This window comes from Scyliorhinus torazame, chromosome 16 (assembly GCF_047496885.1).
Source record: "Scyliorhinus torazame isolate Kashiwa2021f chromosome 16, sScyTor2.1, whole genome shotgun sequence".
NCBI classification, from domain to species: domain Eukaryota; kingdom Metazoa; phylum Chordata; class Chondrichthyes; order Carcharhiniformes; family Scyliorhinidae; genus Scyliorhinus; species Scyliorhinus torazame.
The window spans coordinates 123,084,135-123,372,492 of record NC_092722.1 but is presented as its reverse complement, the minus strand read 5'-3'; the positions used below and the strand labels follow the sequence as shown (position 1 = coordinate 123,372,492).

At 50.9% G+C, this 288,358-nt stretch overlaps 3 protein-coding genes across 5 annotated transcripts; 1 reads left to right on the top strand and 2 right to left on the bottom strand.

Annotated features, from left to right (window-relative positions):
• Nucleotides 1-25,525: 25,525 nt before the first annotated feature.
• LOC140392288 (interferon-induced protein with tetratricopeptide repeats 5-like) lies at nt 25,526-26,686 on the top strand. The gene has a single exon (XM_072477606.1). The coding sequence runs from the start codon at nt 25,526-25,528 to the stop codon at nt 26,684-26,686; it is 1,161 nt and encodes a 386-aa protein (XP_072333707.1).
• A 71,695-nt stretch (nt 26,687-98,381) lies between these two features.
• LOC140393031 (interferon-induced protein with tetratricopeptide repeats 5-like) lies at nt 98,382-202,719 on the bottom strand. 3 transcript variants are annotated; one of them, XM_072478974.1, is made up of 3 exons: nt 202,564-202,719; nt 123,396-124,904; nt 100,111-100,253 (listed from the first exon to the last, which is right to left on the bottom strand). In XM_072478974.1, the coding sequence occupies exons 1-2, from the start codon at nt 202,566-202,568 to the stop codon at nt 123,428-123,430; spliced, it is 1,482 nt and encodes a 493-aa protein (XP_072335075.1). In that variant the 5' UTR covers nt 202,569-202,719; the 3' UTR covers nt 100,111-100,253; nt 123,396-123,427. The 3 variants fall into 3 exon arrangements, with proteins under 3 accessions (XP_072335076.1, XP_072335075.1, XP_072335077.1); XM_072478975.1 differs by lacking the exons at nt 123,396-124,904; nt 202,564-202,719 and adding an exon at nt 105,361-105,492 and having other exon boundaries at nt 98,382-100,253; XM_072478976.1 differs by lacking the exons at nt 100,111-100,253; nt 123,396-124,904 and adding an exon at nt 181,090-187,595.
• Nucleotides 202,720-223,989: 21,270 nt separating this feature from the next.
• LOC140392287 (interferon-induced protein with tetratricopeptide repeats 5-like) lies at nt 223,990-227,997 on the bottom strand. The gene is made up of 2 exons (XM_072477605.1): nt 227,735-227,997; nt 223,990-225,556 (listed from the first exon to the last, which is right to left on the bottom strand). Exons 1-2 carry the CDS (start codon nt 227,995-227,997, stop codon nt 224,080-224,082), a joined length of 1,740 nt encoding a protein of 579 aa, XP_072333706.1. The 3' UTR covers nt 223,990-224,079.
• Nucleotides 227,998-288,358: the final 60,361 nt, after the last annotated feature.

Genomic DNA, 288,358 nt, shown 5'->3' with positions numbered 1-288,358 from the left:
TTCGCCATGCTGATCTACCGGATGGGCCGTTACCTAAATCCACAGCACCCCATTATGGTCCAACTGTACCATTTCCATACCGCTTTGTAGACGGCGGCAAAGTCCACCGGGAAATACTTGGTGCGCTTATGGGGACTAGCCACCCACTGCGGTTTCAGAGCTCTCTGGTTGAATCGCTGCGGGACTGTTTCGTTTGCGGACTTAGGGACTGGGAGACGCAGTGGAAGCTGTTAATGGAGAACCTCCTGATGCTTGACAGGGCTGTCAACATGGCGCTCACCCAGGAAACCCCCGACTATGGCCTCCAAGAACCCCAGGGCATGGCGGTCCTGAACATTGGGCATCGCCAAGACCATCGGCCGACATCTACCGGAAGCGAGGTGCCAGGTACTTCCAAGGTCGAAGTCATCACAGGTCCCGCAACCGTCACCACGACTCAACCCGGAGCGACCACGGGGCTTCACCAGACTCAGCGTTCCCGGACGGCAGCCGGCAGTATTGAGCGGGAAACCAAGGCCAGGAATAAGGCTCCGGGCAATCACATGAGGGCACCATTCCCCAATAACGGACAAGTCGCTATTTCCCCCTAAGAGGCCGCATGCATTTCCTGGAGACCTTGGAAGCTGAGGAACCAACCCTACCACTGCTCTGTGTGACTGGCCCTAAAACGACACCTATCCGGGTGACACTGCTTCCAAAACGGACACCCCACCGAGATGGAACAGGACAAGGAAGCGGCAGTTTTGGTCATCAGTCTACTCATGTTTACCACCATCCGGACAGGCCTTCAGCCACTCGGGCTTCGCGACATGGGAACCCGACTGGTCACTTATACCGTGGAACCCTTACTATACAGCCCATGTGCCCTTGGCATATGGAGACCAGTCTGCGTGCTTAATATTGGTGGTAGTCCACGATAATGGGCCCAGCCTATTGGGGAACAATTGACTGCGTCACCTACATTTGGATTGGCAACACCTGTGCCAGATGTACCCCTGTGGACCGGATGGAGTGCTGTCCGAGTTCCCTTCGATTTTCACCAAAGGCCTCGGAACCATTAAAGGAGCTATGACCACGATCAATGTGGAAGAGAATGCCCACCACCGATACTTCTGCGCCCGCCCTGTGCCGTAAGCATTTTGGGCAAAGGTAGACCGGGAATGGGCCATTTGGAGCAGCTGGGGATTATTCACCCTGCCCACTGTGTCGATTGGGCTGTGCCTGCAGTCCCCGTGTTGAAGCCGGGCGGGTCGGTGAGGCTTTGTGGGGACAATAAATGACCTTGAACCAGGTACCCCACCTTGACTGTTACCCGGTCCCTCGGACCGAGGATCTCTACGTCCTGCTCAGCAGAGGAAAAACATCCACTAAGCTGGACGTGAACCACGCGTGCGTGCAGCTGATGCTCGGGCCTAGTTCCTCGAAATATGCGACAATCAATACCCATCGGGGATTGTGCGATATTTCAGAGGATTATGGAGAACATCTTGGGAGGGTTACCAAAGGTGATCGTCCACCTGGATGATGTTCTCATCACCCGGATTTTGCATCAGGAACACCTAGAAAAGGTCCCGCAACCTTATGAGGAAAGGCTGATGAACTTGAGGTTGTTTTCGTTAGAGAGAAGAGATTAAGAGGAGACTTAATAGAGGCATACAAAATGATCAGGGGGTTAGATAGGTTGGACAGTGAGAGCCTTCTCCCGCGGATGGAAATGGCTAGCATGAGGGGACATAGCCTTAAACTGAGGGGTAATAGATATAGGACAGAGGTCAGAGGTAGGTTCTTTACGCAAAGAGTGGTGAGGGCGTGGAATGCCCTATCTGCAACAGTAGTGAACTCGCCAACATTGAGGGCATTTAAAAGTTTATTGGATAAGCATATGGATGATAATGGCATAGTGTAGGTTAGATGGCTTTTGTTTTTTGACTTCCCATGTCGGTGCAACATCGTGGGCCGAAGGGCCTGTACTGCGCTGTATCGTTCTATGTCCTATGTTCTAAAACCTAACCAAGGTCCTCGAGCAATTGGACGAGGCAGTCCAATTGCTTGAGGACAGAGGCAGAAGTGTGATTTCCATGCGCCAGAGGTCACATATCTCGGCTCCCGGGTGCAGAGCAGAGGAGAAAAAGGCGGGCGATTCGCCAGGCTCCCATCCCTCATGACCAAATGGTGCTCAGCTGTTTCCTCGGCCTGGTGAACTATTATGGGAAGTTCATACCCAGGGTGGCCACACTGCTAAGTCTGTTCCACCAATTACTGAAGGGACAGAGTAGGAACTGGAGCCCCTGCACCAGAAGGCGTTTCACGAGGTGAAGCAGCGTCTCTGTCAGAGGAATTGCTGACCCACTTCAACCCGGGCAAGCTACCTCCTGCTGCCTTGGGGAAGCAGGCAGCGTAATCAAAGACCCCTCCCACCTGGGTTATTCTCTCTTCCAACTTCCTCCTTTGGGTAGGAGATGCAAAAGTCTGAGAACACGCACAGACAGATTCAAAAACAGCTTTATCCCTACTGTTACCAGGCTCCTGAATAATCCTCTTATGGACTGAACTGATCTCTTCACACATCTTCTCTACTGAGCAGTACTACACTCCGTATGCTTCATTCACTGTCCTATGTTTGTACATGTATGGAACGATCTGTCTGAACAATACTTTTCACTGTACCTCGATACACGTGACAATAAATCAAATCCAAATCAAATCCAAATGTGAGTTAACCAACCGTTCCCTTGGTGTCACTTCACAGTCCTTACTGCTCTCATCCTGATTAACTGATGCCATGCTATTCTGTATACTGCCCTCCAAAACAGGAATGCTCTGGGAAATGTTTGCATCTCAAGTGGATAGCAATGGGTTTAGTGCAAGGGGCTGTAACACATTAGTTTTAGAAAAGTCCAATTCACTTTCTTCCAAATTCCTGTCTTCTTTACTAGCTTTGGAAGAATTATTTTCAATTTGTTCAAAATCAGTTAGCGACAGGTTGATTCAGTACCAGCTGTTTATCATTATTACATAATCAGAACCAATATTGAATTTCAAACTCCTGTCTCACTCTTCATCACTGTCATTATTATTAAATTCAGACTCCTGTTTCTTATGGTCACCTTCGGTCTTAGAGTTCTCAGAATCTGATTTGCCACTTGATATGTGATCAACGTCTGTCAACATTTCATCCATTGAGTCATTTCCTGCCAAATGGGTTTTCCTAACTCCCACATGCCCAGCCATTGGCATCTCAGGTGTTATCTGCTGTACTGCCCTCGGACTCTCTGTAATCATTGATGAAGCTACCACCTTCACTCCCGCTAAATCGTTAACCAAATGCAAATCTACTTCTTCCACTGGGAATTGCTTAAACACTCCAACAACGGGCAGCACGGTGGCCTAGTGGTCAGCACCGCTGCCTCACGGCACTGAGGTCCCAGGCGCGATCCCGGCTCTGGGTCACTGTCCGTGTGGAGTTTGCACATTTTCCCAGTGTTTGCGTGGGTTTCGCCCCCACAACCCAAAGATGTGCAGGGTAGGTGGATTGGCCACGCTAAGTTGCCCCTTAATTGGAAAAAATGAAGTTTTTTTAAAAAGCACTCCAACAACTATTGGACTTGACCCCAAATCACACTCTAATTGTACTTTCTACAATGGAATTGGACTAAATCTCTGCCTCTCCATTTCACCAATACCCTAGTTCTCCAGAAGGAAAACCAAGTCCTTCTCGAGTAAGAGAGTTTGTGTCGCAACATTCATATTTCCTCTGCATATGTTCCCAAGCTTTATCTCTTCAAAGTTGTTTATTTCACACGATAAATATAATGGTTTTTGACTGCATAACTCAGAGTGCAGTGCACTAGCTTTTGCAGCTGGGACACACTCTCCACAAATATATTTGTGTCAATAAATTTCCTTAAATTGAACTTCGAGGAATTTTTCTTTGTTATGATTTCCACAACAAATTGGCGTAGTCGTTGCAGTTTCCCTAATTTAATGGGAAGTGAACCCTGAAACAAATCTCTAAACAGGACACTCTCAGCTGAAAGGGAGAGAGCCATAGCCCGACCCCAGCTGAAAGGGGGGTCTGCGGCTCGGCAGCCTTAATTACTGGCCAGTGACTCATGCTAGGAGAGTTATCTTAATTAATAAATTAATGATAGCTGCATGGGAAGAAAAAGGTGCCTTAGAGACGAAAATTTTCAAAAAACTGAGTTTCGTGAAAGGATAAACACCGGTGTGCACTCCCTGTAGTATTTGTAAATGATTTCCGTGGTCTTTGTTATTGTTATATATATGTTCTAAAGTATTTTTCAGAAGGAACAATGAGCAATAAACTCGACGCCCCCTCACAGGTCGTCCCCTCACAGGTCATCCCGAAGCCTTGGTAAAGATATCTGGAGCAAGAAAGAAGGTGAACTCCTTAAAAAGGACAGATAAGGGAGTCAAAATGAGTCAGAAAATGAAAAGAAACAATCGTAAAGCAACGGAATGAGGTAGGAAAACCTCTATGTCCCGCATAGGAATCTAATGAAGCTGACCCCCCTCTCGAAAAAAAAACAGGGGAGTAAAAGTAAATAGAAGATTAAGATAAAAGCGTAACAGGTGAGTTCCTCTAGAGAAAGGGAATTCAGATTTTCTGCAGCCGTGAGATAAGGCTAACGGTTAACTGTGACATTTGTAAGCTGTGACAATCTGTGTGTTTTGTTTCACCAATTAATTTTAGTCAAAGCATGAAGTGGGTTGTATTTTTTATCGTCTGTCTTTGTGAGTCAGAGATTATAAGTTAAGTGATTTGTGTTGAGATTTCTCTGATGAACGGAAACATTGGAAACTACGATCAGTTTCAAAGAAAGAAAGTGCCTGTACGATTAAAAGTAATTGAATATCAATACGTTTTTAGATTACGTGAAAAGACGTAAACGGCATCATGCCAAGTCCTCCGCCCCTTAGATTCTGCAGCAAACATTAACCATTTCAGCAGACAGTTGATCTTTTCTGAATTGACAAAGAAAAAATATACGTCTCTAAGAATAGCTAATGCCTATAAAATCAATCATTGGTATTTGACTTAAATGTGTGCTATTTATAGCCCCCTCCCAGGGGATGTTTTGCTACTTCCAAAATACTCATATGGTGCATCTTTGTCAGCTTTGAAGCTTTGGGATTGCAGTCCCACCCGGCAAAAATGGGGGATGGGTTCCCAATAATGATAATCATTTGAATGAAGGAAATTAGTCCCTCGAACACTGGTTAGCAAATAGAGGGAAAGAGGCTATCATGCAAGGGGCCAAGAAGCATTTAACCCCCAGGAAGGATGTACCGCAACTCGCGACACCTGACCCTATTAGACAGGCAGACATTCTGCAAAATAGGAGCGGTAGTACATCGCGTTGATAATGGAATGTTTATAGAACTACCTCAAATATGAGCTCGTCAGCTGCAAAATTTAATAACTTCTGAGCCTACACCCGATCGCTCTGTGTCTGTGTTCTATGCTGGCAGCTGAACGTTAACCCTTACAGTACCACTGTTAAAAAAAAAAATGTTTAAACAGCAGGAAGTCTTACAAAAGATTAATGATCCTTGGGCACAGCTATTAAAACACCTGATCGAGTCCAGATGAGAGAATATAGTGACACATTGCACGGCTTGGTATGCTCGTGAGTGTGAGCATGCATACAATTTATAAACGCAAAGTCACTTCGGACAGCAGACATCATTGCATGTCACTCCTTTTTATTTTTTGGTGTTGTGGGATTAGGAATGTTAGTACAGTTGACCTATAGTCAGCGGGAACTTTTTAGGATGGGTTTAACTTCAGAACCCTATTTAACATGGCCGTAAGACATCCCGCTAAGGCAAAGCAAATAGGAGAAGTGATCAAAGAGCCAAAGAAGAAATGCAATACATGGGATTTATATTGAAATGGACGGACGGAATTGCCTGATAGAATTTTATGGCAAACAGTAGGGCAAAGTGACCTGGAAAGAGGAGCAATGGCCCGCTACATTTGAAAGACAACAACCTCCCCGAGAGAGTCATCATTTACTCCCTTCAATCCTGGCCCAGGTACTGCCACATCTATGGGCTCAACATAAAAATCATGTTGGAAAAGTACATTCTGTCCCAGCGCAGAGGGTGCAGTTACAGAAGAACGTTGCCCTGCCCTACTTAAAACTATACAGGTTGGCATCGGAAACAGAAAAAGGGATAGAGGGAGTGATCAATGCACTATTACAGCAAGGGGTGCTGAAGAGAACACAAAGCCCCTGTAACACCCCTATACTCCCCATTCCAAAGGTAGGAAGACCCAACGAGTGGTTTTTGCACAAGATCTCAGAGCCATCAATAACATTGTTATCATTATTGCTCCATTGGTGCTGGACACAAATGTCATTTTGTCTTCTATACCACCAATAACGGATTCTTTCTCAGCCTTTTTCTCCATTCCATTGCACCCAGAAAGTCAATATCTATTTGCCTTTTCATATCGGAATTAACAGTATTAAAAGAGACTTGGACAAGTGCCAGTTGACTGCAGGCTCAACATTCCCTCAATATGATGACGATTTATTGATAGCCTCAGAGAAAGGGCTAGTTTGTCAACAGAATACCCTTTTGTTATTATCACACATGGCAGAAAGAGGGCATAGGGTCTCAATTGACAAGCTGCAATTCTGTCAGGAGACAGTTCAGTGGGCTATTGCAGGCAGTGGATCCCGGACTATAGAGAGATGGACACAGTACTGCACAAGGCTACCCGACAGGGTGCCCCTTCAGTTGTTACCTGGATCCCAGAGAGGGAGCAAGCATTTCATAATTTGAAACAAGCCATGATTAGCGCCCCTGCTTTGGGACCTCCGAATTTCAGCAAGCCCTTTACTCTTTATGTGAATGAAGCAGGGAGATTTGCAACAGGGGTCCTGGTGCAAGAGCATTGAGGAGGGAAAAGACCCCTTGCCGATTACCCGGTGTGGTAAACGGTATGCCAAATTGCTTAAGAGCAGTAGCAGCCATAGCGGCCATAGTAGAAAAAGGAGGCTATCAGTTTTGCTGCTGCTTAATTCATCCGCAACGTAGCATTTTACTGCGGCTCAACACACTGGGTACGGAGTAATCCTCTCTGAAACTAACTTTACCTACAAGTGAGCGCCAGCTGTCAACCCTGCAACACTCTTGCCCGCGCCCTCGGAAGCAGAACATATGTATGATCATGACTGTTTACAATTGGTTGAAGCCATCACAACCCCTCGACCTGATTCACCCACGAGAAAATCCAGACATCATCTTTCTCACCAATGGGTCAGCAAACCGACCAAATGATATAACCCTCCTGGCCGGCTATGCAATAGTAACTCCATTCAAGATAGTGGAAGCTTTTGCTCTGACTTCGGGAACGTCTGCTCAAGCGGCCGAATAGTTTGCCCTTACTAAAGCATGTATTCTAGCTAAAAATAAAACAGTCAATATTTCTACTGATTCCCGATCCGCTTTGGGGTAGTACACGATTTTGGCCAATTATGGAAAAACAAGGGGCGAAATTCTCCGTTATCGGCGGAAACTCCGCCGATCGGCGCAAAAAACGGCGCAAATCCCACTTGCGTCACGTCATAAAAATGGGCCGATAGTCTGCGGCCCGAAATGGGCTAGCAGCGACGTAACGGGATCCGCGCTTGCGCAGTGGTTCACGCCATGCAGCGTCATACGCGCTGCACGGCGTGACGGCTCATAAGGCCGCGCAGCTCCCCCCCACCCGACCGGAACAGCCGACCGCAACACCCGACTTGATGGCTGGCCGTCGCTCAGCCCCGAGGTTCGAGTCACGCGATGTGGAGGCGCTCCTGGATGCGGTGGAGCAGAGGAGGGACGCCCTGTATCCCGGGCACGGCCGCAGAGTTGCCCCACGCCACAGCCGGCGTCTGTGGAGGGAGGTGGCTGAGGCCATCACCGCTGTGGCCCTAACACCACGGACAGGCACCCAGTGCCACAAGAAGGTGAACGACCTTGTCAGAGCAGGCAGGGTGAGCCTCCCCCATATCCCCCATATCCCCTCTCCCCCAAATCCCCCCCTCCCCCATATCCCCCCCTCCCCCATATCCCCCCTCCCCCATATCCCCCATATCCCCCCTCCCCCATATCCCCCTCCCCCATATCTCCCATATCCCCCCTCCCCCATATCCCCCATATTCCCCCCTCCCCCATATCCCCCTCCCCCATATCTCCCATATCCCCCCTCCCCCATATTCCCCCCTCCCCCATATCCCCCTCCCCCATATCCCCCATATCCCCATATCCCCCCTCCCCCATATCCCCCATATTCCCCATCCCCCATATCCCCCTCCCCATATCCCCCATATCCCCCCTCCCCCATAGCCCCCATATTCCCCCCTCCCCCATATCCCCCCTCCCCCATATCCCCCCTCCCCATATCCCCCATATCCCCCCTCCCCATATCCCCCATATTCCTCCCTCCCCCATATCCCCCCTCCCCCATATCCCCCATATCCCCCCTCCCCCATATCCCCCCTCCCCCATATCCCCCCTCCCCCATATCCCCCATATCCCCCCTCCCCATATCCCCCCTCCCCCATATCTCCCATATCCCCCCTCCCCCATATCCCCCATATTCCCCCCTCCCCCATATCCCCCTCCCCATATCTCCCATATCCCCCCTCCCCCATATCCCCCATATTCCCCCCTCCCCCATATCCCCCCTCCCCCACATCCCCCCTCCCCCATATCCCCCATATTCCCCCTCCCCATATCCCCCCTCCCCCATATCCCCCATATCCCCCCTCCCCCATAGCCCCCATATTCCCCCCTCCCCCATATCCCCCCTCCCCCATATCCCCCCTCCCCCATATCCCCCATATCCCCCCTCCCCATATACCCCATATTCCTCCCTCCCCCATATCCCCCCTCCCCCATATCCCCCCTCCCCATATCCCCCCTCCCCCATATCCCCCATATCCCCCCTCCCCCATATCCCCCATATTCCCCCTCCCCCATATCCCCCCTCCCCCATATCCCCCATATCCCCCCTCCCCCATATCCCCCATATTCCCCCCTCCCCCATATCCCCCCTCCCCCATATCCCCCCTCCCCCATATCCCCAATATCCCCCCTCCCCCATATCCCCCATATCCCCCCTCCCCCATATCCCCCATATTCCCCCCTCCCCCATATCCCCCCTCCCCCATATCCCCCATATTCCCCCCTCCACCATATCCCCCCTCCCCCATAACCCCCATATCCCCCCTCCCCCATATCCCCCATATCCCCCCCATATCCCCCCTCCCCCATATCCCCCTCCCCCATATTCCCCATAACCCCCCTCCCCCATATTCCCCATATCCCCAAGTGAATCCAGCCCTAACCTTAACCTCTGCAATGCACGCGCAACCGATGGCGTGCATTCATATACCTGCCTAACACTGTTGCCTTTTACCCCTGCCACCACCCCCGCCCCCCAGGAGAAGCGCGCACACAACAATAGGGAGCATGTGAGGACTGGAGGAGGGCCCGCTGATGAGAGGCCACTGACCGTACACGAGGAAAGGGCCCTGGAACTGGCTGGCGGACCTGAGGACCGGGAGGTTGCTGATGCAGAGGTCGGGGCCCCACGAGCAAGTGAGCCACCAACAGCACGTCCCCATATCCCCCCTCCCCTATATCCCCCTCTCCCATATCACCTGATCACTGCCTGATGTCTAACCATGCATGCTTCATTGTGTATCGCAGGACCAAACGTCCAGGCACCCATCCCCGCAGATGCAGACCGCCGCAGGATGCCCCTCGGAGACCACAGGAGACGGAGAGACCCGCACCCTCCAGCATGCGACGCCCGCAGGATGCCCCTCGGAGACCACGGGAGACGGAGAGACCCGCACCCTCCAGCATGCGACGCCCGCAGGATGCCCCTCGGAGACCACGGGAGACGGAGAGACCCGCACCCTCCAGCATGCGACGCCTGCAGGATGCCCCTCGCACACCACGGGAGACGGAGAGACCTGGAGCAACAGGGAGACGACACCCCCGTCACGTGCGGGAGCGACCACCCAGCGATGAGGGGGGCAGCCACAGGCCCCCGTCACACCCGAGCCAGGACACCACTACCCAGGACACCACTATCCAGGACACCCCTACCCGGGACACCACTACCCAGGACACCCCTACCCGGGACAGCACTACCCGGGACAGCACTACCCGGGACAGCACTACCCAGGACACCCCTACCCGGGAAGACGAAATACCGGACAGTGACTGAGAGTGGATGGGTGGAGACGAACCCCCACCCCAAAGTGCCATGGACTCAGAGTGGGACGAAGAGCACGACACAACGCCACTGCTGTCACCAACACCCTCCACCATCGCAGAAACACTCACCACGGTTGGGCACTTTAGTGATGAGGCGTCTGGTACACTCACTGGTGCGCACAACACAGCCGTCCCGGTACAGCAGGTGGAGGTAGGAGCAGCAGAGGGACCGGGCGGTCGGAGGGCAGCCCAGGCCAAGCGAACATCTGCCGCCCAGATGGATCCCGGGTTCCTGCAGTTACCACACCCACACATAGATCCGATGCAACCACTGACACGGAGACGAGCGAATAGGGTGACGGGTGGCTTGCGGCGGCTGCGGTCACAGGTGGAGGAGTCCACCCGCGTCCAGGAGCTGGGAGTGGTCCCGGTCATGCGTGCCACCCAGGCTGACACCGAACGGGTGGCGTCCGCGGTGGAGGCAATGGGTGCGACGGTGTCAGACATGGGGAACGGTTTGCGAGGCCTGGGGCCTTCCGTGCAGGCGGCGTCTGTGGCCCAGGAAATGGCTGCCCTCTCACAGGAGGCCATGAGCCAGTGCCAGCGCCAGATGGCAGAGGCGCTCAACGCCATAGCCCAGTCTCAGCACGCCATAGCCCAGTCTCAGCAAGCCATGGCCCAGTCTCAGCAGGCCATGGCCCAGTCTCAGCAGGCCATAGCCCAGTCTCTGCAGGCCATGGCCCAGTCTCTGCAGACCATCGCTGAGGGCATCGGCGCCAGTGGCCATGTGCGAGCTGGCGTCGCACTGTCGCAGACAGGGTTCGACAACCCCCTGGGCTCCATGGCTGCAAACCTGCAGACCCCTGTCGATACCAGCACGGGCCTCCAGGACTGGCAGCGCCAGATGTCGGGGGCGCGTCGGATGGCCAGTCCGTTCGCATCCCCCACCCATGTAGAGGCCTGGGGGCCATCGGGCACCCCGAGGGAGGAGGAGGTGGTGTGGTCCGTCCCGGCTCCCTCTGTAGGGGAGGTCCCGGTACACCGCGACACCTCGGACTCCCCCCCTTCCGTCCCAGGTGCATCGGGTGGGCAACGGGCAGGACAGGCTGGCAGCTCGCCATCCCAGTCGCCCGGGCCGCAGCCTGGCCCATCTAGGCCAGGACGCCCCAGGAAACGGCCGCCAAAGGGATCCAGTGTCAGAGGGCAGGAATCACAGGAGTCCACCTCCAGTTCTGCTGTACCGTCTGGGGAACCACGTAGACGTAGTCAAAGGGCCCGTAAGGCCAAACAATTAGACACTGAGTAAGTTGGCACGGGTGCAGGGCACAGATGAGTTTTAGGCGCTAGGGCACGTGCATGAACTCCTTTGGTTATTAAAGTCAATGTTACACCTACCGAAGCTGCCTTTGTGCTCTGTCCAAAGTGTGCGGGGGGTGTCATGTACGTTGAGCGCAAGTGTGTGTGTGAGGGGTGGTCTTACCTCAGCCCCAGGTGAGTCTGCCCCCTTCCACCTGGGCCGCCATCAACATCCCCCCGGGCAGAGGACGGGACCGTGCGCTGCAGTGTCACAGCCGCATGCAGGGATGGTCCGGGTGGATGGTGGTACTGTGGCCATGGGTCAGACATAGTCCAACGATGTAGAGCCAGGAGCTCATCGGAGGCGGGTTGTCATCATTCTCCATGGCCTGCGATAGACACGCGTCCACCCGCAACTGGGTGAGCCCGGCCCGTTGTGCCGCCGGTGGATCGGCAATTGGGGGTGGGGGGGTGGTGTGCATGCGGGTGGGGTGTGTGGGGTTGGGGAGGGGGGTGAGGGTGCTGGGTGGGTGGATGGGTGGGGGGTGTGGGTGGTCGGCTGTTGTCATGGTGTGCGGTCTGTGGCCATACTACCCGATTCCCACGCCCATCTAGTCAGTGAAGCGGGCGGCTATCAGTCTGTCCCGTGCCCGCTGGGCCAGCCGGTAACGGTGGACAGCCACCCGTCTGTGTCTACCCCGTCTGCCCTGACCATTGCCCCCATCCCCCTCATCTGGGGAGGACTGGGCCTCTTCCTGCTGCTCCTCCACTCCGCCCTCCTCTGCCTGCGGCACATCGCCCCTCTGCTGGGCTATGTTGTGCAGGACGCAGCACACCACAATGATGCGGCCGACCCTATCTGACCGATATTGGAGGGCGCCCCCAGAGAGGTCCAGGCACCTGAAACGCATCTTCAGCACGCCAAAGCACCTCTCGATCACTCCCCTTGTCGCTACATGGGCATCATTGTAGCGGTTCTCCGCCTCATTGCGTGGCCTCCGTATAGGCGCCATCAGCCACGATCGCAATGGGTAGCCCCTGTCGCCCAGCAACCAGCCCCTCAGCCGGGGATGGCGTCCCTCGTACATGCCGGGGATGGATGACCGCGACAACACGAATGAGTCGTGTACACTGCCTGGGTGACGGGCGCAGACGTGCAGGACCATCATGCGGTGGTCGCAGACCACCTGTACGTTCATCGAATAGGTCCCCTTCCTATTAGTGAACACGGCCCTGTTATCTGCAGGTGGCCGCACGGCGACGTGCATCCCATCGATCGCGCCCTGGACCATGGGGAACCCGGCAATGGCAGAGAAGCCCACGGCCCGGGCATCTTGGCTGGCCCGGTCCACGGGGAAGCGGATGTAGCGGTGCGCCATGGCATAAAGGGCATCTGTCACTGCCCGGATGCACCGATGCACCGATGTCTGCGATATGCCGGACAGGTCCCCACTCGGTGCCTGGAATGACCCCGTTGCATAAAAGTTCAGGGCCACCGTAACCTTGACGGACAAGGGGAGAGGGTGTCCCCCGCCAGTGCCACGCGGTGACAGGTGTGCCAGCAGGTGGCAGATGTGTGCCACGGTTTCCCGGCTCATCCGGAGTCTCCTCCTGCATTCCCGGTCCGTGAGGTCCTGGTATGACTGCCGGGGCCGGTACACACGGGGCGCCCTCGGGTGCCTCCGTTGCCGTGGGGCCGCAACGTCCTCCTCCCCCTCCTCGTCCTGTCGGTCAGGTGTCCCTCCAGCCTGGGCGGCTGCCGCCTGCCCCTCTGCGGCAGCCTGCGCCGCCTCTCTGGCACGCTCCTCCTCCTCCTCCTCCTCATCCAGGGCAACATAGACATGAGCGGCTGCCACCACGGCGGCCAACATCGCTGGATGGTCTGAAAACATGACGGCCTGGTGGGGGGGAGGGGAACGACGACATGTCATCATTGCCCATATCCCCTCCTCCCCCCAGCCAGGTGGCATGGACCGCATGGGTCCAACTGTTGGAGGCTGGCACCTGGCCAGGTGGACCAACTCATTTGCCCTCCCATCACCCACCCCAGCACGGACCAACCCCCAACCTCCACCCCGGCACGGACCCCCTCCCCAACCTCCTCCCCCAGCACGGACCCCCCCCCAACCCCCAACCTCCATCCCGGCACGGACCCCCTCCCCAACCTCCACCCCAGTACGGACCCCCCCCCCCAACCCCCAACCTCCACCCCGGCACGGACCCCCTCCCCAACCTCCACCCCAGCACGGACACCCCCCCAACCCCCAACCTCCACCCCAGCACGGACCCCCTCCCCAACCTCCACCCCGGCACGGACCCCCTCCCCAACCCCCAACCTCCACCCCGGCACGGACCCCCCCCCCAACCTCCACCCCGGCACGGACCCCCCCCCCCAACCTCCACCCCGGCACGGACCCCCTCCCCAACCTCCACCCCGGCACGGACCCCCTCCCCAACCCCCAACCTCCACCCCGGCACGGACCCCCCCCCCAACCTCCACCCCGGCACGGACCCCCCCCCCCAACCTCCACCCCGGCACGGACCCCCTCCCCAACCTCCACCCCGGCACGCCCCCCCCCCAACCTCCACCCCGGCACGGACCCTCTCCCCAACCTCCACCCCGGCACGGACCCCCTCCCCAACCTCCACCCCAGCACGGACCTCCCCCCCCCAACCCCCAACCTCCATCCCGGCACGGACCCCCTCCCCAACCTCCACCCCAGCACGGACCCCCCCCCAACCCCCAACCTCCACCCCGGCACGGACCCCCTCCCCAACCTCCACCCCAGCACGGACCCCCCCCCCAACCCCCAACCTCCATCCCGGCACGGACCCCCTCCCCAACCTCCACCCCAGCACGGACCCCCCCCCCCAACCCCCAACCTCCATCCCGGCACGGACCCCCTCCCCAACCTCCACCCCAGCACGGACCCCCCCCCCAACCCCCAACCTCCATCCCGGCACGGACCCCCTCCCCAACCTCCACCCCAGCACGGACCCCCCCCCCAACCCCCAACCTCCACCCCGGCACGGACTCCCCCCCCAACCTCCACCCCGGCACGGACCCCCTCCCGGCACTCCCCCGGAGCCCAACCTACTCTAACCACCCCCCCCTCCCCCCCCCCCCCCCCCCACGGCCGCACACACACACACACAAGCCGAGACACACCTCTCCTCAGGCAATCAGTCTGCGGCCACGCCATTTCCTGCCCAGAGCCAACCCCCCAGGCCGTCACTCACCTCCTCGCTGGTCGGCGTGAGCCTGGAGCAGCGGGTCACGCCGATGAAAAGGAGGTTTGATTCACGTCGACGTGAACGGTCATCACGTCGACGGGACTTCGGCCCATCCGGAAGGGAGAATATCGGCAGGCCGAAAATCGGCTGCCTTGCGCAGACCCGTGACATTCTCCGCGGCAGCGGCGCCATTAACGCCCCGCCGACTTTTCTCCCTTCGGAGACTTCGGCGGGGGCGGGGGCGGGATTCACGGCGGCCAACGGCCATTCTCCGACCCGGCGGGGGGTCGGAGAATGACGCCCAAGGGATTCATATCTTCCTCCGGCCAACCTATTAAACATGCTAAATTGGTTTAAAATTTACGAGATGCTGCTCAGCTGCCCAGCAAGATAGCCGTTTTAAAGTGTGAAGCGCATACTACCACAGACAATGAAGTCTCATGCGGCAATAGATTTGCTTACAAAATAGCAAAGGAATTGGCTCTCTAACAGCAGCCACAACTGCAAGCGGCTGCAGTTGAACATACATCCACCATAACAGAACCAAAGTTAAAACAGGCACGGGAGCAAGCCTCCCTACAGGAGCATCGCTCTTGGCTAAAAGCGGGTTGCTATCAAGACAATTTTGATAGGTGGATAAGGGCTTTGAAAATAAACCAAACGTATGAAGCTCTCAGAGAAATTATACTTTTGGAGGAGTTTAAAAATTCAATTCCTGATGTAGTGAGAACTCATATGGAAAAACAGAGAGTTAAAACTGCGAGATTAGCAGCAGAAATGGCAGATGATTATGAATTAGTTCATAAATCAAAGTTTGGTTTCCAACATCAGTTTCAGCCTGTGAGGAATAGAAACTGGGGACATGAGAAATACTCAAGTGGTAAAGGTAAAGTTGAACTGATGGGAGATAATAAGGAGAGTATCAAAAGTTTCAAATGTTTTCACTGTAATAAACTAGGCCATGTAAAGTCACAGTGTTGGTGGTTGAAGAAAAGCACTGGGAAGGCTGATGTGGGGTTTGTTAAAGTGGTAAAGGAAAGCCCAAGTGAAGCGAAGGAGGTGCAAAAGATTGTACAGCCTGATCAAGAGGTGATTGATAAGAAGGTGCCAAATCTTTTTCAAGAATTTAATTGTGTGGTAAAGTTTACTCATGTGTACCAGGAGGAGCAGGTAAAGAAGTCACAATTTTAAGAGATACGGGAGCCAGTCACTCTTTGATGGTAGGAGATGAGGAGTTACGTCGTCTTGGAAGAATGTTGCCAGAAAAGGTGGTAATATGTGGAATTCAGGGTGAGAGGAGTTGTGTTCCATTATTTAAGGTAAGGTTGGAAAGCCCAATGAAGAGTGGTGAAGTGGTAGTGGGAGTAATAGAGAAACTATCTTGTCCAGGAATACAGTTTATCTTGGGTAACGATAAAGCTGGATCGCAGGTGGGAGTGATGCCTACGGTGGTTGATAAGCCAGTGTAAAATCAGACAACTGAAGTGTTGAAGGACGAATATCCTGGGATTTTTCCGGATTGTGTAGTAACAAGGTCGCAAAGTCACAGGTTAAGACAAGAGGAGAAATCAAAGAGTGAAGATGAAGTTGAAGTGCATGTATGATTTGTCAAAGGAATAATCGGTGATAGTGGACATATTTTCACGGTGGGTAGAGGCTTTTCCAACCAAAAGAGATGATGCTAGAACAATGGTAAATATTCTGGTAGCAGAGAATACCTAGGTTTGGGATACCAATGGGTATTAACAGTGACAGGGGGAACTCATTTCACTAGTAAATTGACCAAAGCCCTAACAGAAGCCATGGGATTTGATTGGAAATTGCACATACCATATCAGCCACAATCCTCAGGAATGGTGGAAAGGGCGAATGGAATAATTAAAACTACAGTTACAAAAGTGTGTCAACAAAATGGGCTGCTATGGCCAGATGCCAGACCCATAGTAATGTATGCACTGCAAAATCAGAGAAATCGTAATACGGGTTTAACCCCGTATGAGATATTAATGGAACGTCCCATGACAACTGGAACTAAACCCCCAATGACTCCAGCGGCAGTAGCCTCAATATGGGCAGATGAGGCATCACTAAAATATGCCCAGGACATGTGTGAAACCGCTGAAAAAAAATAAATAAAAATAAAACATGAAAAGGTGCGACAGGCTCAGATGCATCCAAAAAAGGGAAATACACACCCTTTAAACCTGGAGTCCAAGTATATGTGAAAGCACTAAACAAAGACTCTTTTTCTCCGAGGTGAAATGGACCCTACCAAGTGCTGCTAACAACCCGAACAGCCGTTAAAGTAAAGGAAAAGCCAGATGGGATCCACGCAACTCGTGTAAACTACATCAGACGGAACTTTGAGAGTACCAGCGAAAAGCTAACCTGAAGAGAATTATGGCGTTGATGTTTTTATATTATCATATTAATCCAACATCATGTAGAGGGTAAACTGCATACTAACACCTTAATATACATGTCTCACTCATATGCAGAGAGGGTAAATAAATTCAGTTGTTGGGTTTGTACACAAATTCCCAGATGCTTGGGACCCTGTGCGACCGATCCCATTCACCAGTAAAGAGATAGCAGAATGGGCTCTAAGACAAAATAGCACAGGACGTGGTCAAGATACACAGAATATGTTCGATTGGAGATTAGCTGGATACGATATGAATAGGTTTGAAGAATGGTGTGGACCTAGGTTTAATGTAACACGTCAAACGCCCTGTTTAATCCTTCTCAATTACACTGGAGTCCCAAAGGGTAGCATATGCTTTAGGAAACATAAAACATATGGGACCTACCCAGTCGGCACGAGTCAGTGCGACCAGACCTCGAATTGGCAAACCCCTATGTTCCACCTTACAGCTAAAGGACTATTCATCTTTTATTGGTCAGGAGTTGAAAATCAAACGAGTGGAGGCTCCTGGGAAGTGGATCGATTAGACTAATGATGACTGATAGTAAAGGAAACCTGACTGCATATTAGGGTTAGGGTTAGGGTTAGGGTTAGGGTTAGGGTTATGAGGGATGGGACTTTGGCTTTGGATGGTAGGATCGTCAGAACAGAGGATTGTGTTCTGGATTATAATCTTGATTGTCGCATTTTATCTGTGGCCACAAAAATTGGGAAAGCTCCTGTTATTTTGGATACATAGTCCCTTATATGCAGCACATTCAGCAACTGCAGGACCATCCCCATCACAGGCCGACACAAAGTGTTAGGACATGGACACAAATGCTGGGAATATTGCTACCACCATTAGGAATAGCCACTATTGCGTACGAACTACGCGACATCCTTGAGCAGGTAGCTAATGACACTGCAGAAGCTGTTAACCAGATAGAAACTAAGATGGTTGCTGGAAGAGCGGTTGCCCTGCTGAATAGAATGGCTCTTGGTTTGTTGTTAGCTGAAAAGGGAGGCACTTGTGCCCTGATTAGAAGTGACTGCTGCACGTACATCCCTGATAACTCAGAAAAATTGATAATCTGGTGGATCACATTCGTAGAGAGGTAACAAGATTACACAAAAATGAGGGATGGGACTTTGGCTTTGGATGCTAGGATCGTCAGAACAGAGGATTGTGTTCTGGATTATAATCACCATTGTAATCTTGATTGTCGTATGGTTACTGTTTTAATATTGTGCAAGGTATTTTTATTGTACTAACATGGGTGAACAGCCCAAGCCGCCTTGTCTCCTTGCTACCAGCTCAAAACACACAGGGAACTGTCATACGTCCGTTCCCCTTACATTATAAACCACCCTTCTCTACGGAGGACACGATAATTTACTAAAAGGTGTTGATCAAAAGATCAACAAGGAGGGAATTGTGGAAGGGAAGTTAATGAGTTACCAATTTAGAAGCATATTGGGAATATTGACTATATTTTAACACTGCTTTCGAATGATAATAAGTAGGTCAAGTAATGTAAACTAAATACTGCTTAGTATTTTGTACTCGGCCTTATTATGATAATAAGTTGTTCTTCCGAAGGACAACAAAATGCGTACTCAAATTGTTTTTAAACCAAGGGCAAAACATTCATATTTACTTTTGCATATGTTCCCAAGCTTTATCTCTTCAAAGTTGTTTATTTCACACTATAAATATGATGATTTTCGACTGCATAATTCAGAGTGCAGTGCACTAGCTTTTGCAGCTGGGACACTCTCGCTCCATAAATATATTTGTGTCAATAAATTTCCTTAAATCGAACCTCGAGGAATTTGTCTTTATAATGATTTCCACAACAAATGGTAACACCTAGGCTTTCGAGTCTCACCTTCATCCCCAGTAGCTTCCTTCCTGGTCCAAGGTGGTGATATCGGAGCATTCTCAGCTATCAATTCATTTGTTTTTATTTTTATAAATTTAGAGTACCCAATTCATTTTTTCCAATTAAGGAGCAATTTAGTGTGGCCAATCAACCTATCCTGCACAACTTTTTTGGGTTGAAGGGGCAAAACCCACGCAGACGCGGGGAGAATGTGCAAACTGCACACGGTCAGTGACCCAGAGCCGGGATCGAACCTGGGACCTCAGCGCCGTGAGGCAGCTGTGCTAACCACTTGCACCACCGTGCTGCCCTGCTATCAATTCTTTACCTTGGCTACCTGCCTTCTTTCACACTCCCACTTCTTATCCTTTCCAAAATGATGGGGGTGATAGAACAAAGGTTGAAATTTATAGATGAGCTCATAATCGTCAGCCATAATTGCTGCCTGTCAAGCAGTCTTCACTCTCTGCTCTTCAACATGGTTTCTTTACTGTAGGTGGTCGCAAATTCTTGAATTCCTCTAAGAGAATGACCTCCCTTAGAGCCTCAAATGAAGTTTCAACTCCCAATGCTTGTAACCACCTATCAAATTTGTTCTATTTAACCCTTTCGATCGCTGCATAATTCTGTCCCAGTTATCTCCTTAAATTCTGAAAATTTTGCTTCTCGGCTTCAGGAGTCAATTCGTATGCATCAAGAATAGCCTCTTTTACCTCACCATAATTCTGACAGTGAAGCACAAATGTCCTGTTTCCACCCAGTCAATTTACTGGGGAATGTCCACTTTGCTCTTTTCCACTCCATTTGGGTTGCTACCCTTCCGGTCTTTTTCTCTCACTGCAGTTGTGGGTCGATTTTCACTGGCGAGGAGTAGACTGAAGACGCCCACAGTGTTAGACAGTCATACACAGGCAGCACAGGGGTGGCTAGCTGGTGGCCTTCGTGGCCAGTGCACCCGGCCATGACAGCCGGTATGGGTGCTGGCAGATGGTCCAGGATGAGTTACCCATCGGAGGGAGGGGTGGGGTTACGGGTTTTGTGGTCGGGGTTTAGTGCCAGGGGCACAGTGCTTCGTACTCACCCTGGCCGCCCTGAGGAGGTTGTGCAGCTTTTTCCTGCACTGCTGGCCGGTCTGGACGATGTTGCCCATGCCATTCATGGCCTCTTCCACCTATCCCCAGGCACGGTGCAGGCAGCAGGTGGCAACCTCTTCTCCAACCCTGGGTACAGGGTGGTTCGCCTTTCCTCCACGGCGTCCAAAAGTGGCCCAGTTCTGCGCCTGTGAAGAGTGGTGCCGCTCTCCTTGCTGTTATCTTGTTGCCTAGGATGCCTGTGTGTGGGGAGTGGAGTGCTTATATGAGGCTGCAGCTTGTCAGCCTCTCGAGTGTCAATCCCGACTCCAGAGAATCAGTCACTGTTTTTCATTGGAATCGATAATGTTCCATGTGGCGCCGATGCTAGCCCATTAACGGTTGATGAATTGCTCTGGGAACGGTGCCAATTTTTCTGTTGTAAAACACCACCGATTTAGTCCTGGCATCACCACTTAGTTTCTGGAACGGAGAATCCCGCCGGTCTTCGCATCAAGACTGACGAATGTGAATTTTTCCAATTATCAATAAGCTATCTTGGCTATGTAATTGATAAGGACGGATTCCACAAGGAACCTAAGAAGATGACTGTGATTATAGATGCGATAAGACTGCAGAATATATTGCAACTCAGACCTTTTTGGGAGTCATCAATTTCTGTCAAATTTATTCCAAATCTCTCTACCGTATTAAAAGCACTCCATACATTATTGTGTGCAAATTAACTATGGACTTGGACAAAAGACTGCAAAGAGGCATATACTGAAGTCAGAATGTGATAAAGAAATCAGAAGACTTCATTCACTTTCACAGTAACTTCAGTGCAACATTAATGTAAATCTACTTGTGACACTAACAAAGATTATTACTATCATTATTATTTTGACCCTAAGTTAAAATTACAACTCACAAGTGAGCCTCACCCTATGGGATGGTGCCGTTATCTCTCATGTAATGCCAATTGGAGATGAAAGGCAAATAGATTTCACTTTGAGAACATTGACAAGAGCTGAACAGAATTATGCTCAATTGAAAAAAAAGCCTAAAGTATAATATTTGGAGTCAACTGATTTCTCACTACTTGTATAGAAAACATTTTACCTTGGTAACAGACCACAGTCCTTTGACAACAAAATTTGGCCCATACAAAGGAATACCGTCTCTGGCTGCGAGTCGTTACCAGAGATGGTCTCTCATCTTCACAGAGCATAATTACAAAATTAAATACAGAAGTTAGGAGGAACTTCAAATGCGGATGCTCTATCACATTTATCAAGATGGGACAAAACGGAATCACAGAAGACGTATATGAACTGTGTACATTTCCCAGATGGATAGAGTATCTATTACTGCAATTCAAATGCAAAGGTGCACAAGGTCAGACCCGGTGATGGGAAAGGTCATGGGCATGATCTTGAAAGATATACCCACTGTATAAACAGAGGAGAGTCTGAAATCCAACCGTACCAAACAAGGGAGCTTGAATTAATGGAACATGGGGGATCTGAATCATCATTCCCCCATACTTGTGGAATTGTAAAGTAGATCAACTTCACTAAGGACATCCAGGAATTGTATGTATGAAAGGAGTCACAGGAAGCTATTTCTGGTGACTGGGACTAGACTCACAGATTGAAGAAAGAGTATGTCAATGTCAGTTTTGTGTAGGATATGAAATACGGCACCTCTTCAACCACTTCACCCTTGGGATTGGCCAAAGCAACTACGGCAAAGAGTACATATCGATGTTGCAGGACCAATTGATCGGGTCGGGGGTCTCCCATGCTTCTCCCAACACACTGCCTCTGAGTGTCCATACTTATTACAGTGGCTGCAATGCTTCCCAGTGTCTCCTGGTCTGTCTCCTTTCTGTGGGGCCCCGCAATCCCTCGCATTGTGCCCTTGCCGGCCACAATTGTGACGCTGCTCCTTCCTCACCTGAGGAAGGAGCAGCGCGCCGAAAGCTAGTGACATCGAAACAAACCTGTTGGACTTTAACCTGGTGTTGTAAGACTTCGTACTGTGCTCACCCCAGTCCAACGCCGGCATCTCCACATCACAATTGTGGCAGGTCAGTTTCGGCTTGGCCCAGTTCCCGTTACTGGGGGTTGCTACTCTTTCTGGTCTTGCTCTGACCTGGGATGTCTCCTCTACCTGTACCCCGCTAGCCCACTCTACCAACTCGTCGTAATCCTGGGACATAATCACTCCCATTTTTAGGATAGTCTGGTGGGCACTAGAGAGTCCATCTTTAAAAGCTTGGATGAACGCCCGTTCCCCACGGCATGGGTTCCCTTGCCCTGAGCTCTCTTGGTACACGTGGAACAATCGTTCCCCGTATTCAGAAGCTCCTTCCCTTTTCTGCTGTCTTGTGGTAGTGATCTTGCTCCAGTTAGTGGGAGTATTCCCTAACACTCTCTGGATTTCCATTTTAAATTGGACAAAGGGGTCCTGCTGTGCATCTATCTCTGCTGTTAAAGCGACGGCATGTGTCCACCGTCCCCCGTTATAATCCTGGGCTGCAGGAGTGCCGGGTCCGCCAGCTACCTGCCTCCACTTATCTGCTGGACAGGCTGCCCTGACCAGCTGGTGTACGTCTCTTAGGTGTAACTGGTGTCCTACCCAGATTGTGTTTAATTCTTCACAGAATTTGGTGTTTGCGCTTCTAGGTTGCAATTTGCCCAGGGAAGCCATTATCTGCTGTCTCTCACCTGGGGTAAAGGGTTTATAATTAGCTTCTGATCCCCCTCGGGTTACTGGCGCTAAATTGTATTCTAACGCACCCCACCCTGCCGGACGGGCGGTTGGCCCCTGCTGTGTGGGCTCGTAAGGGGGTAGGGGATCGGTTTCCCGCCTCCCTTATTGTTCTCTCAACACGTGGTTGTGTTTCTCCAGTTCCCTTACTCTAGATTCTAATTCCCTGATCTTCTCTTTGTCTTCCTTCCACTTTTCAGTAGAGGTGCCTACTTGTTCAATTCGTCCTGCTAACTCACGTACTAACATTATCCCTATCTTTTTAGTCTTGTTTCTCTTCTCTTTGTCTATCCAACCCCTCTGTTGTTCTAAGGTCTGGGAAGTGTCCCAGCCGTCCTTCTTCATCTTTTTTATCACCGCTTGTCTGTCTGTCATATATGTCTCGAAAAGAGAAACTGCAGATCCCCTTTTTATATCATTGCCTGCCATCTCGCAGACTTCAAGAACCCCGGTTCCTATGAGTAAAGTGTGCTCTCTACTGGAGGGACTTCACTACCCCCCCAGCCACTATTACTACCCTAGCACCGTCTGTACGGCCGCAGCTGCCTCCTAGCAAAATGTGCTCTCTACTGAAGGGACTTCACTACCCCCCCCCCCCCCCCCCCCCCCAGCCACTATTACTATTCCAGCGCCGCGCTATCGCTACCGTCTCTCAGGGTTTGACTTATACTCACGGTGTCCACTATTACCACCTCGGCAACGTGCTTCTCCACCGGAGTTCGGCTCTAGGTCAGAGTTGATCAGCTCCTTTTCCGCACTGCTACTAAGACATTTGACAGCCCAGTACCCAACTTATGCTCTACTTTCATACAAGAACTCTGCGTTTGTTCGCCACTACTGAGTTCGGGGTTAGCCGATTTCTGCCACTTGTGCTTCACAATCCTTCGTGCCTTTGGTGCCTCAATGACCACTTCAAATCCTGACCTTCGTGTGGGAGATTCCTCCTCTTGACAGCCAGTCTAAGGCTGGGCGTTTGGGGCAGCACTACCTTTTCCATTTGTTGATCTGCACAAGCCACAAATCCTTAATACTATCAGCAGTTAGTACCAAACTTTATCTATTATCATGTCACTATACAGTCAAGACTTATATCACTATGCTTATCACTATAGGTACCTTATTTTAAACTGCACCTTTTGACCTGTCTGACTCCTGCAGATTCGAAACAATCTTTACCCCAGCTTTCCGATCGAGGCCTTCGATCGGAACTCACCAGAAGTAAGATCCTGCCGACTATGCCAATATGTTGTGGGAAATTCAACCACTTCGGGAGTCAGACTTACTGTGTTCAATCAGTGCAGTTTATTGTTACACAAATCTTCAGGAGAAAGCGTACGTACCCCGCGGTACGGTAGCTAACCTTTCTCGTGGTTAGAATGGCAGTCATTCATTTTATACTTTGGGTTCACAATGAGCCCAGATACAAAACAATTATCATCTTGTTATCTTTAAACAGCCACTTCGGGTTCACAATGAGCCCAGATACAAAACAATTATCACCTTGTTATCTTTAAACATTTTATAGATTGTACATCGCTATTTGTAAGCGTTTTGCCATTTACACATGGTTATAGTTAAAGAGGTTTTACAGGTTACAGGTAGCAGCAGGAAACCAGTATCAATTGTCCCTTTGTTTTAGGAAATGGCCCAAGATATTCGTATTAGCATATCATTGTGTACACCTTGGCTGAAGTCAGCTTTATTCAAGTGGTGTCCCGCATTTATGTATTTCTTAATCTTCCTGTCTGGCTCCCTTTGTCCTGGATCTGTTCCTATCTGTCCCACTGGCACCCCACTGGGCTCCAGGCATCAGTTATGCCTGCTTTATTCTCTGTGTCTCCATCTTGTGTGTCAGGCAGCCATCTTCTGTGCCAAGTGCCCTTCTGAACCATTTCCCACTTCACAGCTCAAGGTGGTAGATAGAGCACACCTCACAAGGGCGAGTATGAGCTGGCTCTTTGAGGAGGTAGAAGATGTGTGTGAACGTTGCGGGGGAAGGGGGGCCCGCAAACCACGTTCATATGTTTTGGTCCTGTCCAAAACTGGAGGATTACTGGAAGGAGGGTATTCTCTAAAGTGATGAACGTGAAACTGGGCCCGGGCCCTCTGGAGGCCATATTTGGGGTGTCGGACCAGCCGGGGTTGAAAACGGGAACGGAGGCAGATGTTGTAGGCTTCGCCTTGTTTATCGCCCGAAGGCGGATCCTGGTAGGGTGAAGATCAACCTCTGTACATTTGGGAGAAAATGTGAAAAAGGAGGAGAATAATTTTTTTTTTAAACAAAACAATAATTCTCTTGTAATGTCAGTGTTCAGAGTCACCAATAGGATCCAGTACTGGAATATGAATTACATGCCATAGTACCATATGGTACCGTAACATTGCTAATTATCCTTACTCTGTCATCTCGTGGTAACCAAAGGCCCGGGTTAAAATTATTTCCAAAGAAAAAAAGTTCATTATCAGCAAGTTACAATTGTAGGTAACATGGATCATGAAAGATTTTTTTCTCTTGCAGTAACACACAGAAAGATTTGTTGAAAGTGGAGCTCGATCAGCTTCAATGTCACTTCACGTGGGCTCCACAGAGAAACAACATTGACCTGGACAATATGAAGCGAAGATTAGAAGATTCAATACATCTTTATATGCAATATAAAGCCACGTCTTATAACCAACTCGCTTTTGTAAACTGTCTGCAAGGAAAGTATGTGGAAGCGATTCAAAACTTAGAGGAAGCTGAAAAATTACTGAGGGAGAATCATGAAGATGAATTTGATGAAAGAATCATCATCACCTATGGAAACTATGCCTGGGTATATTATCACATGGGACTACTGACAGAGGCTCAGTCCTACCTCGACAAACTGGAGAGGATCTGTAAACAATTTCCTGATGCCTCTCGGTGCACAGCAATGATACCTGCAGTATCTGGGGAGAAGGGTTGGTTACTGTTGAAGTCTGGCGTTCAATCCTATAACGAGGCAATGTATTGTTTTGAAATGGCTCAGAAGAAATATCCAAATAACATTGACTGGAACGTTGGATATGCGATTGTCCTGTCTCATCTGGAAGGGCTTTCTGGTGCCACTGAAAGTGCTGACTCAAGTCAATCAGTGAAGCAATGGAGACGTGTGCTTGAGCTCGATCCCAATGACGCTGAAGCAATGGTGCAGTTGGCTCTGAAGCTCCGAGTCTTCGAGCAATATGAGGACGCAAACACTTTAGTTCAACAAGCACTGGCGAAGTCCCCTGGTCTTCCATATGTGCTCCGTTATGCAGCAAAATTTTACAGAAAGGTTAGAAATATCGAAAAAGCCCTGAAGCTGCTGGACAAAGCATTAAAAATGACTCCCAAATCTGCCTTCTTATACCACCAGAAAGGCATGTGTTACAAAAACAAAATACAGACACTGAAAAAATCTCAAGGCAGCAAAGGTTCTGGCAAAATTGATACGTTAATCAACGATCGTAAAGAGTGTTTTAAAAAAGCACTTGAGCTCAGGCCATCATTTATTCTTGCAGAACTAGGTTATGCACACATCTGTTCCATAAATGAAGAATATCGTGAAGCAGAGGACATCTACAGTAAACTCCTGGAATTGGAAAATACATGTCCAGAAAATAAGCAAGAAATACGTTTTCAGTTTGGGTTATTTGAACAGAATTACAGACACTCAAATCAAATGCCATCAAATATTTTCTGGAAGGATTTAAAATCAAACATGACTCAAACTCACGGAACAATTGTCGCACCCATTTGGAGAAAATAGCCAAGAACCCACAGACATCGTGACTTTCTGCATTTGTGGGATCATACATATGTTGGATGGGGAGGAATGCTTTGAAAAGATCTTGGAGATTGAACTTGGTGATGCTGAATAGTTACGTGCTCTCCCTGAATTAAACATTTCTATCCAGGCGAACAATTAATTTCCAACCTAACATATCTGAAAGATTCATTCATATTCTCGGACATATAAAATGGTTTGGCCGGAAACTTTGTCATTTACTTTCCTACAACACCAGATTAAAGTCCAACAGGTTTGTTTCAAACTCTAGCTTTCGGAGCACTGCTCCTTCCTCAGGTGAATGAAGAGGTATGTTCCAGAAACATATATATAGACAAATTCAAAGATGCAAGACAATGCTTAGAATGCGAGCATTTGCAGGTAATTAAGTCTATACCGATCCAGAGATAGGAGTAACCCCAGGTTAAAGAGGTGTGAATGGTCTCAAGCCAGGACAGTTTGTAGGATTTTGCAAGCCCAGGCCAGATGGGGGGGGGGGATGAATGTAATGCGACATGAATCCCAGGTCTCGGTTGAGGCCGCACTCGGATTACATTCATCCCCCACCATCTGGCCTTCATCAAACCACCTGAGTCCCTCATTGGCCATCACAGAGCAGCCTGGACAATACCCAGGAAAAAACATTTTCTACAGACTGTACCATCTCACTGAGGGGGAAAGCAGTAAATGGGGGAAGGCTAAAGAATATAAACATGGGTTTAAAAGAATAAAATTAATGGCAGCAGATACTGAGACATAAATTGTAATTGTATAATCAGAGATTGAATGTTAAAATAACCAATAAAATGAAACTGTGGCTAAGATTTGATTGAGTTGTTGATCTAAGTGAAGGACAGTTACTGTGGTACATTCATGTTGACTGTGTTATATTATATTACTACTCCTGGTAGCATGTTATATTACTGGGTTGAAGTAATATATGTCGTTACTGGTTGCTGATGATCCTGATGAATACACGAGTCTTCGATGTAAAGCAAACAAATTTATTAAGTAACGATAAAACTAATAAATGAGTTTGACACTCTACTGAACTATCTCTAGAAATAAAGTAATGAAATAAACTGTATCTGAACTACACGTGTTGTCTAAGCTGTGCTCTATCTATACTCTACAACTGCTGTCTAGCTACTCCTGTAGATTCAGTGGTTACATCTGGTACCATGTTATATTACATTACTACTCCTGGTAGCATGTTATATTACTATGTTGAAGTAATATATGTCGTACTAGTTGCTGATGATCCTGAAGAATACACGAGTCTTCGATGTAAAGCAAACTAATTTATTAAGTTGCAATAAAACTAATAAATGAGTTTGACACTCTACTGAACTATCTCTAGAAATAAAGTAATGAAATATAACTACATAAACTGTATCTGAACTACATGTGTTGTCTGAGCTGTGATCTATCCATACTATACTAGTACTGTCTGGTACTCCTGTGTGGAAAGAGAAAAGATCCTTAGGGAGCTAGTATATAATGTGGTTCTTGCAATGCCCTCGAGTGGTCGTGTTACAGCTAAGTGTTGTGATTAACCCTTTAGTTACATGTCTGTCAACATATCATTACAGACTGAGACCCTGCTCTTTGGTCTGAGACAGATACAATAAAGACACCTGAACTTAGTACAACTCTACTTCATTCAGAAGAGCTACGTTGATTGTGATTTCTGAGAATATAGTATAGAGATGACTCGGACTCACTGCTGAGATCTCGGTGTTACCCACGCTCGTGAAGGAGCTGGCAAGGCTGCAATCACTCAGTGTGGATGTCTCCTTCTCTGAGCCGATAGCTCAGGGTCCCTCTTCTATGAAGGTTGCTCCTGTGTTCCTGGGTTTGTCACTGACAACAGTGTCCCTTCTTTTATTTAGGTTCTGCTAGCGCTGAGCCATGATACACACAGACACACCTGGTTCTATTGTCGCAACTCCACTTTCCCACCTGATCCCCATAACCCTTGATTCCCTGACTGATTAAAAATCTGTTTAATCTCAGCCTTGAACATACACAATGACCCAAATTAGCTGTCTGCAATTTGAAATAAACTTGCACAAGGACAAAGTGAGAGATCCAGCAAGAGCCATTACTTTGAAAAGGAAATGGTGGCGGGGCAGAGTGAGAGTTCCTTAGCGAGTTGGGGATTTAAAAAAGTAACAGGGCGACTGTTCCAGCGAGAGTCAGGGTTTTGAAAAATAAAATGACGTTGTGGTGAATGTATAGTACTAGTAATTCACGAGGGTATCAGTATTATGTTCTGCCATTGTGTTACAGCTATGTTATGTTTTTGACCTTGTGGGCTCCACCTGTGGGCCATTGTGTGGCTTCACCCACAGGGGGATATGTTGGGGCATGTACGGGCTCTGCCCATGGCTCCTCCCCTTGAAAGGAAGTATAAAGAGCAGTTGACCTGTAGGCGGTTCACAGTATTGTACCAGTCACAGGCAGGCACTGTTCTAAGCTAATTAAAACCACGGTTTACTTCTACTCGTGTCTTTGAGGGAATTGATGGTCACATCAGACGTGAGGTCAGAACGAGAGTTATTTAACATTTTATTGTGTTTATTTAAATTCCTGTGGTTGCAGATGTGATTTCAGGATGGTATGTTAGCTCCATGGTGGAAGTGTCAAGGATATCATTGAGCAGCTACAGAGTATTCTCAGGGTGAGGACGCAGAGCCAAAGGTCATAGATCACATTGGTAAGACCACAAGATATAGGAGCAGAATTAGGCGCCCGCAGTCGGCGCGGCATGATGCGATTCGCACCAGTCGTGGTGATTCTCCGGAGAATCGGCGCCCGCCGTTGGCGTGGCGTGGTGCTGAGTAAGTGCTGCTTGATAGCTCGTGATGACTCTTTCCCTCACTTTACTTATGATGGAATGTAGGACGGCAATTAGCTTTTGGATTTGTCCTGTTTCTTGTGTACAAGACATACCTGGGAAAGTTTCTACATTGTCTGGTAGATGCCAGTGTTGTAGTTGTACTGGAACAGCTTGGCTAGGGGTGGGGCAAGTTCTGGAGCACAAGTCTTCAGTACTATTACCGGGATATTCTCACGGCCCATAGCCTTTGCAGTATCCAGTGTCTTCAGTCGTTTCTTGATATTATGTGGAGTGAATCGTATTGGCTGAAAACTGACATCTGTGAAGCCGGGACCTCCGGAGGAGACCGAGATGGATCATCCACTCTACTTTCTGGTTGTAGATTGTTGCAAAAGCCTCAGCCTTGGCATTTTGCACAAAAATGCTGGCCGCCTCCATAAGTGAGGATGGGATATTTGTGGAGCCTCCTCCTCCAGTGAATTATTTAATTGTCCACCATCATTCATGGCTGGATGTAGCAGGACTGCAGAGCGTACATCTGATGCGTTTGTTGTGGAATCGCTTAGCTCTGTCTATTAGTTGCTGCTTACGTTGTTTAACACACAAGGAGTTCTGTGTTGTAGCATCACCGGTTGACACCTCATTTTTCGGTAAGCCGCAACTCACCCAGAAGGGGAACTCCCCCTGCAACCCACCTCACACAAGCAGGGCACACCCAGATCCGATTCCCAGCATAGGCAAAATGCCTGGCACTACCATCCTGGCATCACCCCTGCCAGGATGCCAGGCAGGCAGTGCCAAGGTGACACCAACTGTGCCAGGGTGTACCAACACCAGACCCATTCGAGTATTGCCTCTCTTATCGTTTCTCCGGCACCCAAATGTCTACCAACCTCGCCAGTCTCCAATACTCTACCAGTTATTTTATTTCAGTTTTTATTTTATTTTTTATTATTACTTTCTTTTGGTATGTTTGTGTGTGCCCTTCTCATCTGTATATATATATCTTATTCTGTGTACATAACGGTAAATATACTTTGTTCAAAAACCCAATAAAAAACCATTTACAAAAAAAAACTGTGCCAAGGTGCCACCCTCCTCAGAGGCCAACTACGCAGTTACCTCTGATCCCTCAGGGGACCCACTTCAAGTGCCATTCCACCTGGTCCCCCTTTATCTCATCAAAGGGCTCCAAGGCGAAGGGGTTAGATCTCAAAGCCTCAGGTGTATCAGGAAAGTGCATATTAGAGTGAGACTAGCTACACACTCTAATATGCAGATTTGTCAAATACTGATGCAACTCATAATTTAAGTCTGTATTTCCTCATCCTTGTAGCGAATGAGAACATTTTATCTTACCTTAACAGGATGGTGGTGGCCTAGGTTTAATGTAACACGCCAGCCGCCCTGTTTGATCCTTCCCAATTACACTCGAGTCCCAAAGGGTAACATATGCTTTAGGAAACATGGGCGTCATTCTCCGACCCCCCAGAGGGTCGGAGAATGGCCGTTGGCCGCCGTGAATCCCGCCCCCGCCGGTTGCCGAAGTCTCCGAAGGGAGAAAAGTCGGCGGGGCGTTAATGGCGCCGCAGACGTCGGAGAATGGCACGGGTGTGCGCAAGGCAGCCGATTTTGGGCCTGCCAATATTCTCCCTTGCGGGGATGGGCCGAAGTCCCGTCGAAGTGATGACCGGTCACGTCGACGTAAATCAAACCTCCTTTCAATCGGCGTCAACCTGTGCTCCAGGTTCACGTCGACCAGCGTGGAGGTGACTGACGGCCTGGGGGGTTGGCTGCAGGGCAGGCGATGGCGTGGCCGCAGTCTGAATGTGTGGGGAGAGGTGAGTCTAGGGTTGTGTGTGTGTGTGTGCGGTGGGGGGGGGGGGTTAGAGTGGGCTGGGCTCCGGGGGAGTGCCGGGAGGGGGGTCCGTGCCCGGGAGGAGGATGGGAAGTCCGTGCCGGGGAGGGGGATCCGTGCCGGGGAGGGGGATGGGGGGTCCGTGCCGGGGAGGGGGATGGGGGGGGGGGGTCCGTGCCGGGGAGGGGGATGGGGGGTCAAGTGAGTTGGTCCACCTGGCCAGGTGCCAGCCTCCAACAGTTGGACCCATGCGGTCCATGCCACCTGGCTGTGGGGAAGGAGGGGATATGGGCAATGATGACATGTCGTCGTTCCCACCCATCGGTGCATCCGGGCAGTGACAGATGCTCTATATGCCATGGCGCACCGCTACATCCGCTTCCCTGTGGACCGGGCCAGCCAAGATGCCCGAGCCGTGGGCTTCTCTGCCGTGGCCGGGTTCCCCATCGTCCAGGGCGCGATTGATGGGATGCATGTCGCCGTGCGGCCACCTGCAGATAACAGGGCCGTGTTCACCAACAGGAAGGGGACCTATTCGATGAACATACAGGTTGTCTGCGACCACCGCATGATGATCCTGCACATCTGTGCCCGTTCCCCAGGCAGTGTACACGACTCATACGTGTTGTCGCGGTCATCCATCCCCGGCATGTACGAGGGACGCCATCCCCGGCTGAGGGGCTGGTTGCTGGGCGACAGGGGCTACCCATTGCGATCGTGGCTGATAACGCCTATACGGAGGCCACGCAATGAGGCGGAGAACCGCTACAATGATGCCCATGTAGCGACAAGGGGAGTGATAGAGAGGTGCTTTGGCGTGCTGAAGATGCGTTTCAGGTGCCTGGACCTCTCTGGGGGCGCCCTCCAGTATCGGTCAGATAGGGTCGGCTGCATCATTGTGGTATGCTGCGTCCTGCACAACATAGCCCAGCAGAGGGGCGATGTGCCGCAGGCAGAGGAGGGCGGAGTGGAGGAGCAGCAGGAAGAGGCGCAGTCCTCCCCAGATGAGGGGGATGGGGGCAATGGTCAGGGCAGACGGGCTAGACACAGGCGGGTGGCTGTCCACCGTTACCGGCTGGCCCAGCGGGCACGGGACAGGCTGATAGCCGCCCGCTTCACTGACTAGATGGGCGTGGGAATCGGGTAGTATGGCCACAGACCGCACACCATGGCAACAGCCGACCACCCACACCCCCCACCCATCTACCCACCCAGCACCCTCACCCCCCTCCCCAAACTCACCCACCCCACCCGCATGCACCACCCCCCCCCACATTGCCGATCCACCTGCAGCACAACGGCCGGGCTCACACAGTTGCGGGTGGACGCGTGTCTATTGCAGGCCATGGAGGATAATGACAACCCGCCCTGCGGTGAGCTCCTGGCTCCACATCGTTGGACTATGTCTGACCCATGGCCACAGTACCACCATCCACACGGACCATCACTGCATGCGGCTGTGACACTGCAGCGCACAGTCCCGTCCTCTGCCCGGGGGGATGTTGATGGTGGCCCAGGGGGAAGGGGGCAGACTCACCTGGGGCTGAGGTAAGACCACCCCTCACACACACACTTGCGCTCAAAGTACATGACACCCCCCGCACGCTTTGGACAGAGCACAAAGGCAGCTTCTGCAGGTGTAACATTGACTTTAATAACCAAAGGAGTTCATGCACGTGCCCTAGCCCCTAAAACTCATCTGTGCCCTGCACCCGTGCCAACTTACTCAGTGTCTAATTGTTTGGCCTTACGGGCCCTTTGACTACGTCTACGTGGTTCCCCAGACGGTACAGCAGACCTGGAGGTGGACTCCTGTGATTCCTGCCCTCTGACACGGGATCCCTTTGGCAGCCGTTTCCTGGGGCGTCCTGGCGTAGATGGGCCAGGCTGCGGCCTGGGCGACTGGGATGGCGAGCTGCCAGCCTGTCCTGCCCGTTGCCCACCCGATGCACCTGGGACGGAAGGGGGGGAGTCCGAGGTGTCGCGGTGTTCCGGGACCTCCCCTACAGGGGGACCCGGGACGGACCACACCACCTCCTCCTCCCTCGGGGTGCCCGATGGCCCCCAGGCCTCTACATGGGTGGGGGATGCGAACGGACTGGCCATCCGACGCCCCCCCGACATCTGACGCTGCCAGTCCTGGAGGCCCGTACTGGTATCGACAGGGGTCTGCAGGTTTGCAGCCATGGAGCCCAGGGGATTGGCAAACCCTGTCTATGACAGTGCGACGCCGGCTCGCACATGGCCACTGGCGCCGATGCCCTCAGCGATGGCCTGCTGAGACTGGGCCATGGCCTGCAGAGACTGGGCTTTGGCGTTGAGCGCCTCTGCCATCTGGCGCTGGCACTGGCTCATGGCCTCCTGTGAGAGGGCAGCCATGTCCTGGGCCACAGACGCCGCCTGCACGGAAAGCCCCAGGCCTCGCAAACCGTTCCCCATGTCTGACACCGTCGCACCCATTGCCTCCACCGCGGACGCCACCCGTGCGGTGTCGGCCTGGGTGGCACGCATGACCGGCACCACTCCCAGCTCCTGGACGCGGGTGGACTCCTTCACCTGCGACTGCAGCCGCCGCAAGCCGGCCGTCACCCTCTTCGCTCGTCTCCGGGTCGGTAGTTGCATCGGATCTATGGGTGGCTGTGGTAACTCCAGGAACCCGGGATCCATCTGGGCAGCAGATGTTCGCTTGGGCTGGGCTGCCCTCCGACCGCCCGGCCCCTCTGCTGCTCCTACCTCCACCTGCTGTACCGGGACGGCTGTGTTGTGCGCACCAGTGAGTGTACCAGACGCCTCATCACTAAAGTGCCCAACCGAGCTGAGTGTTTCTGCGATGGTGGAGGGTGTTGGTGACAGCAGTGGCGTTGTGTCGTGCTCTTCGTCCCACTCTGAGTCCATGGCACTTTGGGGTGGGGGTTCGTCTCCACCCATCCACTCTGAGTCACTGTCCGGTATTTTGTCTTCCTGGGTAGTGCTGTCCCGGGTAGGGGTGTCCTGGATAGTGCTGTCCCGGGTAGGGGTGTCCTGGGTAGTGGTGTCCTGGGTAGTGGTGTCCTGGGTAGTGGAGACCTGAGTAGTGGTGTCTTGTGTAGTGGTGTCCTGGTTCGGCTGTGACGGGGGCCTGTGGCTGCCCCCCTCGTCGCTGGGTGGCACACGCCTGCGTCGTCGCACCCGCACGTGACGGGGGCGTCGTCTCCCTGTTGCTCCAGTTCTCTCCGTCTCCCGTGGTCTCCAAGGGACATCCTGCGGGCGTCGCATGCCGGAGTGTCCGGGTCTCTCCGTCTCCCATGGTGTGCGAGGGGCATCCTGCGGGCGTCGCATGTCGGAGTGTCCGGGTCTCTCCGTCTCCCGTGGTGTGCGAGGGGCATCCTGCAGGCGTCGCATGCCGGAGGGTCCGGTTCCATCCGTCTCCCGTGGTGTGCGAGGGGCATCCTGCAGGCGTCGCATGCCGGAGGGTCCGGTTATATCCGTCTCCCGTGGTGTGCGAGGGGCATCCTGCAGGCGTCGCATGCCGGAGGGTCCGGTTCTATCCGTCTCCCGTGGTGTGCGAGGGGCATCCTGCAGGCGTCGCATGCCGGAGGGTCCGGGTCGCTCCGTCTCCCGTGGTGTGCGAGGGGCATCCTGCGGGCGTCGCATGCCGGAGGGTCCGGGTCTCTCCGTCTCCCGTGGCCTCCGAGGGGCATCCTGCGGGCGGTCTGCATCTGCGGGGATGGGTGCCTCAACGTTTGCTCCTGCGATACACATTTCGGGCCGGAGACTTTTCAACCATTTTTGCGGCGTGACGCAAGTCGGATTTGCGCCGTTTTTTGCGCCGATCGGCGGACTTTGCGCCGATAACGGAGAATTTCGCCCAAGATATGGGAACTACCCAGTAGGCACGAGTCAGTGAGATCAGGCCTTGAATTGGCAACCCTCTATGCTCCGCCTATTCACCTTTGACTTGTCAGCGGTTGAAAATAGTACTAGTGGAGGCCCCTGGGGAGGGGATCCGATCAGACTAATAATAACTGATAGTAAAGGAAACCTGACCGCATATAGTGGCACATATTTTATCTGCGGACGCAAGGCATACCCGTGGTTACCAGAGAATTGAGAGGGCTCCTGCTATTTGGGATATGTACTCCCTTATGTACATCACATCCAGCAACTGCAGGACCATTTCCATCACAGGATGACACAAACTGTTATGACTTGGGCACAAATGCTGGGAATCGTGATACCACCATGAGGAATAGCCACTGATGCATACGACCTACGCGAATTACGTGATATCCTTGAGCAGGTAGCTAATGACACTGCGGAGGCTGTTAACCAGATAGAAACTGAGATGGTTGCTACAAGAGCAGTTGCCCTGCAGAATAGGATGGTCCTTGATTTCTTATTAGCTGAAACTTGTGCCATGATTAGCAGTGGCTGCTGCACATACATCCCTGATAACTCAGAGAAAATAGATAACCTGGTGGATCACATTTGTAGAGAGGTAACACGATTGCATGAGGATGGGGGATGGGATTTTGGCTTTGGGTGCTTGGGAACATTAGGACAGAAGATTGTGATCTGGATTATAATCATTGTTGTAATCTTGATTGTCGTATGGTTACTGTTTAAATATTGCCCGGGATGTTGGCAGGGCTTGGGGGCGAGTGTGTCAGCATTGCCTCCATGGTCCCAGCAACTTAACAATCAGGTACCTATCATACGTCCATTCCCCTTACATTATAACCCACCATTTGCTGCTGAGGACACTGTAATGTACTAACAATGAAGATCAACAAGGAGGGAATTGTAGAAGGGACTTCAGTTGGCGGTTTAGTTGCCTTAATACTCTGTATTCATTTTAACCGGCTGCTTGACTATATTTTATGGAAATAGGCACTTGGCAAAGCATGATGGATATTTAGCCTTATTTTTTAGTCAAGAGGGTCTGTATGAAACAGTCAGAAGGTCATACAACGTAAACAATCATACAGCTGCACACTGTTTTGCTGACAGCAGACATTTATTATTTTTCTTAGGCGAGGAACTCAAGGCCTGCTCGTTTTTTCTGTCTTTTTGCCAATTAAAGAATGCATATTTTCCGAGATATTGCTTACTGTAACATATAAATTGCTTGCCTTACCTCTGTAGAGGGGGGACATTTGGAATGACTTTGGTCTATCTAATCCCCCCACGAACATCGTGTTAAATAAAGGACCTTTTGCGAAAACTCGAAGTGCTGACTATTATTTTCTTCAACAATTTGTCTACCTTATTGAAACCTGTGATATCATTTTAAACCTCTGTTAAAAGGCCCTCAAATCCTCTGCTTCAAGGTGAACAACAGCTTCTGCAAACTAATATGGTTGTGAAGTTTCCTCATACTTTGAACTATTCTGGTAAATCTTTCTTCTGTGTCATCTGAACCTTTATGAGGACACACAATCTTCTGAAACTGTGCTGACCAGAACTGGACGCAGTAATGTCATGGGGGTCGGTTAGCTCAGTTGGCTGGATGGCTGGTATGTGATGTGGATTGCCACCAACAGCGCAGGCAAAATGGGAGAGCAACCTATTGTCCTCAGGAGCCAAGGCAGGCAGTTTTTATTTTGTTTTTACTTCAATAGAGTTCTGACCTCATAGAGCTTGTTAAATAAGACCACTATGAAACTTTGAACGTCAGAACTGATTTTCCCATCAGAGCAATTTTATAAATCAGGGAATGGTTCCTGATATCATATTTTCACCAATATAGCCCAGAATTCTGTCCTTAATCAACTATGAAATGTAACTTAGCTATAAATTAATATCATGAAATATAAATTGTAAGAAAATGTTTGGAAGCACAAAGACTCATCAAGTTAAAATGGAGCAGCAACTGAGCATCTTGAGTCAGGTGAATGGGCATCACAGAACATCGAAGTGAATGTCTGAATGTTTGAGCTTGTTCACTGGCAGGGCATTGGAAGGTCAACACCAATGTTGTATGGTCGAAAAAGCAGTTCATTGTATTTTGAACATCGTAAAGTCAAGGACTGCCTGCCCACCATCCCTATTTCCTTATCATTGTTGGAAATACAATCAAAGAAATAGGGCCGATGGAAGCAGCGAAAGATCCTGAAAACCCAGGAAGAGAAGATCCCTGACACCATGTGCAGCAGACAGGAGAGCCAGAGGTTGAAACTGGAATTAAAATAAGAAACATCTGGTAAGTCAGGGTGGCACGGTGGTGCAGTGGTTAGCACTGCTGCCTCATGGCATCAAGGACACGGGTTCCAATCCCGGCCCTGAGTTACAGTCCGTGTGGAGTTTGCACATTCTCCCTGTGTCTGTGTGGGTCTCACCCCCACCACCCAAAGATGTGCAGGGTAGGTGGATTGGCCATGCTAAATTGCCCCTTAATTGGAAAAAAAGAATTGGGTTCTCAAACTTTATAAAAGAAGAGTCTGGTAAGAGATGGCGAATGCTCAATCATTTTATTGCTTTCTCAAAGAATCACCGCACACTGTGCAGTTATTACTTCAAGGGGAATGTCCCTGCGAAAAATGAAAAATTCAAAATGAAAATGAAAATTGCTTATTGTCACAAGTAGGCTTCAAATTACTGTGAAAAGCTCCTAGTCGCCACATTCCGGCGCCTGTTCGGGGAGGCTGGTACGGGAATTGAACCGCGCTGCTGGCCTGCCTTGGGTGCTTTAAAAGGCAGCTATTTAGCCCTGTGCTAAACCAGCCTCTTATGAGGTTAAGTACATTTTTTTTTCATAATGTCCCAGAAAGTATCATCAGACAAGAAGTCAGCGGTGGTGATGAGCAGCCAGGCACTTCCAAGTGGGTTTATAGATACTGGAACCACAGCCTCAGCTGCTGTCAATCCTTCAGCAACTGCTTAGTGCAACCCAATGACAGCAGCATCGGTGCAGCCACACTGACTGAGGTGTAGTAGCTGATTGGTCAGGAGGGATGGTCAGGAGGGATAGTATTGGATGAAGCAGTTGCATTGGGGTTGAACAGAGGTGTTGCAATGGTGACAGCAGGGGAGCAAGACGGGGACACAGAGAACAGGGGGCCTGAGTTCCTAATCCATTGTGACTTTCTTAATACAGCTGTGTTCAAAAAATGTAAACGGGACATAATATTCCAACATCATGATGGTACAGTGGTTATCACTGCTGCCGCACAACACCAGGGACCCAGATTCAATTCCAGCCTTGGGTGACTGTGTGCAGTTTGCATGTTCTCCCTATATGTGCATGGGTTTCCTCCAGGTGCTCCGGTTTCTTCCCACAGTCCAAAGATGTGTAGGTTAGGTGGATTGGCCATGATAAATTGCCCCTTAGTGTCAAAACGATGAACAGGTTAGGTGGGTGAGGTACCCTCAATAATGATGTTTAGAGATTAAACTGTAAAGAAGGCTTTATTAGGCTAATAACTATGCTACAGATTTGGACGAGAGCTGACTGCTATACAGACCATGAGGCAGGCCTTTATGTATGGCTCCCAGATGGGCGGAGCCAGAGGCGGAGTCCCCAGGGTTCCAAGCCTGGTCTTAAAGCGGACATCACCTTACATGATGATAAGGCAGTAACCGTTCATCACATTCACCCCCTGTTTAAAAAGGAGTCCGGCGGGGGTGAAGTGCCATCATAGGTCCATCCGTCTCGGCGGCCGGATCGTCCTCCTCGATCTCCTCAGTTCGGGCGGTGGTGCGGCGGGCACGGACGTCCCGGTTGAGGGCACATCCGGGAGCACAGCGGTCGGAGCTTCGGTCCGGGTCGGGGCAGAGGAACTAGGCAGGGCCGGGGGTAGCGGAGCCGGGGCAGAGGAACTAGGCAGGGCCGGGGGTAGCGGAGCCGGCGCCGGCGGGGTGTGTAAAGGGGGGGCGCAAGGGGGGGCGCACGGTAGGAGCGCACCAATGGGTGGTAGGGCCGGAAGGGGGTGTGTTGTAGGGGGCGACGGGTCCTGCAGGGGAGCGGCGCGGGAAGGGGCGTCTGTGGTGGAGGATCCAGCGGGCGCCAGATCCCGGAGGGAAACCGTATCTTGCCTGCCGTCGGAGTACTCCACGTAGGCGTAACTGGGGTTGGCGTGGAGCAGTCGGACCTTTTCAACTAGGGGGTCCGTTTTATGGCTCCTCGCGTGCCTCCGGAGAAAAACAGGTCCCGGAGCCGTCAGCCAAGGTGGAAGCGAGACCCCGGAGGTAGACTTCCTGGGGAAGCGAAACAATCGCTCATGAGGGGTCTCATTTGTGGCCGTGCAGAGGAGTGACCTAATGGAGTGTAGGGCATCGGGTAGGACCTCCTGCCAGCGGGTGGTTGGGAGATTTCTCGACCGCAGGGCCAGAAGGACAGCCTTCCACACGGTCGCATTCTCCCTCTCCACCTGCCCGTTTCCCCGTGGGTTATAGCTGGTTGTTCTGCTCGAGGCGATGCCTTTGCTGAGCAGATACTGACGCAGTTCATCGCTCATGAACGATGTACCCCGGTCGCTGTGGATACAAGCAGGGAAACCGAACAGGGTGAAGATGCTGTGCAGTGCCTTAATCACCGTGGCTGAGGTCATGTCGGTGCAGGGAATGGTGAATGGGAAACGGGAGAACTCATCGATCACGGTGAGGAAATAGGCATAACGGTTGGTGGACGGGAGGGGCCCCTTGAAGTCCACGCTCAGTCGCTCAAAGGGGCCCGAGGCCTTCACGAGCCGAACCTTGACTGGCCGATAGAAGTGCGGTTTGCACTCCGCACAGACCTGGCAGGCCCTGACCATGGCCTTGACCTCCTTGGTTGAGTAAGTTAGGTTGCGGGACTTGATGAAATGGACGAGCCAGGTAACCCCCGGGTGGCAGAGGTCATTGTGGATGGCTTGCAGGCGGTCCTCCTGCGCGTTGGCGCATGTGTCGCGGGACAGGGCATCTGGGGGCTCGTTGAGCTCCCCTGGACGATACTTGATATCGTACGAGTAGGTGGAGAGTTCAATCCTCCACCTCAAAATTTTATCGTTCTTTATTTTGCCCCGTTGCGTGTTATCGAACATATAGGCGACCGACCGTTGGTCGGTGACGAGGGTAAACCTCCTACCGGCGAGGTAGTGTCTCCAGCGCCGCACAGCCTCCACAATGGCTTGTGCCTCCTTTTCGACTGCAGAGTGTCGAATCTCGGAGGCGGTGAGGGTTCGGGAGAAGAACGCTACTGGTCTGCCTCCTTGATTGAGGGTAGCAGCCAGGGCGATGTCTGATGCATCGCTCTCTACCTGGAAAGGGATGGTTTCGTCCACCGCGTGCATGGCGGCCTTGATGATGTCGGCCTTGATGCGGTTGAAGGCCAATCGGGCCTCAGCCGAGAGGGGAAAAGTGGTGGTCTTTAGGAGTGGGCGGGCTTTGTCCGCATACTTGGGGACCCACTGGGCGTAATAGGAGAAAAGCCCCAAGCACCGTTTGAGGGCCTTGAGGCTGCGGGGGAGAGGGAGTTCCTTAAGGGGGCGCATGCGGTCGGGGTCGGGACCTAGGACCCCGTCTTCCACAACATAGCCGAGGATGGCCAGCCGGGTGGTGTGGAAAACGCATTTGCCCTCATTATAGGTCAGGTTAAGGGCTCGGGCGGTCTGGAGGAACTTTTTGAGGTTAGCGTCATGGTCCTGCTGATCATGGCTGCAGATGGTGACATTGTCCAAGTACGGGTATGTAGCCCGCAAACCGTACTGGTCCACCATTTGGTCCATCGCCCTTTGAAAGACGGAGACCCCATTTGTGACACCAAAGGGGACCCTGAGGAAGTGGAAGAGCCGGCCGGCTGCTTCGAAGGCAGTATAGGGGCGGTCTTTTGGTCGGATGGGGAGCTGGTGGTAGGCAGATTTGAGGTCGACCGTGGAAAAGACTCGGTATTGGGCGATCCGATTTACCATTTCCGCGATGCGAGGAAGGGGGTACGCATCAAGCTGCGTGAATCGGTTTATGGTCTGGCTATAATCCACGACCATCCGTTTCTTCTCCCCGGACCGGACTACCACCACTTGCGCTCTCCAAGGGCTGTTGCTAGCCTCGATGACCCCCTCTCCCAGTAAACGCTGGACCTCTGACTTGATAAAAGCCATATCTTGGGCACTGTAGCGCCGGCTCCTGGTGGCGACGGGCTTACAGTCAGGAGTGAGGTTAGCGAATAGCGAGGGGGGTGCGACTTTCAGTGTCGCAAGGCAGCACACCGTAAGGGGGGGCAAGGGTCCGCCGAACTTCAGTGTCAGGCTTCGGTGGCTGCACTGGAAATCCAGTCCGAGCAGCAGGGGGGCACAGAGGTGAGGGAGGATATAAAACTTGAAACGGGTGTATTTGGCACCCTGGATCGAGAGATCCGCAATACAGTACCCCGTGATTTGTACCGAGTGGGACCCAGATGCGAGGGCTATGGTTTGGGATGCGGGATGGGTGCGTAGGGAGCAGCGCCTTACCGTTTCAGGGTGGATAAAGCTCTCCGTGCTCCCGGAGTCGAAGAGGCATGCAGTGTCGTGCCCGTTGACCTGGACCTGCATCATGGAGTCCTGCAGGTGTTTTGGCCGAGTTTGATCGAGGGTGATCACACCCAGTCGCGGGTAGTCGGAGTCGTAAAATGGCCGCTGCCGTTGGTCGCACGTGTCGGGTCGAGAAGATGGCCGCTCCCATGATTCGCACGAGGCTGATGACGCGTCAGAAGAGGACGTGTCGGGTCGGTGCGCAGCAGCATTGCGAGGCCTGCGGGCCTGGGAGCCCAATTTTCGGGCCGGCTGTTCTTTGTTTTCCTGGCCCCTGGGTCTGGCCAGGCAGACCCTCGCAAAGTGCCCTTTCTTCCCGCAGTCGCTGCAGTTCGCGGAGCGGGCTGGGCAGCGTGGGCATGGGTGCTGGCCCTGCCCGCAGAAGTAGCAAGGTGTGCCCCCATGGTGAGCGGGTCGCCGCATGGCGCAGGCCTGTAATACGGGCGAGTCTGAGGAAGTCCGGGGGGGGCTGGCAGAGTCCGCGGGGTACGTACCCAAGTTGTGTCGGGCCACCTCCAGCGAGGAGGCGAGCGTTAGCGTCTCCTGGAGGTCTTTTGCACCGTTTTCGAGCAGTCGCTGCCGGATGTAGGTCGAGCGGATGCCGGACACGAAAGAATCTCTGATGTGCAGGTTCATATGGACTTCCCCTGTCACATCCTGATGGTCACAGTCCCTGGCCAGCGCGGTGAGTTTCTCAACAAACTCGTCGAGCGATTCCCCCGAGCGCTGCCGGCAGGCAGAGAGCAGATGCCGGGCGTGCACCTCATTGACGGGTTTGACAAACCGCTTGCGGAGCAACTCAATCGCTTCCTCATAACTCGTCGCCTTTTCGAGCGTGGCGGAGATTCTGTGACTCACCCGGGCGTGGAGTAGACGCAGCTTGCATGGCCCCAGGATGGGAGTCACTGCGGAGTCCAGGTAGGCCTCGAAGCAACGCAGCCAGTATTTAAAAATTTCCTTTGCCTCCGGCGTTCGTGCTTCCAGATTGAGCTTCTCTGGTTTTAGGCCTGCGTCCATCCTGAATCTAGTTTAGCCTAATAAATTGAGGTACCCTCAATAATGATGCTTAGAGATTAAACTGTAAAGAAGGCTTTATTAGGCTAATAACTATGCTACAGATTTGGACGAGAGCTGACTGCTATACAGACCATGAGGCAGGCCTTTATGTATGGCTCCCAGATGGGCGGAGCCAGAGGCGGAGTCCCCAGGGTTCCAAGCCTGGTCTTAAAGCGGACATCACCTTACATGATGATAAGGCAGTAACCGTTCATCACAGTGGGATTACGGGGATAGGGCTGCGCTGTGGGCCAGGGAGTGTGGACTCCCTGCTGGGAGATAAAGAATCTAGCCACTGATCCACTCATGGCTCCATTCCCACAGACCAATCACACCACTCATGCAGTAACAAGGGTATGTGTCAAATAATTCTAGGGCCCAAATAAACTAACAGTCATAAAATCATTGATGTTACACCACAAAAGGAGGTTATTTGACCCACCAAGATTGCACCAGAGCAATCCAGTTAGTCCCAATCTCTTGTTCTTCCCCAATATTTAGTTTCTTGTTAAAGAGTAACAGTTTTGTGGGTCACATGATTCCAATGAGCTAATCAGGCCACCAAACAGGAGATGAATATTGAATGCAGATTAAAGTTCCTCTGTGTATGGCTTGTTTGGCTGCCAGAATTAATTGTCATGATTACATACAAGCCACTCAACTTGTGAAATTGTTTTTGGAGGGATTTCGGTGCAAACACACATACACACTGATGGTCAGATCAACGGACCAATCAATACACACACAACATCACAGCCAATCACAAGCAAGAGCAGACACACTATAAAATGGGGAACACGACACTTCCCGCTCATTCAAGCAGGAGACAGCTCAGGGCACAGAGCTCACAGCAAGCCACTCAGACATTCACCATGTGCTGAGTGCCTCTCCAAGATAGTGTTAGGGCTGGGTCCACAGGTTAGAGGGTAATGAACGAACCACAGTAACCAGTTTACAGATGTTAATATTGTTCGTAATAAAACTGAGTTGTACCTTCCGCAACCGTGTTGGTTCGTCTGTGTAGCAGAGCACCCAACACGACATGGTACCAGGCGTGTCGTAGTTGAGCACCATGTTGGCAATGTCATCGCTGATGCCCGGCCAGTATACAGCTTCTCGGGCCCTTCGCCTGCACTTCTCAACCCCGAGATGGCCTTCGTGTAGTTGGTCGAGGACCAGCATGCTGTGTGGAATCACAATCCGGACCAGCTTTAGGAGGACACCGTCAATGACGGCCAAGTCGTCTCAGACATTGTAGAATTGTGGGCACTGTCCTTTGAGTCACCCTCCTGTCATGTAGCGCATCACACGTTGTAGATGGGGGTCAGCCGCAGTCTCCCGGCGAATACGGGCCAGACTTGAATCATCAGCTGGCAGGTTGGCTGATGTGAAGGCCATGACCTGACAGACGAACCCCTCCGAATCGGGCGGTGTGCTCACTGCTCTGGATAGGGCATCCGCAATGATGAGGTCCTTTCCCGGGGTGTAGACCAGTTGGAAGTCGTACATCCGGAGCTTGAGCAGGATCCGCTGGAGGTGAGGGGTCATCTCGTTCAGGTCCTTATGTATGATGCTGACCAGGGGACGATGGTCGGTTTCCACGGTGAACTGGGAGAGACCATACACGTAGTCGTGGAACTTATCTATTCCGGTTAACAAACCCAGGCACTCCTTCTCGATCTGCACATAGCGCTGCTCTGTGGGGGTCATGGCCCGCGAGGCATAGGCGGCCGGGGCCCATGATGCAGTTTCATCCTGTTGCAGGAGTACCGCCCCAATGCCGGACTGGCAGGCATCAGTCGAGATCTTTGTATCCCGAGAGGTGTCGAAGAACGCCAATACCGGGGCTGTGGTGAGCTTAATTTTGAGCTCCTCCCATTCCTTCTGGTGTGTGGGCAGCCACTGGAACTCCGTAGTCTTCTTCACTAGGTGGCGAAGAGCCGTTGTGTGGGAGGCAAGGTTGGGAATGAACTTCCCCAGGAAGTTGACCATGCCTAGAAAGCGTAGCACTGCTTTCCTGTCTGCCGGCTGCGGCATGGCTGTAATGGCGCTCACTTTGTCTGCATCCAGACGCACTCCTGACCGGGATATATGGTCCCCCAGAAACTTTAGCTCAGTTTGGCAAAAGGAACACTTGGCTCGGTTGAGGCGCAAGCCGTGTTCCCGTATCCGCGCAAAGACACGCTGGAGACGACTGATGTTCTCCTGTGATGTGGTGGACCAGATGGTGACGTCATCAACATAGACTTGCACCCCTTCGATGCCCTCCATCATCTGTTCCATGATTCTGTGAAACACCTCGGATGCCGAGATGATGCCAAACGGCATTCTGTTATAGCAGAACCTGCCGAAAGGAGTGTTGAAGGTGCACAGCTTCCTGCTGGACTGATCCAGTTGGATCTGCCAAAAACCCTTCGAGGCATCAAGCTTTGTGAAAATTTTAGCCCAGGCCATTTCACTCGTGATCTCCTTCCGTTTGGGTATGGGGTAGTGTTCCCTCATGATGGTCTTTCGGGTCGATGCAGATCCGGAGTTCGCGTGAGGGCTTTTTAATGCACACCATGGAGCTGACCCATGGCGTGTGCTCCGTGACCCAGGATAGCACTCCTTGGTCCTGGAGAATCTGCAGCTGCTGCTTGAGGCGGTCTTTGAGTGGTGCTGGGACTCTATGAGGTGCGTGAATGACCGGGGTGGCATCCGGTTTGAGCTGTATTCTGTAGGTATAGGGCAGTGTGCCCATGCCTTCGAATGCCTCCTGGTTGTGGGCGAGGAGCGAGTGGAGCTGTGCCATAAATTCAGCATCCGTGAAGTCTGACGTGCCTTCTGGAGACAGAGCGTGTACCCGCTGAACGAGGTGGAGAACCTTGCATGCCTGTGCGCCTAGCAGGGAGTCCTTCGATGATCCAACAATCTCGAAGGACAGTGTGGCCGTGTACGCATTGTGCGTCACCTGGAGCTGGCAGGATCCCATGGCCGGGATAACGTTTCCGTTGTAGTCGACCATCTTACAACGGGATGGCTGAATTGGTGGTCTGACCTTCAAGGCGTAGAAGGCTGACCATGCTATCAGGTTGGCGGAGGCACCAGTGTCCAGACGGAATGTGATTGGTGATCGGTTGACCGTTAGGGTGGCACACCATTCATCACCCGGATTGACACTGTTCACTGGCATCGGCTGGTGGGTCCTGCTTGGAGACATCCGGTTCCTGTCGATGACCGCAACGCGGAAGGCTTCCCGGTCGTCTGTATCGCCGGTCTGTATATCGTCCGGGTATGACTCGGAGTATGGAGGCTGAATGGTCCGCATGTCCCTGCAAGGCTGTCGGAATTGGGGAGCGTTGGCAGGTTGAGCTGCTCGACAGCAGGCAACGTAGTGGCCCATCTTGCCACAGCGGAGGCATTGTCGGTTCTTTGCTGGACATTGCCGCTTTAAATGTGCGGAACCACAGTTGCTGCACGTCGTGACGTCATGGCGTTCGTTGCGCCATCGCGCATGCGCAGTTCGGTCTTGCGTAGAGCGCGCCTGCGCGTCACATCCCTCTGCGTCAACGTCTCTTTTGGCGTGTACAAGCGCGGGAGGCCGCGAAAAGCGCGCAAAATGCCCGCCCTCGTCCAGGCTGCGGGCCGGGAGGAACTTGATGGACTGGACCCGCTCAGCCTCGTAGGACCCCTGCCTTGCCGATTTGGCCGCGTAGGACCCCTGCCGCGCCGATTCGGCCGCCTGGAATTGGGAGTAGCGGCTGGTCGCGTTTTCATTGAGGATGCAGGCTTCAATGGCGGTGGCTAGGGTGAGGCTTTTAATCTTGAGGAGCTGCTGGCGTAGGATGCCCGAGGTGACCCCAAAACTATCTGGTCCCGAATCATGGAATCGGAGGTGGCCTCGTAACCGCAGGACTGCACGAGGATACAAAGGTGTGTTAGGAAAGATTGAAAGGGCTCATCCTTACTCTGCAGGCGCTACTGGAAGAGGTACCTCTCGAAACTCTCATTTACCTCGACGCTGTAGTGTTGCTCAAGTTTGAGAAGGACCGTCTTGTACTTTGTCTTGACCTCACCTTCCGCGAACACCAGGGAGTTGTAGATGTGGATGGCATGTTGCCCTGCCGTGGAGAAGAGGAGGGCGATTTTCCTGGTGTCCGAAGCATTCTCCCTTTCTGTGGCTTCTAGGAAGAACTGGAAGCGCTGTTTAAACAACTTCCAGTTAACGCCGAGGTTTCCAGCGATTTGGAGCGGCTGCGGCGGGCTGATGGTGTCCATGGCGCAGGATGGTGGATTCCTGAAGATGTGTAGGTAGGTCTCACAGTTGCTGGGTTCCAATCCTGGTACTATGTCGTGTTGGGTGCTCTGCTACACAGACGAACCAACATGGTTACGGAAGGTACAACTCAGTTTTATTACGAACAATATTAACATCTGTAAACTGGTTACTGTGGTTCGTTCATTACCCTCTAACCCGTGGACTCAGCCCTAGCACTATCTTGGAGAGGCACTCAGCACATGGTGAATGTCTGAGTGGCTTGCTGTGAGCTCTGTGCCCTGAGCTGTCTCCTGTTGGAATGAGCGGGACGTGTCGTGTTCCCCATTTTATAGTGTGTCTGCTCTTGCTTGTGATTGGCTGTGATGTTGCGTGTATATTGATTGGTCCGTTGATCTGTCCATCAGTGTGTATGTGTGTTTGCACCATGATGTTTATCTGAATATCATGACAGAGATCAGTTACTCTGAGACACTGTGACTGCTGGAAGATGTGCACCAGATTGGGTGAAAGCTTCTTTCTGGAATTGTAGCCAGCGGCACGCGGTACAATGCTTATTCTGTACTCTAAGCTTTGCCAAAGGCACATGTGTTGATCCTTGATCAAAACTAAATTTTTAAAAAAATCATTGTACCATATGGGAGATATAGTGCTTATTGAGATGGGGTGAAAATACACTGCACACTGCAAGATGTGACTTAGAACATAGAACATACAGTGCAGAAGGAGGCCATTCGCGCCATCAAGTCTGCACCGACCCACTTAAGCCCTTACTTCCACCTTATCCCCATAACCCAATAACCCTACCTAACCACTATTTTGGACACAAAGGGCAATTTACCATGGCCAATCCACCTAACCTGCACGTCTTTGGACTGTGGGAGGAAACCGGAGCACTCGGAGCAAACCCACGCACACACGGCGAGAACGTGCAGACTCCTCACAGACTGTGTCCCAGCGGGGAATCGAACCTGGGACCCTGGCGCTGTGAAGCTACTGTGCTGCCCTACACTTGCAGCAGTGTTCACATCAGGTCATACAGGACTGGCATATTTTGCTGCTATGGTGGTTTAGAAGGGACAACTGTGAGACGGTGCAGTAAACTTTGTACAGGGCACTTGTTCATTTTTCTTGTTTTAATGAAAGTCACTCTGATTCCTTGTTAGTGGCCCTGACAATACCTCAAGCTCACCAGTCTGGGGCTGCAAGTGTCCTTGCTGACAATTTAATGTTTCTGGTTTTGTGTTCCCTGCCCTTCTCACCATGTAAACATTATTTCGCATGTTTAATTTTTGAATACAGCCAGGTGGAATGGATAACAAAGGATCAGGATCCCAGATCATTGGTCTTAGCAGGGGGCGTGGTGGGGCGGGTATTCTGAAACTGTTCACTCCCTTCACACTGATGTCCCTGACCCTGGCATTGGCGATGGTGCCAGGGCTCAGGCAGGGTGGGTAGGGTGTGCTACCCCAACCCCATTCCAGCGACTGAGCAGCCTGACTCGAATTTCCAGAAGTTGGTGTTACCGACACTGGGATCAATTTATCCTGGAAAAGTAATTGAAGCATCTCCTGCCAGTGGATTCCTGGTGAGAATATGGGGAATGTGGTAAAGAGGCAAAGGTGAGATTAATCAAACAGGTTGGGCTTGTTGATTGCTTCTGTGTTTGTGAGCAGGTCCATGTTGTCAATAAGATCATATATATAGTATCATATAATCTCCATGGAGATCTGGGACGTTATAAACAACTCTTGTTTTGGCACCATTTTCCCTGGAGTAAAACAATGATGGTTAGGTTCAGTTTCTATTCTCACACTCAGGATATAAATTATCTGGAAATGAGAACACATCGAGCACTGTTCATCGACAACTCGCCGGTGGAGCTAAAGTTGAAGAAGGAATTTGGCTTTCGATCAGCGTTATGAGGTAAATTTCATTGGCATTCTGTGTGTTAGACGATTAGGCATGTAGACTAGCGGACAAGGAGCTTGTTTTCTGAAATACAATAGTATAAATTACACGGGAGTTAAAACACGAGAGTGGGATTATTTGTCACAGTGAGTGGAGACTTTGTCACAAGAGAGGAGGGGGAGTGGCGTTTTTGATTAGGGAGAACATCACGGCAGTACTTAGAGGGGATATATCCGAGGGTTCGCCCACTGAGTCGATATGGGCGGAACTGAAAAATAAGAAGGGAGAGATCACCTTGATAGGACTGTACTACAGGCCCCCAAATAGTCAGCGGGAAATTGAGGAGCAAATATGTCAGGAGATTACAGATAGCTGCAAGAAAAATAGGTTGGTAATAGTAGGGGACTTCAACTTTCCCAACATTGACTGGGACAGCCATAGCATTAGGGGCTTGGATGGAGGGAAATTTGTTGAGTGTATTCAGGAGGAATTTCTCATTCAGTATGTGGATGGACTGACTAGAGAGGGGGCAAAACTTGACCTCGTCTTGGGAAATAAGGAAGGGCAAGTGACAGAAGTGTTAGTGAGGGATCACTTTGGGACAAGTGACCATAACTCCATTAGTTTTAAGATAGCTATGGAGAATGATAGGTCTGGCCCAAGAGTTAAAATTCTTAATTGGGGCAAGGCCAATTTTGATGGTACCAGACAGGAACTTTCAGAGGTAGATTGGGGGAGACTGTTGGCAGGCAAAGGGTCGGCTGGTAAATGGGAGGCTTTTAAAAATGTGTTAACCAGGGTTCAGGGTAAGCACATTCCCTTTAGAGTGAAGGGCAAGGCTGGTAGAAGTAGGGAACCCTGGATGACTCGAGATATTGAGACTCTGGTCAAAAAGAAGAAGGAGGCATATGACGTACATAAACAACTGGGATCAAGTGGATCCCTTAAAGAGTATAGAGATTGTCAAAATAGAGTTAAGAGGGAAATCAGGAGGGCAAAAAGGGGACATGAAATTGCTTTGGCAAATAATGCAAAGGAGAATCCAAAGAGCTTCTACAGATACATAAAGGGAAAAAGAGTAACTAGGGACAGAGTAGGGCCTATTAAGGATCAACAAGGACATCTATGTGCAGAGCCACAAGAGTTGGGTGAGATCCTGAATGAATATTTCTCATCGTTATTCACGGTGGAGAAAGGCATGGATGTTAGGAAACTAAGGGAAATAAATAGTGATGTCTTGAGAAGTGTGCATATTACATCGGAGGAGTTGCTGGAAGTCTTAAAGCGCATCAAGGTAGATAAATCCCCGGGACCTGATGAAATGTATCCCAGGATGTTGTGGGAGGCTAGGGAGGAAATTGCGGGTCCCCTAACAGAGATATTTGAATCATCGGCAGCCACAGGTGAGGTGCCTGAAGATTGGAGAGTAGCGAATGTAGTGCCCTTGTTTAAGAAGGGCAGCAGGGAAAAGCCTGGGAACTACAGACCGGTGAGCCTAACGTCTGTAGTAGGTAAGTTGCTAGAAGGTATTCTGAGAGGCACGATCTACAAGTATTTAGAGAGGCAAGGCTGATTCGGGGCAGTCAGAATGGCTTTGTGCGTGGAAAATCATGTCTCACAAATTTGATTGAGTTTTTTGAGGGGGTGACCAAGAAGGTAGATGAGGGCAGTGCAGTAGACGTTGTCTACATGGACTTTAGCAAAGCCTTTGACAAGGTACCGCATGGTAGGTTGTTGCAGAAGGTTAAAGCTCACGGGATCCAGGGTGAGGTTGCCAATTGGATTCAAAATTGGCTGGACGACAGAAGACAGAGGGTGGCTGTAAAGGGTTGTTTTTCAAACTGGAGGCCTGTGACCAGTGGTGTGCCTCAGGGATCGGTGCTGGGTCCACTGTTATTTGTGATTTATATTAATGATTTGGATGAGAATTTAGGAGGCATGGTTAGTAAGTTTGCAGATGACACCAAGATTGGTGGCACAGTGGATAGTGAAGAAGGTTATCTAGGATTGCAACGGGATCTTGATCAATTAGGCCAGTGGGCCGACGAATGGCAGATGGAGTTTAATTTAGATAAATGTGAGGTGATGCATTTTGGCAGATCGAATCAGGCCAGGACCTACTCAGTTAATGGTATGGCGTTGGGGAGAGTTATAGAACAAAGAGGTCTAGGAGTACAGGTTCATAGCTCCTTGGAGATGGAGTCGCAGGTGGACAGGGTGGTGAAGAAGGCATTCGGCATGCTTGGTTTCATTGGTCAGAACATTGAATACAGGAGTTGGGACGTCTTGTTGAAGTTGTACAAGATATTGGTACGGCCACACTTGGAATACTGTGTGCAGTTCTGGTCACCCTATTATAGAAAGGATATTACTAAACTAGAAAGAGTGCAGAAAAGATTTACTAGGATGTTACCGGGACTTGATGGTTTGAGTTATAAGGAGAGGCTGGATCGACTGGGACTGTTTTCCCCTGGAGCGTAGGAGGCTTAGGGGTGATCTTATAGAGGTCCATAAAATAATGAGGGGCAAAGATAAGGTAGATAGTCAACATCTTTTCCCAAAGGTAGGGGAGTCTAGAACTAGAGGGCATAGGTTTAAGGTGAGAGGGGAGAGATTCAGAAGGGCCCAGAGGGGCAATTTCTTCACTCAGAGGGTAGTGAGTGTCTGGAATGGGCTGCCAGAGGTAGTAGTAGAGGCGGGTACAATTGTGTCTTTTAAAAAGCATTTAGATAGTTACATGGGTAAGATGGGTATAGAGGGTTATGGGCCAAGTGCGGGCAACTGGGACTAGCTTAATGGTAAAAACTGGGCGGCATGGACTGGTTGGGCCGAAGGGCCTGTTTCCATGCTGTAAACTTCTATGATTCTATGAGTCATACAGATATGTGTATACTGTCGCACTGAGACGATTGATTGTCAGAAGAAATTAGACTCAAAAGGCGGATCTATTTATAATATTGTGTCAGGTGATATTTTAAATAAAATAAGCTTTATTTCCCTGCAGATTTTACAGAAAATACAAAGATAAACTTCAATTCTAAAATCTCACAATGTGGATTCAAGCATCCTGTAAATAACCTCAGGCAGATATTATGGATCACGGCTATCTGGAATTATTAACTAATGGAGAACTGTGGGCAGCTCATCTTGATAAACTGACTAAATCAGTCAGAATTGTTATTCCCAGAGCAACAGAGAATACATTAGACTGCAGGATTCAATTGACCATCTTGAATCTGAATGACTCCTGAGTCACTCAGCTGGTCAGCAGTTCCTGTTCTTTAAGAGTTACAAAGCCACTGTATAGATTGGATGGGGCAAGTCCTGTAGCCATCTCAGATGGCCACTGTCGTGGTAATCACCCTGGGGTAACACAGACTGCAACTGGATGTAGTAGCACTGGAAAGTAAACTCCAAACTTTGAGGTTCATTCAATATGTTTTATTGAACCTGTTAAGCAGTGCACACAGTTCGCTGTGGGTTTGGCACTCCACTAATCTAAGCGTGCTTACTATAACTAACTAGACCAGACTAGCTCTGAGCCAGTAGAAGGTGCGAACTGATATATACACCCTGACTGTCACTACAGTTGTCACCAGTGGAAAGAGCTAGAGTGCTGATGCCGCGTGTGTTTTATAGTGGGAAACAACCCTCTAGTGTTCTGCCTGGTGATTGGTTGTGTTCTGTCCTGTGTGTTGATTGGCTGTACTGGGTCTCTGTCACTGCCTGCCTGTATCTCATTATGTGCCTGAGTGCATATTATGATATCTCACCATTTAAAAAAAAAAATGTTGGTTGCTTGGAGCATATGTGACTGTATTTACATGTTATGGTGAACGTATTGCTGCTACTATTCACCACTTAATTGTATTTTATTATGTTGATGGCCTTGAGGGCTCCGCCTGCGGCTCCGCCCCCTCAGGGGTGGTATGTAAATCTGCAGCCTGGAGGTGGCAGTCAGCACAGAGCAGTCGCAGGCAGGCACAGATCTAGCTTATTAAAACCACTGTTCACTTCTACTAATCGTCTCGTGTGAATTGATGGTCACATCAATTTAATAAGCTAAGATATCGCAATGGAAGCTGCCCTTAAACCTGATCGACTGGAACTCGACCCACAGGCATCTGAAGCCAAAGGAATCTTTTCACACTGGCTCCGCTGCTTTGAGGCCTACCTCGCCGCCTCCTCCTCGCCCGCCGTCACCGAGGCATAGAAGCTGAGTCTCCTCCACGCCCAGGTGAGCCACAGAATCTCTGTACTAATCGAAGACACGACCACGTACGCAGACGCAGTCGTGATCCTGAAAAGACATTACGTGAGGCCGGTGAACGAAGTGCTCGCGCGGCATCTCCTCACCACGCGTCGTCAACTCCCCGGGGAATCGCTGGAGGAATATCTACATGACCTGAAGGTACTCGCTCGAAACTGTAACTACAAGGACGTCACGGCCTCGCAGCACGTGGAACTCGCCATACGGGACATCGATGTGGCTGGAGTCCGGTCCAACTATGTCAGACAGCGCCTGCTCGAAAAGGGCGCCCTCGACTGAGAAGAGACGGTAAAACTATCCACCTCATTAGAGGGAGCCTTCCAGAATCGGAATCCTTTCCCCTCCGACCACGCGATTTCCTTGTGGGCGCCGAAGGCGCGACCATCACCTGACCCGAGGGTGTCCCAGGCCTGTGCCGCGCGGCTGCCCGCCCAACCCGGGGGGCCGCCCTGCTATTTCTGCGGTCAGAACCAGCACCCCAGGCAGCGTTGCCCAGCTCGGAATGCGACCTGCAGCGACTGCGGCAAGACAGGACATTTTGCCAAAGTCTGCTTGGCCCGATCCAAAGTACCAAAATCGCAGGCACGGCTCACAGGCCCGCAGACCCCATAGCGTGGTGGCGTACCTGCCGGTAACGCCCCCTTCTGCGCGTCATCCGCCTCGTGCTATCCGTCGGGGCCGCCATCTTTAACTCTACCCGACTCATGGGGGCCGCCATCTTGGCCGCCATCTTCAACACCTCCCGGCACGTGCGACCGACGGGGCCGCCATCTTGGTCACCATCTTGGGACCACCCCGCTACCACCGACCTCGCCGGCTACCCGCAGCTTGGCGCTGTCAGTCTCGACCAGTCACGGCCCAAGCAACTCAAGAACTCCATGATGACCATCCGGGTCAATGGGCACGAAACGCCCGGCCTGTTTGATTCTGGGAGCACTGGGAGCTTCAGCCATCCGGACACGGTAAGGCACTGTTCCCTCCAGATTTCTCCAGCATCCCAAACAATCTCCCTTACTTCCGGATCACATTCAGTGCAGATCCGGGGGTACTGTGTCGCGGACCTCACGATACAGGGCACCGAGTACGCCAATTTTAAACTCTATGTCCTTCCCCCATCTCTGCGCTCCTCTCTTGTTAGGACTGGATTTCCAGTGCAACCTCAGAAGACTGACCCTGAAGTTCGGCAGACCCCTACCCCCTATCACCGTATGTAGCCTCGCGTCCCTTCAGGTCGTCCCTCCCTCACTCTTCGCGAACCTCACCTCCGACTGTAAACCCGTCACCACCAGGAGCAGGCGGTACAGTGCCCAGGGCAGGGCTTTTATCAAGTCGGAGGTCCAGCGGCTCTTGAGGGGGGATCATCGAGGCCAGTAATAGCCCCTGGAGAGCCCAAGTGGTGGTCATCAGGACCGGGAGAAAGAACCGGAGGGTTGTAGACTACAGCCAAACCATAAACTGGTACACGCAACTCGATGCGTACCACCTTCCCCGGATAGCGGACATGGTTAATCAGATTGCACACTCCCGCGTTTTCTCCACGGTAGATCTGAAGTCCGCATACCACTAGCTTCCAATCCACCCGGAAGACCGCCACTACACTGCCTTTGAGGCAGACGGCTGCCTCTTCCACTTCCTCAGGGTCCCCTTCGGCATCACCAATGGGGTCTCGGTCTTCCAAAGAACGATGGACCGAATGGTTGACCAGTACGAGCTGCGGGCCACATTCCCATACTTGGATAACGTCACCATCTGCGGCCATGATCAGCAGGACAACAACGCTAACCTTCAGAAATTCCTCCAAACCGCCCAAGCCCTCAATCTCACCAACAACAAGGAGAAATGCGTTTTCAGCACAACCCGACTAGCCATCCTCGGCTATGTTGTGGAAAACGGAGTCCTAGGTCCTGACCCCGACCGCAAGCGCCCCCTCCTGCAACTCCCCCTTCCCCACTTCCCCAAGGCCCTGATGCCTGGGGTTCTTTTCATATTATGCCCAGTGGGTCCCCAACTATGCGGACAAAGCCACCATCTTTCCCCTGACGACTGAGGCCCGTCTGGCCTTCAGCCGCATCAAGACAGACATTACCAAGGCCGCGATGCACGCAGTGGACGAGTCCATCCCCTTCCAGGTGGAGAGCGACCTGTCAGATGTCGCCCTGGCCGCTACCCTTAACCAGGCAGGCCGGCCCGTGGCCTTCTTTTCCCGTACCCTCAACGCCTCCTCGGTCGAAAAGGAAGCTCAAGCCATTGTGGAAGCTGTGCGGCATTGGAGGCACTACCTGGCCGGTAGGAGGTTCACCCTCGTCACCGACCAACAGTCGGTAGCCTTCATGTTCAACAATACACAGCGGGGTAAGATCAAGAATGATAAAATCTTGAGGTGGAGAATCGAACTCTCCACCTATAATTACGATATCGTGTATCATCCTGGGAAGCTCTATCAGCCCTCAGATGCCCTGTCCCATGGCACATGCGCCAACGCACAAGATGACCGACTTCAGGCCATCCCCAATGACCTCTGTCATCTGGGGGTCACCCGGCTTCTCCACTTCATCAAGGCCCGTAACCTGCCCTACTCCCCCGAGGAGGTCAGGGCCAAGACCAGGGACTGCCAGGTCTGTGCGGTGTGCAAGCCGCACTTCTATCGTCCAGACAAGGTCCACCTGGTGAAGGCATCCCGCCCCGTTGAGCGCCTCAGCGTCGATTTCAAAGGGCCCCTCCCCTCCACTGACCGCAACATGTATTTTCTCAACGTCGTTGACGAGTACTCCCATTTCCCCTTTGCCGTCCCATGCCCCGACATGACCGCGGCCACTGTCATTAAGGCCCTGCACAGCATCTACACCCTGTTCGGTTTCCCCACTTACATCCACAGTGACCGGGGCACCTCATTTATGAGCGATGAGCTGCATCAGTACCTGTTCGGTAAGGGCATTGCCTCGAGCAGGACTACCAGATACAACCCCCGGGGAACGCGACCGTATGGAAGGCCGTCCTTCTGGCCCTACGGCCTAGAAGTCTCCCGGTTTCCCCCTGGCAGGAGGTCCTCCCCGACGCACTCCACTCCATTTAGTCGCTCCTCTGCACAGCCACGAACGAGACTCCTCACGACCGTCTATTTGTCTTCCCCAGGAAGTCCATCTCCGGGGCCTCGCTTCTGTCCTGGCTGACAACACCGGGGCCTGTCCTCCTCCGGAAGCACGTGAGGAGCCATAAATCTGACACCCTGGTCGAGAGGGCCCAGCTCCTACATGCCAACCCTCAGTATGCCTACGTGGCGCACCATGACGGCCGACAAGATACAGTCTCCCTCTAGGATCTTGCACCCGCCGGTTCCTCAGCGACCACCACCTACCTCACCTACACCGAACACCGCCCCCGCCCCTACACGACCTACACCCTCCCCCTCCCGGACCCACTGTGATGAAGCTCCAGATGACACGCTCCCGGAGTCAACGATCCCAACACCCGTGCCCACAGCAACGAGTTCAACACCCGTGCCCGCAGCGAAGCCGGAGCTGAGGCGATCACAGAGAACGATTAAGGCTCCAGACAGACTCGATATGTGAGCCCACTTCATTCCCGCTGGACTTCAGTGGACAAGCAGCTCAAGCACATCACCTGACCAGCCATCACTAATTAATTAATTAGTTTAATTTAAGTTTACGAGTTTAGCTGGGTTTTTTTTTAAATTTGGGGCAGATTTGCTATCAACCAATCAGATCACAGCTTCTCTTTGACGTCACTTTTGGAAAAAAACCTGTAAAACAGGAAGTTAACGTTAGGTTTTTATACTCACAGAGACTGCTCCTCCTCCTCCGAACGGCTCCCAAAATTAAGCCCGAAGAAAGAGAGAGAACAAAAGAGTCGGGAAAAAGCACCTTCTCCCACTCTTCACCGAATTACCTCACTGCACCAAATTACAAAATTCTCACTCTGTCTGTGTCTCACTCACTCAGGCTGTGTCTCCTTAACCAGTGCAATGCTTACTAAGTGCGCTTTCTGTCTGTCTTTTATACAGACTTTAGGATGAATCACACTAAAACTTCAAAGAGAAGAATACAATGTGTACCTTTGTGCCCCTTAACAGGCCTCAGGTGACTGCCAGATAACTGCCTCTCAGCAATTAGGGTGGGGGCAGCTTCAGCCAAGCAGACACTAATCTACACTGCACTTTTAACTGAAAAACAGCACAATTAGATTAACCTTTCCTGGTTACCTCACTGCACCAAATTACCAAATTCTCACTCTGTCTGTGTCTCACTCACTCAGGCTGTGTCTCCTTGACCAGCGCAAGGCTCGTTCAATATGCTTTATTGAACCTGTGAAGCAGTGCACACAGTTCGCTGTGGGCTTGACGCTCTACTAACCTAAGCGTGCTTACTATAACTAACTAGACCAGACTAGCTCTGAGCCACGTGTAGAAGGTGCGAACTGATATATACACCCTGACTGTCACTACAGTTGTCACCAGTGGAAAGAGCTAGAGTGCTGATGCCTTGTGTGTTTTATAGTAGGAAACCACCCTCTAGTGTTCTGCCTGGTGATTGGTTGTGTTCGGCCTGTGTGTTGATTGGCTGTACTGGGTGTCTGTCACTGTCTGTCTGTATCTCATTATGTGCCTGAGTGCATATTATGACAGCCACCTGCAAAGGACCATGGGAATTATGGCCAACCCAGGGCTCAGACAGACTCAGAGCCTGGGTGTGTATTTGCAACCCAGAGAGCTAAACACGATCCAAACTCCCACTCGTTTGCATTCTAATGGCTCATTTCCCCAGAACAAAAGAACTGTACTCAGGTAACCGATACAGATACAGACTAATCGGCGCCACTCCCTTTACTCAGGGAGACCAAACAGCCAAGATCAATGACCGCGAAGGACACGCCCAGCCATCAAGGCACCCGCCCCTTTATTGGCCAAAATCGAAGGCAATGATCGAAGCCTGTCGAATTATTGGGTCCAAGTTAAGGACCGCCCCAAAGAGCGCATAATCCCAGAGGGATAAGAAGAGACACCGCCATGTGTTCAGTCTCTCTTGGATCCGACCTATGCCAACCCAAGTGCAGCATAACGACCAGCCAGACAAGTTCAAGACCAACCATCGCTACCAGACAGATGAGCCCAGCAGAAACAGAGCCACTTCTTCCACCCAGCCAGTCAAGATCCAAACAAAGGCCTTGACCATCTGCATAGAGCCGGTTGCCTTGAAGTTAAGTATAGGTTATTGTAGTTGTTAGGTGTTGTTTAACTTGTAGTGTTTTGTGTTGCATGTCGAAGTAATCCTTGTGTGTAAATAAACTATCTTTGTACTTGAACTAACTGGTAGTGTGGTCCTTTGATCGATATCCAGTAAAGCCTTGTGGTGGTACCATTTGATACCTGGCGACTCAAAAGAGCATCATTATTAATTGGCAACATTATTGGTGCCGAATTGGCAACAGTCCCTAATCCATCACCGTGATTGCTCCTAAAACTAATTCAGATTCAGTCCAATTCATGCTCCCCCAGAAAGGGACAGACTAGATCCACACTGACCAGGACAGGCATTGCACCTGTCCTCCCACTTGATCCAATGTTTGATCTTTGCCAAAAGCCCGGGAAGCGGCAGTTACTGTTGCCTGTTTCCAATACTCTGCTGCCGGAGAGTCCTGCTCTCTGCTTCAGTGACTGTTCTGCTGCTTTAGTCTCCTTATCTCTCACTCACTCTTCATTAGCAAGTGCTCTAAACAAAAGTAAACATTATTAATCTGTGGAACCAATACTCTTTATTCCTAATCTCCTGGTTTATGTCTGATAGTGATTGAGGATATTAACAATTAGATACAAAGATAGACTTGTAATTATATCACATGCTGCCCAATCTCAGAACATCCAAAGAGTTTTACAGGCAGCAAAGTTTCCAAGTCTTTGACACTGTCGCATTGTGGGAAGCACAGGTGACAGTTTGCACATAACAAGCTGCACAATGTGACAATAACCAGGTAATCTATATTAGTCATGTGGACGAAGGGATAAATATTTGCCAAGACAATGGAAAGAATCTGCTCCTATTCCAATAACACCATGGGATCCTTTACATTCTCTGAAGTGGTTAGAGGGGAGCCTTGTTTAAATTACTAATTCAAAAAGATTGGTGCCTCCAACCACAGAGCACCTCCCTCAGTGCGGCACAGCAGTGTCAGACTCAATTATTTGACCAGGTCTACGGGTTGGGGATTGAGCTGCTAACCTTCTGAGTCAGAGTTGAGACATGCAAGCTCACGGAGGGAGATGATAACTTAGATCAACTAAGAAAAGTTGGGAATATTGTTCCGCCTTCATTGTCCAGTAATACTGGCTTTACACAACTCTATGGTTATTCTGCACTTTCAGTTATTATTTCTGATCAGGTTTGTGGTTGAAAAAGCAAAGTAAAGTTGCCATAGTTTCAGATGACCGTAGGATGCTTTTCCCTTTGAGAGGGAGAGCTGACTGGCGCTGATTTAACCTGAGGATCACCACACCTCAGGCAAGGAGCAAGGTTGAGAAGGCGGGGCCTTCATAGAATCCTGGAATTCCTATAGTGCAGAAGGAGGCCATTCAGCCCATTGAGTTTGCACCAACCCTCTGAAAGAGCACCCTACCGAGGCCCACTCCCCTGCCCTACCCCCATAACCCCACCTAACCTGCACATCTCTGGACACTAGGGGCAACTTTTAGCATCGCTAATCCACCTAACCTCACATCTTTGGACTGTGGGAGGAAACTGGACCACCCCAAGGAAATCCACGCAGGCATGGAGAGAAAGTACAAACCCCACACGGAATTGAACCCGGATCTCTGGCATTGTGAGGCAGCAGTGTTAACCACTGTGCCACCGTCCCGCCCAAATGGTGTTATTAATGAATAACCTCAGTCGGAATGGGAATTGAACCTGCATTGTTGGCCTTGCTCTGCATCACGAGCCAGCTTTCCAGCCAATTGAGATGATTCAGGGGTAGTCTATAATACAACGGAAACACTGCGTGAGATACCATGGACTGGATAACTTTAAAATGTTTTCAGTGTTTGTTGTGATATTGTATGTATGGTGTCGTAGGCCAGGGTTTTTCAAATTGCTGATGGGTTGCGGGAGGGTGTCAGAAGAGTCGCCAAGCTAAGGGTCACGGTGATCTAAATCTATCAGCCACTAATGCAGAATTTCCGCATGTCCGCATTCTAAAACCGGCAGGAAAATACTGTCTAAAATGTCAAATCAGCTATTTGACAAATTTCCTGTAAGTCTCGCGGTCCCCCCAACCCACCACCATCAACCCCTTCATGGCGGCTCCGCTTCGAAAACTATGGGCCGCAAAAGGTTTGACGGATTCCTCGACCTCTCCTGGCCAAAGCTGCGGCCCAAGAGTTCCCCACGGTCCATCTGCACTTCCATCCCCACTGGACATGGACCCCAAGTGTTTTGCCCCGATGCAGAACAGTTGTCCGATGGACGACTTCAAGGGTACCATTCACCCCTCTGGTAAACCATCCTGTAGCAGAAAGAGGCCACCATGAAACAGAAGGGGAGCATTAGAGAACTCACCCCAAACTCAGCAGACCCGAGAGTCAGAATATGTCTGAGTCCTCGGTGAGTTAGCACAAACCTGGATCGGGAACCCTTGTGTTATGTGTGTACATCTGTGATGTCTCTGTGCAGAAAAATAGCTTGAAACTTTTCTGCAGATCTTCTTGCAGTGTGGTTGCTGCTGAGGGGCCAGAAATGTGTGTGCCAGCGACGACATGGAGGCACATTCAGTGGGAGGGAATCAGCTGCAATGTAAGAGCTACATTATAGAAGACAACAGTCTCCACAACGTAACTGCAATGTCATGTCTTCTGGTTGGAGAGACATGAGCACATGACAATGCCACACTTGAATGTCTGAGAAGATGATGAAGATTTGAGAAAACTTTTTTCTCAATGTCCATTTTGTCTGATTAATGACAGAACAGATAGTTTGTCGGTTGTCTGTGGGTCAGTTTTAATGTTGTCAGGAGTCATCAATATTGGTGAACTTGTTTCTAATAGTGTACCTGAAGTTGAATAAACTTACATCAAATAATTGAATTGCATTTAAGCCAATTATAAATCAAGATTTTAATATCACGATCTTCAGGTTTATGGTTGTTTTATTTACAAGAACCACAAATGGCTCTCCCCACTGATATCTGTTCTTTATTCTCCTCTCCTCAGTTTTATGTCTTACTCTTTGTTTCCTCGAGGCAATGTCCCATGATGAATGTTGGCAAACGTCCAGTATCTCTCATGAGCAACTATCCTTCACATGTGACCCTGGACAGTAAACTTTTATAGATGGGAGGATATCACAGACACATATGATCCTGTCCTCACTCAATGTTGACATTTCTGAAGCAAAAACAGAAAATACTGGACAATCTCAGCAGGTCTGACATCAGGAATCGAAACGTTAGCTCCCTGCTCTCTCCGCAGATGCTGTCAGACCTGCTGAGATTGTCCAGTATTTTCTGTTTTTGTTTCAGATTTGTTTGCTTTTATCTAAGTATTCCTGAAGTGTTGTCACTGTTGCTAAACAGGAAATGCCACAGCCAATTTCCGCACACAAAGCTCCCACAAATAGCACAGTGGTAATAGCCAGATGATCTGTTTTAGTGGTGTTGGTTTGAGGGATGAATGTTGGTCAGGACACTGGGGAGACATCACAACTTCTTCATTGAGTATTTCCACGGGATCCTTTCCATCCATCTGAATGGGCAAATGCAGCCTTGCTTAAACATCTCAGCAAAACCTCAGCAACTCCCTCAGTACAGCACAGCAGCACTAGCCTAGATTATGTACCCACGTCTCGTGAATGGTGATAGTGACTAAAAGCAGCTGAGAAATGGGAAGAGTGGAAATCAGAAGGTAATGGGAGTCAGAAGTGGGGTTTGGGGTGGGGTATAAAGGGAGACCAGTGATTGGTAGTTGTGATATTGTGATTCAGATGGGGGAAAAGGCGACTGGGGGCTTTTCACAGTAACTTCATTTGAAGCCTACTTGTGACAATAAGCGATTTTCATTTCATTTCAAATGGGAAACTTGTAATTTGTGAATATTCTGCTTCAACCTATCAAAAAAAATTAATTCAATCTTTTCGGCGGCATGTGTCGCAGTGCTTCGCACTGGGATTACGGCGCTGAGGACCCGAGTTCGAATCCCGGCCCTCGGTCACTGTCCGTGTGGAGTTTGCATATTCTCTCCGTGTCTGCGTGGGTTTCACCCCCACAACCCAAAGACGCGCATGTTAGGTGGATTGGCCACGCTAAATTGCCCCGTAATTGAAAAAAATAGTACGAAGTCTTACAACACCAGGTTAAAGTCCAACAGGTTTGTTTCGATGTCACTAGCTTTTGGAGCGCTGCTCCTTCCTCAGGTGAATGAAGAGGTCTGATCCAGAAACACATATATAGACAAATTCAAAGATGCCAAACAATGCTAGGAATGCGAGCATTAGCAGGTGATTAAATCTTTACAGATCCAGAGATGGGGTAACCCCAGGTTAAAGGGGTGTGAATTGTATCAAGCCAGGACAGTGAATCCCAGGTCCCGGTTGAGGCCGCGCTCATGTGTGCGGAACTTGGCTATAAGTTTCTGCTCAGCGATTCTGCGTTGTCGCGGGTCCTGAAGGCCGCCTTAGAGAACGCTTATGAATGAAAAAATGAGAACGCGAATGAAAAAAATAGTAATTGGTACTTATATATTTTTTAAATAAACAAAATTCAATCTTTTCATTGGAGGAAGGTCGGGTTGAGGAATGGTCAAGTGTTTGGAGGTACATAGAACATACAGTGTAGAAGGAGGCCATTCGGCCCATCGAGTCTGCACCGACCCACTTAAGCCCTCACCTCCACCCCATCCCCGTAACCCAACAACCCCTCCTAATCTTTTTGGTTCCTCAGGGCAAGAAGTGGGCCTGTTGCTAGTGCTTTCAATCCCGACCCCCTGCACAAACTCTCCTCCATTCTGACCCACTGGGAATCAACCCCTCTGACCCAGCTCCGCACCTTCTCCACATTCGCCGCCCAGTAGTGACTCCAATCTGTTTTAATTTATAATGAGTAATTTCCCCCACTCCTCAGGACCCTCCCAAATGTCTCCAACCCTGAATTAAAGAGGGAGACTTTGGACACTTTGCACTTGCATTTTCCCAGTTGCTCAATCAGATGTTTCCATTTATCTACATTTAAATATCACTCACCTGACAACCCACCAACCCCCCGACATTTAAATTCAATACCTAAAATTAAAAATTATTTTTAAAAGACAAAATTAGATGATTATGACAATATGCAAGTTACCCCTTCAAAAATGGGAGTATATTAGTTTGTCATGACATGTCCTTCACAAATCCATGCTGACTCTTTTTAATCAGTTTAAACCTGTCCACGTCACTCACTGGGTCGGATATTGACAGGGGTGTGCTGTGTGAGTGGAGGGTCACAGACTTTGGGAACAGGAATATTTGTGCATTTGTGTTGTTGAACAGGAATCCTGCCCAGCGGCGGGCCTGATCGACAAATTAGTTTCTCTGCCAGACTGACCACGTTGGAGGAGACCAGAGCTTCCGGAGGATGTACAGTGCCAGCTGTTGTGTTAATAGGAGCATCAGTGGGTGTGGATCCCCCAGAGGCCCCTATCTCAGAGATCCCATCCTCAGGAGTGGTTAGGGTGCTGATCCAATCGTAATCATGGAGCAGGAGATTGGTATCAGTGAACAAACGTTTCAATCTGTCTAACTTTTCCGAGGTAACTATCCAGGTGGGTACTGTGGAAATGTCTGTTTAAGAGTCAGACACATCTGCAAAGGTCCTTTCTCGGGGATTCCATCATCAGGAGTGGTCTGAGTGGTGATCCAATTCTAGGGGAAGCACGGTAGCATAGTGGTTAGCACAGTTGCATCACAGCTCCAGGGACCAGGTTTGTTTCACGGATGGGTCACTGTCTGTGCAGAGTCTCACATTCTCCCTGTGTCTGCGTGGGTTTCCTCCGGGTGCTCCGGTTTCCTCCCACAGTCCAAAGATGTGCGGGTTAGGTGGATTGACCATGCTAAATTGCCCTTAGTGCCCAAAAACTGTTAAGTGCGGGGTACTGGGTTACGGGGATAGGGTAGTTACATGGGCTTCAGTAGGGTGCTCTTTGTAAGGGCTGGTGCAGACTCGATGGGCCGAATGGCCTCCTTCTGCACTGTAAATTCTATGATATCTATGATAATCACGAAGCAAGAGATTGGAGTCTGACAATGGAGTGGGATCTGATGCCGGGTGTTGAGTGAGATGCAATTGTGCCAATTAACAGCAAGTGTGGGAGAGAAACAACCTTTGATTGGAGGAGTAACGAGCAGTGGGAAGGTGAGTGACAGGTGCATGAGTCTGAGCACCGGCGTGACGGTGGTTCGAGAGCAGCAGCTGCTCACTGAAACACAGTCCGAGTGGGAGAGGCGGTTACTTGACCCGTCGGCAGGTCAGCAGACTGAGTATCAGGAATGGCCTGGCTGCTGAGACCATGACCCTGGTGGGACCGGGTGACAAAGATGCTCATCTGCGAGTGGGGAGAGAGGATTTGGGAAGAGGGGCTGCGATTGAGAGGCTCACTCAGGGTCAGGGGTTCACTGATATAGCTGTCAGCAGCAAATGTTCTCAAGGCATAGCAATCAAACTTTTGTAATTAGCTTTCCATTGTGTCCCTAAAAACAGAGTATTTAAATTATATTCAAATGTACAAATGAGTGGGCAGCAAATTACTTGCCCTGTGAGCATCTCATGATCAAAAACATGGGGTCCTGGGGTCACTCCCAGTCACTCACTCCCACCCCCACCACCACAGACACACTCAGTCACTCCCAATTTACACACTCACACATATACTCAGTGCCCCACCCACATGCACAAGCTCATTCCAAATCACTCACTAACACTTACTCACTTATTCACTACCCCACCCGGGGCAGCACAGTGGTGCAGTGGTTAGCATTGCTGTCTCACGACGCCAAGGTCCCTGCCTGTATGGAATTTGCGCATTCAGTTTTGTGGGTTTCACCACCACAACCCAAAGATGTGCAGGGTAGGTGGATTGGCCACGCTAAATTGTCCCTTAATTAGAAAAAATGAATTGGGTAGACTAAATTTTTTAAAAATTAAAAAATTTCACTACCCCAACCACATGCGCAAACACACTCAGTCACTCGTTTCCATATACACACACACCGCTCAGTTACTCACTGCCACATATACCACAAACTCACACACAGTCACTCACTCCCACACATACACACGCCGCTGAGTTACTCACTGCCACAGATACACACACACCGCCACATACACACACACACACCGCTCGGTTACACACTGCCACACACACACACACACACCGCTCGGTTACACACTGCCACATACACACACACACACCGCTCGGTTACACACTGCCACATACACACACACACACCGCTCGGTTATACACTGCCACATACACACACACACCGCTCGGTTACACACTGCCACATACACACACACACACCGCTCGGTTACACACTGCCACATATACACACACACCGCTCGGTTATACACTGCCACATACACACACACACACCGCTCGGTTATACACTGCCACATACACACACACACACCGCTCGGTTATACACTGCCACATACACACACACACACCGCTCGGTTATACACTGCCACATACACACACACACACCGCTCGGTTATACACTGCCACATACACACACACACACCGCTCGGTTATACACTGCCACATACACACACACACACCGCTCGGTTATACACTGCCACATACACACACACACACCGCTCGGTTACACACTGCCACATATATACATAAACTCACACACAGTTACTCCCACACATACACACGCCGCTGAGTTACTCACTGCCACATATACACACACACCGCTCGGTTATACACTGCCACATGCACACACACACCGCTCAGTTACACACTGCCACATACACACACACACCGCTCAGTTACACACTGCCACATATATACATAAACTCACACACAGTTACTCCCACACATACACACGCCGCTGAGTTACTCACTGCCACATATACACACACACCGCTCGGTTACACACTGCCACATACACACACACACACCGCTCGGTTACACACTGCCACATACACACACACACACCGCTCGGTTACACACTGCCACATACACACACACACACCGCTCGGTTACACACTGCCACATACACACACACACCGCTCGGTTACACACTGCCACATACACACACACACCGCTCGGTTACACACTGCCACATACACACACACACCGCTCGGTTACACACTGCCACATACACACACACACCGCTCGGTTACACACTGCCACATACACACACACACACCGCTCGGTTACACACTGCCACATACACACACACACACCGCTCGGTTATACACTGCCACATACACACACACACCGCTCGGTTATACACTGCCACATACACACACACACCACTCGGTTACACACTGCCACATATATACATAAACTCACACACAGTTACTCCCACACATACACACGCCGCTGAGTTACTCACTGCCACATATACACACACACCGCTCGGTTACACACTGCCACATACACACACACACACCGCTCGGTTACACACTGCCACATACACACACACACACCGCTCGGTTACACACTGCCACATACACACACACACACCGCTCGGTTACACACTGCCACATACACACACACACCGCTCGGTTACACACTGCCACATACACACACACACACCGCTCGGTTACACACTGCCACATACACACACACACCGCTCGGTTACACACTGCCACATACACACACACACACCGCTCGGTTACACACTGCCACATACACACACACACACCGCTCGGTTACACACTGCCACATACACACACACACACACCGCTCAGTTACACACTGCCACATATATACATAAACTCACACAGTTACTCCCACACATACATATGCCGCTGAGTTACTCACTGCCACATACACACACACCGTTCGGTTACACACTGCCATATATATACATAAACTCACACACAGTTACTCCCACACATACACATGCCGCTGAGTTACTCACTGCCACATATACACACACACCGCTCGGTTACACACTGCCACATATACACACACACCGCTCAGTTACACACTGCCACATAAACTCACACACAGTCACTCACTCCCACACATACACACGCCGTTGAGTTACTCACTTCCACATTTACACACACAGTCACTCACTCCCACATACAAACATGCTGAGTTACTCAATGCTGCATATATACGCACACGCTGATATACTCCCAAACACTCACTCAGTTACTCACTCATTGACTCATTCACACACATTCATTCAGTCATCAATCAATCAATCTTTCCCCCACACCCAGTCAATCACCTTCCTGATACTGCAATTATGACAAAATTACCACCTCCCTGGGCCTGATTGGACTTTGCCCTCCCTGGCCTCGCCATACCTGTCTCCCAGGGCTCCAGCCCGAGATACCTTCCCTTCTCTCACACACCAGCCTTCAGAACACTGTTTGCTGCTCTACCAATCAGAGGCTGTTTATCCCCCATTTGCTGCTGATACGTTCACCAGTCAGCCTATCAGCAGCAAAGATGGGAGAGAAACAATAATGATTGGAGGAGCAGCTCCAAGCAGAATTTTGCAGTGAAAGTCTGCTGGTTGACAGGAATTTTGAGAACTCCGTAAAGAGGCTTCACGGGCCAAAAGCAACCTGCAGGCTGGGCAAGCCTGCATTAAACAATGTCATTAACAATCATTCTCTTGTAATTTCAGTCACCAGTAGGGTCCAGTACTGGATTATCAATTAAATGTCATAGTACCATATGGTATTGTAACATTGCTAAATATCCTTACTCTGTCATCTAGTGTTAAACAAAGGCCCGGGTTAAAATTATTTGCATGTCAAAATCGTCCAATATCAGTAATTTACAGTTGCAGATAACATGGATCATGAAAGATTTTTTTTCTCTTGCAGTAACACACAGAAAGATTTGTTGAAAGTGGAGCTCGATCAGCTTCAATGTCACTTCACGTGGGCTCCACAGATAAAAAACATTGACCTGGAGGAAATAAAGCAAAAATTAGAAGATTCATAAATCTTGATGTGAAATATCAAGCCAGGTCTCACAACCAACTCGCTTTTGTAAACTGTCTGCAAGGAAACTGTGAGGAGGAAATTCAAAACTTAAAGGAAGCTGAAAAGATTCTGAGGGAGAATCATGAAGATGAATTTGATGAAAGAATCATCATCGCCTATGGAAACTATGCCTGGGTATATTATCACAAGGGACAACTGACAGAGGCTCAGTCCTACCTCGACAAACTGGAGAGGATCTGTCAACAATTTCCTGATGCCTCTCGGTACACAGCAATGGTATCTGAAGTAAACGGGGAGAAGGGGTGAAATCTGACATTCAATACTACAAAGAGGCAATGGAATGTTTTGAAATGGCTCTGGAGGAAGATCCAAATAACACTGACTGGAACGTTGGATATGCGATTTTCCTGTCATCTGGAAGGACTTTCTGGTGCCACTGAGAGTGCTGACTCAAGTCAATCAGTGAATCAATGGAGACGTGTGCTCGAGCTCGATCCCAATGACGCTGAAACAATGGTGCAGTTGGCTCTGAAACTCCAAGTGTTCAATCAATATGAGGAAGCAGACACATTAGTTAAACAAGCGCTAGAGAAGTCCCCTGGTCTTCCCTATGTGCTCCGTTATGCAGCAAAATTTTACAGAAAGGCTGGAGATATTGAAAAAGCCCTGAAGCTGCTGGACAAAGCATTACAAAAGTCCCCCGACTCTGCTTTCTTATACCACCAGAAAGGTATGTGTTACCAAAACCAAACACAGACACTGGAAAATAATCGAGGCAGCAAAGATTCTGGCGGATTTGAGAATTTAATCAACAATTGTAAAGAGTGTTTCAAAAACGCAATTGAGATCAATCCATCATTTATTATTGCAAAACTAGGTTATGCACACGTCTGTTCCATAAATGGAGAGTATCGTGAAGCAGAGGAGATCTACAGTGAACTACTGGAATTGGAAAATACATGTCCAGAAAATAAGCAAGAAATACATTTTCAGGTTGGGTTATTCCTTATTCCGGATGCTCCTGGCATTGAAGAAGACACACTTTAAACCACCTTCCTGCCTGCCGGTACACTCCTGCAACTTTGAAACCTTACTCATGACCTCACTACTCTCAACCTCCTGCATACTGGAGCTACAATTCAGGTTCCCAAGCCCCTGTTGTACCAGTTCAAACCCTCCCGAAGAGCATTAGAAAATTTCCCCCCCAGGATATTGGTACCTCTCTGGTCCAGGTGTAGACCATCCCGTTTGTAGAGGTCCCACCGACCCCAGAATGGGCCCCAATTATCCAGAAGTCTGAAACCCTCCCTCCTGCACCATCCCTGTAGCCACGTGTTCAACTCCTCTCTCTCCCTATTCCTCGTCTCGCTATCACGTGGCACGGGTAACAACCCAGAGATAATAACTCTGTTTGTCCTAGATCTAAGTTTCCACCCTAGCTCCCTGAATTCCTGCCTTACATCCCTATCCCTTTTCCTACGTATGTCGTTGGTACCTATGTGGACCACGACTTGGGGCTGCTCCCCCTTAAGGATCCCGAAAACACGATCCGAGACATCACGCACCCTGGCACCTGGGAGGCAACACACCAACCACGAGTCTCTCTCGTTCCCACAGAATCTCCTATCTATCCCCCTAACTATGGAGTCACTTGACAACTAAGTGTCACTTGACAACAGCGCCTCCACAAACTACCTTCAAGTTAGGGTGAACACACGGACGTAAACAAATTTCCCCCGCAACAGCCATCAGCAGCTCCTCTCTACTGCCCTCTGCTGGATGCTTGTCTTCACTTGAACAGCTCGTGTCTCTTGCTGACGTACACCTTCAAGTTTGGGTGAGCACATGGACAATGCAAATTTCCCCCGCAACAGCCAATCAGCAGCTCCGCTCTACTGCCCTCTTCTGGATGCTTGTCTTCACTTGAACAGCTAGGGTCTCTTGCTGAGGTACACTTTCAAGTTAGGGTGAGCACACGGACGTATGCAAATTTCCCCCGCAACAGCGAATCAGCAGCTCCTCTCTACTGCCCTCTGCTGGATGCTTGTCTTCACTTGAACAGCTAGAGTCTCTTGCTGATGTACACCTTCAAGTTAGGGTGAACACACGGACGTATGCAAATTTCCCCGGCAATAGCCAATCAGCAGCTCCGCTCTACTGCCCTCTTCTGGATGCTTGTCTCCACTTGAACAGCTAGGGTCTCTTGCTGAGGTACACCTTCAAGTTAGGGTGAGCACACGGACGTATGCAAATTTCCCCCACAACAGCCAATCAGCATCTCCGTGCTGCTGCCCTCTGCTGGATGCTTGTCTTCACTTGAACAGCTAGAGACTCTTGCTGAGGTACACCTTCAAGTTAGGGTGAGCACACGGACATATGCAAATTTCCCCGGCAACAGCCAATCAGCAGCTCCACTCTACTGCCCTCTGCTTTCCAACCACAAAACTATACAATGCTTCTAAAATCTCTGCACTAATAGTGTGGGTTGGTAGTCAGGTAGCACAGCAAATCTTCATCAAATTTTATTATGCCAAACATACCTAACGTAAACTAGCAAGGTTGCACAATCTGAAACGTCTGTAGTTTCATCCAGTTGTATTGAGAACTCCTGCGCTGGTTTTAAACGAGAAATAAGCTGGGCTTCTAAATTCTCAACAACATCACAAATTCAGCGAGCCACTGTGCTATCACTAAGTGGGATGCATTTCACTTTTTCAACGAACCTCTCATCTATGACCATACAAACTACATCTAATGCTGCAGGGAAAATTAATCACACTGCTACAGTGTGGGGCATTTTCTCTTTAGCTACACGGTAAGCTACCGTGTAAGAAGCTAATTGTATTTTGTCATTCAATGTAACATTTCTGCTGAGGACTTCAGCTGACGTTTTAAGTTCTTGTTGCATCCTTTGAAAACAAATCAAGAGGTTTGTCCTCAAACTCGCCATGCTTAGTTTCAAATGCCTTTGAAGTTTTGAGGGTTTTAAACTTTCATTTGCCAGCACTTCCCTGCATATAACACACATGGGCCTTGCATCCTGATTTGCATTGGCACAATTAATAAATCCATACCTTATAAAATCATCTTAATACAGCTTTGTGCCTGATTTCAGCTACTTCTTAATGAGCTGTTCACCAGAGGTCTTGGTGCTCACATCAGCACTGCTTTGTCCTGTTGTGGATTCTCCTGAACAGCTCACATCACCACTGCTTTATCCTGCTGTGGAATCTCCTGAGCCACTGTCTCCAGCAGATTTAGTTGTGAGATCCTGGCCTGTATGTGTCTCTGGCCCTCTCTTCCTTATAACAAAATGATCCATTTTATATTTTACTTGTTTGCTGCTGACAAAATGGAGGAATTGCAATCGCGTCAAAGCACATGACGTCGATGTTCGGGGGTCGTGACCTGCTCTCTACCTCCCTTCAGGCAGGAAGATTGCATTGAATTTTTTTAACATTCTCCTGCGTCAGCGCCCTGTCAGGTGGAAGTGGTACTTCTCGCTTGGTTCTGCACATGTGCACCGATGAGCGAGCACGCATGCGCAATGCGGCCACATTTTTTTATCTAGTCGTGACCGCCATTTTCAAAGCCGCTCACAGCCGGCATTGTTAAAAGTCCGCTGTTGCGGCTGTTATGCATGAATTCACATGATCGGAAACGCTGCGGTGGATGGCTCTGCGACCCTCCAAAACCTGCGGGTCCCAACCCCCACTTTGAAAATGCCTGCATTAGGGGCTCACTCGGTTGACCCATGCCAAAACCCAGGCCGGAATCGATATTGATTGTCTACCGGACCACTCAAGTTAGCCCAGAAATTCATTATTGCAAAACAGAACTTTATGATCACCCGATTACAGTAATTATCACTTTAACGCAAAAGGACAAAAGACCCTGCTGTAAATATGGAACGAAATTTGAGACAGAAGCGATCAACTTTGCAACAGGATGAATGGTAAACAAAACTACACAAGGCACGAGCTAGACCACACATGGTCTATTACCATGTAATAAAACTGAGAACAGTTTTGATACCCTTTTCTGAAGAAAGACATTTTGGCATTGATGGCTGTCCAGAGAAGGTTCATGAGATTAATCCTGGGTGTGGAAGGATTTTCGTATGAGGAGAGGTTGAGTAAGTTGGGCCTGTACTCATTGAAGTTTAGAAGAATGAGAGGTGACCTTATTGAGATATATAGGATTCTCAGGGGGTTAACAGGGTAAATGCTGAGAGGCTGTTGCCCCTTGTGGTTGAGTCAAGGATCAGAGGACATAATCCCAGAGTAAGGGGTCATCTATTTAAGACAGAGATGAGGAGGAATTTCTTTTTGAAGAGGATAGTGAATCTGTGGAATACTTTACAGCAGAAAATTGCAGCGTTGGTCGTTATGTATGTTCAAGGCTGAGATTAAACAGATTTTTAATCAGTAAGGGAATCAAGGGTTATGGGGATCAGCCGGGAAAGTGGAGTTGAGGATTATCATATCAGCCGTGCTCTCATTAAATGGTGGAGCAGACTCGATGGGCCTAATGGCTGACTTCTGCTCCTACATTTTATGGTTGTTTGGTCTAAGAGGGCATCAGACTCCATTATTGGCTAATTGCTGGCCAGACATGTTTTGGAGGACAGTGGATTTTGATGAACCTGTTTATTTCTATTAGGGAGTTGAAGTCTTGATGAGACGATAGAACCAGGTGTGTCTGTGTATCATGGCTCAGCGCTAGCAGAACCTAGATAAAAGAAGGGACACTGTTGTCAGCGACAACCCAGGAACACAAGAGCAATCATCATAGATCAGGGACCCTGAGTTTTTGGCTCAGAGAAGGAGACATCCACACTGAGTGATCGCAACCTGGCCAGCTCCTTCACTAGCGTGGGTAATACCGAGATCTCAGCAGTGAGTACGAGTCGTCTCTGTCCTATATTCTCACAAATCACAATCAACGTAGCTCTTCTCAATGAAGTAGAGTTGTACTAAATTCAGGTGTCTTTATTGTATCTGTCTCAGACCAAAGAGCAGGATTTCAGTAAACATTCTGTACCACAGTAATTGTCCTTCACTCAGATTAACAACACAAATCAAATCTTAGCCACAGTTTCATTTTATTGGTTATTTTAACATTCAATTTCTGATTATACAATTACAATTGATATCTCTATAAAATCAATATCTAGGGCAGCACGGTGGCACAGTGGGTTAGCCCTGCTGCCTCACGGCACCGAGGTCTCAGGTTTAATCCCGGCTCTATGTCATAGTCCGTGTGGAGTTTGCACATTCTCCCCGTGTTTTCGTGGGGTTCACCCCCACAACTCAAAGATGTGCAGGGTAGGTGGATTGGCCACGCTAAATTCCCCCTTAATTGAAAAAAAAAGAATTGGGTACTCTAAATTTATCATTTAAAAAAAAAGAAAATCAATATCTGCTGCCATTAATTTTATTCTTTTAAACCCATTTTTATATCCTTTAGCCTTCCCCCAGTTACTGCTTTCCCCCTCAGTAAGATGGTACAGTCTGTAGAAAATGGTCTTTCCCGGGTATTGTCCAGGCTGCTCTGTGTTGGCCAATGGGGGACTCGGATGGTTTGATGGAGGGTTGGTGAAGCTGACAAGTTACAGGACAGCGAGACTCCCAGTGACAGAGGCTGAGATCTGAATGAACGCTCTGGATGGGAGTCCGATCATCTGTCAGCAAATCCTCACAGCCACAGAATCGAGCTGTTGATTTATCTGAAGAGTCTGCAGTGATTGTTGGCCCTTTCTCCGCTGTCACAGATGGAAAGCCTTTCACCCAATGGGGAACGTTTCTGTGAAGAGGCAGCAAGTGGAAGATAGGTTGGCAGAGTGATTTGTTATACCCTCTGTGGCTGGATTGGATATTGTTGTTACACCATCATTATCATAAAAACACCATAAGCTACACACTCAGAGAAATTTATTGCAACACCAGCTATAATATGTTCCCATTAATATAGAACAATAGAATGCAGAAGGAGGCCATTCGGCCAATCGAGTCTGCACCGACCCACTTAAGCCCTCACTTCCATCCTATCCCCGTAACCCAATAATCCCTCGTAACCTTTTTGTTCACTAAGGGCAATTTATCATGGCCAATCCACCTAACCTGCACGTCTTTGGATTGTGGGAGGAAACTGGAGCACCGGAGGAAACCCACGCAGACACGGGGAGAACATGCAGACTCCGCACAGACAGTGACCCAGCGGGGAATCGAACCTGGGACCCTGGCGCTGTGAAGCCACAGTGCTATCCACTTGTGCTACCGTGCTGCCCGTTACGGGGATAGGATGGGCAATGGGCCTTGGTAGGGTGCTCGTTCAGAGGGTCGGTGTGGACTCGATGGGCCAAATGGCCGTCTTCTGCACTGTAGGGGTTCTATGATAATATGGTGATGGTCACTTTGACTCCCACTGACCGTGGCAGTCTCTGGCCGCTCAGATGAAGATTATTGCTAATGAGGAACTGGCAATTCCAGTAATGTGAGCACTTCACAGCTCCCAAGTGGATTTCCAGAGGTTTGCGTGCCATGATGCAGGTGGTTGTTGTAGCCTAACATCCCAATCAGGCTGTGACATTTTGCCCGAACTCCAGAGCCATCAACACCACAGGGGCAGTAGTCGACATTCTAACAACCAAGAGCTGGACCACATCACTGGGGACATCCCCACGATCAGATTGTGGGTGTTTGCAACAGGGCCCGGTCCAGGTAATTTTTCCAGCAGGTGCCTGGGGTACATGGTCTGGGGTCCGGTGCCATGGTCTACTGCTGTGGCCGTGGATGCATGTGCAGGGCACGTTGGAAGGCACCATGAAGGATGGCAGGGGATGTGAAGGTGGGGTAGGCCTGGGGGAGCTGCAGGTCCAGAATGGCGGCCATAGCTGATCGTTAGTCTCTCACGCTCTCAAATTCATTACAGATATCCATAAGACCATGAGACATAGGAGCAGAATTAGGCCACTCGGCCCATCGAGTCTGCTCTGCCATTCAATCACAATAATAATTGCTTATTGTCACAAGTAGGCTTCAATGAAGTTCCTGTGAAAAGCACCTAGTCGCCACATTCCTGCACCTGTTCGGGGAGGCCGGTAGGGGAATTGAACCTGCGCTGCTGGTCTTGTTCTGCATAACAAGCTAGCTGTTTAGTCCACTGTGCTAAACCAGCCACTATTTGGCTGATATTTTCTCATCCCCATTCTCCTGCCTTCTCCCCATAACCCTTGATCCCCTTATTAATCAAGATCTTATCTATCTCTGTCTTAAAGACACTCAGTGATTTGGCCTCCACAGCCTTCTGGGCAAAGAGTTCCACAGATTCACCACCCTCTGGCTGAAGAAATTCCTCCTCATCTCTGTTTTAAAGGATCGTCCCTTTAGTCTGACATTGTGTCCTCTGGTTCTAGTGTTTCCTAAAAGTGGGAACATCCTCACCACGTCCACTCTATCCAGGCTTCACAGTATCCTGTAAGTTTCAATAAAGTCCCCTCTCATCCTTCTAAACTCCAACGAGTACAGACCCAAAGTCCTCACCTGTTCCTCATCCGACAAGTTCTTCATTCCAGGGATCATTCTTGGGAAACTCTCTGGACCCTTTCCAAGGTCAGCACATACTTCCTTAGATACCGGGCCTAAAACTGCTCACTAACTCCAAATAGGGCCTGACCAGAGCCTTATACAGCCTCATTAAATGATGGATGATATTGTGGACCCTGCGGAAGCTGCCCTTGCGATACTGCTGACAGACCAGGCAGCCAGAGGGCCCCTGCCAACTTGACAGTGGCACATGCCTCGCTGTTCCACCCTGTTCCACACGCTGACCCCGAGATGCCCCGTTGTCCGGGAGGGTGGACTTATGAGAGCTGGTGACCGTCGCCGTCCCCTATAGGGAGGCTTCGGATCGGCCTCCAGCGCTCCCTCCACCTGATCAGTGCATGTAGGATCCTGGGGATCACCTCAGGATGGAGGGGTAGCTGGTTTGAGCTCCAGATGTCCCTCGTTATCTGGCTCTGCTAGCCCTGCGGCTTCCCAATATCCACACATGGTGTTGATGCGCTTCACAATGCCCCTCAGTGATCGGGCCATGCTCTGGAGCAACTTAGCAATGCCCACCTGAGACTGAGACAAGCTCCGCAGTGCCCCGGCAAGGTCCACCTGTGACTGGATAGGCCCTCAATGTCTGGTATGTGCTCTGGAGCACCTCGGAAAGGTCCACCTGCATCAAGGATATATCCCAGTGTCTGTTACATGCTGTCGAGACGCTCAGCCTGGCCATCACTGACTGAACCACGCCTTGGACATCACCACTCATGCTGCTGATGTCATGCTCCAGGCTCTCCACTGCGGTCGCCACCCAGGTAGTGTTGGCCTCGGTACCGTGCATTGCCAGCACAGTCTCCTGCGGCCTTAGCCTCTGGGACTCCTCCAATCCGCAATGGACCAACTGGAGTATTGCTGACGTTACCCTCTGAATCTCACAGCCACACCCTATCGACAGTATCAACTCCGGGTAAACCTAGTCCAGAGGCTCAGCATCTGACTGGGACCCAGCTGGGTTCTATGATCCAGCAGACCTCTGATTGCTGTCTCCCCTGGCCATTCCTGCCTCCACCTGATGTGCATTGCAACTGTGAGATGCTCATCAACTTGTGCCCCACAAGCCTGCCCCTCCTTTCGCCCACCGAGGTGTGTGTCTCTGCACTGGTGGAGGGTGGTGATGACAGCCATGATGCATCAGGGCATCCTCGGCGCTCTCTTCTGAGGTGTTCTCTGGGAGGCGTGGTGAGGGGAGAGACGGGGGAGCATCCTGAATGGGCCGGTACCGTCAGCTGGAGATCCTGCGGGAGACAGGACATGTGGTCAGTGAAAGGGATGGATCATCATGCTGGCGTGAACAATTCATATCTGACAGGTTATCTGGGCGGGGCCAGTGGACCCTCACCTCTGTGGCACAGGCCAAGCTCGACATCGGTGACTGATTTGTCCTCAGTCACCGTTGCGACCTCCAGGGCTAATTTCTCATACGGAGACAGGCACCTGAGGTCTGGCACCCTGCCGCCCATCTGGGCCCTCTCCCACCGATTGTGTCAACTTCTCCTGTGGGGTCATGGAGGAGGGGCATCGTGAGCCAAACGCTGCGTGTTTCGCGGTCGGGAGGAGCATGGCACTGCCGGGCATGCATGGGGTGTGCTGGTGGGTGCCAGGGTGAGCTGCGGCAAAGGACATGGCATTGTCCTGAGGGGGTGTGCCAAGCGCAGAGTTGCTCGTGGGAGGGGCACTGGTGCCAGATGCAGATTCACCTGTGGGCTGGGGATGGCAGACAGGACTAATGCCATGGGTCTGATACCAACATCACCCATGCGGCTCAGTGGAGTACATTGAGCTTCTTGCGGCTCTGGGTGCTGGTCCTCCTGGTCGCTCTACCTGCGCTGACGGCTGCTGCCACTGTCTTCCAGGCGGCATTAGCGGCCCTGTGGCTGACCCTCCAACCCCCTCGGCGGAACAGGGTATCCATGCTGGACTCAACCGTGTTCATGACCCTGGTCTGGTTGGCATCCCGAATCGAGGTGCTGGTCTACGCGGTGACATGGCTGTGTGCTGTCCGGGGTTTGCTCTGCAGGATCAGTTTCAGTGCTTCTCCCCATTATACCAGGGAGCTGCTGGGTGTAGTTTCGGCGAATCAGCTGGCGGGACAGACCTTTACGACGTTAGATACCGGTGACTGCCTCACTGGGATGGCCATCGAGAAATACCCGAATAATCCGCTCGCTCTCACACTTAAAACCAATTCCATTAGATCGCACCCATAGTTTCCAGTCAGAATGATGTATATCGTTACTGCCACTTATCAGCTCTAGTCTGGATATTACCCAGGTCTTCCTGCGGGTGGGTACAGATTGTTTCAGTATCGCAGGAAATGCTGATTCCTTATCCTGAGGAATTAGAGAGTACCCAACTGCAGCAAGACTGGTGATGCGGCAGGTGACATGAGGCAAAATGATCTGGTTATGGTTCATATTAGGTACTAATTCAAATAAAAATTCCATTCGGCTTCCATTGAAGGTTCAAAGTGAAATATGAATTTTCTATTTGTATTCTGCAAATATTCCAGGTTGTTTGCAGCTTTGAAGAGAGAACGTTTATTCTGTTTTCCGTAGTGACCAATGTTTATTAACGTAAAATGGTGATTTTCAGCATTTACATTTATACAGAATAAACTAAAGCAATCGGAACTATAAATCACAGGGAGAGCACAGCCTGAACTGGGATGGACAGGAGTGAATGTAATATGGAATGTAGCAGAATGTTCCTGATTGAAGTGGGTAAAAGTACTTTCTGAAGTTGAGACTGAGGGTAATCGAGGGTTGGGGGGTGAGGGGTGGAGACAGATGCAGTAGTTTGAACTGAAAGCAGAAACCCACCATGAACCGGGTGAGGGGGTAAGAATGACAGCGAGGATTGAGGGGGGAAGGGAGAAGAGTGGCAACATGAACAAGAGGCAGCTGGAGCAGAGAATGAGTTGGGATGCACGGGGCATTGAAGCGAATCGAAAGGAATTGAACAGGAAGAAAGCAAGAAAGAGTTTGTATTGATGTAACATCTTACCACACCCTACAGGAATGTCCCAATGTGTTGCACAATCAGTGAATTACTTTGAGTATCAGCATCCTTCTTAGGCTAAAACACCCCCATTTACATTCCTTTTATCTTTTGTCCTCAACATCTTTGTCTATCTCCACCTATCGCTGACCCCCTATCCAGCCCCACCGCTCCACCCCGCGCCCCCCGCTACGGTATAAATCTGACCTCTTTTCCAGTTCTCTCCAGCTTTGACAAAGAATCATCCACACTTCCTTTTCTCTCCACAGATGCTGTCAGACCTCCTGAGATTATCCAATAATTTCTGTTTCTGTTGCATTTATACAGCATCTGTAATGTAATAAATTATCCCAAGGCATTTCACATGAACGGAATCAGAGAATAATAAATTTAAAGGAAAAGAAGGAAATACTTAGAAGGTTGACAAAAATCATCGCTAGTTTATCTGTGGAGGTAATCGTTAACGAAGGCATTCAGGGTTTCTCTGGCTGAAGTCAGTAGTGGGGTGAAATGGACAATGGACAAGGTCAGAGGAGTTTAGGGCTCAAGGTGATAGAAAGGGGCGCGATCATGAAGGGACTGGAACACCAGGATGACATTTTTACATTTGTGACCTTCTTCGACCGGAGTCAATGGAATTCCTACACTGCCCCCAAAACCCAGCTTAAAGGCCAGGGGGAGCCCACCCCAGATATTCCTGGCTTCTCTGTGTAAATTTTGCATTGGGAGCATCATCAGTTGTCTTAAAGTGAGACGTCACACTTAACTCGAGAGGTGGTCCCACCTGAGAGAGCAGCCAGTCCATCGGCAGACCAGCAGCTCTGTAGACTCAGCAGCATCGGGTTTGAGTGGAGCCAATGCTGGGACTACAGGCAGTCTAAGTGAGGAGGGCCCTACAGAGCAGAATGAGAAGGAGATGTACTAGGCAAAACCAATAGGAGATTAAGTACTTCAGCTACAGCTCCCCTTCATCCCATTGGGCATTGAGGTGGTTAAGATATACTGTTCAATTTGTGAGAAGGTTAAGTGTCCACCAGATGGTACATCAATCAGCAGAAAGGAGAAAAGTGGAAGAACAGACAAAGTTATGAAGTAAATCCCTTTATTTTGCTGGGAGGTTTTTCTGAGATGATCATTGTGTGACCAGAGGTTTCAGGGTCATTGAATCCCAGAGTCCGGAACATCTCTTAGATAATAAAACTGGATGGAGGTGCTGGAAAATAGTTCAGTTAATCCGAGATGGATTTTGATGGGTTTGTTTTTCTCTTTCAGTGACCAAGGGAAGGTACTTCAATGACCAGCTTCAATGTCACTTCACGTGGGGGCCACAGAAAGAAAACATTGACTTGGACGACATGAAGCAAAGATTAGAAGATTCAATACAGACGAATGTGAAATATCAAGCTAGGTATTACAACCATCTCGCTTTTGTAAACTGTCTGCAAGGAAACTGTGAGGAGGCGATTCAAAACTTAAAGGAAGCTAAAAAGATTCTGAGGGAGAATCATGAAGAAGAATTTGATAAAAGAATCATTATTACCTATGGAAACTGTGCCTGGGTATATTATCACATGGGACAACTGACAGAGGCTCAGTCCTACCTCGACAAACTGGAGACAATCTGTAAACAATTTCCTGATGCCTCTCGGTACACAGCAATGATACCTGAAGTATACGGGGGGAAGGGTTGTTCACTGTTGAAATCTGCTGCTCAATATTATGAAGATGAAAAGGAATGTTTCAAAAAGGCTTTGGAGAAAGATCCGGATAATGTTGAATGGAATGTTGGCTATGCAATTGTTCTGTCTCATCTGAAAACATTTTCTGGAACCCCAGAGAAATGTGAAGCCAATCAATCAGATCATGGAAGCCATGGTGCTGTTAGCTCTAAAACTACAACAATTCAATCAAAGTGAGGAAACAATGGAATTAGTTGAAAAAGCATTGCAGAAGTCCCCTGATCTCCACATGTACTTCGCTATGCAGCAAAGTTTACAGATTAAAAGGAGATATGGAAAAAGCAGTGGGGCTGTTGAAGAAAGGATTGAAAATGACCCCACAATCTATGATCTTACACCATCAAATAGGTGTGTGTTACAGAAAGAAACTATTGTCACTGATCGAAAAACCACGTAGCAAAAGACCTGGTGACCCTGCTTTTCAACAGAGAGCTGAACTGATTGAACTGTGTAAGAATCATTTTAAAAAGTCTTTTGAACCTCGCCCATTAACATTTATTAGGGCACAGCTGGATTTTGCCAGAATCTGTACATTAAATGAAGAATATGAAAATGTAGAGGCAATTTACAATAATCAACTGAAATCGAAAGATATACCTCCAAGAAATAAGCAGGAAATATGTTTTGATGTTGGATTATTTGAACTGCGTGATAAGAAATCGGAATCAAACGCCATCATCCATTTCCTTGAAGGAATGAAAATTGATTCTAACTCAACGGAAGGAAAAAGATGCCGTGCGAACTTGAAGTGAATATCAGAAAGACAACTTTGCTGTACTTTTCCCTGTAGTAGATCTCAATTCCGTCACATCACTGTCCATACATTCCGAGGTGAATACAACTGGTGAAGGTTCAGTCCATTCACTTTGTGAACTTAGTAATTGGTCAACTTGATGTCGCCAAACTCTTTCATCATCTGGCTGTATGGTGTAAAATATCGGACCTGCCTTTGCTCGGATGATGGCTGGTGTCCGTTTTTCACTTGTTGTATAGCTCCACCAATGCCAAAATTGGCGCTGGACTCTCACTTATTCCAGGACCTGTGAGGGGCGAGAAGTGGCAGCAGGTAAAACGCCCAACTCCCGCGGCAAAAACGGCCAGAGAATGGCCGGGTCCGTGACTGCGCATGCGCAAAGCGACGAGCTGCAGCGGTCGCGCCGTACAACATGGCGCCTGCCATGTGTGGACCCGACCCGCCAAATACGGCCCCACAGGCCACCCCCTGGACACCCCCTGGCCACCCCACCAGTCCCCCATGCCTCGCAGAAGCCCCCCCGGCCATGGTAAATTACCCTTAGTGTCCAAAAAAGGTTAGGAGGGGTAATTGGGTTCGGGGGATAGGGTGGAAGTGAGGGCTTAAGTGGGTCAATGTAGACTCGATGGGCCGAATGGCCTCCTTCTGCACTGTATGTTCTATGTCTATGACTGAACAAGGCTGGAGTGTTGAAAGCAAATTACTGCAAATGCTGGAATCTGAAACAAAAACAGAAAATATTGGTGAGGTACATATATACATTTGGGTACCGGAGAAACAATTACAGAGGGCAGTATGCAAATCGATCTGGTTTGGTGTTGTCTGATATGTGTGTCACTATCAGCACCTTTCTTACATATATATAAAAATATATAATATAATAATAACCTTTGTTGTCACAAGTCTTTATCAATCTCCACCTATCACTGGTCCTCTATCCAGTCCCACTGCTCCATACCCCATCCCACCCCACAACAGTATAAGTCTAATGCCGAGACAATCTCAGCAGGTCTGACAGCATCTGTGGAGAGAGAAGGGAGCTAACATTTTGCGTCTGGATGACTCTTTGTCAAAGCTAGAGAGAACTGGAATAGGATCAGACTTATACTGTTGTGGGGTGGGATGGGGGTGCGGAGCAGTGGGATTGGATAGAGGACCAGTGATAGATGAAGATTGACAAAGATGTCGTGGGCAGAAAGTCAAACGGAATATAAATAGGGGTGGTCAAGGCGGTAGCACAGTGTGTAGCACTGTTGCTTCACAGCTCCAGGGTCCCAGATCCATTCTCGGCTTAGGTCACTGTCTGTGCGGAGTCTCCACGTTCTCCCTGTGTCTGCGTGTGTTTCCGCCGGCTGCTCCGGTTTCCTCCCACAAGTCCCGAAAGACGTGCTGTTGGGTAATTTGGACATTCTGAATTCTCCCTCCGTATATGCAAACAAGCACCGGAATGTGGCGTCTAGGGGCTTTTCGCAGTAACTTCATTGCAGTGTTAATGTAAGCCAACTTGTGACAACAAAGGTTATTATTATAATATACACTTTTATATATATATAAGAAGGGTGCAGATAGTGACACACATATCAGAATGTTTTAAAGACAGAACAAAGGTAAGCAGTGTACTAAAGGACAAGTAGGAACAGGGAACAGATGGCCCAAGTGGTTTGGGATGGGAGGAGGGAGGACAATGGTGAGGGAAAAAGAGATGGGTGGAAGAAATGAGAATGAATTGATACAAATAAAAGTGGGGTGAAGGTGGCAGAGGGAAAGAGTTCACTGTCTGAAGTTGTTGAACTCAATGTTCAGTCCGGAAGGCTGTAACATGCCTAATCGGAAGCTGAGGTGCTGGTCCTCCAGTTTGTGCTGGGGTTCATTGGGACATTGCAGCAGGCGAAGGACAGACAGGGAGACATGAGAGCAGGACGGTGAGTGGAAATGGCAAGCAAAGAACAAACAACAAAGAGAACAAAGAACAATACAGCACAGGAACAGGCCCTTCGGCCCTCTAAGCCTGTACCGGTCATAATACCAACCTTGGACAAAACCCTTAGCACTTCCTTGTGCCGTATCCCTCTACACCCACCTTATTCATGTATTTGTTAAGATGTCTTTGAATGCTGTTCATGTACCTGCTTCCACAACCTCCTCTAACAACGTGATCCAGGCACTCACCACCCTCTGCGCAAAACACCTGCCTTGCACATCTCCTCTAGACTTTGCCCCACGGACCTTCAACCTATGCCCCCTGGTGACTGATCCCTCCACCCTGGGAAAGAGTGCCTGTCCGTCCACCCTATCCATGTCCCTCATAATCTTGTAGACCTCTATCAGGTCATCTCTCAAACTCCGCCTTTCTAATGAAAACAGTCTGAGTCTATTCAGCCTCTCCACATACCTAACACCCTCCAGACCAGGCAACATCCTGGTAAACCTCCTCTGCACCCTCTCCAAAGCCTCAACATCCTTCTGGTAGTGTGGCGACTAGGATTGCGTGCAATATTCCAAGTGCAGCCGTACCAAGGTTCTGTACAACTGTAGCATGACTTGTCAGCTTTTATACTCAGTGCTCTGTCCAACAAAGGCAAGCATTCCTATGCTTTCTTGACTACCTTGTCCACTTATGTTGCCACCTTCAAAGATCTGTGGACATGCACACCCCGATCTCTCTGACTTTCTATATTCCGAAGTGTTGTGCAATTTATGGTATATTTCCCCTCTATGTTAGACATACCAAAATGCATTACCTCACATTTGTCCAGATTAAACTCCATTTGCAATTTCTCTGCCCAAGTCTCCACCCCATCTATGTCCTGCTGTATCATCTCTGGGGACAGCGGTGGTCGGGACCCAAGTTGGTAGCGCCGGCGGGTCAGACGTGGGGCGCGGGGGGGGGGGGGGTTTGGGGGGCGTTAGAGACGCGCAGAACTCCCTCTTCTCCGGGGAGAGCGGTGGTCGGGACCCAAAGTGGTAGCACCGGCGGGTCATACATGGGGCGCGGGGGGGTGCTTGGGGAGCGTAAGCAGCGTGCAGGGCTCCCTGTTCTCCCGGGACCGCGGTGGTCGGGACCCAGAGCGGCTGCGCCTGCGGGTCGTACATGGGGCGCTGGGGGGGTTGGGGAGCGTAAACGGCTTGCAGGGCTCCCTGTTCTCCCGGGACAGCGGCGACCTCGCGGGACCGGCACACAACTTCGAAATGGCCCTTTTTCCCGCAGCTCTTGCAGATTGCTGCGCGGGCCGGGCAGCGCTGCCGAGGGTGTTTCGCCTGGCCGCAGAAATAGCAGCGGGCGCCACCGGTGCGACTTGGCGTTTGGACCGCGCAAGCCTGTGGGGTGTCCGGGGGGGTGGGGGTGGGTTTGTCGCGACGGGTACGTACGGAGCCCAATGGGCTGCCGCGCGGTCGGGGCCGTAGGCGTGGGTATTACGCGCGGCCACGTCGAGGGAGGCTGCTAGGGCCCGGGCCTCTGAGAGTCCTAGCGACTCTCTTTCTAGAAGTCTTTGGCGGATTTGGGAGGAATTCATACCTGCCACAAAAGCATCGCGCATTAACATGTCCATGTGTTCATTTGCGTTCACCGAAGGGTAGCTGCAGGCTCGTCCCAAAATCAGCAGCGCGGCGTAGAATTCGTCCATCGATTCTCCGGGACCTTGCCGTCTCGTCGCGAGCTGGTAGCGAGCATAGATTTGGTTAACTGGGCGGACATAGAGACTTTTCAGTGCTGCGAACGCCGTCTGGAAATCCTCCGCGTCTTCGATGAGGGAGAAAATCTCCGTGCTTACCCTCGAGTGCAGGACCTGTAGTTTTTGGTCTTCTGTGACCCGGCCGGTGGCCGTTCTGAGGTAGCCTCGAAACAAGTCTGCCAGTGCTTGAAGGCTGCTGCTGCGTTCACTGCGTGGAGGCTGATCCTCAGGCATTCCGGGATGATCCTGAGCTCCATAGTCCTTTTTAGGCACGCTTAATAAATTGTAGCGCACAAAGACTCCGTGAGACGAATAGAGTGAAGTCGATGAGGCTTTATTAAGCGTGTCTGTTCCCCTGCAGCTCGATAGTAGAATGGCCTGCGGGGGAGGACTCCGGCTTCTTATACTCCGCCTTCAGGGCGGAGCTAGAGGTCAACGGCCAACCAGGACCCGGGATCTGTCAGCCAATGACATTAGGGCTTCCAGTCCCACATGACCCCTAATACATACTACCACAACCTGTTGTACCAGCCTGCCATTAGGCACCTTTTCCAAGGCTTTATTGAAGTCCATGTAAACACCATCCATCACCCTCCCCTCATCAATCATCTGTGTCACCTCCTCAAAAAACTCGAACAAGTTAGTGAGGCACGAGCTCCCCTTCACAAAACCATGCTGTCTATCGCTAATAAGTCCATTTGTTTCCAATTGGGTATAAATCTTGCCCCTGGGAATTCTCTCCAATAATTTACTGACTACCAACGGGAGGTTCACCGGCCTATAGTTTCCTGGATTATCCCTGCTACCTTTCTTAAACAACGGCACCACATTACCTATTATCCAGTCCTCTGAGATCTCACCTGCAGCCGATGAGGATACAAAGATGTTAGTCAAGGCCCCAGCAATTTCCTCCCTTGCTTCCCTCAAGATTCTGGGGTAAATCCCATTCGGCCCAGGAGATTTATCTACCTTAGTATCTTTTAAAAGACACAATATCTCCTCCTTTTCAATGTTAACATGATACAGACTGTCAACACATCCGACCCAAAAATCATCTTCCACAAAGTCCCTTTCTTGGTGAACAATAATGCAAAGTACTCATTCAGTACCATTTCCTCTGGCTCAACACATAGATTCCCCCCATTGTCCTTAAGTGGTCCAATCTTTTCCCTGGCCACCCTCTTGCTTTTTACATATGAATTAAAAAACTTTGGGATTCACCTTAATTCTCCTTGCCAAGGACTTTTCATGACGCCCTCCAAGCCTTCCTAATTTCCCGCTTAAGTACCTTTCGACTTTCTTCATACAGAAAGCGGCAGGAAGGTCTGGGTCCTGTTTGCGGATGGCCTGATGTTCTGCAAAGCGGTCATCCAGTCTGCGTTTCGTCTCTCCAATATAGAGTGGACCGCAATGGGAGCAGCAAATTCAATAGACCAGAAGGACGTGCACATGAAGGACTGGCTCACCTGAAAAGAGTGTTCAGGCACTTGGATGGTGAGCAGAGGGAAGGTAAAGGGGTAGGTGTTGGACCTTCTGCGATTGCATGGGAAGATGCTGAGGGAAGAGGGTGAGGTGTTGAGGATGTGGACCAGGGTATCCTGAAGGGAATCATCTGCTGACAGGGGGAATGAGGGGAAGATGTGTCTGGTATGGCACCATGCTGGAGTTCACAAATCTGGCAGGCGATGATTCCTTGAAGGCTGGAAAATTTCCTTGGACAATGTGGAGAGGTAACTCTGCTTTTTGACTATTAACTACCACATTCACCATAATGCATCCCCTCTTCTGTGCATGTCCTCAGGGCAACATTTGATGGTTTTAAACGCACATGTTTTAGATTCTGATCTATATTATCTCAGGTATCAGTGATACTGCAGCGCCCATATCCACTTCCATCTTGGTCAGAAGCCATAAAACATAGAAGCAGAATTAGGCCATTCGGCCTATCGAGTCTGCTCCGCCATTGAATTATATGTTTCTCATCCCCATTCTCCTGCCTTCTCCCCATAACCCCTGATTCCCCTATTAATCAAGAACCTATCTATTTCTGTCTTAAACACACAGTGATTTGCCGCCACAGCCTTCTGAGGCAAAGAGTTCCACAGATTCGCCACCCTCTGGCTGAAGAAATTCTTCCTCATCTCTGTTTAAAAGCACCGTCTCTTTAGTCTGAGGTTGTGCTCTCTGGTTCTAGTTTTTCCTACTAGTGGAAACATCCTCTCCACATCCACTCAATCTAGGCCTCTCAGTATCCTATAAGTTGCAAAAGATCCACCCCTATCCTTCTAAACTCCAACGAGTACATACCCAGAGTCCCCATATGATAAGCTATTCATTCCAGGGATCAGTCTTGTGAACCTCCTCTGGAAACTTTTCAAGGCCAGTACATCATTCCTTAGACATAGGATGCAAAACTGCTCACAATACTCCAAATGTGGTATGACCAGAGCCTCTTACAGCCTCAGAAGTACACTCCTGTTCTTGTATTCGAGCCCTCTTGACATGAATGCTGACTTTTCATTTGCCTCCCTAAATGCCAACTGAACCTGCACGTTAACATTAAGAGAATCTTGAATTCGGCCTCCTATGTTTCTTTGCGCTTCTGATTTCCAAAGCCTTTTCCCATTTAGAAAATAGTCTATGCCTCCATTCTTCCAACCAAAGTGCATATCCTCACACTTTTCCATATTGTATTCCATCTGCCACTTCTTTGGCCACTCTCCTAGCCTGTCCAAGTACTTCTGCAGCCCCCTTGCTCCCTCAATACTACCTGGCCCTCTGCATATCTTTGTATCATCTACAAAACCTAGCAACAGTGCCCACAGTTCCTTCTTCCAGGTCATTAATGTATATTGTGAAAAGTTGGGGACCCAACACTGACCCGTGAGGCACACCACTCGTCACCGGCTGCCATCCTGAAAAATACCTTTTATCCCTACGCCCTGCCTTCTGCCAATTAGCCAATCCTCTATCCAGTATCTTACCCTTAACACCATGGGCTCTTAAATTATGTAACAGCCTCCTATATGGCATCTTGTCAAATGTCTTCTGGAAATCCAAATAGATCACGTCAACTGGTGCTCCTGTGTCTAACTTCTTTGTTACCTCCAAAGAATTCTAACAAATTTGTCAGACATGACCTCCCCCTAAGAAATGACCGTATTACCATCAGGTTTTGGGAACACCCAGAAGCTTGTACTGACAACACGCCTCGCTTGAATACTTGAAGCTGGTCTGGCATATTGTCCCCTTGTGAGTATTTAGTTCTTTCACTTAACTTGTAAACTCAAGTAGCAGACTTATAAGACCGTAAGACATAGGAGCAGAATTAGGCACTTGACCCCTGATCCCCTTATTAATCAAGAACCTATCTATCTCTGTCTTAAAGACATTCAGTGATTTGGCCTCCACAGCCTTCTGCAGCAAAGAATTCCACAGATTCACCCCCTCTGGCTGAAGAAATTCCTCCTCATCTCTGTTTTAAAGGATCGTCCCTTTAGTCTGAGATGGTGTCCTCTGGTTCTAGTTTCTCCTACAAGTGGAAACATCCTCTCCACGTCCACTCTATCCAGGCCTCACAGTATCTTGTAAGTTTCAATAAGATCCCCTCTCATCCTTCTAAACTCCAACGAGTACAGACCCAGAGTCCTCAAACATTCCTCATACGACAAGTTCTTCATTCCAGGGATCATTCTTGTGAACCTCCTCTGGCCTTTCCAAGGCCAGCACATCCTTCCTTAGATATGGGGTCCAAAACTGCTCACAATACTCCAAATGGGGTCTGACCAGAGCCTTATACAGCCTCAGAAGTACATCCATGGTCTTGTATTCTAGCCCTCTTGACATGAATGCTAACATTACATTTGCCTTCTTAACTGCCGACTGAACCTACACATTAACCTTAAGAGAATCGTGAACAAGGACTCCCAAGTCCCTTTGTGTTTCTGCTTTCCGAAGCATTTCCCCAGTTAGAAAATAGTCTATGCCTAAATTCCTTCTTCCAAAGTGCATAACCTCACACTTTTCCACATTGCATTTCATTTGTCACTTCATTGCCCACTCTTCTAGGTTGTCCAAGTCCTTCTGCAGCCCCCTTGCTTCCTCAATACCACCTGTCCCTCTACAGATCTTTGTATCATCTGCAAACGTAGCAGCAATGCCTTCAGTACCTTCTTCCAGATCATTAATGTATATTGTGAAAAGTTGTGGTCCGAGCACAGACCCCTAAGGCACACCACTAATCACCAGCTGCCATCCTGAAAAAGACCACTTTATCCCCACTCTCTGCCTTCTGCCAGTCAGCCAATCCTCTATCCATGCCAGGATCTTACCCTGAACTCCATGAGCTCTTAACTTATTTAACAGTCTCCTATGCGGCACCTTGTCAAAGGCCTTCTGCAAATCTAAATAAATCATGTCCACTGGTTCTCCTTTGTCTAACTTGCTTGTTACCTCCTCAAAGAACTCTAACAGATTTGTCAGACACGACCTCCCTTTGACAAAGCCGTGCTGACTCAGTCCTATTTTACCATGCACTTCCAAGTACTCCATGATCTCATCTTTAATACCAGACTCTAAAATCTTACCAATGACCGAAGTCAGGCTAACTGACCTTTAATTTCCCATCTTCTGCCACCCTCCCTTCTTAAACAGCGGTGTTACATTAGCCACCTTCCAGTCCTCTGGGACCCTTCCTGCCGCCAGTGATTCCTGAAAGATCATCACCAATGCCTCCACAATCTCCTCAGCTATCTCTTTTAGGACCCTGGAGTGTAGTCCATCCGGTCCAGAAGACTTATCCACCTTCAGACCTTTCAGTTTCCCGAGAAGCTTCTCCTTAGTAATGGTCACTGCACTCACCTCTGCCCCCTGGTTCTCCTGGAGCTCTGGCATCCCACTGGTGTCTTCCACCGTGAAGACTGATGCAAAGTAACTATTCAGTTCCTCTGCCACTTCTTTGTTTCCTATTATTACTTCTCCAGCCACATTTTCTAGTGGACCAATGTCTATGTTTACCTCTCTCTTACCTTTGATATATTGAAAAAATCTCTTCCGATCTTCCTTTATATTACTAGCTAGCTTGCACTCATACTTCATCTTCTCCCCCCTTATTGCTTTTATAGTTGTCCTCTGCTCGCTTTTAAAGGCTTCCCAATCTTTCCCACTAACCTTTGCCACTTTGTATGCTTTTTCTTTAGCCCTTATGCTGTCCTTGACATCCCTCGTCAGCCATGGATGCCTTGTCCTCCCCTAAGCATGTTTCCTCCTCCTTGGGATGAATTTCTGTTGTGCCTCTCTAATAAACCCCCAAAACTCCTGCCATTGCTGTTCCACTGTCTTCCCTGCTTGGCTCCTTTTCCAATCAACTCTGGCCAGTTCCTCCCTCATGTCATTGCAGTTACCCTTATTTAATTGTAATACCGTTTCATCTGATTGCGGCTTCTCCCTCTCGAACTGCAGGGTACATTCTATCATATTGTGGTCGCTGCTCCCTAAGGGTTCCTTCACCTTAAGTTCCCGAATCAAGTCTGCCTCATTACACAACACCAAATCCAGAATTGCCTGTTCCCTAGTAGGCTCTGTCACAAGCTGCTCCAAAAAAACATTTCTTAGATATTCCACAAATTCCCTTTCTTGGGATCCACTACCAACCTGATTTTCCCAGCCAACCTGCATATTGAAGTCCCCCATGATTATTGTAATATTGCCTTTTTTATATGCCTTTTCTATCGCCTGATTTATTTTCTGCCTCACATCCTGACTACTTTTAGGGGGCCTGTACATAACTCCCATCAGGGTCTTTTTATCTTTGTGATTCCTCAACTCTACCCACAGAGATTCTATGCCTTCTGATCCTAGATCGCTCCTTACTATCGATTTAACTTCATTCCTTACTAACAATGCAACCCCGCCTCCTTTGTCCATCTGCCTGTCCTTTCGATAGGACATATATCCTTGGATATTTAGATCCCAGCCCTGATCCCCTTACAGCCATGTCTCTGTACAGACTTAGCTGTATTTTTTAAACTTTTGTGCTAGTTGTAAGTTACAGCAGCTCATCAGTGGAACAAAATATGAACTGGACAAAATTGGAAAGGATATATTCCATTTTAAAAGGACATGCTGTACAGGAAAGCAGGGCTATGAGTCATGACAGGGCCAACAGAAAATTATGCAGGAAGATCATGGCCCGAATTCACTCCAAAAAAAACAATGGGATGTAAGTCAGTTCTGCCCTGGCCAGACAAAATCACATTACCCTAATGGGAAAATAATTAAATTTGTCCCCAGCATCCACTGGAGTCATTTTCAGGAGATCAGCAGTCTCCGGAGACATGATGGAACCTTTTGTGGGGACACTGATTAAATCAATTTTCATCCTGTCAGCAATTTGCCGGCCTTTGTCCTGGAACTTACCTGTGGGAGAGGTCAGTCAGCTCCATTCAGGTTTTTGCCCTTAAAAATATGGGACTCGGAGGCTTTCTCTCTCCTGTTTGGAATTCTCTTCACTTGCTGTGAGGCTGCTACCAGACCACGAGACTGAAGGAACACCAGGATCACGGCCCAGCAGCCATATGGACCAGCCAGTTTTTTGAGTAAGATCCAGAGACATCCGTACCGGTTTAACTATTCTTCCTGGGAACGGTGAGTATGCTCCCTCAGCTCACAGAAACTCCCAATTAGGTTAGATTGTTGAGGTTGGGGTGGGTGAGTGGATATGTATATATATGTTTGCATGCGTTTGAGTAAATTTGCGTAAAAGTAAGAATGTTCAATATGCCGTTTGGTCTCTTGCTTTATACATAGTATTTTATAACCGGTGTTTGTCTGTTATAGTCTGAGTTGTGGAGGACTTAATTCACTTGAATACATTATTTATTTTAAATCTACCATTGTTGTAGTCTCACCTTTCTTTCACTGTCCGCTCTGGTTGAATCACAATAATTGCCAGACCATAATTCCGTAGTCGAGGACCCAAAAGGAATCCGAGCGCTTTGAACACGTTCACTCAAGAGAGGCTATTGGTTAGGGATAAACAGTGGTCCCTATTTCTCTATTCCCAGTTACTCCTGCTGCTTCTACAGGGTAAGATGGTGAATGTTGAAAGTCTGTGCAAACACATCACTGATGTCACTGCAGATCATCAGCGGGCATATTTCATGAATACATAACAATTACATTTTATCATTGTAGACACAGATATATGTGAATGATACTTGCCTCCTGGAACCTAACCAACAAAACACGATGTTGCATTAAAATAACGCATTCATAATGCCCAAGCCACTATGCAGGAGTGTTATAAAGTAAAATGACATACCAAAATGTGATATTAGGGCATAAAGCCTAAACCTTGACAAAAGTGGCAAGTATTACGGAACAGCTTAAAGGAAGAAAAATAGTTTGAGATGTGGAAATGTTTAGGGAGGGAATTCCAGAACTCACAGCTCAGGCCGCTCAAGACACTGCCACCAAAGGTGAAATGATTACATCTGGATGCTCAATTGGTCAATTGGTTAGATGTGGGTGATCGATCTTGGCCTCTCCCAGAGTTCCGCAGCCTAACAGATAGCAGTCTTCAGACAATTCTGCTCAATCTACCTGTTATCAAGAAATAACTGAAGGCACTGGGTACTGCAAATGCTAAGGGTCCTGACAATATTCCAACAATAGTACTAAAGGCTTGTGCTCCAGAACATGCTGCACCCCTAGCCAAAACGCTCTAGTGCAGCTCCAACACTGGCATCTACCCGATTATGTGGAAAATTGCCCAAGTACATCCAGTGCACAAAGAGCAGGACCCAATCTGGCCAGTTACAGACCCATCAGTCAATCCTTGATCGTCAGTAAAGTGATGGAAGGGGTCATGAACAGTGCTATCAAGTGCTTAGCCACAACCTGCTCACTGACGCTCAGTTTGAGTTCCGCCAGGGTCACTCAGCTCTTGATCTCATTACAGCTTTGGTTCAAACATTGATAAAAGAGCTGAGTAATAGAAGTGAGTTGAGAGTGACTGCCCTTGACATCAAGACAGCATTTGAACGATTATGGCATTAAGAAGCCCAAACAAAACTGGAGTCAATGAGAATCAGGGGGAAATCTCTCTGCTGTTTGGAGCCACACCTGGCACAAAGGAAGATGGTTGTGGTTATTGGATGTCAATCATCTCAGTTCCAGGACATAACCACAGGAATTCATAGATTATAGATTTCAGGGGAGTGTCCTTGGCCCAACTATCTTCAGCTGCTTCATCAATGACTTACTCCATCATAATGTCGGAAGTGGGGATATTCAAAGAAATTACACAATATTAAGCACCATTTGTGAATCTTCATATACTGAAGCAGTCCACATCCCTATGCAGCAAGATCTGGATAATATCCAGGCGTGGGATGACAAGTGGCGAGTAACATTTGCATCACTCAAATGCCAGGAATGACCATCTCTAACAAGACAGAACCTAACCATCACCCCTTAACATTCAATGGCATTACCATCACTGAATCCCAGATTATCAATGTCCTGGGGGTTATCATTCATCAGAAACTGAACTGGGCAGCCATATAAATACTGTAGCTATTAGAGCAGGTCAGAGACTAAGAATCCTGTGGTGTGTAGTTCTCCTCCTGACTTCCCAAAATATGATCACCATCTACAGGGTAAAAATCAGGCATGTGAAGGAATACTCCCCACTTGCCTGGATGAGTGCAGCTCCAACAACACTCAAGAAGCTTGACACTATCCAGAACAAAACGGCCCTCTTGACATTGCACCCCATCTACAAACAGTCACTCCCTCCATCACTGATAAACATGGCAGCTGTGTGTACCATCTACTAGATGCACTGCAAGTTCTCACCAAGGCTTCTTAGATAGTACCTTCCAAAGCCACAACTGCTACCATCTAGAAGATACCTGGCAACACCACCACCTGGAAGTTAATCGCCAAGCCACCCACCATCCTGACTTGGAAATATATCACTGTCCATTCACTGTCACTGGTTCAGAATCCTCGAATGTTCTCCCTAACAGCACTGTGGGTGTACCTACACCATGTGGATTGCAGCAGCTCAAGAAGGCAGCCCACCGCAGCTTTCTCAAGGGAAATTAGGGATGGGCAATAAAGATGACTTTGCCACCAACACCCACAAGCCATGAAGAAATAGAAAAAATATAAAACTGCAAAAGGACATTTCTCGGTTAAGTGAGTGGATAAAACTGGCAGGTGAAGAGTGGAGAAACATGGGATCATCGACCATGAAAGATAGATCAGAATATTTTTTTTAAATCCATGTACAGAAAGCACTAACAGTAGTGGACAGCTAAAGAAAATAGTCAGAGGCTAATGGAATGTTAGCGATGTAAAAATAAATTCTCGAGGTAATTTTAATTCTGTTCTGGAATCATTTTTAAATTGTTTGAAAACTCAGAGACAGCTTTGGTGATGATTCTCCATGGATGATGTTAGTTTATTTTAGTCATGGATAAATAACTTACTTACCGTGCACTATGTTATAGAGAAAGGAATGAAAACAGGGACAGGTACAGATGCTGACAGGCAGGAAATACCAATGAGTCAGTGGGTTGGAATGCAGAAATATTAGATAGTTGTCGTGCTGTTTAAGTCCAGCACAGATCTGTGGAAGGATAGTGTGTTCAATATTTTTTGCTTTCCTTCAAAAACAGCTCTATTGATTGGAAACAGGTGCATTCTATCATCATTATTATTAGGAATGTATAATGACTCTCTTCTTGAATAGTGCTTACACAGAGGTTGAAGGAGCCACCATGAGAAATAAACCAGTATTTGGTTCAACTCACAAGGAGATATTGGGCGCGATCGACCCGAATTGAAAAAGAGTCCCGTGTAAAGCACATTTTGCGCTTGTAGCGCCGAGAAAGACCACGCTATTGATCAGAACTTTGTTGCAATCTGGGGCTTCAGTGGGAAATGTTCCGCCGAGGCTGCCTTAGTCCCGTTTCCTGCACTGAGGAGCTCCGCTTGCCAGAATTCCCCAGTGTAGAAGGAAATCAGGATGTCATTTTTAAATGCAGATCTCTCGACCCCCCACCAGCGTGACCCCCAGGCCCCCACCACCAAAGCCCCAGCTCACCAACAATGGGGTCCTCGGGGCTCCCTCGCACCAGTCGGGCACTTCTGGGCCCAATCCTGGCATGGGAAAAATGCCAGCCTGGCACCTTGGCAATGCCAATCTTGCAGTACCAGGCTGACACCTGGGAGACACCACCCCCCACCAAGTGCTGTTCCATCTGTTCCCTATTTGTGGGGACCAGTACTCACCAAGGCTTGCCTAAGAACTCCAAGGCAAAGGGGTTAGATCCCAAAGTCTCGGTAGGTCAGGAGAGCTGCATTTTAGAGTGAGACTAACTATCTCGCTCTAATGTGCAGATCTGCCAATGCAATTTTTCCAGGCACTCATTCCAATCACTCATGCGTGTGATTTCACTGCACTTACCTCTCTTAGATGTGGTCAATGTTTACAAACATTGGGGTTTCACCACTTGGGCCACTGAAGCGTGGAATGGTATGAATGGATCAAAGCTGCAGATTGTTTTTACAAGCTGTCAATCACAGAGCACTGTTCCAAAGATATGAATGGCTTGCAGCTAATGGATCGGTGTGTATCAGACGCAGGTACAGCTACTCTCCTTCGAGGAATGGACACGTGGAGCGACAAGGTAAATATTACAGCTATGACGTTTCCCACTGCCCTGTCTAGACTGCTCTCTAGCTTCCAGACAGGGGTCCCTTTGCTCGGGAAGGGGGGTCTGTGTCTGGGGCGGTCATTGGAGGGGGTTCCTTTCGGCGGGGGTCCCTGGGATGTGTCCGCCAAATACAGGAGATGCTGGGGAGATATCTCTATTACAGGGGTCCCTGCAGGGGATCCCCCTATTACAGTGGTCCCTGGGGGGGTCTCCCATTACAGGGGTTCCGGGGGGTGCACCACTATTAGAGGGATCCTGGGGCGGTGGGTCGGGTCACCCCTGTACTTGGGGGTAGAGGAGGGGCACCCAAGCAATCCGGGGGTGGAGTCTACTGTGCAGTGGAGGTGGGGTCAGGACTAATTTGTGGTGGCGGGTGTGGGGTGACCCCTCACAGGGACTCGCTGTCGGGCTGTCCATTCAAGTTGACCAATAGCAGGATTCCCTGGAACACTGAATTGCATCCTCCATTAGGACAGCAAGGGGATCGTATAACTGGTGCAATTCAGCTCCAGCGAGTGAACGGCGGTGGGACTCTCCGTTTCTGAGACTAAGTGTTGATGCCAGCACAGGATTTGTGGAGTTCCACGACAGCAAAACTGTCGCCAAATCTGGACCGATTCAGCTACTGTTAGGGGGCGACCACCAGCACCACCTGGAACACAATCGGTTCCAATGAGAAACGGTGCAGGATTCAGAGCTTTACACTCGGGAGGCTGAAAAGTTGGTTGTGAGCACTTCAATCCACACACACACACCATCCCAGCCAACAAGATGGCAGCGAGGAGAGTGGCACCCCGTTACACGGGTGGCAAGCTGGAGACCCTCCTGGATGCGGTGGAAGAGAGGCGGTTCACCCTGTACCCCGGCCCAGGAAGGAGGCTGCCAGCTGTCACCGTCCGCCATGCCTGGGCGCAGGTGGCAGACACGGTCAGCGCTGTGAGCAACAGCATCCGGACCGGCCAGCAGAGCCTAAAAAACTGCACAACGTCCTCAGGACGGCAATGGTGAGTCGGCAACATGGTGCCCCTGGCAGTAACCCATGTTGCACACACCCGTAACCTCCCCAGCCCACCATGCACACATACCGGCCGCCATGGCTGGGTGCCGTGGCCACTGAGGCCACCAGCTACCCAACAACTGGGCTGCATGTGTCAGACTGTCAAACACTGTCATCTTCTGTTTCCACCCCCCAGGAGAAGGCCGCTCATAACCGCCAGTAGCGGGAGAAAACTATAAGGGTACCATCGGATCTGTGGCACCTCACCATGGCAGAACAGAGGGCCCTGGATGGCGGCCTGGAGGAAAGGGAGGTCTCCAGGGTGGAGGTTGGCCATGGGCAAGGAAGTGAGACCCTGCTGATTTGCGGTTCTCCATGCCATGTGTGTCAATGTCCCTCCCACCCCCAACATCACCCCACACTTGAGTGGGCCATGGATGGCGGCATTTGGCAGAGGGTGGGGTGCAGGGGTGGGTGCACCCGTATGGCCGGTGTCACTTTGTAGAATCAGGGGCCAAGGTGGGTGGTCAGTGGCACCCGCAGCAAGATAGCTACCTTGCAGGGAGCAGCAGAGGCAGTCCGTGACTGGACACCACCCCAGTCCCATGGGAAGGGTCCACACCGGCCACACCACCCATTCTCTGGTCACCCTCCCTCCTCCCGACCCAGTCGGGGCCCCCTCCCCCAGCCAGCCTGGCCAGTGTCCGCCCCAGCAGCCTACGGTCAGGCCTCCCTGTGTCCTACCTCCTCTCTGTCTCTCTCATCAGGCACGGCGACGGTGCCACAATTTTTAAAAGCCCAAGTGAACCGCTCCATCGGGAATTTGGCCCATCGGAGGAAGAGAACCACGGAGGCCCCGGAGGTACTGGGTTGGGCCTGCTAATCATATCTAAACCGAGTTTACGTATGTGCGTTCCGGTCCACATTAACGCCGCTGTCAAGGTGATGGAGAATTGCAATTTGGAGTCAAATCGGTGCCTGCCGTGGATTTCGACATGGGATCCGATTCTCCGCCCAATCACGTTTCATGATTTCAGTGTCAGCCAACGGAGAAATCCGCCTGTAAACTCCCCAAGTGTTTTGCACTAAAGGAGTAAAGAGGCAGGGGCTTATATATTTAAATAATACTGCCTGCTGATGGAACATCATGTAATCTGTGGTGATATCAGTGGAGTGTTTGTGCAGGCTTTTGGAGTTAACCATTTTACCCTGTAGAAGCAACATCTCTTCGTGAACCTGGCACTTTGAGCTTAGAGCGTGGCACCTCTCCTGCTTTTCCTCGTTGTGGCTAACAACAAAAACATAACAGTAATAAACAATCATCTTCTTTTATATTTCTTTTATAAATCAAATCTTAGCCATGCTTTAATTTATTGACAATTTCAACATTCCACTTCTGATTATACAACTGTTTAGAAAATCAACACTGCTGCCATTGTTTTTTATTCTCTTTAACCCCTTTTAACCTATTTTTATCCCTTTAGTCTTCCCTCCTTCTACTTCTTTCAGCAACAACACTTGGGAGACAGAAACAAATATGATTTATATAGTTCATCAGTGGGGTCAATGTTCCTGAATGAAATTCAGAGATTTAGAATAATTACAATGAGATTATTTGAAAATTATACACACGTGTAACATGAACCATTGAAAAAAACCTAAGCAGAATATAAGTGAAGTGGACACCAGGAGCTATCTAGGGATTAGAGAGTGTTAATTCATCTATCGGCTCAGTGTTAGTTGGGAAAGTCATTGTTGTCCGAGATGGAAAGGCGTAATTCACAAAGAGCACTTAGATATTCTTCATTGTCAGGTTCCAACTCCAAGGCTTTTTCAAAGCTTTCAATAGCCTCACGCTTCTCCCCATCCAGTTGGTGCATTAAGCCAAGAACACCATGGGCCTTGCTGTTTCTTGGATTCCTGCGAAGTTGTCTTTCTGATATTGACTTCAAGTTATCACGGCACTTTTTCCTTTCCTTTGAGTTACAATCGACTTTCATTCCTTCAAGGAAATGAATGATGGCGTTTGCTTCTGAGTTCTTCTCCTGCAGTTCAAATAATCCAGCCTCCAAACATATTGCCTGCTTGTTTTCAGGACGTATACTTCCTAATTTCAGGAGATTATTGTAAATCTCCTCTACATTTTCATATTCTTCATTTAATGTACAGATTCTGGTAAAATCCAGCTGTGCCCAAATAAATGTTAATGGGCGAGGTTCAAAAGCCTTTTTAAAATGATTCTTACACAGTTCAATCAGTTCAGCTCTCTGTTGAAAAGCAGGATCACCAAGTCTTTTGCTACGTGGATTTTTGTGCACTGATAATAATTTCTTTCTGTAACAAAGACCTATTTGATGGTGTAAAAAGGTAGAGTGTGGGGTCATTTCCAATCCTTTCTTCAACAGCTCCACAGCTTTGTCTAGATCTTCTTTTAATCTGTAAAATTTTGCTGCATAGCGAAGCACATGTGGGAGATTAGGGGATGCCTGCAACGCGTTTTCCACTAATTCAAGCGCTTCTTCACTTTGATTGGACTGTTGTAGTGTTAGAGCTAACAGCACCATGGCTTCACCATGATCTGGATCAAGCTCCAGCACACGTCTAAACTGCTTCATTGATTGAGTGGGTTCACAATTCTCTGGGGTTCCAGGAAATGTTTCCAGACGAGACAGAACAATCGCATAGCATTCATTCCATTCAACATTATCTGGGTCTTCCTCCAGAGCCTTTAGAAAACATTCCTTTGCTTCTTCATAATATTGAGAAGAAGACTTTAACAGTGATCTACCCTTCTCCCCGTATACTTCAGGTATCATTGATGTGTACCGAGAGGCATCAGGAAATTGTTTACAGATCCTCTCCAGTTTGTCGAGGTAGGACTGAGCCTCTGTCAGTTGTCCCATGTGGTAATATACCCAGGCATAGTTTCCATAGGTGATGATGATTCTTTTATCAAATTCATCTTCATGATTCTCCCTCAGAATCTTTTCAGCTTCCTTTAAGTTTTGAATCGCCTCCTCACAGTTTCCTTGCAGACAATTTACAAAAGCGAGTTGGTTGTAAAACCTGCCTTGATATTTCTCATTTGTCTGAATTGAATCTTCTAATCTTTGCTTCATGTCATCCAAGTCAATGTTGTCTCTCTGTGGCCCCCATGTGAAGTGACATTGAAGCTGTTCAAGCTTCACTTTCAACAAATCCTTCTCTTGGTCACTGCAAGACAGAAAAAAAATAATCAAAATCGATCTCGGACTAACTGAACCATTTTCCAACCTCTCCATCCAGTTTTATTATCTAAGAGCTGTTCCTGCGACTGCGGGAAGAAGGGACATTTTGCGAGGGTCTGCCTGGCCAGACCCAGGGGCCAAAAAAACAAAGAACAGCCGGCCCGAAAATCTGGCTCTCAGGACCGAAGGCCTCGCAATGCGGCTGCGCACCGACCCGACACGCCCCCTTCTGACGCGTCATCAGCCTCGTGCGAATCATGGGAGCGGCCATCTTGTCGGTGGCCATCTTCTCGACCCGACACGTGCGACCGACGGCGGCGGCCATTTTACGAGTCCGACTCGGCTGAGGACTTGGACTACCCGCGAGTGGGTGCGATCACCCTTGACCAAACTCGGCCAAAACACCTGCAGAACTCTATGATTCAGGTCCAGGTCAACGGGCGCGACACTGCATGCCTCTTCGACTCCGGGAGCATGGAGAGCTTTATCCGTCCTGAAACGGTAAGGCGCTGCTCCCTACGCACCCATCCTGCATCCCAAACCATAGCCCTCGCATCTGGGTCCCACTCGGTACAAATCAAGGGGTACTGTATTGCGGATCTCTCGATCCAGGGCGCCAAATACACCCGTTTCAAATTTTATATCCTCCCTCATTTCTGTGCCCCCCTGCTGCTCGGACTGGATTTCCAGTGCAGCCTGACACTGAATTTCGCCGGACCCTTGCCCCCCTCGCGGTATGCTGCCTTGCGACACTGAAAGTCGCACTCCCCTCGCTATTCGCGGACCTCACTCCTGACTGTAAGCCAGTCGCCACCAGGAGCCGGCGCTACAGTGCCCAAGATATGACTTATATCAAGTCAGAGGTCCAGCGTTTACTGGGAGAGGGGGCATCGAGGCTAGCAACAGCCCTTGGAGAGCGCAAGTGGTGGTAGTCCGGTCCGGGGAGAAGAAACGGATGGTCGTGGATTATAGCCAGACCATAAACCGATTCACACAGCTTGATGCGTACCCACTTCCTCGCATCGTGGAAATGGTAAATCGGATCGCCCAATACCGAGTCTTTGTCACGGTCAACCTCAAATCCGCCTACCATCAGCTCCCCATCCGACCAAAAGACCGCCCCTATACTGCCTATGAAGCAGCCGGCCGGCTCTTCCACTTCCTCAGGGTCCCCTTCGGTGTCACAAATGGGGTCTCCGTCTTTCAAAGGGCGATGGACCAAATGGTGGACCAGTACGGTTTGCGGGCTACATACCCGTACTTGGACAATGTCACCATCTGCGGCCATGACCAGCAGGACCATGACGCTAACCTCGAAAAGTTCCTCCAGACCGCCCGAGCCCTTAACCTGACCTATAACGAGGAAAAATGCATGTTTTTCCTCTATATGTTCGATAACATGCAACGGGGCAAAATAAAAAATGATAAAATATTGAGGTGGAGGATCGAACTCTCCACCTACACGTACGATATCAAGTATCGTCCAAGGGAGCTCAACGAGCCCCCAGATGCCCTGTCCCGTGGCACATGTGCCAACGCGCAGGAGGACCGCCTGCAAGCCATCCACAATGACCTCTGCCACCCGGGGGTTACCCGGCTCGTCCACTTTATCAAGTCCCGCAACCTACCTTACTCAACCAAGGAGGTCAAGGCCATGACCAGGGCCTGCCAGATCTGTGCGGAGTGCAAACCGCACTTCTACCGGCCAGACAAGGTTCGGCTCGTGAAGGCCTTGGGTCCCTTCGAGCGACTGAGCGTGGACTTCAAGGGGCCCCTCCCGTCCACCAATCGTTATGCCTATTTCCTCACTGTTATCGTTGAGTTCTCCCCTTTCCCATTCGCCATTCCCTGCCCCGAAATGACCTCAGCCACCGTGATTAAGGCACTGCACAGCATCTTCACCCTGTTCGGTTTCCCCGCTTATATCCACAGCGACCAGGGTACATCGTTCATGAGCGATAAACTGCGTCAGTATCTGCTCAGCAAAGGCATCGCCTCGAGCAGAACGACCAGTTATAACCCACGGGGAAACGGGCAAGTGGAGAGGGAGAACGCGACAGTGTGGAAGGCTGTCCTTCTGGCCCTGCGGGCGAGAAGTCTCCCAACTACCCGCTGGCAGGAGGTCCTGCCCGATGCCCTACACTCTGTTAGGTCGCTCCACTGCACGGCCACGAATGAGACCCCTCATAACCGATTGTTTGTCTTCCCCAGGAAGTCTACCTCCGGGGTCTCGCTTCCACCTTGGCTGACGGCTCCGGGACCTGTTCTTCTCCGGAGGCACACGAGGACCCATAAAACGGACCCTCTGGTTGAAAAGGTCCGACTGCTCCACGCCAACCCCAGTTACGCCTCCGTTGAGTACCCCGACGGCAGGCAAGATACGGTTTCCCTCCGGGATCTGGCACCCGCTGGATCCCCCACTACAGACGCCTTTCCGCGCCGCTCCCCTGCAGGACCCGGCGCCCCCTACAACACACACCCTTCCGGCCCTCCCCCACGTTGGTGAGCACCTACCGCGCGCCCCCCCTAGCACCCCCCCTTTACACACCCCGCTGGCGCTGGCACCGCCTGGTTCTCCTGCCCCGACCCGGACTGAAGCTCCGATCGCTGTGCTCCCGGCTGTACCCTCAACTGGGAAGTCCGTGCCCTCCGCACCACCGCCCGAACTGAGGAGGTCGATGAGGACGATCCGGCCACCGAGGCGGATGGACCTATGATTGCACTTCACCCCCGCCGGACTCTTTTTTAAACAGGGGGTGAATGTGATGAACGGTTACTGCCTTGTCATCATGTAAGGTGATGTCCCCTTTAAGACCGGGCTTGGAACGCTGGGCACACCGCCTCTGGCTCCGCCCATCTGTGAGCCATATATAAGGGGCTGCCTTGTGGGCTGTGCAGCAGTTCGCACACGTCTCGGCTGTTCTTAGTCTATTAAAGCCTTCTTTACCGTTTACACTCTAAGCGTCATTATTGAGGGTACCACACCCAGGCATAGTTTCCATAGATGACGATGATTCTTTCATCAAATTCATCTTCCTGATTCTCCCTCAGAATCTTTTCAGCTTGCTTTAAGTTTTGAATCGCCTCCTCACAGTTTCCTTGCAGACAGTTTACAAAAGCGAGGTGGTTGTAAGACCTGCCTTTATATGTCACACCGGTCTGAATTGAATCTTCCAATCTTTGCTTCATATCATCAAAGTCAATGATATCTCTCTGTGGAGCCCGCGTGAAGTGGCATTGAAGCTGATCAAGCTCCACTTTCAACAAATCTTTCTGTGTGTTACTGTAAGAGAAACAAAATCATCAAAATCTATCTTCGATTAACTGAACCATTTTCCAGGCCCTCCATCCAGTTTTATTAAATAGGAGCTGTTCCTGACTCTGGGACTCAATGCCCTGATAATTCTGGTCAGACAAAGGTTATTTCAGAAAAACCTCCCAGGAAAATAAAGGGATTTATTTCATAACCTTGTCTGTGCTTACACGTGTCTCCTTTCTGCTGGTTGATGTACCATCTGGTGGACATTTAACCTACTCACAAAATGTACAGTAAATCTCAATCACCTCCATGCTCAATGAGATGAAGAGGAGCTCTGGTTGAAGTACTCAATCTCCTATTGGTTTTGCCCAGTACATTTCCTTCTCATTCTGCTCTGTAGGCCCCTCCTCAGCGAGACTGCCTGTAGTCCCAGCATTGGCTCCACTCAAACCAGAGACTGCTGAGTCTACAGAGCTGCAGGCCGGCCGACGGACTGGCCGCTCTCTCAGGTGGGACCTACTCCCAAGTCTCACCTTAATGCTGTTCCTTGTGCTAAATTTATGCAGAGAAGCAACAAATATCCGGGGCGAGCTTTGAACTGGGGTGTGGGAGCAGAGTGGTCCTGTCCCTTCATGATCTCGTACCTTTCTATCACCTTGAGCCCTATAATTATCTGAGAGCTCTGCATTCATCTCACTCTGATCTTGTCCATCCGCCATTTCACCCCAAGACTTTAACCCAGTGAAACCCTAAATCCCTGAATGCCCACATTAACAATTACCCCCACATATAAACTACCAAAGATTTTTGTCAACCCTCCAAGTACTTCCTTCTTTTCCTTTGAATTTATTATTCTCTGATCACATTCATGCAAAATGCCTTTGGCCTATTTATTACATTATTGGTGCTATATAAATACAAGTTGGTATCATGAAATCTGAGTTGTCATATTTGCCCACAAAACAACAGTGAATTCACTTCAAAATAATTCACTGATTGTGTAACACTTTGGGACATTCCTGTGGAGTGTAGTAAGATGTCACATCAATACTCTTCCTGTTCAATTCACAGAGACTCACTTCATCCCCCCGGGACATCCCAACTCATTCTCTACTCCAGCTGCCTCTTGTTCATGTTATCCCTTCCCCCCTCAATCCTCGCTGTCATTCTTAACCCCTCACCGGGTTCATGGTGGGTTTCTGCTTTCAGTTCAAACTACTACACCTGTCTTCCCCCCCCCCCCCACCCCCACTGTGAACATTCAATGTTGAATCGAAACAAAATTAAATTTTTATTTGAATTAGTACCTAATATGAACCATAACCAGATCATTTTGCCTCATGTCACCTGCCCCATCGCCAGTCTTGCTGCAGCAGTGTACTCTCTAATTCCTCAGGATAAGGAATCAGCATTTCCTGCGATACTGAAACAATCTGTACCCACCCGCAGGAAGACCTGGGTAATATCCAGACTAGAGCTGATAAGCGGCAAGTAACGATACACATCATTCTGACTGGAAACTGTACTGCTGTTCCTTCACTGTTTTCAAGTCAAAACTCTGTACTCCCTTCCTAACAGCACTGTGGGTGTACCTACATGAGACAGACTGCACAGTTCACAGGGCTCACCGCCAACTTCTCAAGGGCAATTCGAGATGGGGAATCAATGCTGCCCCAGCCAGCAATGCTCATACCCCCAGAACAAAGAGAAAACAAATCCCAGTCCTAGTGTTTGAACTGCTTTGTAATGTCTGCTATTTTATTCCTGAAAACAGCTCCTTGTTCAACAGTCTACAGGTACATTTTCGGACTACAGTAATTCCAGCGAATCTTACCACATAATGCTGATCAAATGAAAAATGTTCTGAATTCCTTTTTCAGCTTTAACTCAGCTTCGAGAAGTTGATTGAGGAGAGTATCGGTTGTGTTGTTTTCCAGCTCTGTTTTGCTTTCCTGTAGTGAATTGCTTCAAATCATTTCCTCAATGAGAATTGAAATTGAAACTGGAAAATGTAGTTCTGAAACAAAGGGCAGGATCTCCAGCCTCGTTACACTCGCGATCAAGCGTAACGAGGTCAGTGAATATAATAATAATGATCTTTATTGTCACAAGTAGGCTTATATTAACACTGCAATGAAGTTCCTGTGAAAAGCCCTTAGTCGCCACATTCCGGCGCCTGTTCGGGTACACAGAGGGAGAATTCAGAATTTCCAAATTCACCTAACAGCATGTCTTTCGGGACTTGTGGGACGAAACCGGAGCACCCGGAGGAAACCCAGGCAGACACGGCGAGAACGTAGAGACACAGACAAACAGTAACCCAAGGCAGGAATCGAACCTGGGACCCTGGCATTGTGAAGGAACATTGCTAATCACTGTGCTACCGTGCTGCTGTGCACACATGCAGAAGCACGACCATAGGCTGCTTGTCTTGCTACTGGCAGGACTGGTTGGTGGGGTGGGGAGGTGGTGCATCAACCAGGGCCGGGGGCAGCAGCAAGGGTGAAAGGGATGTCCAGGGAATGTACTGTGGCGTTGAGCAGGCACAGACTGCCATTGCCACAACCTGCAAGGTATCAATCTTGCCGTGCACCCTGGTGATTGCCTGCCAACCACCCACTGCAGCCTACCCCAACCGCCAGTGGGCAGCACGCGGCCCAACCTAATCCCTGCTGGAGGGAACCGAATGGGGGGCTGTGGAGTGTACTATTGGCATGGGTAGGGTGCGCCACCAGTACCCTTTCCAGCAGCGCCCAGTGCCTGTCAGCAGAGATGGGTACCGGAGCCAGAGGCCCCCGCGGTGCCAGGCACAGATGTGGCCAGGGTTGCGGGGTGGAGGGTGGGGGAACGGCCGGGGTTGGGGCTGGGGTTGGAGGAGGGGGAAGGGGACATGCAGGGCAGGGGCTGCAGTGCCGGCTGGGCAACCGTGTAGCCTGTTGGACCTAGTTGGGCATGGGGACGTGCACCACGCTAACATGCCTGCCATTCACCCCCTGTAGACAATGGGTATCAGAATTCAACCAGGAATGGTGTCCTTCATCCTGGCCTCCGCAGCCCTGGGGGATGGACTGAGGCTGTACAAGCAGCAGCTGCTCGAGGAGGACCCTGCAGCAGTGGAGTCTTCCCCAGAATAAGAGGAGCCTGCCCCAGAGGAGCAGGGGCCAACTGGTGAAGATGTAGAGCCGGCCATCCAACAGGCCGAGTAGGAGGTGGGAAGGAGGCGCCGCATCAGGTCTTGTGTGTACCGGCAGCGCCTGTCATTCGAGGACGGCAATGGGGTTCACCGTCTTCCCCGGGATTCTCCAGGTACTGGGAGTGATCAATGGGATGCAGGTCGCCCTCCGAGCACCAGCTCATGATGGGCCTGTCTTCATTAACCAAAAGGAGTATCACTCGATTAACTTAAAGCTGGTGAGGGAATGGTGTGGGGTGGTCAGGGGGTGGTGTAGGGGTGGTGAGGGGGTGGTGAGGGAATGGTGTGGGGTGGGGTGGGGGTGGTGAGGGGGTGGTGTGGGAATGGTGTGGGGTGGGGTGGGAATGGTGTGGGAATGGTGTGGGAATGGTGTGGGGGTGGTGTGGGGGTGGTGAGGGAATGGTGTGGGGTGGTGTGGGAATGGTGTGGGAATGGTGTGGGGGTGGTGAGGGAATGGTGTGGGGTGGGGTGGGGGTGGTGAAGGGGTGGTGTGGGGGTGGTGAGGGAATGGTGTGGGGTGGGGTGGGAATGGTGTGGGGGTGGTGTGGGGGTGGTGAGGGAATGGTGTGGGGTGGTGTGGGAATGGTGTGGGAATGGTGTGGGGGTGGTGAGGGAATGGTGTGGGGTGGGGTGGGGGTGGTGAGGGGGTGGTGAGGGAATGGTGTGGGGTGGGGTGGGGGTGGTGAGGGGGTGGTGTGGGGGTGGTGAGGGAATGGTGTGGGGTGGGGTGGGAATGGTGTGGGAATGGTGTGGGGGTGGTGAGGGAATGGTGTGGGGTGGGGTGGGGGTGGTGTGGGAATGGTGTGGGGTGGGGTGGGAATGGTGTGGGGGTGGTGTGGGGGTGGTGAGGGAATGGTGTGTGGTGGTGTGGGAATGGTGTGGGAATGGTGTGGGGGTGGTGAGGGAATGGTGTGGGGTGGGGTGGGGGTGGTGAGGGGGTGGTGTGGGGGTGGTGAGGGAATGGTGTGGGGTGGGGTGGGGGTGGTGAGGGGGTGGTGTGGGGGTGGTGAGGGAATGGTGTGGGGTGGGGTGGGGTTGGTGAGGGGGTGGTGTGGGGGTGGTGAGGGAATGGTGTGGGGTGGGGTGGGAATGGTGTGGGAATGGTGTGGGGGTGGTGAGGGAATGGTGTGGGTTGGGGTGGGAATGGTGTGGGAATGGTGTGGGGGTGGTGAGGGAATGGTGTGGGGTGGGGTGGGGGTGGTGAGGGGGTGGTGTGGGAATGGTGTGGGGTGGTGTAGGGGTGGTGAGGGAATGGTGTGGGGTGGTGTGGGGGTGGTGAGGGGGTGGTGAGGGAATGGTGTGGGGTGGGGTGGGGGTGGTGAGGGGGTGGTGAGGGAATGGTGTGGGGTGGTGTGGGGGCGGTGAGGGGGTGGTGAGGGAATGGTGTGGGGTGGGGTGGGGGTGGTGAGGGGGTGGTGAGGCAATGGTGTGGGGTGGTGTGGGAATGGTGTGGGGTGGTTGAGGGGGTGGTGAGGGGGTGGTGAGGGAATGGTGTGGGGTGGTTGAGGGGGTGGTGAGGGGGTGGTGAGGGAATGGTGTAGGGTGGTGAGGGGGTGGTGAGGGGGTGGTGTGGGGGTGAAGGGGTGATGAAGTGGTGTTGTGGGATGTTGAAGGGTTGGTGAAGGGGTGATGAAGGGGTGCTGTGGGGGTCATACCATGAGGAACCACAACTCAGTGGGGGCTCACTTGTTCACCCGATGCCGACCTCCACCTCAGCAACTGCCCTGTCTCCGTGCCCACCAAATGGAGAGGGGAGGGGTTCGGGAGGAGACTGAATGGGCAAAGTGCATCACAGAGGGTGGGTAGCTGGGCCCTTTGTGGCCAGGGCACCCGGCCATGGTGGCCAATATGGGTGCTGACATGTGGTGAAGGGTGGGGTGCGTGCACATTGCCGGCGGGTGGGGCTCGGTCGCAATCTGGGTGGGGAGGAGCGTTACGGGTGTGTGGTATGGGGGTTAGTGCCAGAGTCACAGTCCCGCAACTCACCCTGGCCGCCCTGAGGAGATGGTGCAGCTTTTTACGGCACTGCTGGCCGATCCCTGGGGTGGGCCCCTTGTAACCTCTGCAACCTGCACCTGGGACTGGTGTACGGCGGCGGCTGGCAGCCTCTTTCCCAACCCGGGGTACAGGCTAGCCCGTTTCTCCTCCATGGTGTCCAGCAGGGCCTTGAGCTCTACGTCCGCAAACTGGGATGCCATCCCAATGCTGCCATCTTTTTTTGCTGCAATGAATGTGTGTGGGGAGTGCTGATTTGCGGCTGCAGCTTGTCAGCCTTTGGAATGGCAATCCCGACTCTGGCAAATTGGACATGGGGCTGGATTGTCCAATTGTCTGGTCTTACGAACAGAAGGTCAGCGCCGCCCCGCACCGATCCTCTGTCCGGTGGGGGCACTGTGGCGAGCCGGCCGAAGGTGGTCACTATTTTGCGGGCCGAATCCACGAGCGGCCTCCGCCATGGAGCACGGCGAGGCCGTGAGAGGCTGCCGCCGTGCGCATGCGCAGCCACAGACCCAGCAATTCTCCGGGGCATATCGGCAGCTGGAGCCGGGTGCTCGACGCTGCCGTCCTGCTAGCCCCCAGCAAAATGGTAAATCGGTGGCCATTTTGCACCAGTTTTCCTGGCGTAAGATGCCACTGTTTCCACGCCGGCATGGGGACATAGCCCCAGAATCGGAGAATCCAGCACCAGATTAATAATGGAAATGGATATCTCGGGGCGGCATGTGGTGCAGTGATTTGCACTGGGACTGCGGCGCTGCGGACCTGGTTTGAATCCCGGCCCTGGGTTACTGTCCATGTGGAGTTTGCACATTCTCCGCATGTCTGCATGGGTTTCACCCCCACAACCCAAAGATGTTCAGATTAGGTGGATTGGCCATGCTAAATTGCTGATTAATTAGAAAAAAATATAATTGGGTACTCTAAATATTTTTTTAAAAGTAAAGGATATCTCTGCCCTGAGGAGAATTCCTGTACCCACTGGATTTCACGTCTCGGACATGTCACCGTATCCATCTGGAATAACTTCCCTGACATGTGACTGTATCTCATGAATTATACGTCCATGACATGTGACCATATCCCTGGATTACACATGGCTGTTATGTGACCATATCCCCTGGATTATGCATTCCTGACATGTGACCTTATCCACTGGATTGCACGGCCCTGACATGTGTCTGTATCCCCTGGATTTACATGTCCCTGACCTGGGACCATTGATGGACGATCAACTAAACTCAAACACGAGGTTGTAACATAACTGAAGGCTTTAATCGACTAGAACTGTTCCCCAGCAGCTTCGGTACAGAAAGTGAGGGCTGCTGGGATGGCACCGGTTCTTATACCCCGCCCATCAAGCCGGAGCTCCGTACCAACAGCCAATGGCAAACTCCTAGGTTTAACCAATGGTCTTCGGCCTCTTGGGTACTGTAATACCTGATAATACCACATTCACCCCCTGTTAAAAAAAAGAGTCCAGCGGGGGTGGTGGCCAGTGGTTACAATTGCATCTACATGGTATGATCAGATATGGAGGTACCATGATACCTCTTTACAGAGTTGTCGAGAATATTTTACAAGCGTGGAAGATATATACATTCAGTGTACGTTTACGGTTATAGTTACAGTGAAAAAAATCAGTCGGTCGGGTGGCTTGGTTGTCCTCCTGGATCGTCTGGGCTTCGGTGGTGATTCTGGTGGGGTTCCGGATGTCTGCGGCTCCAGGAGCGTGGCGTCGGTCTGCATGGCAGCTTCGTCACCCCTAGACGGCGCTGGTGGGGCCAACGGTTGGGCCGAGAGGGGGCGCCTGTAGGGGGCGTCGGTGGGGGGGGGGGGGGCGGGTGTAATGGTTCGGGTGCGCGTGGGGTTCCGGCGGGCGCCAGGTCCCGGAGGGAGACTGCATCTTGCTGGCCGTCAGGGAACGCCACGTAGGCGTACTGGGGGTTAGCGTGCAGCAGGTGGACCCTCTCGACCAACGGGTCTGACTTGTGCACCTGCTTCCGAAGCAGGATGGGTCCGGGTGTCGCTAGCCTGGTTGGGAGTGAGGTCCTGGAAGAGGACTTCCTAGGGAAGACAAGGAGTCGTTCATCAGGTGTCTCATTGGTGGTTGTACAGAGCAGCGCCCGGATGGCGTGGAGGGCCTCCGCGAGGACTTATTGCCAGCGGGAGACTGGGAGATTCCTGGAACGTAGGGCCAGTAGAACGGTCTTCCTGACCGTTCCGTTCTCCCTCTCTACCTGCCCGTTTCCCCGGGGGTTGTAACTGGTCGTCCTGCTTGAGGCGATGCCCTTGCTGAGCAGGAATTGACGCAGTTCGTCACTCATAAAGGAGGACCCCCTATCACTGTGTCTGTACTCGGGGAACCCGAACAGTGTAAAGATACCCTGGAGGGCCTTGATGACGGTGTTTGCGGTCATGTCGGGGCAGGGGATGACGAATGGGAACCGGGAGTACTCATCAATCACATTCAAGAAGTGCGTGTTGCGGTTAGTGGAGGGGAGGGGGCCTTTGAAGTCCACGCTGAGGCGTTCAGAGGGACGGGAAGCCTTTATCAGGTGCGCCCTCTCTGGCCGGTAGAAGTGCGGTTTGCACTCTGCGCAGATTTGGCAGTCCCTGGTGACTGTCCTGACCTCCTCGATGGAGTAGGGCAGGTTGTGGGTCTTAATGAAGTGGAAAAAAACGAGTGACCCCCGGGTGGCAGAGGTCCTCTTGGAGGGCTCGGAGGCGGTCCACTTGTGCGGTAGCACACGTGCGGCAGGACAGGGCATCGGAAGGCTCGTTTAGCTTCCCAGGACGGTAAAAGATCTCGTAGTTGTAGGTGGAGCGTTCTATCCTCCACCGTAAGATCTTGTCATTCTTTATCTTGCCCCGCTGTGCATTATCAAACATGAACTCCACCAACCGTTGGTCAGTGAGGAGAGTGAATCTCCGGCCGGCCAGGTAATGCCTCCAATGTCGCACAGCTTCTACTATGGCCTGGGCCTCCTTTTCGACTGAGGAGTGGCGGATTTCTGAAGCATGGAGGGTACGGGAGAAGAAGGCCACGGGTCTGCCCGCTTGGTTGAGGGTGGCGGCCAGAGCTACGTCGGACGCATCGTTCTCGACCTGGAAGGGGAGGGACTCGTCGATGGCGCGCATCGTGGCCTTTGCAATGTCTGCTTTGATGCGGCAGAAGGCCTGGCGGGCCTCCGTCGACAGGGGGAAGGTTGTGGACTGGATTAGGGGTCGAGCTTTGTCTGCATAGTTGGGGACCCACTGTGCGTAATAACTGAAAAACTCGAGGCAGCGCTTCAGGGCCTTGGGGCAGTGAGGGAGGGGGAACTCCATAAGGGGGCGCATGCATTCAGGGTCGGGGCCTATAACTCCACTTTGCACTACGTAGCCGAGGATGGCTAGGTGGTCGGTGCTAAATACACATTTATCCTTCTTATACGTTAAGTTAAGGATTTTCGCGGTCTGGAGAAATTTCCGGAGGTTGGTGTCGTGGTCCTGATGGTCATGGCCGCAGATGGTGACGTTATCCAGATACGATAACGTTGCACGTAAGCCGTATCGGTCAACCATTCGGTCCATCTCACGTTGGAAGACCGAGACCCCATTAGTGACACCAAAGGGAACTCTTAAAAATTGGTAGAGCCGCCCATCTGCTTCGAAGGCAGTGTACTTGCGGTCACTAGTGCAGAGGGGCAGCTGGTGGTAAGCGGACTTGAGATCCACCGTGGAGAAGACCTTGTATTGCGCGATCCTGTTCACCAGGTCGGATATGCGGGGGAGAGGGTACACATCCAGCTGCGTAAACCTGTTGATGGTCTGACTGTAGTCAATTACCATCCTATGTTTCTCCCCGGTCTTCACCACCACGACTTGAGCTCTCCAGGGACTGTTGCTAGCTTCAATGATCCCTTCCCTCAGTAGCCTTTGGACCTCTGACCTGATGAAGGTCCGGTCCTGGGCACTGTACCGTCTGCTCCTGGTGGCGACGGGTTTTCAATCCGGGGTGGGGTTCGCAAACAGGGAAGGCGGGTCGACCTTAAGGGTCGCGAGACCGCAGACAGTAAGGGGAGGTATATGGCCACCGAATTTGAAGGTCAGGCATTGGAAGTCCAACCCCAGGAGTGTAGCCTCGCAGAGGTGCGGCAGGATATAAAGGCGGAAATTGTTGAATTGCCTGCCTTGGACAGTGAGGCCTGCTATGCAGAACCCCTTTATCTCCACCGAGTGTGACCCGGAGGCCAGGGAGATTCTTTGGTTTACAGGGTGGGTAACAAGTGAACAGCGCCTTACCGTGTCGGGGTGTATAAAGCTCTCCGTGCTCCCAGAGTCGATCAGGCAAAACGTCTCGTGGCCATTGATGAACACCGTTGTCGTTGCAGATGCGAGTGTCCGAGGTCGATTTTGGTCCAGCGTCACCGAGGCCAGATGGAGCAGGTGCGGGTTGTGATCGGGGAGCATGTAGTCGGCCGTGCTGGGGGCCTGGGGCCCCATCCAAGATGGCGATTCCCATGGATCGCACATGGTGGTCGGGGATGGACAAAATGGCGACGCGGATGGACAAAATGGCGGCGTGGATGGACAAAATGGCGGCACACATCCGTCCAGCGTGGTGTCTGAGGGGCAAGATGGCCGCGCCCGTGGGTCGGACGTGGCCCTAGGATAGGGGGGTGGCGGTGAGTTTAACCAATGGTCTTCGGCCTCTTGGGTGTTGTAATACCTGATAATACCACAACCATATACTCTGGATTTACACGTCCCTGACCGGTGACCGTATCCCCTGGATTTACACGGCCCTGACATGTGTCTGTATCCTGGATTTACATGTCCCTGACATGTGACCAGATACCCTGAGAACCGGGCCCTGGGAAATGTGAACTCAGGAGCCAGAGAGCTAAGACCAGTCCTTTTGTGTTCTGTGCCTATATAAATATCAACCTTCGCCTTTCATTAATAAATCTCTCTGTTACAACAGGAAGCCTCTAGATTGTTGTCTCTGTCATGATATGCGGACATACACATCATGATATGCAGACAAGCAGCAAATGGACACAGAAAACAGGTCATGACCAATAAGCAGGCAGGACACTCAGGGGTAGGACCTGACTATAAAAGACACGAGGCACTCACACTCCGCCTCTTTCCACCGATGAACATCTAGAGAGTCAGTCAAGGGTTTTGTTACAATCTTACACCTCCACTACGTGACTCAGAGCTAGTCTGGTTCAGTCAGACAGAGTAACCACACTTAAGTTAGCAGAGAGTCAAACTCACAGAGAACTGTGCTAACTGGGCTATTAGTTCAATAAACCTGATTGAACTAACTTCAAGGTCTGGAGTATCTTTCTGATCTAAGCTGCATCCAGTTGCAGCCAGTGTTAGACCAGTGTACCTAACACGACAGTGTCGAGCCTCCATATTGGTAATGACGCAAAGGATTCAATCGCAGCCTACAGTTCTTCGTGATCCAAGGGGGAAAGGAATGAGCTTATGGAAAAAGAGAAGAAAAAACAATGGTAGTTGGGAACCATCAACAGTGATACCCAAACCGTGAGTAAAAACGGCAATTATCGGTAAATTCTACCCGTTTGACTAACGGGCTGAAGATTGGAACCAGTGCACCAAACAACTCCGCTATTTCCTCATCGCGAACAAGATCACAGGCGAAGAGAAGCAGAAAGTGATATTTTTGACAGTTTGCTGGCCACAAAGGTGTAATTTGATGAGGAACCTCACATCCCGGAAACACCTGATTCAAAGACCTTTGACCAGTTAGCCAAGTTGGTGAAGGAACATTTTAACCCCAGGCTTTCGGTCATCCTCCAGCAGTACAAAAGGGACCCTGAAGACCCCAACTCAAACTTCATAGACAAGCTTCGCCAGCTCACTGATCACTGCGAGTTCGGAAACGCACTTATCGGCATGCTGCGCGATCATTTACTTAGAGAAATCCATAATGTCAACATCCAAAAATACCCGACTGGTTGAAACTACCATTATGTTTGGAAAAGTGATTGAGATAGCTCAGGTGACAGATGGTGTGTGCCCAGAAATGTGGCACTGAGGTCCAAAGCCTGGCCCAAGGGGAAGTGAATCAAGTATGGGACAGTACGGCCACAAGGAGTGTGGCAGGCTCAACAGGCACAGCAGAGAACTAGACATCATCCTCGGGACCTGACCAAAGTCAGAGGACTGGGATAAGGGCAGGTCATCAACCTAAGACACAGGTGGACTGCTATCAATGTGGGGAATTGCCATTGTCAAGGGTTTGTGTGTTTCTGTTGTATTCGTAGAGACCATATTCAAACACTTTGCCAAGCAAGCCAGACCGTGCCAAGGCAAAAAAAGCAACAGCAGACCACACCGTCACTGAAGCAAGTGGAGAAGAGCTCTGAGGAGGAGTACATGATGTACTGCCTGAATGTAGTCCAGGTAAACAAGACAGCCCCCATTGAAATCTTGCTAAGTGTGAATGGTGAACCCTTCAAACTAAACGTTGACACTGGCGCCTCAGTGACAGTTCTGGGGGAGAAGACCTTCAATTCGCTTTCGTGAGGGAGCTCAAACTTAAAATTTTGTTTTGAAAATATTTTTATTCTGTTTTTAATATTTTAACATTTTACACATAAAACAAAACAACACAACTCAAAAAGAACAACAGAAGGAACCCCCTCACCACTCTCCCAACCAATAGATATGTGACTCGATAACAAAAAAAGCCCCCGCCTCCCTCCCAACACCCCCCCCCCCCCCTCCTCCTTTAGCAGCTGATGGTGGCCAACTCTTTAAAGTGAAGAATAAACAGACCCCATCTCTTATCGCCCCCCCTCAAGGTGAACTTAACCTTCGCAAGATACAGAAACGCCATGAGGCCCGCAGCCACATTAACGCACAGGGTGGAGGCGCTGACCTCCACTCTAACAGGACCCACTTGTGAGCAATCAGTGAGGCGAAAGCTAAACCATCAGCCCCCACCCCCATCTGCAGCTTCGGCAGGTCTGACTCCCAGGGAACTGGGCTTCAAATCCAAATCCAAGTGCACGATCGGTGACATGGTGCTGAAGATAGAACCCCAAAACATCTCCAACTTCAGACAGAACCAGAACATAAGTACATGGCTGGCCGGACTCTTCCCACACCTCTCACAAGTGTCCTCCACCCCTTCAAACAACCTGCTCATCCTCGACCTCGTCAGGTGCGCCCTGTGCACCACCTTTAATTGAATTAACCCTAGTCGCGCACACAAGATTGAGGAATTCACCCTCCGCAACACCCCGCATCACACACCCTCCTCCAGCGCCACCCCCAGCTCCTCCACCCACTTGGACTTAACCCTCTCCAACGACGCCCTATCCTCCTCCAGAATCCTCCCATAGATCGCTAAAATGACACCCCCCAACCCCATTACCAACACCCTCTCCAACAACGAGGAGGGTAGTGTCACCGGAAACATCGGGGAAACCTTCCTTGCAAAGTCCCGCACCTGCCTACACCTAAAGGCCACCTTTCTGGAGTCCGTCAACTCCTCAAAGTTCATGAACAACCCTCCCAAAAATAAGTCCTTCATTTCAACCACCCACCGTTTCTCCCAACCCTGGAACCTAGCATCCAATCTCGCCAGCTCAAACAAATGATTCTCTCGGATCGGGATCAACTTCGACCCCGTCCCTAACTTAAAATGTTGCCGAAACTGTCTCCTTATCTTCAGTGTGGCCACCACCACCGGACTATCCGAATATTTCCCTGGGGCAAATAGGAGCGGCGCTGTGGCCAGCGCCTGCAACCCCGACCTCTTACAAGAGCCTGCCTCCATCCTCACCCACATTGTCACTGGCTCCGTACCCCAACCCCGCATCTTCTCGGCGTTTGCCGTCCAATAATAATACATCAGATTTGGCAGAGCCAAACCCCCTGACCGTCGCCCTCTCTGAAGCACCGTTTTCCGAATCCTCGCATCCTTGCCTGCCCAGACAAATGAGAAAATCAACCGTTCCACCCCCATAAAAAATGCTTTTGGCAAAAAGACTGGTAAACTTGAATAAAGGTAAAAACCGCGGCAAAACATTCATTTTTACCGACTGCACCCGGCCTGCCAATGATAGGGGGAGGCTGTCCCACCTCAATAGATCGACCTTGACCCTGCCCACCAGGCTCATAAAATTAAATTTATGGAGCCTGGCCCAATCTCAAGCCACCGACACCTCAGATACCTGAAGAGAGTGGTATATATATAGAACCTGTGCATAGTTATTGTGCAAAATGTAAGAAGGGAATTAAGGAGAGAGGGATGTGGTGGCGCAGCCCCTTTAAAGGGGTGAGCCTGGTGGCTCATGTGATCGGCTCAGATCCAATCACACAGGAGCAAGTGAACCCCAGCCAATGGCAAGTAAATGCAGGGCCCTGGGGACAGTGACCTGGGCAGCGTGGACCCAGAAGGTGGTGAGAGCCTCGACCCATCCTTTAGTGTTCTGTTCCTGTATATATACCAGCCTTTGCCTTTCATTAATAAACCCCTTTGTTACTACTGGGAGCCTCCAGAGTGTTGTCCTGAGCCATCAGAGGTGTATCCCATGGCCGGGATTTTACATTCCCATTTTCAGCGGGCAGGTTTGGAGAGGGAAGTGGAAAATCTCATGAGTTGCCCACATAGCATTTCAGACCAACATAATTGGTTTTGATGCCACAGTCAATCCCCTGCCAGTGATTTAACAGTCTTTGGGCCGTAGAACATCAGGAGCATCCTTTCCATACATTTGCATCTCATTATCAAGCCTCCACACCTGAGATTGTCCAGCAGTTTCTGTTTTTGTTTCATTATTAACCTTGTTGTTTCCAGGACATGTTTGTGCTGAAAACCATCCCGACTACACCCAAGACATTTTCTGTCTTTCTGGCTTGTCCCAATCTAACTGAAAGTTAAAATCACCCATTAAAATCACTCTCTTTATGACATGCTTGTCTAATCTCTGCATTTATGCACTCTGTCATGTCACTGTTGCCAACAGGGGGCCCTATTCATAATGTTCCTGGCAGGTATAAATCCTGTTCTGTTCCTCCATTTTAGCTATAGAATCTCCAGTGCCTTCTTAAATCTCGTTATATTCGCTCTTATCATTGAAATAATTTCCTCCTTAATAATAATCACTTATTGTCACAAGTAGGCTTCGATGAAGTTACTGTGAAAAGCCCCTAGTCGCCACATTCCAGCACCTGTTCGGGGAGTCCGGTACGGGAATTGAACCCGCACTGCTGCCTTGTTCTGCATTGCAAGCCAGCTGTTTAGCCCACTGTGCTAATTACTTAATCCTTAATCTCCTCCATCTCCCAATTTCCATCTCATTCCTGTAGACCTTATAAATTGATCTATTCAGTTCCCAGTGCTAACCCAACCTAAACATTGGCTGCCACTTCCTGTCCACCAAGCTGTGTTTTCACCTGAAATTCATTCAATTTGTCCCTTTGTGTTTACATAAAGAATGCCTATTTCGGCCACATACTCGAACCTGTCCTTCTGTTCGAAAACTTTTCTCACATCTCTTCATCTTTTCAGATTAAAAATAATCCCAAATTTCACCTTTTGCCCCTCAAGCAATTTTCTGAATGTTCTTCTACTCTCTTCTATCTCAATTCTTTTCGAAATATTGCACCGAACTCTTTCTAATCTTGCACCTTTCGACAAAGTGTGATCGCAATGCGGAATGAATTGTCCAGAGGCTCCTCTCTATCCCTCATGTGGAAGAGCGTCACCAACAGGTATTCCAGCTCAATGTCCCAAAATCTGAGATGATTTGAAGTGGTAAGTTTGCCTGTAAATGTGTTTGATCGGGACACTCTTACTGTCCATAAACCCCAACCGCACTGCACTCAAAGATCAGCAGACCGATCCCAAACCCCTCCCCTCTGTCTTCAGTGTCCCTGAGACCCCCTAGTGTCAATTCCTTCCTAGTACTAATGCAGTTCAGTTTACAGACTTCAGACACAACGCACTGGTGGACCCCAATCCCAGCAAATCCTCATAAACCTAAACAAAGCCTTCCCCCTTCAGCCAATCTCCTTCCTCATAGCTTTTACAAAGGGTCATCTGGACTCGAAACGTTAACTCTTTTCTCTCCTGACAGATGCTGCCAGACCTGCTGAGATTTTCCAGCATTTTCTCTTTGGTCTCCTTCCTCACAACTCTGATTGAAAAGTCCCCCTTTCAGCACACAGAACTGAAATTTGACTGAATCAGAAGCCTCTTGACAGTGATTATTGTTATCAACCAGCTTATCCTCAGGTAACCATTAGCAACACGCTCTGAGATTCCCAAGTGTGTCTTATGTAAAAACACACAACTGATTAGTACAGTAATAGTGCATGCAGCTAATATCCGAGCGCTGTCACCTTCTGGAAGCCAGTGCACACAGCTGTCCAACTGCTCACAGAGAGGGAGGGAGAGTACAGGGAGATATAGTGGAGAGAGAGGGAGATAAAGAGAGAGAGAGAGAGGTGACTTCCACCATCACCAATCTCCTGCTTTACGGAGTCTTCTACGATCACTGCGGCAGGTACAGGGATGAAGGTTTAGAATAGAGTTTACCCTGAGGCAGCTACCCTGCTAATCTCAGCTGTAACCACAGCTTCAGCCCCCTTCATTCCATTGGGACTGAATGTTCCCGGCCCTCGAGAGGTGACGTTTTGGGTGGGTTGATACAATTGCAGAGAGCAGCAGCAGATTGGTTCCCTGACGCAGACCCACCGTTGAGGCATTTTATCGACCCCATAGATGCAGCCAACCAATTCATAAAATTAAAAAGTCCAAGTGGCTTGGACACTATGAAGGCGCTATATAAATATCAGTGATGTTTTGTTGGTCATTTCCAGGTGCTATTAGCATCTTGCCGGAGGTGGGGCAGCTGCCACCCGTTAAGTGGAGATCAGTGATAGTGTGGGGAGGAACATTTGTTGAAACTGAGGTGTGGTTCTGGGCAAGTGCAGCCCCCACAGTTCCAGTGATCTCTCCAGAGGGGTTTCCTCTCCAGCATCCGGCTGTGTAATTTTGTTTTTGCCCCAGTGTTGGGTAGCCACCTCCTTCATCGGACTGGCAGCTCTGGGGGTTGGGCAGCCCATCCTCAACAGTAAAACGCAACCTCGGTTCCTATTGCCATCCAAAGCAATGTCACCAAATCACCTACAGCAATTCCTGTTAACTACGGAGCGGCACGGTGGCACAGGGGGTAGTACTGCTGCCTCACAGTGTCAGGGACCGGGGTTAAATTTTGGCCTTTGGTAACTGTCTGTGCGGAGTTTGCACATTCTCCCCATGTCTGCGTGGGCTTCCTTTGGGTTCTCCAGTTTCCTCACACACTCAAAAGAACTAGGTTTGTAAATTTAAACACAATTACTTTTTGTTTATAACAAGAACTACAATGAAATATACAGCAAATATAATTGGCTAACTATGATCTAATTTCTAACCCTCCATTTTAACTTGCCCCTCCTCCCCATCTCTATACACTCACACAAGACAGACAAACACAAAGGGGAGGAGAGGGGTGACAATAATAAATCAAAGGCAAAATATGTCTTTGCTTCTGATGGCTGTCTTTAAGCAGGCCTCCCTTCAAAGTAAGCTTTCAGATCCAGGTCCCTGTTTGCAGCCTGTAATGATTTTCACTATCAAAGGATTTCATTCAGGTCTCTGCTGTTTCAGAAATACAGCAACGTATAGCCTTTCTGAAGAAAGAGAGAGAGAGAGAGAGAGAGAAGAAGAGCAAGCCCTTCCTCTGAATGTCCAAGATTCAAACTGAGCTCCTTCGGTTTCTGAAAATCATTCCAGGTGAGTAGGCCCCAATCACCACCTGTTACCAGGCAGAATATGGCTTTTTGACCAATTCATTGACCACCTGCCAATCAATTGAACCAAATCCCACCCCATCTCTCAGGTGCCGAATATTCTGGGTCTTGCTGTCTAAAGCTATAAACACGATACACTATGTTGCAACTTCTGTAATTCCTCCTTCCCTCTGCTGCTTGACTTAACGATATATTCCCCTCAAGCATCCATGGATCAAAACGATAACAGTAAAAATAAAGAAAGGGAAATAAGGGAATCAACAGGAAGGAACGTTACATCAATAACTGCTAATCACAAATGAATAATGTCAAAGTTTAACAGGATGTTATTCATGCCTAACCTTTTGCAAACAGGAATTTTAAAAAATGTCACCCATGGAAACAGGCAATCTGGACCGAGGTAAATTATTGCAGAATATTGCATGTACGTGAGGTATACACATGTTTTACTTCCATCCATTAACCCCTACTTACGAGTGAGTTTTTGCTCCTAAAATTGACCATGCCCCCCAACTCTGAATATCTTCGAATTGCTTTTGTTTGGGAGTGTTGATTGTATTCAGCTGTGTGATCTGGACATCCTTAAATAGCCCCCAGGAGAACAACAACTAGATGCCCCAAAGTTCAGCCATGACTCACTTTTGGCTCTCTTCAATGCTGTCCGCAAGCGTTGAGATGTCCTCTTCCTGAGGGATGACCAGAAAGTCCACCTTGGGAGGAGGTCGCAACGGAGAACTGTGCCATTGGGACTCAAAATATAAATGTCCTGCGGTCCAGGAAGAGGAGCGGCATAGTGGCACAGTGGTTAGCACTGATGCCTCACAGTGCCAGGGTCCGGGTTCAATTCCTACCTTGGAGAACTGTGTGGAATTTGCACTTTCTCCCCGTGTCTGCGTGGGTTTCCTCTGGGTGCTCAGGTTTCCTCCCACAGTCCAAAGATGTGCAGGTTAGGTGGATTGGCAATACTTAATTGCCCCTTAGTGTCCAAAAGGTTAGGTGAGGTCACGCGGATAGGGTCAGGACATGGGCCTAGGTAGGGTACTCTTTCCCAGGTTCAGTGCAGACTCAATGGGCTGAATGGCCTCGTTCTGCACTGCAGAGATTCTATGAGCAGGTTAGGTGGATTGGCCAGGATTAAAAAATTGTTCCTTCGTATCCAGAGATGTACAGGTCAGCTGGAGTTACAGGGATAGGGCGGGCGAGTGTGCCTAGGTAGAGCGTTTTTCCAGAGGTTCAGGGTGGACTCGATGACCAAATAGCCTCGGTCTGCACTGTAGTGATTCTATGAGAAAAGAGAGAGAAAAAGGAAAATGAGCAGAGAGGACAGTGAGAAAGAAAAGGACGGAGAGAGAAAATAAATGGATAAGGAAAGATAAAGGGAGTAACAGAAAGAGTGATAAAGAGATAGAATTTACCACATAACTCTTTCCTCCAGAAACATACCAATAATCTTTTTATTATTATCACAAGTAGGCTTCCATTAACACTGCAATGAAGTTACTGTGAAAATCCCCGCGTCTCCACACTCCAGTGCCTGTTCGGTTACATTGAGGGAGAATTCAGAATGCACAATTCACCAAACACGCATGTCTTTCAGGACTTGCGGGAGGAAACCTGAACCCCTGAAGGAAACCCATGTAGACACCGGGGAACGTGCAGACTCCGCACAGATAATGACCCAAACCGGTCACTGATCGAACCCGGGTCCCTGGCATTGTGAAGCAACAGTGCTAACCACTGTGCCACCGGAACGTCCTTTATTTTTATGTTATCTTATTGAAATAAGGTACCTGCCCATGATATTGTGCACCCACACCACCTTTGTACTTGCAGGGCACAAAATTGAGTCCTATGTGTCCTAGTATCGTGTTATATATCTTGGTAACTAATTATGACATATAACACTCCTGCAAAGTGGCTTGGGCACTATAAATGTGTTATACAAATGTCAGTTATGTTTTGTTGGTTAAGTTCCAGGAAATAATTATCATTGACATATATAACTTTTCTTGTTAAAATCTATGTCTATAATGATAAAATGTAATTAATTTTCATCTCATTTTGTATCTAATTTTCCTGCCTCTATTGTGTCTTTCTTTAGCCAGCAGTCTCCCTTTGCAGGTTGTGTACAAGTTACTCCGCGTTGCCAAGATGAAATGTGTTCACCAAATGGTGACAGAGCGTAAACATTGCCGACTGTCAAAATTTAAAAAAATAAATTTAGAGTGCCCAATTCATTTTTTTCCAATTAAGGGGCAATTTAGCGTGGCCAATCGACCTACCCTGCACATCTTTGGGTTGTGGGGCAAAACCCACACAAACACGGGGAGAATGTGAAAACTCCACACGAACAGTGACCCAGAGCCGGGATTGAACCTGGGTCCTCGGCGCCGTGAGGCAGCAGTGCTATCCACTGCGCCACCATGCTGCCTCCCGACTGTCAAAAATGATCCTTATCCCCACCATGTTCTGTACTAACCAAACTGTCAGCATTCACACAGATCAATTACACAAATCCATACTTTCATTTTACTGACGATTTCAACATTTAACTTCTCATTGTAAAATTGGAACTGTTTAGAAAATCAATACCTGCTGCCTTTGTATTTTAGCCCATTTTAACCTATTTTTATATCCTTTAGTCTTCCCTCCCTCTCAACCTTTCCACACACAACAACAACTCTTGGGAGACAGGAACAAATATTATTTGGTTATTTCACTCGTGGGGTCAATGTTCCTGAATGAAGTACAGAGATTTAGAATAACTACAATGAGACTATTTGAAAATTATACACACATGTGTAACATGCTCCATTAAAAAAAAAGCAGAATATAAGTGAAGTGGATACCAGAAGCTGTCTGGGGATTAGAGAATGGTAATTCATCTTTCGTCTTCGCTTTGATTGGGACAGTCACTGTTGACCTCGAGGGAAAGAGCACTTAGATATTCTTCATTGTCAGGTTCCAACTCCAAGGCTTTTTCAAAGCTTTCAACAGCCTCACGCTTCTCCCCATCCAGTTGGTGCATTAAGCCAAGAACACCATGGGCCTTGCAGTCTCTTGAATTCCTGCGAAGTTGTCTTTCTACTACTGACTTCAAGTTATTACGGCACCTTTTCTTTTCCGTTGAGTTATAATTGATTTTCATTCCTTCTAGAAAATGGGTGATGGCGTTTGATTCCGATTTTTTATGATGCAGTTCAAATAACCCAGCCTCCAAACATATTGCCTGCTTATATTCAGGACGTAGATCTTCCAATCTCAATAGATTACTGTAGATCTCCTCTACATTTTGATATTCTCCATTTAATGAACAGATTTTGGCAAAATCCAGTTGTGCCCTAATAAATGTTAAAGGGCGAGATTCAAAAGCCTTTTTAAAATGATCTTTACATAGATCAATCAGTTCAGCTCTCTGTTGAAAAGCAAGTTTACCAGGGATTTCACTGAGTGGATTTCTGCTCAATGGCATTAGTTTGTTTCTGTAACACACACCTATTTGATGATGTAAGAAGGCAGAGTGTGGGCGAATTTCTAATGTTTTCTTCAACAGCTCTACCGCTTTTTCCATATCTCCTTTTAATCTGTAATATTTTGCGGCATAACCATGCACATGTGGGAGATTAGGGGACTTCTGCAACCCTTTTTCAACTAATTCCATTGCTTCCTCACTTTGATTGGACTGTTGTAGTTTTAGAGCTAACAGTACCATGGCTTCACCATGATCTGGATCAAGCTCCAGCACACGTCTAAACTGCTTCATTGATTGACTTGGTACATGACTCTCTGCAGTACCAGAAAATGTTTCCAGACGAGACAGAACAATCGCATGGCCAAGATTCCATTCAATATTATCCAAATCTTCCTCCAGAGCCTTTTTGAAACATTCATTTGCTTCTTCATAATATTGAGAAGAAGACTTCAACAGTGACCAACCCTTCTCCCCGTATACTTCAGATACCATTGCTGTGTATCGAGAGGCATCAGGAAATTGTTTACAGACCCTCTCCAGTTTGTCGAGGTAGGACTGAGCCTCTGTCAGTTGTCCCATGTGATAATATACCCAGGCATAGTTTCCATAGGTGATGATGATTCTTTCATCAAATTCTTCTTCATGATTCTCCCTCAGAATCTTTTCAGCTTCCTTTAAGTTTTGAATCGCCTCCTCGCAGTTTCCTTGCAGACAGTTTACAAAAGCGAGATGGTTGTAACACTTGGCTTTATATGTCACACCGGGCTGAATTGAATCTTCTAATCTTTGCTTCATCTCATCCAAGTCAATGTTTTTTTTCTGTGGCCCCCACGTGAAGTGACATTGAAGCTGTTCAAGCTTCACTTTCAACAAATCCTGTGTATTACTGCAAGAGAAGAAAAAATCATCAAAATCCATCTCGGACTGGCTGAAACATTTCGTAGACCCTCCATCCAGTTGTATTCTCGAAGAGCGTTTCCTGACTCCAGGACTCAAAAATCCGGAAACCTCTGATCACACAATAATCATCTCAAAAATCCCTTCCAGCAAAATAAATTACTTCATTACCTTCCCCATCCTTACACTTGTCTCCTTTCTGGCAGACTATTTCCTCTTGCCAGAAGTGAATCTCCTTTGAATTGCGCTCTGGGAGTTTGAATCCAGAGGTGATTCAGTGACCCCCTCGGCCATACAAATTTATGCATGGCGGGGATTGTGAGAGATTCCGTCATGAATTCCGGAATTCCACCATTTGAGTAGGCAGACCGGTAACAAGGCTGGCTCCCCCCTTCTCCACAATGCAATTCCGCCCCTCCCTCCCACCATGGGCTTTGTTTGGTCAACCCCCCACCCCACAGTATGATTATGATCCAACCTCCTCCACCCCACGGACCCCCCCACATTATGGAGATACCGCCAGAGACTCTTCATAAGAGACTCCCACATGGAGACCCTCCATATGAGCCACTCCCTCCCAGATTTCTCCCCCATTACGGAGACCCCCCCCCAGAGGCTGCCTTCGAAGAATGAATCCCCCCCGCCCCAGGAAAGCCCCCTCCAGGAAGGTTGTAAAAGAGATCCCCCTCAGAGTGCCCCCATTACAATGACACCACCTAGGGACCACCCTTAATAGACCTCTGCCCTCCCAACAGAGATCCCTGTCTGGAAGCTATAGAGCAGTTCAGGCAGAGACAATGGACGGGATTCTCTCAGCCCATGCCAGTTCGGAAAATCCCCGTTCCCGACGGTTTCTGGAGCAACGCCGGTCCAACGCTCTTTCACGATTCTCCCAACAAGCCAAAATGTCGTGGTCGTGATCGGCGCTGAGCAGCCCGGAGAATCGCTGGAGGGGGGTCCGGGACCCCGGCAATTCTGCGGCCCGAATGGGCCGAAGTCCCAACAGCATGACCCCGGGTCACGCCGGCGCTGTTCTAACATGCTTTTAAAAATCGTGAGCCAGTCGTGCTGACCCACGATCCGGAGGCAGGAGGTGAAGGGGGTCGGCGTGGGTGGACCTCCTGGTGGCGGGACGGGCTCGGCCGTGGCTGGGGGGTGAGGGGGTGACTGGGGGAGGGCCTCCAGGTTGGGGGGTGGCGTGGGGAGGACAGCCCCGCCGTCCGGTAAAGGCCCGCCATTGCAGGGCGGTGCCTGGGCCACGGCTGTCATTACGGTGCCCAGGCTGATGGGCATCGACCCTGGGCGCTGGCTGAGCGCAGGCCCCCAGCCATGCGGATGGGTGCCGGACGACCCCCCCCCCCCCCACGAGGATGGGCCACCCAGCCGGTGGCACCCACCATCGGATAGGTGCAGGGACGCACTCATGACATCCCCCAGTGAGGGCACTGCATCCATCGGTGGCGCCGTCATGAGGGACGGGCAACAAGAGTCGGGGCACAGAGGGTGTGGGCTAGGGGTGGTTGTGCATACGTGTGTGTGGCGCAAACATGGTGCATCTGGCCAACCAGGGCGGCCATGACGCCCATGGCATATGGTTGTGGAGGGGGCCATGGTTAAACCTGTTGTCTACCCCCCACCTCCTGCAGATCATAATTGTTGGGCACCAGCCAGCGATGTTGGCTGCCGTGGCAGCGCCGGCACAGGCGTCTCAGAGAGTCGGCGGCGGTGGCAGAGGGACGGGCTACAGAGGGTCAGGTGGCACCCGCTCAGGCTGCAGGGCCACCCGCCCAACAGGCGCAGGAGGAGGACAACGACGGGGGCGAGGCACAGGATAAGGATACCGATGTTGATGGGGGGGAGGAGCAGGAGGAGGTGGAGTGGGAGGCGCCCAATGAGGCCTCGTGTCTACCGGAGCCGCATGTCCTTCGAGGACCTGCCGGATAGGGCATGCAGGAGGAGACTTCGGATGAACCGGGAGACCGTCACCCATATCTGCCATCTGATGGCACACCTGGCACCACGTGCAACAGGGGGAGGACGTGCTATCCCGGTGGCCATCAAGGTTACGGTGGCCCTGAACGTCTGTGCAACGGGGCCGTTCCAGTCGCCGAGTGGGGACTTGTGCGGCATCTCCCAGGCATCGGCCCACCGGTGCATCCGTGCAGTGACTGACGCCCTGTACGACATTGCGGCTCGCTACATCCAGTTCCCTGTGGACCGGGCCCACCAGAATGCCCGGGCTGCAGGATTCGCAGCTGTGGCCAGGATACCCATGGTACAGGGGGTGATCGATGGGGCGCACATCGCCATGCGGCCATCAGCGGAGAACAGGGCGGTGTGCATGAACAGGAAGGGGACCTACTCCATGAACATTCAGGTCATCTGCGACAACCAGATGAAGATCCTGCACGTCTGCCCCCGGTACCCGGGAAGTGTACATGATGCATTTATCCTGGCACAATCGTCCATCCCCTCCATGTTCGAGAGGCACCCACCCCCGGCTGAGGGGCTGGTTGCTGGGCGACAAGGGTTACCCGTTGCAGTTGTGGCTCATGACATGTATACGGAGGCCACAGACTGACGTGGAGAACTGGTACAGTGAGGCCCATGCAGCAACCAGGGGTGTGGTCGAGAGATGCTTCGGATTGAGGAGGAGGAGGAGGAGGCAGTGGGGGAGCCCGGGGAAGGGCACGGCTCTCCAGATGAGGAGGATGGGGAGGGGAGGAAATCAACGGGACATGGGGACTCGTAATGTACGGGAGGCTGCACGATGCCACCGGCTTGGCCAGCGAGCACGCGAGGCTTGATCGCCACACGTTTCACCAACTAGGTGGTAGGGGCTCGCTGAGCATGGGCACTGGCCCCACTGTACGGCACCACCTCACTTCCCCGCACCCCCACCTCTCACAACACCCATGAGGCGCATCTCCCCCCACCACCCACCAGCCTTACCTCCACACAATCTCATGCACCACACCCCTCCATTACACATCCACCTGCGACACAACTGGCTGGGCTCACACGATTGCGTGTGAAAGCGGGTGTGATCAATGCCAGGGGGAATGATGACAACCCACTCTGCGATGAGCTGTGAGCTCTAAATCGTTAGACAATGTCTGACTCATGGCCACAGCTACACCCTCCACCTGGGTGGTCCCTGTATGCCTGCAGGGACACTCCACCACATGGCCTTGTCGAATCGCTGGGGGCGGGGTCGCACATTACACCCACTGGGGCTCAAGTTCGTTCACCCCTCGACCACAGTGGCACTCAGTCCCCTACCTGACCCCACAGGCATCGGACATAGCACAGAGGCCGTTTGCATTGGTGTAACAGTGAGTTAAATTAAATACGCGACGCCACCCAGCATTTGGGCAATGCCGCCGATGCTCTCGGCGATGGCCTGCTGAGACTTGGACAGACTGCGGAGCGCAGCTGCAATGTCCAGCTGGCTCTGGCACATTGCTGCCTGTGAGAGGGCAGCCCTGTCCTGGGCCACGCATGACTCATGCACATGAAGCCCCATGCCTTGCATAACCTGACCCAAGGCCGACACTGTTACCCCCATTGCCTCCACCGCGCACGCCACCTGTGCGGTGTCGGCCTGGGTGACAGCCATGACCTGCACCACACCCTGCTCCTGGACACGGATGGACTCCTCCACCTGCGTCTGCAGCTGCTGGAAGCCGGCTGTCATCCCGTTGTCTAGTCCCTGGGTGTCTAACTGCATCGGGTCTCTGGGTGGGTCTGGTAAATCCAGGAACCGGGAAACCGTCTGGATGGCAGCTGATTGCTGGGGCTGGGCTGCCCTCCAACCGTCCGGCCGCACGGCTGCTCCTACCTCCAACTGCTGTATCGGGACGGCTGTGTGGTGTGCACCAGTGAGTGTCCCAGAAGCCTCATCACTAAAATGCCCAACGGAGGCGATAGTCTATCCGATGGTGGAGGGTGTTGGTGATAGCAGTGCCGTGAAGTCAAGGTCGTCGTCGTAGCCAAAGTCCAGGGTCTCCTGCGTCGATCCCTGGCCCGATGGGCCCTGATTCACCTCCATCTACGTTTCACTGTCCGATCTGTCAGTCCTCTGGGTTGATGTGCTCTGTGTGTCAGTCCTCTGTGAATCAATGTCCTGGGTGTCAGTCCTCTGTGTGTCAGTGTCCGCGGTGTCGTGTGCATCTGGGTTCTGGAGGTCCGTGTCCTGGCTTTCGGTGTCCTGGGTTTCTGTCCTCTGTGTCTCTGTCTCCTGGGTCTCTGTGTCAGTGGACGGGCTTCCATGGCATCTGGCCTCCCTGCCGTGGCCTGCTTCCCTGGGGGTCACTGGACCAGGCACTGGCTGTGCGCCTGCAACGCCAGATGGACCGGGACCACCGGCGGCTGGTCGTGTAAGACACAAGACAGCACATATCATTAGACAGGCGGCAGTGTGGGGGTGCAGTGGAGCATGGGGTGAGGGGGGGGGGGGGGGGGGGCAATGGGACATGGGGTGAAGGGGGTGCTGTTGGACATGAGTTGAGGGGGTGCAGTGGGACATGGGGTGAGGGGGGTGCTGTCGGGCATGGGGTGAGGGGGTTGCAGTGGGACATGGGGTGAGGGGGGTGCTGTCGGGCATGGGGTGAGGGGGGTGCAGTGGGACATGGGGTGAGGGGGGTGCAGTGGGACATGGGATGTGGGGGTGCAGTGTGGCATGGAGGGGATGGGGGGAGTCAGGGGGAGTCTCACTTGCTGGTTCGCCTCCGACCTGACAGCCAGCAACCTCCCGATCCTCAGCTCCACCTGCGAGGTCCAATGCCCTCTGCTCATGGACGGTGAGTGGATACAGTATGGGTGGACCCCCTCCGGTTCTTTCACGCTCCCTGTGGTTGTGGGCAGTCTTATCCTGGGGGGGAAACAAACATCAGTGTTAGGCGGGCGACGCAGGCTGCACAGATGTTGGGTATATGATGGCATGGCCGCACGGGGAACCTGGTCAAAGCGCCTGGCATGGGTGCTGCCCATGTGGGTCAGGTAGGGGGTTGCGGCGTCCCCCTGGAGGGTGGGGCGCCTTTCACATGTGTGGGTGGTATGCAGGGGTGGTGCCAGGGGCACGTCACTGTTTACTCACCCTGCCTGCCCTCGTAAGGTTGTGCACCTTCTTCCGGCATTGGTTGTCGGTACATGGGGTGTGCCCCACGGCGCTGACGGCATTGCCCACCTGCCTCCACAAACACCGGACGGTGCTGTCCACGTTTGGGGCACAGGACCGCCCTCCTCTCCTCCACCGCATCCAGCAGCGTTTCCAGATCGTGTTCGTGAACCTCGGGGCGGCACGGCGGGTGCCGGCCATCTTGCAGGTCTCGCGACTGAGCGCCGCTCGCGCAACTTAAGTGACGCGGGCCAGCGTCATTGACGAATCGCGCCTCTCCGACGCCGGTCTGGGGCTGCTCTCACCCCGCTTCTCGCGTCGCCCGTCCAAGCCCCTTTTGCGGGCCAGAATCGCTACTGACAGCAGCCTGTTCACGCCGTCGTAAAACTCTCTGGGTTTTATGACAGTGTCAGCAATTAGCTGCTGTATCAGAGAATCGCGCCCAATGAAAAAACCCTGCTTTAAAACTCACTGCTGAGTCAGGCAGAGGTTGCAGCTGTTGTAAATTCCTAGAAAGGGTGGACCACATCAGTAAACCCCCTCAGATGTTTGATCTACAAGCCTTTCATTTATTTCAATGGGAAATTAACTTTACTAGGCTGTGATTGACAGCTAGCACACACCCATCTGTCTGAATTGTTCAATTTCATCTCACTTCATGCTTCAATGGATCTCATGCAGTCTACTTTGAAGCCAACCACAATGTTTATGAACATCTGGCTATGATTGACAGGTCTTGGACCACATCAAAAACACTAAAGTGTTTAAGTGCTTTCACATCCTCTTTTTCTCAAAGATTTTTGTAAACCTCTAACTATTTTCATCTTTTATTTTGTATTCATTATCCTCTGGTCACATTTGTGTGACATTCATCGGGACAATTTATCACAGTATAGGTGTTACACAAATGCAAGTTGTTATCAGGTACTGGACTCTTCACACAGGCCTTCACTCTATTAGATTTTGTGGGCCTGGAATCTGTAGGGAAATGTGAGCCCTTTAACTTCTATATGGGAGAAAAGAAGAACCCCCAAATCATTTATAAACTATTCAAGGATATTTGCCTCCCTGTAAAAAATATCATACTTGACAAGCATGCATTTAATTTGCTGAATCAAAGATCCGATGAATCAATACAAATTTATGCAGCTAAACTCAAGATATTAGAAAAATAAGCTGCAATTGGTTCCCACCACAACGCCCTAGGTGGGATGCACAGTCTGTGAGATGCATAGTGATCTCGTCCATAAGCAGTTGCTGTGCGAGAAAGACCAGACATCACAATGGGCATTAGCATTTGTATCATAGAATCATAGAATTTACCGTGCAGAAGGAGGCCATTCGGCCCATCGAGTCTGCACCGGCCTTTACAAAGAGCATCCTACTGAAGCCCGCGTATCTACCCTATCCCTGTAACCCCCACTTAACATTTTTTGGACACTAAGGGCAATTTAGCATAGCCAATCCAGCTAACTTGCATATCTTTGGACTGTGAGAGGAAACTGGAGCACCCGGAGGAAACCCACGCAGGCACGTGGAGAACGTGCAGACTCCGCACAGACAGCGACCAAGCTGGGAATTGAACCTGGGACCCTGGAGCTGTGAAGCAACTGTGATAACCACTATGCTACCGTGCTGCCCACTATGTTCAATGAATAGCCAGAGAAAAGTAACAGTGACTTTAGACAGGAAACAGAGGGTTTCACCGTACAGGGGACACCCTGCTCCAACTGTGGTGGTCACCACTCCCCGAACAGAACATTATATTGGGCAGATAGCAAGTGCTGCAAGAAATGTAGGAAATTGAATCATTTTGCAAAACGCTGCAGATCCAAATCACAGCAACTCACGGACAAAAAAATCCTGCAACTGATCCACTCCCAGAGGCTGGAACTTCCACAAAAATCAACTAACCTGAGCCTAGCCAGGACAACCAAAATACTGAATCCACAACAACAACAGCACTGTTTTGCTAGTGTCCAAAACCATCACAGAAAAGGGTGAGATCATTGCCACCCTCACCATGACTGACAACAATTTAAAAAGCGCCGGAGCTGCGAGTCGGAGTGGAGATTTAAATAGAGCGGGAGCTGCGAGTCGGAGCGGAGATTTAAAAAGCGCCGGAGCTGCGAGTCGGAGCGGAGATTTAAAAAGCGCCGGAGCTGCGAGTTCTAGCGGAGATTTAAAAAGCGCGGGAGCTGCGAGTCGGAGCGGAGATTTAAAAAGCGCCGGAGCTGCGAGTCGGAGCGGAGATTTAAAAACCGCCGGAGCTGCGAATCGGAGCGGAGATTTAAAAAGCGCCGGAGCTGCGAGTTCTAGCGGAGATTTAAAAAGCGCGGGAGCTGCGAGTCGGAGCGGAGATTTAAAAAGCACAGGAGCTGCGAGTCGGAGCGGAGATTTAAAAAGCGCCGGAGCTGCGAGTCGGAGCAGAGATTTAAAAAGCGCCGGAGCTGCGAGTCGGAGCAGAGATTTAAAAAGCGCCTGAGCTGCGAGTCGGAGCAGAGATTGAAAAAGCACCGGAGCTGCGAGTCGGAGCGGAGATTTAAAAAGCGCCGGAGCTGCGAGTCGGAGCAGAGATTTAAAAAGCGCGGGAGCTGCGAGTCGGAGCGGAGATTTAAAAAGCGCCGGAGCTGCGAGTCGGAGCGGAGATTTAAAAAGCGGCGGAGCTGCGAGTTCTAGCGGAGATTTAAAAAGCGCGGGAGCTGCGAGTCGGAGCGGAGATTTAAAAAGCACAGGAGCTGCGAGTCGGAGCGGAGATTTAAAAAGCGCCGGAGCTGCGAGTCGGAGCAGAGATTTAAAAAGCGCGGGAGCTGCGAGTCGGAGTGGAGATTTAAAAAGAGCGGGAGCTGAAAGTCGGAGCGGAGATTTAATAAGCGCCGGAGGTGCGAGTCGGAGCGGAGATTTAAAAAGCGCGGGAGCTGCGAGTCGGAGCGGAGATTTAAAAAGCGCCGGAGCTGCGAGTCGGAGCGGAGATTTAAAAAGCGCGGGAGCTGCGAGTCGGAGTGGAGATTTAAAAAGAGCGGGAGCTGAAAGTCGGAGCGGAGATTTAATAAGCGCCGGAGGTGCGAGTCGGAGCGGAGATTTAAAAAGCGCGGGAGCTGCGAGTCGGAGCGGAGATTTAAAAAGCGGGGGAGCTGCGAGTCGGAGCGGAGACTTAAAAAGCGCGGGATCTGCGAGTCGGAGCGGAGACTTAAAAAGCGCGGGAGCTGCGAGTCGGAGCGGAGATTTAAAAAGCGCGGGAGCTGCGAGTCGGAGCAGAGATTTAAAAAGCGCCGGAGCTGCGAGTCGGAGCGGAGATTTAAAAAGCGCGGGAGCTGCGAGTCGGAGCGGAGATTTAAAAAGCACCGGAGCTGCGAGTCGGAGCAGAGATTTAAAAAGCGCCGGAGCTGCGAGTCGGAGCGGAGATTTAAAAAGCGCGGGAGCTGCGAGTCGGAGCGGAGATTTAAAAAGCGCCTGAGCTGCGAGTCGGAGCGGAGATTTAAAAAGCGCCGGAGCTGCGAGTCGGAGCAGAGATTTAAAAAGCGCCGGAGCTGCGAGTCGGAGCGGAGATTTAAAAAGCGCCGGAGCTGCGAGTCGGAGCAGAGATTTAAAAAGCGCCGGAGCTGCGAGTCGGAGCGGAGATTTAAAAAGCGCGGGAGCTGCGAGTCGGAGCAGAGATTTAAAAAGCGCCTGAGCTGCGAGTCGGAGCGGAGATTTAAAAAGCGCCGGAGCTGCGAGTTCTAGCGGAGATTTAAAAAGCGCGGGAGCTGCGAGTCGGAGTGGAGATTTAAAAAGAGCGGGAGCTGAAAGTCGGAGCGGAGATTTAATAAGCGCCGGAGGTGCGAGTCGGAGCGGAGATTTAAAAAGCGCGGGAGCTGCGAGTCGGAGCGGAGATTTAAAAAGCGCCGGAGCTGCGAGTCGGAGCGGAGATTTAAAAAGCGCGGGAGCTGCGAGTCGGAGTGGAGATTTAAAAAGAGCGGGAGCTGAAAGTCGGAGCGGAGATTTAATAAGCGCCGGAGGTGCGAGTCGGAGCGGAGATTTAAAAAGCGCGGGAGCTGCGAGTCGGAGCGGAGATTTAAAAAGCGGGGGAGCTGCGAGTCGGAGCGGAGACTTAAAAAGCGCGGGAGCTGCGAATCGGAGCGGAGACTTAAAAAGCGCGGGAGCTGCGAGTCGGAGCGGAGATTTAAAAAGCGCGGGAGCTGCGAGTCGGAGCGGAGACTTAAAAAGCGCGGGAGCTGCGAGTCGGAGCGGAGATTTAAAAAGCGCGGGAGCTGCGAGTCGGAGCTGAGATTTAAAAAGCGCGGGAGCTGCGAGTCGGAGCGGAGATTTAAAAAGCGCCTGAGCTGCGAGTCGGAGCAGAGATTTAAAAAGCGCCGGAGCTGCGAGTCGGAGCAGAGATTTAAAAAGCGCCGGAGCAGCGAGTCGGAGCAGAGATTTAAAAAGCGCGGGATCTGCGAGTCGGAGCAGAGATTTAAAAAGTGCGGGAGCTGCGAGTCGGAGCGGAGATTTAAAAAGCGCGGGAGCTGCGAGTCGGAGCGGAGATTTAAAAAGCGCCGGAGCTGCGAGTCGGAGCGGAGATTTAAAAAGCGCTTGAGCTGCGAGTCGGAGCAGAGATTTTAAAAGCGCCGGAGCTGCGAGTCGGAGCAGAGATTTAAAAAGCGCCGGAGCTGCGAGTCGGAGCGGAGATTTAAAAAGCGCCTGAGCTGCGAGTCGGAGCAGAGATTTAAAAAGCGCCGGAGCTGCGAGTCGGAGCGGAGATTTAAAAAGCGCCGGAGCTGCGAGTCGGAGCGGAGATTTAAAAAGCGCCTGAGCTGCGAGTCGGAGCGGAGATTTAAAAAGCGCGGGAGCTGCGAGTCGGAGCAGAGATTTAAAAAGCGCCGGAGCTGCGAGTCGGAGCGGAGATTTAAAAAGCGCGGGAGCTGCGAGTCGGAGCGGAGATTTAAAAAGCGCGGGAGCTGCGAGTCGGAGCAGAGATTTAAAAAGCGCCGGAGCTGCGAGTCGGAGCGGAGATTTAAAAAGCGCCTGAGCTGCGAGTCGGAGCGGAGATTTAAAAAGCGCCTGAGCTGCGAGTCGGAGCGGAGATTTAAAAAGCGCCGGAGCTGCGAGTCGGAGCGGAGATTTAAAAAGCGCCGGAGCTGCGAGTCGGAGCAGAGATTTAAAAAGCGCCGGAGCTGCGAGTCGGAGCAGAGATTTAAAAAGCGCGGGAGCTGCGAGTCGGAGCAGAGATTTAAAAAGCGCCGGAGCTGCGAGTCGGAGCGGAGATTTAAAAAGCGCCGGAGCTGCGAGTCGGAGCGGAGATTTAAAAAGCGCCGGAGCTGCGAGTCGGAGCGGAGATTTAAAAAGCGCGGGAGCTGCGAGTCAGAGCGGAGATTTAAAAAGCGCGGGAGCTGCGAGTCGGAGCAGAGATTTGAAAAGCGCCGGAGCTGCGAGTCGGAGCAGAGATTTAAAAAGCGCCGGAGCTGCGAGTCGGAGCGGAGATTTAAAAAGCGCGGGAGCTGCGAGTCGGAGCGGAGATTTAAAAAGCGCGGGAGCTGCGAGTCGGAGCAGAGATTTAAAAAGCGCCGGAGCTGCGAGTCGGAGCGGAGATTTAAAAAGCGCGGGAGCTGCGAGTCGGAGCGGAGATTTAAAAAGCGCGGGAGCTGCGAGTCGGAGCGGAGATTTAAAAAGCGCCGGAGCTGCGAGTCGGAGCGGAGATTTAAAAAGCGCCGGAGCTGCGAGTCGGAGCGGAGATTTAAAAAGCGGGGGAGCTGCGAGTCGGAGCAGAGATTTAAAAAGCGCGGGAGCTGCGAGTCGGAGCGGAGATTTAAAAAGCGCCGGAGCTGCGAGTCGGAGCGGAGATTTAAAAAGCGCCTGTGCTGCGAGTCGGAGCGGAGATTTAAAAAGCGCCTGAGCTGCGAGTCGGAGCGGAGATTTAAAAAGCGGGGGAGCTGCGAGTCGGAGCGGAGATTTAAAAAGCGCCTGAGCTGCGAGTCGGAGCGGAGATTTAAAAAGCGCGGGAGCTGCGAGTCGGAGCGGAGATTTAAAAAGCGCGGGAGCTGCGAGTCGGAGCGGAGATTTAAAAAGCGCCGGAGCTGCGAGTCGGAGCGGAGATTTAAAAAGCGCCGGAGCTGCGAGTCGGAGCGGAGATTTAAAAAGCGGGGGAGCTGCGAGTCGGAGCAGAGATTTAAAAAGCGCGGGAGCTGCGAGTCGGAGCGGAGATTTAAAAAGCGCCGGAGCTGCGAGTCGGAGCGGAGATTTAAAAAGCGCCTGTGCTGCGAGTCGGAGCGGAGATTTAAAAAGCGCCTGAGCTGCGAGTCGGAGCGGAGATTTAAAAAGCGGGGGAGCTGCGAGTCTGAGCGGAGACTTAAAAAGCGCGGGAGCTGCGAGTCGGAGCAGATATTTAAAAAGCGCGGGAGCTGCGAGTCGGAGCGGAGATTTAAAAAGCGGGGGAGCTGCGAGTCGGAGCAGAGATTTAAAAAGCGCGGGAGCTGCGAGTCGGAGCAGAGATTTAAAAAGCGCCTGATCTGCGAGTCGGAGCGGAGATTTAAAAAGCGCGGGAGCTGCGAGTCGGAGCGGAGATTTAAAAAGCGCGGGAGCTGCGAGTCGGAGCGGAGATTTCAAAAGCGCGGGAGCTGCGAGTCGGAGCGGAGATTTTAAAAGCGCGGGAGCTGCGAGTCGGAGCGGAGATTTAAAAAGCGCGGGAGCTGCGAGTCGGAGCGGAGATTTAAAAAGCGCGGGAGCTGTGAGTCGGAGCAGAGATTTAAAAAGCGCGGGAGCTGCGAGTCGGAGCGGAGATTTAAAAAGCGCGGGAGCTGCGAGCCGGAGCGGAGATTTAAAAAGCGCCGGAGCTGCGAGTCGGAGCAGAGATTTAAAAAGCGCCTGAGCTGCGAGTCGGAGCGGAGATTTAAAAAGCGCCGGAGCTGCGAGTCGGAGCAGAGATTTAAAAAGCGCCGGAGCTGCGAGTCGGAGCGGAGATTTAAAAAGCGCCTGTGCTGCGAGTCGGAGCGGAGATTTAAAAAGCGCCTGAGCTGCGAGTCGGAGCGGAGATTTAAAAAGCGGGGGAGCTGCGAGTCGGAGCGGAGATTTAAAAAGCGCGGGAGCTGCGAGTCGGAGCGGAGATTTAAAAAGCGCCGGAGCTGCGAGTCGGAGCGGAGATTTAAAAAGCGCCTGTGCTGCGAGTCGGAGCGGAGATTTAAAAAGCGCCTGAGCTGCGAGTCGGAGCGGAGATTTAAAAAGCGGGGGAGCTGCGAGTCGGAGCGGAGATTTAAAAAGCGCCTGAGCTGCGAGTCGGAGCGGAGATTTAAAAAGCGCGGGAGCTGCGAGTCGGAGCGGAGATTTAAAAAGCGCGGGAGCTGCGAGTCGGAGCGGAGATTTAAAAAGCGCCGGAGCTGCGAGTCGGAGCGGAGATTTAAAAAGCGCCGGAGCTGCGAGTCGGAGCGGAGATTTAAAAAGCGGGGGAGCTGCGAGTCGGAGCAGAGATTTAAAAAGCGCGGGAGCTGCGAGTCGGAGCGGAGATTTAAAAAGCGCCGGAGCTGCGAGTCGGAGCGGAGATTTAAAAAGCGCCTGTGCTGCGAGTCGGAGCGGAGATTTAAAAAGCGCCTGAGCTGCGAGTCGGAGCGGAGATTTAAAAAGCGGGGGAGCTGCGAGTCTGAGCGGAGACTTAAAAAGCGCGGGAGCTGCGAGTCGGAGCAGATATTTAAAAAGCGCGGGAGCTGCGAGTCGGAGCGGAGATTTAAAAAGCGGGGGAGCTGCGAGTCGGAGCAGAGATTTAAAAAGCGCGGGAGCTGCGAGTCGGAGCAGAGATTTAAAAAGCGCCTGATCTGCGAGTCGGAGCGGAGATTTAAAAAGCGCGGGAGCTGCGAGTCGGAGCGGAGATTTAAAAAGCGCGGGAGCTGCGAGTCGGAGCGGAGATTTCAAAAGCGCGGGAGCTGCGAGTCGGAGCGGAGATTTTAAAAGCGCGGGAGCTGCGAGTCGGAGCGGAGATTTAAAAAGCGCGGGAGCTGCGAGTCGGAGCGGAGATTTAAAAAGCGCGGGAGCTGTGAGTCGGAGCAGAGATTTAAAAAGCGCGGGAGCTGCGAGTCGGAGCGGAGATTTAAAAAGCGCGGGAGCTGCGAGCCGGAGCGGAGATTTAAAAAGCGCCGGAGCTGCGAGTCGGAGCAGAGATTTAAAAAGCGCCTGAGCTGCGAGTCGGAGCGGAGATTTAAAAAGCGCCGGAGCTGCGAGTCGGAGCAGAGATTTAAAAAGCGCCGGAGCTGCGAGTCGGAGCGGAGATTTAAAAAGCGCGGGAGCTGCGAGTCGGAGCGGAGATTTAAAAAGCGCCTGAGCTGCGAGTCGGAGCGGAGATTTAAAAAGCGCCGGAGCTGCGAGTCGGAGCGGAGATTTAAAAAGCGCGGGAGCTGCGAGTCGGAGCGGAGATTTAAAAAGCGCGGGAGCTGCGAGTCGGAGCGGAGATGTAAAAAGCGCGGGAGCTGCGAGTCGGAGCGGAGATTTAAAAAGCGCCGGAGCTGCGAGTCGGAGCGGAGATTTAAAAAGCGCCTGAGCTGCGAGTCGGAGCGGAGATTTAAAAAGCGCGGGAGCTGCGAGTCGGAGCGGAGATTTAAAAAGCGCCGGAGCTGCGAGTCGGAGCGGAGATTTAAAAAGCGCCTGAGCTGCGAGTCGGAGCAGAGATTGAAAAAGCACCGGAGCTGCGAGTCGGAGCGGAGATTTAAAAAGCGCGGGAGCTGCGAGTCGGAGCAGAGATTTAAAAAGCGCCTGAGCTGCGAGTCGGAGCAGAGATTTAAAAAGCACCGGAGCTGCGAGTCGGAGCAGAGATTTAAAAAGCGCCGGAGCTGCGAGTCAAAGCGGAGATTTAAAAAGACCGCGGCCAAGTTTTGGGTGCCGTTCGGAGGAGGAGGAGCAGTCTCTGTCAGGGAGAGAACCTGAGAACATCTAAGACCCTCAAAAGGTAAGTAAGTGATTTTTACTCATTTTTACTTTTATTACCTTTCCAAATTGTGTGTGTGTGTGGGGGGTAGGAACTGAAGTGACATCACAGAAAGTGGCTGGTTGTGAATCTACACTAAATTAAAAAAATTATGTATTGGTAACTAATTAAACATAATTACTTAATTATAATTTAGAGGGGTATCTAAGCCAGAGATCGGAGAGTACTATATTTAGCTTTCACACTTATTGTAGAAATCTAGTGCTAGGAAACAGATAGTTAACAGTAACTTTTTTTAAAAAATTTTAACTTTAACTTTAATTTACTAATTAATTGACACAATGTCAGTTAGAGGGGTGCAGTGCTCTGACTGTGAGATGTGGCAGGTCCAGGAGGCTTCCAGTGTCCCGGATCTGCAGAATGTGCACCCAACTGGAGCTCCTCACAGACCGCATGGTTCGGTTGGAGCAGCAATTGGATGCACTTAGGAGGGTCAAACGCAGAAGAGCAATAGTAATAGGGAACTCTATAGTCAGGGGCACAGATAGGCGCTTCTGTGGACGTGAAAGAGACTCCAGGATGGTATGTTGCCTCCCTGGTGCCAGGGTCCAGGATGTCTCCGAACGGGTAGAGGGTATCCTGAAGGGGGAGGGCAAACAGGCAGAGGTTGTTGTACATATTGGTACTAACAACATAGGCAGGAAGGGGCTTCTTTCACATCCACAGAAGCACCTATCTGTGCTCCTGACTATAGAGTCCCCTATTACTATTGCTCTTCTGCGCTTTGACCCTCCCTTCTGAACATCAGAGCCAGCCGTGGTGCCACTGCTCTGGCTGCTGCTGTTTTCCCCTGATAGGCTATCCCCCCCCGACAGTATCCAAAGGGGTATACCTGTTCTTGAGGGGGACAACCACAGGGGATTCCTGCACTGACTGCCTGCCTTTTCTGGTGGTCACCCATTTCTCTGCCTGCACCTTGGGTGTGACCACATTTATATAACTGCGATCTATGACGCTTTCCGCCACCTGCATGCTCCTACGTGCATCCAATTGCTGCTCCAACCAAACCATGCGGTCTGTGAGGAGATCCAGTTGGGTGCACGTTCTGCAGATGAAGCTATCCGGGACGCTGGAAGCCTCCCGGACTTGCCACATCTCACAGTCAGAGCACTGCACCCATCTAACTGACATTGCGTCAATTAATTAGTAAATTAAAATTAAAAGTTAAAATTTTTTTATTTTTTTAAGTTATCGTTAACTATCTGTTTCCTAGCACTAGATTTCTAATATAAATGTGAAAGCTAAATATAGTACTCTCCGATCACTGGCTTAGATACCCCTCTAAATTATAATTAAGTAATTATGTTTAAATAGTTACCAATGCTTAATTTTTTTAATTTAGTGTAGATTCCCAACCAGCCACTCAGGTCACAGCTTTTCTGTGATGTCACTTCAGTCCCCCCCCCCCCCCCCCCCCCCCCCCCCACACACACACAATTTGAAAAAGGTATAAAAGTAAAAATGAGTAAAAATCACTTACTTACCTTCTTACCTTCTGAGGGTATTAGATGTTCTCAGGTTCTCTCCCTGACAGAGACTGCTCCTCCTCCCCCGAACGGCTCCCGAAACTAGGCCGCGATCTTTTTAAATCTCCGCTCTGACTCGCAGCTCCCGCTCTTTTTAAATCTCTGCTCCGACTCGCAGCTCCCGCTCTTTTTAAATCTCTGCTCCGACTCGCAGCTCCCGCGCTTTTTAAATCTCCGCTCCGACTCGCAGCTCGCGCTCTTTTTAAATCTCCCTGTGCCATCGGCTCCAGTGAAGAGTCAGTACAAGGATGTTTTTAATTACAATGCCATTAGCGAGTTTCCAATAATCTACCCCATGCAACTAGATGACTCAGCACCCCCGACAGTCTGTGCTTGGAGAAGAGTACAAGAGTTATGTAGGTAAATTGATGCCACGTGAATAATTTTAGTTTAGCGTAAAATTAATCAACATACCAACATATATATTAAGACCGAAGGCAAGAACTCTACACAAAGCCAGGATACAACTCAGTTTATTTACTATTTACAATACAATAGTTACTTTACTCCTCTCCCCGTAGGGTCACCCTTCCGACCTTCTCCCAGGTTGGTGTTTATATCCTGTGGGGTTCCTCCAATCATGGGGAGGCTCTGACCTGCCCCCCCCCCTCCTCCCCCCCCCCCCCCCCAACCCTCCAGCATGACCCCTCTGCTGCGCAATGTTGTGCAGGATGCAGCAGGCCAGCACGATGGTAGAGACTATACTGGATAGTCCTATATTGGAGTGCTCCACCAGAGTGGTCCAGACATCAGAAACGCATCTTGAGGACGCTGATGGACTGCTCAGTAACGCTCCTGGTTGCTGCATGGGTTTCTTTATAATGGGTCTCCATGTCAGTTTGGGGCTTCTGGACAGGAATCATTAGCCAAGACCCCAGTGGGTAGCCCTCATCACCCAAGATCCAACCCCTCACCCCAGGGAGGATCTCGAATGTGCAGAAGCCAACGGGTTCAGCAGGATGTATGCGGCGTGCACGCTGCCTGGGTATTGGATGCAGACATGCTTGATGTTCAGCTGGTGGTCACGCAACAACTGCACATTCAGGGAGTGGAACCTCTTCCGATTGATGAAGGGCACCTCCTGATTAGCCGGTGTTCACAGGAGGACATGCGTGCAATGGTGGAAAATCCCATTGCCCGGGCATCCAGGTGTCCCTGGTCCAGACTGAAGTTGATATCATCCGCTGCCCGGGTTCACCTGTGTGCCAATGTCTGAGAGATCCCAACAGGTCCCCACTCAGCACCTGGAAAGACCCAGCGGCATAAAGGCTCAGCGTGACCAACACCTTGACAGCCGCTGGGAACAGAGACAGTGCCAGGTGATCAACATCTGGCACAGGTGCTGCACTGTCTCCCTCATTAGTCAAAGTCTTTGGGGTACACGCGGTCTGGCAGCTCCACGAAGGACAGGTGCCAATGGTATGAATGTGCTCTGATGCGGCACCTCCTTCGCACCTCCTCCTCGGCCTGTTGGATGGCTGCCACTCAAGCTCACTGGCTGGCCCCTGCTTTTGTGGGACAGGCTCCTCCCTGAGCAGGCTCTGTGCCTCTAGCCTTTGTGCATCTGTAACGGCAGCTGCAGCCGGGCAGATAGCAAGCATTCCTGGCTGGACTCTGAAATTCATTCTCCAAAGGGGGTGAAAAGAGAAGACATGTTAGCAAGATGAGCATTCCCTTGCCCACCCAGATCCAACCGGCTACATGGTGACCCTGAGTTGCACTTCAGCTCCACCCTCCACATGTCCCCCACCAACCACCCCCCCCCAACACCCCCCACCCCCACCCCCCACCCCCCACCACTACCCCCCCACCCCCCGCCTTCCACACTGCATCCCTGTCCCCATCAGTGAGTGGCACGGGCCTGTGATGTAGGGAGCCTCTCTCATCACCACCTGTCCATAACAACAGGGGTACCAGTGGCTGCCGCAACACCTGTCAGCGATAGGCTCTGCAACCCCTGACGTGTTTCCCCAGTGGGGTCTACTGTGGGTGTTCACATTGGGTGGACCGCGTATTATCCCACCAGCAGAGTGCCACCTGGTTGTGCAGTGGAGAGGGTCATGGCTACCAATCGCCTCTAAGTTTAGAGACAGGTCCAACAGATGAGTGTGAGCGAAGGAGGTTTTCGTCTGGTGGAAGTCTCGCTGCATTGTGACCGGGGGCAGGATGAAAGGGAGCAGGGGCACAGTAAGCAGGCAGGACTCTGGGACTGCTGGTGGTGCTGAAGGGTGGGATAGCTGGTAGAGTCACTGGTGAGGCATCTGCCCTGAGAGCAGCAGTGTGCCAGCGAGGACGCCAAAGGCCACGGTGCATATATACTTTGGGGTGAACTCTGCTATTCCCCTGCTACTTCTGTAGTGTGGCTGTGTTTCTGCTGAGTGCACTGAGGAGTGGCAGCACCTGGTGTGCTACTGATTGAGCTTGGCCACGCCCATCCCGTTGATAGATCAGCTGGGGTCTGAAGGCTTCCCGAGAGGCGGCCTGGGTGGGCTCCCAAATGATCAGAAACTCTGTGAACATTTACAGGACACAGTGAGCAGTCGGCAGAGTGAGCAGCCAAGGGCCTGTAACTTGTCCCAAATGGGTATGTTTAAAACAAATCTTGCAGCAATGGCAGCCTGAGCCAGGCCACCCCAATCCCGAGGGGGGCATCCCGAATCCTGAACTGTCACTAAGTCACTCCCCGCTACTCCCCCCGGCCCTGGCTGCCACCCCCCAACCAGCACTACAAATTTGAGCACTTTTAAAAACTTTGCTGACCTTCTCTCTCCCCCTCAGCGACCATGGTGCCCAGGCCCCGTTAGTAAATCCCTGAAGTAAATCAAGTCCGTGTGACTGCCACCTGAGAGGGGCTGAGCATCGTGAAAGCACGGTGAGTACACGTAAATTAATGCAAATGCCGGTTTTGCACGCCCCTGCCTGCGCAGTGCGCAAAACTCATTTGTGCCACCAGGGAGGGACCAGAGGATCGTGCCCAAATTGGCGATGGGCATGGACCTCGATTTTGGCTGGATGCCCGATTCTTCGCCCATTCGCGATTTGTGTTTTCGGCATTGTGAGGCGGTTAATCCAGCCCATATCGCTGTTCCTTCTCTGTTGCGAGGCCAAGATGCTGCATTGCCTTCCTAACAGCACTGTGGGTGTACCTACATGAGACAGACTGCACAGTTCACAGGGCTCACCACCACCTTCTCCAGGACAATTCGAGATGGGGAATCAATGTTGGCCCAGCCAGCAATGCTCACAAACAAATCCCCATTGATGTGTTTGAACTGCTTTGTAAAGTCTGCTACTTTATTCCTGAAAACAGCTCCTCGTTTAACCGTCTACAGATACATTTCAGGACTAAAGTAATTCCAGTCAATTTGACCTCATAATGCTGATCGTATAAAACAATGTGTTGATTTCCTTTCTCAGCTTTCACTCGACTTCTATAACGTGATCAAGGAAAGTAATTGATGTGTTGTTTTCAGCTCAGTTTTGCTTTCCTGAGTGAATGACTTCAAATCATTTCCTCAATGAGAATTGAAACTTGAAACTGGAAAAAGATGCAAACAAGCGCAGGAAGGAATGCTACTAATATAGTCACACTGTGCTTTACCACAGAAAGCCAGGTTGGTATAGAAAAGGATCATTTGGCTCTGTAAGGAAATTCCTGTATTCACTGGATTACACGTCACTGTAATGTGACCATATCCCCTGGATTACACGTCCTTGCAATGTGACCGTGTCCTCCTGAATTACACGTCGCTGCAAAATGACTATATCCCCCTGGATTACACTTCACTATAATGTGACTATATCCTCCTAGATTAAACGTCCCTGCAATGTGACCATATCCCCTGGATTACACGTCTCTGCAATGTGACCGTGTCCTCCTGAATTACACGTCGCTGCAAAATGACTATATCCCCCTGGATTACACTTCACTATAATGTGACTATATCCTCCCAGATTAAACGTCCCTGCAATGTGACCATATCCCCTGGATTACACGTCTCTGCAATGTGACCGTATCCTCCTGGATTACACGTCCCTGCAATGTGACTATATCCCCCTGGATTACACTTCACTGTAATGTGACTATATCCGCCTTGATTACACATCCCTGCAATGTGACCGTCTCCCCTAGATTAGACATCCCTGACGTGCAGCCATATCCCCAGTGTTACACGTCTCTGACATGTGACCATATCCATCAGATTACATGTCTCTGATATGTGACTGTACCCTCTGGATTACATATCCCTAACATGCAACTGTAACGCCCCCCCCCCACCCCCCGGATTACATGTTCCTGATGTGTATGCGCGTTACACATCCCTGAGATGTGACTGTAATCCTCGCGTTACATATTCCTGACATGTGACCATATCCCTGGATTACACACTCCTGACATGTGACCGTATCCCCTGCATTACACGCACCTGATATATGATCATATCTCCTGGATTACACGTCTTTGACATGTAACCGTATCTCTTGGATTACATGTCCCTGACATATGACCGTGCCCCTTGGATTACACGTCACTGCTGTGCGGCTATGTCCCCCTGGATTACACGTCCCTCTCGGGCCAGAATTGTAACCTTCCATTCTCATTGGGCAGGTTCGGCGATGGGAGCAGAACATTTCTCAACATGTCCATGTTGCATTTCATGCCAATACAACAGCATCATGCCATTGTCCCCTCCCCCTGCCAGTGGTATATCCGGCTTCACTATGTTGAATGTCAAGGCAGGGCTCCAAGCTCTCAGCAGTCTTTTTTTTCTTTTTTTAAATAAATTTAGAGTACCAAATTCTTTTTATTCCAATTAAGGAGCAATTTAGCATGGTCAATCCACCCACACTGCACATTTTTTGATTGTGGGGTGAGACTCACGAAGACACGGGGAGAATGTGCAAACTCATTATGGACAGTGACGCCGGGCGAGGATCGAACCCGGGTGCTCAGTGCCGTGAGGCTACAGTGCTAACCACTGTGCCACCGTGCCGCCCAGGATCGAACCCTGGTTCTCAGCGCCGTGAGGCAACAGTGCTTTCCACGGTCCTGCTTAGCCCATCGCAGCACCTCCTCCTTTATCTGGTAGCCATGAAAGCAAACTATCACAGCCCTAGGTGGCTTGATAGTCCGTGGCTTCGGCAAGAATGACCGCTGTGCCCTCTTCCACCTTGAAGGGGGAGGGTTCTTCCACCTCCCCCAACAGCTTCTCAAACATTGCTTAAAAGTACTCCATCAAACATGGGCCTTCCACAACCTCAGGCATCCCCACGATCTGTTGATTCAGCTGCCGGGACCTGTTTTCCAGGTCCTCGAAGGTTGCTCTCAGGCCCTTATTACTGTTCTCCACCTTCAACAACTCGGCCTCCAGAGAAACAAGCTGGTCACTGTGCCTCAACAGTGTTGCTTCCAGCCCTTCAACACCTCACCATGCTCCCTGCACCATCTCCGATGTCTTTCCAATCGCTCCCTTCATCGGGGCGAATTAGTCCTCCACAGACTGCTTAAGACTCTCCAGCATTTCCCTCCCAGCTGTTCAAAATAATTGCTGAACTGCTTCTCGAACTCAGCCGCCATCACCTCCACCAGCACATCCATCGTTACTAGAGTGACCCCACCTGGAGAGCTCACTGCCGCCATTTTTCCTCCCACTGGACTCAGTGAACTCAACCCTGCCGGCAGATTAGTGCTCGCACCTTTCTTCAAAATATTCTTTCCTTGGTTCTTAGACATCCTCTCGTAACCAACTTTCAACTGGGACAGGTTTCCATGTAAATTCTCCAAAAATGAGGTGAAAAGGGCCAAAATCCGAGGACTCTGGCGGGAGCTACCCAGCCTGTGACTTCCTCCTACATGTTGCCACTGGAAGTCCCATACATTTCTCATAATGAAGAAAATCTGTCAGCAGATAGCTGTTAACAGAGTCCTATTTTTAAACTGTCTTTGTATTATATAATCTAGAATGTTTTCACAATAAAATTCCCACTGAAAAATATAAACTGCATTTTACATTAAGTCCTAGACACTCATTAAGGGAGTCTTAAGTGACAAAGGATCCACAACCAAAAGAGGTAGACGATTTAATTATGAGTGACGTAGGCAAAAACATCCATTGTGGGGTGACTGAAATCTGTTTAACTGTATAAGCATTGGACAGTAATCTCCCTCTAGTGAGAGCTCATTTTGTGTCGGACAGAAAGATAGTCTTTCCCCCTCCAGTAGCTCAGTCAGAAATAGACTTGCAAGATTATACATTTGGGTCTGGGAATTCCTAAACCGGCGACAGATGGCACCCAAAGTGGAGGTTTGTGAGGTTTAACTTCATAAAAATATTTGAAACAAGATAAGGAAAGAAACGGTGTGATCCCTAATAGAACGCGTTCAAACCTGTAGACGTACAAATAAACAAAATGCAGGAAAGAAAATACAGAGTATCCCAAGAAATAGGTGAAGTAGTAAATGCAGAAATCCCTGAAAAGGTTAACAGCTTGCAGCCTACGCTGCAGACAAAAGGTTATAGAATCCAGAGACTGCACTTACCAGTCAAGCTTCGAGATAAATACCCCTGGCAGCAGTTCTTGCTGTAACAATTCTGTAGGTGCATGTATTAGATTGCTTACTTAATACTAACAGACTACTCATTCCAATGAATTGGACGCCTGAACCAAGCAAAAGTTAATCAAGTCTTTGCAATGATCCTTATGCCAGCATTGACAAACTAATTTAAAAAAAGGACAGCTAAAAGATAGTGTAGTCATAGCAGCCTTAAAGAAAAGTCTCCCAGAGAGATGATTGGGACTCACGGGGACCCGGTTGCATCGACGACAATTATTCTTAGGAGAATCCCCTCAAGGACCCCCTTAGGAACCACCACAGAGACAGCAGCTGCCTAAAAACAGAATTCCTAATTCCAGATGTTGTGGTAATTGTCATGATATGCAGACACACACATAATGATATACAGACAAGCAGCTAATGGACACAGAGAACAGACAACGATCAATAAGCAGGCAGGACACTCAGGGTTGGGATCTGACTATAAAAGACACGAGGCACTCACACTCCACCTCTTTCCACTGATGAACATCTGGAGAGTCAGTCAAGAGTGTTGTTACAATCTCACCTCCACCACGTGGCTCAGAGCTAGTCTGGTTCAGTCAGACAGAGTAACCACACTTAAGTTAGCAGAGAGTCGAACTCACAGAGAACTGTGCTAACTGTGCTATTAGTTCAATAAACCTGATTGAATTAACTTCAAGGTCTGGAGTATCTTTCTGATCTAAGCGGCATCCAGTTGCAGCCAGTGTTAGACCAGTGTACCTATAGGCCTCCTAATAGTTCTAGGGATGTAGAGGAAAGGATGGCGAAGATGATTCTGGATAAGAGCGAAAGTAGCAGGGTAGTTATTATGGGAGACTTTAACTTTCCAAATATTGACTGGAAAAGATATAGTTCGAGTACAATAGATGGGTCGTTTTTTGTACAGTGTGTGTGAAGGAATCTTTAAATTTAAGGGAATCTTAACCTGTCAAACCACGCCAAGTTTGGGGGAAGCTTAGTTGATGAATCAAGTCCTGGCGCAATACGACAAGTTGTAAGATTTGTACTATTTGTAGACTGTGTTAAGTTGTTGTTTGATTCCTTGTATTATTCGACTGTGTATAGTTGAAGGAATTTATATCATCTCTGCTATTCGGTTATCAGTAGCACTTTGCGAATACTGGAACTCAGCAGAAATTTGCAGTATAAACTCCTCAGGTGCCAAAAAGAATTGTTTTATTTGTAGTCGCTTGATTACAATTTGAAAGTCATTTAAAAGGCAATTCGTAGACAATTCGAAGCTTTCAGAGAATTACAGACATTATCTTTCTTTGCTTAGGCAGACAGCTCGAAAGTAACTTTTAAAAGGTCAAAGTCTGGCAATGAAACATGAAAAGAGAGAGAAAGCTAATCTTCAGCTAAACTCAAACTCAAAGTCAAAAGTGGACTAACATCACTGACACAGACTGTTAGACTGACAGAACCCCCAAACCTAACCTAAAAACTAAACACTAAAACAAAACTGGAGACTAGAATCAAAGGCAAAAACTGACTAAACTAACAGAAAGACAACACAGCACAACACCCCCCCAAAGACAATACACCACAGACAACACACTAAAAACTAAACCTAACCTAAAACAAAACTTACAAAGACAATACTCACAAAGACAACAAAACCCAACCTAACCTAAAATGGCCGGGAGAAACTTTTCAGTTATACACTTTCATATCTGTCTTAAGTCATCTAATTACACCCCAATATAATCCTAATTGGTTTGGGTTAGACTCAAACACATTTGATTTGATGGCAAGCCGTCCATCTTCAATGTGCAACATCAGCTTTTCTGACCTAGCTGTTATCTGCATTGTGAACAATGGTGCCTTCATGTTGCTGTGTATTCAATCCCTTGGCCTTGACAATTAGCACAAGACAGTGTCAAATTATCTTGCAACTGTGCTTTTTTTTTAATGTCACACTGTCTTTGAAAATATGCATTTGCCAGAACAACGGACTTCAGTATAAGTGAATTATGCTGTATAAATGGGTATTAAAAGTGGGGCTCAACATTTATGCTTAAACAGCTATCTTTTACCTATACTAGTTGTATTCGAAATACCTGGCTTCTACAGTCGGCCCTTTGATAAATCGAAAAATTGAGATATATCAGGAAAGATTAAAATACATCATTAATGCGATAGGATAGGTAAAAGCGCAAAGAATCATTGCAGTTTTAAACAATAAAATGGAATTAACATTGCAACAGGCATTTCAAAATAATTATTAAAATTATTATACAATAAAAGTTGAACATATGATCTAGTAATAAATGGTAAAATGATTATCAAAATTGATGTCAAGTCTTTGACATCTTCTGGATAATACACAAAAGCTTGTTGAAAGGGTTAATTTTCTTACAGAGACAAAAGAGGCGTATAGCTTGGAATGATGCCATTCGCATCTTTAAACTTTTTTTTTTGTCACTCAAATGGACTGGGAGTAAAAGTTGGATTGCTGCCAAATTCCCGTTATCAAATTTCTTTGAACAACCTGTTCTTTTGGCTTTTAATCAAAGATTGTTGTTTTTTTTTTAAACCAGCTTCCACATTGTTTGAAGTTTTAATTTCCAGGCTAATTCCAAACATTTATTTTAAAATATCAAATACAATAACTTATTAAATATATAACTGAACCAATCTTGTGCTGTATCTTGATTTTCTGTCGATGAATTTGTCGATTCTGTTAAAGGAAACACAGCTAACAAGATATGTTAATTTCTTTCAATTAATAAAGCAACGTTCAGAATAATGACAGTTTTCTTAAGTTGACAGTTCTTGGCAACTTTTTAGCGATACATTGAGGTTTCTTTAGCTGCTTTGATGGCAGCTGTTCTGTTCTGAGTAAGTTCCCTTTTTCGTTTGGAAATTTTCTGTCCCAAGTAAACATCTTTCTGGGCAATTTGTGCTTTGTGAAAGCTAGCTTTGTGACTGTTAGTACTGAGGTGGTTCAAGACCATCCGTAAATCTTTGTCATGATCATCTTTATTGATAGAGGTTATCAGAACATCATCTTCATATTGGATAATGGTGGAAGGCCGAACAGGCAGTTGCCTGAGATGATTCTGTAAAGCCATGTGGTAAACAGTTGGGCTATTATGATACTGTTGTTGATTAACTGTAAAAGCAAACCATGGTTGTAGTTGCTTAGCCAGTGTTGCTGACCAGAAGCCAAACTGGGTGTGTCTTGTTGGTACGTGTTACATGGTTGACCACGAGGTGGAGGTGTATTGTAGTGAACATTGTCTACTTCATTATCAACTCTCGAATCCATCCGTTGTTTTTGATAGCATTTTGCCATCCAGTGTCCTACTGTACCACAGAAAAGACATTGTGGTATTTCCTTACGTGATTTTAATGGAGCAAGGGTACATGTTTGCCCTTGTGCTGGTGGTGAAATTGTAGTTACTGCTGATATTCCTGCAGGTGCTGCAACAGCCGCCGCTGGAGCAGCAGGTAACATGGGCTGGATTTGAACACTATCTTCGTCTGATTCATCTGACAAAGGAACTGATTTATTCGTGACATTTGTTCTTGGCTGTGCAATTGCCGATTGTGCCACTAGGTGGGGCGCTTGGGCTGCTTTCTGAGTTTGTGCTGTTTGTTCAAATTTCTGCACAGAAATTTTGCAGTGTTCAGCTAAAACACATCTTTCTTCGATTAACTTGCAATTTTCAAGTTCAATTTGCTCAGTTTTTAATTGCAATTGTCGGTATTTTGACTCCACTTCAAAGACTTGATTTTGGAATTCTGTTATTTGAAAAGATAACTGCTGGAGTTCCGAGGTTTTGTTTTGCAAATCTGTCTCAAGTTTGGATTTTGCATCTCGCAATTCTGTTTTAATTTCATCATAATGCTCAAGTTTGGATTTTGCAACTTGCAAATCTGTTTTAATTTCATCATAATATTCAAGTTTGATTTTGCATCTTGCAATTCTTCAACAACTGCAATTAGTTGTTTTTTAGTAGACCTATACTCATCATCACTTCGTTCAGTATTTAATTGCAACTGTTGGTATTTTGACTCCACTTTAAAAACTTGATTTTGAAATTCTCCGATTTGAACAGATAACTGCTGGAGTTCAGAGGTTTTATTTTGCAAATCTGTTCTAATTTCATCATAATGCTCAAGTTTGGATTTTGCATCTCGCAATTCTTCAACAACTGCAATTAGTTGGTCTTTAGTGGACCTATACTCATGATCAAATTTAATTTTAGCAATTGTCTCTTGATGTTTTTGGAGCTGTGCCATTACTGCAAAAGACCATTTCATACGTCTTCCACCGTTTAACCGTGTGGTCTTACCCCATGCCTTCTTGATATTATCAAGGGACCACTGTCCTTTGGGGATATCATATTTTGATTCAATTTTTGTAGCAACTTCAGACAGTCCAAATTGTCTACGAATGAAAGATCTAAAATCCCCCAACATATCTTCAACAGAAACATCTGGTATTCCAGCACCCCCCTTGGATGTAGTGGGGAGTAATTTTCTGTCTGCTAAAGGCTCTGAATCTACACTTTGATTAGGATCAGCCATAACTTTTCTTGATCGCTGACTGCCGTTTTATTTTAGTTACTGCAGTGACTAATCTTCCAGTCACGCCTGATAGTCTGACCGACCGACTGGCACTTGATTTATTTAACAGTCTATAAAAAATGTTCTTTTCAAGGGTCGAAGTACTGATTGATGCGGCTTTAAGACTTTTCATGGGTGAAAAAGATATTTCTTACCCCAGTCTAGCCGTGGGTTCCGGCTGTCTTCTGGGCCTCCTCCGATTATCTCCGAAGCTTCCCGAAGGTTCCCGACCTCCTCCGATTATCTTCGAAGCTTTCCATCGTCACCTGGGCCTCCGAAGGTCGTCCTCAGTACTCCCCCCCGACTGCCTGACTACGCCAATTAAAGGAAACTATAATTTAAGGGAATCTTAACCTGTCAAACCACGCCAAGTTTGGGGGAAGCTTAGTTGATGAATCAAGTCCTGGCGCAATACGACAAGTTGTAAGATTTGTACTATTTGTAGACTGTGTTAAGTTGTTGTTTGATTCCTTGTATTATTCGACTGTGTATAGTTGAAGGAATTTATATCATCTCTGCTATTCGGTTATCAGTAGCACTTTGCGAATACTGGAACTCAGCAGAAATTTGCAGTATAAACTCCTCAGGTGCCAAAAAGAATTGTTTTATTTGTAGTCGCTTGATTACAATTTGAAAGTCATTTAAAAGGCAATTCGTAGACAATTCGAAGCTTTCAGAGAATTACAGACATTATCTTTCTTTGCTTAGGCAGACAGCTCGAAAGTAACTTTTAAAAGGTCAAAGTCTGGCAATGAAACATGAAAAGAGAGAGAAAGCTAATCTTCAGCTAAACTCAAACTCAAAGTCAAAAGTGGACTAACATCACTGACACAGACTGTTAGACTGACAGAACCCCCAAACCTAACCTAAAAACTAAACACTAAAACAAAACTGGAGACTAGAATCAAAGGCAAAAACTGACTAAACTAACAGAAAGACAACACAGCACAACACCCCCCCAAAGACAATACACCACAGACAACACACTAAAAACTAAACCTAACCTAAAACAAAACTTACAAAGACAATACTCACAAAGACAACAAAACCCAACCTAACCTAAAATGGCCGGGAGAAACTTTTCAGTTATACACTTTCATATCTGTCTTAAGTCATCTAATTACACCCCAATATAATCCTAATTGGTTTGGGTTAGACTCAAACACATTTGATTTGATGGCAAGCCGTCCATCTTCAATGTGCAACATCAGCTTTTCTGACCTAGCTGTTATCTGCATTGTGAACAATGGTGCCTTCATGTTGCTGTGTATTCAATCCCTTGGCCTTGACAATTAGCACAAGACAGTGTCAAATTATCTTGCAACTGTGCTTTTTTTTTAATGTCACACTGTCTTTGAAAATATGCATTTGCCAGAACAACGGACTTCAGTATAAGTGAATTATGCTGTATAAATGGGTATTAAAAGTGGGGCTCAACATTTATGCTTAAACAGCTATCTTTTACCTATACTAGTTGTATTCGAAATACCTGGCTTCTACAGTGTGCAGGAGGGTTTCCTGAAACAATATGTTGACAGGCCAACAAGAGGCGAGGCCACGTTGGATTTGGTTTTGGGTAATGAACCAGACCAGGTGTTGGATTTGGAGGTAGGAGAGCACTTTGGGGACAGTGACCACAATTCGGTGACGTTTACGTTAATGATGGAAAGGGATAAGTATACACCGCAGGGCAAGAGTTATAGCTGGGGGAAGGGCAATTATGATGCCATTAGACGTGACTTGGGGGGGATAAGGTGGAGAAGTAGGCTGCAAGTGTTGGGCACACTGGACAAGTGGAGCTTGTTCAAGGATCAGCTACTGCGTGTTCTTGATAAGTATGTACCGGTCAGGCAGGGAGGAAGGCGTCAAGTGAGGGAACCGTGGTTTACCAAGGAAGTGGGATCTCTTGTGAAGAGGAAGAAGGAGGCCTATGTGAAGATGAGGTGTGAAGTTTCGGTTGGGGCGATGGAGAGTTACAAGGTAGCGAGGAAGGATCTAAAGAGAGAGCTAAGACGAGCAAGGAGGGGACATGAGAAGTATTTGGCAGGAAGGATCAAGGAAAACCCAAAAGCTTTCTATAGGTATGTCAGGAATAAGCGAATGACTAGGGAAAGAGTAGGACCAGTCAAGGGCAGGGATGGGAAATTGTGTGTGGAGTCTGAAGAGATAGGCGAGATACTAAATGAATATTTTTCATCAGTATTCACTCAGGAAAAAGATAATGTTGTGGAGGAGAATGCTGAGCCCCAGGCTAATAGAATAGATGGCAGTGAGGTACGTAGGGAAGAGGTGTTGGCAATTCTGGACAGGCTGAAAATAGATAAGTCCCCGGGACCTGATGGGATTTATCCTAGGATTCTCTGGGAGGCCAGGGAAGAGATTGCTGGACCTTTGGCTTTGATTTTTATGTCATCATTGGCTACAGGAATAGTGCCAGAGGACTGGAGGACAGCAAATGTGGTCCCTTTGTTCAAAAAGGGGAGCAGAGACAACCCCGGCAACTATAGACCGGTGAGCCTCACGTCTGTCGTGGGTAAAGTCTTGGAGGGGATTATAAGAGACAAGATTTATAATCATCTAGATAGGAATAATATGATCAGGGATAGTCAGCATGGCTTTGTGAAGGGTAGGTCATGCCTCACAAACCTTATTGAGTTCTTTGAGAAGGTGACTGAACAGGTAGATGAGGGTAGAGCAGTTGATGTGGTGTTATTGGATTTCAGCAAAGCGTTTGATAAGGTTCCCCACGGTAGGCTATTGCAGAAAATACAGAGGCTGGGGATTGAGGGTGATTTAGAGATGTGGATCAGAAATTGGCTAGCTGAAAGAAGACAGAGGGTGGTGGTTGATGGGAAATGTTCAGAATGGAGTACAGTCACAAGTGGAGTACCACAAGGATCTGTTCTGGGGCCGTTGCTGTTTGTCATTTTTATCAATGACCTAGAGGAAGGCGCAGAAGGGTGGGTGAGTAAATTTGCAGACGATACTAAAGTCGGTGGTGTTGTCGATAGTGTGGAAGGATGTAGCAGGTTACAGAGGGATATGGATAAGCTGCAGAGCTGGGCTGAGAGGTGGCAAATGGAGTTTAATGTAGAGAAGTGTGAGGTGATTCACTTTGGAAGGAATAACAGGAATGCGGAATATTTGGCTAATGGTAAAGTTCTTGAAAGTGTGGATGAGCAGAGGGATCTAGGTCTCCATGTACATAGATCCCTGAAAGTTGCCACCCAGGTTGATAGGGTTGTGAAGAAGGCCTATGGAGTGTTGGCCTTTATTGGTAGAGGGATTGAGTTCCGGAGTCGGGAGGTCATGTTGCAGCTGTACAGAACTCTGGTACGGCCACATTTGGAGTATTGCGTACAGTTCTGGTCACCGCATTACAGGAAGGATGTGGAGGCTTTGGAGCGGGTGCAGAGGAGATTTACCAGGATGTTGCCTGGTATGGAGGGAAAATCTTATGAGGAAAGGCTGATGGACTTGAGGTTGTTTTCGTTGGAGAGAAGAAGGTTAAGAGGAGACTTAATAGAGGCATACAAAATGATCAGGGGGTTGGATAGGGTGGACAGTGAGAGCCTTCTCCCGCGGATGGAAATGGCTGGCATGAGGGGACATAACTTTAAACTGAGGGGTAATAGATATAGGACAGAGGTCAGAGGTAGGTTCTTTACGCAAAGAGTGGTGAGGCCGTGGAATGCCCTACCTGCTACAGTAGTGAACTCGCCAACATTGAGGGCATTTAAAAGTTTATTGGATAAACATATGGATGATAATGGCGTAGTGTAGGTTAGATGGCTTTTGTTTCGGTGCAACATCGTGGGCCGAAGGGCCTGTACTGCGCTGTATTGTTCTATGTTCTATGTTCTATGTTCTAACACAACAGTACTCAATGGGAAAATCAAGGGCAGATTCCCCGAAACACCCCCTACGACTGGGAAAAAATGAGTTATGTCAAAATGAAACACTGACAGGTCGGCAAACTCCAGGACAAGCCCGAACGAATATGGTTAAATCTAAACAGCCAAGGGAACATCAAGGTCAGACACAACAATAGGAAATTAGCATACCCGATTCAGGAGAATTATTACCCATGTTAATATTCAAATCAGAGATTTAATTGCAACAGCATTATAATAATACAATAATAATAATCTTTATTGTCACAAGTAGGCTTACATGAACACTGCAATGACGCTACTGTGACAATCCTCTAGTCGCGACATTCTGGCGCCTGTTCGGGTACACAGAGGGAGAATTCAGAGCGTCAAATTACCTACAGGCACGTCTTTTGGGATTTGTGGAAGGAAACTGGAGCACGCGGAGGAAACCCATGCAGATACGGGGAGAACGTGCAGACTCCACACAGACAACGACCCAAGCCGGGAATCGAACCTGGACCCTGGGCCTGTGAAGCAACTATGCTAACCACTGTGCTTCCGTGCTGCCCCTAAATGTAGTGGTAGAGATAGGAGGGCCAAGCATGATGAGGATCAGAGGGCACTGGGGGAGGGCGAAGAGGGGAAGAGAGATGGAGATGTCGATGTTGGGGGAAATGTGCAGGGTGCTGCAGGCAAGGGTTAATGAGCAGGAAAATCAGTCTAGGTGGCAGAATCTGCGGATCTTGGGTGTGCCGGCGGGAGCAGAGAAAACGGGTGCCACCAGTTACGTGATGCAGATGTTTGAGAAGTTGGTGGATGAGAAGGTATTTGAGAAGGTTCCTGAAGTGGATAGGGCTCACTGATCTCTGAGACAGAAGTCAAGGGCTGTGAATGCACAAGTTTCAAGATAAAGAGAAGATTTTGAGGTTGCCAAAGCAACGCAGAACTATAGCTGGGAAGGGAATCGGGTCACGGTATATCAAGACATTGGGGCTGGCCTGGCCAAGAAGTTGGTGGATTGGCCACGCTAAATTGCTCCTTAATTGGGAAAATAAATTAATTGAGTACTTTAACTTTTTAAAAAAAGAATGGCGAGATCTCTGCGGCCACATTCTCGGTGGCATTGAAGGCAGTATTCCGGGGGCAGGTGATTTATTTTAAGGCCGATAGGGATAAGGTGGATAGGGAGGTGAGGTGGAGGTTGCTGGAGGGTATTGTGGAATTAGACAACAGGTATTCAGCGGGCCCGACTAGGGAGCTTTTGGCGGAGAGGATGGAATTGCAGAGGCAGTTTGACCAATTGACAATGGGAAAGGTGGTGGGTCAGCTCTGTAGGGATGGGGGTGCCCAATATGAGTACAGTGAGAAGGCTAGTCGCCTGCTGGCCCAACAGTTGAGATGACGGGTGGCGGCATGAGAAATTGGACAGGTCGGGGCGGCAGGGTGGGGCGTGGTGATGACACCAGAACAAATTGATCAATAAGGGGATAAGGGGTTATTGGGAGAAAGCAGGAGAATGAGGATGAGAAAAATATCCACCATGTTTGAATGGCAGAGCAGACTCGATGGGTCGAGTGGCCTAATTCTGCTCCTATATCTTATGGTCTTATGGTCTAAATTAATGAGGCCTATTATCGAGAGGGTTGTATTAATCTGAGCGCGGGGAAGACGGAATTGGGTTGGAGTTCTCAGAGGTGAGGGAGGCGAAGCGACAAGCATTGGAGGAGCCGTTGGGGTTGCAGGAGATAGTGAAGGGGTTGGGATCGATGCAGTTGGGGAAGGCTCCAGGACCGGATGGCTTTCCAGTGGAATTTACAAGATGTTCTTGGGGGAATTGGCCCCGCACCTCCTGAGTATGTTTCATGAGGCACTGGAGAGGGGGCATTTGCCGGTTACGTTGTCACATGTCTCTTTTTCTGTGATTCCAAAGAAAGTTATGGATCCACTAGAGTGTGGGTCACACAGACACTTTTCATTGCTAAATACGGACATGAAAATATTGGCCAGGTTGCTGCCACGGCGATTGGAGTGGTATGTATGCAGGAGGTGGTACCAGACAACCAGATGGGTTTCATGAAGGGGCGGCAGCTGTCAACAACACTGGGAGGCTATTGAACGTGGTCACTAAGCCATTGTGGAGCAGGGTGCCAGAGACGATAGTGTCACTGGATGTAGAGAAGGCCTTTGATCCAATTGAGTGGCGGTATTTAAGCCTTGAGGAGGTTTGGGTTTGGGCCGACATTTTAGACATGGATACAGTTACTCTAAGTATCCCCCACGGCGAGTGTGCAAATGAATGGGATGGATTCTAAGAACTTTAGGCTGCACAGGGGAATGAGGCAGGGGTGCCATCTGTCACCAATGTTATTTGCATTGTCGATAAAGCCTTTGGCTACTGTGCTCCAGGCATTTGGGGAGTAGTGGAGGACTGTGAGGGGGCGAAGGACCATAGGGTGTCGTTGCATGCTGATGACTTCTTGCAGACCCGTTGGGGAGCATGGGAAGAATTACGAACTTGTTCGAAAAATATAATTCCATCACTGAGTACAAATTGAATGTGGGAAAGAATGAGGGGCTGGATTCTCCATTATTGGGACTATGTCCCCATGCCGGTGGCAAAACTGTAGAGTTTTACATCTGAATACCAGGATTAAAGGGACACGAATTTACCAGGGACCCAGAGTAGATCTCGCAGCTTTTGCTGCAGATGCGGGCCCCCGCGCTTCCGGGTCAGAGGCCGCTCATGCACAAGGCGGCGGCCTCCAGCGGCTGCGCCGTGCTCCATGGCAGACTCGGACTGCGGAGCTAGACCCACAAAGGAGACAGCCTGATTGGCCGCGCGCGACCCTCAACCCCCGCACGAACATATCCCGGCATCCTATCAGTCCCCACCCCCCGGCCTCCAACCCACACCACCGCGCCGGCCGCGATTTTGGCGCAAGGGTGCAGAGGAGACAGTCCGAGGTCTTCCCAGTGAATGACTTGGAGAAGAGTATGGGTATTGGGGCTTTGCCATTTAGGTTTGCTAAGGTGAGATTCCGGTATTTGAGGTTTCAGGTTGTGCATGATTGGGTAATGATGCACAGGTGGAACTTAATAGGGCTGGTGGTGGAGGAGGTGGAGGAGGAGGTTAAGGGGGATCTAAGAAGATGGACCGCTTTGCTGTTGTCATTAGCAGGGAGGGTGCAGGCCGTTAAGTTGAGTATGTTGCCTAGGTTCTTGTTTATCTTCCAGTCTCTCACAATTTTTCTCCCAAAAGCCTTTTTTCGAAGGGTAGTTGGACTGAATTCCGTGTTTGTGCGGCAGGCACAACACCAAGAATCAGTAAGGCCCTTTGGCAGAGGAAGAGGCGAGTGGGGAGGAGGGGGTGTAGTGGGCGGTTAGCACTCCCAAATCTGCTGCACTATTACTGTACAGCTAATGTGGAGGCGGTGAGACAATGTTGGTGGGGGGTCGGAATCGGTGTGGAGGAATACTTCTGTAGGGGGTCGGGTTTAAGGGCTACGTTAACAGTCCACTCCCATTTGGCCTGGGGAAATATACTAATAGCCTGGTGATGGTGTCAGCGATAAAGATCTGGAATCAGTTACGGAAGCATTTTAAGTTGGGGCGGGCGCTGGTACTGACCCCGCTGTACAGTAATCATGGGCTAGAATCTCCAGTATGGGGACTATGTCTCCAGGCCGGCTTAAAAACGGTGAAGTTTTATTCCTGAACTTCCTGCAAAAATGTTAAATGAATTCATAGCCCTGCAGGAGGCCAGCAGGGTCCCAGAGTGAATGCTGCAGATACGCCCCCAGTACTTCCAGGTCAGAGGCCGCACATGCACATGGCGGCGGTCTCCAGTGGCCGCACCGTGCTCCATGGCAGACACGGACCGCGGAGCCAGACCGAAGAAAGAGACTGTCATGATATTTAGATCAGCATATCATGGTTCAATCAAACACACACTGCTGGACATCAGTTACACCATCCCCAGCCGTGTTAGATCGTTTGTACATCAGAACACCCAACACGACATGATACCAGTAGTTGGCGCAAGCCAGCGCCTGTGAGACCTACCTGCAACGTTTCAGCAATCCGCCATCCTGCACCATGGAGAACATCAACCCGCCGCCGCCGCTCCGAATCGCTGGCAATCTCGGGGTCAATTGGAAACTGTTCAAGCAGCACTTCCAACTCTTCCGCGAGGCTACAGACAGGGAGAATGCATCGGACACCAGGAAGATTGCCCTTCTTCTCTCCACGGCGGGGCAACACGCCATCCACAACTTTAACTCCCTTATATTTACGGACGGCGAGGACGAAACCAAATACAACGGTGCCCCTGAAGTTCGACGAACACTTCAGCGTTGAAGTAACGAAAGCTTCGAGAGGTACCTCTTCCAGAAGCGCCTGCAAGGTAAGGACGAACCTTTCCAGTCTTACTTAACACACCTCCGCATCCTCGCGCAGTCCTGCGGCTATGGGACCACCTCTGACTCCATGATACGCGACCAGATAGTTTTCGGAGTCATGTCGGACACCCTGCGCCAGCAGCTCCTTCGGGTCAAGCAATTCACCCTGGCGACTGCCATCGAGACCTGCATCCTGCATGAGAACGCCACCAGCCGGTACTCACACTTTCAGGCGGCCGAACTGGCGCGACATGGGCCCCACGAGGTGGTGCGGGTCCAGACGATCGAGTACCTCCCGAGCCGCGGCCTGGAGACAGCCGGCCATTTTGGGCGCTTTCCGAGGCCTCCCGCGCTTGTACGCGCCAAAAGAGGGCACGCTGACGCAGAGGAACGCGATGTGCAAGCGCACACTACGCAAGACCGCACCACACATGCGCGGTGACGCAACAAACGCACTGACGTCACGACGTGTGGCAACTGTGGCTCCGCCCATTTAAAGCGGCAATGTCCTGCCAAAGCGTGACAATGACGCTGTGGCAGGTTGGGCCACTATGCTGCCTGCTGTCGAGCAGCTCACCCTGCCAACTCGTACCCGTTTAACCAGCCTCGCAGAAACGTTCGGGCACGGACTTCCGGGTGCAGCTATGCAGAGCTAGGTCGCATATTCAGTAGCTCCCGCTTGGAACGGACTTTTGGGCTCTTTTACAGGGCCCCCAGGGCATTTGTTTGACATTTCCCGGTGTGGGAAGAAGACTGCAGCATTCCCCTGACAGTGTCCCCCAGGAATGTAATGTCTTTTGGCTTCCAGACCCGGCAGAAACAGTAAAAGATTTGGCTGCAACAGGATAAACAGGGCCGCTTCCAGCATGCAGGCGGGGGAAGGGCAAGCTTAAAGCTGCAATCTGACTTGACTCTATCAAAGGTGAATTCTAGCAGCAGAGGGAACAACTGTGAAAAGATCTACCCAGGCCATTGAAGAAGCAGGGACGAGGCTTCCGGTGGCGGCCATGGTGGAGTAGGTCGCGCATTCGGCAGCTCCCGTCTGGAACCGACTCTCAGACCTTTTTCAGGAGTTTCCATAGACCTTTTGGGGCAGACTGGTAAAGCGAACACTGCCAAAAGGATTCCCTCTCGACTTCCGTTTGCGGCTATGCGGAGCTAAGCCGCACGATTCGGCAGCACCCGCTACCACGGACTTTCGGGCTCGTTAGCGGAGCCCCAACAGAACTTTTTTTTTTTTTTTTTGTCGCAGCCCGTGGGGAAGGGAAGAGAGAGGTCCCCGTCCAACTTCTATGAAACGGACCAGAAGTGTAACGGCCAAAGGAGCGGCACTGGAGCAACGGGAGAAGCGAGGGGAAGAAAACAAAATGGCGACGGCCAGGGACAAAGTGGAGCTGCAGGAGTTCATCAAGCGCTGCTTCGAGGAGCAGCGCGAGGAGATGCGCAAGGAGATGTTAGCGCCTATGCTTTCGGCAATTGAAGGACTCGGGATCACCCAGAAGGCCCACGAAGCTAAGATCCAGGAGGTACAGAAAAGAGTCAGTCAGAACGAGGACGAGCTCGTGGGCCTGGCGGTGAGAGTGGAGCAGAACGAGGCGCTACACAAGAGGTGGGCGAGAAGACTCGAAGACCTGGAGAACAAGTCGAGGAGAAAGAATCTGCGAATCCTGGGTCTCCCTGAGGGAGTGGAGGGGGCTGATGCCGGGGCATATGCGAGCATGATGCTCGAGGCGATGATGGGCACGAAGGCCCCTTCGAGGCCGCTGGAGTTGGACGGGGCACATCGGGTGCTGGCGAAGAAGCCCCAGGCAAATGAGCCGCCAAGGGCGATGGTGGTGAGGTTCCACCGGTTCGCGGACAGAGATGGGTCCTGAGATGGGCCAAGAAGGAGCGGAGCAGTAAGTGGGACAATGCAGAGATCCGAATATACCCGGACTGGAGCACGGAGGTTGCAAAGCGGAGAGCGGGTTTCAACCGGGCCAAAGCGGCGTTGTACCGGAAAGAAGTGAAATTCGGAATGCTGCAGCCAGCGCGACTGTGGGTCACATACAAGGGCCAACACTATTACTTCGAAACGCCTGAAGAAGCGTGGACCTTTGTACAAGCCGAAAAGTTGGACTCTAACTGAGGGTTCGTGAGGGTGGGGGGGTTGTTTTGGGGTTTGATGTGTGATGGTTGTTGTATATAGAGGGTCAATCACGTGCAGGAAATGTTACATGGGCTGGGGGAGAGAGACAAGGCCGCGACGACAGGGGTCTAGCGAGGGGGAGGGGAGGGTGGAAGGGGGGGAAAAAGGGTTGCTGCTGCACTGGCCGAAAGGGAATGGGACACAGAAGAGGTGGTCGGGACGGGGGTCCCCCCTCTGGGGGACTGGAGGGTGAGCGAGGCGTGGTCACGGGACTGGTCCAGAAAAGGAGATGGCTAGTCAGCGGGGCGTGGGGGGAGTGAGAGCCCCTCCAATCCGGCTGATAACGTGGAATGTGAGGGGCCTGAATGGGCCGTTGAAGAGGGCTCGAGTGTTCGCGCACTTAAAGGGACTGAAGGCGGACGTGGCCATGCTCCAAGAGACACACCTGAAGGTGGCGGACCAGGTCAGGCTAAGAAAGGGATGGGTAGGACAGGTATTCCACTCGGGACTGGATGCGAAGAATAGAGGGGTGGCAATATTGGTGGGAAAGCGGGTGTCATTTGAGGCCAAGACTATTGTAGCGGGCAATGGAGGGCGATATGTGATGGTGAGTGGTAGGCTGCAAGGGACGTGGGTGGTGTTGGTAAACATATACGCCCCGAACTGGGATGATACAGGATTCATGAAGCGCATGTTGGGGCGCATTCCGGACCTGGAGATAGGAGGCCTGATAATGGGAGGGGACTTCAATACAGCGGTGGCCAAGGTACCTAGGGGGTTTATGGATCAGATGGGAGGAGTGGACCCATGGCGGTTTGCAAGGCCGCAGGCCAGGGAATTTTCTTTCTTCTCCCATGTACACAAAGCCTACTCCCGGATAGATTTCTTTGTTCTGGGTAGGGCGCTCATCCCGAGGGTGGAGGGGACGGAGTATTCGGCTATAGCCATTTCGGACCATGCCCCGCACTGGGTGGAACTGGAGCTGGGAGAGGAGAGGGACCAACGCCCGTTGTGGCGGCTGGATGTGGGACTGCTGGCGGACGAGGTGGTGTGTGGGAAGGTGAGGGGGTGTATCGCAAGGTACTTGGAGGCCAACGACAACGGGGTGGTGCGGGTGGGGGTGGTATGGGAGGCGTTGAAGGCGGTGATCAGGGGAGAGCTAATTTCCATTAGGGCTCATAGGGAAAGGACAGAGGGTATGGAAAGGGAGAGGTTAGTGGGGGAGATTTTGAGAGTGGACAGGAGATATGCAGAGGCCCCGGAGGAAAGATTACTTGGGGAAAGACGACGGCTCCAGACGGAGTTTGACCTGTTGACCACAGGGAAGGCGGAGGCACAGTGGAGGAAAGTGCAGGGGGCGACCTACGAGTATGGGGAAAAGGCTAGTCGGATGCTGGCACACCAGCTCCGTAAGAGGATGGCAGCGAGGGAAATAGGGGGAGTCAAAGGTGGAAGGGGAGCCACGGTTCGGAGTGCGACGAAAATAAACAAGGTATTCAAGGCCTTTTATGAAGAGCTGTACAGATCCCAGCCCCCAGCGGGGGAAGAGGGGATGAGACGATTCCTAGATCAGCTGAGATTCCCGAGGGTGGAGGAGCAAGAGGTGGCTGGTTTGGGGGCACCAATTGGGTTGGAGGAGCTGAGCAAGGGTTTGGGGAGCATGCAGGCGGGGAAGGCCCCGGGACCGGACGGATTCCCGGTGGAGTTCTACAGGAAGTACGCAGACCTGTTGGCCCCGCTACTGCTGAGGACCTTTAATGAGGCAAGAGAGGAGGGGACCCTGCCCCCGACAATGCCGGAAGCGACAATTTCTTTGATCCTAAAGCGGGACAAGGACCCACTGCAATGTGAATCGTACAGGCCGATCTCGCTCTTCAATGTGGATGCAAAGTTGCTGGCAAAAGTGCTGGCCACGAGGATCGAGGACTGTGTCCCGGGGGTAATCCACAAGGACCAGACGGGATTTGTAAAGGGCAGGCAACTAAATACCAATGTGCGGCGGCTCTTAAACGTGATAATGATGCCATCGGAGGAGGGAGAGGCGGTGATTTATCAATTGGGTTAAGCTCCTTTACAGAGCCCCGATGGCGAGTGTAGTGACGAACCGGCGGTGGTCGGAGTACTTTCGACTGTACCGAGGGACGAGGCAGGGGTGCCCCCTGTCCCCCCCTGTTGTTCGCATTGGCGATTGAACCATTGGCCATGTCATTGAGGGAGTCTAATAAATGGAGGGGGGTGGTCCGAGGGGGAGAAGAGCATCGGGTATCGCTATATGCGGATGACCTGTTGCTGTACGTGGCGGATCCAATGGAGGGAATGGTGGAGGTCATGCAGACTCTAAGGGAGTTTGGGAAGTTTTTGGGCTATAAGCTCAATGTAGGGAAGAGTGAGCTCTTTGTATTACAGGCGGGGGACCAAGAAAGAGGGATAGGGGACCTACCGCTGAGGAGGGCGGAGGGGAGCTTTCGGTATCTGGGGATCCAGATAGCCAGGAGTTGAGAGACCCTACATAAACTGCATCTGACGAGGTTGGTGGAGCAAATGGAGGAGGATTTCAAAAGATGGGACATGTTACCGCTCTCGCTGGTGGGTAGAGTGCAGTCGGTCAAAATGGTGGTCCTTCTGAGGTTTCTGTTTGTGTTTCAGTGCCTTCCCATCGTGATCACTAAGGTCTTTTTTAAGAGAGTAGGCAGGAGTATTATGGGGTTTGTGTGGGCGAATAAGACCCCGAGATTAAGGAGAGGGTTCCTGGAACGCAGTAGGGACCGAGGAGGGTTGGCGCTGCCAAACCTGGGGAGCTACTACTGGGCAGCAAATGTGGCGATGATCCGCAAGTGGGTTATGGAGGGAGAGGGGGCGGCATGGAAGAAGATGGAGATGGCGTCCTGTAAAGGAACGAGCCTGGGGGCGTTAGTGATGTCACCGCTGCCGCTCTCGCCGACAAAGTATACCACGAGCCCGGTTGTGGCAACAACGCTAAGGATCTGGGGCCAGTGGAGACGGCACCGGGGTGCAATGGGAGCATCGGTGTGGTCCCCGATCAAGGGTAACCACCGGTTTGTCCCGGGGAAGATGGACGGGGGGTTCCAGAGCTGGCATCGGGCGTGGATTGGAAGAATGTTCATCGACGGGACGTTTGCGAGCCTAGGGGCACTGGAGGAGAAGTTCGAGTTACCCCCGGGAAATGCCTTTAGATATATGCAGGTGAGGGCTTTTGTGAGGCGACAGGTGAGGGAATTCCCGTTGCTCCCGGCACAAAAAGTTCAGGATAGGGTGATCTCGGGTGTATGGGTCGGGGAGGGTAAGGTGTCGGAAATACACCAGGAGTTGAAAGAAGAGGGGGAAGCGCTGGTAGAAGAGTTGAAGGGTAAATGGGAGGACGAGCTGGAGGAGGCGATCGAGGAAGGTCTGTGGGCTGATGCCCTAGGTAGGGTTAATTCCTCCTCCTCGTGTGCCAGGCTCAGCCTGATACAATTTAAGGTGGTCCACAGAGCGCACTTGACGGGGGCGAGGTTGAGTAGGTTCTTTGGGGTAGAGGACAGATGTGGAAGGTGCTCAGGGAGCCCGGCGAACCATGTCCATATGTTTTGGTCATGCCCGGCACTGGAGGGGTTCTGGAGAGGAGTGGCGGGAGCAATATCTCAGGTGGTGAAAGTCCAGGTCAAGCCAAGCTGGGGGCTAGCAATATTTGGAGTAGTGGACGAACCGGGAGTGTAGGAGGCGAAAGAGGCCGGCATTCTGGCCTTTGCGTCCCTAGTAGCCCAGCGAAGGATCTTGCTAATGTGGAAGGAGGCGAAGCCCCCCAGCCTGGATAAATTATATGGTTGGGTTCATAAAGTGGAGAGGATTAAGTTCGCCTTGAGAGGGTCTGCGCAGGGGTTCTACAGGCGGTGGCAACCGTTCCTAGACTATCTCGCGGAGCGTTAGAGGAAGGTCAGTCAGCAGCAGCAGCAACCTTGGGGGGTGGGGGGTGGAGGGGACGTCCTGGGAGGGGGGGGGGGGGTGAGAGGGGGGGGGGGAAGGAGGAACTGCCTTGGAGGGTGGATGAGCAAGAGATAACATGAAGGGTTGGGGAAACTGGCACGTACGGGTGAGGTCCAGTGTACAAAGCTCTGTAAATATATCATTTTGCCATGTATATATCTTGCTCTGCGCGATTTCTCGGTTTTTTTTTGTTACGGGGGGGGGGGGGTTATTGTTTGTAAGGGAGAAAAATTGTGTTAAAAAACTTTAATAAATATATATTTTTTAAAAAGAAACGTTCGGGCACTTCAACCCACGGAGAATTCGGGACACAGCGGGGGCGGGATTCATCCGGCCCGCGGCGATTCTCCGACCCGGTGGGGGGTCGGAGAATCCCGCCCATGATTAGACACACTCACTACACTTCTTTATTTATTATCATGTAGGCACATATTCTTTGCAAAAAGTGGGGATGTCATGATATTTAGATCAGCATATCATGGTGCAATCAAACACACACTGATAGACATGCAGTAGGACCAACCAACACACACATAACATCGCAGCCAATCACCAGTGAGAGCACACGCACTATAAAAACAGGGGACACTACAGATCCCGTTCATTGCAGCAGCAGCCAGCTCAGAGCACCGAGCTCAGATCCTGCCACTCAGACATTCACCATGTGCTGAGTGCCTCACCCAGATAGTAATAGGACAGGGTCCACAGACTAGCTGGTTTGCACGTATCCAAGTTAGCAGTGTGCTGTTACAGTTAACCAGTTAATAAAATTGAGTTACACCATCTCCAGCCGTGTTGGATCGTTTGTACATCAGAACACCCAACACGACAGAGACCACCCCGATCAGCCGCGCGCCCAACCCTCAACCCCTGCACATTAAATCCCCGGCCTCCTATAAGGCCCCCCTTGGTCTCCGATCTGCCCGTCCCCGACCAGGGCATCCTGACCGGCAATAGGTGGTTAGTTCCACGCCATCAGGAACTTGGCCGGTCGGGAGGATTGCTCAGCGGGCCTCTGGCAATGGCCTCCCGGCGACGCGGCGTACTCCCCGGTGATGTGATTTTTGGTGCCCGGAGAATCGCTGAACCAGCACCGGACCCGATAACGGCGTCAAACTGGATTCTCCACCCTGGCGCTGGCCGCGATTTCGGTGTCGGGCTGTGGAGAATTCAGCCCCATAGGTTTGCACGCAGACAGATGGATGCGATCTGTGAGAGGTGGCAGAGGTGGGTGAAGGATCTATTTTTAGGAGAACGGTCTGCAGATTTGGCGGAGCTTCAGGGGATGTTTGAGTTCCCTAAGGGGAGTGAGTTCAGATACTGACAAGTTTGGGATTACGCGTTGAAGGAGTTGTCTACTTTCCAACAAATACCGGAGTATACATTATTGGAAAAGCTGTGAGCTCCAGACGTGTGGGGGGAAGGGGGGATTGATGATATATATGGGTGTTTGGGAAAGAAGGAGATGATTTTAGTAGAAATGTTCAAGGGCAGGTAGGAAGAAGATCTGGGGACCGAGCTAGGGTGGGGGAATATGGAGTGAGGGAGAATGCAATGTCCTGATTTGCGAGAATGAGTCTCATTCAATTGAAGGTGGTGCATAGGGTGCATTTGACGCGGGCCTGGATGAAGGTGTTCTTCTCCGCGGTGGAGGTTCACTGTGAGAAATGTGGGTGAGAGCCGGCGAACCATGCCCATATGTTCTGCGGGGGGGGGGGGCGGTGTGAAGCTGGAAGGCTTTTGGGAAGTGGTGTTCAAGGCTCTGTTGGGGATAATGGGGTTCGAAGTAACACCCTGCCCCTTGGTGGCAATTTTTGAAATTTCGGAGTTTCCGAGGCTGCAGGAGGGGAAGGGGGCTGATGTTGTGGATTTCGCCTCCCTGATTGGCCAGCGAAGGATTTTGCTGAACTGGCGATCAGCAACGTCACCGGGGGTGGGGGCATGGGTGGGGGTCCTGCACGAATCTTTGAGTCTGGGAAAGGTTAAGTTCATCCTGAGAGGGTTGGAGTAAGGGTTCTATGTGCGGAGGTGCCTGTTCCTATCCATGTTCAAGGATCTGTCTGTCGCTGGGTGGGGGTAGGCGGGAGAGGTGGGGGGGGGGGGACGCACGGCAGGGGAGGGGGAAGCAGGAGGGTTCAAGGGAAAAATGTTACAAACTATATGCAATGATTGTGTGTGATTTTCAGAATACAATCTTTGGGACTGGAATAAAATATATATTTTTTAAATCATCACCATTCACCTCTACCCCTCAAAGAGGCTGGTTAGGTTGGGGTTGGTTTCCCTGGAGTAAAGAAGGTAGAGGGGTGGAGCTAATTGTGGTGCACAAAATTAAGAGGGACATATATAAAAGTAAAATCGCCATAGTCCAAGATGACCATAGGCTTCTTCTCTCTTTGAGGGGCACGGTAAAACATCTTACAACACCAGGTTAAAGTCCAACAGGTTTATTTGGAATCACGAGCTTTCGGAGCGTAGCTCCTTTGTCAGATGAGTGAAGAGGTAGGTTATACAAACACAGCATATATAGACAAAGCCAATGATGCAAGATGATACTTTGAAAGCGAGTCTTTGCAGGTAGCTGTCTTTACAGGTCCAGGCGGTGTCACTGGAGAGAGGGATAATCAGAGATTAAAGTGGTGTGAATTGTCTCAAGCCAGGACAGTTGGTAGGATTTTGTCTGTGTGGTAGTATGTATTGGGGGTCATGTGGGACTGGAAGCCCGAATGTCATTGGCTGACAGATCCCGGGTCCTGGTTGGCCGTTGACCTCAAGCTCCGCCCTGAAGGCGGAGTATAAGAAGCCGGAGTCTTCCCCCGCAGGCCAGTTTACTATCGAGCTGCGGGGGAACAGACACGCTTAATAAAGCCTCATCGACTTCACTCTATTCGTCTCACGGAGTCTTTGTGCGCTACAATTTATTACGCGTACCTAAAAAAAAAAGGAGTATGGAGCTCAGGATCATTCCGGAATGCCTGAGGATCAGCCCCCACGCAGTGTACGCGGCAGCAGCCTTCAAGCACTGGCAGACTTGCTTCGAGGCCTACCTCAGAACGACCACCGGCCGAGTCTCAGAAGACCAAAAACTGCAGGTCCTGCACTCAAGGGTGAGCACGGAGATTTTCTCCCTCATCGAAGACTCGGACGATTTCCAGACGGCGTTCGCAGCACTGAAAAGTCTCTATGTCCGCCCTGTTAACCAAATCTACGCTCGCTACCAGCTCGCGACGAGACGGCAAGCTCCCGGAGAATCGATGGACGAGTTCTACGCCGCGCTGCTGATTTTGGGACGAGCCTGCAGCTGCCCGTCGGTGAACGCAAACGAACACACGGACATGTTAATGCGCGATGCTTTTGTGGCAGGTATGCAATCCTCCCAAATCCGCCAAAGACTTCTGGAAAAAGAGTCGCTTGGACTCTCAGAGGCACGGGCCCTAGCAGCCTCCCTAGACGTGGCCGCGCGTAATACCCGCACCTACGGCCCCGACCGCGCGGCAACCCATTGGGCCCCGTACGTACCCGTCGCGGCAAACCCCCTACCCCCCCCCCCCCCGGACACCCCACAGGCTTGCGCGGTCCAAACGCCGAGTCGCACCGGGGGCGCCCGCTGTTATTTCTGCGGCCAGGCGAAACACCCCCGACAGCGCTGCCCGGCCCGCGCAGCTACCTGCAAAAGCTGCGGGAAAAAGGGCCATTATGCGGTTGTGTGCCGGTCCCGCGAGGTCGCCGCCGTCCCGGGAGCACAGGGAGCCCTGCAAGCAGTTTACGCGCCCCAACCCCCCCAGCACGCCATGTATGACACGCAGGCGCAGCCGCTCTGGGTCCCGACCACCGCGGTCCCGGGAGAACTGGGAGCCCTGCACGCCGCCTACGCTCCCCAACCCCCCTCCCCGCAGCCCATGTATGACCCGCCGCCGGCGCTACCGCTTTGGGTCCCGGCCAACACTCTCCACGGAGAGGAGGGAGTTTTCCGCGTCCCTAACGCCACCCTAACCCCCACCCCGCGCCCCACGCCTGACCCGCCGGCGCCACCTACTTGGGCCCCGACCACCGCTGTCCCCGGTGAGGGTGCTCCACGCGGTCCTAGCACTCGCGGTCCTAGCGCTCGCGGTCCTAGCGCCCCCAGCCCCCCCAGCACACCATGTGCGACCCGCAGACGCCGCCATTTTGGGTCCTGGCCACCACGAGGGGAGGAGGGGCGCCGCCATCTTGAACCGCCCCAGACCTGTACGACGCATGGGGGCGGCCATTTTGTCCACCCCGCCGCCATCTTGTGACCCCCCAGCCACGTGCGATGTATGGGGGCGGCCATTTTGTTCATCCCCGATGCCATCTTGGACGGCAACAACGGACCCCACTCCACTACTACAACCACGGCTCGCTTCGATTACGCTCGATCAAGCTCGGCCCCGGACACTCCAGACGACGACGACAACGGTACTAATAAACGGCCACGAGACGCCATGCCCAGTCGACTCCGGGAGCACGGAAAGCTTTATACACCCCGACACGGTAAGACGCTGTTCCTTGACCACCTATCCCAGCGCACAAAAGATTTGCCTAGCTGCAGGATCCCACTCCGTACAGATCCAGGGATTCTGCATAGTTACCCTAACGGTGCAGGGGAGGGAGTTCAAAAACTACAAACTAAACGTCCTTCCCCAACTCTGTGCCCCCACCTTGCTGGGATTAGATTTCCAATGCAATCTACAGAGCCTTACGTTCAAATTTGGCGGCCCCATACCCCCACTCACTATCTGCGGCCTCGCAACCCTCAAGGTGCAACCCCCGTCCTTGTTTGCGAACCTCACCCCGGATTGCAAACCCATCGCCACTAGGAGCAGACGGTACAGCGGCCAGGACCGGACCTTCATTCGGTCCGAAGTCCAGCGGCTACTAAAGGAGGGCATAATCCAGGCCAGCAATAGTCCCTGGAGAGCGCAGGTGGTAGCAGTGAAGACAGGGGAGAAACAAAGGATGGTCATTGACTATAGCCAGACCATCAACAGGTACACACAACTAGACGCGTACCCTCTCCCCCGCATATCCGGCATGGTCAATCGGATTGCCCAATATAAAGTCTTCTCCACCGTGGACCTCAAGTCCGCCTACCATCAGCTCCCCATCCGCCCAAGTGACCGCAAGTACACAGCCTTCGAGGCAGACGGGCGATTAAACCATTTCCTACGGGTCCCTTTTGGCGTCACAAACGGGGTCTCGGTCTTCCAACGGGAGATGGACCGAATGGTTGATCAACATGGGTTGCGGGCCACGTTCCCGTATCTTGACAATGTAACCATCTGCGGCCACGATCAGCAGGACCACGACGCCAACCTCCAAAAATTCCTCCAGACCGCCAAAGCCTTGAACCTCACGTACAACGAGGACAAGTGCGTTTTTAGCACCGACCAGCTAGCCATTCTGGGCTACGTAGTGCGCAATGGGATAATAGGCCCCGACCCCGAACGTATGCGCGCACTCATGGAATTTCCCCTCCCGCACTGCCCAAAAGCCCTGAAACGCTGCTTGGGGTTCTTTTCGTACTACGCCCAGTGGGTCCCCCAGTACGCAGACAAGGCCCACCCCCTAATACAGACCACGACCTTCCCTCTGTCGACAGAGGCTTGCCAGGCCTTCAGCCGCATCAAAGCGGATATCGCAAAGGCCACGATGCGCGCCATCGACGAGTCCCTCCCCTTCCAGGTCGAGAGCGACGCCTCCGACGTAGCTCTAGCGGCCACCCTTAACCAAGCGGGCAGACCCGTGGCCTTTTTCTCCCGGACCCTCCACGCCTCAGAAATCCGCCACTCTTCAGTAGAAAAGGAAGCCCAAGCCATAGTGGAATCTGTGCGACATTGGAGGCATTACCTGGCCGGCAGGAGATTCACTCTCCTCACGGACCAACGGTCGGTAGCCTTCATGTTCGATAGTGCACAGCGGGGCAAAATCAAAAACGACAAAATCTTAAGGTGGAGGATCGAGCTCTCTACCTTCAACTATGAGATTTTGTATCGTCCCGGTAAGCTGAACGAGCCGTCCGATGCCCTATCCCGCGGCACATGTGCCAACGCACAAATTAACCGCCTCCAAACCCTCCACGAGGACCTCTGCCACCCGGGGGTCACTCGGTTTTACCACTTCATCAAGTCCCGCAATCTCCCATACTCTTTAGAGGAGGTCCGTACAGTCACAAGGGACTGCCACATCTGCGCGGAATGCAAGCCGCATTTTTTCAGGCCAGATGGAGCGCACTTGATTAAGGCTTCCCGCCCCTTTGAACGCCTCAGTCTCGATTTCAAAGGGCCCCTCCCCTCCACCGACCGCAACGCATATTTTCTTAATGTAGTGGACGAATACTCCCGCTTCCGTTTTGCCATTCCCTGTTCTGACATGACCGCGGCCACAGTCATTAAAGCCCTGAACAGCATCTTCACACTGTTCGGTTACCCCGCATACGTCCACAGCGACAGGGGGTCCTCTTTCATGAGTGACGAGCTGCGCCAGTTCCTGCTCAGCAAGGGCATGGCCTCAAGCAGGACGACCAGCTACAACCCCCGGGGGAACGGGCAGGTAGAAAGGGAGAACGGCACGGTCTGGAAGGCCGTCCTACTGGCCCTATGGTCCAGGGACCTCCCAGTTTCACGGTGGCAGGAGGTCCTCCCGGACGCTCTCCATTCCATCCGGTCGTTATTATGTACGAGCACTAATCAAACGCCTCATGAGCGTCTCCTTGTCTTCCCTAGGAGGTCCTCCTCTGGTACGTCGCTGCCGACCTGGCTGGCGGCCCCAGGACCCATCCTGCTCTGAAAGCATGTGCGGGCACATAAGGCGGACCCGTTGGTCGAAAGGGTTCACCTCCTCCACGCGAACCCCCAGTACGCCTACGTGGAGTACCCCGACGGCCGACAGGACACGGTCTCCCTGCGGGATCTGGCGCCCGCCGGCAACACGCACACCCCCCCGACACCATCAACCCAACCCCCCCCCTTCCTGCCACCGCCGCACCCCGCGACCGCCCCCTTCCCAGGAGGATCGGTTCCCCTCCCCTCAGCACCGACCAAGAATCAAGCCCGAGCTGAAACTGTATGGCTCCTGGAGGCGACAACACTGGTACAAGTACCACCACCACCGCCGGGGCCGAGGCGATCGACACGGACAACCAGACCGCCCGACCGACTCGTGGCGTCGATGTAAAACAAATATGGACTGTTCACAAGAACATTTTGCTTTTCTTCCTATACCCTCTGTAAATAGTTGCAACAGGACGAAATTGTCCAATACTGTATTGCCATGTGAATGTTTTGTCCTCCCAGGACCAGCCCTGTAAACCCTTACCACCATACGAAGCATCACCCCGCCGGGTTCATTTTTGACAAGGGGTGAATGTGGTAGTATGTATTGGGGGTCATGTGGGACTGGAAGCCCTAATGTCATTGGCTGACAGATCCCGGGTCCTGGTTGGCCGTTGACCTCAAGCTCTGCCCTGAAGGCGGAGTATAAGCCGGAGTCTTCCCCCGCAGGCCAGTTTACTATCGAGCTGCGGGGGAACAGACACGCTTAATAAAGCCTCATCGACTTCACTCTATTCGTCTCACGGAGTCTTTGTGCGCTACAGTCTGGCATTGGTAGGCATTCAGCTTCTGAACTTCGGGTAAGCATTCTCCAAGGGTGCCTTCAGGATATGCGACAATGCAGATTCGACGAGCAGAAACTGATAGCCAAGTTCCACACGCATGAGTACGGCCTCAACTCAGATCTTGGATTCATGTCTCACTACATTTAACCCCCCACCATCTGGTTTGGGCTTGCAAAATCCTACCATTCATTGTATATTCCCCTGTTAATCCTCCCAAAATGCATCACCTCACGCTTTTCAGGGATAAGTTACATTTTCCACTGCTCTGTCCATCTGACCAGCTGTCTATATCATCCTGTAACAAGTAGACTTACATTAACACTGCAATGAAGTTCCTGTGAAGTTCCTGTGTCCAAGACTTGCTTCCTCACTATGTACCACACAACCAATTTTTGTGTCATCTGCGGACTTACTGATCATACCCCCGGACCTTCCAGTCTAGATCATTAATATACATTACAAATAGCTCTGATCCCGATATACTTAGTTTTCCTGCTTCTATTGTGTCTTCTTTTAGCCATTAGTCTCCCTAAAATGAGCTTTGCAGGTTGTGTACAAGTTACTCTGTGGTGCCAAGATGAAATGTGTCCACCAAATGGTGACAGAGAGTAAACATTACTGACTGTCAGAAATAACCCAGCAGATTTTATCCCCACCATGTTCTGTACTAACCAAACTGTAGCATTCACACTGATCAACCACACAAATCAAATCTTAGCCATGCTTTCATTTTATTGGCTTTTTCAACATTCACCTTCTGATTATACAATTGAAATCTCTGTTTAGAAAATCAATACCTGCTGCCATTGTGTTTTATTCTCTTTAGCCCATTTTAGCCTATTTTTCTCTCCTTCAGTCTTTCCTCCCTCTCCACCTTTCCACACACAACTGCAACTCTTGAGAGACAGAAACAAATATTATTTGGTTATTTCACCAGTGGGGTCAATTTTCCTGAATGAAGCACAGAGATTTAGAATAATTACAATGAAATTACTTGAAAAATATACACATGTATGTAACATGCTCCATTAAAAACAAATAAGTGAAATGGATACCAGTAAAAGCTGTCTGCAGATGACAGAGAGTTACAGCGCCAGGGACCCGGGTTCGATTCCCGGCTTGGGTCACTGTCTGCGCGAAAAGACGTACTGTTAGGCGAATTGGACATTCGGACAATGTACCTAAACAGGCGCCATTGTGTGGCGTCTAGGGGATTTTCACAGTAACTTCATGGGCGGGATTCTCCCCTACCCGGCGGGGCAGGGGGTCCCGGCGGGACGGAGTGGCGTGAACCACTCCGGCGTCGGGCCGTCCCAAAGGTACGGATTCCTACGCACCTTTAGGGGCTAGGCCTGCACCTTTAGGGGCCAGGCCCGCCCTGGAGTGGTTGGCGCCCTGCCGGCTGGCATGGAAGGCCTCTGGCACCACGCCAGCCGGGGCCGAAGGGACTCTGCCAGCCGGCAGGAGTCCGCGCATGCGCGGGAGAGTCAGCAGCTGCTGACGTCTTCCCCGCGCATGCGCGGGGGGGGGTCACCTACGCGTCGGCCATAGTGGAGGCTGATGGCCGCGCGTAGGAAAAGAGTGCCACTGGGCACCCCCCAAGGCCAGATCGCCCCGCACCCCCCGAGGACCCTGGAGCCCGTCCGCACTGCCAGGTCCCGCCGGTAAAGGACCTGGTTCAATTCACGCCAGCAGGACCGGCGTAGCAGCAGCGGGACTTCAGCCCATCGCGGGCCGGAGAATTGCCGGGTGGGGCCCGCCAACCGGCGCGGCGCGATTCCTGCACCCGCCGAATCTCCGGTGCCGGAGAATTTGGCGGCCGGCGGGGGCGGGATTCACGCCACGGGGTCGGAGAATCCCGCCCCATATAGGGCGGCATGGTAGCGCAATGGTTAGCACTATTGTTTCACAGCACTAGGGACCAGGGTTCGATTCATGGCTCGGTCTGTGCGGAGTCTGCATGTTATTCTCGTGTCTGCGTGTGTTTCCTCCCACAGGTCCCGAAAGGTGTGCTTGTTAGGTGAATTAGACATTCTGAATTCTCCTTCAGTGTACCCGAACAGGCGCCGGAGTGTGGCGACTAGGGGATTTTCACAGGAACTTCATTGCAGTGTTAATGTAAGTCTACTTGTGACATTAATAAAAATTGAAGCAACATGGTGGCACAGTGGTTAACACTGCTTCCCAACAGCTCCAGGGTCCTTGGTTCAATTCCAGCCTCAGGTAACTGTCTGTGTGGAGTTTGCACTTTCTCCCCGTGTCTGTGTGGGTTTCCTCTGGGTGCTCCAGTTTCCTCCCACAGTCCAAAGATGTGCAAGTTAGGTGGATTGGCTACGCTAAATTGCCCCTTAGTGTCAAAAAGGTTAGGTGGTGTTACTGGGTTACAGGTCAAGGCCGTTGCAGACTCAATGGGCCACATGGTCTTCTGTTCATTGTAGTTTTAATATAAGCCTACTTGTGACACTAATAAAGATTATTATTATTTAATATAAGCCTACTTGTGACACTAATAAAGATTATTATTATTTTATTTCATTTGTCGGCTCAGTGTTAGTTAGGGCAGACATAGTTGACCAATAGAGACGGCAGAAGAGGATTCTGGGAGAAGTCAACTCAGTCACCTCGACTGTACTGTGGGTAGCCAAAAAACGCTTCCAGTGCCAAACAGGAGGAAGATCCTCGTCCAATAGAGGCGGCAGAAGAGAATTCTGGGATAAGTCAACTCAGTCACTGTACTGTTGGTAGCCGAAGAACTGGTGTCAAAGAGAGGCCACCAAAAGTAAAGAAGGATATCATGGTCAGCAGATTAATTCTGCGAGAAGTCAACTCAGTCACCTCAACCAGCAGGTAGGTGATTGGCTGGTGACTGGTAAGTAGTTTCTCCTTTCATTTTTCTCTTTTTCTCTTGGCATTGTAGTTGTTGTTGTAAGTTAACTTAAGGGTTCAGTCATGGCATGAAGTCCCAGACCCTTGTTATGCTCATCTTGTGTGATGTGGGAGGTCAGGGACGTGTCCACTGTCCCTGGCTCCTTCACGTGCAAGAAGTGTGTCCAGCTGCAGCTCCCATTAGACCTCTTGACGGCTCTGGAGCTGCGGATGGACTCACTTTGGAGCATCTACGACGTTGAGGAAGTCGTGGATAGAACGTTTAGCGAGTTGGTCTCACCGCAGATAAAGAGTGTTGAGGGAGAGAGGAAATGGGTGATCACCAGCCAGAGGAAGAGTAGGAAGGCAGTGCAATGGTCCCCTGTGGTCATCTCCCTCCAAAACAGGTATATCATTTTGGATATCGTTGGGGGAAATGGCTCACCAGGGGAAGGCAACAGTAGCCAGGTTCATGGCACCGTGGCTGGCTCTGCTGCGCAGGAGGTCAGGAAAAAGAGTGGTAGAGCTGTAGTGATAGGGGATTCGAATTTAAGGGGAGTAGACAGACGTTTCTGCGGACGAAAACAAGACTCCAGGAAGGTCTGTTGCCTTCTGGCTGTAAGGGACCTGGACGTCTCAGAATGGCTACAGGACATTCTAAAGGGTGGGTGAACAGCCAGCTGCCATGGTGCATATAGGCACCAACGGTCTAGGTAAAAAACAGGGGACGCGATTCTCCAAGCCCGCGCCGGGCCGGAGAATCACCGCAACCGCGCCACACTGCCCCGACGCCGGCGCGCGATTCTCCGAGGTGCGGAGAATCGGCGCCATTTGCGCTGGCGCGTTTGACGTGGCACCGGTCACAGGCCGCTGTACGCTGCAGGGCCGCTGATTCTCCGGCCTGGATGGGCCGAGCAGCCGCGCGGAAACATCAGAGTCCCGCCGGCACCGACTACACCTGGTTGCTGACAGAGGGAACTCTGCGAAGGGTCGGGGGCGGCCTGTGGGGCAGGGGAGGGGGGCTCCGTCCCTGGGGGGGTGGCCTCTGATGGGGTTTGGCCCACGATCGGGGCCCACCGATTGGCGGGCTGGCCTCTCCCCTCCCGGGCCTACTTTGTTGCATGGCTGGCCCCTGAACCCCCACGCTATGTTGCATCAGGGCCGGCGCGCTGAAGTCCCCCGCACGTTGGCGCGGCCCAACTGCGCATGCGTGGGTTGGTGCGGCACCCATTTGGCACCAGGAAGGGAGGCTGGAGTGGGGTGAAGCGCTCCAGCGCCGTGCTGGCCCCCTGTGCGGGCCAGAATCGGTAGTCCCCGCGCCTGTTTTGGGCGGTCGTGAAACGCGACGGTGTTCAGGACGGCACGAACACTCTGCATCCATTTCGGAGAATCGCGCCCAGGATGAGGTCCTACATGCTAAATTTCAGGAGTTAGGAGATAAACTAAAAAGTAGGACCACAAAGGTAGTTATCTCCGGATTGCTTTCAGTGCCACGTGCTAGTCAGATTAGGAATGACAGGACAGACAGGATGAATTTGTGCCTTGAGAGATAGTGCAGGAGGGAGGGATTCAGATTTTTGGGACATTGGAACCGGTTCTGGGAGAGGCAGGACCATTACAAATCGGACGGTCGATTTCTGGACAGGATTGGAACAATTGTCCTATCGGGATTGTTTGCTGGCGCTGTTGGGGAGGGTTTAAATTAATGTGACAGGGGGATGGGAACCATTGCAGGAAGTCAGAGGGTAGTAAAGAGGGGACAGAAACAAAAGCTAGAAAGTAGAAAAGTGGATGGCAGGGAAATAGTTTGAACTGCCTAGTATGGCAGGGGGGGTGGGAACCGGAGCAGTAAGTCAGCGGGAGAAATAACTGAGGGAGAGCTATAGACTAAGGCCAATAAGATTAATAGGAAAAGCAGGCAGGGAGTGGTTGGTCAATGCAGCGAAGCTGGTGGCCTTAAGTGCCTTAGTTTCAATGCGAGAAGTATTTCAGGTAAAACAGATGAACTTAGAGCTTGGATTAGTATGTGGAATTATGATGCTGTTGCTATTACAGAAACTTGGTTGAAAGAGGGACAGGATTGGCACCTAAATGTTCCAGGATTTAGATGCTTCAGGCAGGATAGAGGGGGATGCAAAATGGGTGGGGGATTTGCATTATTGGCTAAGGAGAATATCACAGCTGTGCTGAGGGTGGACACCTTGGAGGGTTCAGGCAGCAAGGCAATATGGGTAGAGCTCAGGAATAGGAAGGGTGCTGTCGCAATGTTGAGGGTTTACTACAGACCTCCTAACAGCCAGCAGGAGATAGAGGAAAGATATGCAGACAGATCTTGGAAAGATGCATAAACAATAGGGTTGTTGTGCTGGGTGATTTTAACTCCCCCTATATTGACTGGGACGCACTTACTGCATGGATGGAGCAGAATTTGTAAGAAGCATCCAGGAAGGTTTCTTGAAACAATATGTAAATAGCCCAACGCGGGAAGGGGCCATATTAGACCTGATGCTGGGGAATGAGCCCGGCCAGGTGATCAAAGTTTCAGTAGGAGATCATTTTGGGAACAATGATCGTAATTCTGTAAGTTTTAAGCTGCTTATAGATAACGACAAGCATGGTCCTCAGGTAAAGGTGTTAGACTGGGGGAAGGCTCATTACAACAGCATTAGGCAGGATCTGGTTGTGTTGACTGGGCGAGGCTGTTTGAGGGAAAATTAACATCCGGCATGTGGGAGGCTTTCAAATGTCAGTTAATTAGAATTCAGGACCGGCATCTACCTGTGAGGATGAAAAATAAGGGTAGCAAGTATAGGGAACCCTGGACAATGAGGGATATTATGAACCTTGTCAAAAAGCAAAAGGAAGCATTTGTGAGGTCTAAAAGGCTTAGGGCAGATGAAGCCCTTGAAGAATATAAAGAAAGTAGGAAGAAACTTAAGGTAGGAGTTCGGAAGGCTAAAAGGGGGGTCATGAAATGTCGTTGGCAAACAGGAATAAGGAAAATCCTAAGGCGTTTTATACATATGTAATGAGCAAGAGGGTAGCCAGAGAAAGGGTTGGTCCATTCAAGGATATTGGAGGGAATCTATGTCTGGAACCTGAGGAAATGGGTGAGATGCTAAATGAATATTTTGCCTCAGTATTCACCAAAGAGAAGGACTTAGTGGATGAGGAGTATAGGGTAGAGTGTGTAGAGATTCTGAATCATGTTGGTATTAATAAAGAGGTGTTGGGCATCTTAAAAAGCATTCAAGTAGATAAGGCCCCAGGGTCTTTGGGATCTACCCCAGAATACTGAGGGAGGCAAGGGAGGAAATTGCTGTGGCCTTGCCAGTAATCTTTGTATCCTCATTGGCTGCAGGTGAAGTTGCTGAGGACTGGAGAGTGGCCAATGTTGTTCTATTGTTTAAGAAGGGCAGCAGGGATAATCCAGGAAATTATAGGTCCGTGAGCCTTACATCAGTGGTAGGAAAATTATTGGAAAAGGTTCTTAGAGACAGGATTTACTCACATTTGGAAACAAATGGACTTATTAGTGACGGACAGCATAGTTTTGTGAAGGGGAGGTCGTGTCTCATTAATTTGATGGAGTTTTTCGAGGAGGTGACAAAGATGATAGATGAGGGAAAGGCAGTAGATGTTGTATACATGGACTTCAGTAAAGCCTTTGACAAGGTGCCTCATGGTAGACTGGTACAAAAGGTGAAGTCACATGGGCTCAGAGGAGAGTTGATAAGTTGTGTACAGAACTGGCTTGGGCACAGAGGACAGAGGGTAGCAGTAGAAGGGTGCTTTTCTGAATGGAAGGCTGTGACTAGCGGTGTTCCACAGGGATCAGTTCTGGGACCTTTGTTGCTCATAGCGTATAGAAATGATTTGGAAGGAAATGTAGTTGGTCTGATTAGAAAGTTCGCAGACCACACAAGCATTGTTGGAGTTGCGGATAGTGAAGAGGATTGTCAGAGGATACAGCAGGATATAAACTGGTTGGAGTCTTGGGTGGAGAAATGGCAGATGGAGTTTAATCCGGACAAGTGTGAGGTAATGCATTTTGGAAAGTCCAATGCATGCAGGAATTTCACAGTAAATAGGACAACTCTTGTGAGTATTGACAGGCAAAGAGATCTGGGCATGCATGTCACCAATCACTGAAAATAGCAATGCATGTGGATAAGGTGGTCAAGAAGGCATACGGCATGCTGGCCTTCATCGATCGGGGCATTGAATATAAAAATTGGCAAGTCATGTTGCAGCTGTACAGAACCTTAGTTAGGCCTCCTTTGGAATATTGTGTTCAATTCTGGTTGCCACACTATCTGAAGGATGTGGATGCTTTGGAGAGGGTACAGAAGCGGTTTACTAGGATGTTGCCTGTATGGAGGGCATTAGCTATGAGTAGAGGTTAGATAAACTCGGTCTGTTCTCACTAGAGGTTGAGATGGCGATCTGATAGAGATCTACAAGATTATGAGTGTCATGGATGATGTGTTGGGTGTTCTGGATCACAAACAGGTCTCCAACACTGGAAGTGGTGCAACTCCAATTTATTATAATGTTAACTATATTAACAAACTTGAACTGTGGGTAAATGCAATACCAGCTTTAACTGTTGACCCTTGCCTAGTCCTAACCAGGTGACGCACTCAGCACATGGTGAATGTCTGTGTTGCAGGCTGTGAGCTCTGTGCTCCGAGCTGGCTGATCCTAGAAAGAGCGTAAACTTTCCCGTCCCCTGTCTTTATAGCGCGTGTGCTCTCACTGGTGATTGGCTGCGGTGTTGTGTATGCTGATTGGTCCCACTGCCTGTCCATCAATGTGTGTGTATGTGTCTGCACCATGATATACTGGTGTATATTATGACATCCCCCCTTTTATATAAAGAATATGTGTCTGCGTGACAATAAATATCATGCAGTGAATGTACCTATGCGTGTGCGTGTTATTTACATGACTATGTACATGAGGCTAATCTATTTACACGGTTGAGTGAGGAGGATGCAGAGTATTCGGAATCTCCACATAGTCCAGGTTGGGGACAACAGGAGGGCGTGGCACCGGCGGAGGATCACGTAGCGAGCGTTGAACGAGACGAAGGGCACACCGATTGCGGCGGTGAATGGAACCATCTGGCAGATGAACCAGGAACGAGCGGGGAGACACCTGCCGAAGAACGACAGCAGTTACGGACCAGCCACCCTCCGGAAGATGGATGCGGACATTGTCATCCGGCGCCAGAGCAGGGAGATCAGTCGCTCGAGCGTCATGCGCCGCCTTGTGTTGTGCACGAGACTGTTGCATCCACTGAAGGACCGGAACGTGGTCGAGGTCTGGGACGTGAATGGATGGCACCGTGGTCCTGAGGGTGCGACCCCTGAGCAGCTGGGCTGGCGACAGGCCCGTGGAGAGTGGGGCCGAACGATAGGCCAGCAAGGTGAGGTAGAAGTCGGATCCCGCATCGGCAGCCTTGCACGTTTGACGATGTGGACGCCCTTTTCCGCTTTGCCATTGGATTGGGGGTGCAGGGGACTGGATGTCACATGCACAAAGTTGTACCTGCTGGCAAAGTTGGACCACTCCTAGCTCGCGAAGCAGGGGCCATTGTACGACATCACAGTGAGTGGGATGCCGTAACGAGCAAAGGTCTCCTTGCAGGCACGGATGACCGCCGATGATGTGATGTCGTGCAGGCGTACGACCTCCGGGTAGTTCGAAAAATAGTCTACAATCAGAACATAGTCCCTGCCGAGCGCATGGAACAGGTTAACGCCTACCTTAGACCAAGGGGACATGACCAACTCATGGGGCTGTAGGGTCTCACGTGGTTGGGCCGGCTGGAACCGCTGACAGGTGGGGCAGTTGAGCATTGTGTTGGCGATGTCCTCATTGATGCCAGGCCAGTACACAGCCTCTCGGGCCTTCGGTCGGCATTTCTCCACGCCAAGATGGTCCTCGTGTAGCTGTTCCAAAACGAGCTGGCGCATGCTGTGCGGGATCACGATGCGGTCCAGCTTCATGAGGACTACTGCCAGATCGTCACTGATATTGTAGAACTGCGGGCATTGGCCCTTGAGCCACCCGTCCGTCATGTGGCGCATGACATGCTGTAGTAGGGGGTCAGCCGCAGTCTCGCGGCGAATGTGGATAAGGCGTTCATCCGTGGCCGACAGATTAGGGGCCGTGAAGGCCACATGGGTGTCAACCTGGTAGACGAATCCCTCTGGGTCACACGGGGTGTTGACTGCCCTGGACAGAGCGTCGGCTATGATCAGGTCCTTGCCCGGGGTTTATACAAGCTGGAAATCGTACTGCCAGAGTTTAAGCATTCACGTCTTTTTGTTTAATATCGACCAGCGGGCGATGGTCGATCTCGACAGTGAATTGGGGGAGGCCGTACACGTAATCATGAAATTAGTCGACCACAGACAACAGGCCCAGGCACTCTTTTTCGATCTGCGGTAGCGTTGTTCCGTGGGGGTCATGGCACGTGATGCATATGCAACGGGGGGGCCCATGATGAGGCCTCATCGCGTTGCAGGAGCACCGCCCCAATGCCGGATTGGCTGGCATCCGTTGAAATTTTTGTTTCCTTCGTGGGGTGAAAAAATGCCAATACCGGGGCCGTGCTAAGCTTGGTCTTAAGCTCCTCCCATTCGCACTCGTGGGCAGGAAGCCATTGGAAGTCTGACGTCTTCCTGACCGGGTTCCGGAGAGCTGTGGTATGGGAGGCGAGGTTGGGGATGAACTTCCCCAGGAAGTTGACCATGCCCACAAATCGGAGGACCGCCTTCTTATCCGCTGGCTTCTGCATGGCTGTGATGGCTGCCACCTCATCCGCATCCGGCCGCACACCCAACCGGGAGATGTGGTCCCCTAGGAACTTGAGTTCTGTCTGGCCTAAGGAACATTTGGCTCTGTTGAGGCGAAGGCCTTGGTCCCGTATTTGTTTGAAAATGCGCTGGAGGCGACTGATATGGACCAAATGATGATGTCATCAACATAGACACACACACCCACAATGCCCTTATCATTTGCTCCATGATCCGGTGGAATACTTCTGATGCCGATATGATCCCAAACGGCATCCTGTTGTAGCAGTATCTGCCAAACGGGGTATTAAAGGTACACAGCTTTCTGCTGGACCTGTCTAGTTGAATTTGCCAGAATCCTTTCGAGGCGTCAGGTTTGGTGAAGATGTTGGCCCGAGCCATCTCACATGTGATCTCCTGGCACTTGGGGATAGGGTAATGCTCCCTCATTATGTTGCGATTCTGATCCTTTGGGTCAATGCAGATCCGGAGCTCGCCGGAGGGCTTCTTTACGCACACCATGGAACTGACCCAGTCGGTTGGTTCCGTCACTCTGGAGAGCACTCCTTGGTCCTGGAGGTCCTGCAGCTGCTGCTTGAGGCGCTCCTTGAGGGGTGCTGGGACTCTGCGAGGTGCATGAACCGCAGGCGTGGCGTCTTGTTTGAGCAGGATTTTGTAAGTGTATGGAAGCGTGCCTATGCCTTCGAAAACATCGCGGTGCTGGTCGATGATGGCATTGAGTTGCGCCCTGAAGTCTGCATCCTGGAAGGCAGACGTGTCCTCTGGAGAGAGAGGGTGTACTCGTTGAACGAGGTTTAGGAGTTTGCATGCCTGTGCGCCTAGCACAGAGTCCTTTGAGGAGCCCACGATCTCGAAGGGAAGGATAGCTTTTCACGAGTTGTGCGTCACTTCGAGTTGGCATGAACCGGTAGCAGGAATGTCGTTGCCATTGTAGTCCACGAGTTGCCAGGTCGACGGAAGAATGGTTGGTTTAACCCCAAGGGTCTGAAAGGCTGACCACGCTAGGAGATTAGCGGAAGCACCAGTGTCCAGGCGGAATCGTATCTGGGATCGGTTGACCATCAGGGTGGCACACCACTCGTTGTCTGGATCAATGCTGTGCACCGACAGCGGCTGGTGGTTTTGATTCGGGGACAGCCTGTTCTTTGTTATAACAGCGACTGGAAAAGGCTCCCTCGGGTCCTCAGTGTCATTGGTCTGCGGGAAGTCGGAATCGGACTCGGTTTGGGGGTGGGTAACTGCTTGTTGCAGGGTTCTTCGGAGGTTTATTTCATTTCCTGGTTCAATTTGAGGCATTGTGCTGTCATTCCAGGTGAAGGAAGGTTGCTTTACAGCTTTAAAAGATTTTTTCTTTGATTTGCTACATTTCCCCTTTAAATGGGCATGGTCCGGGGCCTCTGACGTCATGACGCTTGTGACATTGCACGTAGGAGGCGTTTGCACATGCGCAGTACGCGGTTCCTTGACTGACGGCCGTTTTCGTGATTGCACATGCGCGGCGTCGTGGAACTGCACATGTGCAGTTCCTTTACAAAGATGGCTGCCGACCAAAATTGTTCTGTGCTCCGTTATTTCGGCCTCGAGGTGAGTACTAGCGCATCTCTTACCTTTTCTTGCTGGTTGTAGTGTGTTTTCCTCACAGTATTTGCCGAATTTATCCAGGACTGCCTGGAAGTCGCTCCTGTTTTGCCCCTTGGAGAACTTGATTTTTAAAAAGATTTCTTCTGCTCTGGCACCGGCGATGGTGAGGAGAAGCTCTGTTTTTTTAGAATCGACCAGTTCTTCTAGTTCGGCTGCCAGCAGGAAGATTTCAAACGTTTGCCGGAATGCCCGCCAGTTTTCGCGGAGATCGCCGTAGCACTGGAGCTGCTGCGGAACCCGGATCTTGAACATCTTGCCTGGGTATCGTTGCTGGTTGTCACTGTACGCTGAGGTGCCGGCGATGTGGCGGGTTGATGTTCTCCATACTTCAGGATGCCGGAATGCTGATGAGTTGCAGGTGGGTCTCAGAAGTGCTAGTATGCAACCACTCCTTGTACCATGATGTGTTGGGTGTTCTGGATCACAAACAGGTCACCAACACTGGAAGTGGTGCAACTCTATTATAAGGTTAACTATATTAACATACTTGAACTGTGGGTAAATGCAATACCAGCTTTAACTGTTGACCCTTGCCTAGTCCTAACCAGGTGATACATTCAGCACATGGTGAATGTCTGTGTTGCAGGCTGTGAGCTCTGTGCTCCGAGCTGGCTGATCCTAGAAAGAGCGGGAACTCTCCCGTCCCCTGTCTTTATGGTGCGTGTATTCTCACTGGTGATTGGCTGCGGTGTTGTGTATGCTGATTGGTCCCACTGCATGTCCATCAGTGTGTGTGTGTGTCTGCACCATGATATACTGGTGTATATTATGACAATGGACAGAGTGGATAGTCAGATGCTCTTTCCTAGGATAAGAGAATCGAGTACAATGGGACATAGATTTAAAGTGCGTGGGGAGAAGTTTAGAACAGATGTGTGAGGCACGTTTTTTATACAGAGGGCGGTAAATATATGGAAATCGCTGCCTGGGGAGGTGGTGGGAGCAGGTACGATAGTGGCATTTAAGGGGTATCTAGACAAATATAGGAATAGGGTGAGAATGGGAGGATATGGACTCCGTAAGTGCTTATGGTTTTAGTTTAGGCAGGTACCATGGTCGGCACAGGCTTGGATGGCCGAAGGGTCGGTTTCTGTGCTGTATTGTTCTTTATTCTAGATGGAAAGGCGTAATTCACAAAGAGCACTTAGATATTCTTCATTGTCAGGTTCCAACTCCAAGGCTTTTTCAAAACTTTCAACAGCCTCGCGCTTCTCCCCATCCAGTTGGTGCATTACGCCAAGAACACCATGGGCCTTGCTGTTTTTCGGATTCCTGCGAAGTTGTCTTTCTGATATTGACTTCAAGTTCTCACGGCATCTTTTCTTTTCAGTTGAGTTATAATCGACTTTCATTCCTTCTAGAAAATGGGTGATGGCGTTTGATTCTGATTTTTTCTGATGCAGTTCAAATAATCCAGCCTCCAAACATATTGCCTGCTTATTTTCAGGACGTATATCTTTCAATTTCAGTAGATTATTGTAAATCTCCTCGACATTTTCATATTCTTCATTTAATGAACAGATTCTGGCAAAATCCAGCCGTGCCCTAATAAACGTTAATGGGCGAGGTTCAAAAGCCTTTTTAAAATGATTCTTACACAGTTCAATCAGTTCAGCTCTCTGTTGAAAAGCAGGATCACCAAGTCTTTTGCTACGTGGATTTTTGTGCACTGATAATAATTTCTTTCTGTAACAAAGACCTATTTGATGGTGTAAAAAGGTAGAGTGTGGGGTCATTTCCAATCCTTTCTTCAACAGCTCCACAGCTTTGTCTAGATCTTCTTTTAATCTGTAAAATTTTGCTGCATAGCGAAGCACATGTGGGAGATTAGGGAATGCCTGCAACGCGTTTTCCACTAATTCAAGCGCTTCTTCACTTTGATTGGACTGTTGTAGTTTAAGAGCTAACAGCACCATGGCTTCACCGTGATCTGGATCAAGCTCCAGCACACGTCTAAACTGCTTCATTGATTGAGTGGGTTCACAATTCTCTAGGGTTCCAGAAAATGTTTCCAGACGAGACAGAACAATCGCATAGCATTCATTCCATTCAACATTATCTGGGTCTTCCTCCAGAGCCTTTTTGAAACATTCCTTTGCTTCTTCATAATATTGAGAAGAAGACTTCAACAGTGATCTACCCTTCTCCCCGTATACTTCAGGTATCATTGCTGTGTACCGAGAGGCATCAGGAAATTGTTTACAGATCCTCTCCAGTTTGTCGAGGTAGGACTGAGCCTCAGTCAGTTGTCCCATGTGATAATATACCCAGGCATAGTTTCCATAGGTGATGATGATTCTTTTATCAAATTCATCTTCATGATTCTCCCCCAGAATCTTTTCAGCTTCCTTTAAGTTTTGAACCGCCTCCTCACAGTTTTCTTGCAGACAGTTTACAAAAGCGAGTTGGTTGTAAAACCTGCCTTGATATTTCTCATTTGTCTGAATTGAATCTTCTAATCTTTGCTTCATGTCATCCAAGTCAATGTTGTCTTTCTGTGGCCCCCATGTGAAGTGACATTGAAGCTGTTCAAGCTTCACTTTCAACAAATCCTTCTCTTCGTCACTACAAGAGAGAAATAAAATAATCAAAATCCATCTCAGACTAACTGAACCATTTTCCAGCCCCTCCATCCAGTTTTATTATCTAAAAGCTGTTCCTGACTCTGGGACTCAATGAGCCTGAAACCTCTAGTCACACAATGATTATCTCGAATGTGGAGATGCCGGCGTTGGACTGGGGTAGGCACAGTAAAAAGTCTTACAACACCAGTTAAAGTCCAACAGTTTGTTTTGAATCACTAGCTTTCGGAGCGCAGCTCTTTCCTGAGGTGAATCATTCACTTCAGGAAGGAGCTGCACTCCGAAAGCTAGTGATTCAAAACTAACCTGTTGGACTTTAACCTGGTGTTGTAAGACTTCTTACAATGATTATCTCAGCAAAATCTCCCAGCAAAATAAAGGGATTTACTTCATAACCTTGTCTGTTCTTACACTTTTGTCCTTTCTGCTGGATGATGTGCCATCTGGTGGACATTTAGCCTTCTCACAAAACTAACAGTAAATCTTAACAGCCTCAATGGCCAATGAGATGAAGAGGAACTCTAGCTGAAGTACTCAATCTCCTATTGGCTTTGCCCAGTACATCACTTTCTCATTCTGCTCTGTAGGCCCCTACTCACCGAGACTGCCTATAGTCCCAGCATGGGCTCCACTCAAACCTGACAATGCTGAGTCTACAGAGCTGCTGGCCTGCCGATGGGCTGGCTGCTTTCTCAGGTGGGTCCTCCTCCCGAGTTATGTGTGAAGTCTCACCTTAAGACAATTAATTCTGTTCCTAGTGCTAAATTTATTCAGAGAAGCCAGAGGTGGGATCTTTTAGCTGGGGTGTGTAGCAGTTTAGTAACACAAGGCGCTGTTTAGCACACTGGGCTAAATCGCTGGCTTTTAAAGCAGACCAAGGCAGGCCAGCAGCACGGTTCAATTCCCATAACAGCCTCCCCAAACAGGCGCCGGAACGTGGTGACTAGGGGCTTTTCACAGTAACTTCATTGAAGCCTACTTGTGATAATAAGCGATTTTCATTTCATTTCATTTTTCACAAGGCTCGTAAAATCCAGCCCCATGTTCAACTTTTTTCCTGCTGTAAATCTTCCATGATTCCATTCCTCATGTGTTAAACCAAAATTCCTGAATGCCTTTGTTACCGATTATGCCCCCCCGCCCCACCCACCCCCATAAAATCTTATAAAATTTTTTGTCAACCCTCTAAGTATATCCTTCTTTTCCATTGAATTCTCTGATCACTTTTCTGCAAAATACCTTGGGTCAATTTATTACATTATAGGTGCTATATAAATGCAAGTTGCTATCATAGAATCTGAGTTGTCACATTTACCCACAATAGTCAAAATAATTCACTGATTGTGCAACACATTGGGACGTTCCTGTGGGATGTGGTAAGAAAAACTCTTTCTTGCTTTCTTCCTGTTCAATTCCTGTTGATTCACTTTATCACCCCGGACGTCGCAACTCATTCTCTGCTCCAGCTGCCTCTTGTTCATGTTGCCACTCTTCTCCCTTCCCCCCTCAATCCTTGCTGTCATTCTTACCCCCTCACCTGTTCATGGAGAATTTCTGCTTTCAGTTCAAACTATTATATCTGTTCCCCCCATCCCCTTCCCCGCCGCCCCGCAGCCCCATCCAACCCGCAGTTAATGTGAACTTTCATTTCCCTCACACTCAGTCTCTAGCTTCAGAAAGTACTTTTACTTCTCCCCACTTTAATCTGGCACTCCTCTGCAACATTCCATATTACATTCACTCCTGCCCATCCCAGGTCAGGCTGCGCTCTCCCTGTGATTTATAGTTCCGATTGCTTTAGTTTATTCTGGACAAAGGTAAATTTTGAAAATCAGCATTTTACATCAATGAACCCCGTCGAGGTTACTACAGAACACAGAATAAAGCTTTCTCTCTTCAAAGACTGCAAACGTCCTGGGGCATTTGCAGAATACAAATTGAAAATTCACATTCAACGAAAGCTAAATGGAAGATCATTTTAATTTTAATTAATACCTAATACAAACCATAACCAGATTATTTTTCCTTGTGTCGCCTGACAATCACCAGTCTTGTTGCAGCAATTCGATGGGTAACATTTTACATCCTCCAAGACGATGAATGATGATGTCGGGCATGCATCCCATGTTATCACATGTGATATTTTGTTTGGTAGGCACAGGCATGGATTGGGGCACACACCCACCAGCATTTACAGAGCTAATTAAGGATATTAAATCCCCAATCGATCAGATATTTACATTGCGATTTTAATGTGCGATTTTAAGCTTGTTACACAAGGAAAACTGGCAGGAGTCCCAACTCTAATTGATCAAGAGGGGGATAAAAGGCGGCTGTTGGCTATAATGGCTGAGGAGTTAGTTGTTTGTAGGGATGAGGTGGTGTTCTGTCCTGTGAAAAGAGTATTTTGTGTGTTGTGTACAACAGAGTGTGGAGCTTAGACGAGATTTCTGTGAGCTGGCAACGGAGGTTTGGGTCTCTTTGTCATCCTTAGTGCAGGGGTGAGCCCCACTAGCCAACCTGTTGATGGGCATTGTGTACTGGGCAGGGAGCACTTCTTCTGAGGAGGAGAGGGAACAAAGAATGAGGAAGCAACGTGCTTGCAGGCACCCCCATCGGGCAGAGATCTATGCACAGATGGTCAGCACCATCAAAAATGGCAAGCAGACCGCCCCCCGAGAAGACATCATTACCCAGCTCCCAGGGTGTATATGCAGCAATGCAACTACCCTGGAAAAGCCAAGTGCCGCAGGAGGCTCCAGCTGTCACGAGAAGCTGTGACGAGCACCTGCCAGATGATAGGGCCTGAGGTAGCCTCCAATAGTGTGGGTGGACACCCAATGCCTGTGGCTCTGTAGGTCACTGTGGCACAAAACGTTTATGCCTCTGGATTATTCCAAGGCACTGTGGGTGATCTATGTGGAGCCTCATAGTGAGCTGTACAGTAACTGATGCATTATTGAGGTGTGTGAAATAATTTATTCATTTCAGGATGCACCAGATCAGCCAGGTTGAGTGGGCGAGAGGATTCGCTGCCATTGCAGGGTTCCCCCACATCCAGGTTGCCATTGATTGTACCCATGTGGGCTTCAAGGTGCCAGCTTGCCAGCCAAATACCTTTGTGAACAGGAAGACTTTTCACCCAATAAACATTCAGATTGTGTGTGACCGTAGAACCCAGATTCTGCAGATGTGTGCAAGGTACCCAGGCAGCTTGCACGATGCTGACATTCTTCGTCATTCGCAGGTGCCCCGGCTCTTCACTGCTCCAGCTCGTTTAGACGGGTGGTTGATCGATAACAAGGCTTACCCACCGAAAAGGTTGCTGATAACACCCTTCAGCCGACCAAGGAAAAGTGCTGGGGAAAGGTACAACCGCTGCCACGTATCACCAAGAGTGGTGGCAGAAAGACCATTGGACTGCTGAACGTTGTCATGATATGCAGACATGCAGATAATGATATACAGACAGGCACAGACAGGCAGCTAATGAACACAGAGAACAGGACATGACCAATGAGCAGGCAGGACACTCAGGGGTGGTATCTCACTAAAAAAGGCACAAGGCACTCACACTCCGCCTCTTTCCACTGATGAACATCTACAGAGTGAGTCAGGGTGTATGTACAGTATCACACCTCCAGCACGTGGCTAAGAGCTAGTCTGGTTCAGTCAGACAGAGTAACCACACTTAGGTTAGCAGAGAGTCAAACTCATAGAGAACTGTGCTAACTGTGCTACTGGTTTAATAAATCAGACTGAACTAACTTCAAGGTCTGGAGTATCTTTTGGTTAAAGCTGCATCCAGTTGCAGCCTGTGTTATCCCAGCGTACATAACACAACAAACGCAAGGTGCAGATGCCTCAACCGATCCGCTGGTGCTCTCCAGTATACCTAAGCAAGTGTGGTAGTCTGTTGCGCTCTTCACAATCTCACTCTCTTTAGAGGGGACCCTCTTGAGCAGGAGGATGATGATGCAGTGGTTGCAGCCACAGATGAGGGCTCCGATGCTGATGACTGGCAGCCAGAGGGCAAGGACGATGAGGTAGCAATGAGGAACCTCCAGGAGGGCAGGGACACCAGGAATGAGCTGGTTCAGCTTTCCTTCACAGAGTCAGGCATGCCCTTCCTTCCAGCAGTGCCAGTGGGCATTACCTTCATCCAAGGCACATTAAAAGCCGCTCGTATCCAATAAAGCTGGAGACCCTGGACAGCTCCGATCAGGCAGTGGTTAGTCTGATACCAATGCAGCACACAGGGCACATCTGGCTGGAGATATTTAAGGTGAGAAATTCAGAGATATATAAGGAGAAGGTTGATCCACATGGATTATAAATGTAACATCTTGATTTCAAACACATCATTAGCACCCAGTGCAAACTCTGTTCTCAATGCCCTTGTCGGTCATCCTCTGATTGATGAACCTGAGCAGCCATTGCCCAGGATGGTCCACTCGGGTGACCCTCAGTTGCCATGGACTCCTGGGATGGAGTGGAGACTGGCAGAGAGACTAAGGAGCTGGTTCCCTCGTCCGGGTCTTCATGAGAGGAATCCATAGAGACAGTGCCCACCTTGTCAGCAATCCTGATGTGAGTCCTCACCTCCCTGCTCTCCAATGAAAGATGGACAACCACGGGTGGCACTGGTTGGTGTCACCTTCTAGCAGACAACCATTGACTTCCTGAGGTCAATGACTGTGTGAGGGTTTGCAGATCCGAGTGCAACCCCAATAACACATCATTGCAGCCCTGGAGCTGCATCATCTTGGGAGTGGCAAGTCTCAATGGATGAGGCTGTGTGCTCGGGCTGACTCATGGAACAAGGCAAATTCGCCTCTAATATACACACCATCCTGACTTAAAACTATGGGGGAAATTCTCTCCCCACGTTGGGCCCTACGCGCTTCCCTCTATTTCCAGAGAAAAGGGGTAGAGCCCCTAAACAGTGTTTGCGCTGGAGCCGAATGGAGCATGATGCCCCTGCCCGCAGCACCTGGGCGAGAACCTGATTTGCATATTTAAAAGTATTGAAACTATTTTGAATATGCTCCGCGTTGTGCCTGACGTGCTTCAGGGTGCACCGGATGAATAGCGGGAGAGGGCAAAATCAAGATTCACGCGTGCGTGAATAATTCTGCGATTCACCAGGTCCACTCCTGATGGCAAGTTCTGGATCCTACCCAAAAATGGTGAGATATTCATCAACGCTCACTTGCATTCATTTCAATCTCATTCAGGAGTTTGAAGTTGAATTCAGCAGCCTCCTGGGATTTATCCAACTCCCCAGCGGAACGTACCGGTGTCACTAGTGTCGCTGTGTCAGCCTGTTCTTCCCACTGTTCTTGTGATGCACCAGTGTCAGGAGGGGAGATTTGGGAAAAATGGAGATCACCAGAGTCTCCGTGGTGGCAGGCACTTCCCCCTCCTTGAGGGTGCCCGTTGGACCCTGGGGGACTCCATGGGATGGAGGGGCAGCTGGAGTGAGCTCCAGAGGCCTCTGAGTCACCTGCCACCGCCAGTCCTGGAGGCTCCCCGTTGTCTGCATCATGGTGTCGACGCCCTCAGTGATGTTCCTCAGTGACTGGGCCATGTTCGAGTGACAGCTGTGACGCCTCGTCAGTGGTCTCCTTGGAGATCTCTCCTGAGGTGTTCTCTTGAGTGGCAGGGGAGGGAAACGACTCCGGGTGACCTAGCCGCATCAGATGATGATCCTCCGATACAATGGACATGTGGCCAGTGAGAGGGTAGGATCATTTTGTCTGACATGAGCAACTCACTTGAGACAGGTCATCTGGGTGAAGGACCAGTGGATCCTCATATCTCTGGCACAGGCCAACCTGGCTGTTTGTGACTGCTCTCTCCTTGGTCAACCCCATGATTTCCAGGGCCTGTTTCTCATAGGGAGTGAGGAATTGAATCTTCAAGATTCCTCCCCCTGTCTTGGCCCTTTCCTGTTTATTATGGGCTATCTTCTGCGGGTACAAAGGGAGGGCATGGTGAGCCACTTGCTTGATGGGTCGCCGGGTCTCTATCAGATGGCATGTGTGGGCACCGCACCTGGACATGAAAGAATTGTGCTGGTGATGCCAGGGGGTGCTGAGGAACAAGCACGAAGATCAGGGGCGAAATTCTCCGGAAACGGCGTGATGTCCGCCGACTGGCGCCCAAAACAGCGCAAATCAGACGGGAATGCTCCGCACCTTTGGGGGCCGAGCCCCAACCTTAAGGGGCTCGGCCCGCGCCGGACGAATTTCCACCCTGCCAGCTGGTGGAAAAGGCCTTTGGTGCCCCGCCAGCTGGCGCGGAAATGACATCTCCGGGCGGCGCATGCGCGGGAGTGTCAGCGGCCGCTGACGGCATTCCCACGCATGCGCAGTGGAGGGAGTCTCTTCTGCCTCCGCCATGGTGCAGACCGTGGCGGAGGCGGAAGGGAAAGAGTGCCCCCACGGCACAGGCCCGCCCGCGGATCGGTGGGCCCCGATCGCGGGCCAGGCCACCGTGGGGGCACCCCCCGGGGCCAGATCGCCCCGCACCCCCCCGGAGCCCGCCCACGCCGCCTTGTCCCGCCAGTAAGGTAGGTGGTTTAATTTACGCCGGCGGGATAGGTATATTAGCGGCGGGACTTCGGCCCATCCGGGCCGGAGAATCGCGCGGGGGGGCCCGCCAACCGGCGCGGCGCGATTCCCGCCCCCGTCGAATCTCTGGTGCCGGAGACTTTGGCAACCGGCGGGGCCGGGATTCACGCCAGCCCCCGGCGATTCTCCGACCCGGCGGGGGGTCGGAGAATTTTGCCCCTGATGTGGGGAGGGTGTGAGTTGTCAGCTAGACAATTGCAGGGGAGGAGGGATAGTTTGGAAATTTGAGGGAAGAAATGCGGAACTCATGCTAGGAGAGCGGTGCTGACTTTCCCTTGCAGTTTATTGGAGGTCGCCGGTCTTGAAAATGAAATGAAATGAAAATTGCTTATTGTTACAAGTAGGCTTCAAATGAAGTTACTGTGAAAAGCCCCTAGTTGCTACATTCCGGCGTCTGTTCGGGGAGGCTGGTACGGGAATTGAACCATGCTGCTGGCCTGCCTTGATCTGCTTTAAAAGCCAGCTCTTTAGCCCTGTGCTAAACCAGCTTCTTCCGACATTGGACACCGGTCCTCCGGGTCATGCTGCCCGCACTGAGAGCCGTTACCACTGTCTCCCTGACGGCATTGCTGACGCTGCTGCTGGTTGTCCGACCCTCTCGGGGTAACAGGTTGCCCAGCTTCTCATCCACAGCATTGAGAAGCCTTGCGTGGTCGGCATCCCCAAAGCGAGGAGCAGGCCTGCGTGCTGCCATGCTTGTGTGTTGACTGGGAGTGAGTAGTGAAGGAGCATTTAAAAGCAGCTCCCCCTTGTTAGCAGTGAGAAGCTAAGGCATGAGTCGGGCTAATCAGGCGGCGAGGGAGCAGAGTCAGTAATGTCGAGGATCTCGCAGGTGCTCATTTTTGGCATTAGGCGCCATTGAATACAGGCCGCGATCTTGCCAATGAGGCCGTAGTGAAACGCTCCACCATACCGCACCCAAAACCGGACTTTGAAATGTTTCCATTGAACCTGGCAATGCCGCAGGTTGGCACTGCCAGAGTGCCAAGAGCACTGCCAAGGGACGGAGCCTGAGAGGGGACACGGCAATGAGAGGACAGGGAGGGCATGAAGTGGGGTCTGAAAGGGGGGGTGCTGAAAGTGGGGCTACTGCAAGGGGGAGCTTTAAAGGGGAGTCCCTCGACGTCCCCAAAGCGGGGTATCAGTGACCTGCGGGGGGAGTGGCAAGTGGTATCAGCAATGTGAGGTTCCTGATGCTTTGGAGTGGGGTGAGGGTGGTGTTCTCTGCCTGTGATTGGGGGGGGGGGGGGGAGGGGAGAGGGGGCAGATACTGTAGGGTTGTCTAGAGATCAGGGCAACCTTTAAAAATTGTGCCCCAATCACCAAGGAATCAACCTAGGCCGCCGCCTTTAGGTCCCACACAATTCTTTCCCAGCGGCGATCTCCCTTGTGTGGGTGGATTGTGATGAGATCGACCCCCTCACTTGACCTTCTCGAGGCATAAGAATTCTAGCCATGCTTCGGCACCGGGTGCATCACCGGCCTCCAGCTCAGCAGTATCCATTGCCGGGCCAATAGCGATGCGAATACAGAAGCATCCGCTTCCACCCCCCCTCCCCCCACACCATCCTCAATTCCGGTTGGTCCAACACCCCAAATAAGGCAACTAAAGGACAGGGTTCGCAGTTAATATTCAGGATTGCCAATATAATGCTGAAAAAGGTCCCCCAAAAACCCACCAGCTTGGGACAGGACCAGAACATATGCATATGATGGGCAGACCCTCTCGAACACCGCTCACACTTATCCTAGCCCGCCTCAAAAAACTAACTTAACCTGACCCTGGTGAGGGCGGCACGGTAGCACAGTGCGTAGTGTAACCATCTGGGATGGCCATGTCCCAATTACAAAATGGACACTTGCAAAGAATGCAGGGAAAATTGGACAGTACCGAAAAAGCAAGCAGGTGCAAGGTCTGTCTGTTGATTAGAGCTGTAGCTCTCAGACAAGACCGGTACTGCAGAACTATCTACATACTAATGAGCCATCCCCGGGAACAAAAGGCAACATTTAAGTAAACAATGCTAAGACAGACACCCCGGCGCCACAGGAGACCAAAACAAAGCAAACCAGCAGCCACCTACGACATGCCCAGCAACCAGGGAACCCACCCCTCTATTGGAGGGAAATCGATAAGGATGATTGGGAAACGGCCCAATTGATTGGAGCCAAGTTCAAGGCTCGCCCAAAAGTGCACGAAGCCCCTTTTGGGTATAAGAAGGATTCCCCAAGAGAGAATCACTCTCTTGGCCTTGGCTCTCAACGAGAAGAGACCTGCCAAAACTGCTCCAGACCAAGTAAGTTCCAAGTCAACGCACGCTACGCGATAGATGCTCCTAGTTGCTCTCCTGTAGACAGCTCAACCCAGCAGCCTCAGAACCGAGCAACGGCCATTGTCCCTTTGACTGAGTGGACACCCAAAGCTAAGTATTGGCTTTTACTGATAGTGATAGTTTAGGTTGTGGAGTTTTATCCATGAGTAGATTTGACTATGTGTAAATAAATGAGCATTGCTTTTGAACTTACTAACTGGTGTATCGAGTCTTTGATCAGTATTCGGTTTTGAACCTTGTGGCGGTATCGAAAGATACCTGGCCACTCTTGAGCAAACGTATTAAACAGAGCCAAATGCACTGTTGCTTCTCAGTGCCAGGGACCCGGGTTCGATTCCAGGCTTGGGTCACTGTCTGTGTGGAGTTTGCACGTTCTCCCCTTGCCTGCGTCGGTTTCCTCCGGGTGCTCCAGTTTCCTCCCACAAGTCTCGAAAGACGTACTTGTCAGATGAATTGGACATTCTGAATTCTCCCTCGGTGTATCCGAACAGGTGCCGGAGTGTGGCGACAAGGGGCTTTTCACAGTAACTTCATTGCAGTGTAAATGTAAGCCTACTTGTGACACTAATAAAGATTATTATTATGCACCACCTTTAGCTGTATCAAGCTCAACCTCGCGCAGGATGACGTAGCATTCATTCCCTCATGATCCGCCCACATATCTCAGACATGCTGCCCTCCTCCAACCCCTCACATTAGAGTACTCTTTCCAGCACGGTAGATGACGGTGCCTCCAGGAAAGTCGGGAATGCCTGTCGGACAAAGTTCCATACCTGGAAATATCTGAACATGTCCGGTCCCCCAAGCACTGCTTTCTCCTTCAACTCCTCCCAACTCGCAAACTGCCCTTTCAAAAACAGATCCCTCGCCCTCTCCAGCCCCCTACCTTTCCAACACTCACATGTAACATCCAATTTTGTCGGCTCAAACAATGGTTCCAACATATTGGGGCCCACCTTGACACCGCCCTCAGCTTCAAATGCTGACAGAGTTGCTGCCATATTTGTAACGTGGGGACGACCACCAGATTCACAGAATACTTTGGTGGAGAAAACGGCAAAGATGCCGGCGCCAGCGCCTCCAGGCCAGTCCCTTTACATGTCACTGACTCCATCCGTTCCCAATAAACTTCTTGGTCCCCAAACCAACCCAATACCTTCTACACATTGGCCGCACAATAATAATACATCAAATTTGGCAGCGCCAACTCCCGCACCTGCCTTTCCCTTTGTAGGACCTCTCTCCGAATCCAGGGGGTTCTCCCCGCCCATATGAAGCCCCTTATGAGCCACTCCATCTCCTAAAAAACAGCTTTGGCAAAAAAAACAGGGAGGCATTGAACACAAATCACGGTACAATATTCATCGTAACAGATTGAACTCGGCCTGCCAGTGACAGTGGAAGGCTATCCCACCTCTGAATGTCCGCTCTAACTCTGCTCGCCAAGCTTGTAAAATTTAATTTGCAAAGTTGTGACCTGTCCCGGGTCACCTGAAACCCCAAATAGTGAAAACCGGTCCCTGCCAGATGGAATGGCAAACTTCCCAGCCCAGCACACCCCTACTGAGGGCTAACCACAAATATTAACTCTTCCCAACATTCAGTTTATATCATGAAAAGGAACCAAACCTCTTCAAAAGCCCCATTATCTCCCCATAACTGACCCTGGATTCCTTACATACAGCAAAAGGTCATCTGTGTACAGGGACACCTTATGCACTACTCCACCCATCACATTTCCTCTCCAGTCATCCGCGGCCCTCAAAGTAATTGCCACCAATGGTTTGTTCACCAACACGAACAACAGAGGAGACCTAGGACATCCCTCCCTCGTCGCCCTGTGCAACCTGAACCACCCCAAATTCATTGTGTTTATTCGAATACTAGTACTTGGCGCTTCATTTAACTGCAGATCCCACAATGCAAACCCAGGCCCAATCCCAAACTTCTCCAGCACTGCAAACAAATAACTCCATTCGACCCGGTTGAACGACTTTTTGGTTCTGGCACCACCGCCAGTGTAAGAACTACATTAAATATCTGCCTCGCGTTGCCCCGACACTTTCTGCCCTTTAAAAACCCCGTCTGGTCTTCTCCCACTAACTCCGGGAGGCAGTGCTCCAGTCTCAATGCGAGGATTTTCGCCAAATGTTTTCCATCCACATTGAAATTGGGCGGAATGACCCACACTCTTTAGGGTCCTTGCCTTTCTCCAGAAGGAGTGAGATGGACACCTGCTTTACTGTCTCAGGGAGGGACCCCAGCGCCTATGAGTTGAGAAATATCCCCAACACCAATGGAGCCAGTTGGTCCGCGAACTTCTTGTAAAATTCTACCGGGAACCCATCAGGCCCCGGCGCCCTCCCCGTCTGCATCTTACCCACAGCCCATGAACCTCCTCCAACCCCATCGGTGCCTTCAATGCCTCCCCCAATTCATCCCCCACCTGAGGAAACTCCAAGCCCTCCAAGAATTCGACCACCCCCGCTCATCCTTTGGTCGTTCCGACCTGTAAAGCACCTCAAAGCAGAAACAAATCATCTCATTAACTTTCTCTGTGGGAGAGACCAACCCACCCCCTGGCTTCAGGACCTGCACAAACTCCCTGGCAGCCTCTTGCCATCTTAAGTGATGATCGAGCAGGATGGCTAGCCTTCTCCCCATTCTCATATACCGTCCCCTTTAAGCACCGCAGCTGTCGCACTACCGGCCCGTGGACTTGTGTATATATGACTTGTATGAGATCATCTCCCCTCTAATCACCACCTTTAATACCATAGATGGAGGGACTATCCCCTTTTTGTTTCATTCAACATGGTTCTCCATGGCCCCTGAAATCTTCGCACAGAACCCCAGATGCGATAACAGTCCCACGTCCAGCCTCCAACCTGTGCGCTGTGCCCTGCCTCCTTCAACTTTAAATCCACCAGAAGAGGCACATGGTCGGAAATAATCACTGCCGAATACGCCACATTCTTTACACCAGGTAACAAGGCCCTACCCATAACAAAAAAAATCGATACGCGAATACACCTTGTGAACTGGCAAAAAAACAAAAACCCCTTACCCTCTCACCAGCTGCATAATTCGCCCCTCTTTTCTCTTCCATAAATGACGTTAAAACCTTTGCCATCCCCGAAGGGACCAGCAGTCCAACTTTGGACCCAGAATGCATTTGAAATCTCCCCTCCCCAAAATCAGCCAAGGGGGGGAATCCAGTTCCAGAATGGCAGCCAACAACCGATGAACTTAGCATCATCCCAATTCGGAGCATGTACGTTCACCAACACCACAGCCCTTGCCTCCAGTGTGCCGGTGACTATCACATACCGAGCTCCTGAATCATCCACCACCACACCCGCCTGAAAGCTAAGCCTCCTGCTCACCACAATCGACACCACCTGCACCCTGCTGTCAAACCTGAGTGGAAAAACATGACTCACTCAAGATTTCCTCAACCTAATCTGGTTCCGCGCCCACAGGTGAATCTCTTCTGGGAACATCACATTTGCTCCCTTTCTAAGTGGGAATAAGCCCTTTCCCTCTTCACAGGTATCCCCATGCCCCACATGTTCCAGGTGATCAACCTCGTTGGGGGTCTCTCACCCCGCCTCCCCTCGAGTCAGCCATTTGCACCGTAATGCAATATCCCTACCAAATTCATGGTTATCAGGCTCATCTAAAATGGCCACCAGCCCCACTTCAGGATGAGACAAAGAAAAGCCTCTGGTCACTGTTAATCTCCTCTCAACCCCTCCATTATTCACCCCCTTCAGATCCACAGACTGCCTGGCGCCACATCCACCCCCATGCCCCCACTGCACATACACAAACCTACAGCTAGACAGACCTACTGCACCCCTCCCTACTTGGCTTCCACCACTCCACTCCCATTTGCTAGCCTCCCCTCTCTCTATAGCTAGCAAAGTGGCTCCCAAAGAGGGTCCCCTTACCATATCCCCTCAACCAACAGCCCATATATCCCTTCCCTCACAACCGTGTCCAAACCCCAACAAAATCAAAAACCTCTCTCCCCGTTATAAGAAATAGAGAAAAAAGAACATGTACCAATTCCCTTTTTTAAACTGCCCCCAACAGAGCAAATGTGAAACAGTGGTTAACACAGCAATAGAAACATTTACAAAGTCACACCTTCATACACAGAGTCCGAAATAGTCCTCTTCACAGTGGCCCCAACTTCTTCTCTCTGATGAAGGCCTCTGTTTACTCTGGCATTTCAGAAAATTGATCATTTAAATCCATTCTAATCCACAGTCGCACCGGGTACACCACCCAAAGCCTCATGTCCTTATTATAAAATAACACCTTTGTCCTATTGAAGGCAGCCCGCCTCTTTGCCAACTCAGTTCCAATATCTTGATATATTCAGACCATATGCCTGTCTCAGTCAATATTCCAAATCTTTTCTCCCCATTCCAAGACCTCCTCCTCCCTTTGATAATTGGGTTAGTGGATTATCACTGCCCGCGTGATGGCTCGTTCGATCTTGGCTTTTGCTTGAGCGCCCAACGTACTCTATCCAATTCCGGAGAGGGAACTCTTCGTCCCCTCCCATCAGCCGAAAAAGCATTTCGGAGAAATACTGGGTCGACTTTGAGCCCTCCATTCCCTCTGGCAGCCCCACCAACCTGAGGTTTAACCACCGTGAGCTATTCCCGAGGTCCCCCACTTTAAATCTCAGGCCTTTATTGGTCTCCGCCAAAAGCAGCAATTCTGCCTCCACCGAGGGGAATCGATCCTCGTGCCTTGACAATGCCTCCTCCACCCCGTTCAGCATCTCGCCATGTACCTTCACCACGTTTGAAGTTCGCACCAACTGTTCACGGATCAGACTCAAAGCCTGCCTCTTCAAAAGCGGCTTTAAAGGATTCCTTAATTTCCTGGCCCTGCAGCTCGAACGGCCTATCCATTTGTTTGCCGACAGTCAACATGTCTGGTGTAATGAGCTCAGCGGCCATCTTCCCCCTTGGCAATTTTCATGCATTTTCTCTTTACATGATGTCACCAGAGCCTCATGAGATCTAATGGGATCTCGCAAGCTGTCGCAATCTGAATCTCGGCTATTGTGGGCGGAGTCAGTTTTCGGCAAATCTGCATATTACAGTGAGGCAGCTAGTCCCTTTCGTCTCAGAGACCACAGATGATCACTGTTTAGTGCTGGTCCCCACAAATAGTGCCAGCCTGGCACTGCCAAGCTGCCCAGATGGCACTGCCAGGGACACTGCCATGGTGCCAGGCTGGCAGTGCCAAGATGCTAGGCTGGCATTTTTAAACGCCAGGGATCAGGCGCAGGGATGCCCTGCCCATGAGAGCTGAAGTGTGGGGGGGATGGGCGAGGACCCCCTCAAAGGTGAGTTGGGGCTTTGAAGGGGGTCGGAGGTCACGTCAGGGAGGTCGAGAGGTCAGGCACCATTTTAAAATGGCGTCTCGATGTCCTCCTGCACTGAGGAGTTCCGGCGAGCCGAGCTCCTCAGTGCAGGGAATGGGAATAAGTGCAGCCTCAGCGGGGCGTTACAACAAAGTTCCGTTAGATAGCATGATGTTTCTCAGTGCTGCGAGCGCCAAGAAACGCCCGGCTAAATGCGCCCAACATGAGACTCTGTTCCCATTCGGTTAGATTGGTTCCTTAGTCATTTCTGGGGAGAATTCTGCCCCATGTTGCTGTTCCTTCACTCTTGGCCACAACACTGTACTCCTTTTCTAACAGCACTGTGAGTGTACCTACATGAGACAGACTGCATAGTTCACAGGGCTCACCGCCACCTTCTCAAGGGCAATTCGAGATGGGGAATCAATGCTGCCCCAGCCAGCAATGTTCACATTCCCAAAACAAAGAGAAAACAAATCCCCGTTCTATGTGATTGAACTGCTTTGTCATGTATGTTTTATTCCTGAAAACAAGCTCCGTGATCAACAGTCTACAGTTACATTCCAGGAGTAAAGTAATTCAAGTGAACTTTACCTCATAATGCCGATTGAATGAAAAATTTCTGAATTCCTTTCTTAGCTTTAACGCAGCTTCGAGAGGTTGATCGAGGAGAGTATTTGTTGTGTTGTTTTCCAGCTCTGTTTTGCTTTCCTGCAGTGAATTGCTTCAAATCATTTCCTCAATGAGGATTGAAACTGAAACTAAAAAACGTAGCTCTGAAAGCAGTGTCTGAGCAGGAAGGTGTCATGATATCCATATTAACATATCATGGTGCAATCACACACACACACTGATGGACAGGCCGACGGACCAATCAACACACACACAACATCACAGCCAATCACCAGTGAGAGCACACGCACTATAAAACAGGCAACACCACTCATTCCACCAGGAGATAGCTCAGAGCACAGAGCTCACAGCGTGCCACTCAGACATACACCATGTGCTGAGTGCCTCTATAAGATAGTGCTAGGGCCGGGTCCACAGGCCAACTGGTGAAGTACGAACCACAGCCAGAAGTTAACAGTTGTTATTGTACAGAATAATAAAACAGAGTTGTACCATCTACAACCGTGCTGGTTTGTTTGTGTATCGGAACACCCAACACAACATCATCAGTGTGTGTGTGTGATTGCACCATGATATGTTAATATGGATATCATGACAGAAGGAATGCTGCCAATACAGTCACAATGTGCTTTATCACAGAAAGCCAGATTAGTAATAGCAATGGATCACGTGGCCCTGAAGAGAATTCCTGTATCCCCTGGAATACATATGCCTGACATGAGACCATATTCCCCTGGATTATGCATCCCTGACATGTGACCGTACCCTCCTGGATTACACCTCCCTGACATGCACGATAGCACAATGGTTAGCACTGTTGCTTCACGGCGCCATGTTCCCAGGTTCGATTCCCAGCTTGGGTCACTGTCTGTGCAGAGTCTGCATGTTCTCCCTGTGTGTGGTGGTATGTATTAGGGGTAGAACGGTACCTGTGAAGCCGAGAGGTTATTGGCAGACAGGCACTGGGTCCTGGTTGGATCTGCCGCCTGCTGGCTCCACCCAGCAAGGCGGAGTATAAGAGCCCGGGTTCTCCCAGCAGCTGCATTCTGTAACTGAGCTGCTGGGGAACAAGTCTTGCTTAATAAAGCCTCGATTGACTTCATCACTTATCGACTTGTGAGTAATTGTTGCACTACACTGTGTCTGTGTGGGTTTCCTCCGGGTGCTCCGGTTTCCTCCCACAAGTCCCGAAAGATGTGCTGTTAGCTAATTTGGACATTCTGAATTCTCCGCCGTGTACCCAAACAGGCGCCGGATGTAGCGATGAGGAGCTTTTCACAGTAAATTAATTGCAGTGTTAATGTAAGCCGACTTGTGACAGTAAAAATTATTATTATGTGACCCAACCGTCTTGGATTACACGTCCCTAACATGCGACCTTATTCCCCTGGATTAAGCGTTACTGACATGTGACCATACTGACATGTTGGCGGACCCCCTGGTGTCTTGTTATGCTCTTGGCATAGCATAAGCGGCTTCCTTGATGTGCACTCTGACAAAGGAAGGTTCAGACGTGGAGATAACTTCAACACGTTTATTGAACTATTTACAATTCTCCTACTCTGATTCGCCTCTACTGTTAATCCTTCTATAGCGACTTAGACTGACTAACTAGTCTGCTGCAATCCAGGTGGTGGGTGTGATGTTGAATCAACCCTGTGTACACACTGAGTGTCTCCACAGGAAAGAGGAAGATCATGTGTGCAGTGTCCTTATATATGGTTGGCGTAATGCCCTCCTGTGGTCGTGTCACCTCTGTGTGTATCGTGACTGCCCATTGGTCGTGTTCTATCTTACTGACCTATTGGTTGACTGTCTGTGTGTCATGTCTCTGGTGTTCCCTCTCGTGTCTAGCTAGGTGTAGTGTATGTACATTAACCCTTTGTGTACTTACAGTGATGTAGATCACCACACCCCCCCTTTCTTCGTGTTACATATTTTCTGCACAGTGTTAAAGAAAATTGAACAAACTAGGTAGATGAGTGATACTCTGTACAAGTTATGATAACAGTGATCATTAAACAATAAGTCCAAATCATATGCATGAGTCCAAAGTTTATTAATTATTATGTTCGAGTGGCTTTCTGGTTTGGTTGGTGAGTTGGTGATGTTGATGGTGGCATTGCATTGTAAACGCCATCAGTGTTCCTGTGCTGAAGGAACCATGAAGTGGTCAAATCACTTTGCTGTGTGATTTGGTGTCTTTTTTTCTTCCGATGCGTGTGATAGCGATGTTGGATGGCATCTGTCTTGAAAGCCAGGTTGCCTGTTGGTAGTGCAGCAGACGTAAATTGGTAAGATGCATCGTCCTGCCATGGCATGTCATTGTACTGAGCTGAGCAGTAACAGTGTCCCTCATGGGCAGAGTTGTATCATGTTGTACCAGTCGTAGTTCCATTGGTGTAGTCTTTGTCGTGCTTGCTGTCTACGATGTTGCCTTTGGTACGCGTCGTGTCGTTGTCTTTGATATGGTTCTTATAGGCTGTGATGTTGTGTTGGGTGGTTCTGTTGTTGTGTTCGCTGCGCTCAAGGACCACACTCTGTGGATAATACGAGTCCTTCACATAGTTACTCGTGTCAGCGTGCTTTGTGGCATCTGCTGTTTTCTTGAGCGTGCCATCACTGAGTTTGCGGTGCTGCCCGTCTGGAGTCATGTCCGGCTTACTTGAATCAGCTTTGGCGTTTGGTTGCTCCCCATTTGGAGTCTGGTCTGTTTCATCTGAGTCAGTTTTGGTTTGTCGATGCTCCCCGTCCGGAGTCTGGTCTGTGTCACCTGAGTCAGTGTTGGTTTGTCGTTGCTCGCTGTCTGGAGTCATTGCAGGTTCACTGGAGTCGGCTGAGAGTTCTTGATGCTCCACGTCAGGAGTTAAAAAATTCAGGAATGCATTTGCTTGTGGAGAGGCTCGAGCGAATGAGGTTTGAAGTGACGTGGTGTCACCGGAGTCACCAGTGGTCTTACTGTGATCGTCGAGTGCCTCTGTACACACTAGCTGAGGTCTGTCACATTGCACACCTTGTATGGGAAGTGGGATGCTGTCGTCACTTGTCGCACATACAGTGGATAGAGCCTCAGTAGCTTCTTGTTGTTCATTTGAGCTGGGTAGACTGTCAGTCTTCTTCTGGTGGCTCAAACAATATGTGTGGACTGTCATAGTCGCTTTGTCGTTCTTTGGAGCGTGGTAGACTGTCATAGTCTTCTTGCTCTGCACTTAAGCATGGCAGACTGTCATAGTCTTTCTGTTGTTCACTTGAGCGTGGCAGACTTGCATTGTCTGCTGCTGGTTGCTCAGAGGAGGTTGCTAGACCCTCGTGGTCTTGTTCATGCAAAGACTGCGCTTTGGAGTCTTGCGTAGCTTCTGTCGTGGAGGCTGTCCACGAGCTCGCTGTGGAGGCTTGTGTCAGTCGAGTCACTTCTTGTGTGATGTGTTGGTGTTCTGGATCACATACAGGTCACCAACACTTGAAGTTGTGCAACACTATTTTATTGAAAGGTTAACTATTTAAACATACTTGAACTGTGGGTAAATACGATACTAGCTTTAACTAAAGACCTTTGCCTTGTCCTAACCAGTTGATGCACTCAGCACATGGTGAATGTCTGTGTTGCAGGTTGTGAGCTCTGTGCTCCTAGCTAGCTGCTACTCGAAAGACCAGGAACTCTGATGCTCCCTGTCTTTATAGTGCGTGTGCTCTCACTGGTGATTGGCTGCGGTGTTGTGTATGTTGATTGGTCCCACTGTGTGTCCATCAGTGTGTGTCTGCACCATGATATACTGGTGTATATTATGACATCCCCCGTTTTATATTTAAAAATGTGCATGCGTGACAATAAATAGTGTGTGGTGAATGTTCCTGACTACCTGTGTGCGAAATATTTACAGGACTATGTACATAAAACTAAGCTATTTACATGGGAAGGTGCCTGGTGCAGAAAAAACAGTGTGTCACACAAATAACGAGATGAACACTATATACAAACCACTTGAACGATTAAACAGAAAAATAGAACAGACCAGAGAGTCCATTAGTGCAAAGTTCACAAATTAAGTCTCTGAGGTGGGCAACGAATTCTGGTTGACCACCTCAAGGGTGGGTCGGGAGCCACCAGCTGAGGAGCGGGCTGGACTGCGTCAGAGTGAGGAGGATGCAGAGTAACCGGAATCTCTGCATAGTCCAGGACAGGGACAACAGGAGGGCGTGGCACTGGCGGAGGATCACGTAGCGAGTGCGGAACGAGACGAAGGGCACGCCGATTACGACGCAGAATGGAACCATCCGTTAGACAAACCAGGAACGAGCGGGGAGCCACCTGCCGAAGAACCACAGCAGTTGCAGACCAGCCACCATCCGGAAGATGGATGCGGATGTTGTCATCCGGAGCCAGAGCAGGGAGATCAGCTGCACGGGCATCATGAGCCGCCTTGCGCTGTGCACGAGACAGTTGCATTCGTTGAAGGACCGGAACGTGAACGAGGTCTGGGACGTGAATGGACGGCACCGTCGTCCTCAGGGTGCGACCCATGAGCAGCTGGGCTGGCAACAGGCCAGTGGACAGTGGGGCCGAGCGATAGGCCAACAGGGCGAGGTAGAAGTTGAATCCCGCATCGGCAGCCTTGCAGAGGAGTCATTTGACTATGTGGACGCCCTTCTCAGCTTTGCCATTGGATTGGGGGTACAGGGGACTGGATGTCACATGCACAAAGTTGTACCTCCTGGCAAAGTTGGACCATTCCTGGCTTGCGAAGCAGGGGCCATTGTCTGACATCACAGTGAGTGGGATGCCGTGACGAGCAAAGGTGTCCTTGCAGGCACGGATGACTGCAGACGATGTGATGTTGTGCAAATGTACCAGCTCCGGGTAGTTTGAAAAATAGTCTACAATCAGAACATAGTCTCTACCCAGCGCGTGGAACAGGTCGATGCCGACCTTGGACCAAGGGGATGTGACTAACTCATGAAAATGAAATGAAATGAAAATCGCTTATTGTCACAAGTAGGCTTCAAATGAAGTTACTGTGAAAAGCCCCTAGTTGCCACATTCCGGCGCCTGTTCGGGGAGGCTGATACGGGAATTGAACCGTGCTGCTGGCCTGCCTTGGTCTGCTTTCAAAGCCAGCGATTTAGCCCTGTGCTAAACAGCCCCTGTGGGGCTGGGCCCCATTGATGCTGGGCCAGTACACTGCCTCTCGGGCCCATTGGCAGTACCTCTCCACGCCAAGATGGCCCTCGTGTAGCTGTTCCAGGACGAGCTGGCGCATGCTGTGCGGGATAACAATGCGGTCCAGCTTCAGGAGGACACCATCGACTACCGCCAGATCGTCTCTGATGTTGTAGAACTGCGGGCATTGGCCCTTGAGCCACCCGTCTGTTAGGTGGCACATGACACGCTGTAGCAGGGGGTCAGCCGCAGTCTCGCGGCGAATTTGGACGAGGCGTTCATCCGTGGCCGGTAGATTGGAGGCCACGAAGGCCACATGGGCGTTAAACTGGCAGACGAATCCCGCTGGGTCACATGGGGTGTTGACTGCCCTGGACAGAGCGTCGGCTATGATCAGGTCTTTGCCCGGGGTGTATACGAGCTGAAAGTCTTATCGCCGGAGTTTGAGCAGAATGCGCTGGAGGCGTCATGTCGTTCAAGTCTTTTTGTATTATATTGACCAGCGGGCGATGGTCGGTCTCGACGGTGAATTGGGGAAGGCCGTACACATAATCATGAAATTTGACGACACCGGTCAACAGGCCCAGGCACTCCTTTTCTATCTGCGCGTAGCGCTGTTCCATGGGGGTCATGGCGCGTGACGCATATGCAACGGGGGCCCATGATGAGGCCTCATGGCGTTGCAGGAGCACTGCCCCAATGCCAGATTGGCTGGCATCGGTCAAAATTTTTGTTACTTTCGCTGGATCAAAAAAGGCCAATACCGGGGCATGGTCAGTTTGGTTTTAAATCTCTCCATTTGCGCTCGTGGGCAGGAAGCCATTGGAAATCTGTCGTCTTCCTGACCAGTTTCCTGAGAGCTGTGGTATGAGAGGCGAGGTTAGGGATGAACTTCCCTAGGAAGTTGACCATGCCCAGAAATCGGAGGACCGCCTTCTTGTCCTCTGGCTTTTTCATGGCTGTGATGGCAGCCACCTTGTCCGCATCCGGCCGCACACCCAACTGGGAGATGTGGTCCCCTGGGAACTTGAGTTCCGTCTGGCCGAAGGAGCATTTGGCTCTGTTGAGGTGTAGGCCCTGCTCCCGTATGCGTTTGAACACGTGCTGGAGGCGACTGATATGCTCCTGCGGGGTGGTGGACCAAATGATTATGTCATCAACATAGACGCGAACACCTTCAATGCCTTCCATCATTTGTTCCATGATCCTGTGGAATACTTCTGACGCCGATATGAGCCCAAATGGCATCCTGTTGTAACAATATCTGCCAAAAGGGGTGTTAAAGGTACACAGTTTCCTGCTGGATCTGTCGAGTTGAATTTGCCAGAATCCTTTCGAGGCGTCAAGTTTGGTGAAGAGCTTGGCCCGAGCCATCTCTCATGTGATCTCTTCGCACTTGGGGATTGGGTAATGCTCCCTCATTATGTTGCGATTCAGATCCTTTGGATCAATGCAGATTCTGAGCTCGCCGGAAGGCTTCTTTACGCACACCATGGAACTGATCCAGTCGGTTGGTTCCGTAACTCTGGAGATCACTCCTTGGTCTTGGAGGTCCTGCAGCTGCTGCTTGAGGCTGTCCTTGAGGGGTGCTGGGACTCTGCGAGGTGCATGCACCACAGGCGTGGCGTTCTGTTTGAGTATGATCTTGTAAGTATATGGGAGCGTGCCCATGCCTTCGAAGACGTTGCAGTGCTGGCCGATGGTAGCGTTGAGTTGCGCCCTGAAGTCAGCATCCTGGAAGGCAGACGTGTCATCAGGAGAGAGAGAGTGAACTCTTTGAACGAGGTTTAGCAATTTGCACACCTGTGCGCCAAGCAGAGAGTCCTTCGAGGAGCCCATGATCTCGAAAGGAAGGATGGCTTTTCGTGACTTGTGAGTCACTTCGAGTTGGCATGAGCCGGTAGCAGGAATGATGTTGCCATTGTAGTCCAATAGCTGGCAGGCCGATGGGAGAATGGTTGGTTTGACACGAAGGCTTTGGAAAGCAGACCACGCCATGAGATTGGCGGAGGCACCAGTGTCCAGGCGGAATCGTATTTGGGACCGGTTGACCTTCAGGGTGGCACACCACTCATCGTCTGGATCGATGTTGTATACCGACAGCGGCTGGTATCTCTGCTTCGGGGACAGCCTGTTTTTCGTTACGACACCGACTCGAAAAGGCGCCTTCAGGTCCTCGGTGTCACTGCTGTGTGGGAGGTCGGAATCGGACTCGGTGACTGTGGGTTGAATTGCCCGAACATTCCTGCGAGGCTGGCTGAAACGATATGAATTGGAAGGCTGAGCTGCTCGACAGCAGGCAGCAGAGTGGCCAAGTCTTCCACATCGTAGGCATTGTTGAGATTTTGCGGGGCCTTGCCGCTTTAAATGGGCGGAGCCACAGTTGCCGCACGTCGTGACGTCAGCACGTTTGCTGTGCCACCGCGCATGCGCGGTACGGTCTCCTGCGTGGTGCACGCCTGTGCATTACATTCCTCCATGTCGCCATCCCCTCGTTTGGTGTGTACAAGCGCGGGAGTCCGCGAAAAGTGCGTGAAATGGCCGCCCTCATCCAGGCTGAGGCCCTGGAGGTGTTCAATCACTTGGACCCGTTCCGCCTCGTGGGGACCTTGCTGCGCCGTTTCAGCCACTTGTATATGGGAGTACCGACTGGTGGCATTTTCATGTAGGACACAGGTCTCGATGGCAGTCGTTAGGGTGAGTTGCTTTACTTTGAGGAGCTGCTAACGTAGGGGGTCTGACTGAACACCAAAAACGATCTGGTCGCGCATCATGGAGTCGAAGGAGGGCCCGTAGCTGCAATATTGCGCAAGAATGCGGAGGTGCGTTAGAAAGGAACACATAGCGTTCTAAACTTTCATTCACCTCTACGCTGCAGTGAGTGTCAAATTTGAGGAGGACCGTCTTGAACTTCGTCTTGTCTTCGTTATCTGCAAAGGTGAGAGAGTTGAAAATATGGGTGGCATGGTCCCCGGCTGTGGAGAGGAGAAGAGCAATCTTTCTATTGTCCGAGGCGCCTTCCCTGTCCGTGGCTTCGAGGTAGAGCTGGAAGCACTGTTTGAAAATCTTCCAGTTGGCCCCGAGGTTGCTGGCGATGCGGAGCGGCGGCGGCGGGCTGATGTTGTCCATGTTGCAGAATGACGGAATGCTGGCGGAAGGCAGATCACTTGCAGGTAGGGCTAAGAAGTGCTAGTATGCAACCACTCCTGGTATCATGATGTGTTGGGTGTTCTGGATCACATACAGATCACCAACACTTGAAGTAGTGCAACACTATTTTATTGAAAGGTTGACTATTTAAACATACTTGAACTGTGGGTAAATACGATACCAGCTTTAACTAAAGACCTTTGCCTTGTCCTAACCAGTTGATGCACTCAGCACATGGTGAATATCTGTGTTGCAGGTTATGAGCTCTGTGCTCCTAGCTAGCTGCTACTCAAATGAGCGGGAACTCTGATGTCCCCTGTCCTTATAGTGCGTGTGCTCTCACTGGTGATTGGCTGCGGGTGTTGTGTATGTTGATTGGTCCCACTGTGTGTCCATCAGTGTGAGCCTGCACCATGATATACTGGTGTATATTATGACATTGTGTGGAGACGTGCAGTTGTCTCGCTGTTGAGTCTTTCATCGCTTCCTGTGTAGAGGCTGGGACCCTTTGTGGTGCGTGGACCACTCTCTGTGTGGAGTCGGGAACCCTTAGCGGTGCGTGGACCACTCTCTGTGTGGCAGCAGGCCGCTCTCTGTGGGCTCTCTGTTTGTCGGTGTCAGGCCGCAGCATAATCCTGCTACTCACGAGTCGGGATGTTGTATGTGCTGGGCTGAAGATTCTCAAATCCGAAGAACTCGTCATCGGGGTCTTGAATGTGCAACACGTCTAGTTGTGGTTCGGATTTGGTACTGGGGTAGCCTGCCAAGGTGAAAGCTTTGTCTGAGTCGTTGTCTTCCAAGACCATATCATCACGTTTTGTGTCGGAGCTGGCATTGAACTTGCGATGTCCAGAGAGGAAAGAAAGGTCGGCGTCATAGTATTCAAGGAGTGTATCATCTCTTTGGGCAGTGCTAACTGCTTGTTGCAGGTTTCTGCGGAGGTCACTTTCAGCTCCTGGTTGAATTTCAGGCACTGTGCTGTCATTCCAGGTGAAAGAATCTTGTTTTACGGCTTTAAGAATTTTTTTTGTGTTTTGGGACATTTCCCCTTTAAGTGGGCGTGGTCCGCGGTCTCTGACGTCACGACGCATGCGCATAACGCTGTTCCTGGACTGGGGCCTTTTTCGCAATTGCGCATGTGCGTCTTCTCGCACATGCGCACACGGACATTCCCATTCTGTGCGCTTCTCGCGCAACTGCGCATGTGCAGTACCTTTAGCAAGATGGCCGCCGATCAAAATTGTCATTCTCTGCTCCAGGATCTCGGCCTCATGGTAAGTACTGGCACCTCTCTTACCGTTTTCTGTTGGTTTGATAGTGTTTTCCTTGCAGTATTTATCGAATTTGTCCAGGACTGCCTGGAAGTCACTCCTGTTTTGCCCTTTGGAGAACTTGAATGTTTTGAAGATCTCATCTGCTCTGGCACCAGCGATGGTGAGCAGAAGCTCTGTCTTGTCAGCATCGGCCACTTCTTGTAGGTCGGCTGCTACCAGGAAGATCTCAAATGTTTGCCGGAATTCCCGCCAATCTTCGCGGATATTGCCGTGGCATTTGAAAAATTAAATGAAATGAAAATGAAAATCGCTTATTGTCACAAGTAGGCTTCAAATGAAGTTACTGTGAAAAGCCCCTAGTCGCCACATTCCGGCGCCTGTTCGGGGAGGCTGGTACGTGAAGCCACTGTGGAACCGGAATCTCGATCATCGTCTTGCCTGGCTGTTGGTGCTGGTTGTCACTGTTTGCTGAATTGTAGCTATCTGGATTGAGACAGTTACTCACTGGTACCATGTCTTGTTATGCTCTTGGCTTGGCATAAGCGGCTTCCTTGATGTGCACTCTGACAAAGGAAGGTTCAGACGTGGAGACAACTTCAACACGTTTATTGAACTATTTACAATTCTCCTACTCGGATTCGCCTCTACTGTTAATCCTTCTATAGCTACTCAGACTGACTAACCAGTCTGCTGCAATCCAGGTGGTGGGTGTTGTACACAATGAGTGTCTCCACTGGAAAGAGGAAGATCATGTGTGCAGTGTCCTTATATATGGGTTGGTGTAATGCCCTCCTGTGGTAGTGTCACCTCTGTGTGTATCGTGGCTGCCCATTGGTCATGTCCTATCTTACTGACCTATTGGTTGACTGCCTGTGTGTCATGTCTCTGGTGTTCCCTCTAGTATCTAGCTAGGTGTAGTGTATATACATTAACCCTTTGTGTACTTATAGTGATGTATATCACCACACCTGGATTAGAAGTACCTGACATCTGACCGGATCCCCTGGATTATATGTACCCGACATGTTAACAGACCCACCTGTATTATAAGTACCTGACACATGACCATATCCCCCTGGACTACACATCCCTGAGATATGACTGTATCCACTGGATTACATGTCCCTGATAAGTGAACGTATTCCCCTGGATTACTCATCCCTGACAAGCACGGGCACGGGTATGGGCAGCACGGTAGCACAAATGAATAGCACTGTGGCTTCACAGCACCAAGGTCCCAGGTTCGATTCCCCGCTGGGTCAATGTCTGTGCGGAGTCTGCACGTTCTCCCCGTGTCTGCGTGGGTTTCCTCCGGGTGCTCCGGTTTCCTCTCACAGTCCAAAGACGTGCAGGCTAGGTGGATTGGCCATGATACATTGCCCTTAGTGACCAAGAAGGTTAGGAGGGGTTATTGGGTTGCGGGGATAGGATAGAAATGAGGGTTTAAGTGGGTCAGTGTAGACTCGATGGGCCGAATGGCCTCCTTCTGCACTGTATGTTCTGTGTTCTATGTTCTATGCAACCATATTCCCCTGGATCACATGTTCATGACATGCAACCATATCCCCTGTGGTCCTGCCGTGTGACTGTATCCTCCGGGTTACATGTCCTGACATATAATCATTTCCCTCTGGCATGTGACCGTATTCCTCTCAATTGCATGTCCATGACATGTGATCATTTCCTCCTTGCACGTCAAAGACATGTGACCTTGTACCCTGGATTACACATACCTGATATGTGACTGTATTCCCCTGGATTGCACGTCCCTGACATGTGACCATATTCCCAGGACTACACATCTCTGACATGTGAACGTATACCTTGGATTACACATCCAAGACATGAGATTATTTCCCCCTGGATTACACGTCCCTGACATGTGACTGTATCCCCTAAATTACACGTCCCTGACATGTGACTGCATCCCCTGGGTTACACATCCCTGACAGTAGCAATTAACGGGTGGGAATCAGAATGCTTTCCAGTTTAATATGGAGTCAGGTATCGCAGCCCTCTCTCTCCCATCCTGGCCATGTGTTGTGTATAATTGTGTATAATCCTTTGTGGGTTGGGCGTCCGGTGGGGGTATGTAGAGGGTAGATGCACACGAGGTGTCTCCTGCATTTTTAACCCTTTTTGCCTCGTGCCTGGGGGCACTTTTGCTTAAAATCCCACCTGACTGATGGTGAAAGGTGCCCAGATAAGGGAAATGCCCAGAAGGACCAGGGCAAAGACATTTGAAGAAAGAAAGTCATTGAGATAATGGAAGGCGCCTCGGCACTCTTCCTTGGAGAAAATGGTGGAGGCCGCTGCTGCGACTCCACTCCACTTATGGCCGAGATGCTTACCGCCATCTTGCCGGTTGAATTCGGGAAGCAAAGACAGTCGATAGAAGTGGCCCTGGCTCCCATTCAGTCGGCATTGGAGAAAACCAATGAGTTGGTTAAAGCGCATGGCACTGTGTCGTGGAAATCATAATAAAGACAAATTCCTCGAGGTTCAATTTAAGGAAATTTATTTACACAAATATACTTGTGGAGAGAGTGTTTCAGCTGCAAAGCCAAGGCACTGCACTCTGAGTTATGCAGTCAAAAACCATTATATTTATAGGTTGAAATAAACAACTTTGAAGAGATAAAGCTTGGGAACATACGCAAGAGGAAATATGAATGTTTTGCCCTTGGTTTAAAAACAATTCGAGTGCGCATTTTGTTGTCCTGCGGAAGAACAACTTATTATCATAATAAGGCCAGTACCACATACTAAGCAGTATTTGGTTTACATTACTTGACCTCCTTATTTTCACTCATATGCAGTGTTAAAATATAGTTAATGTTCCCAGCATGCTTCTAAATTGGTAACTCATTAACTTCCCTTCCACACACTGCGATAAAGGGAGTGGAGGCAGCTCTCTCTCTTTCGAGGCATAGTGACCAGATTGCCTCTTTGGATGTTGCATATGGCTGGGGTGAATAAAGCATTGAAGGCCAAAATGGACGATCTGGAGAATCATTCTAAGAGGCAGAATATAGATGTTGCCAGAGGGATTGGAAGGCCCAACTCCCACAGAATACTTTTGGAAGATGTTTGAGAAGATGGTGAGGGAGGGTGGATTCAAGTCCCCCTCCCAAGCTTGATCGAGCCCACCGGACACTCTGACAGGAGCCCCGTCCTGACAAATCACAGGAGCTGTTATTGTAAAGTTACATAGCTTTCAGGAAAAGGAGCGGGTCCTGAGATGGGCTAAGGAACATCAAGTCTATAAATAGGAAGGCCTTGCCATCAGGATGTATCAAGATGTTGCTGGCAAGGAAGTGGGCAGCAATAAATAAGGCTAAGGCTGCCCTTTATAAAAGTGGAGTTTGATTTGGGGTGTTGTACCCGGCGTGGCTCAGAGTTACTTTCACGGCCATCTTGGGTGGACCTGGTGACTGTACTTTCGAAGCAGTAGTTGGATGACCCCTCTTGGTGGAAATGACTGACTTCAGTTCAAGGGGGAGGTGGGGGGGAGCCCCCAATTCGTAGGTCATCTGGAATGTAAGGTGGAGGGTGAAGGGCCCAGTGAAAAGGTTGAAGGTATTTGCCCCATTTGAAAAGATTGAGTGCTGATATTGGGCGGGATTTTCCATTTGACAGACTAAGTGCTGATTCCGGGACTGAATCACGGGGGTTCTGCTGTCACGATGGGGTGCTGGTTGTGGAGCAATTCAGGGCATAGTAATAGGCTAGCACCGGCGCCAAGTGGAACTGGTAAAGAGGCGGGTCCACCTGGGTCATTTGCCCCAGCCACAACCCCACAACTCACCTGGTGATGAGGCGGTATCTCCTGGCACCCCGCACCCCCAGTTGCAACCCTGCGCACCTCGAAGCACCAACCAGTGTCAACACCAACTTCTCAACACTGCTTTCACCAACACTCTCCACCATCCCAGAGACACTGAACTCGGTTGGGCAGTATGGTGAAGTGGCTCCTGGGACACTCTCTGGTGCGCACAACACACATGCTGTGGTACATCAGGTGGAGGTAGGAACCTTCATGGGGACCGACAGTCAGAGGGCAAACTGATCCAATGGGCCTAGCTGCCATCCAAATGATTTTTGGACTTCTGGAAAGGATGGTCCCACCAATGCTGGAGATGTAGACACAGAGGCAGGGACTGCAGGAGGGTTTGTCAGCAACCATCCAGCGCCTGCAGGTACAGTTGGAGAAATCCAACCACTTGCAGGAACAGGAGGCGGTGCCCATCATGTGTGACACTCAGGCCAACACCACATGAGTGGCGTCTGCGGTGGAGGCCTTGCGTGCAAAGATATCGGTCATGTGACAAGATGGCCAAGGTCTGGGGCGTTGGCCAATGCAAGACAGGGCGGCCATGTCACAGGCAGCCATGTACCAGGGCCACATAAACATTGCAGTGGTGCTCCAGAGTGTGGCCCAGTAACAGCAGGCCATGGCTGCGGGCATCGAGCATTGGCCTGGCGTTGGCTGGTCTAAGCCAGTCCCTGAGTGATATGGCACAGTTCCAGAGGAATGTAGCACAGTCCAAGTGCTCCATGGCCACAAGTATTGAGACAAGAGCCGGCTCCAGGACTGGCAGCGCCAGGTGATGGCGGAGGCCTCGGAGATCACTCTGGATGCACCCCGTCCCACAGAGTAGCCTAGGGGCCATCCGGGCCACCGATGGAGGAGGAGGTGATGGAGCCCGTGCGAGTAACTCCCACAGGGGAGGTGCTGGAACACGTCAGCGTCTCTGAATATCGCCCCCCCCCTCCAACCCGCCCCCACCTGTCCCTGGCGCATCCGATGGGCATCGGGCAAATAAGCGTGGCACCGTGGCACGTGCCCAGAGACTGCTGGGCACACCCAGGTCTGGTTACTCCAGAGGAAGGCCGCCAAGGGGGACCCAGGACACAGAGCAGGCTGCCTCCATATCTGATGTACAGCCTTGGGGACCTCCTCCTAGAGGAGTATTAGGACACGGAATATTCGAAGGGTAAACAACAGTTAAGTTGGCATGGGTGAAGCACATAGGTTAGCGATAGGAGCTAGGGCAGTTATTGTACATAGCAGTGTTAAACACCTGTTCACCAATGCTCCGAACTGCCTCGGTCCTGTGTCTGAAGGGTGTGAGGGATGGGCTGGGTCCAGAAGGGGGGGTGGAGTTAGGGGGTGGCAGTGGTGGGAGGCCGGGGATGTGGGGTACAGGTGTTGGAGGTGGACACGGGCCAGGGCCCTCAGGATAGTCAGAGGTTACCCACAGGGTCACCTACAGAGGCAGCAGAAGACGGGGCCAGATATGTGGGGGCACCATGTGGTAGGGCTTACCTGGTGAGTGATCCATCACCGCCCTGATAACCAACCCTGCCCCTGCCCCTCCCCCCCCCACCTCCCTCAGGCCGAAACCCAAAGCCGGGGAGCTACCGAGGGCGATCATCACGAAGCTCCACCAATATCAGAATGGTGAGAGGATCCTGCAGTGGGCACGACAGACAAAAACAAGCACCTGAAAGGACGCAAAATCCGAATTTATCAGGACACTGGGGCAGATCTGGCAAAACGCAGGGCTGAGTTTAACCAGGCGAAGTTGGCCCTGTACAAGAACAGCGTGCAATTTGGTACGCTGTTCCCAGCCAGGCTCTGGGTCACGTACCAGAACAAAGAGCACTATGTCAACACTCCGGCAGAGGCAAACGGATTTGTACAAACCAACGGCCTGGACAAAGGGCAGGCAAGGCAACGATGAAGGCTGATCAGAGGGGGATTGCGAAAGAAACAGAGATTCATTGGACAGTGAATGTGTTTGCGTGGGACTGTACTGCCTCGCTCTGTTCAAACAACTTGGTCATAGAAAAGAGTGAGGACAGGTGAAGGTTTATCCGAAAAACGGGCAATCAGCGGCTATAAGGAAGGGGCTAGACTAGCCCCAGGAGGGGAGCCACCATTCTAGCATGGGGGAAGGGGCCAAGGCGCACCTCCCGGCAGGGAGGGAGTGCTTGGTCAGTGGCGCCACAGGGACAGGAAAGAGAAACGCATAAGGGGAGATGGGGAAAGGGCGATGCAGAGTGGGGGTGTATGGGTGCGGGGCAAGGGAGGAAAAGTACACAAAAAAAGAGTTAGTTTTCGGATTGGCTTCGGCGAGCAAGGTGCAGCGTGCGGATGCAAGATGGCGCCGCAATCAACTACTTTGGGAGGAAACTCTGGAGTGCAGGGGCGCTCCCTCATGGTGTACACATAGTTGACGGGCATGTTGGACAAACGGAAACCCCAGAGCTCAGGGCCAGACCTTATTGTGAGCACAGTGACCGTGGCCATTTTGGACTGTCCCCTAACTAAGGGAAACCCCGGAGTGCAGGGGCACATCCACCAGGTAAGTATGGTTGATCTCACAAGAGCGGGGGGACCAACACCCCACACCAGGATTATCATCTGGAATGTCAAGGGACTTAAAGGCCCACTTTTCTGAAAGTTTAAAAGCCGACATCATCTTCCTGCAGGAGACTCACCTGAGGGATGAGGACTGACTGCGGGTAAGAAAGGGCTGAGCGGGACAGACTTACCACTTGTGTTACGTGACGAGGGCTAGGGGAATAGCCATACTGATTAGCAAGAGGGCAAGGTGTACAGTATCAAGGATGATTACGGACCCAGGGGACTGTACTTCATGGTCAGCGGTGATGTGGCACCAGTAGTAAGTGTGTATGCTCTTAACTTTGACGTTACAGATTTCATGAAAAAGACCATGGCGGAAATCCCCAACATTAACACACACCGACTGATCATGGGGGGTTGACGTCAACTGTGTACAGGACCCACTGATGAACCGATCGCATCCCAGATCTGGAAAAAAGACAGGCATGGCTAGGGAACTGGGAACATTCATGGAGCAGATGGGGGCGATGGACCTACGGCGGTTCCTACACCCCGGTGGGAAGGAATTCTCATTCTTTTCGACGGTCCACAAAGCATACTCAAGGATAGATTTTTTTTGCTGTGGGGAAATCGGTGCTTCCAGGAATAGGAAGGGCGGAATACTCCGCAATAGCTATCTCCGACCACGCTCCACATTACGTGGTTGTGAGGTTGGAGATGGGCCATGCACAGTGCCCCACTTGGGGTTGGACATGTACCTCTTGGCCGATAAGGTCTTCTGCTAGAAAACATCACAGGCCATAGGTGAGTACATTACTAATAATACTCAGAACCAGAATGGTGAAGTCTCACCTTCCACGTTCTGGGAGGCACCGAAGGCTGTGATTAGGCGACAGATTCTAGCCTACAAAGTACATAGAGATATGGGAGAGAGGGAGGCCAGGCAACTACTGATCGACTCCTTTCTGGAGGTCGACAGAAAGAACTCCCAGGCCCCGACCGTAGAGTTTCTGGCGGAAAGGACAAAGCTAAAAATGGACTTTAACCTATTATCCACCAGGAAAGCAGTCCTCCAGCTCCACCAGACATGGGGGACCTTCTATGAACATGGGGAAAAAACTGGCCGCCTTCTGGCTCACCTGCTGAGAAAGCAGGCAGCAGCCACGTGAGAGATAGCCCAGGTGAAGGATAGCAGAGGCAGACTGGTAACCGAGCAAAAACAGGGCAACCGAGTGTTCAAGACCTTTTACCGAGGGCTGTGCACCTCTGAGCCCCCTGGCGGGGATGCGGAGATCAAACGGTTCCTCGATGGACTGGACATGCTAGTCGTGGGTGAGGACAGGCAGGAGGAACTGGAAGTGCCAATAGGATTGGGAGAGATCATAGAGAGTATCAGCTCCATGCAGGCGGGGAAGGCACCGGGACCCAACGGGTACCCAGCGGTCTTCAATAAAAAGTTTGCATCAGCCCTGGCCCCACACCCACGGAACATGTTCGCAGACTCGCTAGCGATCAACAGCACCACCCACAGCTGCAGACCGGCTGGCAGTCCTGTCGGAATTTCTCCGTTTGGAGAAGATCAAATACACCATCCGAGGGTCGGATGAGGGCTTCCATAAAATGTGGGAGCCATTCATCAGCCTGTTCCAAGACCTGTTCAAGGCCAATAGCGACTAGGGAAGGGGGCGGTGAGAGGGGGGAAGAAAGAGAGAGGAAAATAAATGAGGACACATATAATGGAAAGTAGCAGAGGAGGAAGGAGAGAGGAGGGAACCCATGGGAATTACAGAACAAAGTGAGGGGAGAATAGGGAAGAGTGGGGGGGCAAGGAGTTCCCCCCTCCTTGACGCCATAAAGACATCAACTAAAAACTGCAACAAACAGGAGCGGAACACAATATGAGACGTCCAGGGTATAAGTGAAAATTAAACTACCAATGGGGGGAAGAGAGAGGGGGAGGCAGATGGGGGACCATATGTAAAAATCTCTGTAAATAAGAAATGACTTACTATGTAAATACCAGTTTCACTATGGATAGAACTCTTACTCTGTAAAAACTGGAAAATACCAATAAAAATATTTCAAATATATATAGAAATATAAAATATGTAGTTGATACCCTAAAAGTACAAAGATCCGACTGAGTGCGGGTCCTACTGGCCCATCTCCCTAGTCAATGTAGATGCAAAAGTAGGGAGAGCTGCATTCCAGAGATAGTCGCAGAGGACCAGGTGGGCTTTTCAAGGGCAGGCAGCTAACAGTGAACATCAGGCGCCTGCTGAACATGATAATGACGCCATCCAGGGAGAGAACGCCAGAGGAGATCATTTTCATTGATGCAGAAAATGCCTATGACCGAGTCGGGCGGAAGTACGTCATAGAGGTTCTGGAGTGGGTTGGGCTTGGACTAGGGTTCACTGCCTGGATGAAACTACTGTACAGCGCTCCCATGGCAAGCTTATGGACAAACATCACTCGCTCTAAATATTTCATGCTGCACAGAGGCACAAGGTCGGGATGCCCGCTGTCCCTGCTGCTATTCACCCTGGCAATCGAGCCACTGGCAATCGTCCTCAGAACAGCGAAAGGCTGGAGACGTATCCAAAAGAGGGACAGGGAGCATCCACTCTATGTGGATGACCTGCTTTTCTATATCTAGGACCCTCTAAGCCAGAATGGACGGGATATCTGGAACCTTTTCAGGATACAAACCCAACCTGAGCAAGAATGAAGTCTTCCCAGTGAACCTGCAATAGAGAGGGACAGAGCTGGAGGGACATCTGTTCAAAAAAGCCCATGACTGAAAACGATTCCTCAAATGGAACCTGATGAGTCTGGTGGAGGAAGTCAAAAACGACCTGCAGAGGACAGCTGGTGGCACAGTGGTTAGCACTGCTGCCTACGGCACTGAGGACCTGGGTTCGAATCCCAGTTCTGGGTCACTGCCTGAGTGGAGTTTTCACATTCTCCCCATGTCTGCATAGGTTTCACCCCCACAACCCAAAGATGTGCAGAGCAGGTGGATTGGCCACACTAAATTGCCTCTTAATTGGAAAAATATAATTGGGTACTTTTTAAAAAAAAGACCTGCAGAGGAAGGGCCCACTCCCACTTTCCCCGGCAGGCACAGTGCAGACGATCAAAATGAATGTGCTTCCGAGATCCCTCCCAATCTACATCCCCTAGGCCTTCATCAACACAGTAGACAAATTAATCATGCAGTTTGTGTGGGGAGGGATTGGGAAGAATCCGAGGACCCAACAAAGGGTTCTCCAGAGAAAAAGAAGCATGGGAGGCCTTCCTCTCCCAAACCTACAGTTCTACCACGGGGTGACAAAGCAGAAAGAGTGAGGGGATGGGGTAGGAACTGGGAGTGGAATGGGTGAGGATAGAGGAGACTTCCTGCATACGTACCTCCCTTTACACCCTCGTCACGACTGCGCTCCAATTCCCCCCCCCCCCATGACCAAACACTCAAGAAGCCCAGTGGTAGCAGCCACGCTCCAAACATGCTATCAAATGAGTGAGAGAACACTTTGGCCGAACTGAAATGTCCATTATGGCCCCCATCTGTAACAACCATAGGTTCATGGCTGCAACAATGGCCACCACCTTCAAATGGTGGAGACAGGAAGAGCTGACACTGACGGCTACCAGCATATACACAGTCAGCAGATTTGTGATGTTGGAAGAACCTACGGAGCGGTACCAACTACCTAAAGGGAATGAAATAATAATAATAATTGCTTATTGTCATAAGTAGGCTTCAGTGAAGTTACTGTGAAAAGCCCCTAGTCGCCACATTCCGGCGCCTGTTCAGAGAGGCCAGTACGGGAATTGAACCCGTGCTGCTGGCCTTGTTCTGCATTACAAGACAGCTATTTAAGAGGTACATACAGGACAAGAACTTCCTCCACAGGGAAACGACGATCTACCCCAGAGAGCAGGACACTCGTTAGTTGAGGGTCTGCTGTAGGCGGGCGACTTAGCCAAGGGGAACTGTGGGGACCGGCATAGAAGAGGCACACTCGCAGCTGGAAGAGACAAGAGAAAAAGGGGAGGAACAACTGGCCACAGAAGTGGGTGGGGGGGGGGGGGGAGACTCTGCATCGAAGCACTGCATAAGGCAAATTCCACCTCTACATGCGCAGGACTGAACCAAATGCAGCTGAAGGTGGTGTACAGAGCATACCTAACCAGAACCCGAATGAGCAGGTTCTTCCAGGGCGCGGAGGACAAATTCAGAAGGTGCCAGGGAGGCTCGGCCAACCACACTCACATGTTCTGTTCATGCCCCAGACTTGTCCGGTTCTGGGCGACCTTGTTTGAGGCAATATCTAAGGTTGTGGGAGTGAGGGTGGAGCCAAACCCGAAAGTGGCGGTCTCCGGGGTTTCAGGGCAGCCATGAATCTTTATGAGGACGGGGTCTGTATCATCAGGTTCCCCGTGGCCTCACCTGAGTATGATATCCTTCGATGAGGAAGCGGGGCTACACCCTGGGATAAGTGTGGTCCAGCTTAGGAGACCCTTTGAGGAGCAGTGAGTATATTGAGTAAATTTATTAAACCCTTTTGTTCCTTATCGATCATCGCTTCCTCGTGGTCACTCGCCTCTTGTTACACCTCCCTAAACATTTCCTCATCTCTATCTCTCTTGCTTCATTTAAGCTCCAATTTACTACTTGCCACTGACCAAGTTTAATCTCTGTACCCTAATATCATTTTACTTGTCTTGGTCACTAATTTTGCTTCATAACACTCCTGCAAAGTGGCTTGGGCACTATGAATGCGTTTTATAAATGTAAATTGTATTTTGTTGGTTAGGTTCCAAAAGGCAAGTATCATTGACATATATCTGTGTCAAGAATCATAAAATATAATTAATATTCATCTAATTTAATATCTACTTATTTTATCTGCCTTTATTGTGTCTTCCTTTAGCCAGCAGTCTCTCTTTGCAGGTTGTGTACAAGTTACTCCGTGTTGCCAAGATGAAATGTGTCCACCAAATGGTGACAGAGCGTAAACATTACCGACTGTCAGAAATGATCCAGCAGATTTTATCCCCACCATGTTCTGTACTAACCAAATTGTCAGCATTCACACTGATCAACCACACAAATCAAATCTTAGCCATGCTTTCATTTTATTGACATACAACTTCTGATTATACAATTGAAATCTCTGTTCAGAAAATCAATACCTGTTGCCATTGTGTTTTATTCTCTTTAGCCCATTTTAACCTATTTTTATATCCTTTAGTCTTCCCTCCCTCTCCACCTTTCCACACCAGCAACAATTCTTGGGAGAACAGAATAAATATTATTTCTTTAGTTCACCAATGTGGTCAATATTCCTGAATGAAACACAGAGATTTAGAATAATTACAATGAGATAATTTAAAAATTATACACACATGTGGAACATGCTCCATTAAAAAAAAAACCTCAGCAGAATACAAGTGAAGTGGATACCAGAAACTGTCTAGGATTAGAGAGTGTTAATTCATCTTTCGGCTCAGTGTTAGTTGGGAAAGTCATTGTTGACCGAGATGGAAAGGCGTAATTCACAAAGAGCACTTAGATATTCTTCATTGTCAGGGTCCAGCTCAAAGGCTTTTTCAAAGCTTTCAATAGCCTCACGCTTCTCCCCATCCAGTTGGTGCATTACGCCAAGAACACCATGGGCCTTGCTGTTTTTCGGATTCCTGCGAAGTTGTCTTTCTGATATTGACTTCAAGTTTTCACGGCATTTTTTCTTTTCCATTGAGTTATAATCGACTTTCATTCCTTCTAGAAAATGGGTGATGGCGTTTGATTCCGAATTTCTCTGATGCAGTTCAAATAATCCAGCCTCCAAACATATTGCCTGCTTATTTTCAGGACGTATATCTTCCAATTTCAGTAGATTATTGTAAATCTCCTCGACATTTTCATATCCTTCATTTAATGAACAAATTCTGGCAAAATCCAGCTGTGCCCTAATAAACGTTAATGGGCGAGATTCAAAAGCCTTTTTAAAATGATTCTTACACAGTTCAATCAGTTCAGCTCTCTGTTGAAAAGCAGGGTCACCAGGGATTCCACTGAGTGTATTTTTGTTCAATGAGAATAATTTATTTCTGTAACACTGACCTATTTGATGGTGTAAGATCGTAGAGTGTGGGGTAATTTCTAATCCTTTCTTCAACAGATCCACAGCTTTTTCCACATCTCCTTTTAATCTGTAAAATTTTGCTGCATAGCGAAGCGCATGTGGGAGATTAGGGGACTTCTGCAACCCTTTTTCAACTAATTCCATTGCTTCCTCACTTTGATTGGACTGTTGTAGTGTTAGAGCTAACAGTACCATGGCTTCACCGTGATCTGGATCAAGGTCCAGCACACGTCTAAACTGCTTCATTGATTGAGTGGGTACACGACTCTCTGGGGTTCCAGAAAAATGTTCCAGACGAGAAAGAACCATCGCATAGCCAACATTCCATTCAACATTATCCGGATCTTCCTCCAAAGCCTTTTTGAAACATTCATTTGCTTCTTCATAATATTGAGAAGAAGACTTTAACAGTGACCAACCCTTCTCCCCGTATACTTCAGGTATCATTGCTGTGTACCGAGAGGCTTCAGGAAATTGTTTACAGATCCTCTCCAGTTTGTCGAGGTAGGACTGAGCCTCGGTCAGTTGTCCCATGTGATAATATACCCAGGCATAGTTTCCATAGGTGATGATGCTTCTTTTATCAAATTCACCTTCATGATTCTCCCTCAGGAACTTTTCAGCTTCCTTTAAGTTTTGAATCGCCTCCTCACAGTTTCCTTGCAGACAGTTTATGAAAGCGAGTTGGTTGTAAAACCTGCCTTGATATTTCACATTCATCTGAATTGAATCTTCTAATCTTTGTTTCATGTCATCCAAGTCAATGTTTTCTCTCTGTGGCCCCCACGTGAAGTGACATTGAATCTGTTCAAGCTTCACTTTCAACAAATCCTTCTCTTGGTCACTGCAAGAAAAAAAAACATCAAAATCCATCTTGGACTAATTGAATTATTTTCCAGACCCTCCATCCAGTTTTATCATATAAGGGCTGATCCTGACTCAGTACGCAATGGCCCTGAAACGTCTGGTAACACATTGATTATCTCAGCAAAATAAAGGGATTTACTTCATAACCTTGGTCTGTGCTTACACTTTTCTCATTTCTGTTAGTTAATGTACTATCTGGAGCACATTTAAGTTTCTCACAAAATGAACAGTGAATCGGAACCACCTCCATGCTCAATGGGATGAAGAGGAGCTCTGGTTGAAGTACTCAATCTCCTGTTGGTTTTGCCCAGTGCATCTCCTTCTCATTCTGCTCTGTAGGCCCCTACTCACCGAGACTGCCTGTAGTCCCAGCATGGGCTCCACTCAAACCAGAGACTGCTGAGTCTACAGAGCTGCTGGCCTGCCGATGGGCTGGCTGCTCTCTCAGGTGGGACCCTCCTCCCGAGGTAAGTGTGAAGTCTCAAGATAATTAATGCTGCTCCCAGTGTTCAATTGATTCAGTGTTAGCTCCTCTTGAACCTTTAGCTGGGGTGCGGGGTTAGGGTATGACGACAGTACCCTGTAAAAATCCAGGCCCATGTTGAACTCTCATCCTGCTGAAATTCTCCCTTCAATACATTCCCCAGGTGTTAAATCAAGCCAGCATTGGTCTTTTGTAGTGGTTCAGTTGGGCGTTAAAGATTCTGCAGCACTATTAGAGGCAGAGCAAAAACTTGTACTTCCCACATTCTTTCCTCAAGCAACATCACCAGAAATAGATGGCTGGTTGTACGTCTAATTGTTATTTTTGGAAACACGTCCCTGATATTTGATTGTATTCCCTGGATTACACGCTCCTGACATATGACCATATCCCTTGGATTAGAACGCCCCTGACATGTGAATGTATCACCTGGCTGGGATTTTACACTCACTCTTTCGCCGAATGTGCTCGGCGACAGGAGCAGAAAATCTCCCGAGGTTACTTTTCACACTGGCATAAAAGCATGAATCAACTGCCACAGTGCCAGGGGACATTGGGCAATGCACGGGCAATCACAGGAGGAAATGCAGGGCAGGGGTCAGTGCCCAGGCAGTGGCAGGAACCGTGGCCGGGCAGTCGCAGGATGCAATGCCGTGTGGGCGTTGCGTGATGGGAAGGTGGGTAGGGGTGCGGTGGGATGTTCCAAGTAAATTTCTGGCAGCCTTTACAAATGACACCCCAATCTTCAAAAAAAGAAGTTGCAAGAACGGCACGTGGCACAGTGGTTAGCACTGCTGCCTACGGCGCTGAGGACCCGAGTTCGATCCCGGCTCTGGGTCACTGTCCATGTGGAGTTTGCACATTCTCCCTGTGTTTGCGTGGGTTTCGCTCCCACAACCCAAAGATGTGCAGGTTAGGTGGATTGGCCATGCTACATTGCCCCTTAATTGGGAAAAAAAATAATTGGGTACTCTAAATTTATATAAAATAAGAAGTTGCTGGTGGGGCGGCTTAATCAGAGTCGGCCACCCGGCGTGATGTAGTGAGACCCACCCCTTCCCTTTTTTGTAACCTCCAATGTACTGCATTTATTGTATTGCCTATAGTTTTGATACGTATCGTTTTCTATCTTGACATGATTTTTAAATTTATTATCACATGATCGTTACAGGGCAGGAGGAGTCCATGTTGTCTATCGTCTCTTCAAATGAACAAACAAGTGTTAAACAAACAAGTATACAGTAACTAAAACAAATAGACAATAACTAAACTGGACAAGGCAGGGATAGGAAGTTGGCACAAATTAACTTAAAATTTGTTTTACAAAACTGTTGGGTACAGGACGCATTCTGCCCTTAATGCAATTAACAAAATGTGAAATTGCCAACAGAAATTACTTGCACATTATTTATTTATCCAGCTGTGGTCACCAGATAAGAAAATCACTTGGCTGTCAGTAGGGTGTTTAGAACTGTTACCCTGGAAATAGGTAGAACATGTGAGGTAACAGGCCTAAGACCACACCAGCAATGAGAGATAATGGGCCCAAAGTTGCTGACTTGAGCTTTGAACAAAAAGCAGCATTTCAGGGTTGTCGGTCAATGATTTGTCAGCCAAAGGGATATTTTGTGGACCAGTCAAAGTCTGCCCCACTAGATCCCTCAGACTGACCATATAAAGTCAGAGATAAGAGGTGGCCTACTTGAATCTCCTTCCTTTGCCTGAGGAGGCTTTGGGGTAACAAACTGGTGAACACCACACTTCTTCTGATCCACACCAGATGGAGGACGGGACGTCCCAGGGATCTGGCACTCAGCCTGGAGGCCAGGGCTCTGATAATCCGCAATCGGATGACATGCCTCTGGACCCGGTTGTTCCTCAGTTGTTGGAGCTCCAAGGGCAGAGTCAGGAGTAGCAGGAAGGAATGTGCACATCACTCTTCAGATTGCAAGGACGACTGGAGGAGTCCCATCACATTTTGTTTGAGGAGATTGTGCCAACACTCTGAGGTAACCAGATCAACACTGTAAGGTTGCGGACTCAGTGGAGACCTTAGTGTAGAACATGCACTACATGCCATGGGATATTCACGCAATGGCATGTGATATGCACACCCTGGTTCAGGGAATCAACTCTGTGGCGCGGACACTTGTGAGCATCCATGAGTGCCAGCGCCAGAGGATGCCAGAGAATCACGAGCTCACTATAGTTGCCCCTCTATCCCAGGAAGTCCTGACACTATGATTCTCTGGGAATTGCACAGAAAGTTTGAACTTCTGATGGACAATGCCCCTGACTCCAGTGCAACCCCCTGAAAAAGCCTCCAAATCTGAGTTAGTGTCAGAGCCTTTGAGATTTTTGATTTACTCATTTGAATAGTTACCCAGGAAATGTTAGCAGAAAAATTCTATGGGGGGATTTCCTGTGCTCCCCACGCCCTGTTTCACCACTGGTAGTGGTAGGGCCCGCCTTTCGCCAACGGCAGGATCTTCTGTCAATAGAATTTCCCATTGAATCCACCCACGCCCCCCCCACCAACCCCACCCCCTCGCTGTCGCCACCTGCAAACAGGTGGCGGAGGTTCGTCATCACCGATACCAGAAGATCCTAACAGCGCGAACGGCTGGAAAATCCCACCCTAGTTTAGCTCCTGAGGAATGAATCAGATGACATCCCCCTCATCCCCCCCCGGATTCGCCTCAACCTCCTGATTGCCCCTCAACCTCTCGACTGCCCCACTGGCCCCCATTCTCCCCCCCCCCCCCCACACTGGCACAACCTGACTTGAACCCACAACCCAACTACCCCCTTGATCCCCTCAACCCCTCAGCACCCTGTCACGATATGCAAACATGCAGCTAACAAACACATAGAATAGGGCACGACCAATGAGCAGTCAAAGAACAAAGAACAAAGAAAAGTACAGCACAGGAACAGGCCCTTCGGCCCTCCAAGCCCGTGCCGACCATGCTGCCCGACTAAACTACAATCTTCTACACTTCCTGGGTCCATATCCCTCTATTCCCGTCCTATTCATGTATTTGTCAAGATGCCCCTTAAATGTCCCTATCGTCCCTGCTTCCACCACCTCCACCGGCAGCGAATTCCAGGCACCCACTACCCTCTGTGTAAAAAAGTTGCCTCGTACATCTACTCTAAACCTTGCTCCTCGCACCTTAAACCTATGCCCCCTAGTAATTGACCCCTCTACCCTCGGGAAAAGCCTCTGACTATCCACTCTGTCTATGCCCCTCATAATTTTGTAGATCTCTATCAGGTCGCTCCTCAACCTTCGTCGTTCCAGTGAGAACAAACCGAGTTTATTCAACTGCTCCTCATAGCTAATGCCCTCCATATCAGGCAACATTCTGGTCAGTCTCTTCTGCACCCTCGCTAAAGCCTCCACAGCCTTATGATAGTGTGGTGACCAGAATTGAACACTATACTCCAAGTGTGGCCTAACTAAGGTTCTATACAGCTGCAACATGACTTGCCAATTCTTATACTCAATGCCCCGGCCAATGAAGGCAAGCATGCTGTATGCCTTCTTGACTACCTTCTCCACCTGTGTTGCCCCTTTCAGTGACCTGTGGACCTGTACACCTAGATCTCTCTGACTTTTAATACTCTTGAGGGTTCTACCATTCACTGTATATTCCCTACCTGCAATAGACCTTCCAAAATGCATTACCTCACATTTGTCCGGATTAAACTCCATCTGCCACCTCTCAGCCCAAGTCTCCAAACAATCTAAATCCTGCTGTAGCCTCTGACAGTCCTCATCGCTATCCGCAATTCCACCAACCTTTGAGTCGTCTGCAAACTTACTAATCAGACCAGTTACATTTTCCTCCAAATCATTTATATGTACTACAAACAGCAAAGGTCCCAGCACTGACCCCTGCTGAACACCACTAGTCACAGCCCTCCAATTGGAAAAGCATCCTTCCATTGCTACTCTCTGCCTTCTATGACCTAGCCAGCTCTGTATCCACCTTGCCAGCTCACCCCTGATCCCATGTGACTTCACCTTTTGTACTCGTCTACCATGAGGGATCTTGCCAAAGGCCTGACTGAAGTCCATATAGACAACATCCACTGCCCTATCTGCATCAATCACCTTTGTGACCTCTTCGAAAAACTCCATCAAGTTAGTGAGACACAACCTCCCAGTTACAAAACCATGCTGCCTCTCACTAATACGTCCATTTGCTTCCAAATGGGAGTAGATCCTGCCTCGAAGAATTCTCTCCAGTAATTTCCCTACCACTGACGTAAGGCTCACTGTCCTGTAGTTCCCTGGATTATCCTTGCTACCCTTCTTAAACAAAGGAACAACATTGGCTGTTCTCCAGTCTTCCGGGACATCACCTGAAGACAGTGAGGGTCCAAAGATTTCTGTCAAGGCCTCAGCAATTTCCTCTCTAGCCTCCTTCAGTATTCTGGGGTAGATCCCATCAGGCCCTGGGGACCTATCTACCTTAATATTTTTCAAGACGCCCAACACCTCGTCTTTTTGGATCGCAATGTGACCCAGGCTATCTACACACCCTTCTCCATACTCAGCATCCACCAATTCCTTCTCTTTGGTGAATACTGATGCAAAGTATTCATTTAGTACCTCGCCCATTTCCTCTGGCTCCACACATAGATTCCCTTGCCTATCCTTCAGTGGGCCAACCCTTTCCCTGGCTACCCTCTTGCTTTATATGTACGTGTAAAAAGCCATGGGATTTTCCTTAACCCTATTTGCCAATGACCTTTCGTGACCCCTTCTAGCCCTCCTGACGCCTTGCTTAAGTTCCTTCCTACTTTCCTTATATTCCACACAGGCTTCGTCTGTTCCCAGCCTTTTAGCCCTAACAAATGCCTCCTTTTTCTTTTTGACGAGGCCTACAATATCTCTCGTTATCCAAGGTTCCCGAAAATTGCCGTATTTATCCTTCGTCCTCACAGGAACATGCCGGTCCTGAATTCCTTTCAACTGACACTTGAAAGCCTCCCACATGACAGATGTTGATTTACCCTCAAACATCCGTCCCCAATCTAGGTTCTTCAGTACCCGTCTAATATTGTTATAATTAGCCTTCCCCCAATTTAGTACATTCACCCTAAGACCACGCTTATCCTTGTCCACCAGCACTTTAAAACTTACTGAATTGTGGTCCCGAAATGCTCCCCTACTGAAACTTCTACCACCTGGCCGGGCTCATTCCCCAATGCCACGTACAGTACAGCCCCTTCCCTAGTTGGACTGTCTACATATTGTTTTAAGAAGCCCTCCTGGATGCTCCTTACAAACTCTGCCCTGTCTAAGTCCCTGGCACTAAGTGAGTCCCAGTCAATATTGTCTACCAAATCTGTCTACCTATCTGCTCCTTTTCCCTCCCGCTGGCTGTTGGGAGGCCTGTAGTAAACCCCCAACATTGTGACTGCACCCTTCTTATTCCTGATCTCTACCCATATAGCCTCACTGCCCTCTGAGGTGTCCTCCCGTAGTACAGCTGTGATATTCTCCCTAACCAGTAGATCAACTCCGCCACCCCTTTTACATCCCCCTCTATCCCGCCTGAAACATCTAAATCCTGGAACGTTTAGCTGCCAATCCTGCCCTTCCCTCAATCAGGTCTCTGTAATGGCAACAACATCATAGTTCCAAGTACTAATCCAAGCTCTTAAGTTCATCTGCCTTACCCGTAATACTTCTTGCATTAAAACATATGCACTTCAGTCTACCAGACCCACTGTGTTCAGCAACTTCTCCCTGTCTGCCCTGCATCAGAGCCATCCTGGCCCTATTCCCTAGTTCTCCCTCAATGCTCTCACCTTCTGACCTATTGCTCCCATGCCCACCCCCCTGCCATACTAGTTTAAACCCTCCCGTGTGACACTAGCAAACCTCGTGGCCAGGATATTTATGCCTCTCCAGTTTAGATGCAACCCGCCCTTCTTATATAGGTCACACCTGTTCCGGAAGAGCACGCAGTGGCCCAGATAACGGAAACACTCCCTCCTACACCAGCTGTTTAGCCACGTGATTAGCTGCTCTTATCTTCCTATTTCCAGCCTCACTGGCACGTGGCACAGGGAGTAATCCCGAGATTACAACCCTAGAGGTCCTGTCTTTTAACTTTCTGCCTAGCTCTCTGAACTCCTGCTGCAGGACCTCATGCCCCTTCCTGCCTCTGTCATTAGTACCAATATGTACAATGACCTCTGCTTGTTTGCCCTCCTCCTTCAGGATGCCCGCTACCCGTTCGGAGACATCCTGGACCCTGGCACCAGGGAGGCAACATACCATCCTGGAGTCTCTTTCACATCCACAGAAGCGCCTATCTGTGCCCCTGACTATAGAGTCCCCTATGACTATTGCTCTTCTGCGCTTTGACCCTCCCTTCTGAACATCAGAGCCAGCCGTTGTGCCACTGCTCTGGCTGCTGCTGTTTTCCCCGATAGGCTATCCCCCCTGACAGTATCCAAAGGGGTATACATGTTCGAGAGGGGGACGACCACAGGGGATTCCTGCACTGACTGCCTGCCTTTTCTGGTGGTCACCCATTTCTCTGCCTGCACGTTGGGTGTGACCACATTTATATAACTGCTATCTATAACACTTTCCACCACCTGCATGCTCCTTAGTGCATCCAACTGCTGCTCCAACTGAACCATGCGGTCTGTGAGGAGCTCCAGTTGGGTGCACTTTCTGCAGATGAAGCCATCCGGGACGCTGGAAGTCTTCCGGACCTGCCACATCTCACAGTCAGAGCACTGCACCCCTTTAATTGACATTGCGTCAATTAATTTGTAAATTAAATTTAAAAGTTAAAAAAAAAGTTACTGTCAACTATATGTTTCCTAGCACTGGATTTCTACTATAAATGTGAAAGCTAAATACAGTACTCTCCGATCTCTGGCTTAGATACCCCTCTAAATTATAATTAAGTAATTATGTTTAATTAGTTCACCAATGCTTAATTTTTTTAATTTAGTGTAGATTCCCAACCAGCCAATCAGGTCACAGCTTTTCTGTGATGTCACTTCAGTTCCCCCCCCTCCCTCCCCCCACACACACACACAATTTGAAAAGGTAATAAAAGTAAAAATGTGTAGAAATCACTTACTTACCTTCCGAGGGTCTCAGATGCTCTCTGGTTCTCTCCTTGCAGATTAAAAGTTACAGGCCAGAAGAAAGAGAGAGAACAAAACAGTAGGGAAAAAGCACCTTCTCCCACTCTGCACCGAATTACCTCACTGCACCAAATTACCAAGTTCCAAATTCCCACTCTGGATATGTCTCACTCCAGCTGTGTCTCCTTCACTTGCGCAAAGCAGTCAGGACATTCAGGGGTGGTATCTTACTATAAAAGGGATGAGGCACTCACACCCCGCCTCTTTCCACAGACCAACATCTACAGAGTGAGACAGGGTGTATCCTCAGCATCACACCCCAGCACGTGGCTTGGAGCAAGGCTGGTTCAGTTGGACTGAGTTACTACATTTAGATTAGCGGAGAGTCGAACTCATTGAAAACTGTGCTAATAGTTCAATAAAACACATTGAACTTACGTCAAAGTCTGGAGCATCTTTTATTCAAAATTGCATCAAGTGGCAGCATGTGTTATTCCAAATTACATAACACAACACTCCCCACCACTGAGAAACTCTGGCTAGCCCCTGACTGCTCACCTCTGCCCTCTGACCTCAGGCACTCCTTTAACAAGACCTGACTAGCCGCTGATCTGACAACACCACCCTACCCTGATCCATTTACCCCTGGCCCACCTCTCCACTCACCCACCTACCAACTTATTCAGTTGCCATCCTGAGTACATACCTCAGCCACTTAACTGGCTTACATACCTACATACTCACCCATTCACTCCACATTCATTCATTTATACACTGGGAAATGCTTGGGAAAGTTTAAACGCTATCAGAATACAGCAGCCAGTGATGTAAAGTGAGGGTGTGATTTTTGTGCCGATTCTCTTTGCTGCTCTCTGTGAGGGTTTTTGCGCAGAGGGAGTTCTGCAGGACCCTCTATCAGAAGTCGGAGCTTTTGACTTCCGGGTGCGGCTATGCAGAGCTAGGTCACATGTTCGGTAGCTCCCGCTTGGAACGGACTTTGGGCTCTTTACAGGGCGCCCACGGCATTTGTTCGACATTTCCCGGTGTGGGAAGAAGACTGCAACATTCCCCCAACAGTGTCCCCCAGGAATGGTATGTCTCTTGGTTACCAGACCCGGCAGAAACAGTAAAAGATTTGGCTATAACTGCAGGATAAACAAAGCCTCTTCCAGCATGCAGGCGGGGAAGGGCAAGCTTAAAGGCTGCAAGCTGACTTGAGGGCCTTTATTAAAGGTGAATTCTAGCAGCAGAGGGAACAACTGTGAAAAGATCTACCAAGGCCATTAAAGAAGTGGGGACGATGCTTCCGGTGGCAGCCATGGAGGAGTAGGTCGCGCATTCGGCAGCTCCCGTCTGGAACGGACTCTCAGACCTTTTTCAGGAGTTTCCACAGACCTTTTGGGGCAGATTGGTGAAGCGAACACTGCCAAAAGGATTCCCTTTCGAGACTCCCGGGTGCGGCTATGCGGAGCTAAGTCGCACATTCGGCGGCTCCCACAAAAACTGACCTTTGGGCTCTTTTCAAGGCCTCCAAGGGCACTTTATCGACGTTTCCCGTTGTGGGAAGGAGTTAATAATAGCTCCCCGTCAGTATATGGCTTTAACTTGGAGCAAGGCGGCAGAAAAGGTGGTGGTGGACCTGAAGAAGGGAGGGAAGAAGGACAAAATGGCGGCTTACGGAGACCAGGCAGCGTGGAGGCAGTGGGCGGAGGAGCAACAGGAGGGTATCCAGCGCTGCCTCAGAGAGATTAAAACGGACCTGCTAGAGCCGATGAAAGCTTCTATTGATAAGCTGCTGGAGACACAGGCAGCCCAGGGGGTGGCGATCCGAAAGGCTCGACAAAAGATCTCTGACAATGAGGACGAGATCTTAGGCCTGGCGGTAAAGATGGATGCACACGAGGCGCTCCACAAGAGCGGTTCGAGGAGATGGAGAATCGGTCGAGGCGGAAGAATCTGCGGATTCTGGACCTCCCGGAGGGGCTGGAGGGGCCGGACATGGGGGCCTATGTGGTCAACATGTTGAACTCGCTGATGGGAGTGGGGTCCTTCCAGGGGACCCTAGAGCTGGAAGGGGCCCATAGTGTGTTGGCGAGGAGGCCCAAGGCTAACGAGCCTCCGCGGGCAGTGCTGGTGCGGTTCCATCGGTTCGTCGATCGGGTGTGTGTGCTCAGATGGGCCAAGAAGGAGAGGAGCAGCAGGTGGGAGAACGTGGAGGTTCGGATATACCAGGACTGGAGTGCGAAGGTGGCGAAGAAGAGGGCCGGGTACAATCGAGCGAAGGCGGTGCTGCACAGGAAGGGGGTGAAGTTTGGCATGTTGCAGCCGGCGCGACTGTGGGTTACCTACAAGGACCGGCACCATTATTTTGAGTCTCCGGAGGAGGCGTGGGCCTTTGTTCAGGCCGAGAAGCTGGACACAGACTGAGGGTCGGGATGGGCGATTGGGGACTGTGGCGGATATGTTATGCCTATTTTTGATTCGGGGGTGGGGGGGGGGCCTTTGCATTGTTTTGGGATTCTTTTTCTCTGTGTTTTTCTCTTTTGGATTGGGGAGGGTGGATGGGGCGGGTTGGACACTGTTTTGGTTGGTGGCGGGGCCTGGTAGGTGGAGAGCGCGGGTTTTTTCCCACGCCGAAGACTGGGGGAGGCAGGGCCAGGGCGGGGAAGCGAGGATTGTTTCACGCGCTTAGAACGGAGGGGGGAGGGGGAGAGCCTGTGGATGGGGAGCGGGAGAGTAGGGTGTGCCACATAATGGGAGGAGTCGAAGGGGAGGAAGGAGTGGCCTGGGTCAGAAGGAGTCAGCTGACTTGCGGAAGTGCAATGGGGGGAGTAAACCAGCTAGGGTGGGTCCTAGCCCGGGGGGGGGAGGGGGGATCGAGTTGCTGCTGCTAAGGTCAAGGAGGAGCTGGAGCGAGTGGGGGGGGGGGGGGGGGGTTCGAGATGGGGGTATGCCGCTGTGGGAAACGGGCCTGGTGTGGGGTGCGGGCGCGTGGCTGCCCGAGGAGGGGGTCATGGCTAGTCGGCGGGGGAGGGGGGGCGGGTAGCCCCCTGATCCGGCTGATAATTTGGAATGTAAGGGGACTGAATGGGCCGGTTAAGCGGGCCCGCGTGTTCGCGCACCTGAAGGGGCTCAAGGCGGATGTGGTTATGCTCCAGGAGACACACCTGAAGGTGGCAGACCAGGTAAGACTGAGGAAAGGGTGGGTAGGTCAGGTGTTTCACTCAGGGCTAGATGCCAAAAATCGAGGGGTGGCGATCTTGGTGGGAAAGAAAGTGTCATTCGAGGCGTCGAGAATTGAGGCAGATAATGGCGGTAGGTAAATAATGGTAAGTGGTAAGTTGCAGGGAGAGAGGGTGGTACTGGTCAATGTGTATGCTCCGAACTGGGACGATGCGGGTTTTATGCGGCGTATGTTGGGTCGGATCCCAGACTTGGAAGTGGGGGGCCTGATAATGGGGGGAGGCTTTAACATGGTGCTGGATCCGGCACTGGATCACTCCAGGTCTAGGACGGGTAGGAAGCCGGTGGCGGCTAGAGTGTTGAGGGGATTTATGGACCAAATGGGAGGGGTGGACCCTTGGAAATTTGCAAGGCCGGGGGCTAGGGAATTTTCATTCTTCTCACATGTCCATAAGGCTTATTCTCAAATCGACTTTTTCATTTTGAGTAGGGCGCTGATAGCGAGAGTAGAGAATACCGAGTATTCGGCAATAGCCATTTCGGACCACGCCCCGCATTGGGTGGACTTGGAGATGGGGGAGGAGAGGGACCAGCGCCCGCTGTGGCGCTTGGAGGTGGGGCTGTTGGCGGACGAGGAGGTGAGCGAGTGGGTCCAAGGAAGTATAGAGAGGTACTTGGAGACCAACGACAACGGGGAGGTCCGAGTGGGGATGGTATGGGAGGCACTGAAGGCGGTCGTGAGGTGAGAGCTGATCTCCATTAGGGCCCACAAGGAGCGGAGGGAGCAGGGGGAGAGGGAGAGGCTGGTGGGGAAGATGGTGAGGGTAGACAGGAGGTATGTGGAAGAGCCTGAGGAAGGATTGTTGAGGAAGAGGTGCAGCCTCCAGGCCGAATTCGACCTGGTGACCACCAGGAAGGTGGAGGTGCAGTGGAGGAAGATCCAGGGGGCGGTCTACGAGTATGGGGAAAAGGCAAGCCGGATGCTGGCGCATCAGCTTCGGAAGCGGGACGCAGCTAGGGAGATCGGGGGAGTGAAGGACAGGGGAGGGAGCGTGGTGCGGGGTGGGGTTGGCATCAATGGGGCCTGCAGGGACTTCTACGAGGAATTGTACCGATCCGAGACCCCATGGGAGGAGGGAGAGATGGGACCTTTCCTGGACCAATTGAGGTTTCCAAAGGTGGAAGAGGGACTCGTGGCGGGACTGGGGGCCCCGATTGAGCTGGAGGAGCTAATCAAAGGGATAGGAAGCATGCAGGTGGGGAAGGCACCGGGGCCGGATGGTTCCCCGGTCGAGTTCTATTAAAAATATATGGACCTGTTGGGCCCGCTGTTAGTTAGGACCTTTAATGAGGCAAGGGAGGGGGGGGCTTTACCTCCGACGATGTCCCGGGCACTGATCTCCTTGATCCTGAAGCGGGACAAGGATCCCCTGCAATGTGGGTCTTACAGACCGATTTCCTTGCTAAATGTAGATGCCAAGGTGCTTAGCCACGAGGAGTGAGGATTGTGTGCCGCAGATCATCCATGAAGACCAGACGGGGTTTGTGAAGGGGAGACAATTGAACGCGAATGTGCGGAGGCTTTTGAACGTTATCATGATGCCGGCGAGGGAGGGGGAGGCGGAGATAGTGGTGGCGATGGACGCTGAGAAATCCTTCGATAGGATACAGTGGGGGTACCTGTGGGAGGTGCTGAAGAGGTTCGGGTTTGGGGAGGGGTTTGTCAGGTGGGTTAGGCTGTTATATGAGGTCCTGATGGCGAGTGTGGCCACAAATAGGAGGAGTTTCGAGTACTTTCGGTTGCACCGAGGAACGAGACAGGGGTGTCCCCTGTCCCCCCTGCTCTTCGCACTGGCAATTGAACCCCTGGCTATGGCACTGAGTCGAGGAACTGGAGGGGGTTGGTGCAGGGTGGGGAGGAGCATAGGGTGTCGCTTTATGCGGACGACCTGCTGCTGTATGTGGCGGACCCGGTGGGAGGAATGCCAGAGGTAATGAGGATCTTTAAGGAATTCGGGGTACAAGCTCAATATGGGGAAGAGCGAGCTGTTCGTAGTTCAGCTAGGGGACCAGGAGAGGTGGAGTGGCAAGCTCCCACTAAAAAGGGCGGAGAGGAGCTTCAGATATTTGGGGGTCCAGGTGGCCAGGAGCTGGGGGGCCCTGCATAGGCTTAACTTTACAAGGCTGGTGTAGCAAATGGAGGAGGAGTTCAAGAGGTGAGACGCGTTGCCGCTGTCCTTGGCGGGTAGGGTGCAGTCAATCAAAATGACGGTGCTCCCAGGGGTTTTGTTCCTGTTCCAGTGCCTCCCCGTGTTTATCCCGAAGGCTTTTTTCAGGCGGGTTAACAGGAGTATAATGGGGTTTGTGTGGGCGCGAGGGACTCCGAGGGTGAGAAGGGTGTTCCTGGAGCGGAGTAGAGATAGGGGGGGGCTGGCGCTGCCCAACCTCTGTGGGTACTACTGGGCCGCCAATGCAACGATGGTGCGCAAGTGGGTGATGGTGGGGGAGGGGGCTGCATGGAAGAGGCTGGAGACGGCGTCCTGTGTGGTTATGAATCTGGGGGCGCTGGCAATGGCGCCGCTGCCGCTCCCTCCAAGGAGGTATACCACGGGCCCGGTGGTGGTGGCGACCCTCAAAATTTGGGGGCAGTGGAGGCGGCATAGGGGGGAAGTTGGGGCCTCAGCGTGGACCCCATTACGGGGGAACCACCGGTTCGCCCCAGGGAGAACAAGTGGAGGGTTTTTGGGGTGGCACAAGGCTGGGATACGAACGTTGGGAGACCTGTTTGTGGACGGGAAGTTCGCGAGCTTGGGTGAGCTGGAGGAGAAGTACGGGTTCCCCCCGGGGAACACCTTCAGGTACTTACAGGTAAGGGCGTTTGCCAGACGGCAGGTGGTGGAATTCCTGCGGCTACTGCCACACACAGTACAGGACAGGGTGCTCTCGGGGTGGGGGGGGTGTGGGGGGGGGGGGGGGGTGGGAGTGGGGAAGATCTCGGAAACTTACCAGGTGATGCAGGAGGAGGAGGAGGCCTCGGTGGTGGAGTTGAAAGGTAAGTGGGAGGAGGAGTTGGGAGAGGAGATTGAAGAGGGGACGTGGGCAGATGCCTTAGGGAGGGTGAATTCTTCCTCTTCGTGCGCGAGGCTCAGCCTCATACAGTTTAAGGTGCTGCACAGGGCACACATGACCGGGACAAGGATGAGCCGGTTGTTTGGGGGTGAGGACAGGTGTGTTAGGTGCTCAGGGATCCCAGCAAATCACAACCATATTCTGGGCATGCCCAGTGCTGGAGGAATTTTGGAAGGGCGGAGCGAGGACGGTGTCGAGGGTGGTACGATCCACGGTCAGACCGGGCTGGGGGCTCGCAATATTTGGGGTGGCAGAGGAGCCGGGAGTGCAGGAGGCGAAAGAGGCCGGAATTCTGGCCTTTGCGTCCCTGGTAGCCCGGCGAAGGATTCTCCTTCAGTGGAAAGATGCGATGCCCCCAAGCGTGGAATCCTGGATCAGCGATATGGCAGGGTTCATTCAATTGGAGAGGGTGAAATTCGCCTTGAGAGGGTCGGTACAAGGGTTCTTACGGCGGTGGCAACCGTTCTTAGACTTTCTGGCAGAACGATAGACATTGGTCAATGGCAGCAGCAGCTCGGGGGGGTGGGGGGGTTTACTTTATTTTTGTTTATGTTATTTACACTGGAGGGTCTGAGGGGGTGTATACACCGGTTGTGTTAAGTCAGGGTGTTAATGTTAATTTATTATTTATGTACAGGGGGCGAGAGGTTTGGGGGGTTGCTTTTTTAGATTGTGTTTTGTACTTAACCCTGTTGGGTTCTTTTTTCTTTCTCATTTTGTTAGTGATATTTGATGAAAACCTTTAATAAAAATTATTTAAAAAAAAAAAGAAGTCGGAGCTTTTATAACCTTTACAGGTAGGGGAGTAGTTTTCTGTCTGATCAGAAATTTTGGACCGATGTCCCCTTGTACTAGACTCAGCAATCAGAGAAAGCCCAGACACAGAGGAAAGTGCTTTACCCAGAGTCCAGAGTTTTTCCAGGGCCAGGCTGGCAGGCCCCGATGAGTCTTAAGGTCTTAAATCCTGTTCTCCTCCTTAATCCATTCTGCCTTCAATGCCTACTTACCCTCATCATATCAGACGGCATCATTGTAATAATTTCATCCTTAATCGACAAAACTTTTCCTCCTCCTACTTTTCATCATATTTTTCCTGCAGGCCCGGTATCCTGGTATATTTAGTTCCCAATACAGACCATCTTACAGCCATGCTGAGTATCATGTCAGACCCTCCAGGGTGGATTTTTAATTGCAATTCATTCAACGTGTTCCTCATATTCGGTGCTTTTACAGAATGAACGAGACACACACTGTCACCTCAGCTTCTGCTCTATGTTTTACATGCAGATTTCTTATTGCTTTCGCCACCTGAGACCTACTCCCTCATCACTAATTCAAAATTCTGGTGAACATCCTATTTATCATTTCCACTATTACCCTGGTCTCAAGCTGGTTACGGTGGAGTCCCGTGAGTACAATACCTTCCTGTCCCAGCACTGATGCCAGTTTACCATGGATTTGCACCCCTCTTCCCATATCATGCCATCAGCCACGTGTTCACCTCCCTATCTCTAAGCCAATTTACACATGGCCTGGTTAATAAGCTGGAGAATTAGTGTGTCAGCAATCTTTGATCACATATTTCCTTGCTACAAACTATTCCCTTGCTTTAAACATCTGAATGTTGATTCACAGTTTACTGAACAAACAGTCCAACTCAAACAAAGGCCAATTGTTGTCATTCAAACCTGGCTCCAGTTCAATATAAAATTGCTGGCTCTTTTCCCAGATTGAACAATCTTTTCTTTTCTTTCTCCCTCGGTTTTCTACTTAATTGCTTCTTTAATCCACGAGTTAACTTCACATGAAACACACGTTGCCAATGGTGGAAATTGAACAGCATACAGAGACGCCTTTCATAGCTGACCCAATTTCACAGCCATATACAATGCTGGTGTCAACAACAACAATGGAGACTCAAGCCTTTATCCTCTTAGACGGAAGACCAAGTTGTGCCATTTTTGCTAAACTGTGCTGGCACAGCTGACTGTGTGCTGCATCTCATCTTGGATGGTAACCTTTTGAGAAAGGTAGCTGCCCAGATATTGGAAGTGTTCAAAAATTTCTAAGGTCACCCCTCAACGCTGATAGCTGGAGTGGTAAGCACTTGTTCCGGGGATGGATACTGGTGGCTAATCGTGATCTTGCTGATGTTGCATGGAAGGCCCATCTTTTTCTATGCAGAGTTGAATACATGGTCGGAATGTTGCTTGCAGTGTGGGCCAAAATGATGCACTTGTTTCAATTTTGTATTGTGAATATGCTGGTAGGTCAGCTTACTCAGGCTGAAAAGGCCCCAAATCTTCCTGTCAGGTTCAAAGCTCAATTATGAAACCTTGTGAAATTTCATTATGAATGTGTTCCATGACCAGGCAGAAGTAGATAGTGTTGGAGGTTGCTGCAATCACATAGCTTTGCTGACCTTCCAGATGTGAAAGGTCTCTGCCTCTAATCATTACAAAGGACAGATGTTGTCTCACAATCATGCAAGATTGGCAGGATAATTACAGATTTTGCTGGACATCCAAGTTTCTGGAGGACTTAACAAAGGGCTTCACGGTTGATTTGTCAAATGCCTTTGGCAGATCAAGAAAGGTCATGTAGATTTTGTTGTGTTCTTATAACAATATGTCAAGGTTATTTGTTCTATAAGACACAAGGCACCGATCACTCATAAAGGACAGAGTAAACACATTCTGGGATCATTTATTAAAACTAGGCACATCAAACAGTCTTACATTGTTCCATAGCTTGTAGCACTATAAGCTGTCTTTGGTCTGCTGCTTAAGTAAAAGTGAAACTAAGATTGGAACACATTATACATACATTATTGCCCTTTTAGTAATGTATATAGTCACATCTCAAAGGCATACCCCAACAGAGCTCTTTGCATTTTTCCAGAAACCTTTCATAAATTCGTCAAGTGACAAAGATCATATTGATAGTTCCCCAGTTGGTCAGGAACCATATTGGATGTCTGGAAGAAGATCTCTGGTGATGCGTACGATGCAGTTCAGGGAGATTCATGTGAGAGTCTTCCCCAGAGAATCAGAGGGGACTAGTATCTATGGTAAAACACTAAAAATAATTACATATGCTTAATTATACAACAAAAAGAGGATTTTAGTATAGGAATAGGGATGACTTGCTGCAGTTATAGAAGGCCTTGCTGAGGCCACACCTTGAGTATTGTGTGCATTTTTGGTCTCCTAGTTTGAGGAAGGACAGTCTTGGTATTGAGGGTGTTCAGCGAATGTTCACCTGACTAATTCCCGGGATGACAGGACTGACATATGAAGAAAGACTGGATCGACTGGGCTTGTACTCACTGGAGTTCAGAAGAATGAGAAGGGATCGCATAGAAACATATAAAATCCTGATGGGACTGGACAGGCTAGGTGCAGGAAGAATGATTCCGATATTGGGGACGTCCAGAACTAGGGGTCACAGCCTAAGAATAAGGGGTAAGCAATTCAGGACTGAGATGAGGTGTGATCGTGTGGAATTCTCTACCACAGAAAGCTGTTGGGGCCAGTTCGTTGGATATATTAGAGAGCTGGATGTGGCCCGTGTGGTTAAAGGAATCAAAGGGTATGGAAAGTGGAGTGGGATACTGAATTTGAATGATCAGCCATGGTCATAGTGAATCGTGGTGCAGGCTTGAAAGGCTGAATGGCCTACTCCTGCACCTATTTTCAATGTTTCTAAATTTTAGACAGAAAGCGATCTGGCGATGTTCTATCCTGGAATTATTATAACATGGAAGGGGGTCTGTAACCAAAAAGAACTTCGTGTGATGGTATTTTTATGAAAGGAAATAGATGGGCCAGGGGGCCAGGCCCCCCCCCCCCCCTGCAACCCCCCCCCTCCCCTCCCCCCAACCCCACCGATTTGCATCTGGCAGTTTTGGTGATGGAAGCAAAAAATATCACATGAAGACCAAAGTCTTTTCTCATGGCAACCTAAAACCAGGGAGTGATTGTTCCCTTGCCGTGTCAGTGGGGAGCCGGGTTTCCTGACATTCAACTTTGGAAACTTCATTGTAGAAAACTGACAAATAATTATCAGGCCCATATACCAGAATCATATCCCACATCTGAAAATCCATCCACGGCAGCGTGATGTCAAAACGGCACAATGAACAACTGGCCTCAGTCAGCATATACCTGGTGAGCAGTACTCCTTAGGGAACTCGGGACTGAATGCAGCTCTCAGGGCGGAGAGGATCCTGCCAGGCTAGTGCCAGAATAATGCCAGGATGTGCTAGAGTAGTGCCAGGTCTAGTGCCAGGATCGTACTTGATGCTAACTTGATACCAGCTTGATACCAGGGTTGCATCTTGGTGAAGACTGTTTTCCAGTTTTCTAGCTGTGTGCTGTGGTGGCCTTTAAAAAATGGCTCCCAGTCTTCGAGTCACTGACATGATGGCACGGCGGGCAAATCAGAGGCCGCCCGCCAGCGATACATTGTGGAACGCGTGATTGCAATTTTTTTTCTAAGCCCTGGATTATATGGTGGAAAAAGCCACCATTGTTGTTGATGGCCTCAGTGCTGTATTTCCCACCTGACATCAGCCTTTCCTGAAACATTTTGCTTTGCACTCTGAACGGAGAAGGATGAGGGGCGACTTGATAGAGGTTTATAAGATGATCAGGGGAATAGATAGAGTAGACAGTCAGAGACTTTTTCCCCGGGTGGAACAAACCATTACAAGGGGACATAAATTTAAGGTGAAAGGTGGAAGATATAGGAGGGATATCAGAGGTAGGTTCTTTACCCAGAGAGTAGTGGGGGCATGGAATGCACTGCCTGTGGAAGTAGTTGAGTCGGAAACATTAGGGACCTTCAAGCAGCTATTGGATAGGTACATGGATTACGGTTAAATGATATAGTGTAGATTTATTTGTTCTCAAGGGCAGCACGGTAGCATTGTGGATAGCACAATTGCTTCACAGCTCCAGGGTCCAAGGTTCGATTCCGGCTTGGGTCACTGACTGTGCGGAGTCTGCACGTCCTCCCCGTGTCTGAGTGGGTTTCCTCTGGGTGCTCCGGTTTCCTCCCACAATCCAAAGATGTGCAGGTTAGGTGAATTGGCCAACGATAAATTGCCCTTAATGTCCAAATTGCCCTTGGTGTTGGGTGAAGGTGTTGAGTTTGGGTAGGGTGCTCTTTCCAAGAGCCGGTGCAGACTCAAAGGGCCGAATGGCCGCCTTCTGCACTGTAAATTCAATGATAATCTATGATTAATCTAGGACAAAGGTTCGGCACAACATCGTGGGCCGAAGGGCCTGTTCTGTGCTGTATTTTCTATGTTCTATGTTCTATGTTCACTCTTCTGGGAAAATTCAAGAACAATTTTTTTTAGACCATATACTATTATATTTATACTATTGGAGAAAATTGTTTGGTTCCCAAGTCAATTCTGGTTGGCTGAGGGGTTCCCATAGAGGAAGCAACAATCTCCCCAAGCTTCCAATGGTGAAATAAAAAGATGCACCGCTCAAATATGTGCCTTGTGTAGGATACATTGTTGCAATCTTTTGAGATTTGGCATTTTGTCTTTTGTCCTGATGAGTGCAAAACAAAAAGCTTCAGCAACACGTCTCTTTTTTCTGCAACATTCAAGTTCTTTGCTGCCAAGCAACTGGTTGTAAAGAGATTTGCTATTGTTATTCTTTAATTCACAAACAGCACTTAGATATATTTCATTGGCAGGATCAAACTCCAAAGCCTTTTCAAAATATTCAATAGCTTTACTCTTCTCCCCATCCAACTGGTGCAGGAACCCAAGAACACTAAGGGCCTTGCAGTCTCTTGGATTCCTGTGAAGCCGTCTTTCTACTATCATCTCCAACTTCACACGACACCTCTTCTCTTCATTTGAGTTATATTTAACTTTCACTCCTTCCAGAAAATCGGTGATGGCGTTTGATTCCGATCTCTTGCTCTTCAGTTCAAATAACCCAGCCTGTAAACATATTGCCTGCTTATTCTCTGGACGTACACCCTTCAATGTCAGTAGATTATTGTAGATCTCCTCTGCTTTGTCATATTCTTCATTTAATGAACAGATCCTGGCAAAATCCAGATGTGCGCTAACAAATGTGAATGGCCGAGGCTTAAAAGCCTTTTCAAAATAATATTTGTTGCATTGATCGATCAATTGAGCTTTCTGTTGAGAGGTAGGATTGCGAGGGTCTCTCCAGCCTGGATTTCTGATCAGTGGCATTAGCTTGTTTCTGTAACACAGGCCTATTTGGTGATGTAGGAAGGCAGAGTTTGGGGTAATTTCCAATGCTTTCTTCAACAGCTCAATAGATCTTTTCACAGCCCCTTCTCTTCTCAAAAAGTTTGCTGCGTAGCAAAGCACATATGGGAGATCAGGGGACTGTGTTCATAAACCTTTGGGGTTCCAGAAAACCCTTCCAGACGAGACAGAACAGTCGCATATCCAACATTCCATTCAATGTTATCCGGAAACTCCTCCAGAGCCTTTTTAAAACATTCCTTTGCATCTTCATAATATTGAGCTGCAGAACTCAACAGTGACCAACCCTTCTCCCCGTATACTTCAGGTATCATTGCTGTGAACCGAGAGGCATCAGGAAATTGTTGACAGATCCTCTCCAGTTTGTCGAGGTAGGACTGAGCCTCTGTCAGTTGTCCCATGTGATAATATACCCAGGCATAGTTTCCATAGGTGATAATAATTCTTTTATCAAATTCATCTTAATGATTCTCCCTCAGAATCTTTTCAGTTCCTTTAAGTTTTGAATCGCCTCCTCACAGTTTCCTTGCAGACAGTTTACAAAAGCGAGGTGGTTGTCAGAGCGGGCTTTATGTCACACCGGTCTGAATTGAATCTTCTAATCTTTGCTTCATGTCATCCAAGTCAATGTTGTCTTTCTGTGGCCCCCATGTGAAGTGACATTGGAGCTGTTCAAGCTTCACTTTCAACAAATCCTCCGTTGTGTTACTGAAGGAGAAAACAAATTTCATATTCCACTCTATCAGCCACTGTAATTAATTAATCTAACCTATTTTGTCATTGGGATTATTTCACTCTGATGCTGCCTTTTGGTTAACATTTGAAACAACGGTACATTGTTAACTGTAGGCAAAATAGGTTTCACCTCTCATGAATAAGACTATTTTCTAAATTTTGTCAGCCTTGGTGATAGAACCCTGTCTGAGCATTGCTTCAAGTGGATTAGGTAAATGGTCCATCATCAAATCACACAATGGGACACCCAAGACGGAACGTTAACCACAAATTGAGGTATAATGGTGCATGGAGTTGAAAACATGTTGGTCTGTCAAGAAGCTGACATGGGGCCCACAGTTTTGGGGGCAAATGGGACACTCAGTGTGATTTGGGTTAATGATTTGATTATGTCAAAGATGAGGGGCGTCATTCTCCGACCCCCCAGCGGGTCGGAGAATGGCCGTTGGCCGCCGTGAATCCCGCCCCCGCCGGTTGCCGAAGTCTCCGAAGGGAGAAAAGTCGGCGGGGCGTTAATGGCGCCGCAGACGTCGGAGAATGGCATGGGTGTGCGCAAGGCAGCCGATTTTGGTCCTGCCAATATTCTCCCTTCCGGATGGGCCGAAGTCCCGTCGACGTGATGACCGGTCACGTCGACGTAAATCAAACCTCCTTTTGATCGGCGTGAACCTGTGCTCCAGGTTCACTTCACGCCGACCAGCGTGGAGGTGAGTGACGGCCTGGGGGGTTGGCTGCTGGGCAGGCGATGGCGTGGCTGCAGTCTGAATGTGTGGGGAGAGGTGTGTGTAGGGTTTTGTGTGTGTGTGTGCGGCGGGGGGGGGGGGGGGGGGGGGGGGGGGCTGGGCTCCGGGGGAGTGCCGGGAGTGGGGTCCGTGCCGGGGAGGGGGATGGGGGGTCCGTGCCTGGGAGGGAGATGGGGGGTCCGTGCCGGGGAGGAGGATGGGGGGTCCGTGCCGGGGAGGGGGATGGGGGGTCCTTGCCGGGGAGGAGGATGGGGGGGGGGGCCGTGCCGGGGAGGGGGATGGGTGGCCCGTGCCGGGTAGGGGGATGGGGGGCGGGGCCCGTGCCGGGGAGGGGGATGGGGGGGCCGTGCCGGGGAGGGGGATGGGGGGGGGGGCCCATGCCGGGGAGGGGGGTGGGGGGTCCATGCCGGGGAGGAGGATGGGGGGTCCGTGCCGGGGAGGGGGATGGGGGGGTCCGTGCCGGGGAGGAGGATGGGGGGGGCCCGTGCCGGGGAGGAGGATGGGGGGGGGGGCCGTGCCGGGGAGGGGGATGGGGGGGGCCGTGCCGGGGAGGAGGATGGGGGGGGGCCGTGCCGGGGAGGGGGATGGGTGGCCCGTGCCGGGTAGGGGGATGGGGGGCGGGGCCCGTGCCGGGGAGGGGGATGGGGGGGCCGTGCCGGGGAGGAGGATGGGGGGGGGGGGCCGTGCCGGGGAGGGGGATGGGTGGCCCGTGCCGGGTAGGGGGATGGGGGGCGGGGCCCGTGCCGGGGAGGGGGATGGGGGGGCCGTGCCGGGGAGGGGGATGGGGGGGGGCCCATGCCGGGGAGGGGGATGGGGGGTCCATGCCGTGAATCCCGCCCCCGCCGGTTGCCGAAGTCTCCGAAGGGAGAAAAGTCGGCGGGGCGTTAATGGCGCCGCAGACGTCGGAGAATGGCATGGGTGTGCGCAAGGCAGCCGATTTTGGTCCTGCCAATATTCTCCCTTCCGGATGGGCCGAAGTCCCGTCGACGTGATGACTGGTCACGTCGACGTAAATCAAACCTCCTTTTGATCGGCGTGAACCTGTGCTCCAGGTTCACTTCACGCCGACCAGCGTGGAGGTGAGTGACGGCCTGGGGGGTTGGCTGCTGGGCAGGCGATGGCGTGGCTGCAGTCTGAATGTGTGGGGAGAGGTGTGTGTAGGGTTTTGTGTGTGTGTGTGCGGCGGGGGGGGGGGGGGGGGGGGGGGGCTGGGCTCCGGGGGAGTGCCGGGAGTGGGGTCCGTGCCGGGGAGGGGGATGGGGGGTCCGTGCCTGGGAGGGAGATGGGGGGTCCGTGCCGGGGAGGAGGATGGGGGGTCCGTGCCGGGGAGGGGGATGGGGGGTCCTTGCCGGGGAGGAGGATGGGGGGGGGGGCCGTGCCGGGGAGGGGGATGGGTGGCCCGTGCCGGGTAGGGGGATGGGGGGCGGGGCCCGTGCCGGGGAGGGGGATGGGGGGGCCGTGCCGGGGAGGGGGATGGGGGGGGGGCCCATGCCGGGGAGGGGGGTGGGGGGTCCATGCCGGGGAGGAGGATGGGGGGTCCGTGCCGGGGAGGGGGATGGGGGGGTCCGTGCCGGGGAGGAGGATGGGGGGGGCCCGTGCCGGGGAGGAGGATGGGGGGGGGGGCCGTGCCGGGGAGGGGGATGGGGGGGGCCGTGCCGGGGAGGAGGATGGGGGGGGGCCGTGCCGGGGAGGGGGATGGGTGGCCCGTGCCGGGTAGGGGGATGGGGGGCGGGGCCCGTGCCGGGGAGGGGGATGGGGGGGCCGTGCCGGGGAGGAGGATGGGGGGGGGGGGCCGTGCCGGGGAGGGGGATGGGTGGCCCGTGCCGGGTAGGGGGATGGGGGGCGGGGCCCGTGCCGGGGAGGGGGATGGGGGGGCCGTGCCGGGGAGGGGGATGGGGGGGGGCCCATGCCGGGGAGGGGGATGGGGGGTCCATGCCGGGGAGGAGGATGGGGGGTCCGTGCCGGGGAGGGGGATGGGGGGGTCCGTGCCGGGGAGGAGGATGGGGGGGGCCCGTGCCGGGGAGGAGGATGGGGGGGGGGGCCGTGCCGGGGAGGGGGATGGGGGGGGCCGTGCCGGGGACGAGGATGGGGGGGGGGGCCGTGCCGGGGAGGGGGATGGGTGGCCCGTGCCGGGTAGGGGGATGGGGGGCGGGGCCCGTGCCGGGGAGGGGGATGGGGGGGCCGTGCCGGGGAGGGGGATGGGGGGGGGCCCATGCCGGGGAGGGGGATGGGGGGTCCATGCCGGGGAGGAGGATGGGGGGTCCGTGCCGGGGAGGGGGATGGGGGGGTCCGTGCCGGGGAGGAGGATGGGGGGGGCCCGTGCCGGGGAGGAGGATGGGGGGGGGGGCCGTGCCGGGGAGGGGGATGGGGGGGGCCGTGCCGGGGAGGGGGATGGGGGGTCCGTGCCGGGAGGAGGATGGGGGTCCATGCCAGGTTGGGGGATGGGGGGTGGCCAGTGCTGGGGAGGAGGATGGGGGGCCCGTGCCGGGGAGGAGGATGGGGGCCCGTGCCGGGGAGGGGGATGGGGGGGCAAGTGAGTTGGTCCACCAGGCCAGGTGCCAGCCTCCAACAGTTGGATCCATGCGGTCCATGCCACCTGGCTGGGGGGAAGGAGGGGATATGGGCAATGATGACATGTCGTCGTTTCCCCCCCCCCCCTCCGCCCCCCACCAGGCCGTCATGTTTTCCAATCATCCAGCGATGTTGGCCGCCGTGGCGGCAGCCGCTAATGTCCATGTTGCCCTGATGAGGAGGAGGAGCGTGCCAGAGAGGCGGCGCAGGCTGCCGCAGAGGGGCAGGCGGCAACCGCCCAGGCTGGAGGGACACCTGACCGACAGGACGAGGAGGGGGAGGAGGACGTCGCGGCCCAACGGCAACGGAGGCACCCGAGGGCGCCCCGTATGTACCGGCCCCGGCAGTCATTAAAGGACCTCACGGACCGGGAATGCAGGAGGAGACACCGGATGAGGCGGGAAACCGTGGCACACATCTGACACCTGCTGGCACACCTGTCACCGCGTGGCACTGGCGGGGGACACCCTCTCCCCGTGTCCGTCAAGGTTACGGTGGCCCTGAACTTTTATGCAACGGGGTCATTCCAGGCACCGAGTGGGGACCTGTCCGGCATATCGCAGACATCGGTGCATCGGTGCATCCGGGCAGTGACAGATGCCCTATACGCCATGGCGCACCGCTACATCCGCTTCCCCGTGGACCGGGCCAGCCAAGATGCCCGGGCCGTGGGCTTCTCTGCCGTGGCCGGGTTCCCCATGGTCCAGGGCGCAATTGATGGGATGCACGTAGCCGTGCGGCCACCTGCAGAGAACAGGGCCGTGTTCACCAATAGGAAGGGGACGTATTCGATGAACATACAGGTGGTCTGCGACCACCGCATGATGATCCTGCACGTCTGCGCCCGTTACCCAGGCAGTGTACACGACTCATACGTGTTGTCGCGGTCATCCATCCCCGGCATGTACGAGGGACGCCATCCCCGGCTGAGGGGCTAGTTGCTGGGCGACAGGGGCTACCCATTGCGATCGTGGCTGATGACGCCTATACGGAGGCCAAGCAATGAGGCGGAGAAACGCTACAATAATGCCCATGTAGTGACAAGGGGAGTGATCGAGAGGTGCTTTGGCGTGCTGAAGATGCGTTTCAGGTGCCTGGACCTCTCTGGGGGCGCCCTCCAGTATCGGTCAGATAGGGTCGGCCGCATCATTGTGGTGTGCTGCGTCCTGCACAACATAGCCCAGCAGAGGGGCGATGTACCGCAGGCAGAGGAGGGCGGAGTGGAGGAGCAGCAGGAAGAGGCGCAGTCCTCCCCAGATGAGGGGGATGGGGGCAATGGTCAGGGCAGACAGGCTAGACACAGGCGGGTGGCTGTCCACCGTTACCGGCTGGCCCAGCGGGCACGGGACAGACTGATAGCCGCCCGCTTCACTGAATAGATGGGCATGGGAATCGGGTAGTATGGCCACAGACCGCACACCATGGCAACAGCCGGCCACCCACCCCCCCCACCCATCCACCCACCCAGCACCCTCACCCCCCTCCCCAACCCCACCCACCCCACCCCACCCGCATGCACGCCACCCCACCCCCATTGCCGATCCACCTGCGGCACAACGGCCGGGCTCACACAGTTGCGGGTGGACGCGTGTCTATTGCAGGCCATGGAGGATGATGACAACCCGCCCTGCGGTGAGCTCCTGGCTCCACATCGTTGGACTATGTCTGACCCATGGCCACAGTACCACCATCCACCCGGACCATCCCTGCATGCGGCTGTGACACTGCAGCGCACGGTCCCGTCCTCTGCCCGGGGGGATGTTGATGGCGGCCCAGGGGGAAGGGGACAGACTCACCTGGGGCTGAGGTAAGACCACCCCTCACACACACACTTACGCTCAATGTACATGACACCCCCGCACGCTTTGGACAGACCACAAAGGCAGCTTCTGTAGGTGTAACATTGACTTTAATAACCAAAGGAGTTCATGCACGTGCCCTAGCCCCTAAAACTCATCTGTGCCCTGCACCCGTGCCAACTTACTCAGTGTCTAATTGTTTGGCCTTACGGGCCCTTTGACCACGTCTACGTGGTTCCCCAGACGGTACAGCAGAACTGGAGGTGTACTCCTGTGATTCCTGCCCTTTGACACTGGATCCCTTTGGCGGCCGTTTCCTGGGGCGTCCTGGCCTAGATGGGCCGGGCTGCGGCCCGGGCGACTGGGATGGCGAGCTGCCAGCCTGTCCTGCCCGTTGCCCACCCGATGCACCTGGGACGGAAGGGGGGGGAGTCCGAGGTGTCGCGGTGTACCGGGACCTCCCCTACAGGGGGAACCGGGACGGACCACACCACTTCCTCCTCCCTCGGGGTGCCCGATGGCCCCCAGGCCTCTACATGGGTGGGGGATGCGAACGGACTGGCCATCCGCGCCCCCCCGACATCTGGCGCTGCCAGTCCTGGAGGCCCATGCTGGTATCGACAGGGGTCTGCAGGTTTGCAGCCATGGAGCCCAGGGGGTTGGCAAACCCTGTCTGTGACAGTGCGACGCCGGCTCGCACATGGCCACTGGCGCCGATGCCCTCAGCGATGGCCTGCTGAGGCTGGGCCATGGCCTGCAGAGACTGGGCCATGGCCTGCTGAGACTGGGCTATGGCCTGCTGAGACTGGGCTATGGCCTGTAGAGACTGGGCTATGGCCTGCTGAGACTGGGCCATGGCCTGCTGAGACTGGGCCATGGCGTTGAACGCCTCTGCCATCTGGCGCTGGCACTGGCTCATGGCCTCCTGTGAGAGGGCAGCCATGTCCTGGGCCACAGACACTGCCTGCACGGAAAGCCCCAGGCCTCGCAAACCGTTCCCCATGCCTGACACCGTCGCACCCATTGCCTCCACCGCGGACGCCACCCGTGCGGTGTCGGCCTGGGTGGCACACATGACCGGCACCACTCCCAGCTCCTGGACGCGGGTGGACTCCTCCACCTGCGACTGCAGCCGCCGCAAGCCGGCCGTCACCCTCTTCGCTCGTCTCCGGGTCGGTGGTTGCATCGGATCTATGTGTGGGTGTGGTAACTCCAGGAACCCGGGATCCATCTGGGCGGCAGATGTTCGCTTGGGCTGGGCTGCCCTCCGACTGCCCGGCCCCTCTGCTGCTCCTACCTCCACCTGCTGTACCGGGACGGCTGTGTTGTGCGCACCAGTGAGTGTACCAGGCGCCTCATCACTAAAGTGCCCAACCGAGGTGAGTGTTTCTGCGATGGTGGAGGGTGTTGGTGACAGCAGTGGCGTTGTGTCGTGCTCTTCGTCCCACTCTAAGTCCATGGCACTTTGGGGTGGGGGTTCGTCTCCACCCATCCACTCTGAGTCACTATCCGGTATTTCGGCTTTCTGGGTAGTGCTGTCCCGGGTAGGGATGTCCTGGGTAGTGGTGTCCTGGGTAATGGTGTCCTGGGTAGTGGTGACCTGGGTAGTGGTGTCCTGGGTAGTGGTGTACTGGCTCGGCTGTGACGGGAGCCTGTGGCTGCCCCTCTCGTCGCTGGGTGGCACACGCCTGCGTCGTCGCACCCGCACGTGACGGGGGCGTTGTCTCCCTGTTGCTCCAGGTCTCTCCGTCTCCCGTGGTCTCCAAGGGACATCCTGCGGGTGTCACATGCCGGAGGGTCTGGGTCTCTCCGTCTCCCGTGGTGTGCGAGGGGCAGCCTGCGGGCGTCGCATGCCGGAGGGTCCGGGTCTCTCTGTCTCCCGTGGAGTGCGAGGGGCATCCTGCGGGCGTCGCATGCCGGAGGGTCCGGGTCTGTCCGTCTCCCGTGGCCTCCGAGGGGCATCCTGCGGGCGGTCTGCATCTGCGGGGATGGGTGCCTCGACGTTTGCTCCTGCGATACACAATGAAGCATAGTGATCAGGTGATATGGGGGAGGGGGGATATGGGGACGGGCTGTCGGTGGCTCACTTGCTAGTACGCCCCCGACCTCTGCATCAGCAACCTCCCGGTCCTCAGGTCCGCCAGCCAGTTCCAGGGCCCTTTCCCCGTGTTCGGTCAGTGGCCTCTCATCAGCAGGGCCTCCTCCAGTCCTCACATGCTCCCTATTGTTGTGTGCGCGCTTCTCCTGTGGCGGGGGTGGGTGGGCGTGGTGGCAGGGGTAAAAGGCAACAGTGTTAGGCAGGTATATGAATGCACGCCATCGGTTGCGCGTGTATTGCAGAGGTTAAGGTTAGGGCTGGATTCACTTGGGGATATGGGGTATATGGGGGAGGGGGGATATGGGGGAGGGGGATATGGGGAGGGGGGATATGGGGGATATGGGGAGGGGGGATATGGGGGATATGGGGGAGGGGGGATATGGGGGAGGGGGGATATGGGGGATATGGGGCAGGGGGGATATGGGGGATATGGGGAGGGGGATATGGGGGAGGGGGGGTATGGGGAGGGGGATATGGGGGATATGGGGGATGGGGATATGGGGGAGGGGGAGGGGAGATATGGGGGAGGGGGATATGGGGAGGGGGGATATGGGGAATATGGGGGAGGGGGGATATGGGGGATATGGGGAGGGGGGATATGGGGGATACGGGGAGGGGGATGTGGGGGAGGGGGGATATGGGGAGGGGAATATGGGGGAGGGGGGATATGGGGGATATGGGGCAGGTGGGATATGGGGATATGGGGAGGGGGGATATGGGGATATGGGGAGTGGGGATATGGGGGATATGGGGAGGGGGATATGGGGGATATGGGGAGGGGGGATATGGGGGAGGGGGGATATGGGGGAGGGGAGATATGGGGAATATGGGGGAGGGGGGACATGGGAATATGGGGAGGGGGGATATGGGGGATATGGGTGAGGGGGATATGGGGGATATGGGGAGGGGGGATATGGGGGAGGGGGGTTATGGGGTAGGGGGATATGGGGAGGGGGATCTGGGGATATGGGGAGGGGGGATATGGGGAGGGGGATATGGGGGAGGGGGGATATGGGGCAGGGGGTTATGGGGAGGGGGATATGGGGGATATGGGTGATATGGGGGAGGGGGATATGGGGAGGGGGGATATGGGGGAGGGAGGAGGGAGCATATAGGGGATGGGGGATATGGGGGATGGGGATATGGGGGAGGGGGGATATAGGGGAGGGGGGATATGGGGGAGTGGGGGATATGGGGGATATGGGGGAGGGGGGATATGGGTGAGGGGGGATATGGGTGAGGGGGAATATGGGGAGGGGGGATATGGGGAGGGGGGATATGTGGGAGGGGGTATGGGGGAGGGGGATAAGGGGGAGGGGGATATGGGGGAGGGGGGATATGGGGGAGGGGGGATATGGGGGAGGGGGGATATGGATATCGGGGGGGAGAGGCTCACCCTGCCTGCTCTGACGAGGTTGTTCACCTTCTTGTGGCACTGGGTGCCTGTCCATGGTGTCAGGGCCGCAGCGGTGACGGCCTTTGCCACCTCCCTCCACAGACGCCGGTTGTGGCGTGGGGGGATATGGGTGAGGGGGATATGGGGAGGGTGGTTATGGGGTTGGGGGCTATGGGGAGGGGGGATATGGGGGATATGGGGGAGGGGGGATATGGGGGGTATGGGGGAGGGGGGATATGGGGGAGGGGGGATATGGGGAGGGGGGTCTGGGTGATATGGGGGAGGGGGATATGGGGGAGGGGGATATGGGGAGGGAGGATATGGGGGATATGGGGGATATGGGGGAGGGGGGATATGGGGGAGGGGGGATATGGGGGAGTGGCGGTTATCAGGGATATGGGGGAGGGGGGATATGGGGGATATGGGGGAGGGGGGATATGGGTGAGGGGGGATATGGGTGAGGGGGGATATGGGTGTGGGGGGATATGGGGGAGGGGGATATGGGGGAGGGTGGATATGGTGGATATGGGGGAGGGGGGATATGGGGGAGGTGGGTATGGGTGATATCGGGGAGGGGGATATGGGGAGGGGGATATGGGGGATATGGGGGAGGGGGGATATGGGGGAGGGGGGATATGGGGGAGTGGGGGTTATCAGGGATATGGGGGAGGGGGGATATGGGGAGGGGGGATATGGGTGAGGGGGATATGGGTGAGGGGGAAAAAGGGGAGGGGGATATGGGGGAGGGGGATATGGGGGAGGGGGGATATGGGGGAGGGGGGATATGGGGGAGGGGGGATATGGGGGAGGGGGATATGGATATCGGGCGTGGGGAGGCTCACCCTGCCTGCTCTGACGAGGTCGTTCACCTTTTTGTGGCACTGGGTGCCTGTCCGTGGTGTCAGGGCCGCAGCGGTGACGGCCTCTGCCACCTCCCTCCACAGACGCCGGCTGTGGCGTGGGGCAACTCTGCGGCCGTGCCCGGGATACAGGGCGTCCCTCCTCTGCTCCACTGCATCCAGGAGCGTCTCCACATCCCGTGACTGGAACCTCGGGGCTGAGCGGCGGCCAGCCATCCAGTCGGGTGTTCCGGTCGGGTGGGGGGGAGCCGCGCGTCCTTATGAGCCGTCACGCCGTGCGTGTGTATGACGCTGCACGGCGTGATCCACGTGCGCAAGCGCGGATCCCGTCACGTCGCTGCTAGCCCATTTCGGGCCGGAGACTTTGCAACCATTTTTCTGGCGTGACGCAAGTCAGATTTGCGCCGTTTTTTGCGCCGATCGGCTGACTTTGCGCCGATAACGGAGAATTTCGCCCCAGTTGACTGCAGATTTAAAACTGTATCATGGCTTTAACTGACAGTGTACAGGGCTGGGATTCTCCGACCCTGCGCCGGGTTGGAGAATCGGCAGCAGGCTGCGCAGAGCGGAGAATCGGCACCATTGGGGCCGGCGTGGTCGGCGCAGCACCAGTCAAGGGCCGCTCTACGCAGACCCCCCCGCGATTCTGCAGCCTGGATGGGCCGAGCGGCCGTAAAAAGAAAACAAGTCCCACCGGCACCGTTCTAACCTGCTCTGAGTGGGCGGAACCTCGGCGATGAAGGGTCCAGGGGCGGCCTGTCAGGGGGAAGGGGGAGGAGGGGGGTCCGACCCCAGGGGGGCCCTCCGTGTGGCCTGGCCCGCGATCGGGACCCACCAATCGGCGGGCCGGCCTCGCTGTCTCCCGGCCTCCTTTCTTCCTCGCCAGCGCCATGTTGGTCCGGGCCCGGCACGGACAAGGGAGACACCGTGCATGCGCGGAAATCGTGCCGGTGGGACTGTGCATGTGTCGGACCACTGCGCATGCGCGCATCCCCCGCCACCCATTCCACGGCCAGGTGAGCAGCTGGAGCGGCGTGAACCGCTCCAGCGCCCTGCTGGCCCTCTGTAGGGGCCAGAATTGCTGATCCTGGGGCCGTGTTGATGTCGGTGGGAAACGCGACGCCGTTTCCGACGGCGTCAACACTTAGCCTCAGGATCAGAGAATCCCGCCCCACATTCCTAGTTGTGTGAAACACATCAAGGTCAGCAAGGGGAGAGCACAGTCAGTGGGGCGGGTACTTACAGGGCTGTGAAATTGCCCGACTGGAAAGGCTTTACATAATGTTCCAGGATGTTTCGGAGGGCTTTCTGCCACAGTGAAAGGATTTTGTGCACAGGGGAATCTGCTTTCACCACTATACTGGAATCTTCCAGCATTTTGAGGACATTTCTGCTCCTTTGGACTTTCAAACGTTGCTCTGTCCTTCCTGCTATCAGTCTTCACTGCAGCCTGGGAGCAGTTTGTACAGCTGTACCGTGGACCTCGCAGAATCAGCTTAAACTTTGATATTCATTAATTAAAGACCATGCACGGGATTCTCCAACTGCCGACTCCGGAATCAGGAAACATGATTGGGCAGAGAACGACTGAAAATCATGGCCAGTGCAAGGCGCCAAATGGAATACCATGATCCAGCTCCTCGACAGCGACGTGAATGTGTTCTATGCCGCACATTGGCATGGCTATGCAAATTGTCCAGTATTCGTCATTGGCATATCACTAATGGGCCCGCCACAGTATTATCCGAGCCTCCAGAGATGCTCCACCTCCACAGGAGGAATTACCAACAGCAAGATTCACTTGTGATAAATAAAATCGGGAAGTAGGCTTCTGAGGGAGGAGGAAGGACATGTTCCCAAAGGTGCAACCGTGGACTTTCCAATGCTGCCGCTGGCTGGGGGGGCATCGGCTAGTCTGAGGGCAATAGCGAAGGATAATCACGGGATGGGCTATGGGGTAAATGTCAACCCCCGGAGCGAGGTATCCAGTCAGAGGTCACCATTGCCACAGCCTGCAAGGCAGCCATCTTGCTGCACACCCCACTAACCGCCCACCCTGGCCCATGGTTACGCAGAGTGACACTGGCTGTATGGGTGCCCCCACTCCCCCATGCACCCACACCCAAGCGCCACCCTGCTGGCGAGGCATCATACAGCCCACCCAAGGAGGACACCCACAGTAGCTGCCAGAGAGTACAGCTGGCATGTGTATGGACAGCCACCGGTTCCCCTGCTGGTTGGGACGGTCGCCGGGGCCAGAGTCCCCACCCCCAGTGCTAGGTACCAATGGGGCTAGGAGTGCAGTCCGGAGAGCAGAGTGCCTGGGGGAAGGGCCTGAGGTGGGTGAGGGGGACATGCGGGGGCAGGGGCTGCAATGCAGGCCAGGGTCATCATGTAGTCCATTGGGCTTGATCGGACTCGGGCACGGGGGTTCCCACCAGGCCAGCGTGTCCGCACTTTGCTGCCTGCAGATAATAGATTTTGGTGTCCAACCAGGGATAGTTGCCATCATCCTAGCTGCCGCAGCCCTTGCATCCACTGTATGGTCAAATCGAACCCTCATGGTGGCAGAAATGGGGGCAGGCTCTGGGGTATGGTGAGGGGTGTGGTTTGGGTAAGACGAAGCGGGACATGGGACCGGGGCGGTGTGAGGTGGCTGCCATGGGGGCTCTGGCCCGTACCCACATCCGACGCCCGTGCTCCTCCATCAGCGGCCTCCCGCCACCCCTACCCGGCACACACTCTGCTCCCAGCAGAGAGCTGGCCCTCCCTCACATTCTGCAGTCAAAGCACCGAGGCAAGTTGGAATATTAGTGTACGGGGGTGTTTATTTTGATGTATACATGTGCCCTAGCCCCTAACACTATCCTATCCGCTGCACCAGTGCCAACGTAAATGATGTCTCGCTTTCTGGTCTTATGGGCCTAGGTGGTTCCCCAGGTGGTACATCTGGAGTGGAGATGGCCTGCTGCAAATCTCATCCTGTGGACTGGGTCCTCTGTGACGGCTGTCCTCTTGAGCAACCGGGCATGGATGGGCTTAGCATCATTCAGGTGTCCCAGGACATGTGGTGCCACCCTGTTTTATCCGCTGCCCATCAGATGTGCCAGGGATAGGAGGGGGGAGTCAGGGACGCTCAGTGTTCCGGTACCTCCCCTGGGGGATTCACCTCCCTCGGAGTGTCCGATGGCACCCGGGCTACTCCTGCGAACCGGGCTGTGGCTGGAGCGAGCTGAGGGGCTTCCCCCTCCACCTGGCGCTGCCAATCCTGGAGGCCCACTCTCATCTCACCAAGGGTCTCAATGCTCGCAGATATTGAGCACAGAGACTGTGCCACATCCCTCTAGGACTCGGCCACGTACCACTGGTACTGTACCACACAATCAGTGACCATGTCTGATCCCTCTGTGACTGGCTCTAGTCAACCAATCCCAGGCCAATGCCGTCAACACCCATAGCCGTGGCCTGTTGTGACTGGGCCAAGTTCTGGAGCACCGCAGCAATGTCCAATGTCAAGCACCTGTAGTATACAGCAGCTGCTTTGTTCCACATCCCAGTGGCAAGGCCTGCACAAGATGATGCTGTGTTGTTCCTTGTGTCTTAATAACACTCGTAGTCTTGAAGTTGAAGTAGATGCTTTATTGTGAGTTTGTTTTCTCTTCAGTGCTTAACTTTAAGTTACATTTGAGCTGCCTGTCTGTGTATTGCTACTAGCTCCCGTTCCTGTGAAGTGAGTCCTGACTTCCTGTTCATGTGTTTTTATACCTCCCGTGCTCCCTCTAGTCCTTGCTCAGTTGTATTGCATCTACACAGATATACAATCACCACATTCCCCCCTTTTTTCTTTACATATTTTCTGTACAGCGTTGAAGAAAATTGTACAAAACCGTTAGATTACTTATGATATGTGTATCTGTACAAGTGATGATGATAGTGGATATTTTACAAAGCCAATTAATATTTTTGAGTCCAATCTTAATAAAAACATTTATGAGTCCAAACTTGATGAATTTGTTCGTTGAGTTTTTTCTTTTTTCGTTGTTGACATGGTGATATTGATATTGCAACTCTGTTGTGAATGTTGTCGGTGTTCTTGTTTTTAAGTAACCAATAAGTCATCCCGAGGTGTTTGAATGGTTGAACTACTGATGTTGACTGACATGGACTTTTTTCTGTGCTTGTTGTATCGATTTGGTGTGTCATCTGCCTTGAAAGCTGATGTGCTTGCTTGTTCTGGAGCAGATGTGAAATTGTGTGATTCATTGTCATGCCATGGCATGTTTGTAGTCTTGTCATTGTTTTGCAGTGTGCTGTGGCATTGTCCTTCATGTGCAGCATTGTACCATTTTGTACAGATTGTTGTTTCATTGTTGTTGTTTCTGTTATTTCTGTCTTTGTTGTTTTCGTTGTCATTCTTGTTGCTGTTTTTGTCGTTTTTGTCTTTGCTGTTTTCATTGTCGTTCGTGTTGTTTCTGTTTTTGTTGTTTTCATCGTTGTTCTTGTCGTTTTTCTTGTTGTGCTTGTTGTTTCTGTTTTTGTTGTTTTTGTCGTTGTTCTTGTCGTGCTTGTTGTTGTCTTTGTTATGCTTCTTGTTGTTTTTGTTGTTGTTCTTGTAGTTTTTGTTGTGCTTGCAGTTTTTGTTGTTGCTGTTGTTCTTGTTTCTGCAGTGCTTCTTGCGGTTTTTGTTGTTCTTGTTGCACTTCATGTTGTTTTTGTTCTTGCTGTTGTTGTTCTTGTTTCTGCTGTGCTTCTTGTGGTTTTTGTTTTCCTTGTTGCGCTCAATGAGCGTTCCGTGTGGATCATTTGCGTAATTGGTGCGAGTGTCCTTTGTGGGATCTGTTACCTTCAGCGTTGTGTCTCGAGAATGGTCTGATGTTGCATTGATGTTGGTGACATCAGTCATTTGTTGGTGCTCCTCTTCTGGAGTCAAAATCTTCAAGATTCCATTCTCTTGTGACTCTTGGTGCTTCGCTTCAGGAGTCAAAATCTTCACGATTTTATTTTGTTGTGGGTCGTGGTGCTCCTCTTCTGTAGTCAAAATCTTCAAGATTTCTATTGACGTGGTCTCTCTGGACTCTTGGTGCTCCTCTTCTGGAGTCAAAATCTTCAATATTTCAATTGGCTTGGTCTCTCTGGACTCATGAGTAGATCTGCTCTGTGCTTCTGTACAGACGAGCTGAGATCTGTCAGTCTCGCTGTGATCCTGCACCTCCTGTATGTCAAGTGTGATTACATTGTCACTGTTTTCGCATGCAGTGGGTCGACTTACATTGTCTTCTTCTTGATTATGTGAGCTTGGTAGACTTTTATACTCTGTTTGTGGTTGCTCAGATACGGTGGGTTGACCTTCCTGGTCTTGCTCATGCATGGCGTTCGCAATGGAGTGTTTGTTTGCTTCCATTTTGGAGTCTGTCAATGAGCTGTCCGTGGAGGCTTGCATCGCTCCCTCTGTGGAGTCTTTCTGTGCTCTCTCAACGGAGTCATTCTGTGCTCTTTGTATGGCGTCGTCTTCTTCTTGGGTATTGCTGTCATCCAATGTCTCGACGATCTGCCATGGCATCATGGTATTGGATTCATCTACCATGAATAAAGCTGTGTTGAGCTTTGCAACCATGTGGCTCTTGCTGTGATCAGCATATCCGAATAACTCAGCCATATCTGGGTAGTATTGTTCGAAAAACAAATCATCTTTTTTGTTTCGGATGTGTTTTTATTGTTCTCTTCACTTTGGGTGGTGCAGACTGCTTGTTCCTGGGTGTTGTGAAATTTATTTTCCACTGCTGATAACCGTTCAGGCATTGTTCAGTCTTTTGAGGTAAGAAAAGTCGGCATTACAGCTTTAAGTTTCTTGTTTTCATTTTTCGGGCATTTCCCTTTTAAGTGTGCATGGTCAGGGTCCTCTGACGTCATGACGTTCGATACGTCATGCGTGGGGCTCGATTGCGCATGCGCACATCAATCTTCCTTTACTCTGCAGGTTTTTGTACACTGCGCTTGCGCAGAAGGCAGAACGGCTGATTTTAACTGCGCATGCGCAGCTTCTGTTTCCTGCGCATGCGTTGACGCAGATTTTCGTCTTTTGTTCCACGGAGATTGTAAAATGTGTTCAGACGCCATTTTGGAGTAGATTTCAGCGTTTTTGCTTTGTAAGACATGAAAGTTACTTTTTCCTCTCGATCTGGACTTTTCACTCGCAATTTCTAGACTGAACCCTTTCTGTTCTGATAGTGATTGTTTGAGTTTTGCATCACGCATTCCCTGTGCAATTTGGACTCTGAGCATACTGTACTGTTCAAATTCCATACAGTGCTCTTCAAATTTCTTTAGTATTACTTCTAATTTGGTGCTGTCTTCACCTTTCGATGATTTAAAGCAATTATATATTTCTCTAGCTTCATGTCCTGCGATGGGCAGAGATATTTTCATTTCTTCTGAGGCTGCTTTTAAATCATTAGCTTTGATATATATATCGAATATTTGTTTAAATCTTTCCCAGTCATTACTTAAATTACCAGTTGTTTCCAGCTGTGGTGGAGGTCCAAATTGCAGTAAATCAGCGAAGTCTTCCAACGTCTTTCTTGCCATTTTGTTCTTTCTGTGTCTGCAGACTGTGTAATCTTATCGTAAGCTTTCTGAAGCCGGTCTTGGTGCCATGTGTTGATCCTTGTGTCTTTATAACACTCGTAGTCTTGAAGTTGAAGTTCGAATCCATCCTTTTTGTGTTTCACCTTCCCGGACTGATGTTTCTGCCTTGCTTCCAACCTTCTTCCAGTGAAATCACTGTCAGATTTCTCTGCTTTACTTTTCAAAGCTTCTGCTGGTTTTCCGTTGAAATCTCTCGCAGGTTTTGTTCTGAAACTGTTTGCTGGTTTTCCTTTGAAAATTTTCTTGTGCTTGTCGACTTCCGACATGAAAATTGTGTATTGTTTCAGTCTCTTGGATGCACCTGTATCTTCTTGGTCCATCATCCGCTCAGTGGAATCCTCTTTTATGTTCCCTGTCTGTGAAAGACTAGCCCGTTGATCGGATTTATCATTTGGAGCCTGTGCTAACTTTGCATCTATGTTTATTATCTCATCGTAGCTTTTCTTGTCGTGATCCGAGGCAAGTCGGAACGTGTTTGATCAGCTAATTGCCTGGGGTCCAGCTAATCATCAGGAGAGCTATTTTCCTATGATCTGAGGCCTCCTGGAATGGGCCTCCACACAAAGAGTAAATTGTTGTTTACAAGCATTCCAGTTGGCGTCTACATTACCGGTCGTGAGGGGTGGGCCAAGAGTCCTGAGTGCTTCCATCTCACTTCACCTGGTCGTCTCGAGTTTTGCAGCCGATCTCTTTCCTGTCGAGCCTCCAATTGTCCTTTTCAGTTTTTCTTGTCATAACTAGTTTTTCCTAACTGCACTCATTTGACACTCATTCCGTGGTACCATGTAATGCTCTCTGTATGCACGGATGCCGATATGTTATCTTTGTGGTTGAAGTGATCAGAGAACATACGGCTTTGTAAATGAACAAAACTGTTTATTAACCAATTAAAACACCAAAGGGTTTCTATGATGTTTACTATGATTACAGTTGGATACTATGGCTAAATGCAAATAACTATGATTAACTAGTACTAATTATTCTTAACTGAGGAGCTACTTGATATGCAACTGGGCACGATGCCTGCTATCCATGTTCTGCCTCACATCTGTCTGTGTTCCAGTAACATTCTTCTTTTGTCACGCCACCTGTGGTTGGATGCTAGAATTGTAATGTAGTCATACAGGCACTAATGTTCATATACAGTTTGGTTACTATATTACACAGATGGTAGTTCACATATCATCACAGACACCAAATCCTAAGAATTATGTATTGTCCTCGGATGGGTTACAAACTCATTACAAGCATTTGCGCACTTAAAAGGTTAAATTATGAGGTCAAGTTACATCATATTTGGCCCATTGGGGGCAAGTTTAGCCCAGTTGGCTGGACAGCTAGTTTGTTATGCAGGGTGAGCCTAACAACGTGGGTTCAATTCCCATACCAGTTAATGTTATCATGATGGCCCCACCTTTTCAAGCTTGCCCCTTGCTTGAGGTGTGGTGATCCTCAGGTTAAATCACCACAAGTCAGTTCTCTCCCTCAAAGGGGAGGGCAGCCTATGGTCATTTGAGACTATGGCGATTTTACTTACTTCTCGCACCGAGAGGGAAGCTGAAATGGGGGCTGAGAGAGAGAAGGAAAATGAAGAAAACAGAGAGCAGCTGCAATGTGAAGAGGTGGGTGAGAGGCCACAGTGAGGTGAGGATAGAGAGTTTGCAATGGGGAGGTGGAGAGAAACAATGTGAGGTGAAGTGCGGAGTGATACTGCAATGGGAAATTGGTTGGCAATCAGGAGAGGGGCAGGCAAACGCTTCCTTGTTAAGTCTAAATGGAGCAATAGTGCTGCTCATGGCCCACACGGTGCTGAGAAAGATACTTACCTTGTGGAGCTGCCAGCTCCCACCTTCCTTTCATTGCTATGTTCCTCCACATGCAGGAAATCCGCACAGTAACAATGAATTTTCAATCAGGCTCCCAGTTACACTGTGGAGCCTGTGTTAGACATGTTAATGAAATATCCTCTGAACAGTGACTCTGACAGCCTGAGACACACCTCGATATATAAGGTGGTTTGTGTGTGAACCGCATGTTGGGCACATATTCTCCATACTTATAACCCATTGATGGAAGGGTCAAGAACCAAAGGAAACTGATTTAATGATTGGCAAGAAAAACAGCAAGAATTGAATCATTATTTATCTGATGATAATCCAGTTGATTCTGAAAAATGTTATTTCTCACATCAGGTGCGTGTTTTTGCCTGATAATATTGCCAGTGTGTGTTTCCTGCCGATTCGACAGGATCTGTTACATTCTGGAAGATCTATCGAATTGTCAGTATCTGTGGGGAGCTGAACTTTTTCCAGAGCATTTCTTGCCCCAGTGGTTGGGTGTTCTGGTGTGCAAACGATCCAACACGGCTGGAAATGGTGTAACTCAATTTTATTAACTACTCAACTGTAACAACACACTGCTAACTTGGGTACGTGCATTACCAGCTAATCTGTGGACCCTGGCCTATTACTATCTGGGTGAGGCATTCAGCACATGGTGAATGTCTGAGTGGCAGGCTCTGAGCTCAGTGCTCTGAGCTGGCTGCTGCTGGAATGGGCGGGCACTGTAGTGTCCCCTGTTTTTATAGTGCGTGTGCTCTCACTGGTGATTGGCTGCGATGTTGTGTGTGTGTTGGTTGGTCCCGCCCGCGCCGCCTTGTCCCGCCGGTAAGAGAGGTGGTTTAATCCACGCCGGCGGGACAGATAGTCTAGCAGCGGGACTTCAGCCCATCCGGGCCGGAGAATCGCCGGGGGGGGTGCTCGCCAACCGGCGCGGCGTGATTCCCGCCCCCGCCGAATATCCGGTGCCGGAGAATTCGGCAACCGGCGGGGGCGGGATTCACGCCAGCCCCCGGCGATTCTCCGACCCCCCGCCTCGCCCAATATGTCAGAACAAGTCCATCAGTGTGTGTGTGATTGCACCATGATATGCTGATCTAAATATCGTGACATCCCCTCTTTTTGCAAAGAATATGTGCCTACATGATAATAAATAAAGAAGTGCGGTGAGTGCATCTAATCATGTGTGTGCAATATTTACAACAATATGTACATGTGGCTATACCATATACACAGGAAGGTGCCAGGTGCAGAAACTAACTATGTTACACCAAGAACGAAACCAATGTCATTAACAAACAATAACAAAATCTTAAGTATGGCAAAAAGTCTGAAACAGTGGGCGAAATTCTCCGTAATCGGCGCGATGTCCGCCGAACGGCGCCAAAAACGGCGCAAATCAGTCCGGCATCGCGCCGCCCGAAAGGTGCGGAATCCTCCGCATCTTGAGGGGCCGAGCCCTCACCTTGAGGGGCTAGGCCTGCGCCGGACTGATTTCTGCCCCGCCAGGTGGCGGGAAAGGCCTTTGGTGCCCCACCAGCTGGCGCGGAAATGACATTGCCGGAGCATGGTCGAGGTCTGGAACGTGAATGGACGGCACAGTGGTCCTGAGGGTGCGACCCATAAGCAGTTGGGCTGGCGATAGGCCCGTGGACAGTGGGGCTGAGTGAGAGGCCAGCAAGGCGAGGCAGAAGTCAGATCCTGCATCAGCAGCCTTGCAGAGGAGCCTTTTAACGATATGGACGCCCATTTCTGCTTTGCCATTCGACTGAGGATGCAGAGGACTGGACGTCACGTGTGTGAAGTTGTATGAGCTGGCAAAGGAAGACCATTCCTGACTCGCAAAGCAGGGGCCATTGTCTGACATCACGGTGAGCGGAATGCTGTGGCGAGCAAAGGTCTCTTTGTAGGCCCGGATGACAGCCGATGACGTGGTGTCGTGCAGGCATATGACCTCTGGATAGCTGGAAAAGTAGTTGGTGATGATGACGTAGTCCCTGCTGAGCGCATGGAACAGGACCACGCCCACCTTCGACCAGGGGGACGTGACCAACTCATGGGGCTGAAGGGTCTCACGGAGTTGTGCCGGCTGAAACTGCTGACAGGTGGGACAATTGAGCACAGTGTTAGCAATGTCCTCACTTATGCCCGGCCAGTGCACAGCCTCTTGGGCCCTCCGCCGGCACTTCTCAACGCCGAGATGGCCTTTGTGCAGTTGTTCTAAGACAAGCCGGTGCATGCTGTGTGGGATCACAATGCGGTCCAGCTTCAGGAGGACACCATCCACGACTGCCAAGTCGTCCCGAATGTTGTAAAACTGTGGGCATTGTCCCTTGAGCCACCCGTCCGTCATGTGGCGCATTACACGTTGCAGGAGGGGGTCGGCAGCAGTCTCACGTTGAATGTGGGCCAGGCATGCATCAGTGGCCGGCAGATTGGCAGAAGTGAAGGCTACATGTGCGCCGACTTGGCAAACGAACCCCTCAGCGTCGGACGGAGTGTTGACTGCCATGGACAGAGCGTCTGCTATGATGAGGTCCTTACCCGGGGTGTAGACAAGTTGAAAGTCGTACCTCCGGAGTTTGAGCAGAATGCGCTGGAGGCGAGGGATCATATCATTGAGGTCCTTTTGAATAATGCCAACCAGCGGGCGATGGTAAGTCTCCACGGTGAATTGGGGAAGACCATACACATAGTCGTGGAACTTGTCAATGCCAGTCAACAGGCCTAGGCACTCCTTTTCAATCTGCGCATAGCGCTGTTCTGTGGGGGTCATGGCACGTGACGCATAGGCGACTGGGGCCCATGATGAGGCGTCATCCCGTTGCAGGAGGATCGCCCCAATGCCGGACTGGCTGGCGTCAGTCGAGATTTTCGTCTCCCTTGCAGGATGGAAGAACGCCAGTACCGAGGCGGTGGTGAGCTTGACCTTGAGCTCCTCCCATTCACACTGGTGGGTGGGAAGCCACTGGAATTCAGTTGTGTTCCTGACAAGGTGCCGGAGAGCTGTGGTGTGGGAAGCAAGGTTGGGGATGAACTTCCCCAGGAAGTTGACCATTCCGAGAAGGCCTTCTTGTCTGTGGGCTTCTGCATGGCGGTGAAGGCTGCCACCTTGTCGGCATCCGGCCGCACCCCCAACTGGGAGATGTGGTCCCCAGGAACTTCAGCTCGGTTTGTCCAAAAGAGCATTTGGCTCGGTTAAGACGCAGACCCTGGTCCCGTATCCGTTTAAAGACGCGCTGGAGGCGACTGATGTGCTCCTGCGGTGTGGTGGACCAAATAATGATGTTGTCTACATAGACGAACACCACTTCGATGCCCTCCATCATCTGTTCCATGATGCGATGGAACACTTCAGAGGCCGATATGATGCCAAATGGCATCCTATTGTAGCAGTATCTGCCAAATGGAGTGTTGAAAGTGCACAGCTTCCTGCTGGACTGATCCAATTGAATCTGCCAGAAGCCCTTTGAGGCATCAAGCTTAGTGAATATTTTTGCCCTAGCCATCTCGCACATGATCTCCTCACGTTTGGGTATGGAGTAGTGTTCCCTCATTATGTTGCGATTTAAGTCTTTCGGGTCTATACAGATCCGGAGCTCGCTGGAAGGCTTCTTGATGTACACCATGGAGCTGACCCATGGAGTCGGCTCCGTTACCCGGGAAAGTACTCCTTGGTCCTGAAGGTCCTGCAGCTGCTTCTTGAAGCGGTCCTTGAGGGGTGCTGGGACCCTGCGAGGTGCGTGAACTATCGGGGTGGCATCCTGTTTAAGCCGGATTTTGTACGTGTAGGGCAGTGTGCCCATGCCCTCGAAAACATCCTGGTTGTGCGTGAGGATTGAGTTGAGCTGCGCCCTAAAGTCTGCATCTGGGAAATCGGACGTGCCTTCTGGAAAGAGAGAGTGTGCACGCCGAACGAGGTGGAGGATTTTGCACGCCTGTGCACCGAGAAGAGAGTCCTTTGAGGAGCCCATGATTTTGAATGGTAGTGTGGCTTTACGTGAGTTGTGTGTCACTTTGAGCTGGCACGATCCCGTGGCGGGGATAACGTTGCCATTATAGTCAACGAGTTGACAGTTGGATGGCAGAATAGGTGGTTTGACCTTCAGGGTCTGGAATGCTGACCATGCGAGGAGATTGGCAGAGGCACCAGTGTCCAGGCGGAATCTGATCTGGGATCGGTTGACCGTCAGGGTGGCACACCACTCGTCGTCCGGATCAATGCTGTGCACTGACAGCGGCTGGTGCGTTCGACTCGGGGACAGCTTGTTCTTGTTGATGACAGCAACGCGGAAGGGCTCCCTGTCCTAAGTGTCACTGGTCTGTGTGATGTCGGGATCGGACTCGGTGAACGTGGGTTGAATTGCCCGAACGTTTCTGCGAGGCTGGTTAAACGGGTACGAGTTGGCAGGCTGAGCTGCTCGACAGCAGGCAGCATAGTGGCCCAACCAGCCACAGCGTAGGCATTGTCGCGCTTTGGCAGGACATTGCCGCTTTAAATGGGCGGAGCCACAGTTGCCACACGTCATGACGTCAGTGCGTTCGTTGCGCCACCGCGCATGCGTGGTGCGGTCTTGCGTACTGCGCGCCTGCGCATTGCGTTCCTCTGCGTCAGCGTCCCCTCTTTTGGCCCGTACAAGTGCGGGAGGCCTCGGAAAGCGCGTGAAATGGCAGGCCTCCTCCAGGCCGCGGCCTGGGAGGTACTCAATCGTCTGGACCCGCTCTGCCTCGTGGGGCCCGTGACGCGCCTTTTCCGCCGCCTGGATGTGTGAGTACCGGCTAGTGGCGTTCTCATGCAGAACGCACGTCTCGACGGCAGTCGCTAGGGTGAGTTGCTTGACCCGAAGGAGCTGTTGGCACATGGTGTCCGACATGACCCCGAAAACTATCTGATCGTGTATCATGGAGTCAGAGGTGGTCCCATAGCCGCAGGACTGCGCGAGGATGAGGGGGCATGTTAAGTAAGACTGAAAAGGTCCGTCCTTACCCTGTAGGCGCTAATGGAACAGGTACCTCTCGAAGCTCTCGTTTACTTCAACGCTGAAGTGTTGGTCGAACTTCAGGAGCACCGTCTTGTATTTGGTTTTGTCCTCGCCGTCCGTAAATGTAAGGGAGTTAAAGATGTGGATGGCGTGTTGCCCCGCCGTGGAGAGAAGAAGGGCAATCTTCCTGGTGTCCGATGCATTCTCCCTGTCTGTGGCCTCGAGGAAGAGTTGGAAGCGCTACTAGAACAGTTTCCAATTGAATTCCCGAGATTGCCAGCGATCCGGAGCGGCGGCGGCGGGTTGATGTTCTCCAAGGTGCTGGACGGCGGATTGCTGAGACGTTGCATGTAGGTCTCACAGGCGCTGGTATGCGGCCACTTCTGGTATCATGCCGTCTTTGGTGTTCTGATGTACAAACGATCCAACACGGCAGGAGATGGTGTAACTCAATTTTATTAACTACTCAACTGTAACAGCACACTGCTAACTTGGGTACGTGCATTACCAGCTAGTCTGTGGACCCTGTCCTATTACTATCTGGGTGAGGCACTCAGAACATGGTGAATGTCTGAGTGGCAGGCTCTGAGCTCGGTGCTCTGAGCTGGCTGCTGCTACAATGAACGGGAACTGTAGTGTCCCCTGTTTTTATAGTGCGTGTGCTCTCACTGGTGATTGGCTGCGATGCTGTGTGTGTGTTGGTTGGTCGTACTGTATGTCCATCAGTGTCTGTTTGATTGCACCATGATATGCTGATCTAAATATCATGACAGTGGAAAGGTCCAGTGTGCAGCCCGGGACCTGCGATCCCAGATCTTGCTGCTTCTTCAGAAACACTGGTCTGTCTCTGGAGAAATACAGTGAGCACAAATAACAAGTATTGTGCCCAAATTATAATTGGCAAGAGGTCACAAAAGGAAAAGAAAATACGTCATATGTGTGGATATCTGTTTTTGTGTGCTGTGTCTCTGGGATATTTGGTTTAAGGGGCACAACCCTGCTTCTGTGGGCACTCTGAAATGAAGTTATAGACATTAATATTGAAGTTTAAACAGAAAATCCTCAGAATCGCACAGCACCACACTTAGGTCACAGCCAAAAGCCCATTAGGGACAATCCCAGCTGGGGGTGGGCTGGAAGATCCCAACCCGAGAGTTTACAGCGATAACTTACATTGGTGTAGCATCTTTAATATAAAGAAATGGATGTTATCAAACAAAGTCCGACAGCGAACCCGCAATAAGATATTCGGGCATGTGTTCAAAGAGGAGAGCATGAGGGAAGCAGTGAGGTTGAGGCAGGTGATTCCAGAGCTTGGAGCCTGGGCAGCTGAAGAGATGACCACCAGCGGTGGGTGAAGGAATTGGGAGATGTACAAGAGGCTGGGGATTGAGGAAATCACCATCAACATTGTCACAATAATTATAAACAAAATACTGCGGAGCTGGAATCTCAAACTAAAACACAGAATGCCGGAAAAACTCAGGAGGTCTGGCAGCAGCTGGAGGGAGAGGAATCAGAGTTAATGTTTCGAGTCCACTTCACTCTTCATCGGAACTAAAAGAGAGGGGAATGTGTCAGCTATCAAACTGTAGCCGGGAGAGATTGTAGCAAAGACGTAGAAAACGTAAGAACAAGAGACAGGGGGCGAAATTCTCCCCCAACGGCGGGATGTCCGCCGACTGGCGCCAAAGACGGCGCCAATCAGACGGGCATCGCGCCGGCCCAAAGGTGCGGAATGCTCCACATCTTTGGCGGCCTAGCCCCAACATTGAGGGGCTAGGCCGACGTCGGAGGGATTTCCGGCCCGCCAGCTGGCGGAAATGGCGTTTGTTGCCCCGCCAGCTGGCGCGGGAGCGTCAGCGGCCGCTGTCAGTTTCCCGGCGCATGCGCGGGAGTGTCAGCGGCCGCTGTCAGTTTCCCGCGCATGCGCAGTGGGGAGAGTCTCTTCCGCCTCCGCCATGGTGGAGGCCGTGGCGGAGGCGGAAGGGAAAGAGTGCCCCCACGGCACAGGCCCGCCCGCGGATCGGTGGGCCCCGATCGCGGGCCAGGCCACTGTGGGGGCACCCCCCAGGGTCAGATCGCCCCGTGCCCCCCCCCAGGACCCCGGAGCCCGCCCACGCCGCCTGGTCCCGCCGGTAAATACCAGGTTTGATTTACGCCGGCGGGACAGGCAATTTCTGGGCGGGACTTCGGACCATCCGGGCCGGAGAATTGAACGGGGGGTCCCGCCAACCGGCGTGGCCCGATTCCCGCCCCCGCCCAATCTCCGGTACCGGAGACTTCGGCGGGGGCGGGATTCACGGCGGCCAACCCCGGCGGGGGGTCGGAGAATGACGCCCAGGGTTTTTGCATTGAGACAAAAAATGTATGGGACATAAAAACATAAGGGGTTAAGATGGAGGAGAAAAGTCACAGTCTAAAGTTGTTGACCTCAATATTGAGTCCTGAAGGCTGGAACATTGTCATGGTGGCTTGAGATCTGCTGCTACCATAATGTTGAGGGTCTTGATGGGGACCTCAATGGATCTGTCTGTGTGCTATGTATCCTAAATGAGATATTGACAAGGTTTCTCTCCCTACAGATATTGCCAGATCTACTGAGCTTTTCTGGTCATTTCTGGGGGGGGGGGGTTCAGATTCCAGCATCCGCAGTATTTTGCTTATATTATTCTGGCAATATTCATGATGGATTTCTCCAGGAATTATATGAAGTTTATTGCGAGCAACAGCTACATACACAACTCTGCAGATCTTGATCCAGCCCAGGCCCAAACAGATAAATAGGTTGATTATCTGACTATAAGTCTGACTCATAAGGTATATATATTGAGTTTTACTGATACAGAGTCACAGACAGTAAGGATCACAGAAAATAGTGAACATCTAATATGGAGGCTGCACTATTTATCCTCTAGCCTTACACATGGTGATGTCCTAGTGTTAACACTATGCAGCTTCTTAAAGCTACATGCCATTGTCTACAACACCATACAGACAATATCACAATAAACACAGAAAACATTTTCAAGTTATTCAGCCCATGCAGTGTTTACTTTGCATTATAGACTACTCGATTTATTTCAATTGGCTGGAAAGCTGGCTCGTGATGCAGAGCGAGGCCAACCGCATGGGTTCAATGCCCATACCGGCTGTGGTTATTCATCAATAAGCCCATATGGGTGGCACAGTGGCACAGTGGTTAGCACTGCTGCCTCACAGTGCCAGAGACCTGGGTTCAATTCCTTGTGGGGTCTGTACTTTCTTCTGGTGTGTGCATGAGTTTTCTTCAGATATTCAGGTTTCCTCCCACAGTCCAAAGATGTGAGGTTAGGTGGATTGGCCATACTAAAAATTGCCGCTTAGTGTCCAGTGATGTGCAGGTTAGGTGGGGTTAAGGGAATAGGGTGGGGGTGTGGGCCCAGGTAGGATTCTCTTTCAGGGGGTCGGTGCAGACTCCATGGGCTTCCTCGGTGGGAATGATCACCTTTTGCAATGTTGGAATTCTATGAAGGCCCCGCCTTCTCAACCTTGCTCCTTGCCTGAGGTGTGGTGATCCTCAGGTTAAATCACCAGCAGTCAACTCTCCCCCCTCAAAGGGAAAAACAGCCTATGGTCAGCTGGAACTATGGCAACTTTACTTTGCTTTTTCGACCACAAGCCTGATCAGAAATAAGAACTGAAAGTGCACAATTACCATAGAGCTGTGTAAAGCCAGTACTACTGGACAATGAAGGCTGGGAGCAATATTCCCAACTTTTCTTAGTTGATCTTAGTCATCATTGCCCTTTAATAATAATAATAATCTTTCTTAGAGTCACATGTAGGCTTACATTAACACTGCAATGATGTTACTGTGAAAAGCCCCTAGTCGCCACACTCCGGTGCCTGTTCGGGTACACAGAGGGAGAATTCAGAATGTCCAATTCACCTCACAAGCACGTCTTTCAGCACTTGTAGGAGGAAACTGGAGCACCTGGAAGAAATCCACGCAGACACAGGGAGGATGTGTAGACTCCGCACAGACAGTGCCCCAAGCTGGGAATCGAATCCCGGCCCCTGATGATGTGAAGCAACAATGCTAACCACTGTGCAACCGTGCTGCCCTTCGTGAGCTTGCATGTCTCAACTCTGACTCAGAAGGTTAGCAGCTCAATCCCCAACCCGTAGACCTGGTCAAATAATTGAGTCTGACACTGCTGTGCCGCACTGAGAGAGGTGCTCTGTGGTTGGAGGCACCATCTTTTTGGATTAGTCATTTAAACAAGGCTCCCTCTAACCGCTTCAGAGAATGTAAAGGTTCCCATGGTGTCATTGGAATAAGGGCAGATGAGATCCGTTGTCTGGAAAATATTTATCCCTTCATCAACATGACTAAAATAGATTACCTGCTCATTATCACATTGTGCAGCTTGTTATGTGCAGACTGTCACCTGTGCTTCCCACAATGCGACAGTGGCAAAGACTTGGAAACTTTGCTGCCTGGAAAACGCTTTGGATGTTCTGAGATTGGGCAGCATGTGATATAATTACAAGTCTATCTTTTTATCTAATTGTTAATATCCTCAAACACTATCAGACATAGACCAGGAGATTAGGAACAAAACACTTTGGGCTGGATTCTCCAATTCTGCGGCTATGTCGCAGGATCTGCCTGGTCTTATGACCAGAAATACGGCGCCGCCCCCACACTGATCCTCTGTCCGGTCGGGAGTTAGCATCTGTGCAGCGTACAGTCCCCGACTTTACCTGCGGATACGGCCGGAAAATGGCCGGATCCATGGCCACGCATGTGCAGAACGGCGGCCTGCGGCAGTCGTGCCGTGCAACATGGCTACCGCCGCATGCGGACCCAGTTTGCCAAAAACTGCCCCCCCTCTAACCAGGCTTTGCCACGCCTGGACTTCCCCCCCCCCCCCACACCTCCCGCCACCAGTCCCCACATGCCCCCGCAAAATCCACCCCTGCCAGCGGAATGGCTCCACCCCCCCTCCTGACTGGGGCGGCGCTGGACTCAGTACGTAGCCGGCAGGTGAGGTCTCCAAACTGTGTGAGCACAAGCGAGTGACTCCGTTGGGGGCTTGCCCTTCTTGGGAGGAGCATCGGGGGAGGACCTCAGTTGACGTCCTGAGGCCGTCCATACGGTGTGCGGTGTACTCCCCGTGTATGCCGTTTTTGAGGGGCGGAGCTTCGCAAAGACGACACCATCCCCGATTCCAGCATAAGCGGGGATGCTCCAGCCGATCGCCGAACCCGATTTCGGAATCGGTGATCGGAGAATCCCGCCTCACGTATTTTAAAAGGGTATTTGTTTCACAGATTAATAATATTTACTGTTGCTTATAGCACTTGCTAATGAAGAGAGGGTGATTAGAAGTCTATCTTTTTATCTAATTGTTAATATGCTTGATGCACGATCAATTGAACAAAGACTTGAGTTGGGTATAACTGAGACTTTATTGCTCTAAGATGTGTGGCCTCCCACAGCAGCTAGCGAAATGGCTGCAGCATGGAGGACACACATATTTATACTCTGCCTACTGGGTGGAGCCAGCAGGCAGGGACTACTAACGAACCTGTAGTACAGGTCCTACTATACATCACCTAATAGAGGTGCAACAGTGGTTTACCACATTCACCCCGTGTAAAATTGAGTCCGGCGGGGGTCGTAGAGAACTATGTAGAACAAATGGTTTTCTTTTTACATTTACATTTACAATCCTTGACAGAGGGAGAAAAAAAATGTCTTTTGAAGTTCAGTGGACCAGTTAGAGGTTTAACCGGTCCGGGGCCTTGATGTGCCGCTGGGAACGACGGAGTGGTGGCGGCGATGCCGATGCTGGTCCGATGTCCAGTGCCTCCTGGAGCTTGCCAAAATCCTCTTCATCCTCGGGCGTGGGCAGGGGAAGGACGGATGGTCCTGGGGGGGTTGCTGCTGGGAGCGCCGGGGGAGGGTAGATTGGCGCCGGGCCGGGGGGGGGTGGAACCTGCTGGTGCCAGGTCCTTGAGGGAGACAGTGTCCTGGCGGCCGTCGGGGTACGCCACGTAGGCATTCTGGGGGTTTGCATGGAGCAATTGCACCCTTTCCATCAACAGGTCCGCGTTGTGGAGTCGGACGTGCCTACGGAGCAGGACGGGTCCTGGAGCTGCGAGCCAAGTGGGGAGCGGCACCCTGGATGTGGACTTCCTGGGAAAGGCAAAAAGACGTTCATGGGGTGTGTTGTTAGTGTCGGTGCACAGAAGTGACCGAATGGAGTGTAGTGCATCTGGGAGGACCTCCTGCCAGCGGGAGGCCGGGAGGTTCCTGGACTGTAGGGCCAGCGGACGGCCCTCCATACCGTCCCGTTCTCCCTCCCCATCTGTCCGTTTCCCCGGGGGTTGTAGCTTGTTGTTCTGCTGGAGGATATACCCCTGCTGAGCAGGAATTGATGCAGCTCATTACTCATAAAGGAGGATCCCCTGTCACTGTGGATGTAGGCGGGGAAACCGAACAGAGCGAAGATTGTGTTGAGGGCTTTGATGACGGTGGCAGACGTCATATCGGGGCATGGGATGGCGAAGGGGAATCTGGAGTACTCATCGACCACATAAGAAAATACGTGTTCCGGTTGGTGGAGGGGAGGGGCCCTTTGAAATCCACGCTGAGGCCTTAAAAGGGGCGGGGGGCCTTCACCAGGCACGCACGGTCCAGCCACTAAAAGTGCGGCTTACACTCTGCACAGACCTGGCAGTCCCTGTTGATTGTCCGTACTTACTCGACTGAGTAGGGCAGATTGCGGGCCTTTAAGAAATGGTACAACCGTGTGACTCCTGGGTGACAAAGGCTGTCGTGCAGAGTCCGGAGTCGGTCTACTTGTGTGCTGGCACATGTACCTCGGGATAGGGCGTCTGGGGGCTCGTTGAGCTTACCAGGGCGATACTTAATCTCGTAATTATAGGAGGAGAGCTCGATTCTCCACCTCAAGATTTTATCATTCTTCATCTTGCCCCGCTGTGTGTTATTGAACATGAAGGCTACCGGCCGTTGGTCAGTGAGGAGAGTGAATCTCCTGCCGGCCAGGTAATGTCTCCAATGCCGCACAGCTTCAACGATAGCTTGGGCCTCTATCTCGACGGATGAGTGCCGAATTTCTGAGGCATGAAGGGTGTGGGAAAAGAATGCCACGGGTCTGCCTGCTTGATTGAGGATGGCAGCTTGGGCGACGTCTAATGCGTCGCTCTCGACTTGAAAGAGCAGCATCTCGTCTACTGCGTGCATCCCGGCCTTGGCGATATCAGCCCTGAAACGGGTGAAGGCCTATTGTGCCTCGGCCGTCAGGGGAAAATGGGTTGATTGTATGAGTGGGCGAGCCTTGTCTGCATTGTTTGGGACCCACTGAGCGTAGTACGAAAAGAACCCCAGGCAGCGTTTGAGGGCTTTGGGGCAGTGGGGGAGGGGAAGCTCCATGAGGGGTGCATGCGGTCGGGATCGGGCCCCAGAACTCCGTTCTGGGCCACATAGCCGAGGATGGCTAAGCGGGTCGTGCTAAAAACGCACTTCTCCTTGTTGAAGGTGAGGTTTAGGAGAGCGGCAGTGTGGAGAGATTTGGCAAGTTTGGCATCGTGGTCCTGCTGATCATGGCTGCAGATGGTGACGCTGTCGAGGTTGTGGACCGCAAACCGTACCGGTCGACCGTTCGGTCCATCTCCCTTTGGAAGACCGAGACCCTGTTGGTGACGCTAAAGGGAACCCTCAGGAAGTGATAGAGGTGGCCGTCTGCCTCGAAGGCAGTGTATGGACGGTCTGATTTACGAATGGGGAGCTGGTGGTAGGCGGATTTGAGATCTACAGTTGAGAAGACCCGGTACTGTGCAATCTGATTGACCATCTCAGATGTGCGTGGGATGGGGTACGCGTCGAGCTGCGTGTACCTATTGATGGTCTGGCTGTAGTCCACGACTATTCTGTGTTTCTCCCCAGTTTTAACTACTACCACTTGGGCTCCCCAGGGGCTGTTGCTGGCCTCGATGATGCCTTCCCGAAGCAGCCACTGGACCTCAGACCTGATGAAGTTCCTGTCCTGGGTGCTGTACAGTCTGCTCCTGGTGGCGACGGGTTTGCAATCCGAGGTTAGATTTGCAAAGAGGGAGGGCGTTTCGACCTTTAGGGTCGCGAGGCCGCACACAGTGAGGGGTGGAAGGTGCCTGCTGAATTTCAGGGTTAGGCTCTGGAGGTTGCACTGGAAATCCAGGCCTAGCAGTAGGGCAGCGTAGAGGTTAGGGAGGACGTAGAGGCGGAAGCCGCTGAATTCTACGCCCTGGACCGTGAGTGTGACTGTACAGTACCACCGGATCGCCACGGAATGGTATCCGGAGGCCAGGGAGATTCTTTGATTGCCGGGGTGTGCCACGAGGGAGCAGCGCCTTACCATATCCGGGTGGATGAAGCTCTTGGTGCTCCCGGAGTCCAGCAGGCAAGAGGTCACGTGTCCGTTGACTTTCATGCTGGTCGATGCAGTGGCCAGGTTGTGCGGACGAGACTGGTCGATGGTCACTGAGGCGAGTCGTGGTCGGCCGTCGCTGGTGTAGGATGACGGGGAGCCCGAGGGGCACTGGTCCTGGAAAATGTGCCGTGGCGGAGACAAGATGGTGGCGCCTGACGATCTCGAGGAGGACAAAATGGCGGCTGAATTTCTAGAGGAGTACAAAATGGCGGCGCACATGGGCCGAACGTGGCGGGGGTTGAACAAGATGGCGGCACCCATGGGCCGCACGTGTTGCTCGGGGGGGAAGATGGCAGCGCCCACTGGCCGCGCTTGGTCTGAGGGAGAGAAGATGGCGTGCCCATTGTCCGTAAACGAGGGGTGTGGGGGCGATAGCAGCGACTGCACGGGCCTGGCACACCGCGGCGAAGTGCCTTTTCTTGCCGCAAGCCTTACAAAGGGCAGCGTTGGCGGGGGTGTTTCTGTTGGCCACAGAAATAACATCGGGGAGCCCCGGGGTTTGTTGGCTGGCGCGTTGCGCAGGCATATTGGCTGGGTAAGGCCCCCGCTGGGGGTCCAAGATGCGTAGGAGGGGTGAGCCGCGCGGCTGGGGGTGTAGGCCTGAACGTTGCGCGAGGCGACCGTCATGGAGAGCGTTAGTTTCTTTGTCTCCGTTAGGTCGAGCGTGGCCCCCTCTAACAGTCGCTCGCATATGAGGTCCGACCCAATCCCCATAAAAAACGCGTCCCACATAAGGAGGTTTGAATGTTCAGTGGCCATTACGGCCTGACAGTCACAGTCCCGGATTAGGGCCCGCCAGAAGTCTTGTATGGACTCACCAGGGAGTTGAGAGTGAGTGGCGAGTACATGCCTGGCAAAGAGCGTGTTCGTCTTCTGAGCGTAATTCTCCTTGAGAAGCGTCATGGCTTTTGCGTAGTTCGGCGCGTCCTGCATTAGCGGAAAGGCGCTGGAGCTCAACCTCGAGTACAGGATCTGTATCTTTTGAGCCTGCGAGACAGGGATGGACGCCGAGTTGATGTACGCCTTGAAGCAAGCTAGCCAGTGTTGAAAGTCCTTTTTGACGTCGCTTGAATGCGGATCCAGCTGCAGGCGATCCGGTTTGATAAGGGGGCCAAGCTTTTCAAAATCTTAGAGCAATAAATTGATGCACGATCAATTGAACAAAGACTTGAGTTGGGTACAACTGAAGCTTTATTGCTCTAAGATGTGTGGCCTCCCATAGCAGCTGGCGAAATGGCTGCAGCATGGAGGACATATTTATACTCTGCCTACTGGGCGGAGCCAGCAGGCAGGGACTACTAATGAACCTGTAATACAGGTCCTCCCACACATCACCTAACAGAGGTGCAACAGTGGTTTACCACAATCCTCAAACACTATCAGACATAAACCAGGAGATTAGGAACAAAGGGTATTTGTTTCCAGATGAATAATATTTACTGTTGTTTATTGCACTTGCTAATGAAGAGAGGGAGACAAGGAGACTAAAGCAGCAGAACAGTCACTGGAGCAGAGAGCAGGACTCTCCGGCAGCAGAGTATTGGAAACAGGCAACAGTAACTGCCGCTTCCCGGCTTTTGGCGAAGATCAAACATTGGATCAAGTGGGAGGACAGGTGCAATGCCTGTCCTGGTCAGTGTGCATCTAGTCTGTCCCTTTCTGGGGAGCATGAATTGGACTGAATCTGAATTAGTTTTAGGAGCAATCACGGTTTTGGATTAGGGACTTGCCCCATCCAGTCTGCACAATGGCTTTGTAACTCTTAAAGAACAAGAACTGCAGAAGGTTTCCAACACCAGCATCAGCTGACCAGCTGAGTGACCTCTGGAGCCAAATTCAGATTCAAGATGATCAATTGAACCCTGTAGTCTAATGTAGAATCGTACAATTGTAGAATTTACTGTGTAAAAGGCGGCCGTTCGGTCCATCAAGTCCACACCGGCCCTTGAACGAGCACCCGACTTAAGCCCACATCTCCATCCTATCCCCCGAACCAATAACCCCCGCAACCTTTGGACACTAAGGGCAATTTAGTGTGGCCAATCTACCTAACCTGCACATCTTTGGACTGTGGAAGGAAACTGGAGCACCCGGAGGAAACCCACGCAGACACGGGGAGAAAGTGCAAACTCCACACAGACAGTCACCTTAGGTCAAAATTTAACCCATGTTCTTCTTGCTGTGTGGCAACAGTGCTAACCACTGTGATGCCCCGATGTATTCTCCGTTTCTCTGGGAATTACAGTGCTGACTGATTTTGTGAGTTCATCAAGATCAGCTGCCCCAGTTTAGTAATTAATAATTAGTTAATAATTCCAGACAGCTGTGATCCATAATATCTGCCTGAGGTTATTTACAGAATGCTTGATTCCACATTGTGAGAGTTTAGAATTGAAGCTTATCTTTGTAAATCTGCTGGGAAAATAAGACTTATTTGACTTAAAATATTACCTGATACAATAGCCGGGATTAACCGACCTCGTCACGCCCGACTTGGTGACAAGATAAAACCATTGAATCTCGCAGTACGCCTCCGGCGAGATTCGCGATGCTTGAGACGTCTCCCGAGATTGAACAACCCTCACGAGACGGCATGGTCCGGATCTCGCCTTCGCTGGGTGTGATCCAGATCAACATATTTAAGCTTCAGCTTCTTCCCCACTGTCACCAGACTCCTAAATGACCCTCTTATGGACTGATTTCATTAACACTACACCCTGTATGCTTCATCCGATGCCAGTGCTTATGTAGTTACATTGTATACCTTGTGTTGCCCTATTATGTATTTTCTTTTATTCCCTTTTCTTCTCATGTACTTAATGATCTGTTGAGCTGCTCGCAGAAAAATACTTTTCACTGTACCTCGGTACACGTGACAATAAACAAATCCAATCCAATGAGCCATTAGACTCATTTCAATATGTTTGCGCCAATTCTCCCGGTACCCGGGATCTAATGCTTTCCCCAGCGAGGCCTTGACCGGGCGCTGTTTAGTACTGGTCCACACAAGTGTGGACTACTCGTAACGACACCTGAGGGATCTCCCAGGCCATTGGAGACCCCTGGGTGGTCAGGCTCTAGGCAACATGGTACCCTTGCTCTCATGCTGGAAACTGGGTAACTTGCCTGGCACCTGGCAGTGGCACTGCCTGAATGGCACTGCCAGTTTGGCAGGGGCATTGCCACGGTGTAAGGCTGGTAGTGCCAAGGTTCCACAGTGCCAGGTTGCCTGTGCCAGTGGTCAGCCTGGGGTGTCATGCCCTTCACAGGCGGCATGGGCTTAAGTGAGGTGCTCCCTCCAAGAGCCGGCGTAGACTCGATGGGCCAAACGGCTTCCTTCTGCACTGTAAATTCTATAAAAAAGGATGAGGGGCTCTTGAGGACCCTGTGGAGGGTGGGGCGTTGGGGGGGGGGGGGGGGGGGGGGGGACCGTGGTGGGGTTGCTGAGGGGAGCCGAAAGATCGGGGCTACCTTTAAAAATGGCGTTCCGATCCACGAGTAGTCTTCCTGCACTGGGTCAGTGCCGGAAGTGACTAAAGTGCAGTCTCAGTGGGACGTTCCTAACTGAGGCCAAAAAAAACAGGCAAAGTGCCGTTGATTAGGAGAGTCTTTCCCGCCACTGCAGCCGCTGAGAAACACCCCACTAAACCCGCCCAAAAGCAGACTCTGTTTATCCCATTGAATTGCACCCAATATTGTAAATAGATCTGCCTTTTGTGTCTAATTTCTTCTGATAATCACTCGCCTCGGTGCAACAGTATACACATATCTGTATGACTCATTGTGACAAATAATCCCACTCTCGTATTTCAACTCCCATGAAATCTATACTATTGTATTTCAGAAAACAAGGTCCTTGTTCGCTAGTCTACATGTCTAATCGTCTAACACACAGAATGCCAATGAAATTTACCTCATAACGCTGCTCAAAATCCAAATTCCTTCTTAACCTTTAGCTGCCCCGGCTAGTTGTAGATGAAAATTGCTCAATGTGTTCTCATTTCCAGATTAATTATACTGCGAGTCTGAGAATAGAAACTGAAATAGATATGTAAATCCGAACCATCATTGTTTGATCTCCAGGGATATTGGTGCCAAAACAAGAGTTGTTTATAATTTCCCAGATTTCCATTGGTCCATGGATCTTATCGCGAACACAGAAACAATTAACAAGCCCAACCTGCTTGATTAATCTCACCTTTTCCTGTTTGCAATATTCCCCATATTCTCACCAGGAATCCACTGGCAGGAGATGCTTCAATGACTTTTCCAGAATAAATTGGTCCCGGTGTCGGTAACACCAACATCTGGAAATTCTAGTCAGGCTGCTCAGTCACTGGAATGGGGCTGGGGTAGCACACCCTACCCACCCTACCTGAGCACTGGCACCATTCCCAATCCCAGGGTCAGGGACATGAGCACAATAAGAGCAGTCAGTGCCAGGACATGCCCCCCCACACACACACCCCCGCCCCTATCCCTCATCCACCATTAAAACAAAGAGCTGGAATCCTGATCCTTTGTTGCCCACTCCATACAGCTGTTTTCAAAAAATTAAGCACACAACATAGGGCTGGGTTCCCCAATTCCCCCAGTCGTGTGTTTCTTGGCAGCGTTGTTCGCTGGTGGCGGGATTCTCGACTTCCTCCGCTTGTCAATGAGATTTCCCATTGAAACCACCCCACCTTGCCGGGAAACCCATGGGCGGGGGGGTGCTGTCAGCAGGAACTACCAATCCTAGTGGCTGGAGAGTTCCGGTCATAATCTTTGATAGTAAAAAGGGCAGGGAGACAAACAACCTGCAATCCGTGAGGAGAGACGTCCAGCCCCAGACTGAAGAGATCGAGGTAAGATCAGGGCCTGATTAAAACAAGATTTCTGACTGGCTGTCCTCATTAAAACAAATAAAAACTGTCCAACCCAGGTTGGACGTTCCCACATACCAGTGAGGTCACTGGAGCACGATTAAGGATGTGGGTCATGTGGCCCATTTGACCAAATGGTAGAACAAGAGGTTTATGATTCCTCTAAACCAATTAGATCTCTAGTAAACATTCCAAATAGGAAGAATAAAGGAATTGCTGGATGCAGTAATAAAGCCTCAGGTGGAAGAGCAAGATGTTGAACTCACTGTCACATGGCCAGAAGAGTAGAAGAAGGAACATGATGTGATACACACAGCTGCCCAGGATTATCTGAGACAGGCACAGTTCGCTCAGGGCAAGGCAATGCAGTGATCTGACCAATTCTGAAACCACTCAGCCCACTTCACCAGCATAAATTTGTCCCACATTCAACATCCTCTTCACAGACAACCTTGATGCCTGTCTTACCATTCTTCACTGGCTCACAGAATCACAGGATTGTTAGCGTGCAGAAGGAGACCAATCATGTCTGTGCTGGCTCCCGAGAAGTGCAATTTACTGAGAGACATTCCCCCGTTTTCTCCCTGAAGCCCACCATGTTCTTCCTTTTCAGATAATGATCCAATTCTCACTTGAACACCTCGACTGAATCTGTCTCTACCAACACTCTCCGGCTGTGCTATTCAGATCCAAACCACTCACTGTATGAAAATGTTTCTCCTCATATGTCCATTGCTTCTTTTGCCAATGAACATAAATCTCTACTCTCTTGTTCTTCCTCCTTCCACCATTGTGAACCACTTTTCCTTATCTACTCTGTCCACACCCTCGTGATTTTGAATATCTTGACCAAATCTCTTCTTAACATTCTCTTTTCGAAGAAAAACAGTGCAAACTTTTCCAATCCGCAGACTTCTCAAGGGCAATTAGGGATGGGCAATAAATACCAGCCATTACTTATGCATCCATGGTGAGGACAGTAGCTCTCATAGCGAGGTGGGGCAGGAAGTTGTGATCCCCCTTGTTGCTTCATGAGGTCCAAGGTCCAGGCACCATAGTGAAAGGACACCCGGAAAGCCTCTTTCACCTCCCCCATTTCGCCTGCCATGTTCAACCTTGGCACAACTTGTACTACCAGCTTCCGATATGGCTCAATTTATGATTGGCCCTCAAAGAGGGGAAAGCAGAGTTTATTTACCTCAAAGTCCTGGAAGAAGTCAAACAGTGACAACCTTTAAGCAGTTGTAAAAGTCAATGTTCTAATTCCTCGCTGGTTGGGCGCTTGATGTGGAGGTTGAGCTTAATTCCGGCGAGGTAGCCATTTAGTGAACATGCCAATGCTCGCAAAAGGGTTTCCCAACATTGTTTCTCAGGAAGCTTAATCCATCTTAGAGCTGAGCTGATTCTAAAATCCTGAGAAAAGAATTCCGCGGCCGGAATTTTCCATTCGCCAGTGGTGGGATTCTCTGGTCCCACCGGCAGCGCATCCCACAAGGAACATAGTGGATTGGTGAAAGACTGCCCCAGGGTAAGAATTATAAGACTGCGAAGCATCAGAGAATGTCCTGAGGCTGTGCGGGCCATGAAGCGCTTTGTCAGTCAAGTATTTCTTGGCCCGGTCATGGGCAGGGGAAGGCGTCTCTTCACGCTGTAAAGTTTATGCGCAGTTTAGCCTGAAGAGCGTTGACGAGTCACCTCAGAAATTGGTCCTCGGGTTTAGAATCATGGCACTGTGGGGCAGTTGCACTGGCATAGTCAGGATGGAGAGTATCTTGTAACTGAGTAGATGAAACTTCACGGAGAGGTATTGCATTGTCTCATGGTGGAGCATGCTGGAAAGTCAGCGTGCCTGTGGCCTCGAGAAGAGGGAGGGGTTGGTCAACAAAGGGCACAAATAGGAATATCAACATGGATAATGATGGGTTCAAGGGTAAAGGGGGGTAGCGGCTGGATAGTGGCACCAGGAAGGTGTGGTAGTATCAGGTATTGCGGTACCCGAGAGGCTGTAGACCATTGGGTAAGCCTAGCAGCTTACCATTGGATGTTTGGTATGTGGCTCCGCCTTGGTAGGCAGGGTATAAGAACAGATGTCGCCCCAGCAGCCCTCATTCTGTACCGAAGCTGCTGGGAAACAGATCTAGTCTATTAAAGCCTTCAGTTATGATACAACCTCGTCTTCAAGTCCAATTGATCGTGCTTCAGAAGGGGAATTAGGAGGTGTTGAAACTTGGGGAAGATGGGAGGGATTTGGTGGGTGATTGGGGAAGTTTGGAAGCTGGTCTCCTGGATGAAATTCAACAGCGACATTTTCCAACTCTGCTCATGTCTGGCCATGAAGCCCACAGTCGCTCCTCTCTGTGCCATACCTCCTCTCGCTCTCCCTCATCAGCCACTACGCCGGTGTCATGATTTTTATAATCACAAGTGGACCGCGCCAGTACGAACTCAGCCCACCGGTGGAGGAGGATCGCAGAGGCCCCAGAGAATACCGGGCCTGGTCTGCTAATGATATCTAAATGGTGCTTACTGTACATGCATTCCAGTTCACATTGGCGCCACTGTGGAGGTGTTTAAGAATTGCGATTTGGCGTCAATTTGCCGCCCGCCTCGATTTTGGCATCGGAACCAATTCTCCGCCCAATCGCATTTGGCGATTTCGCCGTCGGCCAACGGAGAATCACACACTTGGTCTTTTTTTAAAAAAATATGTTTATTAAGAATTTTAACAACATTTTTGACCATATAAACAAACCCCCCCCCCCCCCCGTAACAAAAAAAAAAGAGAAAACTCGCATAGCAAGACATAAACATGGCAAATCAATATGATACAGAACTTTGTACATTGGATTCCTCCCGTACATATCAGTTTTCCAGATCGTTTATGTATTTTCTTGCTCAGATGCCCCCCGAAGAACCCCCCTTCCCTATCCCTCCCTCTTCCACCCCCCCCCCCCCCAGAAAGAGCTGTCCCCCCCCCGCCCTACTCACCCCCCCCCTCCCCTCCCCCTGGGTTGCTGCTGTTGACCGAACTCCATCTAACGCTCCGCGAGATAGTCTAGGAACGGTTGCCACCGCTTGGAGAACCCCTGCACAGACCCTCTCAAGGCAAACTTTATCCTTTCCAACTTGAGAAACCCTGCCAAATCATTTATCCAGGCTTCCACACTGGGGGGCTTCGCATCTTTCCACACTAACACGATCCTTCGCCGGGCTACCAGGGACACAAAGGCCAGAATTCCGGCCTCTTTCTCCTCCTGCACTCTCGGCTTGTCCACTACTCCAAATAGTGCTAGCCCCCAGCTTGGCTTGACCTGGACTTTCACCACCTTAGATACTGTTCTCGCAACTCCCCTCCAGAACCCATCCAGTGCCGGGCATAACCAAAACATATGGACATGGTTCGCCGGGCTTCCTGAGCACCTCCCGCATCTGTCCTCCACCCAAAAGAACCTACTCAGCCTCGCCCCCGTCATATGCACTCTGTGAACAACCTTAAATTGTATCAGGCTAAGCCTGGCACACGAGGAAGAGGAATTAACCCTACTTCGGGCACCAGCCCATAGACCCTCCTCAATCTCCTCCCCCAGCTCCTCTTCCCATTTACCCTTCAGCTCCTCGACCAAAGCCTCCCCCTCTTCTTTCATCTCCTGGTATATCGCCAACACCTTGCCCTCTCCGACCCATACGCCCAAAATCACCCTGTCTTGAATCCCCTGTGGCGGGAGCAGCAGGAATTCCCTCACCTGCCGCCTCACAAACGCCCTCACTTGCATGTACCTGAAGGCATTTCCCGGGGTTAGTCCAAATTTCTCCTCCAGCGTCCCTAAGCTCGCAAACGTCCCATCGATGAACAGGTCCCCCATTCTTCAAATCCCTGCCCGATGCCAGCTCTGAAAACCCCGTCCATCCTTCCTGGGACAAACCGATGGTTATCTCTGATCGGGGACCACACCGAGGCTCCCATCGCGCCCCTATGTCGTCTCCATTGCCACCAGATCTTTAGCGTTGCCGCCACCAACGGACTCGTGGTGTACCTTGTCGGCGAGAGCGGCAGCGGTGCCGTCACCAGCGCCCCCAGGCTCGTTCCTTTGCAGGACGCCATCTCCAACCTCTTCCATGCCGCCCCCTCTCCCTCCATCACCCACTTACGGATCATCGCCACGTTCGCTGCCCAGTAGTAGCCACCAAGATTCGGTAACGCCAATACTCTACTACTACTACGCTCCAGGAACCCCCTCCTTACCCTCGGGGTCTTGCTCGTCCACACAAATCCCATAATGCTCCTGCCTACCCTCTTAAAAAAGGCCTTGGTGATCACAATTGGGAGGCATTGGAATACAAAAAGAAACCTCGGGAGGACCACCATTTTAATTGACTGTACCCTGCCCGCTAGCGAGAGTGGCAACATGTCCCACCTTTTAAAGTCCTCCTCCATCAGTTCCACCAGCCGCGTCAAATTAAGTTTGTGCAGTGCCCCCCAGCTCCTAGCTACCTGGATCCCCAAGTATTGAAAGCTCCTTCCCGCCCTCCTCAACGGTAGGTCGTCTATCCCTCTTCCCTGATCCCCCGGATGCACCACAAAGAGCTCACTCTTTCCCACATTGAGCTTGTAGCCCGAGAAGTCCCCAAACTCCCTTAGGATCTGCATGACCTCAACCATCCCCTCCACTGGATCCGCCACATACAGCAACAGGTCGTCTGCATACAGCGACACTCGATGCTCCTCTCCCCCTCGGACCACCCCCCTCCATTTCCCAGACTCCCTTAACGCCATGGCCAAAGGTTCAATTGATAATGCAAACAGCAGGGGGAACAGGGGGCACCCCTGCCTCCTCCCTCGATACAGCCGGAAGTACTCCGGCCTCCGCCGGTGCGTAACCACACTCGCCACCGGGGCTCTATACAGGAGCTTAACCCAACTAATAAACCCGAACCCGAACCCAAACCTCCTCAACACTTCCCAGAGAGACACCCACTCTACTCGGTCAAAGGCCTTGTCCGCGTACATAGCTGCCACTATCTCCGCCTCTCCCTCCACCGATGGCATCATAATCACATTCAGTAGCCTCCGCACATTGGTATTTAGCTGCCTGCCCTTTACAAATCCCGTCTGGTCCTCGTGAATCACCCCCGGGACACAGTCCTCAATCCTCGTAGCCAACACTTTTGCCAGCAACATAGCATCTACGTTGAGGAGCGAGATCGGCCTATACGACCCGCATTGCAGTGGGTCCTTATCCCGCTTCAGGATCAAAGAGATCGTCGCCTCCGACACTGTCGGGGGCAGGGTTCCCCACTCCCTTGCCTCATTGAAAGTCCTTACCAGTAACGGGGCTAACAGGTCTATACTTTCTATAGAACTCCACCGGGAACCCATCCGGTCCCGGGGCCTTCCCTGCCTGCATGCTCCCCAGTCCTTTAACCAGCTCCTCCACCCCAATTGGCGCCCCCAAACCAGCCACCTCCTGCTCCTCCACCCTCAGGAACCTCAGTTGGTCCAAGAATCGTCGCATCTCCTCTTTTCCCCCTGGGGGCTGGGACCTATACAGCTCCTCGTAGAAGGCCTTGAATG

Bases quoted from the DNA above. Each gene is read 5' to 3' on its own strand.
- LOC140392287 (XM_072477605.1), bottom strand. From the start codon at position 227,997: ATGTGCACATTCCTTCCTGCTACTCCTGACTCTGCCCTTGGAGCTCCA. The intron at 225,557-227,734 runs GTCAGTCTGAGG...TTTTTCTTGCAG, and splicing joins CTTATCTCTGACTTTATATG to TGACCAAGAGAAGGATTTGT.
- LOC140392288 (XM_072477606.1), top strand. From the start codon at position 25,526: ATGAAGCGAAGATTAGAAGATTCAATACATCTTTATATGCAATATAAA.